At 34.9% G+C, this 257,649-nt stretch overlaps 23 protein-coding genes and 4 long non-coding RNA genes across 66 annotated transcripts; 14 read left to right on the top strand and 13 right to left on the bottom strand.

The window, feature by feature from the left end:
• Positions 1-20,456: 20,456 nt before the first annotated feature.
• On the bottom strand, positions 20,457-48,365 carry LOC126747795 (rabankyrin-5). The gene is made up of 18 exons (XM_050456595.1): positions 48,227-48,365; positions 47,976-48,173; positions 47,769-47,914; positions 47,525-47,714; positions 47,299-47,468; positions 42,780-43,006; positions 42,535-42,721; positions 42,180-42,479; positions 39,377-39,510; positions 39,061-39,315; positions 38,908-39,005; positions 38,426-38,684; positions 35,450-35,632; positions 31,150-31,399; positions 29,891-30,039; positions 26,187-26,429; positions 25,610-25,773; positions 20,457-20,879 (listed from the first exon to the last, which is right to left on the bottom strand). The coding sequence occupies exons 1-18, from the start codon at positions 48,228-48,230 to the stop codon at positions 20,719-20,721; spliced, it is 3,318 nt and encodes a 1,105-aa protein (XP_050312552.1). The 5' UTR covers positions 48,231-48,365; the 3' UTR covers positions 20,457-20,718.
• LOC126747798 (uncharacterized) lies at positions 26,436-28,743 on the bottom strand. 2 transcript variants are annotated; one of them, XR_007664411.1, is made up of 4 exons: positions 27,460-28,743; positions 27,259-27,287; positions 26,772-26,914; positions 26,436-26,599 (listed from the first exon to the last, which is right to left on the bottom strand). It is a non-coding gene; the product is annotated as an uncharacterized LOC126747798 (long non-coding RNA). The 2 variants fall into 2 exon arrangements; XR_007664410.1 differs by having other exon boundaries at positions 26,772-27,287.
• Positions 44,600-47,302, top strand: LOC126747797 (uncharacterized). 4 transcript variants are annotated; one of them, XM_050456598.1, is made up of 4 exons: positions 44,600-44,773; positions 46,611-46,680; positions 46,778-46,957; positions 47,014-47,302. In XM_050456598.1, the coding sequence occupies exons 2-4, from the start codon at positions 46,611-46,613 to the stop codon at positions 47,268-47,270; spliced, it is 507 nt and encodes a 168-aa protein (XP_050312555.1). In that variant the 5' UTR covers positions 44,600-44,773; the 3' UTR covers positions 47,271-47,302. The 4 variants fall into 4 exon arrangements, with proteins under 4 accessions (XP_050312555.1, XP_050312554.1, XP_050312558.1 ...); XM_050456597.1 differs by having other exon boundaries at positions 46,608-46,680; XM_050456601.1 differs by having other exon boundaries at positions 44,603-44,773; positions 46,787-46,957.
• A 112-nt stretch (positions 48,366-48,477) lies between the features above and the next one.
• On the top strand, positions 48,478-50,155 carry LOC126747796 (protein NipSnap). Its single transcript, XM_050456596.1, has 6 exons — positions 48,478-48,672; positions 48,862-49,035; positions 49,095-49,266; positions 49,316-49,460; positions 49,514-49,636; positions 49,697-50,155. Exons 1-6 carry the CDS (start codon positions 48,623-48,625, stop codon positions 49,843-49,845), a joined length of 813 nt encoding a protein of 270 aa, XP_050312553.1. The 5' UTR covers positions 48,478-48,622; the 3' UTR covers positions 49,846-50,155.
• Positions 50,156-50,987: 832 nt separating this feature from the next.
• On the top strand, positions 50,988-52,407 carry LOC126747961 (transport and Golgi organization protein 2 homolog). Its single transcript, XM_050456938.1, has 5 exons — positions 50,988-51,433; positions 51,488-51,758; positions 51,814-52,032; positions 52,083-52,181; positions 52,237-52,407. Exons 1-5 carry the CDS (start codon positions 51,295-51,297, stop codon positions 52,361-52,363), a joined length of 855 nt encoding a protein of 284 aa, XP_050312895.1. The 5' UTR covers positions 50,988-51,294; the 3' UTR covers positions 52,364-52,407.
• A 4,199-nt stretch (positions 52,408-56,606) lies between these two features.
• Positions 56,607-76,163, bottom strand: LOC126747970 (uncharacterized). 7 transcript variants are annotated; one of them, XM_050456950.1, is made up of 21 exons: positions 75,997-76,163; positions 75,802-75,941; positions 75,508-75,609; positions 75,250-75,428; positions 75,023-75,186; positions 73,666-73,813; positions 73,468-73,577; positions 73,233-73,414; positions 73,035-73,175; positions 70,164-70,433; positions 69,923-70,108; positions 68,140-68,237; positions 67,859-67,992; positions 67,478-67,600; positions 67,196-67,353; positions 63,859-63,966; positions 63,223-63,378; positions 60,380-60,561; positions 59,958-60,108; positions 59,765-59,894; positions 56,607-58,020 (listed from the first exon to the last, which is right to left on the bottom strand). In XM_050456950.1, the coding sequence occupies exons 2-21, from the start codon at positions 75,874-75,876 to the stop codon at positions 57,968-57,970; spliced, it is 2,850 nt and encodes a 949-aa protein (XP_050312907.1). In that variant the 5' UTR covers positions 75,877-75,941; positions 75,997-76,163; the 3' UTR covers positions 56,607-57,967. The 7 variants fall into 7 exon arrangements, with proteins under 7 accessions (XP_050312907.1, XP_050312906.1, XP_050312909.1 ...); XM_050456949.1 differs by having other exon boundaries at positions 75,802-76,158; XM_050456952.1 differs by having other exon boundaries at positions 63,223-63,366; positions 75,802-76,158.
• Positions 76,164-76,294: 131 nt separating this feature from the next.
• Positions 76,295-77,140, top strand: LOC126747977 (exosome complex component CSL4). Its single transcript, XM_050456963.1, has 3 exons — positions 76,295-76,598; positions 76,665-76,838; positions 76,897-77,140. Exons 1-3 carry the CDS (start codon positions 76,377-76,379, stop codon positions 77,122-77,124), a joined length of 624 nt encoding a protein of 207 aa, XP_050312920.1. The 5' UTR covers positions 76,295-76,376; the 3' UTR covers positions 77,125-77,140.
• Positions 77,141-77,356: 216 nt separating this feature from the next.
• On the top strand, positions 77,357-84,084 carry LOC126747973 (phospholipase B1, membrane-associated-like). Of its 2 annotated transcripts, XM_050456958.1 has the most exons (8): positions 77,357-77,520; positions 79,303-79,460; positions 79,515-79,788; positions 79,871-80,046; positions 83,156-83,366; positions 83,422-83,567; positions 83,618-83,786; positions 83,851-84,084. In XM_050456958.1, the coding sequence occupies exons 2-8, from the start codon at positions 79,353-79,355 to the stop codon at positions 84,009-84,011; spliced, it is 1,245 nt and encodes a 414-aa protein (XP_050312915.1). In that variant the 5' UTR covers positions 77,357-77,520; positions 79,303-79,352; the 3' UTR covers positions 84,012-84,084. The 2 variants fall into 2 exon arrangements, with proteins under 2 accessions (XP_050312915.1, XP_050312916.1); XM_050456959.1 differs by lacking the exon at positions 77,357-77,520 and having other exon boundaries at positions 79,323-79,460; positions 79,505-79,788.
• Positions 84,085-89,070: 4,986 nt separating this feature from the next.
• On the bottom strand, positions 89,071-147,501 carry LOC126747969 (mitogen-activated protein kinase kinase kinase 4). 22 transcript variants are annotated; one of them, XM_050456946.1, is made up of 22 exons: positions 147,241-147,501; positions 146,788-146,915; positions 146,605-146,732; positions 146,384-146,549; positions 146,122-146,326; positions 142,779-142,948; positions 142,481-142,715; positions 137,254-137,482; positions 135,337-135,518; positions 132,222-132,438; positions 129,278-129,656; positions 129,059-129,200; positions 128,820-128,981; positions 128,606-128,726; positions 114,598-114,742; positions 114,177-114,407; positions 112,191-112,408; positions 111,937-112,124; positions 109,152-109,443; positions 108,982-109,088; positions 108,324-108,533; positions 89,071-89,236 (listed from the first exon to the last, which is right to left on the bottom strand). In XM_050456946.1, exons 2-21 carry the CDS (start codon positions 146,901-146,903, stop codon positions 108,333-108,335), a joined length of 3,834 nt encoding a protein of 1,277 aa, XP_050312903.1. In that variant the 5' UTR covers positions 146,904-146,915; positions 147,241-147,501; the 3' UTR covers positions 89,071-89,236; positions 108,324-108,332. The 22 variants fall into 22 exon arrangements, 4 of the variants coding, with proteins under 4 accessions (XP_050312903.1, XP_050312902.1, XP_050312900.1 ...); XM_050456945.1 differs by lacking the exon at positions 89,071-89,236 and adding an exon at positions 106,383-106,606; XR_007664547.1 differs by lacking the exon at positions 89,071-89,236 and adding an exon at positions 106,647-106,758 and having other exon boundaries at positions 106,941-108,533; positions 147,241-147,500.
• Positions 89,388-103,749, top strand: LOC126747974 (odorant receptor 30a-like). 3 transcript variants are annotated; one of them, XR_007664564.1, is made up of 8 exons: positions 89,388-89,840; positions 95,254-96,111; positions 99,305-99,404; positions 99,455-99,556; positions 99,612-99,767; positions 99,829-99,936; positions 103,542-103,647; positions 103,708-103,749. XR_007664564.1 is itself a non-coding variant. In XM_050456961.1 (6 exons), exons 2-6 carry the CDS (start codon positions 95,384-95,386, stop codon positions 99,883-99,885), a joined length of 1,143 nt encoding a protein of 380 aa, XP_050312918.1. In that variant the 5' UTR covers positions 89,388-89,840; positions 95,350-95,383; the 3' UTR covers positions 99,886-100,067. The 3 variants fall into 3 exon arrangements, 2 of the variants coding, with proteins under 2 accessions (XP_050312918.1, XP_050312917.1); XM_050456961.1 differs by lacking the exons at positions 103,542-103,647; positions 103,708-103,749 and having other exon boundaries at positions 95,350-96,111; positions 99,829-100,067; XM_050456960.1 differs by lacking the exons at positions 103,542-103,647; positions 103,708-103,749 and having other exon boundaries at positions 99,829-100,067.
• Positions 103,567-104,184, top strand: LOC126747955 (histidine triad nucleotide-binding protein 1-like). The gene is made up of 3 exons (XM_050456935.1): positions 103,567-103,647; positions 103,708-103,932; positions 103,989-104,184. The coding sequence occupies exons 1-3, from the start codon at positions 103,567-103,569 to the stop codon at positions 104,148-104,150; spliced, it is 468 nt and encodes a 155-aa protein (XP_050312892.1). The 3' UTR covers positions 104,151-104,184.
• On the bottom strand, positions 104,179-104,875 carry LOC126747978 (protein Abitram). The gene has a single exon (XM_050456964.1). The coding sequence runs from the start codon at positions 104,805-104,807 to the stop codon at positions 104,202-104,204; it is 606 nt and encodes a 201-aa protein (XP_050312921.1). The 5' UTR covers positions 104,808-104,875; the 3' UTR covers positions 104,179-104,201.
• Positions 105,114-106,449, top strand: LOC126747975 (probable enoyl-CoA hydratase echA8). The gene is made up of 5 exons (XM_050456962.1): positions 105,114-105,320; positions 105,415-105,644; positions 105,693-105,837; positions 105,894-106,043; positions 106,103-106,449. The coding sequence occupies exons 1-5, from the start codon at positions 105,260-105,262 to the stop codon at positions 106,390-106,392; spliced, it is 876 nt and encodes a 291-aa protein (XP_050312919.1). The 5' UTR covers positions 105,114-105,259; the 3' UTR covers positions 106,393-106,449.
• A 524-nt stretch (positions 147,502-148,025) lies between the features above and the next one.
• LOC126747972 (eukaryotic peptide chain release factor subunit 1) lies at positions 148,026-159,024 on the top strand. Its single transcript, XM_050456957.1, is given in 9 exon segments — positions 148,026-148,458; positions 148,618-148,793; positions 148,847-149,071; positions 149,132-149,376; positions 149,440-149,573; positions 149,732-149,948; positions 154,723-154,851; positions 154,853-154,871; positions 158,517-159,024. Coding segments are annotated over 9 exon segments (1,314 nt in total). The 5' UTR covers positions 148,026-148,372; the 3' UTR covers positions 158,600-159,024.
• Positions 159,025-161,674: 2,650 nt separating this feature from the next.
• Positions 161,675-163,326, bottom strand: LOC126747842 (charged multivesicular body protein 7). Its single transcript, XM_050456746.1, has 3 exons — positions 162,375-163,326; positions 162,054-162,278; positions 161,675-162,001 (listed from the first exon to the last, which is right to left on the bottom strand). The coding sequence occupies exons 1-3, from the start codon at positions 163,179-163,181 to the stop codon at positions 161,759-161,761; spliced, it is 1,275 nt and encodes a 424-aa protein (XP_050312703.1). The 5' UTR covers positions 163,182-163,326; the 3' UTR covers positions 161,675-161,758.
• A 137-nt stretch (positions 163,327-163,463) lies between these two features.
• Positions 163,464-164,573, bottom strand: LOC126747843 (GTPase Era, mitochondrial). The gene has a single exon (XM_050456747.1). The coding sequence runs from the start codon at positions 164,465-164,467 to the stop codon at positions 163,490-163,492; it is 978 nt and encodes a 325-aa protein (XP_050312704.1). The 5' UTR covers positions 164,468-164,573; the 3' UTR covers positions 163,464-163,489.
• Positions 164,574-164,900: 327 nt separating this feature from the next.
• Positions 164,901-169,607, top strand: LOC126747841 (U4/U6 small nuclear ribonucleoprotein Prp4). Its single transcript, XM_050456745.1, has 5 exons — positions 164,901-165,518; positions 165,569-165,664; positions 165,722-165,903; positions 165,965-166,390; positions 169,253-169,607. Exons 1-5 carry the CDS (start codon positions 165,028-165,030, stop codon positions 169,588-169,590), a joined length of 1,533 nt encoding a protein of 510 aa, XP_050312702.1. The 5' UTR covers positions 164,901-165,027; the 3' UTR covers positions 169,591-169,607.
• A 30-nt stretch (positions 169,608-169,637) lies between these two features.
• On the bottom strand, positions 169,638-182,722 carry LOC126747840 (conserved oligomeric Golgi complex subunit 7). The gene is made up of 8 exons (XM_050456744.1): positions 182,589-182,722; positions 182,441-182,530; positions 181,942-182,245; positions 181,679-181,879; positions 177,909-178,596; positions 174,429-174,903; positions 169,945-170,200; positions 169,638-169,845 (listed from the first exon to the last, which is right to left on the bottom strand). Exons 1-8 carry the CDS (start codon positions 182,589-182,591, stop codon positions 169,676-169,678), a joined length of 2,187 nt encoding a protein of 728 aa, XP_050312701.1. The 5' UTR covers positions 182,592-182,722; the 3' UTR covers positions 169,638-169,675.
• LOC126747845 (uncharacterized) lies at positions 170,944-174,402 on the bottom strand. 2 transcript variants are annotated; one of them, XR_007664443.1, is made up of 4 exons: positions 173,880-174,402; positions 173,370-173,709; positions 171,500-171,669; positions 170,944-171,159 (listed from the first exon to the last, which is right to left on the bottom strand). It is a non-coding gene; the product is annotated as an uncharacterized LOC126747845 (long non-coding RNA). The 2 variants fall into 2 exon arrangements; XR_007664442.1 differs by having other exon boundaries at positions 173,540-173,709.
• A 1,814-nt stretch (positions 182,723-184,536) lies between the features above and the next one.
• Positions 184,537-203,086, top strand: LOC126747808 (protein tramtrack, beta isoform). 2 transcript variants are annotated; one of them, XM_050456714.1, is made up of 9 exons: positions 184,537-185,599; positions 189,345-189,603; positions 189,733-189,911; positions 189,986-190,371; positions 193,200-193,235; positions 193,652-193,822; positions 198,437-198,512; positions 198,574-198,643; positions 202,933-203,086. In XM_050456714.1, exons 1-9 carry the CDS (start codon positions 185,312-185,314, stop codon positions 202,950-202,952), a joined length of 1,485 nt encoding a protein of 494 aa, XP_050312671.1. In that variant the 5' UTR covers positions 184,537-185,311; the 3' UTR covers positions 202,953-203,086. The 2 variants fall into 2 exon arrangements, with proteins under 2 accessions (XP_050312671.1, XP_050312670.1); XM_050456713.1 differs by having other exon boundaries at positions 199,705-203,086.
• On the bottom strand, positions 190,848-193,174 carry LOC126747822 (uncharacterized). 2 transcript variants are annotated; one of them, XR_007664423.1, is made up of 5 exons: positions 192,970-193,174; positions 192,301-192,467; positions 191,798-191,964; positions 191,295-191,461; positions 190,848-190,958 (listed from the first exon to the last, which is right to left on the bottom strand). It is a non-coding gene; the product is annotated as an uncharacterized LOC126747822 (long non-coding RNA). The 2 variants fall into 2 exon arrangements; XR_007664422.1 differs by lacking the exon at positions 192,970-193,174 and adding an exon at positions 192,636-192,733.
• LOC126747820 (uncharacterized) lies at positions 193,832-198,422 on the top strand. Of its 2 annotated transcripts, none has more exons than XR_007664419.1 (3): positions 193,832-194,231; positions 194,413-194,593; positions 195,680-198,422. It is a non-coding gene; the product is annotated as an uncharacterized LOC126747820 (long non-coding RNA). The 2 variants fall into 2 exon arrangements; XR_007664418.1 differs by having other exon boundaries at positions 194,413-194,955; positions 195,861-198,422.
• Positions 203,087-206,233: 3,147 nt separating the features above from the next.
• On the bottom strand, positions 206,234-210,940 carry LOC126747815 (uncharacterized). The gene is made up of 4 exons (XM_050456723.1): positions 210,464-210,940; positions 210,010-210,329; positions 206,640-206,824; positions 206,234-206,582 (listed from the first exon to the last, which is right to left on the bottom strand). Exons 1-4 carry the CDS (start codon positions 210,669-210,671, stop codon positions 206,447-206,449), a joined length of 849 nt encoding a protein of 282 aa, XP_050312680.1. The 5' UTR covers positions 210,672-210,940; the 3' UTR covers positions 206,234-206,446.
• Positions 210,941-216,821: 5,881 nt separating this feature from the next.
• LOC126747812 (zinc finger protein OZF-like) lies at positions 216,822-228,386 on the bottom strand. Its single transcript, XM_050456720.1, has 5 exons — positions 228,108-228,386; positions 217,864-218,290; positions 217,354-217,685; positions 217,097-217,281; positions 216,822-217,043 (listed from the first exon to the last, which is right to left on the bottom strand). Exons 1-5 carry the CDS (start codon positions 228,249-228,251, stop codon positions 216,857-216,859), a joined length of 1,275 nt encoding a protein of 424 aa, XP_050312677.1. The 5' UTR covers positions 228,252-228,386; the 3' UTR covers positions 216,822-216,856.
• LOC126747814 (uncharacterized) lies at positions 218,322-220,459 on the bottom strand. The gene is made up of 2 exons (XM_050456722.1): positions 218,974-220,459; positions 218,322-218,433 (listed from the first exon to the last, which is right to left on the bottom strand). The coding sequence occupies exon 1, from the start codon at positions 220,457-220,459 to the stop codon at positions 219,383-219,385; it is 1,077 nt and encodes a 358-aa protein (XP_050312679.1). The 3' UTR covers positions 218,322-218,433; positions 218,974-219,382.
• Positions 219,707-228,181, top strand: LOC126747807 (putative ammonium transporter 2). 2 transcript variants are annotated; one of them, XM_050456712.1, is made up of 11 exons: positions 219,708-222,894; positions 222,946-223,032; positions 223,090-223,318; positions 226,459-226,658; positions 226,711-226,980; positions 227,043-227,113; positions 227,174-227,231; positions 227,284-227,361; positions 227,415-227,593; positions 227,645-227,831; positions 227,885-228,180. In XM_050456712.1, the coding sequence occupies exons 1-11, from the start codon at positions 222,723-222,725 to the stop codon at positions 228,001-228,003; spliced, it is 1,650 nt and encodes a 549-aa protein (XP_050312669.1). In that variant the 5' UTR covers positions 219,708-222,722; the 3' UTR covers positions 228,004-228,180. The 2 variants fall into 2 exon arrangements, with proteins under 2 accessions (XP_050312668.1, XP_050312669.1); XM_050456711.1 differs by having other exon boundaries at positions 219,707-222,894; positions 226,459-227,113; positions 227,885-228,181.
• A 197-nt stretch (positions 228,387-228,583) lies between the features above and the next one.
• LOC126747806 (U4/U6 small nuclear ribonucleoprotein Prp3) lies at positions 228,584-244,139 on the top strand. Its single transcript, XM_050456710.1, has 6 exons — positions 228,584-229,232; positions 229,338-229,685; positions 229,823-230,072; positions 240,213-240,432; positions 240,827-241,114; positions 243,776-244,139. Exons 1-6 carry the CDS (start codon positions 228,720-228,722, stop codon positions 244,023-244,025), a joined length of 1,869 nt encoding a protein of 622 aa, XP_050312667.1. The 5' UTR covers positions 228,584-228,719; the 3' UTR covers positions 244,026-244,139.
• The last annotated feature ends 13,510 nt before the right edge of the window (positions 244,140-257,649 follow it).

The raw sequence follows: 257,649 nt of genomic DNA, 5'->3' as shown, positions 1-257,649 counted from the left end.
AAGGATCGTTTCTTTCAAATTTCGTGAATAAACATGAACTAGGGACAAAGTTATAAGCATTCAAATGTGTTGAACCATTGAACTAGAGAGAATAAAACACACTTTTGCTTGTAACTTGTGTTAGGAGTAAGATTAGATTAGGAGAGTTGTACTGTCATAAAGAGGATGATTTAAGGATCGTTTATTCCAAATTTCATGAATAAACATGAACTAGGGACAAAGTTATAAGCATTCAAAGGTGTTGAACCATTGAACTAGAGAGAATAAAACACACTTTTGCTTGTAACTTAAGTTAGGAGTAAGATTAGATTAGGAGAGTTGTACTGTAATAAAGGGGATGATTTAAGGATCGTTTATTCCAAATTTCATGAATAAACATGAACTAGGGACAAAGTTATAAGCATTCAAAGGTGTTGAACCATTGAACTAGAGAGAATAAAACACACTTTTGCTTGTAACTTGTGTTAGGAGTAAGATTAGATTAGGAGAGTTGTACTGTAATAAAGGGGATGATTTAAGGATCGTTTATTCCAAATTTCATGAATAAACATGAACTAGGGACAAAGTTATAAGCATTCAAAGGTGTTGAACCATTGAACTAGAGAGAATAAAACACACTTTTGCTTGTAACTTGTGTTAGGAGTAAGATTAGATTAGGAGAGTTGTACTGTAATAAAGGGGATGATTTAAGGATCGTTTATTCCAAATTTCATGAATAAACATGAACTAGGGACAAAGTTATAAGCATTCAAAGGTGTTGAACCATTGAACTAGAGAGAATAAAACACACTTTTGCTTGTAACTTGTGTTAGGAGTAAGATTAGATTAGGAGAATTGTACTGTAATAAAGGGGATGATTTAAGGATCGTTTATTCCAAATTTCATGAATAAACATGAACTAGGGACAAAGTTATAAGCACTCAAAGGTGTTGAACCATTGAACTAGAGAGAATAAAACACACTTTTGCTTGTAACTTAAGTTAGGAGTAAGATTAGATTAGGAGAGTTGTACTGTAATAAAGGGGATGATTTAAGGATCGTTTCTTTCAAATTTCGTGAATAAACATGAACTAGGGACAAAGTTATAAGCATTCAAAGGTGTTGAACCATTGAACTAGAGAGAATAAAACACACTTTTGCTTGTAACTTGTGTTAGGAGTAAGATTAGATTAGGAGAATTGTACTGTAATAAAGGGGATGATTTAAGGATCGTTTCTTTCAAATTTCGTGAATAAACATGAACTAGGGACAAAGTTATAAGCATTCAAAGGTGTTGAACCATTGAACTAGAGAGAATAAAACACACTTTTGCTTGTAACTTAAGTTAGGAGTAAGATTAGATTAGGAGAGTTGTACTGTAATAAAGGGGATGATTTAAGGATCGTTTCTTTCAAATTTCGTGAATAAACATGAACTAGGGACAAAGTTATAAGCATTCAAAGGTGTTGAACCATTGAACTAGAGAGAATAAAACACACTTTTGCTTGTAACTTGTGTTAGGAGTAAGATTAGATTAGGAGAGTTGTACTGTAATAAAGGGGATGATTTAAGGATCGTTTATTCCAAATTTCATGAATAAACATGAACTAGGGACAAAGTTATAAGCATTCAAAGGTGTTGAACCATTGAACTAGAGAGAATAAAACACACTTTTGCTTGTAACTTGTGTTAGGAGTAACATTAGATTAGGAGAGTTGTACTGTAATAAAGGGGATGATTTAAGGATCGTTTCTACAAAATTTCATGAATAAACATGAACTAGGGACAAAGTTATAAGCATTCAAAGGTGTTGAACCATTGAACTAGAGAGAATAAAACACACTTTTGCTTGTAACTTAAGTTAGGAGTAAGATTAGATTAGGAGAGTTGTACTGTAATAAAGGGGATGATTTAAGGATCGTTTCTTTCAAATTTCGTGAATAAACATGAACTAGGGACAAAGTTATAAGCATTCAAAGGTGTTGAACCATTGAACTAGAGAGAATAAAACACACTTTTGCTTGTAACTTGTGTTAGGAGTAAGATTAGATTAGGAGAGTTGTACTGTCATAAAGAGGATGATTTAAGGATCGTTTCTACAAAATTTCATGAATAAACATGAACTAGGGACAAAGTTATAAGCATTCAAAGGTGTTGAACCATTGAACTAGAGAGAATAAAACACACTTTTGCTTGTAACTTAAGTTAGGAGTAAGATTAGATTAGGAGAGTTGTACTGTCATAAAGAGGATGATTTAAGGATCGTTTCTACCAAATTTCATGAATAAACATGAACTAGGGACAAAGTTATAAGCATTCAAAGGTGTTGAACCATTGAACTAGAGAGAATAAAACACACTTTTGCTTGTAACTTAAGTTAGGAGTAAGATTAGATTAGGAGAGTTGTACTGTCATAAAGAGGATGATTTAAGGATCGTTTCTACCAAATTTCATGAATAAACATGAACTAGGGACAAAGTTATAAGCATTCAAAGGTGTTGAACCATTGAACTAGAGAGAATAAAACACACTTTTGCTTGTAACTTAAGTTAGGAGTAAGATTAGATTAGGAGAGTTGTACTGTCATAAAGAGGATGATTTAAGGATCGTTTCTACCAAATTTCATGAATAAACATGAACTAGGGACAAAGTTATAAGCATTCAAAGGTGTTGAACCATTGAACTAGAGAGAATAAAACACACTTTTGCTTGTAACTTGTGTTAGGAGTAAGATTAGATTAAGAGAGTTGTACTGTCATAAAGAGGATGATTTAAGAATCGTTTATTCCAAATTTCATGAATAAACATGAACTAGGGACAAAGTTATAAGCATTCAAAGGTGTTGAACCATTGAACTAGAGAGAATAAAACACACTTTTGCTTGTAACTTGTGTTAGGAGTAAGATTAGATTAGGAGAGTTGTACTGTCATAAAGAGGATGATTTAAGGATCGTTTCTACCAAATTTCATGAATAAACATGAACTAGGGACAAAGTTATAAGCATTCAAAGGTGTTGAACCATTGAACTAGAGAGAATAAAACACACTTTTGCTTGTAACTTAAGTTAGGAGTAAGATTAGATTAGGAGAGTTGTACTGTAATAAAGGGGATGATTTAAGGATCGTTTCTTTCAAATTTCATGAATAAACAAGAATTAGGGACAAAGTTATAAGCATTCAAAGGTGTTGAACCATTGAACTAGAGAGAATAAAACACACTTTTGCTTGTAACTTAAGTTAGGAGTAAGATTAGATTAGGAGAGTTGTACTGTAATAAAGGGGATGATTTAAGGATCGTTTCTTTCAAATTTCGTGAATAAACATGAACTAGGGACAAAGTTATAAGCATTCAAAGGTGTTGAACCATTGAACTAGAGAGAATAAAACACACTTTTGCTTGTAACTTGTGTTAGGAGTAAGATTAGATTAGGAGAGTTGTACTGTCATAAAGAGGATGATTTAAGGATCGTTTCTACCAAATTTCATGAATAAACATGAACTAGGGACAAAGTTATAAGCATTCAAAGGTGTTGAACCATTGAACTAGAGAGAATAAAACACACTTTTGCTTGTAACTTGTGTTAGGAGTAAGATTAGATTAGGAGAGTTGTACTGTCATAAAGAGGATGATTTAAGGATCGTTTCTACCAAATTTCATGAATAAACATGAACTAGGGACAAAGTTATAAGCATTCAAATGTGTTGAACCATTGAACTAGAGAGAATAAAACACACTTTTGCTTGTAACTTGTGTTAGGAGTAAGATTAGATTAAGAGAGTTGTACTGTCATAAAGAGGATGATTTAAGAATCGTTTATTCCAAATTTCATGAATAAACATGAACTAGGGACAAAGTTATAAGCATTCAAAGGTGTTGAACCATTAAACTAGAGAGAATAAAACACACTTTTGCTTGTAACTTGTGTTAGGAGTAAGATTAGATTAGGAGAGTTGTACTGTCATAAAGAGGATGATTTAAGGATCGTTTCTACCAAATTTCATGAATAAACATGAACTAGGGACAAAGTTATAAGCATTCAAAGGTGTTGAACCATTGAACTAGAGAGAATAAAACACACTTTTGCTTGTAACTTAAGTTAGGAGTAAGATTAGATTAGGAGAGTTGTACTGTAATAAAGGGGATGATTTAAGGATCGTTTCTTTCAAATTTCATGAATAAACAAGAATTAGGGACAAAGTTATAAGCATTCAAAGGTGTTGAACCATTGAACTAGAGAGAATAAAACACACTTTTGCTTGTAACTTAAGTTAGGAGTAAGATTAGATTAGGAGAGTTGTACTGTAATAAAGGGGATGATTTAAGGATCGTTTCTTTCAAATTTCGTGAATAAACATGAACTAGGGACAAAGTTATAAGCATTCAAAGGTGTTGAACCATTGAACTAGAGAGAATAAAACACACTTTTGCTTGTAACTTGTGTTAGGAGTAAGATTAGATTAGGAGAGTTGTACTGTCATAAAGAGGATGATTTAAGGATCGTTTCTACCAAATTTCATGAATAAACATGAACTAGGGACAAAGTTATAAGCATTCAAAGGTGTTGAACCATTGAACTAGAGAGAATAAAACACACTTTTGCTTGTAACTTAAGTTAGGAGTAAGATTAGATTAGGAGAGTTGTACTGTAATAAAGGGGATGATTTAAGGATCGTTTCTTTCAAATTTCATGAATAAACAAGAATTAGGGATAAAGTTATAAGCATTCAAAGGTGTTGAACCATTGAACTAGAGAGAATAAAACACACTTTTGCTTGTAACTTGTGTTAGGAGTAAGATTAGATTAGGAGAGTTGTACTGTAATAAAGGGGATGATTTAAGGATCGTTTATTCAAAATTTCATGAATAAACATGAACTAGGGACAGAGTAATAAGCATTCAAAGGTGTTGAACTATTGAACTAGAGAGAATAAAACACACTTTTGCTTGTAACTAGTGTTAGGAGTAACATTAGATTAGGAGACTTGTACTGTAATAAAGAGGATGATTTAAGGATCGTTTATTCCAAATTTCATGAATAAACATGAACTAGGGACAGAGTAATAAGCATTCAAAGGTGTTGAACTATTGAACTAGAGAGAATAAAACACACTTTTGCTTGTAACTTGTGTTAGGAGTAAGATTAGATTAGGAGAGTTGTACTGTCATAAAGAGGATGATTTAAGGATCGTTTCTACCAAATTTCATGAATAAACATGAACTAGGGACAAAGTTATAAGCATTCAAAGGTGTTGAACCATTGAACTAGAGAGAATAAAACACACTTTTGCTTGTAACTTAAGTTAGGAGTAAGATTAGATTAGGAGAGTTGTACTGTAATAAAGGGGATGATTTAAGGATCGTTTATTCCAAATTTCATGAATAAACATGAACTAGGGACAAAGTTATAAGCATTCAAAGGTGTTGAACCATTGAACTAGAGAGAATAAAACACACTTTTGCTTGTAACTTGTGTTAGGAGTAAGATTAGATTAGGAGAGTTGTACTGTCATAAAGAGGATGATTTAAGGATCGTTTCTACCAAATTTCATGAATAAACATGAACTAGGGACAAAGTTATAAGCATTCAAAGGTGTTGAACCATTGAACTAGAGAGAATAAAACACACTTTTGCTTGTAACTTGTGTTAGGAGTAAGATTAGATTAAGAGAGTTGTACTGTCATAAAGAGGATGATTTAAGAATCGTTTCTACCAAATTTCATGAATAAACATGAACTAGGGACAAAGTTATAAGCATTCAAAGGTGTTGAACCATTGAACTAGAGAGAATAAAACACACTTTTGCTTGTAACTTGTGTTAGGAGTAAGATTAGATTAGGAGAGTTGTACTGTCATAAAGAGGATGATTTAAGGATCGTTTCTACCAAATTTCATGAATAAACATGAACTAGGGACAAAGTTATAAGCATTCAAAGGTGTTGAACCATTGAACTAGAGAGAATAAAACACACTTTTGCTTGTAACTTGTGTTAGGAGTAACTTTAGATTAGGAGAGTTGTACTGTAATAAAGGGGATGATTTAAGGATCGTTTCTTTCAAATTTCATGAATAAACATGAACTAGGGACAAAGTTATAAGCATTCAAATGTGTTGAACCATTGAACTAAAGAGAATAAAACACACTTTTGCTTGTAACTTGTGTTAGGAGTAAGATTAGATTAGGAGAGTTGTACTGTCATAAAGAGGATGATTTAAGGATCGTTCATTCCAAATTTCATGAATAAACATGAACTAGGGACAAAGTTATAAGCATTCAAAGGTGTTGAACCATTGAACTAGAGAGAATAAAACACACTTTTGCTTGTAACTTGTGTTAGGAGTAACTTCAGATTAGGAGAGTTGTACTGTAATAAAGGGGATGATTTAAGGATCGTTTCTACCAAATTTCATGAATAAACATGAACTAGGGACAAAGTTATAAGCATTCAAAGGTGTTGAACCATTGAACTAAAGAGAATAAAACACACTTTTGCTTGTAACTTGTGTTAGGAGTAACTTTAGATTAGGAGAGTTGTACTGTAATAAAGGGGATGATTTAAGGATCGTGTCTTTCAAATTTCGTGAATAAACATGAACTAGGGACAAAGTTATAAGCATTCAAAGGTGTTGAACCATTGAACTAGAGAGAATAAAACACACTTTTGCTTGTAACTTGTGTTAGGAGTAACTTTAGATTAGGAGAGTTGTACTGTAATAAAGGGGATGATTTAAGGATCGTTTCTTTCAAATTTCGTGAATAAACATGAACTAGGGACAAAGTTATAAGCATTCAAAGGTGTTGAACCATTGAACTAGAGAGAATAAAACACACTTTTGCTTGTAACTTGTGTTAGGAGTAAGATTAGATTAGGAGAGTTGTACTGTCATAAAGAGGATGATTTAAGGATCGTTTATTCCAAATTTCATGAATAAACATGAACTAGGGACAAAGTTATAAGCATTCAAAGGTGTTGAACCATTGAACTAGAGAGAATAAAACACACTTTTGCTTGTAACTTGTGTTAGGAGTAACTTTAGATTAGGAGAGTTGTACTGTAATAAAGGGGATGATTTAAGGATCGTTTCTTTCAAATTTCGTGAATAAACATGAACTAGGGACAAAGTTATAAGCATTCAAAGGTGTTGAACCATTGAACTAGAGAGAATAAAACACACTTTTGCTTGTAACTTGTGTTAGGAGTAAGATTAGATTAGGAGAGTTGTACTGTCATAAAGAGGATGATTTAAGGATCGTTTCTACCAAATTTCATGAATAAACATTAACTAGGGACAAAGTTATAAGCATTCAAAGGTGTTGAACCATTGAACTAGGGAGAATAAAACACACTTTTGCTTGTAACTAGTGTTAGGAGTAACATTAGATTAGGAGAGTTGTACTGTAATAAAGGGGATGATTTAAGGATCGTTTCTTTCAAATTTCATGAATAAACATGAACTAGGCACAAAGTTATAAGCATTCAAAGGTGTTGAACCATTGAACTAGAGAGAATAAAACACACTTTTGCTTGTAACTTGTGTTAGGAGTAACTTTAGATTAGGAGAGTTGTACTGTAATAAAGGGGATGATTTAAGGATCGTTTCTTTCAAATTTCATGAATAAACATGAACTAGGGACAAAGTTATAAGCATTCAAAGGTGTTGAACCATTGAACTAGAGAGAATAAAACACACTTTTGCTTGTAACTTGTGTTAGGAGTAAGATTAGATTAGGAGAGTTGTACTGTAATAAAGGGGATGATTTAAGGATCGTTTCTACCAAATTTCATGAATAAACATTAACTAGGGACAAAGTTATAAGCATTTAAAAGTGTTGAACCATTGAACTAGAGAGAATAAAACACACTTTTGCTTGTAACTTGTGTTAGGAGTAACTTCAGATTAGGAGAGTTGTACTGTAATAAAGGGGATGATTTAAGGATCGTTTCTACCAAATTTCATGAATAAACATGAACTAGGGACAAAGTTATAAGCATTCAAAGGTGTTGAACCATTGAACTAGAGAGAATAAAACACACTTTTGCTTGTAACTTGTGTTAGGAGTAACTTCAGATTAGGAGAGTTGTACTGTAATAAAGGGGATGATTTAAGGATCGTTTCTACCAAATTTCATGAATAAACATGAACTAGGGACAAAGTTATAAGCATTCAAAGGTGTTGAACCATTGAACTAAAGAGAATAAAACACACTTTTGCTTGTAACTTGTGTTAGGAGTAACTTTAGATTAGGAGAGTTGTACTGTAATAAAGGGGATGATTTAAGGATCGTTTCTTTCAAATTTCGTGAATAAACATGAACTAGGGACAAAGTTATAAGCATTCAAAGGTGTTGAACCATTGAACTAGAGAGAATAAAACACACTTTTGCTTGTAACTTGTGTTAGGAGTAACTTTAGATTAGGAGAGTTGTACTGTAATAAAGGGGATGATTTAAGGATCGTTTCTTTCAAATTTCGTGAATAAACATGAACTAGGGACAAAGTTATAAGCATTCAAAGGTGTTGAACCATTGAACTAGAGAGAATAAAACACACTTTTGCTTGTAACTTGTGTTAGGAGAAAGATTAGATTAGGAGAGTTGTACTGTCATAAAGAGGATGATTTAAGGATCGTTTATTCCAAATTTCATGAATAAACATGAACTAGGGACAAAGTTATAAGCATTCAAAGGTGTTGAACCATTGAACTAGAGAGAATAAAACACACTTTTGCTTGTAACTTGTGTTAGGAGTAACTTTAGATTAGGAGAGTTGTACTGTAATAAAGGGGATGATTTAAGGATCGTTTCTTTCAAATTTCGTGAATAAACATGAACTAGGGACAAAGTTATAAGCATTCAAAGGTGTTGAACCATTGAACTAGAGAGAATAAAACACACTTTTGCTTGTAACTTGTGTTAGGAGTAAGATTAGATTAGGAGAGTTGTACTGTCATAAAGAGGATGATTTAAGGATCGTTTCTACCAAATTTCATGAATAAACATTAACTAGGGACAAAGTTATAAGCATTCAAAGGTGTTGAACCATTGAACTAGGGAGAATAAAACACACTTTTGCTTGTAACTAGTGTTAGGAGTAACATTAGATTAGGAGAGTTGTACTGTAATAAAGGGGATGATTTAAGGATCGTTTCTTTCAAATTTCATGAATAAACATGAACTAGGGACAAAGTTATAAGCATTCAAAGGTGTTGAACCATTGAACTAGAGAGAATAAAACACACTTTTGCTTGTAACTTGTGTTAGGAGTAACTTTAGATTAGGAGAGTTGTACTGTAATAAAGGGGATGATTTAAGGATCGTTTCTTTCAAATTTCATGAATAAACATGAACTAGGGACAAAGTTATAAGCATTCAAAGGTGTTGAACCATTGAACTAGAGAGAATAAAACACACTTTTGCTTGTAACTTGTGTTAGGAGTAAGATTAGATTAGGAGAGTTGTACTGTCATAAAGAGGATGATTTAAGGATCGTTTATTCCAAATTTCATGAATAAACATGAACTAGGGACAAAGTTATAAGCATTCAAAGGTGTTGAACCATTGAACTAAAGAGAATAAAACACACTTTTGCTTGTAACTTGTGTTAGGAGTAAGATTAGATTAGGAGAGTTGTACTGTCATAAAGAGGATGATTTAAGGATCGTTTATTCCAAATTTCATGAATAAACATGAACTAGGGACAAAGTTATAAGCATTCAAAGGTGTTGAACCATTGAACTAGAGAGAATAAAACACACTTTTGCTTGTAACTTGTGTTAGGAGTAACTTTAGATTAGGAGAGTTGTACTGTAATAAAGGGGATGATTTAAGGATCGTTTCTTTCAAATTTCGTGAATAAACATGAACTAGGGACAAAGTTATAAGCATTCAAAGGTGTTGAACCATTGAACTAGAGAGAATAAAACACACTTTTGCTTGTAACTTGTGTTAGGAGTAAGATTAGATTAGGAGAGTTGTACTGTCATAAAGAGGATGATTTAAGGATCGTTTATTCCAAATTTCATGAATAAACATGAACTAGGGACAAAGTTATAAGCATTCAAAGGTATTGAACCATTGAACTAGAGAGAATAAAACACACTTTTGCTTGTAACTAGTGTTAGGAGTAACATTAGATTAGGAGAGTTGTACTGTAATAAAGGGGATGATTTAAGGATCGTTTCTTTCAAATTTCGTGAATAAACATGAACTAGGGACAAAGTTATAAGCATTCAAAGGTGTTGAACCATTGAACTAGAGAGAATAAAACACACTTTTGCTTGTAACTTGTGTTAGGAGTAAGATTAGATTAGGAGAGTTGTACTGTCATAAAGAGGATGATTTAAGGATCGTTTATTCCAAATTTCATGAATAAACATGAACTAGGGACAAAGTTATAAGCATTCAAAGGTGTTGAACCATTGAACTAGAGAGAATAAAACACACTTTTGCTTGTAACTTGTGTTAGGAGTAACTTTAGATTAGGAGAGTTGTACTGTAATAAAGGGGATGATTTAAGGATCGTTTCTACCAAATTTCATGAATAAACATGAACTAGGGACAAAGTTATAAGCATTCAAAGGTGTTGAACCATTGAACTAAAGAGAATAAAACACACTTTTGCTTGTAACTTGTGTTAGGAGTAACTTTAGATTAGGAGAGTTGTACTGTAATAAAGGGGATGATTTAAGGATCGTTTCTACCAAATTTCATGAATAAACATGAACTAGGGACAAAGTTATAAGCATTCAAAGGTGTTGAACCATTGAACTAAAGAGAATAAAACACACTTTTGCTTGTAACTTGTGTTAGGAGTAACTTTAGATTAGGAGAGTTGTACTGTAATAAAGGGGATGATTTAAGGATCGTTTCTTTCAAATTTCGTGAATAAACATGAACTAGGGACAAAGTTATAAGCATTCAAAGGTGTTGAACCATTGAACTAGAGAGAATAAAACACACTTTTGCTTGTAACTTGTGTTAGGAGTAAGATTAGATTAGGAGAGTTGTACTGTCATAAAGAGGATGATTTAAGGATCGTTTATTCCAAATTTCATGAATAAACATGAACTAGGGACAAAGTTATAAGCATTCAAAGGTGTTGAACCATTGAACTAGAGAGAATAAAACACACTTTTGCTTGTAACTTGTGTTAGGAGTAACTTTAGATTAGGAGAGTTGTACTGTAATAAAGGGGATGATTTAAGGATCGTTTCTTTCAAATTTCATGAATAAACATGAACTAGGGACAAAGTTATAAGCATTCAAAGGTGTTGAACCATTGAACTAAAGAGAATAAAACACACTTTTGCTTGTAACTTGTGTTAGGAGTAACTTTAGATTAGGAGAGTTGTACTGTAATAAAGGGGATGATTTAAGGATCGTTTCTTTCAAATTTCGTGAATAAACATGAACTAGGGACAAAGTTATAAGCATTCAAAGGTGTTGAACCATTGAACTAGAGAGAATAAAACACACTTTTGCTTGTAACTTGTGTTAGGAGTAACTTTAGATTAGGAGAGTTGTACTGTAATAAAGGGGATGATTTAAGGATCGTTTCTACCAAATTTCATGAATAAACATGAACTAGGGACAAAGTTATAAGCATTCAAAGGTGTTGAACCATTGAACTAGAGAGAATAAAACACACTTTTGCTTGTAACTTGTGTTAGGAGTAAGATTAGATTAGGAGAGTTGTACTGTCATAAAGAGGATGATTTAAGGATCGTGTCTACCAAATTTCATGAATAAACATGAACTAGGGACAAAGTTATAAGCATTCAAAGGTGTTGAACCATTGAACTAGAGAGAATAAAACACACTTTTGCTTGTAACTTGTGTTAGGAGTAAGATTAGATTAAGAGAGTTGTACTGTCATAAAGAGGATGATTTAAGGATCGTGTCTACCAAATTTCATGAATAAACATGAACTAGGGACAAAGTTATAAGCATTCAAAGGTGTTGAACCATTGAACTAGGGAGAATAAAACACACTTTTGCTTGTAACTTGTGTTAGGAGTAAGATTAGATTAAGAGAGTTGTACTGTCATAAAGAGGATGATTTAAGGATCGTTTATTCCAAATTTCATGAATAAACATGAACTAGGGACAAAGTTATAAGCATTCAAATGTGTTGAACCATTGAACTAGGGAGAATAAAACACACTTTTGCTTGTAACTAGTGTTAGGAGTAACATTAGATTAGGAGAGTTGTACTGTTATAAAGAGGATGATTTAAGGATCGTTTCTACCAAATTTCATGAATAAACATGAACTAGGGACAAAGTTATAAGCATTCAAAGGTGTTGAACCATTGAACTAGAGAGAATAAAACACACTTTTGCTTGTAACTTGTGTTAGGAGTAAGATTAGATTAAGAGAGTTGTACTGTCATAAAGAGGATGATTTAAGGATCGTTTCTTTCAAATTTCGTGAATAAACATGAACTAGGGACAAAGTTATAAGCATTCAAAGGTGTTGAACCATTGAACTAAAGAGAATAAAACACACTTTTGCTTGTAACTTGTGTTAGGAGTAACTTTAGATTAGGAGAGTTGTACTGTAATAAAGGGGATGATTTAAGGATCGTTTCTACCAAATTTCATGAATAAACATGAACTAGGGACAAAGTTATAAGCATTCAAAGGTGTTGAACCATTGAACTAGGGAGAATAAAACACACTTTTGCTTGTAACTAGTGTTAGGAGTAACATTAGATTAGGAGAGTTGTACTGTCATAAAGAGGATGATTTAAGGATCGTTTCTACCAAATTTCATGAATAAACATGAACTAGGGACAAAGTTATAAGCATTCAAAGGTGTTGAACCATTGAACTAAAGAGAATAAAACACACTTTTGCTTGTAACTTGTGTTAGGAGTAAGATTAGATTAGGAGAGTTGTACTGTTCAAAAGTAGATCAAATACACTTCATTCCTACCAAGTTTCAATGATTAAGATGCACCAGGAAGAAAGTTATGAGCATGTGAACTTTGGCCCCGAAGGACTTTTTGCCAAAATGTCCTTATCTGTAACTAGCCACACAGAGGGAGTTGAACTAAGGGAGTTGTACTGTTCAAAAGTGGATCAAATACACTTCATTCCTGCCAAGTTTCATTGATTAAGATGCACCAGGAAGAAAGTTATGAGCATGTGAACTTTGGCCCCGAAGGACTTTTTGCCAAAATGTCCTTATCTGTAACTAGCCACACAGAGGGAGTTGAACTAAGGGAGTTGTACTGTTCAAAAGTGGATCAAATACACTTCATTCCTACCAAGTTTCAATGATTAAGATGCACCAGGAAGAAAGTTATGAGCATGTGAACTTTGGCCCCGAAGGACTTTTTGCCAAAATGTCCTTATCTGTAACTAGCCACACAGAGGGAGTTGAACTAAGGGAGTTGTACTGTTCAAGAGTGGATCAAATACACTTCATTCCTGCCAAGTTTCATTGATTAAGATGCACCAGGAAGAAAGTTATGAGCATGTGAACTTTGGCCCCGAAGGACTTTTTGCCAAAATGTCCTTATCTGTAACTAGCCACACAGAGGGAGTTGAACTAAGGGAGTTGTACTGTTCAAAAGTGGATCAAATACACTTCATTCCTGCCAAACTTCATTGATTAAGATGCACCAGGAAGAAAGTTATGAGCATGTGAACTTTGGCCCCGAAGGACTTTTTCCCAAAATGTCCTTATCTGTAACTAGCCACACAGAGGGAGTTGAACTAAGGGAGTTGTACTGTTCAAAAGTGGATCAAATACACTTCATTCCTGCCAAGTTTCATTGATTAAGATGCACCAGGAAGAAAGTTATGAGCATGTGAACTTTGGCCCCGAAGGACTTTTTGCCAAAATGTCCTTATCTGTAACTAGCCACACAGAGGGAGTTGAACTAAGGGAGTTGTACTGTTCAAAAGTGGATCAAATACACTTCATTCCTGCCGAGTTTCAATGATTAAGATGCACCAGGAAGAAAGTTATGAGCATGTGAACTTTAGCCCCGAAGGACTTTTTGCCAAAATGTCCTTATCTGTAACTAGCCACAGAGAAGGAGTTGAACTAAGGGAGTTGTACTGTTCAAAAGTGGATCAAATACACTTCATTTATACAAAGTTTCATTGATTAAGATGCACCAGGAAGAAAGTTATGAGCATGTGAACTTTGGCCCCGAAGGACTTTTTGCCAAAATGTCCTTATCTGTAACTAGCCACACAGAGGGAGTTGAACTAAGGGAGTTGTACTGTTCAAAAGTGGATCAAATACACTTCATTCCTGCCAAGTTTCATTGATTAAGATGCACCAGGAAGAAAGTTATGAGCATGTGAACTTTGGCCCCGAAGGACTTTTTGCCAAAATGTCCTTATCTGTAACTAGCCACACAGAGGGAGTTGAACTAAGGGAGTTGTACTGTTCAAAAGTGGATCAAATACACTTCATTCCTGCCGAGTTTCAATGATTAAGATGCACCAGGAAGAAAGTTATGAGCATGTGAACTTTAGCCCCGAAGGACTTTTTGCCAAAATGTCCTTATCTGTAACTAGCCACAGAGAAGGAGTTGAACTAAGGGAGTTGTACTGTTCAAAAGTGGATCAAATACACTTCATTTATACAAAGTTTCATTGATTAAGATGCACCAGGAAGAAAGTTATGAGCATGTGAACTTTGGCCCCGAAGGACTTTTTGCCAAAATGTCCTTATCTGTAACTAGCCACACAGAGGGAGTTGAACTAAGGGAGTTGTACTGTTCAAAAGTGGATCAAATACACTTCATTCCTGCCAAACTTCATTGATTAAGATGCACCAGGAAGAAAGTTATGAGCATGTGAACTTTGGCCCCGAAGGACTTTTTCCCAAAATGTCCTTATCTGTAACTAGCCACACAGAGGGAGTTGAACTAAGGGAGTTGTACTGTTCAAAAGTGGATCAAATACACTTCATTCCTGCCAAGTTTCATTGATTAAGATGCACCAGGAAGAAAGTTATGAGCATGTCAACTTTAGCCCCGAAGGACTTTTTCCCAAAATGTCCTTATCTGTAACTAGCCACACAGAGGGAGTTGAACTAAGGGAGTTGTACTGTTCAAAAGTGGATCAAATACACTTCATTCCTGCCAAGTTTCATTGATTAAGATGCACCAGGAAGAAAGTTATGAGCATGTGAACTTTAGCCCCGAAGGACTTTTTCCCAAAATGTCCTTATCTGTAACTAGCCACAGAGAAGGAGTAGAACTAAGGGAGTTGTACTGTTCAAAAGTGGATCAAATACACTTCATTTATACAAAGTTTCATTGATTAAGATGCACCAGGAAGAAAGTTATGAGCATGTGAACTTTGGCCCCGAAGGACTTTTTGCCAAAATGTCCTTATCTGTAACTAGCCACACAGAGGGAGTTGAACTAAGGGAGTTGTACTGTTCAAAAGTGGATCAAATACACTTCATTTATACAAAGTTTCATTGATTAAGATGCACCAGGAAGAAAATTATGAGCATGTGAACTTTGGCCTCGAAGGACTTTTTGCCAAAATGTCCTTATCTGTAACTAGCCACAGAGAAGGAGTTGAACTAAGGGAGTTGTACTGTTCAAAAGTGGATCAAATACACTTCATTTATACAAAGTTTCATTGATTAAGATGCACCAGGAAGAAAGTTATGAGCATGTGAACTTTGGCCCCGAAGGACTTTTTGCCAAAATGTCCTTATCTGTAACTAGCCACAGAGAAGGAGTTGAACTAAGGGAGTTGTACTGTTCAAAAGTGGATCAAATACACTTCATTTATACAAAGTTTCATTGATTAAGATGCACCAGGAAGAAAGTTATGAGCATGTGAACTTTGGCCCCGAAGGACTTTTTGCCAAAATGTCCTTATCTGTAACTAGCCACACAGAGGGAGTTGAACTAAGGGAGTTGTACTGTTCAAAAGTGGATCAAATACACTTCATTCCTGCCAAGTTTCATTGATTAAGATGCACCAGGAAGAAAGTTATGAGCATGTGAACTTTGGCTCCGAAGGACTTTTTGCCAAAATGTCCTTATCTGTAACTAGCCACACAGAGGGAGTTGAACTAAGGGAGTTGTACTGTTCAAAAGTGGATCAAATACACTTCATTCCTGCCAAACTTCATTGATTAAGATGCACCAGGAAGAAAGTTATGAGCATGTGAACTTTGGCCCCGAAGGACTTTTTCCCAAAATGTCCTTATCTGTAACTAGCCACACAGAGGGAGTTGAACTAAGGGAGTTGTACTGTTCAAAAGTGGATCAAATACACTTCATTCCTGCCAAGTTTCATTGATTAAGATGCACCAGGAAGAAAGTTATGAGCATGTCAACTTTAGCCCCGAAGGACTTTTTCCCAAAATGTCCTTATCTGTAACTAGCCACACAGAGGGAGTTGAACTAAGGGAGTTGTACTGTTCAAAAGTGGATCAAATACACTTCATTCCTGCCAAGTTTCATTGATTAAGATGCACCAGGAAGAAAGTTATGAGCATGTGAACTTTAGCCCCGAAGGACTTTTTCCCAAAATGTCCTTATCTGTAACTAGCCACAGAGAAGGAGTAGAACTAAGGGAGTTGTACTGTTCAAAAGTGGATCAAATACACTTCATTTATACAAAGTTTCATTGATTAAGATGCACCAGGAAGAAAGTTATGAGCATGTGAACTTTGGCCCCGAAGGACTTTTTGCCAAAATGTCCTTATCTGTAACTAGCCACACAGAGGGAGTTGAACTAAGGGAGTTGTACTGTTCAAAAGTGGATCAAATACACTTCATTTATACAAAGTTTCATTGATTAAGATGCACCAGGAAGAAAGTTATGAGCATGTGAACTTTGGCCCCGAAGGACTTTTTGCCAAAATGTCCTTATCTGTAACTAGCCACACAGAGGGAGTAGAACTAAGGGAGTTGTACTGTTCAAAAGTGGATCAAATACACTTCATTTATACAAAGTTTCATTGATTAAGATGCACCAGGAAGAAAGTTATGAGCTTGTGAACTTTAGCCCCGAAGGACTTTTTCCCAAAATGTCCTTATCTGTAACTAGCCACACAGAGGGAGTTGAATTAAGGGAGTTGTACTGTTCAAAAGTGGATCAAATACACTTCATTTATACAAAGTTTCATTGATTAAGATGCACCAGGAAGAAAGTTATGAGCATGTGAACTTTAGCCCCGAAGGACTTTTTCCCAAAATGTCCTTATCTGTAACTAGCCACACAGAGGGAGTTGAATTAAGGGAGTTGTACTGTTCAAAAGTGGATCAAATACACTTCATTTATACAAAGTTTCATTGATTAAGATGCACCAGGAAGAAAGTTATGAGCATGTGAACTTTGGCCCCGAAGGACTTTTTGCCAAAATGTCCTTATCTGTAACTAGCCACACAGAGGGAGTTGAACTAAGGGAGTTGTACTGTTCAAAAGTGGATCAAATACACTTCATTTATACAAAGTTTCATTGATTAAGATGCACCAGGAAGAAAGTTATGAGCATGTGAACTTTGGCCCCGAAGGACTTTTTGCCAAAATGTCCTTATCTGTAACTAGCCACACAGAGGGAGTTGAACTAAGGGAGTTGTACTGTTCAAAAGTGGATCAAATACACTTCATTCCTGCCAAGTTTCATTGATTAAGATGCACCAGGAAGAAAGTTATGAGCATGTGAACTTTGGCCCCGAAGGACTTTTTGCCAAAATGTCCTTATCTGTAACTAGCCACACAGAGGGAGTTGAACTAAGGGAGTTGTACCGTTCAAAAGTGGATCAAATACACTTCATTCCTGCCAAGTTTCATTGATTAAGATGCACCAGGAAGAAAGTTATGAGCATGTGAACTTTGGCCCCGAAGGACTTTTTCCCAAAATGTCCTTATCTGTAACTAGCCACACAGAGGGAGTTGAACTAAGGGAGTTGTACTGTTCAAAAGTGGATCAAATACACTTCATTCCTGCCAAGTTTCATTGATTAAGATGCACCAGGAAGAAAGTTATGAGCATGTCAACTTTAGCCCCGAAGGACTTTTTCCCAAAATGTCCTTATCTGTAACTAGCCACAGAGAAGGAGTAGAACTAAGGGAGTTGTACTGTTCAAAAGTGGATCAAATACACTTCATTTATACAAAGTTTCATTGATTAAGATGCACCAGGAAGAAAGTTATGAGCATGTGAACTTTAGCCCCGAAGGACTTTTTCCCAAAATGTCCTTATCTGTAACTAGCCACACAGAGGGAGTTGAATTAAGGGAGTTGTACTGTTCAAAAGTGGATCAAATACACTTCATTTATACAAAGTTTCATTGATTAAGATGCACCAGGAAGAAAGTTATGAGCATGTGACCTTTAGCCCCGAAGGACTTTTTCCCAAAATGTCCTTATCTGTAACTAGCCACACAGAGGGAGTTGAATTAAGGGAGTTGTACTGTTCAAAAGTGGATCAAATACACTTCATTCCTGCCGAGTTTCAATGATTAAGATGCACCAGGAAGAAAGTTATGAGCATGTGAACTTTGGCCCCGAAGGACTTTTTGCCAAAATGTCCTTATCTGTAACTAGCCACAGAGAAGGAGTTGAACTAAGGGAGTTGTACTGTTCAAAAGTGGATCAAATACACTTCATTTATACAAAGTTTCATTGATTAAGATGCACCAGGAAGAAAGTTATGAGCATGTGAACTTTGGCCCCAAAGGACTTTTTGCCAAAATGTCCTTATCTGTAACTAGCCACAGAGAAGGAGTTGAACTAAGGGAGTTGTACTGTTCAAAAGTGGATCAAATACACTTCATTTATACAAAGTTTCATTGATTAAGATGCACCAGGAAGAAAGTTATGAGCATGTGAACTTTGGCCCCGAAGGACTTTTTGCCAAAATGTCCTTATCTGTAACTAGCCACACAGAGGGAGTTGAACTAAGGGAGTTGTACTGTTCAAAAGTGGATCAAATACACTTCATTCCTGCCAAGTTTCATTGATTAAGATGCACCAGGAAGAAAGTTATGAGCATGTGAACTTTGGCCCCGAAGGACTTTTTCCCAAAATGTCCTTATCTGTAACTAGCCACAGAGAAGGAGTAGAACTAAGGGAGTTGTACTGTTCAAAAGTGGATCAAATACACTTCATTTATACAAAGTTTCATTGATTAAGATGCACCAGGAAGAAAGTTATGAGCATGTGAACTTTAGCCCCGAAGGACTTTTTCCCAAAATGTCCTTATCTGTAACTAGCCACACAGAGGGAGTTGAATTAAGGGAGTTGTACTGTTCAAAAGTGGATCAAATACACTTCATTTATACAAAGTTTCATTGATTAAGATGCACCAGGAAGAAAGTTATGAGCATGTGAACTTTAGCCCCGAAGGACTTTTTCCCAAAATGTCCTTATCTGTAACTAGCCACACAGAGGGAGTTGAATTAAGGGAGTTGTACTGTTCAAAAGTGGATCAAATACACTTCATTTATACAAAGTTTCATTGATTAAGATGCACCAGGAAGAAAGTTATGAGCATGTGAACTTTGGCCCCGAAGGACTTTTTCCCAAAATGTCCTTATCTGTAACTAGCCACACAGAGGGAGTTGAATTAAGGGAGTTGTACTGTTCAAAAGTGGATCAAATACACTTCATTTATACAAAGTTTCATTGATTAAGATGCACCAGGAAGAAAGTTATGAGCATGTGAACTTTGGCCCCGAAGGACTTTTTGCCAAAATGTCCTTATCTGTAACTAGCCACACAGAGGGAGTTGAACTAAGGGAGTTGTACTGTTCAAAAGTAGATCAAATACACTTCATTCCTACCAAGTTTCATAGATTGAAACGCACCAGGAAGAAAGTTATGACCATGTGAAATTTGGTTCAATTATCTAATATCTCAAATTTATTGAAGTGTTCGTTAGTGCCATCTGTGTTTTTACGGTTGAAGCTCTTATACATATTTCTTATAGAATTCTGTTGGCGTGCTCGTAAGCGCCATCTCTGTATTTTATATAAAAATTCTTATGCACATTTCCTATAGGAAACTGCGAAAAGGGTCAGCCAGCGCCATCTGTGTTTGTGAGGTGGAAGCTCTTATACATAGTTCTTATAGAATTCTGTTTGCACGCCATCTGTGTCGGTTACATAGTAATTCTTATGCACATTTCCCATAGGAATCTGCAATGAAGTTCAGCCAGCGCCATCTGTGTTTGTGAGGTGGAAGCTCTTATAGAATTCTGTTTGCACGCCATCTGTGTATGTTACATAGTAATTCTTATGCACATTTCCCATAGGAATCTGCAATGAGGTTCAGCCAGCGCCATCTGTGTTTGCTAGGTGGAAGCTCTTATACATAGTTCGTATAGAATTCTGTTGGCGTGCCAGCAAGCGCCATCTGTGTATTTTATATAGAAACTCCAAATAAAAAATAACAGTTTCAGATATATCGAGACTTTCGTAAGGCCTCCGACGGTATCGAGACTCCTCGTTAGTCGCAGAGAAATAAAACAACAAAAGGCACATTTTAAAAATATATTTGAACATAATACGTCGGCATCTCCCACAAAAGCTAATCAAGTGACCTTATATAGCTAGACTAAAATACAATCGCCGATCGACTCCGCCCTCCATTGGCAATAGATCTCTTTATAATCACAAGAAGTTTCAAGTAAATTGCTCTTGATTTGAATTTTTTATGAATTTTTAAAGTTGGTTAAAATAATTTTCAAAATGTTTTCATAAAAAAATTTTAATCGCACTTACAACAATCAATCAATCAATCAACACACTCCCGTTTTTAACACGTTGAAACAGACTTGACACACGCGGACCGGTTTGTGCTCGTTGAACTTGACGATCGGCACCTCCTGGTCGCTGCATCTGTTGCACAACGAACGGCCGCAGTGTCTGCAGTGGTGCGGACGCACCGTTATCGAAAACCCTGCAAAAACAAAAGAAAATCGAACCGGAAGTTGCAGTTTTTCCGGTAGAAAAGGACACACACTAAATTCACTTCCGATCGCACGTGTTTCACCCCCCTAAAGGCTCATCTTCAGACCTGATCAACGGCTGCTACAAATCACAAGGAAAAACAATATTTAAACGCTGATTCTCAGGAAGCTTCTTCCATCAAGTCTGATGATGCCTTTAGGGACGAAACACGCGCAATTTATTAGCTTCTGACCGAACCCCAAGCAGTTCTACTGTCAGTACCTCTATCATTTGTTTTTGGCTCAAGTGGAATTTACTAAAAGTTAATTATTGAAAGAAGAACCCTAAATGCCTGGAAAAGACCCTCAAATACTCTCGAATGATTGGAAAAGACTTGGGAAGACTCAAAAGTTACTTACAGGCACTCAAAGTGCCTCAAATGCCTGGAAATGACACTCAGTAACTCTCAAGACATTTAAGAAGACTCGAAAGTCTCTTACAAGCATCTAAAGTGTCTCAAATGCCTGGAAAAGACCCTCAAATACTCTCGAGTGATTGGAACAGACTTGGGAAGACTCAAAAGTCACTTACAGGCACTCAAAGTGCTTCAAATGCCTGGAAGAGACCCTCAAATACTCTCGAGTGATTGGAAAAGACTTAGGAAGACTCAAAAGTCACTTACAGGCACTCAAAGTGCCTCAAATGCCTGGAAATGACACTCAGTAACTCTCAAGACACTTAAGAAGACTCGAAAGTCTCTTACAAGCATCTAAAGTGTCTCAAATGCCTGGAAAAGACACTCAAATACTCTCAAGTGTTTGGAAAAGACTTGGGAAGACTCAAAAGTCACTTACAGGCACTCAAAGTGCTTCAAATGCCTGGAAGAGACCCTCAAATACTCTCGAGTGATTGGAAAAGACTTAGGAAGACTCAAAAGTCACTTACAGGCACTCAAAGTGCCTCAAATGCCTGGAAATGACACTCAGTAACTCTCAAGACACTTAAGAAGACTCGAAAGTCTCTTACAAGCATCTAAAGTGTCTCAAATGACTGGAAAAGACCCTCAAATACTCTCGAGTGATTGGAAAAGACTTAGGAAGACTCAAAAGACACTTACAGGCACTCAAAGTGCCTCAAATGCCTGGAAATGACACTCAGTAACTCTCAAGACACTTAAGAAGACTCGAAAGTCTCTTACAAGCATCTAAAGTGTCTCAAATGACTGGAAAAGACCCTCAAATACTCTCGAATGATTGGAAAAGACTTGGGAAGACTCAAAAGTTACTTACAGACACTCAAAGTACCTCAAATGCCTGGAAATGACACTCAGTAACTCTCAAGACATTTAAGAAGACTCGAAAGTCTCTTACAAGCATCTAAAGTGTCTCAAATGACTGGAAAAGACCCTCAAATACTCTCGAGTGATTGGAAAAGACTTAGGAAGACTCAAAAGACACTTACAGGCACTCAAAGTGCCTCAAATGCCTGGAAATGACACTCAGTAACTCTCAAGACACTTAAGAAGACTCGAAAGTCTCTTACAAGCATCTAAAGTGTCTCAAATGACTGGAAAAGACCCTCAAATACTCTCGAATGATTGGAAAAGACTTGGGAAGACTCAAAAGTTACTTACAGACACTCAAAGTACCTCAAATGCCTGGAATAGACACTCAAATACTTTTAAGTGCGTGGAAGAGAGTTAGAAAGACTTGGAAGTTTCTTACAAGCATCTACTTACTACTACATAACTGTAGACCCTGGAAACTTGTATGAAATACTAAAAAAATTCGTTTATTGAATGAAAGAGAGAAAAGGAGAAAGAAAAGACACTTTTGAGAGAGAGAGAGAAATTGACGAGTTGGAGGTTTATAACTTGTAGAGTTATTATAAGTTATATTGTTAAGAAGTACAAAAAGAGGTTTTCTGGAAAATTGAGGAAAACCCATAAACAGTTTTTTCTCCATTTCTAGAAAACTATTAGGAAAATTTAAAATTTTCTTTTAGCATTCGATTCCTATTCAAAAATAGAAAAAATTATGTAGAATAACATTTTGTCCAAAATTGATTAATAAGGGAGTTATTGAAGATTTTTGGAAAAATGGAAAAATTTGTAAAAAAAAATTTTTGGAAAAATTTGAAGTTTTTTGAAAAAAAAAATTTTATGAATAAATTTTTTTTTTGGAAATGGATAAATTGCCCAAAGGGCTTCAAAAAAGTCTTATAAAACTTTTTTGAAAAATGTACCTGGAAAAAGTTATACCCGATTTTCCCTTTCTGAAAAAATCTAAAGGGGTACCCCTGGGAAAATGTCCAGAATTTCGGTTTTTATTTTTTTTCTGGAAAACTATTGGCTGGATAAAAAAAATCGTTAAAACAAAAGTTGTTTGGAATGTCAATGCGCATCATATGAAACAAAAAAATAATTTCTACCTTCAGTAGTTTTCCAGAAAATTTGGAAAAACCTCTAAACAGTTTTCCCAACTTTTCTCGAAAACTATTGGGAATATTAAAAATTTTCTTTTGCCATCGGATTCCTTGTTAAAAATGCTACAAATCATCTAGAACAACTTTTAGTCGTAAATGTCAAAATAAAGAAGTTATGGACAATTTTTGAAAAAATCTTAAATTTTTTATGAAAAATGTGAAAAATTTTTTTTTCAAAAATATTTAAATTTTTTTTGGTACATCGATAGAACATCGAAAATCATTCAAAAAAGCTTAATAAAACTTTTTTGGAAAATGCACTAAAAAAAAGTTATGCCCGAATTTCCCTGTGTCAAAAATCCAAAGGGGTACCCATGGGAAAATTTCCATTTTTTCAGTTTTTATTTTTTTTCTGGAAAACTATTGGTTGGAGAAAAAAATTATTAAAATAGAAGTTGTTTGGAATTTCAATGCGCATCAAATGCAATAGAAAAATAATTTTTAAGTCCAGTAGTTTTCCAGAAAATTGGGAAAAACCTCAAAACAGATTTTTCTCATTTTCTCAAAAACTATTGAGAATTTGGAAAATTTTCTTTTATCATTATATTCCTGATCAAAAATAGAACAAATTATGTAGAATAAGATTTTGCCGTAAATCTCAAAATAACGAAGTTATAAAAGATTTTTTGGAAAATTGAAAAATTTTTGATAAAAAAATTTGGAAAAAAAAATTTTTGAAAAAAATTATTTTTTTTTTAGAAATGGATAAATTGCTTAAAAAACAACAAAAAAGTCTTATAAAACTTTTTTGAAAAATGTACCTGGAAAAAGTTATACCTGATTTTCCCTTTCTAAAAAAATCCAAAGGGGTACCCCTGGAAAAATGTCCATAATTTCGGTTTTTATTTTTTTCCGGGAAAAATATTGGTTGCACAAAAAAATTGTTTAAACAAAAGTTGTTTGGAATTTCGATGCGCATCTGATGCAATAAAAAAATAATTTTTTAATCGAATGGTTTTCCAGAAAATTGGGAAAAACCTGTGAACAGTTTTTTCTAATTTTCTCGAAATCTACTGGGAATAATCAAAAAATTTTTTTAGCATTGGATTTCTAGTCAAAAATAGAACAAATCATAAAGAATAACATTTAGCCGTAAATCGAAAAATAAAAGAGTTATGGAGGATTTTTGAAAAATTGCAAAAATTTTCGAGTGAGAAATTAAAAAAAATTTTTTTTGAAAAATTTTTTTTTTTTTTGGCAAATCGATAAATCACTTAAAACACTACAAAAAAGTCTTATAACACTTTTTTGAAAAATGTACAGAAAAAAAGTTATACCCGATTTTTCCAAAAAAGTCCTCCTCAAAAAATCCAAAGGGGTACCCTGGAAATATGTCCATAATTTCGGTTTTAATTTTTTTTCTGGAAAACTATTGGTTGCACAAAAAAATTGTTTGAACAAAAGTTGTTTAGAATTTCAATGCGCATCAAATGCAATAGAAAAATAATTTTTAAGTCCAGTAGTTTTCCAGAAAATTTGGAAAAACTCCAAAACAGATTTTCCTCATTTTCTCAAAAACTATTGGGAATCTAAAAAATTTTCTTTTATCATTAGATTCCTATTCAAAAATAGAACAAATCGTAAAGAATAACATTTCGCGGTAAATCGAAAAATAAAGAAGTTATATAAGATTTTTTAAAAAACCAAAAGATTTTAGGGTGAAAAAAGTGAAATTTTTTTTTTTTTTGAAAATCCCTTTAACGTACAATGACAATCCCACAGTCACCCAATTGTCAATTGTTTATTTCACATAATTCCATTCATATAAAATTCTCGAAACGTGTTTCGGACATAGCGGCGTCCATCATCAGGGCATACAAAGTGTAAAATTGGCACAAGTTATACACATTAGTATTGTTCAAGTGAAAGGCTTGCGGTAGGTCTGGATATACGGCATCCAGATAGTAGTGTCCAAAGGATACTTGTGAATTTTAAAAGATTTATTATTATTCAATAATTCATTTAGTTGATGATTATGATGTTGAATGACTAATTAATTAATTAGTTTCAAGGTAAAAATCTTAATAAATCGAGGATAAATGATCACAACAAAAAATAACTCGAAGGACCGCGAATCTTCCGGAATCATGGTCAGTCGAGCGTATAAAAAATCACGTCGCCGTCGACAGTCAATTGTCAATTCAGTGCAGTAGAGTTCGAAATATTGGCGCATAAATATATTTAGAAGTCACGAGTGTGATGTTGTTAATAAGGAATATATATTAAATGTAACAAAAAATAAACAAGGTGACGTACCTTTGCCACACTCCTGACATCCGTCGGTGTGGGCCCAAGGGGCCGGCTGGCACACCTGATCTAACATCTTCGTCAACAGCTGCTTGCTGGGCACTTGATAATTGAAAACGGTCACTTTATCGGCGTTTTCCGCCCCCAGGCACGCGTTCGCTTTAACCAGGACCCTTGAAAAAGACCCCCCCCCGATTACTGTGACCCCTTCATATACAGGGTGGTCCATTTAAGTGGAGACCGATCGCAATATCTCGAAAACTAAAGGTGTAGGATCCAGAAAATGTTTCTGGTGAAGTTTTAATGGTTTGACCTTGAGTGGACGGCTTCAAGGTCAAATGAATGTCAACTTCACTTTTTTTGCATAGAAACCTCAATTTTTTTTAATAGTACCTGATTTAGCGTTAAAGTGAAGTTGACCTTCATTTGACCTTGAAGACGTCCACTCAAGGTCAAACCAATGACGCCATTTTATGGCTTTCTGGAAACCATTCAAATTTACACACGTTTAGAGATATTGCGATCAGTCTCCACTTAAATGGACCACCCTGTATAAAGGGGGTGATATTTCATCATTAATTATCACCTGCACAAATTCCCATTTCCCTTCATGTAAGCCAACAGTAAGGGTGAGTTTCCGTAAACGTCGGGCGCGTTAATCGGATACTCGGGCATGCACTCGAGAAAGAGTTCGCAGATGACGGCGGCCACGTTGTCCTTGTTGCACCTGCAGAGTTCGTGCAACGGATTGCGCCCTTTGACGTTCATTTGTTCCGCGTTCAGACGGGATTCGGTCAGGAGGGTGCGCGCGACGTTCACGTGTCCCTCCCTAAAATCGCCCTCTTATTGGTCTATAAAGAGTCTTTAAGTGCGTATTGGAGGTTAGAAGTTGAAAGGGTTGGAGAGGGATGGTTTCAGGTAACTTGGGTCATAACTCCACTTCTAGTGCTCAGATCGGGTTGATTTTTGCTTTAAAAGATTCTTTGGAGTGTTCTTAAGCTTTCATTGAAGAAATCATGAAATTCCATGCACCAGAACCATTTTTAATCAATTTTTTGGAAAACATGTCCAAAAGTATAGACAGTTTCAGGTAACTTGGATCATAACTCCACTTCTAGTGCTCAGATCAAGTTGATTTTTGCTTTAAAAGATTCTTTGGAGTGTTCTTAACCTTCCATTGAAGAAATCATGAAATTCCATGCACCAGAACCATTTTTATCCAATTTTTTCAAAACCATGTCCAAAAGTATAGACAGTTTCAGGTAACTTGGGTCATAACTCCGCTTCTAGTGCTCAGATCGAGTTGATTTTTGCCTTAAAAGATTCTTTGGAGTATTCTTAAGCTTTCATTGAAGAAATCATGAAATTCCATGGATCAGAACCATTTTTATCCAATTTTTTGGAAAACATGTCCAAGAGGAAAGACAGTCTGAGGTAACTTGGCTCATAACTCCAGTTCTAGTGCTCAGATCGAATTGATTTTTGTTTTAAAAGATTCTTTGGAGTGTTCTTAAGCTTTCATTGAAGAAATCGTGAAATTCCATACATCAGAACCATGTTTATCCAATTTTTTCAAAACCGTGTCCTATAGGAAAGACAGTTTCATGTAACTTGGGTCATAACTCCACTTCTAATGCTCAGATCGGGTTGATTTTTACTTTAAAAGATTCTTTGAAGCATTCTTAAGCTTTCATTGAAGAAATCATGAAATTCCATGCATCAGAACCATTTTTATCTAATTTTTTCAAAACCATGTCCAAAAGTATAGACAGTTTCAGGTAACTTGGGTCATAACTCCACTTCTAGTGCTCAGATCAAGTTGATTTTTGCTTTAAAAGATTCTTTGGAGTGTTCTTAACCTTCCATTGAAGAAATCATGAAATTCCATGCACCAGAACCATTTTTATCCAATTTTTTCAAAACCATGTCCAAAAGTATAGACAGTTTCAGGTAACTTGGGTCATAACTCCGCTTCTAGTGCTCAGATCGAGTTGATTTTTGCTTTAAAGGATTCTTTGGAGTGTTCTTAAGCTTCCATTGAAGAAATCATGGAAATCGATGCATTAGAACCATTTTTATCCAATTTTTTTGAAAACATGTCCAAGAGGAAAGACAGTCTGAGGTAACTTGGGTCATAACTCCACTTCTAGTGCTCAGATCGAGTTGATTTTTGCTTTAAAAGATTCTTTAGAGTGTTCTTAAGCTTCCATTGAAGAAATCATGAAATTCCATGCACTAGAACCATTTTTATCCAATTTTTTGGAAAACATGTCCAAAAATATAGACAGTCTGAGGTAACTTGGGTCATAACTCCACTTCTAGTGCTCAGATCGGGTTGATTTTTGCTTTAAAAGATTCTTTGGAATGTTCTTAAGCTTTCATTAAAGAAATCATGAAATTCCATGCACCAGAACCATTTTTATCCAATTTTTTGGAAAACATGTCCAAGAGGAAAGACAGTCTGAGGTAACTTGGATCATAACTCCACTTCTAGTGCTCAGATCGAGATAATTTTTGCTTTAAAAGATTCTTTGAAGCATTCTTAAGGTTCCATTGAAGAAATCATGAAATTCCATGCATCAGAACCATTTTTATCCAATTTTTTCAAAACCATGTCCAAAAGTATAGACAGTTTCAGGTAACTTGGGTCATAACTCCACTTCTAGTGCTCAGATCGGGTTGATTTTTGCTTTAAAAGATTCTTTGGAATGTTCTTAAGCTTTCATTAAAGAAATCATGAAATTCCATGCACCAGAACCATTTTTATCCAATTTTTTGGAAAACATGTCCAAGAGGAAAGACAGTCTGAGGTAACTTGGATCATAACTTCACTTCTAGTGCTCAGAACGAGTTGATTTTTGCTTTAAAAGATTCTTTGGAGTGTTCTTAAGCTTTCATTGAAGAAATCATGAAATTCCATGCACTAGAACCATTTTTATCCAATTTTTTGGAAAACATGTCCAAAAATATAGACAGTCTCAGGTAACTTGGGTCATAACTCCACTTCTAGTGCTCAGATCGGGTTGATTTTTGCTTTATAAGATTCTTTGGAGTGTTCTTAAGCTTCCATTGAAGAAATCATGAAATTCCATGCATCAGAACCATTTTTATCCAATTTTTACAAAACCATGTCAAAAAGTATAGACAGTCTCAGGTAACTTGGGTCATAACTCCACTTCTAGTCCTCAGATTGAGTTGATTTTTGTTTTAAAAGATTCTTTAGAGTGTTCTTAAGCTTCCATTGAAGAAATCATGAAATTCCATGCATCAGAACCATTTTTATCCAATTTTTTGGAAAACATGTCCAAAAGTATAGACAGTCTCAGGTAACTTGGGTCATAACTCCACTTCTAGTGCTCAGATTGAGTTGATTTTTGCTTTATAAGATTCTTTGGAGTGTTCTTAAGCTTCCATTGAAGAAATCATGAAATTCCATGCATCAGAACCATTTTTATCCAAGTTTTTCAAAACCATGTCCAAGAGGAAAGACAGTCTCAGGTAACTTGGGTCATAACTCCACTTCTAGTCCTCAGATTGAGTTGATTTTTGTTTTAAAAGATTCTTTAGAGTGTTCTTAAGCTTCCATTGAAGAAATCATGAAATTCCATGCATCAGAACCATTTTTATCCAAGTTTTTCAAAACCATGTCCAAGAGGAAAGACAGTCTCAGGTAACTTGGGTCATAACTCCACTTCTAGTGCTCAGATCGAGTTGATTTTTGATTTAAAAGATTCTTTGGAGTGTTCTTAAGCTTCCATTGAAGAAATCATGGAAATCCATGCATCAGAACCATTTTTATCCAATTTTTACAAAACCATGTCAAAAAGTATAGACAATCTCAGGTAACTTGGGTCATAACTCCACTTCTAGTCCTCAGATTGAGTTGATTTTTGTTTTAAAAGATTCTTTAGAGTGTTCTTAAGCTTCCATTGAAGAAATCATGAAATTCCATGCATCAGAACCATTTTTATCCAATTTTTTGGAAAACCATGTCCAAAAGTATAGACAGTTTCAGGTAACTTGGGTCATAACTCCACTTCTAGTGTTTAGATTGAGTTGATTTTTGCTTTAAAAGATTCTTTAGAGTGTTCTTAAGCTTTTATTAAAAAAATCATGAAATTCCATGCACCAGAACCATTTTTATCCAATTTTTTGGAAAACATGTCCAAAAGTATAGGCAGTTTCAAGTAAATGGGTCATAACTCCACTTCTAGTGCTCAGATTTCATTGATTTTTGTCTTAAAACATTCCTTAAAGTGTTCTAAACCTTAAAAAACAATCGAACCTTACCTGACGGCGACGTGGAGGGCGTTATCGCCCGCCATATCGACCGCGTCATAGTCGATGTTGTTCTGCAAGAGGGCGGCAACGGCGGCCGAGTTTCCCGCCTCCGCCGCTACGTGGAGCGCCGTACGTTTCTGAGCGTCACGGTCGTTTACCTGCGAATTTATTAATTCTGAACCATATCAAGGCCTACTAATTATACAATCTTGACATTACACTATGTATTTTATCAATTCTTTTGGAAATACCAGATTTTTATTTAGTACCGGATATTTTTGGCCATAACTTGGAAACTACTTGAGATATTCTTATGATTTGTTCACACCATTATAGTGTGATTCCTGAGGATGGATTTGAGGGTAAAAACGTCAGTTTGACGTAAAAATTGACGTAACTAGGGCTGTTTTTGTTGAGGCAGTTTTTTTTGCTACTTTTTTTTTAACTTAAAATTAATTTAAATTCTAACTTTGCTTGAGAATATTTTAAGAACTAATGGGTGTATCCTCAAAAGGGTTTTAGTGCAAGAAACTTCATTTCTTACCAAACAATTTCATATGCGAACGATTTTTGTACCTCAAAAACTTTTTGAGTTAGAGGCATTTTTGTCCATCGAGGTCCTAAAGCCACCAAATTTGAAGTCTTTAGAACCACATTGACATCAGACATTTTTGATCATAACTTCAAAACCGTTCAAGATATTTTCATAATTCTTTCACACCATTATAGTGTGATTCCTGAGGATGGATTTGAGGGTAAAAACGTCGGTCTAGGTTAAAAATTGAGGTAGCTACGGCTGTTTTAATTAGGGGTAGGTTTTCTAATCAAATATTGGGAATATCTTAAGAAATTTATGGTTCAACTGCCTGCTGGAATTGTAAAATAATTATTATTCAGGCACCAAATTTCAAGAAAACAAAACAAGTTGTTCCTACACGGTGGGGCTGCGTGGACTCGTTCAGTGGCCTCCTCGCCTCCCCGATTTAACCCCGTGTGTTTTTTTTCTGAGGTCAACACATCCTGTTTTTTTATATAGAGTTTCCCAAATAAAAAGTGAAATTTAAAGAATAAGAAGACACTTTTTTGATTGTATAACAATTTCGACACGACCCGCCACAATTATTACTACAAGACGTTCCTTTAAACGTAAAGACAGTAAAATTATCCAGTTCCTACACCTATAGGACGCCGTGGACCCCTTCAATGGCCCGCTCGCCTTCCAGATCTAACGCCTCGTGATTTTTTTTTTATAAAAACTGGAGACTTACACGTGCCCCGGCCAAAATTAGGCTGCGCAGTAACGTTTCGCCGCTGTAACGCGCGGCCAAATGTAGAGGGGGCGTCATGATCGCGTCCCGCACCCTCGAGTTGACGTCCACGTTGACGGTTAAGAGGAACAACGTGCTCTCGACGTCGTCGTTCTTGACGGCCACGTGGAGGAAGTTGCGCCCCCTGCTGTCGTACTGCTCCGAGGCGGTCGGTTGTTTGTCCAGAATCGCTCGGGCGGCCTTGTGGTTCCTGTGGGAACCAGTCCCGACACGTCGTGTATTATTATCGTTGAATATGCGTGTATTCGATTGTTGAATGTACGTGTATCATATACTATTCTGTTTTTTTTTTTTATAAAAGGGAGGGAATTATACCTACAGGTATTTAAAAACATTGACAAGGGATTTATTTATTTAATTTTTATACTGGATTACTACACCTCAAATATTTTAATCCAACTATAAAAATTCATAAAAAATTTAAATCAAGAGCAATTTACTTGAAACTTCTTGTAACTATAAAGAGATTTATTCCTAATCGATGAGAGAAGACTGCAAGTTAATTGGTCTATTAGTTTTTAAGTTATAATTTTTTTACTAAAAACAGTCTCAAAATAATTTTAATTCAACTTTAAAAATTCATAAAAAATTCAAATCAAGAGCAATTTACTTGAAACTTCTTGTAACTATAAAGAGATGTATTCATAATCGATGAGAGAAGGTCGCAAGTTAATTGCTCTATTAGTTTTTAAGTTTTAATTTTTTTACTAAAAACAGTCTGAAAATAATTTTAGCCCAACTTTAAAAATTCATAAAAAATTCAAATCAAGAGCAATTTACTTGAAACTTCTTGTAACTATAAAGAGATTTATTCCTAATCGATGAGAGAAGACTGCAAGTTAATTGGTCTATTAGTTTTTAAGTTATAATTTTTTTACTAAAAACAGTCTCAAAATAATTTTAATTCAACTTTAAAAATTCATAAAAAATTCAAATCAAGAGCAATTTACTTGAAACTTCTTGTAACTATAAAGAGATTTGTTCCTAATCGATGAGAGAAGACTGCAAGTTAATTGGTCTATTAGTTTTTAAGTTATAATTTTTTTACTAAAAACAGTCTCAAAATAATTTTAATTCAACTTTAAAAATTCATAAAAAATTCAAATCAAGAGCAATTTACTTGAAACTTCTTGTAACTATAAAGAGATTTATTCCTAATCGATGAGAGAAGGTCGCAAGTTAATTGGTCTATTAGTTTTTAAGTTATAATTTTTTTACTAAAATCAGTCTGAAAATAATTTTAGCCCAACTTTAAAAATTCATAAAAAAATTCAAATCAAGAGCAATTTACTTGAAACTTCTTGTAACTATAAAGAGATTTATTCCTAATCGACGAGAGAAGGTCGCAAGTTAATTGCTCTATTAGTGTTTAAGTTATAATTTTTTTACTAAAAACAGTCTGAAAATAATTTTAATCCAACTTTAAAAATTCATAAAAAATTCAAATCAAGAGCAATTTACTTGAAACTTCTTGTAACTATAAAGAGATTTATTCCTAATCGATGAGAGAAGACTGCAAGTTAATTGGTCTATTAGTTTTGAAGTTATAATTTTTTTACTAAAAACAGTCTGAAAATAATTTTAATCGAACTTTAAAAATTCATAAAAAATTCAAATCAAGAGCAATTTACTTGAAACTTCTTGTAACTATAAAGAGATTTATTCCTAATCGATGAGAGAAGACTGCAAGTTAATTGGTCTATTAGTTTTGAAGTTATAATTTTTTTACTAAAAACAGTCTGAAAATAATTTTAATCGAACTTTAAAAATTCATAAAAAATTCAAATCAAGAGCAATTTACTTGAAACTTCTTGTAACTATAAAGAGATTTATTCCTAATCGATGAGAGAAGACTGCAAGTTAATTGGTCTATTAGTTTTTAAGTTATAATTTTTTTACTAAAAACAGTCTCAAAATAATTTTAATTCAACTTTAAAAATTCATAAAAAATTCAAATCAAGAGCAATTTACTTGAAACTTCTTGTAACTATAAAGAGATTTGTTCCTAATCGATGAGAGAAGACTGCAAGTTAATTGGTCTATTAGTTTTTAAGTTATAATTTTTTTACTAAAAACAGTCTCAAAATAATTTTAATTCAACTTTAAAAATTCATAAAAAATTCAAATCAAGAGCAATTTACTTGAAACTTCTTGTAACTATAAAGAGATTTATTCCTAATCGATGAGAGAAGGTCGCAAGTTAATTGGTCTATTAGTTTTTAAGTTATAATTTTTTTACTAAAATCAGTCTGAAAATAATTTTAGCCCAACTTTAAAAATTCATAAAAAAATTCAAATCAAGAGCAATTTACTTGAAACTTCTTGTAACTATAAAGAGATTTATTCCTAATCGACGAGAGAAGGTCGCAAGTTAATTGCTCTATTAGTGTTTAAGTTATAATTTTTTTACTAAAAACAGTCTGAAAATAATTTTAATCCAACTTTAAAAATTCATAAAAAATTCAAATCAAGAGCAATTTACTTGAAACTTCTTGTAACTATAAAGAGATTTATTCCTAATCGATGAGAGAAGACTGCAAGTTAATTGGTCTATTAGTTTTGAAGTTATAATTTTTTTACTAAAAACAGTCTGAAAATAAAATTAATCCAACTTTAAAAATTCATAAAAAATTCAAATCAAGAGCAATTTACTTGAAACTTCTTGTAACTATAAAGAGATTTATTCCTAATCGATGAGAGAAGACTGCAAGTTAATTGGTCTATTAGTTTTTAGGTTATATTTTTTTTACTAAAAACAGTGTGAAAATAATTTTAATCCAACTTTAAAAATTCATAAAAAATTCAAATCAAGAGCAATTTACTTGAAACTTCTTGTAACTATAAAGAGATTTATTCCTAATCGATGAGAGAAGGTCGCAAGTTAATTGCTCTATTAGTTTTTAGGTTATAATTTTTTTACTAAAAACAGTCTGAAAATAATTTTAGCCCAACTTTAAAAATTCATAAAAAATTCAAATCAAGAGCAATTTACTTGAAACTTCTTGTAACTGTAAAGAGATTTATTCCTAATCGATGAGAGAAGGTCGCAAGTTAATTGCTCTATTAGTTTTTAAGTTATAATTTTTTTACTAAAAACAGTCTGACAATAATTTTAATCCAACTTTAAAAATTCATAAAAAAATTAAATCAAGAGCAATTTACTTGAAACTTCTTGTAACTATAAAGAGATTTATTCCTAATCGATGAGAGAAGGTCGCAAGTTAATTGCTCTATTAGTTTTTAGGTTATAATTTTTTTACTAAAAACAGTCTGAAAATAATTTTAGCCCAACTTTAAAAATTCATAAAAAATTCAAATCAAGAGCAATTTACTTAAAACTTCTTGTAACTATAAAGAGATTTATTCCTAGTCGATGAGAGAAGGTCGCAAGTTAATTGCTCTATTAGTTTTTAAGTTATAACTTTTTTACTAAAAACAGTCTGAAAATAATTTTAATCCAACTTTAAAAATTCATAAAAAATTCAAATCAAGAGCAATTTACTTGAAACTTCTTGTAACTGTAAAGAGATTTATTCCTAATCGATGAGAGAAGGTCGCAAGTTAATTGGTCTATTAGTTTTTAGGTTATAATTTTTTTACTAAAAACAGTCTGAAAATAATTTTAGCCCAACTTTAAAAATTCATAAAAAATTCAAATCAAGAGCAATTTACTTGAAACTTCTTGTAACTGTAAAGAGATTTATTCCTAATCGATGAGAGAAGGTCGCAAGTTAATTGGTCTATTAGTTTTTAGGTTATAATTTTTTTACTAAAAACAGTCTGAAAATAATTTTAGCCCAACTTTAAAAATTCATAAAAAATTCAAATCAAGAGCAATTTACTTGAAACTTCTTGTAACTGTAAAGAGATTTATTCCTAATCGATGAGAGAAGGTCGCAAGTTAATTGCTCTATTAGTTTTTAGGTTATAATTTTTTTACTAAAAACAGTCTGAAAATAATTTTAGCCCAACTTTAAAAATTCATATAAAATTCAAATCAAGAGCAATTTACTTGAAACTTCTTGTAACTATAAAGAGAACTATCGCGAATCAATAAGAGAAGATTGCAAGTTAATTGGTCCATTACTTGTTGAGTTATCAATTTTTTACTCATACCATTTTATAAACCTCCTCGAATAGTATACAATATACCACACTTAAACTTTTATATAACAATAATTCCGAAATTCAACTCATTTCATTTCAACCAAAATTAAACGTGTATTCAACCATTTCTTACCTGTGGGTGAGGGCACACGCGAACGGCGACAGCCCGTTTTTGTCCAACAGACTCAGATCGATCTCGGGCACGTTCAACAGGAGATCGATGATCTCCTCCTGTCGGTTCTCGATGGCGCAGTGCAGTGGCGTGCGCAGTTCCGCATCTCTCGCGCTGACGTTCGCCCCATGTTCAATTAAGGCCCTGATCAAGACCATTTAATTAATTAAGAGACGACAACAATAAATAACGAAGGTGCACGCCAAACCCTCGCTCGTTTGCCATACCGGTATATTTATGAATGAGTGGGACAAGAACGGAGACAGGGGATGAAGTAGTGTAATAGAAAGAGAGAAAGAGAGAGAGAGTAATAAGTTAATAATTAAATGATTTTTTTAATTTGCCTGAATTAAATTAATTTAATATACCGGTCTGGTAAACGAGAAGTTCGATGTCTGTGGTGCTCTCTCTCTCACTCTCTCTCTAACTTAACCTAGGGTCGAATGATTTTTAGTCTGTTGCACGTTGGAGCTTCGTTGTCCCGACCGGTATACCGAGTGTCTCAAAATAGTACAAACTAGGGATTATAGTTCTCTTGATTTAGTTGTAACTTGGGAACCACTTAAGATATTCTCATAATTCTTTTACGTCGTCGTAGTGTGATTCCTGAGGATGGATTTGAGGGTAAAAACGTCGATCTGGGTAAAAAATTGAAATAACTACAGCTGTTTTGGTTGGAGTACTTTTTTTTGCTATTTTTTTAAACAAGTTCTAACTTTCCTTGAGAATATCTTAAGAACTGATGGGTGTATCCTCAAAGGGGTTATAGTGCAAGAAACTCCATTTATTACCAAACAATTTCATATTAGAACAATTTCTGTACCTCAAAAACTTTTTGAGTTAGAGGCAATTTTGTCCATCAGGGTCCAAGACCCACCAAAATTGACTTTTTGAAACTCCAAGATTTTTAGGTATCACTGGACATTTTTGGGTATAACTTGAGAACCACTGGTAATAATTTCATGATTTTTTCGCTGTAATATAATGGGATTCCTGAGGATGGATTTGAGGGTAAAAACGTCGATCTAGACAAACAATTTCAAAAGTTATCGAACTTTTGGTTGAGGCATGTTTTTCTCTCAATTTCCTAAGTAAATTCTCACTTTTTTGGTTAATATTTTAAGAAATAATTGGAATTGGATTAAAAGGGTTTTAGTGCAAGAAAGTGTGTTTCTTTCCGAACAATTTCGTACCAAAACGGTCCTTGTACCTCAAAAACCCTTTGAGTTAGAGGCTATTTTGTCCACCAAGGTCCCATAACCACCAAATTTAAAGTCATCAGACATTTTTGATCATAACTTGAAAACTACTCAAGATATCCTCATAATTCTTTTACACCATTATAATGTGATTCTTGAGGATGCATTTGAGGGTAAAAACGTCGATCTAGACAAAAAATTAAAAAAGTTATGGGACTTTTGGTTGAGGCATGTTTTTTTATCAATTTCCTTAGTAAATTCTCACTTTTCTGGTTAATATTTTGAGAAATAAATGAAATTGGATTAAAAGGGGTTTTGAATAAGAAAGTGTGTGTCTTTCCCAACAATTCCATACCAAAACGGTTCTTGTACCTCAAAAACCCTTTGAGTTAAAGGCAATTTCGTCCACCAAGGTCCCATAACCACCAAAATTGACTTTTTGAAACTCCAACATTTTTAGGTACCACTGGACATTTTTGGGTATAACTGGGGAACCACTGGGAATATTTTCATGATTTTTTCGCTGTAATGTAATGGGATTCCTGAGGATGGATTTGAGGGTAAAAACGTCGATTTAGACAAAAAATTTCAAAAGTTATAGAGCTTTTGGGTGAGGCATGTTTTTTTTATCAATTTCCTTAGTAAATTCTCACTTTTTTTAGTTAATATTTTGAGAAATAATTGAAACTCGATTAAAAGGGTTATAGTGCAAGAAAGTGTGTTTCTTTCCGAACAATTTCGTACCAAAACGGTTCTTGTACCTCAAAAACCCTTTGAGTTAAAGGCAATTTCGTCCACCAAGGTCCCATAACCACCAAATTTGAAGTCATCAGACATTTTTGATCATAACTTGAAAACTACTCAAGATATCCTCATAACTCTTTTACACCATTATAATGTGATTCTTGAGGATGGATTTGAGGGTAAAAACGTCGATCTAGACAAAAAATTTAAAAAGTTATGGGACTTTTGGTTGAGGCATGTTTTTTTATCAATTTCCTTAGCAAATTCTCACTTTTCTGGTTAATATTTTGAGAAATAAATAAAATTGGATTAAAAGGCGTTTTGAATAAGAAAGTGTGTTTCTTTCCCAACAATTCCATACCAAAACGGTTTTTGTACCTCAAAAACTCTCTGAGTTAGAGGCAATTTTGTCCCTCATGGTCCAAGACTGACCAAATTTGAGTCTTTCATACTCATATTGCAACACCAACATTTTTAGGTATCACTGGACATTTTTGGATATAACTTGAGAACCACTGGGAATATTTTCATGATTTTTTCGCTGCAATATAATGGGATTCCTGAGGATGGATTTGAGGGTAAAAACGTCGATCTAGACAAACAATTTCAAAAGTTATCGAACTTTTGGTTGAGGCATGTTTTTTTATCAATGTCCTTAGCAAATTCTCACTTTTCTGGTTAATATTTTGAGAAATAATTGGAACTCGATTAAAAGGGTTTTAGTGCAAGAAAGTGTGTTTCTTTCCGAACAATTCCGTACCAAAACGGTTCTTGTACCTCAAAAACCCTTTGAGTTAAAGGCAATTTTGTCCACCAAGGTCCCATAACCACCAAATTTGAAGTCATCAGACATTTTTGCTCATAACTCGAAAACTCCCCAAGATATCCTCATAATTCTTTCACACCGTTATAGCGCGATCCGTGAGGACGGATTCGAGGGCAAAAACGTCGGTCTAGCGTAAAAATTGACCGGACCAGGGCCCGTTTTTGTTACCTCGCGACCGGCTCGAGTCCCCACACGCAGCACAAATGCAACGGCGTCTGTAGATCTTTGACCGCGTCACTCCCTCCTTCCGGTATACGGGGCGACTGTAGATCGCAGCCGGCTCTGATCAGAAATATGGCCGCCTCCTCTTTGTTCTCGTCGATGGCCCTGTGCAGCAGCGTCTGTCGGTAACCGACGTCCGGGCAGTAGGTCCAACAGTCTGTATCCGCCCCATGTTTCACCAGAATGTTCGCGATTCTTTCTTCACCTGTAAAGGGTCTACAGTCTACAGTATGAATTGTAGATTTATGGGTTATGTTCAAGTAGGAATCGACAACAGGAAAGAAATACGTCGACTGGCCCGCACGCAAACCCGACCTAGACCCCGGTGACTGATGGACGAACAACTGAAGGAACTGCGTGGAAATAGTTCTGATCCTGACCGGTTGAGGAGGAGGAGGAGGAGGAGAAGAAGGAGAAAGAAGACTTACCGGATTCCAGAGTGGCCCAGAGGGCGCAGACCCCCGCCCCGTCCCGTACGGACATGTCGACCCCTTTGCTGCACAACGCGTCCACCACCTCCGGTAGCCTACAAGGGATGAAATAAATGACCCCAAACAATCGACTACTATCGACTGACTCACTTGTAATAAATGGCCAATTGCAAGGGAGTCTCGCTATGAGAAGTGAGTGCGTTTACATCGGCCCCGTGTTGCAACAAGTAAAGGGCCGTTTCCGCGTCCTCTTTCATGATCGCTTGATGTAGCAGGGTGAGATCTTGACCGTTACGGACGTTAATGTCCGCCCCGCCCTTAATTAAGAGCGGTACCAACCCTTTAAAGCCGCACCCCAGGGCCAAACTGAGCGGGGTGTCTCCGTTTACGTCGCGCATATTAAAACTGAAACAAATTTCCGTTAGAAAGTCTAAATGGATTAAAGAAGGACTAAAGGGTTGTTTACCGTTTGTCCTCAGTTTTGTTGTTGTTGTTTATAAATGCCCGTAAACATTCCGCTGAATTGGACTTTACGGCGTAGTGGACGGGGGTGAGTCGTTGCTCGTTGGTCAACATCGAGGGGTTGGCGCCCCGTTCGAGCTAAAACCGAAAAAAAACGGCTTAGGTTGCACCGAAAGCGCTGGGGTACCATGGGAGACTGTCGACTGTCTTTCCCATTGGACATGTTTTCCAAAAAAATGGATAAAAATGGTTCTAATGGATCGATTTCCATGATTCCTTCAACGAAAGCTTAAGAACACTCTAAAGAATCTTTTAAAACAAAAATCAACTCAATCCGAACACTAGAAGTGGAGTTATGACCCAAGTTACCTCAAACTGTCTTTCCTATTAAACATGTTTTCCAAAAAAATGGATAAAAATGGTTCTAATGGATCGATTTCCATGATTCCTTCAATGAAAACTTAAGAACACTCTAAAGAATCTTTTAAAACAAAAATCAACTCAATCCGAACACTAGAAGTGGAGTTATGACCCAAGTTACCTCAAACTGTCTTTCCTATTAAACATGTTTTCCAAAAAAATGGATAAAAATGGTTCTAATGGATCGATTTCCATGATTTCTTCAATGAAAGCTTAAGAACACTCTAAAGAATCTTTTAAAACAAAAATCAACTCAATCCGAACACTAGAAGTGGAGTTATGACCCAAGTTACCTCAAACTGTCTTTCCTATTAAACATGTTTTCCAAAAAAATGGATAAAAATGGTTCTAATGGATCGATTTCCATGATTTTTTCAACGAAAGCTTAAGAACACTCTAAAGAATCTTTTAAAACAAAAATCAACTCAATCTGAACACTAGAAGTGGAGTTATGACCCAAGTTACCTCAGACTGTCTTTCCTATTGGACATGTTTTCCAAAAAAATGGATAAAAATGGTTCTGATCCATGGATTTCCATGATTTCTTCAGTGAAAGCTTAAGAACACTCCAAAGAATCTTTTAAAACAAAAATCAACTCGATCTGAGCACTAGAAGTAAAGTTATGACCCAAGTTACCTCAGACTGTTTTTCCTATAGGGCATGTTTTCCAAAAAACTGGATAAAAATGGTTCTAATGGATCGATTTCCATGATTCCTTCAATGAAAGCTTAAGAACACTCTAAAGAATCTTTTAAAACAAAAATCAACTCAATCCGAACACTAGAAGTGGAGTTATGACCCAAGTTACCTCAAACTGTCTTTCCTATTAAACATGTTTTCCAAAAAAATGGATAAAAATGGTTCTAATGGATCGATTTCCATGATTTCTTCAATGAAAGCTTAAGAACACTCTAAAGAATCTTTTAAAACAAAAATCAACTCAATCCGAACACTAGAAGTGGAGTTATGACCCAAGTTACCTCAAACTGTCTTTCCTATTAAACATGTTTTCCAAAAAAATGGATAAAAATGGTTCTAATGGATCGATTTCCATGATTTCTTCAATGAAAGCTTAAGAACACTCTAAAGAATCTTTTAAAACAAAAATCAACTCAATCTGAACACTAGAAGTGGAGTTATGACCCAAGTTACCTCAGACTGTCTTTCCTATTGGACATGTTTTCCAAAAAACTGGATAAAAATGGTTCTAATGGATCGATTTCCATGATTTCTTCAATGAAAGCTTAAGAACACTCTAAAGAATCTTTTAAAACAAAAATCAACTCAATCTAAACACTAGAAGTAAAGTTATGACCCAAGTTACGTCAAACTGTCTTTCCTCTTGGACATGTTTTCCAAAAAATTGGATAAAAATGGTTCTAATGGATCGATTTCCATGATTCCTTCAATGAAAGCTTAAGAACACTCTAAAGAATCTTTTAAAACAAAAATCAACTTAATCTGAGCACTAGAAGTAAAGTTATGACCCAAGTTACCTCAGACTGTCTTTCCTATTGGACATGTTTTCCAAAAAACTGGATAAAAATGGTTCTAATGGATCGATTTCCATGATTCCTTCAACGAAAGCTTAAGAACACTCTAAAGAATCTTCAAAAACAAAAATCGACCCGATCTGAGCACTAGAAGTGGAGTTATGAGCCAAGTTACCTCAGACTGTCTTTGCTCTTGGACATGTTTTTCCAAAAAATTGAATAAAAATACTTCTGATGCATGGAATTTCATGATTTCTTCAATGGAAACTTAAGAACACTCCAAAGAATTTTTTAAAATAAAAATCAACTCAATCTGAGAACTAGAAGTACAGTTATGACCCAAGTTACCTCAAACTGTCTTTCCTCTTGGACATGTTTTCCAAAAAATTGGATAAAAATGGTTCTAATGGATCGATTTCCATGATTCCTTCAATGAAAGCTTAAGAACACTCTAAAGAATCTTTTAAAACAAAAATCAACTTAATCTGAGCACTAGAAGTAAAGTTATGACCCAAGTTACCTCAGACTGTCTTTCCTATTGGACATGTTTTCCAAAAAACTGGATAAAAATGGTTCTAATGGATCGATTTCCATGATTCCTTCAATGAAAGCTTAAGAACACTCCAAAGAATCTTTTAAAACAAAAATCAACTCGATCTGAGCACTAGAAGTAAAGTTATGACCAAAGTTACCTCAAACTCTTCTAATTAATTTCAAGCCTCATCGGGTTATCGTTATTGAATTCCGAAGACGTGTCCGCGAACCGACCTTCGAGTGACCTTAAAACGACCTCGAAAAACAGTTACAAGGTCACAGCATCCCCGAAACAACTCGTATAATTACCGTACAAGACAATTAAATAATTTCCCAACTAGTGAGGCTAAAATACGTACCAACAAGGTTGCCACGTCGTCGTAACCTCTTTGGCAACACAGGTGCAAAGCGGTTTCCCCATTCATGTTCACATGGTCCAGATCGGTCAATTTCTGGACCAAATGACTGGCGGCCTTCCTTTTCCCGTTAACGATGAGCGTCTGCAGTAAATCAAGTCGATTTGCGTAGATCGGGTCCAGTTTTGCCCCCCTCTGGATCAACTCCTGCACGTAGTACGGTACGTCCAGGTCCAGTTTGCTGTAGGCAAAGTACAAGGGCGGATGCCCGTCGTTTGTTTTGAGGTTAACGTCGATTTGATCCTTTTGGAAAAGAAATTGAGGCAAACGTGAGTCATTCGGTGGTACCACAACTTACGTGAGCGATTAACGCGTCAAATACGGCCCTGTTGTCGGATTGTACGGCAACATGGAGGGCGGTATACCCGAGACGGTTCCGTGCATTCACGTCGATGCCGCTCTTAATTAATTCACGCGCGATTCGCTGGTTTTCCTCCAACTGGACCGATCCGGCCACCAGATGTAACGCAGAATCGTTTCCCTCCCTGTAATACGGAAGAGTGAGTGCGACATATTGGCCCTCTCACCCACCCGATTTAGTACCTGGTGACTAAATTAACGTCGCACTTATGCTCCAAAAGAAAGAGGGCGCCAAAGCTGTTTCCCCGTTTGATCGCCCTGTATAATAAGCATTCCCCCGCGGGATCTGAGATGTTCAGGTCAGCATGATGCTGCACCAAGGTGTCGGCGATGCTGTGGTTCTTTAAAGTGAGCGCTAGGTCCAGTGGGAGTTCCCCGTGCTGGGACCAAACGTTCACGATGTCCGCGAGCTGAAACGGCCGCGTTTTGGTGAGGTGCATAACTCACTGTAACTCAGTGAGTTATTAAGTTACGAGTATGAATTTTGTGTCAAAATGTTTAGTAAAGAACGCCCTAACTGTGAGTGAAAACCCCATAGAAATGCGTTGAATAGTTTTTGAATTATCGGGCCTGGAACATGTGTCTATAAGAAGAAAGTGTCCTGGAAACATAAAGGGCTGTAGCTGAGTAACTGTTTGAGCTAAAAACGTGCTTTATGTATCAAAATGATCTTCGAGAACCTCATTAGAACCTCCCAAAAAAATCTCCTTAAAATTATTACAGTGGCACTCAAAATCTTTGATGAAAGATTCTTGGTTTCTCTTTGGACCATGACTCACAAAACTCACTGTAACTCAATGAGTTTTCAACTCACAAAAATCGTTCGTATATCAAAATGTTCAGAAAAGAACTCGCTAACTGTGAGTGAAAACCCCATAGAAATGTGTTGAATAGTTTTTGAATTATCGGGCCTGGAACTTATAGACATAAATCATATCTGGTAGAAACAAGATATAAGTGTCCTGGAAACTTAAAGTCCTGTAGCTTAGTAACTATTTGAGCTAAAAATGTGCTTTATGTATCAAAATGATCCTCAAGAACCTCATTAGAACCTCCCAAAGAAATATACTTAATATTGTTACAGTGGTACTCAAAATCTTTGATGAAAGATTCTTGGTTCCTCTTTGGACCACGACTCACTGTAACTCAGTGAGTTCTTAACTCACGACAATGAATAGCACATTAAATTGTTCTAAAAAGAACACCCTAACTGTGAGTGAAAACCCCATAGAAATGCGTTGAATGGTTTTTGAATTATCGTGCCTGGAACTTATAGACATAAATCATATCTGGTAGAAACAAGATATAAGTGTCCTGGAAACTTAAAGTCCTGTAGCTTAGTAACTATTTGAGCTAAAAATGTGCTTTATGTATCAAAATGATCCTCAAGAACCTCATTAGAACCTCCCAAAAAAATCTCCTTAATATTATTACAGTGGCACTCAAAATCTTTGATGAAAGATTCTTGGTTTCTCTTTGGACCATGACTCACAAAATTCACTGTAACTCAGTGAGTTCTTAACTCACAACAATGAATAGCATATCAAATTGTTCAGTAAAAAACATCCTAACTGTAAGTGAAAACCCCATAAAAATGCCTTGAATAGTTTTTAAATTAACCTACCTGGAACTTATGTTTGTAAAATATAACTGTAACGGAAACATATAGTCCTGTAACCCTTGGACCTTGACTCACAAAACTCACTGTAACTCAATGAGTTCTTAACTCACAAAAATCGTTCGCATATCAAATTGTTCAGTAAAGAACGCACTAACTGTGAGTGAAAACCCCATAAAAATACCTTGAACAGTTTTCAAATTATCCAATTTAGAACTTATGTTTGCAAGATATGACTGTCCTGGACACATAAAGTGCTATAACTCAGCAACTATTTGAGCTAAAACCGTGTTTTATGCGTCAAAATGATCCTCGAGAACCCCCCGATAACCTCGTGATCCGGGGATACTCCTCGGCTTGGCAACGCGGCAAAAACGAACGTTATTTTATTTATAATATGTAGGCGCGCATTTCCAGTGTACGCGAGCGATAATCAAAATTTACAACAACAAATTTCACTATTTAACTCAATATCGCGTTCGATGATTTAGTAGTATTTCTGCAAGTGAGTCGTGTACAGTTTCAACGTGTCCGGAGGGAGTTTGAGCACGAAAATCAGGTAGAAAACATGCATAATCGTTCTAGATCTAAAAATAGACACTGTAAACGCGGTCAGTTTATCTATCTATCATCGCATGTGTTTTGGGTTCGATGATAAGCCCACACATATTTTTTTTATTAATTATTATTATTATTATTATTAATAGTTCTTTGACCTTAAGTTATATCGGGTCTCTGTATCACTTTTGTGCAAATTTATTCAGTAAAAACCGTATTAGAGACACTCCAGGGCACAGAGGGACCTTCGACCTTAATAATTACACTCAGAAATCCAGTGTGAGAAGCATCAGAAATCGTTAAAGGATCGTATAACAAGACAAGTCTTGAAAATTCAATCATCACTCAATCAGGGGTTTTTGGGAGCAATTTGGAGACGCCCAAAAGCCTGGAATGAGTTAAAAAACTCTTTACAGGACCGGATTTGAGTGTGCAGAGGTTTAGAGTAATTTGAAAATGTTGAAAAGTCTGGAATTGAATGAAAAAATGACTGTTTTGTGAGGTTTTTGGGAGAATTTGGAGGTATCCAAGTTCCTGGAATAGAACTGTGATACCTTGGGTTCTAGGGGTCCGAATTTGGAAATTTCTGGATTTGTGGACTAGTCTGAAGTCTTTTTTAGTCTTTTTTGAAAAAATCAGTAAAATCCGTTGACTAGAAGTCAAGATATTGGAATTCTTAGTCCAGGAGTGCCTGTAAGGAAGAATATAATTTGTCTCTTATTGGCAAGTGAATATCTCGGGTTCTAGTAGTCCAAATTTAGAAATTCTTGATTTGTGGAGTAGTCTGAAGCCTTTTTAGTCTTTTTTGAAAAAATCACTAAAATCCGTTCAATAGAAGTCAAGATAATGGAATTCTTAGTCCAGGAGTGCCTGTGAGGAGGAAAATAATTTGTCTCTTATTGGCAAGTGAATATCTCGGGTTCTAGTAGTCCGAATTTAAAAATTATTGATTTGTGGACTAGTTTGAAGCCTTTTTAGTCTTTTTTGAAAAAATCACTAAAATCCGTTCACTAGAAATCAAGATAATGGAATTCTTATTCCAGGAGTGCCTGTAAGGAACAAAATACTTTGTCTCTCATTGACAAGTGAATATCTTGGGTTCTAGTAGTCCAAATTTCGAAATTCTTGATTTATTGACTAGTTTGAAGCCTTTTTAGTCTTTTTTGAAAAAATCACTAAAATCCGTTCACTAGAAATCAAGATAATGGAATTCTTATTCCAGGAGTGCCTGTAAGGAACAAAATACTTTGTCTCTCATTGGCAAATGAATATCTTGGGTTCTAGTAGTCCAAATTTCGAAATTCTTGATTTATTGACTAGTCTGAAGTCTTTTTTAGTCTTTTTTTGAAAAAATCACTAAAATCCGTTGACTAGAAGTCAAGATAATGGAATTCTTAGTCCAGTAGTGCCTGTAAGGAACAAAATAATTTGTCTCTCATTGGCAAGTGAATATCTTGGGTTCTAATAGTCCAAATTTAGAAATTCCTGATTTGTGGACTAATCTGAAGTCTTTTTTAATCTTCTCTGAATAAATGAAGATTTTTTCATTGCCTATAATTTTCTTATTAAATTTTCCCTTTAAGACGATTATTTCCTGCAAAAAAACGCGTTTTTCATCAACACTACCCTTACACCCCCCACCCACCCCACACACCTTACCAGTAAGAAATGATTCAGCAAAATCCCTATTTTTCAACATAATACCCATGGACCAGAGAGGTTTTTGAGTGCATGTAATGTAATTTTACCCTATCAAAGGCCTTCCGTAGGTCCAAACTGATACAATATCAGTCCCATTTAACCCAACATGAAGACGAACCGTTTTTATATTTCAGCAGATGGTCAAAAGTACCATGGAGCAACTACAAAACCGATGGCTGACCCTGATAGTAGTCATTTTAGTTCAAAGTAAGTCGAGCAATTAAAAAAAGACACATTAACCTTAACCTCTCTCTCTTATCTTCAATATTGAGCAATTATAGGATGATATATTAATAAATCAAAGCGATTCTAGACGGTAAAGGTTCAGAAGCGATCCAATGTTACCGCTGCAAGGTGGCCTCATTTGTCTACACCGACACCATCCCCATTTGCAAGGACTTCGACTTATCGGAGAGGTTCATAGTGGACTGTCCCTACTCGACTTGGTGTGTCAAGACCAACAGATTCACCAAATTAAATGGAAGTAAGTAGGACAGAAGAAGTTTTCGATGGTAGATTGAATTTTTCCTTTATATATAGAAGAAGTGAATGGTACCGAGAGGTACTGCGCCCAACAGAGGGAAATCAGTCAGATACTGCAGGACAACAAATGGCACTATCAAACCCTTATAAGGGAGGGTTATCAGGAAGGCTGTAACGTTACCAAGGACCGAGTTAGGACAGCTATAGTGGAGGAACATTGCTATTGCACGGGGGATCTGTGCAATGCAGCCAACTATAGTAGATACTCACCGTTGCTCTATATATTAGTCACTTTTACCTTATGTTATATATAATAATTAAGGATTAAATAAAATCACTTACCCGATTGGAGTTTTCCAGTAAACACAAAAAAACCACGTCCTCTCTAAGCAATCTCACAGCGGAATGTAATGGAAGTTGAGTTTTATTTTTTAACATGCTATACAGTAACGGCCCACTCATATCCTCAAAGTCTGACGAGTTCAGTTCGTCCCAATGAGTGGATATTAGGCCTTCAAGTAAGAATTTCCATAATAACTCAAGTGATTAGCCTTCAAAACTCTCGTACCTGAACAATACTCTTTCAAATTGGCCGCTTGAATCTCCTCGGCCGCACTGTAAAACTTGACGCAACTCCTTGTGTCTACTGTAGAAATTAAATGGTGCTCACAAGATTCCACTAGAGCCTCGATTTTAAATTGGAAAGCCTGCCTCATTACTAGCAAGGTAAGTTCGTCTGATATGAACTTAACTTCCCCCTAAGGTAAGTTAATAAAGAAGTAAAAGTTCTGATTCACTTGAATCGCTTTTACCTTATACAACCAGAGAATTATCAGTTTGGCAACCTCAAGGTTTATATCAGACCAGTCTAGCTCGCTTAAGGGTTTCAAGCACTGCTCGTCCCACAGTTTGGAGCGAGCTGCCAGTACCAGTTTATGGGCTGGAACGGTCTCTTCAGCTTCCAAGGCATAAAAAATTGCTTCTGCATATGCACACTACTTCCTATATATAGTACTTACCTGCTAGTTTTATTCGAATATCACTAAAAGTATCGGAGGCATGCAAGCCGCTGATGATATTAACAAGCCTTAAAGCAAAACCGTTATTGAAATTTGAGGAGCATCGCCCCTCGAGATCCTCATACTTTTTTTGCAACTTTGAATATTCTTGCTGAAGCAAGCTGAGGTGTTGCTGAAGCTTGATTACTTCTGAATTGGCTGAAAACACTCTAGTAGTTTGCAGTATTCAATTAACACTCCATGTTACTTACCCATATTTATCGAAAAGGGGGCAGAGTCTTTAAAACGTTACGCGTAAGTGCAACCGCCCTAAAGTCGATGTTTTTTTCAAGGTTCAAACATCATAATAACATTATACTGATAAGGTAGTAAATATTATCAATTAAAAAAGTGAGGTTAGGTTTATTGCTGACCTGTCACTCAACGTAAACGTCACTTTAGTTTTCGAGGTTATATATATGTCAAAACGACAAGTGAGGTTATGACGTCTGTTCCGTGATAACCTTTCTTGACTTTCACCTCATACATACGCATAAATGCTTATTATCTGTGTTATTTTTGATAGCATGAGATCCTAATTACCTAATAAACAGTTGATTATAATAGTATATTTTTTAAGGCTGTAAATATATTTAGAAAAAAAAATAATGGCTATTCACTTGGGAAACTCGTCCAATAAAATCGTGCAGAATTTACGGTAAGTGGACCCTAAATAGTAGTTACTTTGCACCTAGACAAGTCAATATAAAGCCAATATTGTGGCATAGTAATTAGGGTGCTTCTGCAGTATTCTATGACTTGTTACAAACTTTTGACTCTGTCAGCCACAGAAGTTGGAAATGATTCCGCTCATATGGGCAATGTATAATTTCACTTATATTTAAAGGCACTTATCGACGACCTCTGCTAAAAACGATGCATGGCTATCGAAGATATTTGTGAGGAAAATCGAGCCTACTAAAGAGAGCCATAGTAGAATGCTTAGCGATAAAGAGGTGATTTATTCATTGCAAACCCATAACTATAGGCCTGATGTCAAAGCAGCATATCTAAATAATGTGTAAGCATCAATAGGGCTTGAGGTACGTAATAGTTACATTAATTTTTTTTTTTTTTAAGGAAAAATACTGTGGAATGGGTGAAATCTCAAGAGCAACTGAAAAATTCGGTGAATTTAGTGGGCAGTTGGACGGTCAATGTGGGGGACCAAGATCAGGCCCTGCACTTGTGGAAATTCACCGGGGGGTTCCACCAGATTGATAAATTTAACAGTTTAACCGATACAAACGAGGTAAGTCTTCACTCAATGCCCTCGAGTGTCTATTCAGTATTTATTGCAGGAATATGAAAAACTGAGGGAGGAACAAGGAAAACTAGTGAGAGCGAGACATTTGCAGTACCTTTTGGCCTTCAGCTATTGGCCCCAGATACTAGCAAGGGAACCCAAAAATATTTACGAGATAAGGAGTTATTCACTTAAACCAGGTAAAGCAATTTATATTTGATTGAACGTTTAGTACTGGAATGTACCCCACCAGGTACCATGATTGAATGGGGCAACAATTGGGCCCGAGCAATTAACTTTCGAAAGAACAACGATGAAGCCTTTGCGGGTTTCTTTTCTCAAGTCGGTCGACTGTATAATGTCCATCACATTTGGTGTGAGTATTATGAAGTGGACCGGGGAAAAAACATACCAGCTTCGGGCTAACATTTTGTAGGTTATGAAAACTTAAATAAAAGAAAAGAGACGAGGGAATCTGCCTGGAGGTCACCCGGATGGGACGAGTGTGTTGCCTACACGGTTCCCTTAATCCGAGAGATGCATTGCAGGATTATGGTGCCGACTGACTATTCTCCGACCCAGTAAAAGTGTGTTATCATAGATAAGGATCATTGTGCTATTATTTTTAAGTATTAAACATTGGGCCTGGTCAATAATCTGTTACCCGTTAGGCATTCATTCATTCATCCTGAGGAGTAAAATGTGAAGCAAGGGTGAGGGATTATTGATCGGGTTAAGGGATTTAAGTTTAAAATAATTGTGTTTCTTTTTCATGGCATGCATTTATTTAAGGATTAGAAAACGTGTTTTGTTTATTAAATGCTTTATTAGTTTAAATATTGTTGTTAAATCATTGTTTTATTACTGCATAAAGTCACTACTATTATAAAACCTCTCTTGTGTTTTTTATTAATTTGTTGGCGGCTAAACAGTAATTAATTAAATAGTTCATACCTACCTGATTCGGCAAAAGGTGTCCTTTATTATTGCATTTATCAACAAATAGATTATTGTTATTATTTAGATAAATAAATAAAAAATGCCTTTGAATTTGACAGCTGTCATATTTGAAATTGACAGCTGTCAATAGGAATGTTGACAGTTAATATTTTGATAGCTGTCAATTGGGACGTTGACAAAGTTAGAGAGCTGTCAAATGTCATGTGGTATTTGTTTATTATTCTACTAATAATAATAATAATCTATTTGTTTATAAATTAATTATTTTAAAAAGTCCCCGTGAGTGATGAGAAAAAAAGTGTCCTTTTATTATTACATTTATCAAGAAATAGATTATTGTTATTATTTAAATAAATAAATAAACAAAAAATGCCCTTGAATTTGACAGCTGTCAATAGGAATGTTGACAGTTAATATTTTGATAACTGTCAATTGGGACTTTGACAGCCGTCAATTTTGACGTTGACACAGTTAGAGAGCTGTCAAATGTCATGTGGTATTTGTTTATTATTCTAATAATAATAATAATCATTTATATTCAATAATATATTTATCAACAAATAAATTATTGTTATTATTTAAATAAATAAATAACAAAAAATGCCGTTGAACTTGACAGCTGTCAATTTAATTGTCATATTTGAAATTGACAGCTGTCAATAGGAATGTTGACAGTTAACATTTTGAAAGCTGTCAATTGGGACTTTGACAGGCGTCAATTATGACGTTGACAGTTAATATTTTGAGAGCTGTCAAATGTCATGTGGAATTTGTTTATTATTCTTATCTATTTGTTTATAAATTAATTATTTTAAAAAGTCCCTGTGAGTGATGGGAGAAAAAGTGCATAATTCCATTAAAATAAGCAATTTAGTTATCACCTTTAATATAAGATGCATTAAATAGGGAAATCTTATAATGTATTACATGCCTTATCTTATTTCATATGCAAATAAGAGTGATAACTTGAGTAATTAGAACCTTGAAAATAAATTCGACTATAAGTCCATTGTCTCGACCTAATTATCCAGCAGGTATTGGACAAAGTTCAAGTATACGCAACGTCTTTTCAGGATGTGTATTTTATTCTTGCATACGAATCCAGACCCTCAAGATAACGAGTATAGACTGATAGTGGCAACCAACCGGGATGAGTATTACACGAGACCAGCTAAAGCTGCATACAAATGTCCAGAAACCGGAGTCATTGCAGGTAATTAAGCAGTAATATTCCATGATATTGTACAGGTTACAAGTGTGTTTCCAGGTAGAGATATGGAACCTGGGCGAGAGTATGGGTCCTGGCTGGGTTGCACCATCAAAAACGAGCTCGATAATGAATTGACGGAAGGCAAAAAGTTCTGTTTCTCTTGTCTAACGAACATATCCGGAAACAATAAGGTACCCAATGCGGCAGGCAGAGGAGAGTTGGTTATTAAATATCTGGAAGGAACCGCCACTTTCCCCGAATATATTGACAAATTGAAAAACACAGATGTATCTTTTAACGGTTTTAACTTGATTGGGGTGGAACTCAGGTATTTCAAGTACATACTACATCTATGAGACACTGATTTCAACTGACTTATTTAGTAAGGGGGGTTTGACCAGGACATACCACTCGTGCAACCAACCCGAGATTGACTCAGTATACACGGGTAAACACACCATCGGTTTTGGGAACAGTACCATCAGTTCCCCTTACATGAAAGTACTGAACGGTCGAAATAGGTTTCAGGAAATTATCGAGAGGAACTTGGATAAGGACCAACTGAAGGCCGAACTATTAGCTTTGTTAAAAGACAAGACCCAGTGAGTATTGAATCAGTATGTTTTGATAATAATAATCTTGATTGTTTTAGACATTTACCTGATGAGGAGCTGGCGAGAAGGAGCCCCGTGGGCCTGCAAGTGTTGTCCTCGATATATGTGGAATATTTGTCAGCGGGATATGGCACAAGGTATTAACATATATTTGGATAAAGAGTGTTTTAACAGGACACTTCCATTTTTTAGGACGCACACTATTGTCCTGCTGGATAAAGAGTGGAATATGGAATTTATTGAGTTTACTATGCAGGAACCTATTATTGACCCGAGACACCCCGAATGGCACCAAACAGTGATCAAATCTAGTTTGTAACTTTTGGGTTCTGAGTAAATCAATAAAGGCATTTTTAATTTTAATTGTTTTTTTTTTTTAATTAATTTGTTTGTCATTTCTGTCTTATTCCAAGCAATTGATCTTGTTCATTGTCTTCCCTGAATGTGAAACCCGGTCATGTCTCTTACTTGACAGTTGAATTATCTATCAGGTATGAAATAATTGTTATCGTAGTAGTTATTTTAAGTCGAAAAAAGAGCCCTCAAGTGCGGAAAATCGCTTGACGGTTTTTCCTAATTTTCTGGAAAACTATTCGGAATAGAAAATTTTTTCTTTTAGTACTGGATTCCTGATTAAAAATAGGACGAATCATAAAGAATAGCTTTTCGCTCTAAATCGAAAAATAAAGGAGTTATGGAGGATTTTTGGGTAAAAAATTTGAAAAAAAAAAATTTTGGAAAAATTTGAATTTTTTTTTGGAAATCGATAAATCGCTCAAAACACTTCAAAAAAGTCTTATAAAACTTTTTTGAAAAATGTACCTGAAAAAAGTTATACCCAAAAAAGTCTTCCTGGAAAAATCCAAAGGGGTACCCCTAGGAAAATGTTCATAATTTTGGTTTTTATTTTTTTTCTGAAAAACTATTGGTTGGAGAAAAAAATTGTTTTAGTAAAAGTTGTTTGGATTGTCAATGGGCATCAGATGCTATAAAAAAATAATTTTTATATCCAGTAGTTTTCCAGAAAATTGAGGAAAACTCCAAAACAGTTTTTCCTCATTTTCCCGAAAACTATTGAGAAAATTGAAAATTTTCTTTTGGTGTTGGATTCTTGATTAAAAATAGAACAAATCATAAAGAATAACTTTTCGCTCTAAATCGAAAAATAAAGGAGTTATGGAGGATTTTTGAAAAATTTGAATATTTTTGGGTGAAAAATTGAAAAACTTTTTTTTTTGAAAAAATTAATTTTTTTTGGTAAATCGATAGATCATTCAAAACACTTCAAAAAAGTCTTATAAAATTTTTTTGAAAAATGTACCTGAAAAAAGTTATACCCAAAAAAGTCTTCCTGGAAAAATCCAAAGGGGTACCCCTAGGAAAATGTTCATAATTTTGGTTTTTATTTTTTTTCTGGAAAACTATTGGTTGGAGAGAAAAATTGTTTAAACAAAAGTTATTTGGAATGTCAATGCGCATCAGATGCAATAAAAAAATAATTTTTAAATTCAACAGTTTTTGAGAAAATTAGGGAAAACCTCCAAACAGTTTTTCCTCATTTTCTGGAAAACTATTGGGTATATTGAAGATTTTTTTCCAGCATTGGATTCCTCATCAAAAATATAACAAATTATAAAGAATAAGATTTTGTCGTATATTTCAAAATAAGAAAGTTATGGAGGATTTTTGAAAAATTGGAAAATTTTTGGGTGAAAAATTTGAAAAAAAAAAATTTTGAAAAAATTTTTATTTTTGTTTTAGAAATCGATAAAACGCTCAAAAAACATCAAAAAAGTCTCATAAAACTTTTTTGAAAAATGTACTAGAAAAAAGTTACATCCAAAAAATAAACAAAAAAAATCAAAACTTTTAAATTTCTCAAAAACCGTCAATTTCTCAAAAAAATTTCATTCTTATATGAAAGTGAGAAAATGATATGGAGATCATAAGGGTTTTTGAATCATGACTCTATCTTTAATAGCAAAGAAGTTATCCAAAATTTTGTAAAGTGCATCAAAATTTCTCAAAAACTGAATTTGTCAGAAAATTTTATTCGTATTGGAATATAGAAAATTTTCTTTTAGCACTGGAATCCCAGTTAAAAATAGAACAAATCGTGTAGAATAACATTTTGTCGTAAATCTCAAATTAAAGAAGTTATGGGGGATTTTTGAAAAATTGGAAAAATTTGAAAAAAAATTTTGGAAAAATTTGAATTTTTTTTTTGGAAATCGATAAATCGCTTAAAAAACAACAAAAAAGTCTTATAAAACTTTTTTGAAAAATGTACCTGAAAAAAGTTATACCCAAAAGAGTCTTTCTGGAAAAATCCAAAGGGGTACCCATGGGAAAATGTTCTTAATTTTGGTTTTTATTTTTTTTCTGGAAAACTATTGGTTGGAGGAAAAAATTGTTTTAATAAAAGTTGTTTGGAATGTCAATGCGCATCAGATGCAATAGAAAAATAATTTTTAGTATCAACAGTTTTCCGGAAAATCGGGAAAAACCTCTCAACAGTTTTTCTTCATTTTCTCGAAAACTATTGGGAATATTAAAAATTTTTTTTCAGCATTGGATTCCTCTTTATAAATAGAACAAATTATAAAGAATAATATTTTGTCGTAAATCTCAAAATAAGGAAGTTATGGAGGATTTTTGAAAAATTGAAAAATTTTTGGGTGAAAAATCTGAAAAAAAAAATTTTGGAAAAATTTGAATTTTTTTTTGGAAATCGATAAATCGCCTAAAAAACAACAAAAAAGTCTTATAAAACTTTTTTGAAAAATGTACATGGAAAAAGTTATAATCAAATTTCCCTGTCTCAAAAATTCAAAGGGGTATGTATGCATGGAAAAATTTTCATTTTTTCAGTTTTTATTTTTTTCCGGGAAAACTATTGGTTGGAGAAAAAAATTGTTTTAATAAAAGTTATTTGGAATTCCAATGCGCATAAAATGCAATAAAAAAATAATTTCTATTTTCAATAGTTTTCCAGAAAATCTGGAAAAACCTCTAAACAGTTTTTCCTCATTTTCTCGAAAACTAGTAGGAAAATTGAAAATTTTCTTCTACCATTAAATTCCGAATTAAAAATAGAACAAATCATTAAGAATAACTTTTAGCTCTAAATCGAAAAATAATGGAGTTATGGAGGATTTTTGAAAAATTGAAAAATTTTTGGGTGAAAAATTTGAAAAAAAATTTTTTTTGAAAAAATTAATTTTTTTTTTTGGTAAATCAATAGACCACCCAAAATACTTCAAAAAAGTCCTATGACACTTTTTTGAAAAATGTACCTGGAAAAAGTTATATCCAAAAAAGGCTTTCTAAAAAAATCCAAAGGGGTACCCCTGGGAAAATTTTCATTTTTTCAGTTTTTATTTTTTTCCGGGAAAACTATTGGTTGGAGAAAAAAATTGTTTTAATAAAAGTTGTTTGGATTGTCAATGGGCATCAGATGCTATAAAAAAATAATTTTTATATCCAGTAGTTTTCCGGAAAATTGAGGAAAACTCCAAAACAGTTTTTCCTCATTTTCCCGAAAACTATTGAGAATATGGAAAATTTTCTTTTAGAATTGGATTCGTATTCAAAAATAGAACAAATTATATAGAATAATATTTTGTCGTAAATCTCAAAATAAGGAAGTTATGGAGGATTTTTGAAAAATTGAAAAATTTTTGGGTGAAAAATCTGAAAAAAAAAATTTTTGGAAAAATTTGAATTTTTTTTTTAGAAATCGATAAATCGCTTAAAAAACATCAAAAAAGTCTTATAAAACTTTTTTGAAAAATGTACATGGGAAAAGTTATACTCAAATTTCCCTGTCTCAAAAATCCAAAGGGGTATGCATGGAAAAATTTTCATTTTTTCAGTTTTTATTTTTTTCCGGGAAAACTATTGGTTGGAGAAAAAAATTGTTTTAATAAAAGTTGTTTGGAATTCCAATGCGCATAAAATGCTATAAAAAAATAATTTCTATCTTCAATAGTTTTTCAGAAAATTGGGAAAAACCTCTAAACAGTTTTTCCTCATTTTCTCGAAAACTATTGGGAAAATTGAAAATTTTCTTTTACCATTAAATTCCGAATTAAAAATAGAACAAATCATTAAGAATAACTTTTAGCTCTAAATCGACAAATAAAGCAATTATGGACGATTTTTTAAAAAATTGGAAAATTTTTGGGTAAAAAATTGAAAAAAAAAAAATTTTTTTTTTGGCAAATTGATAAAACACCCAAAACACTTCAAAAAAGCCCCATGACACTTTTCCGAAAAATGTACCTGGAAAAAGTTATACCAAAATTATTATTTCTTCATTATTTTCCAGTTTTTATTTTTTTTCTGGAAAACCATCGACCCCAGAAAAAAACCGTTAAAACAAAATTTGTTTGGAACTTCAACGGGCACCAGACGCAACAAAAAAATACCCACCACCTTCGCTAGTTTTCCCTCATTTTCGAAGCGAGTGCGACCACTTCCACATCCACACAGCGCGGATAAAAAAAGGAGAATCTGGATCATTGGCGGGGGAGCGAGACAGAAAAACAAAGACGACACAATTAGATTTATAGCTAAAAAGCAAATTTTAATAATAATCTTATTTTTAAACCAATAAAATCTGTAAATAAAAATAATCCGTTTTTCCGATTTCACGCATCGGCATATCTCGGGGGACGTTTTAATGACCCCGAATAGCAATGAACGAGCCCGTTAATGTAATTTAACCCAAAAAAATCTCTTTCAGGAGAGTAAACCTCACTTTTACTCTGTTTTTTTATATACACATTTTTGTACACTATTTATATTATTATTATACAAACGATCTTTATTCTTCTTCTTTTTTTTTCCAGCCTAAATTATAATAAAGCATAAATTATCTTATAATATAAGATCACAATATTTGCTTCTTTTTTTTTTTTTTTTTGTTGTTTTTTCTCTTCTCTCTCGGACACTCATGAAAACTGTGCCATCTAAACCCTGAAATAACAATGGGAACTTTTTAGGGCCCTCCCGATCACCCGATCTAACCTCCATCGGCATCGTACCGATGTGGACTGATTAATGAATTAATTAATCAATTGTTGGTATGTAGATGGCACGTTTGCTAAATAACTCAAGTTTTACGGCCCGAAAGCGTTTAAACTCCTTCGAGGAGGTAACTTTTGATTTTTCAAAAGTTACTCAAGGAGGCACTATCCAGTTTTTTGTTTTGTGTATTTTTTCATAATGACTTTGACGAGGTCGTCGTCCCCCCTCTCCCGTTACCGGGGGGGGTCGAAATGACATTTGAACCGAACGAATGACCTTGACAAGGTCGAATTTTTTTGACCTAACAAGGTTATTAATTTTCAAATTAAACAAAAAAGAAAGTTTTACTGGGCGTTTCAATTTAAATATAAAAAAAAATGAATACTTCCAGTCTAGTTAACGCGCGTTTCTCCCAACTGGGGGGACCATCGTCAGGCAGGTCGAAAAAAAAAAAATCGATTCAGTGTGCGACCTGACGGTGACCTTTTCCCCCGAAACGTCGTGTTTTCGGGCCGTAAAAACCGAGTTATAGAACGAGGCGGAAGAGCGAGGCGACAGGCCCGCCCTCCGACCCGACCTGTGTCACATCGACTTTTTATTTAATCATTCTTAAGCTAAAAAACAATAATAATAAATTAATAGGGCCTTCCCGCCCCCCCCCCCCTCCCCTCCGGCGCTGGATTTTTTTTTATTGAAAAAACGTCTTAAGTACGTTCGCGATTTAATAAATAAACCGCGCATGCCCACTTCCTTTGACTAGTATGAGACGCACTCCTCGGCATGTTTACGAGAACCACATAAATATATATTTTGTTTTTTTTGTATATCGAAGCACTTCGTATTGTTTGTTTCACTTGCACGCACACGTAGAGTGGAGGCGGCGTCGGTTCTTTTATAAACCGTGCGAGTAGTACTGGATTTTTTGGTTCAGTACGTCCTCCCAGGCTGAAAATTTGAAGTAAAGGTTAGAACTCTTATTAGGGTTGTCATTACCGGGTTTCGTTGTTTAAAAACAGTCCCTAATGTTGTCAGGAAATCACACTTTAATGGTGTAAAAGAATTATGAGGATATCTTAAAGGGGTCTCAAGTTATGATCAAAAATGTCTGTTAAAAAGATTTTGAGGTTGACGGACAAAATTGGCTCTAACTCAAAAAGTTTTTGAGGTACATGCACCGTTCGCATATGAAATTGTTTGGTAAAAAATGGACTTTGTTGCACTAAAATCCTTTTAAGAATATTCCCATTACTTCGTAAGATATTCCCAAGGAAAGTTAGAACTTGTTAAAAAACGTAGCAAAAAAAAATACTCCAACCAAAACAGCTCTAAGTATTTCAATTTTTAACCCAAATCGACGTTTCTATCCTGAAATTCATCCTCAGGAATCCCATTATAATGGTGTGAAAAAATTTTGGGAATATCTTGAGTAGTTTTCAAGTTATGATCAAAAATGTCTGATGACTTCAAATTTGGTGGTTATGGGACCTTGGTGGAGAAAATAGCCTCTAACTCAAAGGGTTTTTGAGGTACAAGAACCGTTTTGGTACGGAATTGTTCGGAAAGAAACACACTTTCTTGCACTAAAACCCTTTTAATCGAGTTCCAATTATTTCTGAAAATATTAACCGGAAAAGTGAGAATTTACTAAGGAAATTGTTAGAAAAACATGCCTCAACCAAAAATTCTAGAACTTTTGAAATTTTTTGTCTAGATCGACGTTTTTACCCTCAAAGCCATCCTCAGGAATGACACTGTAATACTGTGAAAAAATTATGAAAATATCTTAAAGAGTTGTGAAGTTATGATAAAAAATGTCAGCTAATAATTTTAAAGACTCCAAATTAGGTGCGCCTTTAGGACCTTGGTGGACAAAATCGCCTCTAACTCAAAAGTTTTTTGAGGTACATGCATTTTTCTTATATGAAATTGTTTGGTAAGAAATGGGCTTTGTTGCACTAAAATTCTTTTAAGAATATTCCCATTACTTCGTAAAATATTCCCAAGGAAAGTTAGAGTATTAAAAAAAAAAATTGCAAAAAACCGGTCCAACCAAAACAGCTTTAGCTACTTTAGTTTTTGACTTTGAAGGACGTTTCGACCCTCAAATCCATCCTCAGGAATGACACTATAGTACTGTAAAAAAATTATGAAAATATCTTAAAGAGTTGTGAAGTTATGATCAAAAATGTCAGCTATTACTATGGTTGTGGACTTTCAATTTAGTGACTCCAGGACTTTGATGTACAAAATCGCCTCTAACTCAAAAAGTTTTTGAGGCACAGAAATCGTTCTTATATGAAATTGTTTGGTAAGAAATGGACTTTCTTGCACTAAAACCCTTTTAAAAATATTCCCACTACTTCGTAAGATATTTACAAGGAAAGTTGGAATTTGTTAAGGAAAGTTGCAAAAAAAACCGAAACAGTCCATTTTAAACCCAGTCCGACGACGTTTCTACCCTGAACTCCATCCTCAGGAATCACACTATAATGGCCTAAAAGTTGACAAAAACACAATCCTTAAATCCAAAAAAAAATCGTCGAATAAACGTATAATTTAACGATAATAATATACGAGGTGTTGCTTGGGTAAACACCATAATGGTCCTGCGGAGGACTGAACGATGCAACATTCTTTTGAGGATGGTGGGGGGAAATCGTAGTAGAGAAAAAAATGCGACCACACTCACCTTCGGCAATAAACTGAACGATCTTGTCATGGTTATGCTTCGTGAACCCGTCGTGGGTGGGGGGCTTGTATCTCTGGGCCCACCTGTCACCGAGGGAGGCCAACAGTTCTATGCTGATATCACCGATTTTCTGTAAAAAACAAAGAAAGAAAATAAACAAAACGAGACAGTCAATAACCCAAAAATCTCTCACATTCTCACTACTCGTTTGTCCTTCGCTGTCCTCCAGTAAAAGTTGCTCGTTTATATCGAAACCGAAGACCAGACCGGAGGGCGGGGGCGCGTCCCTAGTCGGCCCCGATGATAAAATTACCACCGCGGGGGGCGTGTCCTCCCCGGAGATTCTACAAGAAATCACGTGTTACCTTCTGTTTGGTGTCGAGTGGCCCGCGCGAGCTCCGGACTTTGACCCGTTAGATTTTTTTTCATATTTAGGTGTTTTTTTATGAAAAAATACACACATTTATGGGAGATTTACCATGAATTGATCGATGGTGGGTAAATCGTTATTAATCAAGAGAATTTCTTTTTTCAATAAAAATTCGTTCATTTGAAGCGTAATAAAGCAATTTTTTTTAAAATAGTATATAAATAGTGTAAATACATAATACTGACCCGTTGACCATTTTATTGGTGCTGACGCCGCCCCGCTTCGTCTCGTCGAAACTAGTATCACAGATAGACGCGTCGTCGCAGTTTTGTATGACGTGGATGTGGTCGGAGGAGGCCGCGGGCCCCTTTTTCCGTTTACAGGGGGCCGAGGAGGCCCCCCCCAGGGGGCGGTGGTGCGGGGGTGGCTGGAAACGTAAAAAAATTGTACCCATAGGAAAAAGGTTCATAATTTTTTTTCTGGAAAACTATTGGTCGGAGAAAGAAATTGTTTTAATAAAAGTTGTTTGGAATGTCAATGCGCGTCAGATGCGATAGAAAAATAATTTTTAATATCAACGGTTTTTGAGAAAATTGAGGAAAACGTCATAAAGGTTTTTCCTCATTTTCTCGAAAACTATTGGGAAAATGGAAAATTTTCTTTTAGCATTGGATTCCTGATGAAAAATAGAACGAATCATAAAGAATAACTTTTCGCTCTAAATCGAAAAATAAAGGAGGTATGGAGGATTTTTGAAAAATTTGAAAATTTTTGGGTGAAAATTTGGAAAAAAAATTTTTTTGAAAAAATTAATTTTTTTTTTGGTAAATCGATAGATCACCCAAAATACTTTAAAAAAGTCTTATAAAACTTTTTTGAAAAATGCACCTGGAAAAAGTTATACCCAAGAAAGTATTTCTAAAAAAATCCAAAGGGGTACCCCTGGAAAAATTTCCATAATTTCGGTTTTTATTTTTTTTCTGGAAAAGTATTGGTTGGAGAGAAAAATTGTTTAAACAAAAGTTGTTTGGAATGTCAATGCGCATCAGATGCAATAAAAAAATAATTTTTAAATTCAACAGATTTTGAGAAAATTAGGGAAAACCTCCAAACAGTTTTTCCTCATTTTCTCGAAAACTATTGGGTATATTGAAGATTTTCTTCCAGCATTGGATTCCTCATCAAAAATAGAACAAATTATAAAGAATAAGATTTTGCCGTATATTTCAGAATAAGGAAGTTATGGAGGATTTTTGAAAAATCGGAAAATTTTTGGGTGAAAAATTAAAAAAAAAAAATTTTGAAAAATTTTTTTTTTTTGTTTTGGATATCGATAGATCGCTCAAAAAACATCAAAAAAGTCTAATAAAACTTTTTTGAAAAATGTACTAGAAAAAAGTTATATCCAAAAAATAAAAAAAAAAATCAAAATTTGTAAATTTCTCAAAAACCGTCAATTTCTCAAAAAATTTCATTCTTATATGAAAGTGAGAAAATGATATGGAGATTATAAGGGTTTTTGAATCATGACTCTATCTTTAATAGCAAAGAAGTTATTTAAATTTTTGTGAAGTGTTGACGTCATAAACATGCTAAAAATTCAAAATTACTCAAAAACTGTTAATTTCTCAAAAAAGTTCATTCTTATGTAAAAGTGAGAAAATAAACTGGAGATCTTAAGAAACTTTGAATCATGACTTTATCTTTAATAGCAAAGAAGTTATCCAAAATTTTGTAAGAAATTTCTCAAAAACTGTGAATTTGTCAGAAAATTTTATTCTTATACGGAATATAGAAAATTTTCTTTTAGCACTGGAATCCCAGCTAAAAATAGAACAAATCGTGTAGAATAACATTTTGTCGTAAATCTCAGATTAAAGAAATTATGGGGGATTTTTAAAAATTTTTGGGTGAAAAATTTGAAAAAAAAAATTTAGGAAAAATTTGAATTTTTTTTTTGGAAATCGATAAATCGCTTAAAAAACAACAAAAAAGTCTTATAAAACTTTTTTGAAAAATGTATCTGAAAAAAGTTATACTTAAAAGAGTCTTCCTAGAAAAATCCAAAGGGGTACCCCTGGGAAAATGTCCATAATTTCGGTTTTTATTTTTTTTCTGAAAAACTATTGGTTGGAGAAAAAAATTGTTTAAACAAAAGTTGTTTGGAATTTCAACGGGCATCAGATACCATAGAAAAATAATTTTTAGGTCTAATAGTTTTCCAGAAAATTGGGAAAAACCTCTCAATAGATTTTCCTCATTTTCTCAAAAACTATTGGGTATATTGAAGATTTTTTTCCAGCATTGGATTCCTCATCAAAAATAGAACAAATTATAAAGAATAACTTTTCGCTCTAAATCGAAAAATAAAGGAGTTATGGAGGATTTTTGGAAAATTTGAAATTTTTTGGGTAAAAAATTGAAAAAAAAATTTTTTTTGAAAAAAATTTTTTTTTTTTGGTAAATCGATAGATCACCCAAAACACTTCAAAAAAGTCCCATAACACTTTTCTGAAAAATGTACCTGGAAAAAGTTATACCCAAATTTCCTAACATTATTATTTCTTCAAAAAAAAATCATTTTTTTCCAGTTTTAATTTTTTTTCTGGAAAACCATTGACCATAAAAAAAAACGTTAAAACAAAAGTTGTTTGGAATTTCGATGAGTACCAGATGCAACAAAAAAATACTCACCACTTTCACTAGTTTTCCAGAAAATTGGAAAAAACCTCTAAACAGTTTTTCCTCATTTTCTCGAAAACTACCGGGAAAATGAAAATTTTTCTTTTAGCATTCGATTCTCAAGCAAAAATAGAATAAATCATAAAGAATAACATTTTGCCGTAACTCGAAAATTAAGATAGTTAAGGAGGATTTAAAAAAAAAAAAATTTTTTTCAAAGGTTTTTTTTAATACAAATTATCCTAAAAATCACTCAAAAGCCTGCGATATCACGAGGAATTGATCCGAATACCTGGAAAACATTTTTTTCTTTTTTCTGGAATAATTTTAAGTACATATTTTCACATAACGAGTAACTTACTTAACTAATTTAACATTATGTAACAAACGAAAATAGTGGACTTACCGGATCGGGTGTTACAGGTGTAACCGGAAAGTTGTCAATTATTCCGGGACAGTTCATCAGTTGCATCTTTTCAATAGTCGAGACGTCCACGATGTCCGGGGGCATCCGTTGCGACCGGTACTGCAGCGTCGAATCCCGCATTAACTGCGAAAAGAACTGGAATAAGGTTGAGTAGATGGTACGACGGGGGGGCGGTTAAGGTTTTGTTCAAGAGCACGATTACTTACTTGATTTACGTTCGGCCGTATTTTTTTTTTTTTTGAATAAAATTAATAATAGACACTGAACAGTGAGTGAGTGAGTGGCCCTCCCGGTAACCCGATCTGAACCCCGTTATTGAGAAACTCATCAAACGGACAATTATCGAAGGTCCTCTCCTCATCTAATTATCGATGCAACTAACAAATCAAGCGGTTACAGTTAGTCACGAACTAAATCAAGCGAAACAAATTCATTCAAAAAAATAAATATATGAAGCATTAATCACGTGTGTAGCTCAATAAACAAAACCATAACCAAAAAAAGTCAAAAAGCGTTATAATACACTATTCTCTCTCTCTCTCTCTCTCTCTCTCTCTTTCTTATTTAGTACAAGTGCAACAGAAATAAAAAAAAAATAAACAAAAAGTGACTCACCGATGTGTCGTTGCCGGGGACGTCGTCGCCCCTCGCGCCCCCCTGCGTCGGTTTTTTCACCGTTTTGGGGTGGGCGGGACGTTTTCCCTCTGGGGTCGACGTTTCGACCTAAAAAAAAAATCATTTCTGAAGAAAATCGGAATGTTTCTGCTTAGTGAAGGGGTTCTTCAGGATCAAGCCACATTTAGAAACCGCGAAGATGTTTTCCCTTTTAACTTAAATTACCGGTTGGTTTGTCTTGCTGAAGCCCCCCCATTGAGCAGAAACACGTGTTAGGCCTTTCTGTGTTTTTTCTTGCCATTTTACTATGACATAATATGATAATAATGTATTGGGAAGGCACTTATGAACCGGTTAAGGTCTATAGACCCAATAATGCATCTTTGTCTCTAAAAAGGGTTATAGGGTTAATGTTGGATTGAGAAGTTTATGTTAGTCAATAGTCTATTACTTTCAAGTTTCATGAATATCGACAGTTTAGGAGAGGAATTATGGGGTTTTGAAGAAATGGTAAAGGCGCTAAAGCTTGGCAAATTTAATTATTATAAAGGATTTTAAATGAACTTCAACATATTTAGGTTATAAAAGTTTTAATTAATTTAATAGTTTTTATGTAAATATTATGTAAAAGAGTCGATTAATTAATTTTTTTGGGTACTATTTTGAAATCAGCGATTTTCTCACTAACTGTGAGTGAAAATCCCATTAAGATACCTTGAATAGTTTTTTAATTATCCTGTATGGAACTTATGAATGCAAGATATGACTATCTGAAATACATAAAGTGCTTTAACTCTTGGACCTTGACACACAAAACTCACTATAACTCAGTGAGTTTTTAACTCAAAAAAATCATTCGTATATCAAAATGTTTAGAAAAGAATGCACTAACTTGCAGTGAAAACCTCATTAAAATACCTTGAATAGTTTTCAAATTATCCTGCTTAGAACATATGTTTGCAAGTAATGACTACCCTGTGAAACAAAAACTGCTATAACTCAACAACCACTTGAGCTAAAATTAGGTTTTATATACCAAAATGATCCTCAGAAACCCTATTATAATCTGTAGAATAAACTGTGTTATTAGATTGGATATTAATGACAAAATCAGCTGTTATTCATGGGTATTATTTTGGAAAACAGTGATTTTTCATAGGAATTTCCTACTGGTAAAGTATGTGGGGTGGGTGGGGGGCTAAGGGTAGTTTTCTTAAAAAACGGTTTTTGTCTTTTACAATAAAAACTATTTTCCAAAAAACTACCCTTACACCCCCCACCCACCCCACATATTTTACCAGTAAGAAATTATTTTAAGAAATCACTGTTTTCCAAAATAATACCCATTAAAAACAGCTGATCTTATCATCCATATTTAAACTAATAACACAGTTTATTGTACAGATTATAAAAGGGTTCTTAAGGATCATTTTGGTACATTAAGCACATTTTTAGCTCAAATAATTAAAGAGTTACAGCAATTTATGTTTCCAGGACAGTCATATCTTATAGACATATGTTCTAGGCAGGATAATTTGAAAACTATTCAAAGCATTTTTATGGGGTTTTCATTCTTAGTTAGTGCATTCTTTTCTGAACATTTTGATATGCGAATGTTGTTTGTGAGTTAAGAACTCACTGAGTTATAGTGAGTTTTGTGAGTCAAGGTCTAAGGAGTGAACCAGAAATATTACAACTTTTTTTTTTGGGGTAAGTGGGGGGAGGTAAGGATTGTTTTGATGAAAAACAATGTTTTTGCAAAAAATATCAATGCAATATTTAATTTAATTACACTTAAATATTTAATATAAAAACAGCGTTAGTACATTAGATAATATGGATAAAAAATAGTGATTTTTCATTGGAATTTCTTACTGGTAAAGTATGTGGGGTGGGTGGGGGGTGTAAGGGTAATTTTTAAAAAAAATGGTTTCATCTTTTACTAAAAATACCATTTTTTATTAACACTACCCTTACACCCCCCCACCCACCCCACATACTTTACCAGTAAGAAATTCCAATGAAAAATCACTATTTTTCGTATATAATCCTTAATTTATTAACACTGTTTTTGTATTAAATATTTATATTCAAATTTGTTATCAAATTTAAATATATATATTGGGTCATAGTCTTTGATCTTCTGAGTTATTTCGTTTATTTAAATTTTTTATATAAATATTTAATACAAAAACGGTGTTAATAAATTAAAGGTTATATACGAAAAATAGTGATTTTGCAGAAGAATTTTTAACTGGTAAAGTGTGTGGGGTGGGTGGGGGGCTAAGGGTAATTTTTTTGAAAAACGGTATTTGTCATTTAAAAAAAAAACCGTTTTTCAAAAAAAATACCCATAGCCCCCCACCCACCCCACACACTTTATCAGTTAAAAATCCCTCTGCAAAATCACTGTTTTTCAACAGTACACATTAATAAATGATAATTTTTCCTTAATAAGATCCATTTTAATAATACTGTTTTTGCACTAAATATTTATAATAAATATATATAAAATTATATTAAATTTAAATAAACAAACAGTGTCATTAAATTGGATAATATGCACGAAAAACGGTGATTTTTCAAAAGAATTTCTTACTGGTTAAAAATGTGGGGAGGGTGAGGGGTGTAGGGGTAGTTTTTTAAAAAACATTGAAATTATTAAAATTGCCCTTCCATCTATTGATCCAATTAGTTGTTATGATAGCTAATTCTTTGTATAACTCTAAAAATAAAAGTCAAGTGATTTTAAGTCTGGCGGCCGAGATGGCCAATGAATCAAAAAGTGAATTATTTAATAAATTTAATTTTTTTTTCTCTAAAGCAAATATTTTCTGCAAAAAAAAAACGTTTTTCATTAACCTACCCTTACACCCCCCACCCACCCCACACTCTTTACCAGTGAGAAATTCTTATGAAAAATCACTGTTTTTGCCATTTTTTAGCATAAAATGTAAAAAAATTAAGCATTAATTAATCTTATTTGGGAAAAATACTGTAATTATGCCATAATTCCGTTAATTTTAAAAAGGATATTTATTAAAATACCCAAACATCATAAAAATCCTCCAACGAGTGTCCAAACTAAGCGGAAACGTCCACGGATCAATAATGAACGCCCCATAAGCGGTTTGTCCACTATTTACTTGAGTCACTATTATCTCAAGATAGAGTAACGCATTTCTTAAAAAATGTACTTATTTTGTTTAATTAGATTGTACTAAATTTAGTACAAATAGAACACGGGTCCGACGGAGGACTGAACGCTCACATAACCCTCCTCCTTCTTCTAAACTTCCTGAATTTTCAATAAAATAAATAATTAAACGAGACTTACCACGGATGACATCACAGTGGTGTCGTCGCCCTTTTCGCCCCCGGGTATCGCGGGGAAACTCTTGATGTTGTGCACGTCGGGCGCCGCGTTCACCGGATTCGACGTCTGTTGCTTTTCCGGGCTCGGTTTCTTCTTTTCGCTATTTTTAGCTGAAACAACTTCTATTACGTTAAAACGATCACGGGGGGGCATTCCTGAGGACGGATTTGTGGGGTAAAAACGTCCTTCGAGGTTAATTTTTTTGTTTGACAGTTGACAAATAAATGACAGATATGTTATTACCTATATCGGCATAAGATATCGGCCCGTCCAACGGTAACGAATGCACCGAATCGACATCCGATGACGAGTCGTTACTCCTTTCGCTATGCGGCATCGACCTCGTTTTCTTCACGTTACACGCACCTAAAACGAACAAACAAAACCGCCCTAATCATCTGGGAAGACCATTATGTATCAGGTTACAATCGAGTGACCCGCCGGATCACCAGACTTGGCCCCATTTGATTTTTTTTTTTTTTTTTATTTAATGACTAAATAATTGAATCTCTTTAAAGTTGTAGGAGGAGGAATTGTTGCGGCACTTGATTTTGTGAAAAATGAGTCCAGTTGACTGGAATCCGGATAAAAATTAGTCAAGTTGACAAAAGGTACGAGACTTACCGCCGACTATCGCGGAACCTAAATTGGGCGAACGGGCCCTCCGGGCGCCACGACCATCATCGGGACTCACCAGGGACGAAACGCCGCTGATCGACGACGACGTCGTTTGTCTCACGCTACTCGTACTGCTCACACTTGAAAACAAACAAACGAAAAAATAAATCGAGTCATCTTTGGAATCGTAACGACGTTTCGATGCTCTTCATCAATTCCTAAAGAGGAGCGAACGGAGGAGGGTCGAAACGTCGTCGATTTCTCGATGTTAAAAACAATTTTCGTACCTGTTTCGTCGCTTTTTGTTCTTCTTCTTCGGTCTGGTGACCTCCCAGTTATCAGTGGAGGTTTCCAAATGTTCCAACGAGGAGGCGCTGTACAGCGGCTAAAATAAACAAACAAACGTGGACGTATTTGGTAAACGAAGTAGGCCATGCATAGAGGAGGATCTGTCTATCTCTGTCTCTCTCTTTCACAATTAATTCCTTGAAAGATTTTATATATAATTATTAATTAATTCCAGGCAATTGGTTCAGTGGTTCCTCTCTTTCTATAATTACCCGAAGAAAAGAAAGAGACAAAAAGAGTTCTTAGATACAGTTCTCTCTCTCTCTCTCTCTCTGTCTCTTTCCCTCTCAACTGCCTGCAAGAGATAAATAATTAATTATTGATTAATTCCAGGCAGTTGACTTAATAAAACCTTAGGCAGAGCAGTAGAACCTTAGGCGCCATTTTCTGGGACACCCTGTAGGTTTACGGAAAAATGTATAGAGAAGAGATAGTTAGTTCCAACCCTTGACTATAACATACCAAAAGTCCAACCCTGTACAGTGGCTCTAAATAAATAATTTTTCAATTTTCGAAAACCAGTTTTGGGTCAATTTTATGAGGTTTATTAGGTTTTGACGCCATTTTCTGGGACACCCTGTAGGTTTATGGAAAAATGTATAGAGAGGAGATAGTTAGTTCCAACCCTTGACTATAACATATCAAAAGTCCAACCCTGTACAGTGGCTCTAAATAAATAATTTTTCAATTTTTGAAAACCAATTTTGGGTCAATTTTATGAGGTTTAATAGATTTTTGACGTCATTTTCTGGGACACCCTGTAGGTTTATGGAAAAATGTATAGGGAGGAGATAGTTAGTTCCAACCCTTGACTATAACATACCAAAAGTCCAACCCTGTACAGTGGCTCTAAATAAATAATTTTTCAATTTTCGAAAACCAGTTTTGGGTCAATTTTATGAGGTTTATTAGGTTTTGACGCCATTTTCTGGGACACCCTGTAGGTTTATGGAAAAATGTATAGAGAGGAGATAGTTAGTTCCAACCCTTGACTATAACATATCAAAAGTCCAACCCTGTACAGTGGCTCTAAATAAATAATTTTTCAATTTTTGAAAACCAATTTTGGGTCAATTTTATGAGGTTTAATAGATTTTTGACGTCATTTTCTGGGACACCCTGTAGGTTTATGGAAAAATGTATAGGGAGGAGATAGTTAGTTCCAACCCTTGACTATAACATAGCAAAAGTCCAACCCTGTACAGTGGGTCTAAATAAATAATTTTTCAATTTTTGAAAACCAGTTTTGGGTCAATTTTATGAGGTTTAATAGATTTTTGACTCAATTTTCTGGGACACCCTGTAGGTTTATGGAAAAATGTATAGGGAGGAGATAGTTAGTTCCAACCCTTGACTATAACATAGCAAAAGTCCAACCCGTACAGAGGGTCTAAATAAATAATTTTTCAATTTTTGAAAACCAGTTTTAGGTCAATTTTATAAGGTTTAATAGATTTTTGACGCCATTTTCTGGGACACCCTGTAGGTTTATGGAAAAAATGTATAGAGAGGAGATAGTTAGTTCCAACCCTTGACTATAACATACCAAAAGTCCAACCATGTACAGTGGGTCTAAATAAATAATTTTTCAATTTTTGAAAACCAGTTTTGGGTCAACCCTATAAAGTTTAATAGATTGTTCATACAAGAAAGACAAGGACAAACGAGGAGAACCCTTAACCGAGAGAGAAAAGGAGAGCAACAGCAGCAGTTTCCGCTTACCTCGACGGTACCCCAGGACCTGCGCTCCCTCGCCCTGTCCGTTAACGACTTGTTGGTCCTCAGTACCACCACCACCGCAGCACCACCCTCCTCCTCCTCATCCCCTTTTTTCACTTTTCCACCCCCAAAGGGACTAAACTGTCGGTCCAGTTTAATACCGGAGATTTCCCCGAGGGAATTGCTCTTCTATAAACAAACAAACAATTTATTTACGTCAATTATGACACTTCTTCTTACTCACCTTAAGCTCGGACCGAACCTCCCCCTTCTCCTCCTCCTCCTCCTCCAAATCTTTCGACTTTTGTTTTTTCCTGTTTCTGACGTTGGAGGTGGTGGTGGTGGGGGTGGCGGTGGTTCCTCCTCCTCCGCCCCCCTCCTCAGTGACGTGTTGCTTTTGCAATTGTTTTGCGCGCGACTGTACCGCGCGGGTGGTTCTCAGTTCGGTGGTACCCTCGATGTAGTGCACCAGACGGTCCACGTTGTGGATTATTTCGGACTTGTGGCCCTCGATCTTGAATGAGATTTTTATTTTTGACATTTTTTTGCTCGTAACTTGGAAACTACTTAATTTGCAAAATTTTTTTAGAATGTTGTAGTGTGATTCCTGAGGATGGATTTGAGGGTAAAAACGTCGGTTTGGGTGAAAAATTGAAGTAGCCAGGGCTGTTTAGGTAAAGGTGGTTTTTTTCGATGCTTTTTTTAACAAATTCTAACTTTGCTTGAGAATATCTTAAGAACTAATGGGTGTATCGTCAAAAGGGTTTTAGTGCAAGAAACTCCATTTCTTACCAAACAATTTCATATAAAAACGATACATGTACCTCAAAAACTCTTTGAGTTAGAGGCAATTTTGTCTATCAAGATCCTAGAGCCACCAAATTTGAAGTCTTTAAAATTATTACCTGACATTTTTGATCATAACTTGGAAACTACTTAAGATATTTACATAATTCTTTCACACTATTATAATGTGATTCCTAAGGATGGATTTGAGGGTAAAAACGTCGGTCTCGGTGAAAAATTGAGGTAACCAGAGCTGTTTTAGTTAGGAGTCGTTTTTTTAGGCTTACAGATGAAAAAATGGTGATTTTTTGGGAATTTTTTACTGATAAAGTATATGGGGTGGGTGGGGGGTGTAAGGGTATTTTTTTTTGAAAAACTTTTTTTTTTAAATGACTAATACCGTTTTTCAAAAAAAAAAACCCTTGCCCCCCCACCCACCCCACACATTTGCCCAGTAAGGAATTCCTTTGGAAAATCACTGTTTTTTGTATTAATTATTTATTAACATACATATATTTAATTATATTAAAATTAAATAAACAAAGTTTGTTTTTATGCATATTAATTAAAAAAACAATGATTTTTGAATGAAATTTCTTACTGGTAAGCAGTGTGGGGCGGGTGGGGGGCTAAGGGTAGTATTAAAGAAAAAACGATTTTTTTGCACGAAATAATTACTAAAAAAAGCGATTTTCCATATACACAATCGTGTAGGATACGATATACTTTTCATACACGAATTTAACTTATAGTGTAATAAAGAAATATCATACACTAAGAAATCTAGAAAAATTAGGAAACGCATTAGCGTGTACGAAACACAGCAATTATACCAATCAAGTTTAATTAATAAAATTTATTTAAAAAAAAGCAGTGGCGTACTTATTATTTTTTTAATACAATCCAAGTTCCTGGAATAATTTTCAATAATTTCCAAAAAAAATTGAAGTTATATTTCCACCCTTTTTACCAATTTTGTTGACATACATAACATCAATTAACAATCAATAGAAAAACGTTAATAAAACAACGACAACTGCCTGGAATAAGTTCATTATTCTTCTCTTTCAGGCATTTGAGGTCATAACTTCAGAACCCTTTAAGATATTCTCATAATTCTTTCACATCATTATAGTGTGATTCCTGAGGATGGATTTGAGGGTAAAAACATCCTTCAGCGTGAAAAATTAAGGTAGCCAAGGCTGTTTTGGTTTGAGGCGGTTTTTCTTCAATTCTTAAGGAATATCTTAAGAAATTCATGGTTCAACTGCCTGGAATATTAAAAATAAAATAAATAAAAAAATAATTGCAGGCAGTTTCATTTATTTTGTGCCAACGTTTCGTATTCGTATTTGACCGTCTTCAGGGATCGAAAAAAAAAAAAAAACGAGCGCAGTCCTGATCAGGAGCAATTCAAATAATGGTTAGCAATCCAAGTATTAATTATTTAATTAATTAATTATTCTAGGCACCAATGATCATTGAAATCTTTAGGATAGCATTTATTACCGGGCAATTTTGGTCATAACTCGGGAACTACTTAAGATATTCTCATGATTCATTTACGTCATTATAGTGTGACTCCTGAGGATGGATTTGAGGGTAGAAACGTCGATCTGGGTTGAAAATTGAAATAATTAGAGCCGTTTTGGTTAGAGTACTTTTTTTTGTCACTTTTATTAAGAAATTTTAACTTTGCTTGAGAATATCTTAAGAACTAATGGGTGTATCCTCAAGAGGTTTTAGTGCAATAAAGTCCATTTCTTGCCGAACAATTTCATATGAGAACGATTTTTGTACCTCAAAAAATGTTTGAGTTAGAGGCAATTTTGTCCACCAAGGTCCTAAAGCCACCAAATTTGAAGTCTTTAAAATTATTAACAGACATTTTTAGTCATAACTTGGAAACTACTTAAGATATTCTCATAATTCTTTTACACCATTATAGTGTGATTCCTGAGGATGGATTTGAGGGTAAAAACGTCGGTCTGGGTGAAAAATTGAGGTAACCAGAGCTGTTTTAGTTAGGGGTAGTGTTTTAGGCTTACAGATGAAAAACGGTGATTTTTGGAGAAGGATTTTTTCACTGGTAAAGTTTGTGGGGTGGGTGGGGGGGTAATGGTAGTTTTTTTGAAAAACGTTATTTTTGTAAAAGAAAAAAAGAGTTTTTCCAAAAAAAAAACCCTTGCCCCCCCACCCGCCCCACATACTTTACCAGGAAGAAATTCTATTGAAAAATCACTATTTTTGTATTAAATATTTATTAATATAAAAATATAAACACGAATAAAAAATTAATAAATAAAGACAGTTAGTAAATTCGACTTACGTTTTCCGACCGTAAAACGACGACGTTCTTATCGGTCTGCTGTTTCTTCTTCTTCTTCTGAAGATCTTTGGCCTGATGATGATGAGGATGATGATGATGGAGGGCGTTCCCGTTCTCGTCCACTTTCTGAAAATAGAAAAACTATTTCACGTATACAGAGAGTGTGGAGGAACCCGTCGACGATCGGCACCAACGCACCTTATCCCCCCCACCGTCCAGCGCGACCGTTTTCCCGGCAGCCGGATAAGCCGGGATGATCACCTGGAACTTGCTCCTGTTGACCGCGTTACTTAGCGACTGCGCGTCCACGATCTTCTTCTCCTGATGAGGAGGGTCCAGGTCGAGGAGTATGGGCTCGTCTACGGCCGTCACACGATTGGCTAATTTGACAATTAGACAATTTTTTTTTTAATTAATTAATTAAAACACTCACATTGAATTTGCAACGTGGCCTTACTGGTGTACTTCGGGGTGGCAGTCACTATGTGGGTCTCCACGTTACCTGACGCCCGTTCGCCATCGATTAAACGCTCCTCATAACCCCTAAAAGTGTTGGAGACGCAAACATTAAACCCCCCCACTTGACCCGCCACTGTCACCTAATAAACACAATTTTTACCATAAAATGTACCTGGCAAGAAGGTCGTTCTCGAGCAGACGCTCCTTCTCTACGTCCTCGGGGTGCTCTCTCTCTTTCATTTCCTTGTTTTTGCACTCCTCTTGCGAGAACATAAAGTCCCTGGGGGTCCCTCCCGAGTTCACATTACAGGGAAGACTGCCTATAAAAGGGGACAGAGAGAGAAAACCCCGGTTTAAAAAGAGATAACTAACTTTGGCCTTCAGTTGAACATTGAAGAAACCGACCAGGGAATTCTCAATTTCAACTCGACAAAGTCATTTAATTAAACAACTCCTTGCTTATTAATTAAACTATTCATGTAACGTAGGCCAGGGCTTATATCCTAAATGATTCACTCTCTATGACATAAAATACACCCTATTAAAGAGTCAGACTATAATATGCATCCGCTGTTGACTAAAGATAACCTCTGTTGTGAAAACTGTGTTTCTTACTGGACATCTTAATAAAACAGTTAAAAATGGGGTCATGTACAAGTTTCTCTCTATTCACTGACCTAGGAAAAGACACTTGTTGTTCCCTTAAGTAATTTGAGTGAGTGTTCCTTAATCACCCACTTAAATAGAGTGATAAAACCATCGGAACAAACAGAATTCCATTCAGGTGAGTTGCATAAGCAGAACAAAGTATCGGAAGTAGAATGCATGAATTAAAACGACCGAGTCCGCCCTTCACACTTACATCTCACCTGATATCCATCTGGGGCACGTTTACTCGGTTTCCTTTTAGGATTTCTCGACAAGTGGGGCTGGTCCTGTGCCATGACCGTTCGACTTTAGTTTTCGTCGTTTTTACACTGCACAGGCGACACCTGAACCTTTTAACAACGCGGACATGCAGAACGGACCTTTGGAAACTTAAAAACGGCAGTTTAAGTTCAATTTAAACGAAAAAAAAAGGGAAAAAAAAGCAAAACTTTGAGGTTATGTGCACCGACAAACATCACATTCCACGTAACTTCACACGGACAGCTGAGCACTGTCACTTACGTCAAGTGGAAGTGACACTTGACAGTTTGACAACCCGCAACTGAGCCATAACCTCAATAAGGAATTTAACAACCCTAACCTCATTAAGCCCTTTTGAATTAAAACAGTCTTCTTGGGCTTCTCAATTTCTTCCCTTAGTATATGCAAGTATATTGTTCAAGGTAATAAATAAATATTTACATATAAATGAATAGGAAAAGTATTATTTACTTACCTCCGAGGCAAGCTCTACCTCAACTTAATAATAACAATAAATAAATGCAAACAGTGTCCAAAGCAAATTGAATTAATAATTGACATAATGTACACAAACATCCACTTCTTATTCAAGTAAGTACGAAAAAATTTAAAAAACTTACCCCCCTCCCTTTGTCTGGCACTGACCCGCACCTGATTCCCGCAAAACCCGGACGAGGCTCCCCCGCTGGAGCTCGTACTAGATTTCCTCACGCCCCTCAACCTCCTGCTCGTCTCATACAGTTCCTCTTTGGCCAAGTTATCCAAGGAACCCCCATGGGTTCCCCTGAAATAATAAAGAAACGGTTCATAACCTCCAGAACAATTTTAAGCCAACTGCTTTGGGTACCGTTCGCTAACGCTCCTGCCCAGGCCCGCAGTGGGTCCGCCGCTGCGACGCCCCCTCGGGCCCCCTCCGTGGCCTCTTTGCCTGCGGGCCTGCTGGTTGCAGTGTCGCACCAGCTCCGATCCACCCGCTGATGTGGCACGGGCTATTCGTTCGCTTTCTTCTGCCTCCAGTAGAAGATCCTGAAATTGTTTTCGGGGGTACCACTCGATTCATTTTTGAAAAGCCTCCTTAATGACTTGTATATAGAGAAACACTTACATTAAAAAGTTCACTTTTTCCTTCTCTATCTTTGGGGTTTTTGTAATTTATTGCTTCGTCCAGTAACGCTTTCAGTTCTCGATCATTTAAGTTTGATAATTTCTGCAAGAGATGCATTAAATAGAGTAAGAGTAAGTGGAGTCTTAGGGCATCAATGAATTAACATAAAATCCCTGTTGTTCTATGGTTTGTGGTGATAAGAGAAAACTGATTAAATAGCAAATTAAACAGTTGATTTCAATTGAAAGAATCTGATTTTTACAGGCAAGCAATCGGGAGGTTTTTCTCACTTACTTTCTCATCTTTTTGTGATGACTTGTCGCCCAAATTGTCCTGTTCGGTTTTATTATTATCGGGCAATGGGGCCATTTCCAACACACGAAAGACGAACTCGTTATTCCGCGAAAACTCACTCACAGTAATTGTCTGACACACTAAAACCTTCAACAATATTAAGAGGAAAAAAAATAACAACAGGAAAAGAAGAACCTCAAGAGTAAAGTGTTTGCAACATCGTTAGGGCCGGCCCTACTTGTACGCGAATTGTTTATTGATTAACAAACGTTTTCAAAAATTGTATTTAATCTGATAAATCACATTTTTGCCATCCACCATCCACCATTATCATCAAAGTTTTTCACTGTTGTCATTCCCCAAAGTGAGAAACGTCACTGTCACGTACCTGTCAACCTTGACAGTGACATTTCTTCTTCTCTCTAAACTAGGTCTCTGGTCTAAGCAACTTGAGCTACCACAGAAATGTCACCTAATTGTCATTTTTGACAGTGACAGTGACACTGACAAGATAACCTCAAAAATAATAATAGTATTTATAATAGTTAATTTTTAAAGAGATTCTCTTTCCCGTAATGAAAAACGAGCCCCTAATTTGCTTACCTGGTCAGAGACTCTCGATCGCTGACGAAACTTACACCTCGGGTCAAGGCACTTACCAAAGACAAGGGTACATTTACTCGATGCTCGCTGGTATTGTCGATATCGTAGAGCAAAATGGGGTGAAGGTTATTGAGGTGCACAGATCTGGGGAACAGACCATTATTCCCGCTCAGGGAGATATCGTAACTGCTCAGGTAAGTGTATGAGTTTAACACAAAAGAATTCCTGTCAAGTACACACATGTGTGCATGTTTTTACAGGTAAGCATTATCACTCAACAATATGCAAGATGCTTCATTAAGTGTATAGGCAATACTGTCTTAAGGAGCCTTTTTAAAGCGGTACTAAGAAGAGAGAACATTCGAGCCACTGAAAAAGACAAAATAGATATTTACAAGAGCATTCGACCGGGGGACATTATTTTAGCGAGAGTGGTATGTCAATTAATGCGGCTACAGCTCGAAAGGTGTCTTTCGTATAATTAATTTTCAGTTGCCCATAACTGAAGCTCACTCGTATCAAATAACTACGGCAGAAAACGAGTTAGGGGTAGTTATAGCCCATAGCGAGCACGGGTACCCCATGATACCCATCAGTTGGACCGAGATGCAGTGTCCGAAGACTTTGATAAAGGAACCGAGGAAAGTGGCCAAAGTTATACCGGAAAATGTGATAATGGAGCAGGATTCGAATGTTGATAATAATTATTGTAATAAATGAATAAATTTTTGTTTGATGACTATTTTTTATTGTCCTCAGACTGTTGAATAATAAATTTATTTAAATGACCGCGTTTATGCATAAAAATATTTTAAGGATCGGTGATGTCTATTATATGTTTATTCAAATTGACACGTACGTACATATGGATGTGAAAGTTCAGGTAGGTATGAGTGACTTACATTCAGGCAACAATAGTTTAATATTCAGGAGACAGAAAAATATTGCAAAGCCGGAATCGCGATGCCCCCGTGCGTACCGCGACTTTCCCACTACGTGACGCGCGTTTTCTGCTTAAAAAAAAATTCAAAATTAATTTTACTAATTGACGTTTCGTTGTGCGGTAACTTTAAACGACGCTAATGGATTTTTAATCTTCAAGATGATATAAACAAGGTAAGCATGCTTTTTTTTGGCTATTGATTCGATTAGTTTTATGGGGCAGGTCATTATTGACTCGGTAAAGTTTATTTCACCGGTGTAGCTTCGGTAGATCCAAAGTTATCAACTAAAGACTTTAGGGTTGACGATTGGGGTGCATAAAAATTCAAACGGTTGTAACTCTTGAACCGTTCAATATTTTGGGAAAATTTAAAAAGATTCTTAGAGATTATTAGTTAGTGTTCAAGTTTGTTTCTTATAATCATCACTGTAGATCAATTTCCAAAGAAGATATACGTCTTTTTTGGGTCAGGGCTAATTTGGAGGGACTGGTCAATTTGGTCAATTTTGCAGCTGAAATTCCTTCACTTGTATTAGGTTAATGATGTTAATTGATATAATCGACTTTATACAGTAGGTCATTATTAACCCAGTAAAGTTTATTTCATGACTGTAGATTTAATAGATCCAAAGTTATCAATTAAAAACCTGGAGGTTGACGCTTGGGGGTGCTACTGACGTGCAGCAAAATTCAAACGGTTGTAACTCTTGAACCGTTCAATATTTTGGGAAAATTTAAAAAGATTCTTATAGATTATTAGTTAGTGTTCAAGTTTGTTCCTTATGGTCATCACTGTAGATCAATTTCTAAAGAAGATATACGTCTTTTTTGGGTCAGGGCTAATTTGGAGGGACTCGTCAATCTTGCAGCTGAAATTCCTTCACTTGTATTAGGTTGATGATGTTAATCGATATAATCAACTTTATACAGTAGGTCATTATTAACTCAGTAAAGTTTATTTCATGACTGTAGATTCAGTAGATCCAAAGATATCAATCAAAAACCTGGAGGTTGACGCTTGGGGGGTGCTACTGACGTGCAGCAAATTTCAAACGGTTGTAACTCTTGAACCGTTCAATATTTTGGGAAAATTTAAAAAGATTCTTAGAGATTATTAGTTAGTGTTCAAAATTGTTCCTTATGGTCATCACTGTAGATCAATTTCCAAAGAAGATATACGTCATTTTTGGGTCAGGGCTAAATTGGAGGGACTGGTCAATCTTGCAGCTGAAATTCCTTCACTTGTGTTAGGTTGATGATGTTAATCGATATGATCAACTTTATACAGTAGGTCATTCTTAACTCAGTAAAGTTTATTTCATGACTGTAGATTCAGTAGATCCAAAGATATCAATCAAAAACCTGGAGGTTGACGCTTGGGGGGTGCTACTGACGTGCAGCAAATTTCAAACGCTTGTAACTCTTGAACCGTTCAATATTTTGGGAAAATTTAAAAAGATTCTTAGAGATTATTAGTTAGTGTTCAAGTTTGTTTCTTATAATCATCACTGTAGATCAATTTCCAAAGAAGATATACGTCTTTTTTGGGTCAGGGCTAATTTGGAGGGACTGGTCAATTTGGTCAATTTTGCAGCTGAAATTCCTTCACTTGTATTAGGTTTATGATGTTAATCGATATAATCAACTTTATACAGTAGGTCATTATTAACTCAGTAAAGTTTATTTCATGACTGTAGATTCAGTAGATCCAAAGATATCAATTAAAAACCTGGAGGTTGACGCTTGGGGGTGCTACTGACGTGCAGCAAATTTCAAACGGTTGTAACTCTTGAACGGTTGAACATTTTTCAAAAATTTAAAAAGTTTCTTAAAGATGATTAGTTAGACTTCAAGTTTGTTCCTAATGATCATGACTGTAGATCAATTACTAAAGAAGATATAAGCGATTTTGGTCTGACAGTCAGTGTGGCTTAAAATACGCACATATATTTCAGAAAAACCTGAAAATCTAACTGAATACCCGTAATGCAGATCTGCCAGGAATATGGTTACAACTCAGCGAATCTTTGTTACTCTCGCAATACTTTCGTTACACGTAGATTGTCAAATATCGAGGCCATTATCGTTTCCAGATGTGATACGATTTAATGCGGTAAGTATAATTTAAGAAAAAACCATCAAGTAGCAAGGGAAAAGGTCGTTTAAGGGTAACATCGGCAATTTCCGGATAAAATACCCCGATCGGAGTCACGCGAGGGTCCAGAAGGTCATCCCAAAGTCGGTACCGTTCCCATGCAAAAACGCCACTCGGTGGGGCATCGGGAGATCCCCGGAACGGCCCACTAGCGTCCACGAACTGCGTCCCGGTGACATTGACGTCATCGGGGCACTGGGAGACAGCCTGGTAGCGGGAAACGGGGCCTTAGAAGAGTTCGCCATGGGCACCATGATCGAGAACAGGGGAGTCTCTTGGTGCATAGGTAGAAACAGACATATTAGTCGCACTCTAAATGCGAGTTTGCCTGACCCGTATATACGGTGCAAAAATGCCCCAATTTTCAGGTGGAGAAGGGTCGTGGCGTGAATTCTTGACCCTGCCCAACATCCTGAAGGAGTTCAACCCCCGCCTCCGCGGGTTCTCGACGGGTACCGGGGAGTTTTTGTCGTCGCACGCGAAGTTGAACGTCGCGTTTCCCGTTGCCGCCGACGCGGACGCCTTAAGGCAAGCCAAAGTCCTGGTGAGTTTTTTTTTATTTTTATTAAATGACTTCATATGACGGCAAAGTGCAGCTCTTAGGTGCTATACCCATGTACGTTTTGCCATAATGAAGTGTTAGCCAGCGCCATCTGAGTGTTTATGAAAGAAGCTCCCACACTTTTCTTATAAAATTAGGTTGATGTATTACTTAGCGCCATCTATGTATTGAAGAGCGAAAGTTCTCAACATATTTTCTATAGAAATCTAGCAAAGTGACTTCTGTGCGCCATCTGTGCATTTAAGAAAGAAGCTCCTATGCACTTTTCTCATAGACATCTGTCGACATGTGAGGTAGCGCCATCTCGGTACTTACCCACAAAGCTCCTATACACATTTCTTATAGAAATCTACTCAAGTGTTGACCAGTGCCATCTGTGTTTTTAATTAAGAAACTCTTATTCAAATTTTTTATAGAATTCTACTAGAGTGTCAGTTGGCGCCATCTGTGCATTAAAGATAGAAACTCCTATGGACATTTCCTATAGAATTCTACCGGTTTATTAGCGACATCTGTGTAATTAAGACAGAAGCTCCAATAGACAGTTTTTACATGAGGAAGCATATTACGTGTTGCATGTATGTGTTAATGATGCAGTGTGTTGTGCGTGCGTTTTGTGTGTCTTGTATGTTGAATGTTATGTGCATCTCATGTTGCGTGTTGTGTGTATGTGCATATTGCAAATGTTGCGTGTATTTTGTGTTGCATGTTAGTATTGCGTGTTTCATGTTGCGTGTGTTGTGTGTTGCGGATGTTTTCTGTTGCTTGTTGTACATTGCGTTTAAGTGTTGCTTATTTCATGTTGCGTACGTGTTGCATGAGTGTGTTGCTTGTGTGTATATTGAATGTTGCAAATGTCGCGTAATGAATGTGTTGTGCGTTGCACGAGTTGCATGTCTCTGGTTTGTGTGTGTTGTATGTTGAATGTAATTTGCATCGCATGTTGCGAGTTGCATGTGCGTATTACGTATGGTATGTTGCGTGTGTTGTTGCGTGTGTTTGTGTTGCTTATTGTATGTTGCGTGTGTGTACGTACGTGTTGCAAGTTGTGTGTTGCATTTGTTGCGTGTAGCATTTGTTGCGTGTATTTTGTGTTGCTTGTTGTATGTTGCTTATGTGTACGAGGTGTATGAGAGTGTTGCGTGTTTCATGTTGCGTGTGATTTGTGTTACTTGTATATAGCGTAAGTGTACGTACTTGCTGCATTTGAGTATTGCGTGTTTCATGTTGCGTGTGTTGTGTGTTGCGGATGTTTTGTGTTGCGGATGTTTTGTGTTGCTTGTTGTACATTGCGTGTAAGTGTTGCTTATTTCATGTTGCGTACGTATTGCATGAGTGTGTTGCTTGTTTGTATGTTGAATGTAATTTGCATCGCATGTTGCGTGTGTGTACGTACGTGTTGCAAGTTGTGTATTGCATATGTTGCGTGTTACTTATGTTGCGTAATACATATATTGCGTGTAGCATATATTGTGTGATACTTATATCGCGTAATACATATATTGCGTGTAGCATATATTGCATGATACTTATGTCGCGTAATAAAAATGCTGCTTGTTGCGTGTTACATTTGTTGCACGTTACATATGTTTCCTAAGGCATATATCGTGGAGGACATATTTTGCGTGTTGCATTTGTTGCGTGTAACATATATTGCGTGTTATTTATGTCGCGTAAAAACACTCTGATGTATATGTTGCTTTTGTTGCATATTGTATATGTTTTTTAAAGCATATGTCGCGTAAAACAAATGTAACGCGACATAATTAACAATCAATATATATATAACACGCAACATATGCAACAAAAGCAACAAGCATCTTATGTATTACGACATAAGTATCGCAACAAATGCAACGCGACAAATGCAACACACAACATATGCCGCGTAATACATATATTGCGTGTTATTTATGTCGCGTTACATATGTATTACGCGACATATGCTTTAGAAAACATATGCAACACGCAACAAATGCAACACACAACATATGTATTACGCGATATATGCTTTAGAAACCATATGCAACATGCAACAAAAGCAACACACAACAAATGCAATACGCAACATATGTATTACGCGACATAAGTAACACGCAACAAATGCAACACACAACATATGTATTACGCGATATATGCTTTAGAAAACATATGTAACATGCAACAAAAGCAATATATGCAACAAGCAATATATGAAACAAGCAACACACAACATATGCATTACGCGACAAAAGTATCACGCAATATATGCTATACGCAACGCGACAAATGCAACACACAACATATGCCGCGTAATACATATGTTGTGTGTTGCATTTGTTGCGTGTTGCTTTTGTTGCATGTTGCATATGTTTTTTAAAGCATATATCGCGTAATACATATGTTGTGTGTTGCATTTGTTGCGTGATACTTTTGTCGCGTAATGCATATGTTGTGTGTTGCTTGTTTCATATATTGCTTGTTGCATATATTGCTTTTGTTGCATGTTGCATATGTTTTCTAAAGCATATGTCGCGTAATACATATGTAACGCGACATAAATAACACGCAATAATATATGCAACAAGCAACAAATGCAACACGCATCATAAGAAACACACAACATATGCAACACGCAACTTATACACACACGCAACACCTTTCCTCAAGAAATCTGACAGACTGTTAGAAAGCGCCATCTGTTTATTTCACAGAGAAACTTGTATACACATTTCTCATAGAAATTTTTCAGAGTTTCGACTGGCGCCATCTGTGTATTTAATAGAGAAACTTCTACATACATTTACTATAGAAAACTGTCAGAGTGTCACCCAACGCCATCTGTGCATTTAGGAGGGAAGCTCCTATACACATTTCCTATAGAAATCTTCCAGAGTGTCATTTAGCGCCATCTGTATATTTAACAGAGAAACTCCTGTACACATTTCTTATAGAAGTCTGCTGATTTGTTAGTTAGCGCCATCTGTGTATTTAAGATCTAGGGAAGTGTCGGGGCATAAAAAAGTGCCCGTGCAGGAGCTTATGTCTATGAGATGATTGATTGATTATTTTATGTATCAATAACGATCGCTGATCAAAGAATGTTCCTCAGGTAAAAAAAATAAAATCGGACAAGAGCATTAACCTAAAAGAGGACTGGAAGATGATCACGTTCTTCTTCGGTGCCAACGACATCTGCTCGGCTCAATGTTACGATAGAGAAAGAGCATCTGCTCGGAACCACGCCCTAAAGCTGATGAGAGCTCTCGATTATTTGTACGACAAATTGCCCAGGACCTTCGTCAATTTAGTGCCCGTGTTGGGTAAGATTTAGGAGCAGCCCCCAAATGGCTTTTTCCACTTGTTTCCACCTTTCAGATGTTTCTGTAAGCGTACGAATCGAACGCACCGTCATGTGCAGACTGTTCCATCGATTGTTTTGCGGCTGTTTCTACGACGGGGGCAACGAGATGGACACGATCACGGAACTGACCAGGGAGTACCAAGCAGCCGAGGAGGCACTGGTAGAGAGAGAAGTACGCGTGTGACGTCACATCTTAATGCCATTTTTTAGATTTTTAGCGGAAGGTACGACCAGAGGGAGGACTTCACCGTCGTGATCCAGCCGTTCATCAAACTGTTCAACGCGCCGCGGGATCCTGTCGAGCAGTTCGCGGAGGTCATCGACATCTCGTACATCACTCACGACTGTTTCCATTTCTCTCAGAAGGGCCACGCCCTGGGTGAGTACCGCGTATTGTATTTTGTAGGTACCTTAAGCTGTGCCTACACGTGCATGTCTTTTAGGTGCCAACATGCTCTGGAACAATCTGCTTCAGCCGGTGGGAGCGAAAAGTGAACGAAAGTTGAAATTTATTCTGGAAAAGTTCGAGTGTCCGACAACGCGGACGCCGTTCCTGTTCACGAACAGAAATTCGAGGAAATATTTTGAAAGTGGGCGACAGTAGGTCGGTCGCGGCAACATTGCATGTATCGCTACCTCCGTTATACTACTCGTATTAAAATTCTATTTAAATATAATACATGTTGTTTTATTCGTCTTATCCTTCCTCGAGTTGCGTGTTGCATGATACATTTATATTGTTCGTGTTGCGTGTGTGTACGTGTTGCTTGTGTGTATGTTACATGTTTCGTGTTGTGTGTATATTGGATGTGTTTTGTGTTGCATATTGCGTGTATTTTGTGTTGCTTGTTGTATGTTGCTTATGTGTACGAGGTGTATGAGAGTGTTGCGTGTTTCATGTTGCGTGTGATTTGTGTTACTTGTATATAGCGTAAGTGTACGTACTTGCTGCATTTGAGTATTGCGTGTTTCATGTTGCGTGTGTTGTGTGTTGCGGATGTTTTGTGTTGCTTGTTGTACATTGCGTGTAAGTGTTGCTTATTTCATGTTGCGTACGTGTTACATGAGTGTGTTGCTTGTTTGTATGTTGAATATTGCAAATGTTGCGTAATGAATGTGTTGTGCGTTGCAGGTGACGAGTTGCATGTCTCTGGTTAGTGTGTGTTGTATGTTGAATGTAATTTGCTTCGCATGTTGCGTGTTGCATGTGCGTATTGCGTGTGTTGTTGCATGTGTTTTGTGTTGCTTTTTGTATGTTGCGTGTGTGTACCAACGTGTTGCAAGTTGTGTATTGCATATGTTGCGTGTTACTTATATCGCGTAATATATATATTGCGTGTAGCATATATTGCATGATACTTATGTCGCGTAATAAAAATGCTGCTTGTTGCCTATGTTGCGTGTTACATTTGTTGCACGTTACATATGTTTCCTAAGGCATATATCATGTAATACATATTTTGCGTGTTGCATTTGTTGCGTGTAACATATATTGCGTGTTATTTATGTCGCGTAAAACATATGTAACGCGACATAATTAACAATCAATATATATGTAACACGCAACATATGTTTTACGCAACATTAGTATTACGCAATATATGCTACACTCAACTTATGTATTACGCGACATATGCTTTAGAAACATATGCAACAAAAGCAACATGCGACAAAAGCAACAAGCAGCTTATGTATTACGACATAAGTATCACGCAACAAATGCAACGGGCAACATATGTATTACGCGACATAAATAACACGCAACATATGTATTACGCAGCATATGTTGTGTGTTGCATTTGTCGCGTTGCGTATAGCATATATTGCGTGATACTTTTGTCGCGTAATGCATATGTTGTGTGTTGCTTGTTTCATATATTGCTTTTGTTGCATGTTGCATATGTTTTCTAAAGCATATGTCGCGTAATACATATGTAACGCGACATAAATAACACGCAATAATATATGCAACAAGCAACAAATGCAATACGCAACATATGTATTACGCGATACATGATTTAGACAACATAAGCAATACACAACATATGCCGCGTAAAACATATATTGCGTGTTATTTATGTCGCGTTTCATATGTATTACGCGACATATGCTTTAGAAAACATATGCAACATGCAACAAAAGCAATATATGCAACAAGCAATATATGAAACAAGCAACACACAACATATGCATTACGCGACAAAAGTATCACGCAATAATGCTACACGCAACAAATACAACGCGCAACATATGTATTACGCGACATAAATAACACGCAATATATGTATTACGCGACATATGTTGTGTGTTGCATTTGTCGCGTTGCGTATAGCACGTGATACTTTTGTCGCGTAATGCATATGTTGTGTGTTCCTTGTTGCATATATTGCTTTTGTTGCATGTTGCATATGTTTTCTAAAGCATATGTCGCGTAATACATATGTAACGCGACATAAATAACACGCAATAATATATGCAACAAGCAACAAATGTAACACACAACATATGTATTACGCGATATATGCTTTAAAAAACATATGCAACATGCAACAAAAGCAACACGCAACAAATGCAACACACAACATATGTATTACGCGATATATGCTTTAGAAAACATATGCAACATGCAACAAATGCAACATGCAACACAGACACGTAACCCGCATAACACACACGCAACATGAACAACACGCAACAGAGACGTGTAATATATTTTTTCATGCCCGTGCATTTCCACATGACCATCCAGACACAAGCTTATGCCCCGGTCAAATTGATGACGAAACGAACATACAACCACGAGAGAGAAAGAGACAGACATACCAGCTATGAGAGCTCCTCCCTTAAAAACACAGATGGCGCTAACTTACACCCCCAATAGAATTCTATAAGAAAAATGTATAGAAGCTTCATCTTTACATACATAGATGACGCTAACTGACACTTCAGCAGATTTCTATAGGAAAAATGCATAAAAGTTTCTCCTTTACATACACAGATGGCGCTCACTAACACGCCAACAGAATTCTATAGAAAAAATACATAGAAGCTTTGCTCTTAAAAACATAGATGGCGCTAACTGACACTTCAGCAGATTTCTATAGGATAAGTGTATAAGAGTTTCTATGTTAAAAGCACAGATGGCGCTACCTATTGGACTAACAGAATTCTATAAGAAAAGTGTATAGAAGCTTGTCTCTTAAAAACACAGATGGCGCTAACTGACACTTTAGCAGATTTCTATTGGAAATGTTTATAGAAGCTTTTGGCTTACACACACAGATGGCGCTTACTGACCCGCCAATAGAATCCTATAGGAAAAGTGTCTCGAAGTTTTTCCGTTAAGTATACAGATGGCGCTGTCTAACTCGTGTTTCGTGTATATTGTGTTGCGTGTTTGTACGTGTTGCATGTTGTGTATTGCGTGTTATACGTGTTGTGTGTTTGTACGTGTTGCATATGTGTGTTGCATGTCTGCATGTGTTGCATGTGGCGTGTGTTTTGTGCGTGTGTTGTATGTTGAATGTAATGTGCATTGCATGTTGCTTGTCGTGTGTGTGTGGGTGTGTATTGCAAATGTTGCGTGATGAATGTGTTGTGCGTTGCATGTGTTTTGTGTTACTTGTTGTATGTTGCGTGTGTGTACATGTTGCAGATGTGTGTTGCATGTGTAGCATTAATATGTTGTATTTTGTACATGTTGCATGTTTATGTTGCGTGTTATGTGTATATGTGTTACGTGTTGCGTGTGTAGGTTGCTTGTTGCTTATGAATTTTGCTTGATGTATGTGTTGCATGTTGCGTGTTATACATGTTGCGCATACATGCAACATGCAACATGAATGACGCAGCAAACGAAACACGCATAATTTGTACATGTACAAGCAACATGTGCAACACGTGACATACACATGCAATGTGCATCAAATATAACATACACCACATGCAACAGGCAACATATGTACATGCATCATATGCAACACCTGTTACACAACATACACACGTAATATTTTATACGCAACATACATACATGCAACATGTTACTTCAAACACATACAACACGCAATACATGCAACATGTTATTTACACACATGCAAATCACGCAATCCGTGCAACATACACAACACGTGCAACAAGGCAACATACACACATGCAACACGTACAACATACATGCAACATGCTACACAGACACGTAACCCGCATAACACACACGCAACACGAACAACACGCAACATGCAACACGCAACAAACACATTTAATATATTCTCTCATGCCCGTGCAGTATCCACATGACCATCCAGACACGAGCTCATGCCCCAGTCGAATCGATGACGAACCGAAAATACAAACACGAGAGAGAGAAAGAGAGACAGACATATCAGGCACGAGAACTTCATCCTTAAATCCATAGATGACGCTGAGGAATCCACCAGCAGGATTCTATAGAAAAAATGTATAGGAATTGCTCTCTTAAAAAAACAGATGGCGCTAACGGACTCTTTTGCAGATTTCTATAGGAAAAGTGTATAGAAGCTTCACCTTTACATGCATAGATGACGCTAACTAACACGCCAATAGATTTCTACGGGAAAAGAATACAAGAGTTTCCGCCTTAAGGACACAGATGGCGTCAGCAGCAGAATTCTATAACTTTGATTCTATTCGGGTTAGAGCCGTGACGTATACCTTTTTGCAACATGCAAGTACACAGCACGTAGAACACAAATCATATACATGCAACACGCAACACATGCATGCAATACGCAACATACACACGAAACACATACACGCAACATGTATCATGCAACACATATATCAGGTAAAATTCACATGAAGGATCCATTACACAACACATACAATACGCAACATACATACATGCAACACACAGACGCAACATACTCACGCTACACATACAACACACATATGCAACATGTATCACGTAAAATTCACACGCAATATACTTCATGTAAAACGAACAACACGCAACAGACACGTGTATACATTTTTCATGCCCGTGCATTTCCACATGACCATCCAGACACAAGCTTATGCCCCAGTCAAATTGATGACGTATCGAACGACCACGAGAGAGAAAGAGACAGACTCACCGGGCACGAGAGTCACTTTTTCGTTAGATCCATAGATGACGCTGAGTAACCCACCAGCAGGATTCTATAGAAAAAATGTATAGGAACTTCTGCGTTAAAAACACAGATGGCGTTAACGGACTCTTTAGCAGATTTCTATAGGAAATGTATATAGGAACTTCTTGCTTAAAAATACAGATGGCGCTAACTGACACTTTGACAGATTTCTTTAGTATAAGTGTATAGGAGTTTCCATGTTAAAAACACAGATGGCGCTAACTAACACTTGAGCAGATTTCTATAGGAAATGTTTATGGGAGCTTTTGGGTTACACGCACAGATGGCGCTTACTGACCCGCCAATAGAATCCTATAGGAAAAGTGTCTAGGAGTTTTTCCGTTAAGTGTACAGATGGCGCTGACTAACACACGTGAAGTTAGCAATAACGTTTCCGTCAGAATTTATATGAACTGATTGGGCTTATTTAGTTTATTATCAGTTTTTTTTTTAATTTCGTGTTTTTACCAGTTATAGCTGACTAAACTATACGTTATTAATTTAAATAACGCAACAAAATTGTATTAAAAGTCATATTTTATTAAGTCATGTCAGTTTTATAACATAAAATTGCAACTTAAATAAAATTAACATGATAAAACCTTAAGTAATGTATCATTTTATTCCTGCTATGGCCCTCGTCTCGGGGGTGCACTACATTGATCTACGTGAACCTCTTATAGTCCTGCAACAAAAGAAATATATAATTAATAATAATAATTAATGTTAATTAAGACTACGCTCGTGAAATCTTAATAAATCACCTTCAAAAATAAATCCAACAGGGTACCACCCAGCACCAGATTCACTTAATAGAAAACGTGGTTCTTCCGCGGTTCTTCTTTTTACCGCTGACCCCACTATCGGACGTCAGGGAGTCGTTGGAGGTGTTCCTCCGGATCCCCTTTTCACCCTTCGGGTGCAAGAACCGGTCGATCACTTGACGGATGTGACTGTGGGTACGACTGAACGGGTTCGTGTACATTTTCGACGCGCGTTTCAAGTCCGCATTAACCGTAAAACTGATGAAAAGTTCCGCAGTGTGACCGGTTTTATAGGCGGCGACGATTTACGTCACACGGGGTCAACGTTAAGGAACCCACCGATGCGACGTCCAGGGTTCCAGTCGAGGCAAAAAAGGCGGTCGGTTCTCGATATTGTCGGTCAAGAGTACGTTTAATTGAACGTCAAGATCAACCTAAGAACCGTCCACAATAATAATTGCTGTTTGAGGGTCGCTTCTTTTGGGGAGTTTTCGTACATCGACATCGGGAACTTGTTGGATAAAAGTGCGTATAACTTTTGTTCTAATCGGGGTAGAGCAGTGCCGTTTACCTTTTTGTGATCTAGACACATGGGGCTATAATTTGATAATATACAAATTTCAATTTGTTTTTTTGGTTAGGACTAGGACGCCTTTAAAGTGAAAATCATTTATTTTTGTCCTCTGACGGTTAAAAGACATAAAACGACTTATCAGAATTGCGTTTCGAGCAAAAGCAATAAATCAGTTTACGTACGACTTTCGGACTTTGTTGGTACGTGCATAAGTTACGACATATTCTTGACCCCTGATCTGTTATCTTACAAGTCGTTTAATGTGCACAATAACGTTCCTGTAAATCTGAGAGAAACACGTACAAATTAAATATTTAATAATTAAAGTCTATAGACCATAAGAGTTCTTTCCTATACGCTCGTGTTATTTTTTTCTTCGAATTTTTACGTCAAACCCGCTCCGTTTGATTATTAGTTTAATGGAATATTTATGGTGATAACTGCGATGCAATTAACCAGTTAGGCGTCATTTTCTCTTGTTTTTTCACTCCTGACGCTCGAATTAAGTAATTTATTGCTCACGTCTTGTTTACGACAAATAAATTCGAGTTTTTTCACATTTTACTTCGAAAACCTTAAAAAATTAAGTGAGAAAAGTATTATTATATAAAAAAAAACTTTTTTATTAGACTTACCCTTGATTAGGAATATTAAAAATTTTCTTTTAGCATTAGATTCTCCATAAAAAATAGAACGAATCATAAAGAATAACTTTCAGCCATAAATCCAAAAATAAAAGAGTTATGGACGATTTTTGAAAAATTGAAAAATTTTTGAACCAAAAATTGTAAAAAAAATTTTTTTCGAAAAATTAATTTTTTTTTGGGTAAATTGATAAATCACCTGAAACACTTCAAAAAGTCTTATAACATTTTTTTGAAAAATGTACCAAAAAAAAGTTATACCCAAAAAAGTATTTCTAAAAAAATCCAAAGGGGTACCCCTGGAAAAATGTTCATAATTTCGGTTTTTATTTTTTTTCTGGAAAACTATTGGTCGGAGAGAAAAATTGTTTTAATAAAAGTTATTTGGAATTTCAATGCGTATTAAATGCAATAGAAAAATAATTTCTATCTTCGATAATTTTCCAGAAAATTGGGAAAAACCTCTTAACAGTTTTTCCGAGTTTTCTCGAAAACTATTGGAAATATTGAAAATTTTCTTTTAGCGTTGGATTTCAAATTAAAAATAGAACAAATTATAAAGAATAACTTTTAGCCATAAATCAAGAATTAAAAGACTTATGGAAGATTTTTGGAAAATTGAAAATTATTTGGGGAAAAAATTGAGAAAAAAAATTTTTTTGAAAAATTTAATTTTTTTTTGGTACATCGATAAATCGCTTAAAGGACGTCAAAAAAGTCTTATATAACTTCTTTGAGAAATGTACCAAAAAAAAGTTATACCCTAAAAAGTCTTCCTCAAAGAATCCAAAGGGGTGACCCTAGGAAAATGTCCATAATTTCGGTTTTAATTTTTTTTCTGGAAAACTATTGATTCCAGAAAAAAATTGTTGAAACAAAAGTTGTTTGGAATTCTAATGCGCATCAGATGCAATAGAAAAATAATTTCTATCTTCAATAGTTTTCCAGAAAATCTGGAAAAACCTCTACACAGTTTTTCCGAGTTTTCTCGAAAACTATTGGGAAATTTGAAAATTTTCTTTTGCCATTAGATTCCTTGTTAAAAATGCTACAAATTATCAAAAATAACTTTAAGTCGTAAATGGCGAAATAAAGAAGTTATGGACAATTTTTGAAAAAATCACAAATTTTTATGAAAAAAGTTTTTAAGTCTGTTAAATGGAGCATAAACAGTTGAGGATCCGTAGTAAATTTCATTTAAAAATCTTCACGTGTTTCGAAAATAATTAGAAAAAACCTCCATCAAGTCTTCATCTTGAACACATACATATTTAATACATACATACATACATGGTTCATATATTGAGTAGATACTAATGGACCAAAATTCAATGTTTACGTGTAACTTTTTTAATCTTTTATACGTGACGTAAAACCGATAAAAAAATGGCAGCGATCGTTTGTTTCTGTCACACTCAAACACGTCGTTCTCCTTTAATTATTCGATGTTCAATTAATTAATGCCAATATTGTTGTCCGTCTCGTTTTATTGTCGTTAATAAATAACGGTTTCTTTTCTTTTAATTTAAATAAAGATTGCACCAATAGGCAATTTCTCTATAAGTTGTTCGTCACTCGAGAATATTTTGAGAAGTGACGTTTTAATGTAAATTTTCGGTTCTTGTATGCAAAAAAAAAAATCACCCGACCAAAATCAAGGCCGTTTGCGGGAAATACCGAAATAACTAAAATTATAGTCGAACGATTAAATCTCGACAAAAATTAACATACTTAACGTGAATAAATGAAATCGCGGATGTAGCGACAAAACGGTTATTTCGGGTTTATCGCTTACTTATATTATACTATTATACATTAAAAATAATGAAAATATATTAAAACTTAATGTATTTTAATTCCTAATAATTGTTTATGGCCACTGTATACCATAACTTGTGTATTGCTTATTTTACATTTGTATTGCCCTGAAGAGGGCCTAATATATAAGCCGAAACGTTGTCAATTAAAGAACAAAGAAGTAGTTTTAAGGAGCATGGATTTTAGTTGACCCCTTAAGAGTTAATAATATTATGGATAAAATTATTTTTTGTTAATGTTTGCTGTTTTAAAAAAACAGTGATTTTTCAATAGAATTTCTCACTGGTAAAGTTTGTGGGGTGGGTGGGGGGTGTAATGGTAGTTTTTTAAGAAACAATTTTTTTTTGTAAAAAAACAATTTTTTAACAAAACTACCCTTAGCCCCCCACCCACCCCACACTGTTTACCAGTAAAAAATTCATTTGAAAAATCACTGTTTTATTAAATCATATATACGTAAATAAAATTGTTTATTTAAATTATATATAAATATTTAATGTGTGTTATTTTGAAAAACAATGATTTTGCCACAGAATTTTTCACTGGTAAACTGTGTGGGGTGGGCGGGGGGGCTAAGGGTAGACTTTATAAAAAACAATGTTTTATTTATACAATTTAATATGGGAACCATTCTTGTAGGTCTAATACTTTCTAAGCTAGAACAGAATTTTTTTTTTTTTCTACTAAAAATTTTTTTTTGCAAAAATTAATTTTTTTTTTAGCAAATCGATAAATTATTTAAAATGGTTCAAAAAAGTCTAATAAAACTTTTTTGGAAAATGTACTTAAAAAAAGTTATACCCAAAAAAGTCTACCTCAAAAAATCCAAAGGGGTACCCCTGAAAAAATGTTCATAATTTCGGTTTTTATTTTTTTTCTGGAAAACTACTGGATGGAGAAAAAAATTATTCAAACAAAAGTTGTTTGGAATTTCAACGCGCATCAGATGCCATAGAAAAATAATTTTTAAGTTCAATAGTTTTCCAGAAAATTGGGAAAAACCTCTGAACAGTTTTTCCTCATTTTTTCGAAAAGTATTGAGAATTTGGAAATTTTTCTTTTATCATTGTATTCCTATTCAAAAATAGAACAAATTATGTAGAATAAGATTTTGCCCTAAATCTCAAAATAAAGAAGTTATAAAGGATTTTTGGGAAAATTAAAAAATTTTTGGGTGAAAAATTTGAAAAAAAAAATTTTTGAAAAAATTTAATTTTTTTTTGGAAATGGATAAAGTGCTCAAAATACTTCAAAAAAGTCTTATAACACTTTTTTGGAAAATGTACATGTAAAAAGTTATAACCGATTTTCCCAAAAATTCCTCCCTCAAGAAATCCAAAGGGGTACCCCTGGGAAAATGTCCAGAATTTCGGTTTTTATTTTTTTTCTGGAAAACTATTGGTTGAATAAAAAAACTGTTTAAACAAAAGTTGTTTGGAATGTCAATACGCATCAAATACAACAGAAAAATAATTTTTAAATTCAACAGTTTTCCAGAAAATTGGGAAAAACCTTTAAACAGTTTTTCCTCGTTTTCTAGAAAACTATTCGGAATATGAAAAAATTTCTTCTAGAATTGAATTCCTATTCAAAAATAGAACAAATCATAAAGAATGACATTTAGTCGAAAAATTAAAAATAAAAGAGTTATAGAAGATTTTTGAAAAAATTAAAAATTTTTGTCCAAAAAATATAAAAAAAAAAAATTTTTGAAAAAATTAAATTTTGTTTTTAGCAAATCGATAAATCTTTCAAAATGCTTCAAAAAAGTCTAATAAAACTTTTTTGGAAAATGTACTGAAAAAAAGTTATACCCAAAAAAGTCTTTTTCAAAATATCTAAAGGGGTACCCCTAGGAAAATGTTCATAATTTCGGTTTTTATTTTTTTTCTAGAAAACTATTGGTTGGAGAAAAAAATTATTTAAACAAAAGCTGTTTGGAATGTCAATGTGCATCAGATGCAATAAAAAAATAATTTTTAAGTTAAATAGTTTTCCAGAAAATTGGGAAAAACCTCCGAATAGTTTTTCCTCATTTTCTCGAAAACTACTGGGACAATTAAATATTTTCTTTCAGTATTAGATTCCTTTTTAAAAATAGAACAAATTATATAGAATAACATTTTGCCGTAAATCAAATAATAAAGAAGTTAGGGACGATTTTTAAAAAATTGAAAAATTTTCGGGCTAAAAATTCAAAAATTTTTTTTTTTTAAAAAGTTGATTTTTTTTTTTGGAAATCGATAAAACGCGTAAAAAACAACAAAAAAGTCTTATAAAACTTTTTTGAAAAATCTACTCAAAAAAAAATCCTAAAAATTTGCATTTAAAAAATTTTTTTCCTAAAAAACTATCGGTCGGAGAAAAAAACTGTTAATACAAAAATTGCTCGAAATTTTAATGCGCATCAGATGCCACAAAAAAATAACATTCAACCGCAACAGTTTTCCAGAAAACGAAGGAAAACCCCTCAAACAGTTTCTCCCAATTTTCTCAAAAACCGTTAAAAATATACAAAGTTTTCTTTCCCCATTACATTCCTAACCAACAATAGAACAAACCATATACACCGCACCATGTATTAAACATAATAATAATAATAATAATTGGTTCCACGGCTGACTTCAGTGAGGCACCCACTCACCTTCACCGCAAATATTCAATTTTATTTACTCACTTTTCATTAACACACACCGGACTCATTTATTTCGTCAGAATCCACCTGTTTTGACCTAAAAACATCATCACTTCCTCTTCATATTTCCTCTTTAATTGGCATTGAACTATTTATTGGGCAAAACAATTTTTTATTATTCACGGTCTTCGTTTTACACCGTTTTTTTCGGGTATATATTAGCTTTAACACCCTGTAAAGAGAGAAAAAACCCCTTTTTTAATATAGCTAATAAGCGGCAAACTTCCAAACGTTTAAAGTCGTTAAAACAAACTTATATGGCAGGCAATCATTTGATTAATAATAAATAAAGTCGCTATTAAGGCATTAAATAGTGACGCCGTAGAGAGCACGTAAGATGTCCGAGAGAAGCATTTATAAGCTGACAAAGTTCTTTATGACGGCCATAGGGCTATGGGGCAAATTCGAGACGAAACAGGCCCAGAAGTGGTATCGCATATACGGTTTTTCCACGAAAACCATATACATCTTATACAACCTCTCGATGGTGGTAAAAGTGACCCAGGTGGCCCTCGATCATAGCGAGTCTCAGAACGTTTTTGGCCTGGTCTCACTTGCGGCCCTAATAACCCTGGTTAATATCAAAATAGTCGTTTTCTCTTTTAACAACGTGTCAGGCCTATTTCAGCATGTAATCGACGAAGAAGGCAACATATTATTAAGTGCCTCTTCTGACAGTGACATCAAACGGTCCTATTTGGACCACTGTAAGTTCTACCGAGCAACTTCGAGGTTCCAAGTGTTCACCACGGTGGTCTCAGTGTATTTTTACATAATATTTAATGTCCATAAGTTGGTGTCACATAAACTGGCCCCAGGGGAGAACTTCATGTACGAGTTGTGGTTGCCGTTCGATATAAACGAGAACGGACCAGTGATGATCGTTTGCAAACTCTGTTTGTCCCAAATGGGCGTTTTGTTCAATTCCTGTTCTCAGGTCATGTTGCAGAGCCTTATGGTGTTTGTCACCTCTCAACTGGCGATTTTGCAAATTAGGGCGCGCACTATGTTCGATCGAAGGACCGGCGTAGAGGCCCTCATTGAGAAACATCAGTTTTTAATCGGGTGAGTGTCAAGAGGGAGGTTGAATAAACGTTTATTTTTGGTTGAATGCAAAGACAGTGTTAATAAATTAGAAATTATATGCGAAAAACGGTGATTTTGCTGAAGAATTTTTAACTGGTAAGGTTTGTGGGGTGGGTGGGGGGTGTAAAGGTAGTTTTATTAAAAAACAGTTTTTATCTTTTACAAAAAAAAATTGTTTTTCAAAAAACTACCCTTACACCCCCCACCCACCCCACAAACCTTACCAGTTAAAAATTCTTCAGCAAAATCATTGTTTTTTGTTTATAACCTTCAATTTATCAACACTGTTTTTGTATTAAATATTTATATATAAAATATAAATAAACGAAATAACCTAGAAGATAAAAGACTATGATCCAATATATATTATTTAAATTTGTTAACAAATTTAGATATAAATATTTAATACAAAAACAGTGTTAATAAATTAAAGGTTATATACGAAAAACAGTGATTTTGCAGAAGAATTTTCACTGGTAAGGTTTGTGGGGTGGGTGGGGGGCTAAGGGTAGTTTTTTTAAAAAACGGTTTTTATCTTTTACAAAAAAAAATTGTTTTTCAAAAAATTACCCTTACACCCCCCACCCACCCCACATACTTTACCAGCAAAAAATTCCTATAAAAAATCACTGTTTTCCAAAATATTACCCATGAATAACAGCTGGTTTTGTCATTAATATCCAATCTAATAACACAGTTTATTCTACAGATTATAAGTGGGTTTCTGAGGATCATTTTGGTATATAAAACGTATATTTAGCTCGAGTGGTTGTTGAGTTATAGCGGTTTTTGTTTCACAGGGTAGTCATGTTTTGCAGACATATGTTCTAAGCAAGATAATTTGAAAACTATTCAAGGTATTTTAATGGAGTTTTCACTAAAAGTTAGTGCGTTCTCTTCTGAACGTTTTGATATGCAAAGCATTTTTGTGAGTTAAGAACTCACTAAGTTACAATGGGTTTTGTGAGTCAAGGTCCAGGGGTTACGGCACTATATGTTTCTAGGACAGTTAATCTTGCATACATAAGTTTCAGATAAGATAATTCAAAAACTGTTCAAGGCATCTTAATGGGGTTTTCACTAAAAGTTAGAGCGTTCTTTTCTGAACGTTTTGATATACGAACGATTTTTATGAGTTAAGAACTCACAGAGTTATAGTGAGTTTGGTACACATCTCGTGAGAGTGTGAACCAGATATGATAACACTTTTTTTTTTTTAGGGTGGATGGGGGGTAAGGATTGTTTTGATAAAAAAACAATGTTTTTGCAAAAATTATAAATGCAATATTTAATTTAATAACATTCAAATATTTAATATAAAAACAGCGTTATTACATTGGATAATTAAATGAAAAACAGTGATTTTTCATAGTATTATCTTACTGGTAAAGGATGTGGGGTGGGTGGGGGGTGTAAGGGTAGTTTTTTAAAAAATGATTTTTTTTCTTTTACAAAAAAAACCGTTTTTCAAAAATACTACCCTTAGCCCCCCACCCACCCCACACAGTTTACCAGTAAAAATTCTTATGCAAAATCACTATTTTTCGTATATAATTTTTAATTTAATAATACTATTTTTGTCTTAAATATTTATATATAATATTATCCGCAAATATAAATAATATATATTGGGTCATAGTTTTTTTTTTCTAGATTAATTTGTTTATTTAAATTTTATATATAAATATTTAATACAAAAACAGTGTTATTAGATTGAATATTATGAACAAAAAACAGTAATTTTTCAATAGAATTTCTTACTGGTAAAAAGTGTGGGGTGGGTGGGGGGCTAAGGGTAGTATTTTTGAAAAGCGGTTTTTTTTGTAAAAGAAAAAAATCATTTTTTAATAAAAGTACCATTACCCCCCCCACCCCACCCCACACAACTTACCAGTAAAAAATTGTTTTCAAAAAATCAATTTTTTCCAATATAATATGCATAAATAACAGCTGGTTTTGTCGTTAATGTCCAAAATAATAACACAGTTTGTTTATTTAAATTTTATATAATTATATATACATATATTAATAAATATTTAATATAAAATCAGTGATTTTTCAATAGAATTTCTCACTGGTAAGCTGTGTGGGGTGGGTGGGGGGGTGTACGGGTTATATTATTGAAAAACCGTTTTTTGTGCATAAAATAATTACTTTAAAAGAAAAAAATTAATTAATTAAATAACTTACTCTCTCAGGTTACAGAAAATTAACTATAATTTTTAATATTTTATATTATTCTTTATTTCTAATCACGTATACACAACACGAAAAGTTTTGTATATTTTTTATCGAAGCTTCTTAATTATTTTATCATTTTTATTCAGTGGTTTTTGTTTATACTTATTTAATTTTTTTTATAATACATATTTGGGGATAAAAATTGGTGATACTGATTTATTATTTTGATAATAATCATTAACCCAATTTTAATTATTCAGTTACTGGGATTGTTCTGTTTGGCTGTTATTGATTTTCAAAAAAGTCATACAAAAACGCTTCCAGAGCACGGATTTCCTTGATTTTTTTTTAGATAAGAGCTAGAAAATAATTTAAACAAAAAAACCCTTTTTTATTAATACTACCCTTAGCCCCCCACCCACCCCTCATTCTTTACCAGTAAGAAATTCTTCTGAAAATCACTGTTTTTCGTATATAATTTTTAATTTATTAACATTGTTTTTGTATTAAATATTTATATATAAATTTTAAATAAACGAAATAATTCAGGAGAACAAAATTATGACCCAATATATATTATTTAAATCTGAGAATAATTTTATATATAAATATTAAATACAAAAACAATGTTAATAAATTAAAAATTATATACGAAAAACGGTGATTTTGCAGAAGAATTTCTTACTGGTAAAGAATGTGGGGTGGGTGGGGGGCTAAGGGTAGTTTTATTAAAAAACGGGTCTAATCTTTAACAAAAAAAATTGTTTTTCAAAAAACTACCCTTACACCCCCCACCCACCCCACATACTTTACCAGTAAAAAATTCTTCTGCAAAATCACTGTTTTTCGTATATAACCTTTAATTAATTAACACTGTTTCGTTTAATATACCTAGACTTGAATAAACTTAACAATATATGATGACGTATTCCTTCAGGATTTTTTATCAGAAACTTTAAAATTCCCGCGCTAAAACTGGTCGTCATTTCAGATTCGTGAGCAAAATCAACGAGGCCATAAAGTACGTGATCCTACTCGAGTACATCCTCAACTCCGTTAATATAGCGACCGCCCTACTACAAATCCTGATGGTAAGCAACCATTAGACCTACAGTTCATTCATTCACTCATCCTCTTTTAGTCCCATTCATTAATCGAGATCACGTTCTCACTCGTTTATCTGCTGTTGCTACTGTCTCAGGTCATGATATTCGGTTGGACCGCTTCTCGAATTAGTACACAGGTGAACAATCAATAATAATTCATTTGAATCATAATAATTCATCCTCATTGTACAGAGTTTTAATGTGTCAAACGCAGTATATTCGAGCAATTGGACAGAGCAGTCTGAGTCAGTAAAGAGGACGTTGCTGATCGTGATGATGCGCGCTCAGAAACCCCTGACCCTGGACATTGGACCGTTTATTCCGATGAATAATGAGGCGTGTTTAACGGTGAGTAAATACATGGTTTAGGGGTTATACAAGGGTGTTGTGCGATTGTGTCTTGTTTTAGACTCTCAAAGGGGCCTACTCGTATGCAGGGGTCATGAGACATGGATACCTGCAGTAGATCTTGATGCTGCTGAATTATTATTATTATTAAACAGACTTTAATGCAATGGTATTAATTATTAAAGTTTTTCAGGGTAATCACGCGATTAAGTAGTGAAGTAATTTAAAATTTTCCTAATAACGTTGTTGTTGTTGTTTGCTGGAAAGTTTCCTTTGAATAAAGTATGATTTGACGGGATAGTATGGGAAATATGGAAAATTTTCTTTTGCCGTTGGGTTCTCAGTAAAAAATTGAACAAATAAGGTGAAATAATATTTGGGCCTAAATTGCAAAATAAAGGAGGATTTTTGACAAATTGAAAAAAAAAATTATTTTTTTTTGGCAATGGATATGGCCTTTGAAAAGCTTCAAAAAAGTCTAATAAAACTTTTTTGGAAAATGTACCTGGAAAAAGTTATACCCGATTTTCCCTTCCTGGGAAAATGTCCATAATTTCGGTTTTTAATTTTTTCCGGGAAAACTATTGGTTGCACAAAAAAATTGTTTAAACAAAAGTTGTTTGGAATTTCGATGTGCATAAAATGGAATAAAAAAATAATTTTTAAATTAAACAGTTTTCTGGAAAATTGAGAAAAACCTCTTAACAGTTTTTCCTCATTTTCTCGAAAACCATTGGAAATTTGAAAAATTTTCTTTTATCATTGTATTCCTATTCAAAAATAGAACAAATTATTGAAAAATTTTTGATAAAAAAATTTGAAAAAAAAAATTTTTGAAAAAATTTAATTTTTTTTTTTGGAAATGAATAAAGTGCTCAAAATACTTTAAAAAAGTCTTATAAAACTTTTTTGGAAAATGTACCTGGAAAAAGTTACACCTGATTTTCCCTTTCTGAAAAGATCCAAAGGGGGTACCCTGGAAAAATGTCCATAATTTCGGTTTTTATTTTTTTTCTGGAAAACTATTGGTTGCACAAAAAAATTGTTTAAACAAAAGTTGTTTGGAATTTCAATGCGCATCTGATGCAATAAAAAAATAATTTTTAAGTCCAACAGTTTTCTAGAAAATTGAGAAAAACCTCTTAACAGTTTTTCCTCATTTTCTCAAAAACTATTACGAATTTGGAAAGTTTTCTTTTATCATTGTATTCCTATTCAAAAACAGAACAAATTATCTAGAATAAGATTTTGCCGTAAATCTCAAAATAACGAAGTTATAAGAGATTTTTTGAAAAAATTGAAAATTTTTGGGTAAAAAAATTGAAAAAAAAAATTTTTGAAAAAAATTAATTTTTTTTTTTTTAAAATGGATAAAGTGCCCAAAATACTTTAAAAAAGTCTAATAAAACTTTTTTGGAAAATGTACCTGGAAAAAGTTATACCCGATTTTCCCTTTCTGAAAAAGTCCAAAGTGGGTGCCCTGGAAAAATCTCCATAATTTCGGTTTTTATTTTTTTCCTGGAAAACTATTGGTTGCACAGAAAAATTGTTTCAACAAAAGTTGTTTGGAATTTCGATGCACATCTGATGCAATAAAAAAATAATTTTTAAGTCCAACACTTTTCTGGAAAATTGAGAAAAACCTCTTGACAGTTTTTCCTTATTTTTTCGAAAACTATTGAGAATTTGAAAAATTTTCTTTTATCATTGTATTCCTATTCAACAATAGAACAAATTATGTAGAATAAGATTTTGCCGTAAATCTCAAAATAACGAAGTTATAAAACATTTTTTGAAAAATTTGAAAATTTTTGGGTAAAAAATTTGAAAAAAAAAAATTTTTAAAAAAATTAATTTTTTTTTAAAAATGAATAAAGTGCCCAAAATACTTTAAAAAAGTCTAATAAAACTTTTTTGGAAAATGTACCTGGAAAAAGTTATACCCGATTTTCCCTTTCTGAAAAAGTCCAAAGGGGGTACCCTGGAAAAATCTCCATAATTTCGGTTTTTATTTTTTTCCTGGAAAACTATTGGTTGCACAGAAAAATTGTTTCAACAAAAGTTGTTTGGAATTTCGATGCGCATCTGATGCTATAAAAAAATAATTTTTAAGTCCAACACTTTTCTGGAAAATTGAGAAAAACCTCTTGACAGTTTTTCCTTATTTTTTCGAAAACTATTGAGAATTTGAAAAATTTTCTTTTATCATTGTATTCCTATTTAAAAATAGAAAAAGTTATGTAGAATAAGTTTTTGCCGTAAATCTTAAAATAAAGAAGTTATGAGAGATTTTTTGAAAAATTTGAAAATTTTTGGGTCAAAAATTTGGAAAAAAAATTTTTGAAAAAATTTAATTTTTTTTTTGGAAATGGATAAAATGCTTAAAATACTTCAAAAAAGTCTTATAAAACTTTTTTGAAAAATGTCCCTGGAAAAAGTTATACCCCAAAAAGTGTTCCTCAAAAAATCCAAAAGGGTACCCCTGGAAAAATCTCCATAATTTCGGTTTTTATTTTTTTTCTGGAAAACTATCAGTTGCACAAAAAAATTGTTTAAACAAAAGTTGTTTGGAATTTCAATGCGCATCTGATGCAATAAAAAAATAATTTTTAAGTCCAACAGTTTTCTGGAAAATTGAGAAAAACCTCTTGACAGTTTTTCCTTATTTTCTCGAAAACTATTGAGAATTTGAAAAATTTTCTTTTATCATTGTATTTCTATTCAACAATAGAACAAATTATGTAGAATAACATTTTGCCGTAAATCTCAAAATAACGAAGTTATAAGAGATTTTTTGAAAAATTTGAAAATTTGTGGGTAAAAAATTTAAAAAAAAAAATTTTTGAAAAAATTTAATTTTTTTTTTGGAAATGGATAAAGTGCTTAAAATACTTCAAAAAAGTCTCATGAAACTTTTTTGGAAAATGTACCTGGAAAAAGTTATACCCGATTTTCCCTTTCTAAAAAAATCCAAACGGTCCAGGCAGTTGAGACTATTGAGCGTCAATTTTCCAGTAATTCCAGGCAGTTGAAAGCGTGAATTTTTTCCATGAAATTGCCTGGAAGAAGGTTCAATTGCCTGGAACAGGCAATTGAGTCCCAAGAAGTTGAAGCAACTTTTCCAGGCAATTTTTACTTAATTAAAGTAATTTTTTGATACGTCCAGGCAGTTGAAACTATTGAGAGACATTTTCCAGGCAGTTGAAAGCGTGAATTTCTTCCAGGAAATTGCCTGGAAGAAGGTTCAGTTGCCTGGAACAGGCAATTGAGTCCCGAAAAGTTGAAGCAACTTTTCCAGGCAATTTTTACTTAATTAAAGTAATTTTTTGATACGTCCAGGCAGTTGAGACTATTGAGGGTAATTTTCCAGGCAGTTGAAAGCGTGAATTTCTTCCAGGAAATTGCCTGGAAGAAGGTTCAGTTGCCTGGAACAGGCAATTGAGTCCCGAAAAGTTGAAGCAACTTTTCCAGGCAATTTTTACTTAATTAAAGTAATTTTTTGATACGTCCAGGCAGTTGAGACTATTGAGGGTAATTTTCCAGGCAGTTGAAAGCGTGAATTTCTTCCAGGAAATTGTCTGGAAGAAGGTTCAATTGCCTGATTTCAGCAAAGCCTTCGATAACCGCACACGGAGCGGCAACACTGTACTGCGTGAAATGTCGCGGTTTACTTAAAGTTCCGACTGGTGACAGGGTAGAGACTCCCGAATTTAAACGTCAAAAAAATTATTATTAATAATAACAACAATAATATTAACAAATACCCTTCAATAGGAGGCTCATTTATTAGTTGTGAGGCATGAACGTGATTTTCCGTACTTATGGGAGGGTCTTGCTAAGCAGTTACATTAGAAACAATGAGCTCCTCGTTCGGGCAAAAGTAAGTAGGGCACCCTCCTCACCGGACACTAATATTGTGTGTTTCTCTATTTTCTTGAAGGCCATGAGCAGTGAAGTCAAAAAAACACATCTCGTGAGAGTCAAAAATCAACCGACAACAATCTTCGATAAGATCATAGCAAAAGAGGTTGCGGCAGACATCATTTACGAAGACAAACAATGTCTGGCCTTTAACGATGTCGCCCCACAGGCACCGGTGCATTTCCTTGTGATCCCTAAGAAGAGGATCCCCATGCTCGATCACGCAGAGACTTCCGATCAAGAGGTGGGTCAATTAACGAGGGGTTAAATGCAATGTGTTTTTGTAATTCGGGGTTATAGGTTCTCGGGCACCTGTTGTTGACTGCCAAAGCACTTGCCAAAGAACGGTTACCTAACGGCTACAGACTGGTGATAAACAATGGAAAGGACGGGTGCCAGTCAGTTTATCATTTACATGTCCACGTTTTGGGCGGGAGGCAAATGAACTGGCCCCCAGGGTAAATCACACAGACACAATAAATTAATAATAATTGTTGCATATTGTTTTATTTGTTAGAAACACACAGAACAGAGAGATTTCTTATATTCTTCTTCGCACAATAATTCACTATTGCTCTCCACATATTTTTGAGGTCCGAACCTTGAGGGATTCAGCACCGCTATGTAACCAAGCTCCCGATAGCTCTTGACGAGTAACTGGGGGTCCCGAACAACTAACTGGTTCACTTCGATCAGTTTCGAGGTTAGGGCACAATAAACCGGATACGGTTCGTCCTCCCCTCGACACTTTAAATAGCACAAGACCGCGCCCCTTTTCAGCGTCTTGGCCCCGGTCTTTTTCTTGCCCGACACATTAATATTCAACCGGTCCACTTGGTTCACCGTAAAGTCGATTTTTTCGATAACTTTCTTGTTCCGAAAGATGTCGTGGCCCTCCGCTATAGATATAAGGATCAGTTTGTTCGAGTGGAACCGTAAAATCGTGTCGTGTCTCTTTCGGGGCGTATTAAAAGCGGTACAGTACTTGTTCTCGTAATAACGTTCGTGGTAGGGCTCGAAATTGTCGATTTCCTCTCGAGTGATACTTTGCAGGATCGGTACGGATAATTGTTTGATTTTTTTCGCGACGATTTGATCCTCGGAATCGAGAGGATCCATGCCGATTAATTAAATTGTTTGAAAAATGTGCATTTTGTAAACAAACGTGACGTTTATCAATGACAGCTGTCATATGTCACAGTGACACTGATGACAGCTGTCATGTGTCACAGTGACAGCTGTCATGTGACACTGATGACAGCTGTCATGTGTCACAGTGACAGCTGTCATGTGTCACAGTGACAGCTGTCATGTGTCACAGATGACAGCTGTCATTTACATTGAAACCGTTGCCAACCGAATAAATAAAAAATAGTGACGCTTTTATTTAGGTTAACGTTGGCCGCACTGAGCCGTTGACAGGAGTGACAAGTGACGTTGCGGCACATGACGCAGTCTGTTTACATCCACAGCTGATTTTCGTTTATATTTATCTCCACATGGCTTGGCAATGTTAATTCTCATGGTAAATTAAAATCCGCCGATCAATTTAGACGGGGGACTAATGCACTATGTTCGGTAGACGTTTTAATTGGGTTTCCCGTAGAAATATGTCAAGGAGCAATAATAAAAGTGAGTACAAGGTGGTACTGCATGTTTAAACACTGACTTCTCCTGAGGTATTTGATGGGGTCAACCCATGCCACGAATAATTTCCCTTTTTAAGGCATAATAATAGAAAAATTGGGGCCCATCACGACTATAGGCATCAACAGACCGAGCAAACGAAACTGCATAGACACCCCAACGGGGCGACTGCTCGATGAAGCCTTGTGCACCTTCGAAGAGGACACAGACTCATCGGTGGCAGTTTTATATGGAACGGGGGGCAACTTTTGTTCAGGTTTCGATTTAAACGAGTTAGCCGAGGCAAAGCATCAGTTACCACCGATGATGGTATGTGACACCTCAACTAACCGCACTATTAAAGTGAGAAGTTTTTAGTTCCCCTCGAGAGCATTTGTGAGGAAGCCAACGGTGGCTGCCCTAAGCGGCTACACGGTGGCCGGGGGGCTCGAGTTGGCCCTCATGTGCGACCTGAGGGTCATGGAGGACACAGCGGTTATCGGTCTATATGGTCGAAGATTTGGTGAGGTTAAGTTATTCACTTAAGACATTAATTAATAAATTGAGCTGTTGTTTCAGGGGTACCCTTAACTGGGGGGGCCACAGTCAGGCTACCGGCCCTCATAGGCCTATCGAGGGCCCTCGACTTAATTTTAACGGGGAGATCGTTGGCGGCCAAAGAAGCCCTGGATTGGGGCCTGGTCAATAGGGTGGTGGCATGCGGCACAGGTAGGAACCAAAGGTTTTTCAAACAGTTTAACTGGAATTCATTTTTTTTGGTCAAATAGGTTTAGGTCAGGCCTTGCAGCTGGCCACTTGTCTAGCGAAGTTCCCCCGGGAGTGTTTAGGGGTGGACAGGAGGTCGACGTACGACGCGGCCTTCAATGGGGCCTTCGAGGACGCGTTAAAATACGAACGGGAGAACGCGGAAAATGTGCCCCCGGGGGAGGTGGTGAAGGGGGCGAAGGCGTTTCTGGGGGGCATAGGGCGACACGGGAAATCTTATAATTTAACGGAAAAACAGCGCACGGAGTGGGAGAGAGAGTTTGAGAGCGAAAATGCCAAAAGTAAATTATGAATTTGTATATTTTGTATATATATATATATATATTAGATAATAAATAGCTTTAGTTTGTCTTGTTTTTCATTTATTTATCCTTTCCTCGTGCCCCGACTCTGTCACCCTTCCAAGGAGCATAACAGGTAAAAAATAAAAAATTATTCACGGGGGTCTAGGTCGGGAGGACTGGCGGGCCAGTACAGGAAATTTTCGATTTTCCTTTTCTAACGCACTGAAATTTGTTTAGTCAGCCACGAAATAATACGTAGGTCTCTTTTTTGAATGAATACTTTATTCTTAATTACAATAAAACAGTTGACAATGCATTGACAAAAGACTCAATAACTCTAAAACGGCTGTAGTGAGGAGGAAACTTGTAAGGACCTTTTTTGTTAAGAAACTCATTGGCTTTCATATGAAACTAAAATCAATAAAATCCTTACAGTAGTTTCAAACATATTGGGATTTTTGTAAAGTCTTTGACCGTATCAAGGTTTTTTTTAATGTACCGAAAAACACTTGAATAACTCCAAAACGGTTGTAGTGAGGAGGAAACTTGTAAGGACCTTTTTGATAAAGAAACTCACTGGCTTTCATATGAAACTAAAATCAATAAAATCCTTACAGTAGTTTCCAAGATATTGGGATTTTTGTAAAGCCTTTGACTGTATCAAGATTTTTTTTAATGTACCGAAAAACAGTTGAATAACTCCAAAAGGGCTGTAGTAAGGAGGAAACTTGTAAGGACCTTTTTGATAAAGAAACTCATTGGTTTTCATATGAAACTAAAATCAATAAAATCCTTACAGTAGTTTCCAAGATATTGGGATTTTTGTGAAGCCTTTGACTGTATCAAGATTTTTTTTTATGTACCGAAAAACAGTGGAATAACTCCAAAACGGCTGTAGTGAGGAGGAAACTTGTAAGGACCTTTTTGGTACAGAAACTCACTGGCTTTCATATGATACTAAAATCAATAAAATCCTTATAGTAGTTTCAAAGATATTGGGATTTTTGTGAAGCCTTTGACTGTATCAAGGTTTTTTTTAAAGTACCGAAAAACAGTTGAATAACTCCTAAAGGGCTGTAGATACGAGGAAACTTGTAATGACCTTTTTGATAGAGAAACTCATTGGCTTTCATATGAAACTAAAATCAATAAAATCCTTACAGTAGTTCCCAAGATATTGGGATTTTTGTGAAGCCTTTGACTGTATCAAGATTTTTTTTTATGTACCGAAAAACAGTGGAATAACTCCAAAAGGGCTGTAGATACGAGGAAACTTGTAAGGACCTTTTTGATAAAGAAACTCACTGGCTTTCATATGAAACTAAAATCAATAAAATCCTTACAGTAGTTTCCAAGATATTGGGATTTTTGTAAAGCCTTTGACTGTATCAAGATTTTTTTTAATGTACCGAAAAACAGTTGAATAACTCCAAAAGGACTGTAGTAAGGAAGAAACTTGTAAGGACCTTTTTGGTAAAGAAACTCACTGGCTTTCATATGAAACTAAAATCAATAAAATCCTTACAGTAGTTTCAAATATATTGGGATTTTTGTAAAGCCTTTGACTGTATCAAGATTTTTTTAATGTACCGAAAAACAGTTGAATAACTCCTAAAGGGCTGTAGATACGAGGAAACTTGTAATGACCTTTTTGATAGAGAAACTCATTGGCTTTCATATGAAACTAAAATCAACAAAATCCTTACAGTAGTTTCAAAGATATTGAGATTTTTGTGAAGCCTTTGACTGTATCAAGATTTTTTTTAATGTACCGAAAAACAGTTGAATAACTCCAAAAGGGCTGTAGATACGAGGAAACTTGTAAGGACCTTTTTGATAAAGAAACTCACTGGCTTTCATATGAAACTAAAATCAATAAAATCCCTACAACAGTTTCAAAGATATCGAGAATTTTATGAGGTCAACTCAATCTACTCACATATTGGCTTTAAATTAAGTCGTTTCCCACTTTGACGAAATTATGGTCGAGTAGCTGGTGCGCGGACGCCCTCTCTCGCGGGTCGTGTTTGAAGCACAACCGCAAAAAGTCGAGGCCCTCTTCGATCAGGTCGTCGGGGGGCTCGGGGCTCTGCCCCATGCCCACTTTGAACATTATTTGGTAGTTCGAGTCGTACTGGGCCCACGGACGCTACGGCACAAATAAATGACGGCGGTCAACGGAGAAAATATCTAGTGACCCGTGCCGTTGGATAAGATTTAAGTTGACATTGAAATGACCTTGAGGGTGGTTGTGAAGGGCAAAGGGTTTTTCAAGAAACGCTCGGACACGTGTCTAATGAATTTAAATGGAGAATCTGCATACGAATTTTCAAAAGTGTAGGTCAAGTGGTTTATGAGTTATGGACAGTTTTTGGAATTTTCATTAAATAAAATCATCCAAATAAATGCGAAAAATTCCTGGACTAATTATAACTATTATTCACTATTTCATACAGCAACGCAAATAAAAGCCCCAAGGTCATTTGAAGGTCAACGTTTCTTTATAATCAATTTTTTGGAGGTTCTATGCTAAAATAGAGGAGAGGGGTGAGGAGAGGGGCAAGGAAATAAATAAATAAAGAAAAAATCGCAGTTACCTTGGCCGAGGCCATCTCGATGACGACACACCCGACCGACCAGATGTCGGCGGCACGTCCGTGTCCCTCGTTCATGTTTTTGGTGAACACCTCGGGGGCCATGTAAGCTACAAGAAACAAAAGAAATCATCGCATTCCTGAAGATGTCGAGGAGACGTGACGAAACCCACCCTGAGTCCCGACGAATCCCTGCAGTTCCCCGGGCATCGTCACGTTGCTTTTGATCTTGGCCGCGCACCCGAAGTCGCCGATCTTCAAACGGTCCGCCTGATCGGTGAGGAAAACGTTGGCCGGCTTGATGTCCCGATGCACGATCCCGTGATCGTGTAGACACGCGACGCCGCTGAGCAGTTGATAGGTGTACTTCCGGAGTAGGGGTTCCGGAAGTCCGCGTTCGGTCGATCTGATCAGGTTCTCCAGGGTTCCTTCCGCGCAGAACTCCATGAACAGGAGCATTTTGTCCTGTAGTAGTAGTAGTAGAAGAAGGGATACTGATGATGGTTGTTAAGAGGAAGAGAAACGTCGTGTTGATGGGTGAATTGGTTTGATTGGTGCCAAATCAGGTGCAGAAACTCTTGTTTTTTTTTAACAACACCCTTGGACCCCCCACCCACCCCACATAGTTTTTCTATTAAGAAATTCTTCTGCGAAAATTGTCGAAATATTTTAAGTCTTTAAAAATTCATAAAAAATTCACATCAAGAGCAATTTACTTGAAACTTCTTGTAACTATAAAGAGATTTATTCCTAATCGATGAGAGAAGACTGCAAGTTAATTGGTCTATTAGTTTGTAAGTTATAATTTTTTTACTAAAAACAGTCCAAAAATTATTTTAATTTTACTTTAAAAATTCAACTTTAAAAATTCATCATTCAACTTTTCAACTTTAAAAATTCATAAAAAATTCACAACAAGAGCAATTTACTTGAAACTTCTTGTAACTATAAAGAGATTTATTCCTAATCGATGAGAGAAGGTCGCAAGTTAATTAGTCTATTAGTTTTTAAGTTATAATTTTTTTACTAAAAACAGTCTGAAAATAATTTTAGCCCAACTTTAAAAATTCATAAAAAATTCAAATCAAGAGCAATTTACTTGAAACTTCTTGTAACTATAAAGAGATTTATTCCTAATCGATGAGAGAAGGTTGCAAGTTAATTGGTCTATTAGTTTTTAAGGTATCAATTTTTTACTAAAAACAGTCTGAAAATAATTTTAGCCCAACTTTAAAAACTCGTAAAAAATTCAAATCAAGAACAATTTACTTGAAACTTCTTGTAACTATAAAGAGATTTATTCCTAATCGATGAGAGAAGGTTGCAAGTTAATTGGTCTATTAGTTTTTAAGTTATATTTTTTTTAGTAAAAACAGTCTGAAAATAATTTTGGTCCAACTTTAAAAATTCATAAAATATTCAAATCAAGAGCAATTTACTTGAAACTTCTTGTAACTATAAAGAGATTTATTCCTAAGCGATGAGAGAAGGTTGCAAGTTAATTGGTCTATTAGTTTTTAAGTTATAATTTTTTTACTAAAAACAGTCTGAAAATAATTTTAACCCAACTTTAAAAATTCATAAAAAATTCACATCAAGAGCAATTTACTTGAAACTTCTTGTAACTATAAAGAGATTTATTCCTAATCGATGAGAGAAGGTCACAAGTTAATTGGTCTATTAGTTTTTAAGTTATAATTTTTTTACTAAAAACAGTCTGAAAATAATTTTAATCCAACTTTAAAAATTCATAAAAAATTCAAATCAAGAGCAATTTACTTGAAACTTCTTGTAACTATAAAGAGATTTATTCCTAATCGATGAGAGAAGGTTGCAAGTTAATTGGTCTATTAGTTTTTAAGGTATCAATTTTTTACTAAAAACAGTCTGAAAATAATTTTAGCCCAACTTTAAAAACTCGTAAAAAATTCAAATCAAGAACAATTTACTTGAAACTTCTTGTAACTATAAAGAGATTTATTCCTAATCGATGAGAGAAGGTCACAAGTTAATTGGTCTATAAGTTTTTAAGTTATAATTTTTTTACTAAAAACAGTCCAAAAATTATTTTCATTCAACTTTAAAAATTCATAAAAAATTCACATCAAGAGCAATTTACTTGAAACTTCTTGTAACTATAAAGAGATTTATTCCTAATCGATGAGAGAAGGTCGCAAGTTAATTGGTCTATGAGTTTTTGAGTTATAATTTTTTTACTAAAAACAGTCTGAAAATTATTTTCATCCAACTTTAAAAATTCATAAAAAATTCAAATCAAGAGCAATTTACTTGAAACTTCTTGTAACTATAAAGAGATTTATTCCTAATCGATGAGAGAAGGTTGCAAGTTAATCGGTCTATTAGTTTTTAAGTGATAAAATTTTTAGCAAAAACAGTCCAACAGAACATCACGTTTCTACTAAAAAAATGATAACTTAAAAACTAATAGACCAATTAACTTGCGGTCTTCTCTCTCCGATTAACAATAGATCTCTTTATAATTACAAAAAGTTTCAAGTAAATTGCCCTTGATTTGAATTTCTTATGATTTTTTAAAGATTAAAAAATATCGACTATTTTAGCAATCATTTTTTAATAAAAAAACTACGCGGGGTGGGTGGGGGGCCAAGGGTGTTTAATAAAAAACAAGAGTTTGCAAAAAAATAACTGACCAATTAACTTATACCCTTTTTTTACATCGATTAGGAATAAATCTCTTTATAGTTACTATAAGTAAATTGCTCTTGATTGGAATTTCTTCTGAAAGTTCCAAGCAAGATAATTCAAAAACTATTCAAGGTATTTTAATGGGGTTTTCACTCACAGTTAGTGCGTTCTTTTCTGAACATTTTGACATGCGAACGATTCTCGTGAGTTAATAACTCACTAAGTTACAGTGAGTTTCGTAAGATATGGAACCGTGACTCTTTCGAGTTCTTTATAAGAGGGACCTCTTACCGTGTAAACCTCCAGGCCGTAATACTTGACCAGGTTGTCATGGGTGATGCCCTCCAAGATCTTCATTTCGGACGAGACGCGTTTGATGGTCGCCGAATCGTTGTGCTGCAACGGGATCTCCTTCACGGCCATCATTTCCCCCGTGTTATTATTGACGGCGGTGTAAACCTTCCCGAAACGACCTTGACCTAATCAAGGACAACAAGATGAGGATTGACTTAATTACATCAAGAGTGCCTCGGGCAGGTAGGTACCTATTTTGATGCCCCGCTGCCACGAGAACGCGACGTTTCGTCGCTTGATGTGGCTCCTCAGGTCGTCGCTGCGGCGCACGATCGTCCCGATCAGTTGGTCCCGACGCAGTTTCTCGTCGATTTTACGCTCGAGCGTCTCGACCGCGTCCAGGACCCGTTCGCCGTGCGATTTAGGCGGCGCGGCCGCTTTGATCTTTATCCCGTTTCTGTCGTCGCGCCTTTAAATTAATTGGAAATCGAACATTCAGTGTGTGAGAGAGAGAGAGAGAGATAGAAGGGAAGTGGCCGGCAAGATCTCCCGATCTGACCCTATGAGAGACCTTCTGTTTTATTAAATAATAATTAAATATTTATTTATTCCAGGCAATTGAAAAAGAGAGCGAGAGAAAGAGATAGAGGGGGAATGGCCGGCAAGATCTCCCGATCTGAGCCTTTTGTGTTTGTGTATTTTCCTCTAGAATTAGTGAATAATAATAATAATAATAATAATTTATCTCTTCCAGGCAATTGAGGAAGAGTGAGAGAGAGACATAGAAAGGAAATGGCCGGCAGGATCTCCCGATCTGACCCTATGTGAGCAATTAGACGTTTCGCAAGAGAGAGAAAGAGAGAGAAAGGGGGATATGTCTAAAAAGCATTCTGGACCCTTTTATCCCTCTAGCCAGTTAATAATAATCAACTGTAATGTTTAAGTTCAAATAACTTTTGACTGATGAGGCCTATAGGTACGAAACTTTCAGGGTAGATAGACAGTACCTCAGACTATTAATCCAGAAAATTTCAACTTTCTAACTAAAGTGGTTCTTAATTTAAAAAAAATAGTCATGACCAATTAAATTATGCCCCACTGTGATGTTTAACTCCTAATAACTTTTGACTGATGAGGGCTATAGGTACGAAACTTTCAGGGTAGATAGACAGGACCTCAGACTATTAATCCAGAAAATTTCAACTTTCTAACTAAAGTGATTCTTAATTTAAAAAAAAATAGTCACGACCAATTAAATTATGCCCCACTGTGATGTTTAACTCCTAATAACTTTTGACTGATGAGGCCTATAGGTACGAAACTTTCAGGGCAAATAGACAGTACCTCAGACTATTAATCCAGAAAATTTCAACATTCTAGCTTAAGTGGTTCTTATTGAAAAAAAATAGTCATGACCAATTAAATTATGCCCCACTGTGATGTTTAACTCCTAATAACTTTTGACTGATGAGGCCTATAGGTACGAAACTTTCAGGGCAAATAGACAGTACCTCAGACTATTAATCCAGAAAATTTCAACATTCTAGCTTAAGTGGTTCTTATTGAAAAAAAATAGTCATGACCAATTAAATTATGCCCCACTCTGATGTTTAACTCCTAATAACTTTTGACTGATGAGGCCTATAGGTACGAAACTTTCAGGGTATATAGACAGTACCTCAGACTATTAATCCAGAAAATTTCAACTTCCTAGATAAATTAATTAATTAAAAAATTAATAAATAAATCAGACACATAAATATAAATGCCTGGAATAAATAAAATATTTCCATCTCTCTCAGACCCACAGGAAAGCTTGCAAAAGGTTTAATAAGGGATTCCTTCTTCTGAGTGCGTGGAATTAGTCAATTATGTATTTCCATCTCTTTCAGGTACACGCAATAAAAAGAGACCAGATGATCACATTTTCGGGGATCTTAAGCCACTTCCTGGAAGACGGTCCAGGAAATCCTGGATATTAGAAAAAACGCTCCATTAGACGCCTGGAATTGGCCGATGATTTCTTCCAGACATTTTGAACGAGAAAAAGAGAGAGAGAGAGAGAGAGACATGACATTCGAAGAAGAGGAAAAGAGAGAAGAGAAAACTGCTTGTTGTTGTAAAAGGCACTGAGAGGAAGAGGGGTGGGAGGAGGGGGGGGGGGAGGTACCATAAAAAACAAAGGAACACACTATAGACTAATAAAGAAAAAAAAACAAAAGAAGAAGAGTACTCACCGGCCTACGTGATAAGTGAGGGCGACCCCGTCGACCATCAGGTCCGTACAACCGGGCGACTGTTGGTCCGCCCCGCTCGTTTTCCGGGCGGCGGGGGGGGCGGCCGACCGTTGACTTTTGTAGGGGGGACGGGGGCTCGGCGACGGCCCCCGCGACTTCGTCCTGATGTGCTCCAGGGAGACGCGGGGCGACGACGCGGAGTAGAACCCGCTGTCGGGGGTGGAGGGGGCCGTCGTACCTGAATAAAAACAAAAGAAAAAATTAGGAAAAACAAATGAAAGGTGACAGTTGACAGACACGGAAGTTGAAATAAACGGAAAATGACATTTTGTTCATTTTCACTGAATTTATTATTAATTACTGTTTTATTCTTTGCCCCTTTATTTCAATTATTAAATAAGTAAAGAGTAGTAAAAGTGAGGACTTGCCAATTAAGTGTGAAATGCACTCGTCCATGCTCCGCTTCAGGTCCTCGAACTCCTCATCGGTCAGGTATTTGGTGTGGGCGGGGTCGCACACGGTCAGAAGGAATTCCATGCCCTGATTGGCCCATCGCGGTCTCATACCTGCCGAATATACATTCACATTAATTTGGATAAAAATGGTTCTAATGCATCGATTTCCATGATTTCTTCAACGAAAGCTTAAGAACACTCTAAAGAATCTTTTAAAACAAAAATCAACTCGATCTGAACACTAGAAGTAGAGTTATGACCCAAGTTACCTCAGACTGTCTTTCCTCTTGGACATGTTTTCCAAAAAATTGGATAAAAATGGTTCTAATGGATCGATTTCCATGATTCCTTCAATGAAAGCTTAAGAACACTCCAAAGAATCTTTTAAAACAAAAATCAACCCAATCTGAGCACTAGAAGAAGAGTTATGACCCAAGTTACCTCAGACTGTCTTTCTTATTGGACATGTTTTCCAAAAAATTGGATAAAAATGGTTCTAATGGATCGATTTCCATGATTTTTTCAATGGAAGCTTAAGAACACTCTAAAGAATCTTTTAAAACAAAAATCAACCCGATCTGAGCACTAGAAGTGGAGTTATGACCCAAGTTACCTCAGACTGTCTTTCCTCTTGGACATATTTTCCAAAAAATTGGATAAAAATGGTTCTAATGGATCGATTTCCATGATTTTTTCAATGGAAGCTTAAGAACACTCTAAAGAATCTTTTAAAACAAAAATCAACCCGATCTGAGCACTAGAAGTGGAGTTATGACCCAAGTTACCTCAGACTATCTTTCCTTTTGGACATGTTTTCCAAAAAATTGGATAAAAATGGTTCTAATGGATCGATTTCCATGATTTTTTCAATGGAAGCTTAAGAACACTCTAAAGAATCTTTTAAAACAAAAATCAACCCGATCTGAGCACTAGAAGTGGAGTTATGACCCAAGTTACCTCAGACTGTCTTTCCTCTTGGACATATTTTCCAAAAAATTGGATAAAAATGGTTCTAATGGATCGATTTCCATGATTTTTTCAATGGAAGCTTAAGAACACTCTAAAGAATCTTTTAAAACAAAAATCAACCCGATCTGAGCACTAGAAGTGGAGTTATGACCCAAGTTACCTCAGACTGTCTTTCCTCTTGGACATATTTTCCAAAAAACTGGATAAAAATGGTTCTAATGCATCGATTTCCATGATTTCTTCAACGGAAGCTTAAGAACAATGCAAAGAATCTTTTAAAACAAAAATCAACTCGATCTGAACACTAGAAGTGGAGTTATGACCCAAGTTACCTCAGACTATCTTTCCTTTTGGACATGTTTTCCAAAAAATTGGATAAAAATGGTTCTAATGGATCGATTTCCATGATTTCTTCAATGGAAGCTTAAGAACAATGCAAAGAATCTTTTAAAACAAAAATCAACTCAATCTGAGCACTAGAAGAAGAGTTATGACCCAAGTTACCTCAGACTGTGTTTCCTCTTGGACATGTTTTTCCAAAAAATTGGATAAAAATGGTTCTAATGGATCGATTTCCATGATTTTTTCAATGGAAGCTTAAGAACACTCTAAAGAATCTTTTAAAACAAAAATCAACCCGATCTGAGCACTAGAAGTGGAGTTATGACCCAAGTTACCTCAGACTGTCTTACACATCTCGTGAGAGTTCCAAAAAATTGGATAAAAATGGTTCTAATGGATCGATTTCCATGATTTTTTCAATGGAAGCTTAAGAACACTCTAAAGAATCTTTTAAAACAAAAATCAACCCGATCTGAGCACTAGAAGTGGAGTTATGACCCAAGTTACCTCAGACTGTGTTTCCTCTTGGACATGTTTTTCCAAAAAATTGGATAAAAATGGTTCTAATGGATCGATTTCCATGATTCCTTCAATGGAAGCTTAAGAACACTCTAAAGAATCTTTTAAAACAAAAATCAACTCGATCTGAGAACTAGAAATAAAGTTATGACCCAAGTTACCTCAGACTATCTTTCCTATTGGACATGTTTTCCAAAAAACTGGATAAAAATGGTTCTAATGGATCGATTTCGATGATTTCTTCAACGAAAGCTTAAGAACACTTTAAAGAATCTTTTAAAACAAAAATCAACCCGATCTGTGCACTAGAAGTGGAGTTATGACCCAAGTTACCTCAGACTGTCTTTCCTATTGGACATATTTTCCAAAAAACTGGATAAAAATGGTTCTAGTGCATGGATTTCCATGATTCCTTCAACGAAAGATTAAGAACACTCCAAAGAATCTTTTAAAACAAAAATCAACTCGATCTGAACACTAGAAGTGGAGTTATGACCCAAGTTACCTCAGACTGTCTTTCCTATTGGACATATTTTCCAAAAAACTGGATAAAAATGGTTCTAGTGCATGGATTTCCATGATTCCTTCAATGGAAGCTTAAGAACACTCTAAAGAATCTTTTAAAACAAAAATCAACTCGATCTGAGAACTAGAAATAAAGTTATGACCCAAGTTACCTCAGACTGTCTTTCCTATTGGACATATTTTCCAAAAAACTGGATAAAAATGGTTCTAGTGCATGGATTTCCATGATTCCTTCAACGAAAGATTAAGAACACTCCAAAGAATCTTTTAAAACAAAAATCAACTCGATCTGAACACTAGAAGTGGAGTTATGACCCAAGTTACCTCAGACTGTCTTTGCTCTTGGACATGTTTTTCCAAAAAATTGGATAAAAATGGTTCTAGTGCATGGATTTCCATGATTCCTTCAACGAAAGATTAAGAACACTCCAAAGAATCTTTTAAAACAAAAATCAACTCGATCTGAACACTAGAAGTGGAGTTATGACCCAAGTTACCTCAGACTGTCTTTCCTATTGGACATATTTTCCAAAAAACTGGATAAAAATGGTTCTAGTGCATGGATTTCCATGATTCCTTCAACGAAAGATTAAGAACACTCCAAAGAATCTTTTAAAACAAAAATCAACTCGATCTGAACACTAGAAGTGGAGTTATGACCCAAGTTACCTCAGACTGTCTTTCCTATTGGACATATTTTCCAAAAAACTGGATAAAAATGGTTCTAGTGCATGGATTTCCATGATTCCTTCAACGAAAGATTAAGAACACTCCAAAGAATCTTTTAAAACAAAAATCAACTCGATCTGAACACTAGAAGTGGAGTTATGACCCAAGTTACCTCAGACTGTCTTTCCTATTGGACATGTTTTTCCAAAAAATTGGATAAAAATGGTTCTAGTGCATGGATTTCCATGATTCCTTCAACGAAAGATTAAGAACACTCCAAAGAATCTTTTAAAACAAAAATCAACTCGATCTGAACACTAGAAGTGGAGTTATGACCCAAGTTACCTCAGACTGTCTTTGCTCTTGGACATGTTTTTCCAAAAAATTGGATAAAAATGGTTCTAGTGCATGGATTTCCATGATTCCTTCAACGAAAGATTAAGAACACTCCAAAGAATCTTTTAAGATAAAAATCAACCCAATCTGAGCACTAGAAGTGGAGTTATGACCCAAGTTACCTCAGACTGTCTTTCTTATTGGACATGTTTTCCAAAAAATTGGATAAAAATGGTTCTAATGGATCGATTTTCATGATTTCTTCAATGAAAGCTTAAGAACACTCTAAAGAATCTTTTAAAACAAAAATCAACTCGATCTGAGCACTAGAAGTGGAGTTATGACCCAAGTTACCTCAGACTGTCTTTCCTCTTGGACATGTTTTCCAAAAAACTGGATAAAAATGGTTCTAGTGCATGGATTTCCATGATTCCTTCAATGGAAGCTTAAGAACACTCTAAAGAATCTTTTAAAACAAAAATCAACTCGATCTGAGAACTAGAAATAAAGTTATGACCCAAGTTACCTCAGACTGTCTTTCCTATTGGACATATTTTCCAAAAAACTGGATAAAAATGGTTCTAGTGCATGGATTTCCATGATTCCTTCAACGAAAGATTAAGAACACTCCAAAGAATCTTTTAAAACAAAAATCAACTCGATCTGAGCACTAGAAGTGGAGTTATGACCCAAGTTACCTCAGACTGTCTTTCCTCTTGGACATGTTTTCCAAAAAACTGGATAAAAATGGTTCTAGTGCATGGATTTCCATGATTCCTTCAATGGAAGCTTAAGAACACTCTAAAGAATCTTTTAAAACAAAAATCAACTCGATCTGAGCACTAGAAGTGGAGTTATGACCCAAGTTACCTCAGACTGTCTTTCCTCTTGGACATGTTTTCCAAAAAACTGGATAAAAATGGTTCTAGTGCATGGATTTCCATGATTCCTTCAATGGAAGCTTAAGAACACTCTAAAGAATCTTTTAAAACAAAAATCAACTCGATCTGAACACTAGAAGTGGAGTTATGACCCAAGTTACCTCAGACTGTCTTTGCTCTTGGACATGTTTTTCCAAAAAATTGGATAAAAATGGTTCTAGTGCATGGATTTCCATGATTCCTTCAACGAAAGATTAAGAACACTCCAAAGAATCTTTTAAAACAAAAATCAACTCGATCTGAACACTAGAAGTGGAGTTATGACCCAAGTTACCTCAGACTGTCTTTCCTATTGGACATGTTTTTCCAAAAAATTGGATAAAAATGGTTCTAGTGCATGGATTTCCATGATTCCTTCAACGAAAGATTAAGAACACTCCAAAGAATCTTTTAAAACAAAAATCAACTCGATCTGAACACTAGAAGTGGAGTTATGACCCAAGTTACCTCAGACTGTCTTTGCTCTTGGACATGTTTTTCCAAAAAATTGGATAAAAATGGTTCTAGTGCATGGATTTCCATGATTCCTTCAACGAAAGATTAAGAACACTCCAAAGAATCTTTTAAGATAAAAATCAACCCAATCTGAGCACTAGAAGTGGAGTTATGACCCAAGTTACCTCAGACTGTCTTTCTTATTGGACATGTTTTCCAAAAAATTGGATAAAAATGGTTCTAATGGATCGATTTTCATGATTTCTTCAATGAAAGCTTAAGAACACTCTAAAGAATCTTTTAAAACAAAAATCAACTCGATCTGAGCACTAGAAGTGGAGTTATGACCCAAGTTACCTCAGACTGTCTTTCCTCTTGGACATGTTTTCCAAAAAACTGGATAAAAATGGTTCTAGTGCATGGATTTCCATGATTCCTTCAATGGAAGCTTAAGAACACTCTAAAGAATCTTTTAAAACAAAAATAAACTCGATCTGAGAACTAGAAATAAAGTTATGACCCAAGTTACCTCAGACTGTCTTTCCTATTGGACATATTTTCCAAAAAACTGGATAAAAATGGTTCTAGTGCATGGATTTCCATGATTCCTTCAACGAAAGATTAAGAACACTCCAAAGAATCTTTTAAAACAAAAATCAACTCGATCTGAGCACTAGAAGTGGAGTTATGACCCAAGTTACCTCAGACTGTCTTTCCTCTTGGACATGTTTTCCAAAAAACTGGATAAAAATGGTTCTAGTGCATGGATTTCCATGATTCCTTCAATGGAAGCTTAAGAACACTCTAAAGAATCTTTTAAAACAAAAATCAACTCGATCTGAGCACTAGAAGTGGAGTTATGACCCAAGTTACCTCAGACTGTCTTTCCTCTTGGACATGTTTTCCAAAAAACTGGATAAAAATGGTTCTAGTGCATGGATTTCCATGATTCCTTCAATGGAAGCTTAAGAACACTCTAAAGAATCTTTTAAAACAAAAATCAACTCGATCTGAACACTAGAAGTGGAGTTATGACCCAAGTTACCTCAGACTGTCTTTGCTCTTGGACATGTTTTTCCAAAAAATTGGATAAAAATGGTTCTAGTGCATGGATTTCCATGATTCCTTCAATGGAAGCTTAAGAACACTCTAAAGAATCTTTTAAAACAAAAATCAACTCGATCTGAACACTAGAAGTGGAGTTATGACCCAAGTTACCTCAGACTGTCTTTGCTCTTGGACATGTTTTTCCAAAAAATTGGATAAAAATGGTTCTAGTGCATGGATTTCCATGATTCCTTCAACGAAAGATTAAGAACACTCCAAAGAATCTTTTAAAACAAAAATCAACCCGATCTGAGCACTAGAAGTGGAGTTATGACCCAAGTTACCTCAGACTGTCTTTCCTATTGGACATGTTTTCCAAAAAATTGGATAAAAATGGTTCTAATGGATCGATTTCCATGATTTTTTCAATGGAAGCTTAAGAACACTCTAAAGAATCTTTTAAAACAAAAATCAACCCGATCTGAGCACTAGAAGTGGAGTTATGACCCAAGTTACCTCAGACTGTCTTTCCTCTTGGACATATTTTCCAAAAAATTGGATAAAAATGGTTCTAATGGATCGATTTCCATGATTTTTTCAATGGAAGCTTAAGAACACTCTAAAGAATCTTTTAAAACAAAAATCAACCCGATCTGAGCACTAGAAGTGGAGTTATGACCCAAGTTACCTCAGACTATCTTTCCTTTTGGACATGTTTTCCAAAAAATTGGATAAAAATGGTTCTAATGGATCGATTTCCATGATTTTTTCAATGGAAGCTTAAGAACACTCTAAAGAATCTTTTAAAACAAAAATCAACCCGATCTGAGCACTAGAAGTGGAGTTATGACCCAAGTTACCTCAGACTGTCTTTCCTCTTGGACATATTTTCCAAAAAACTGGATAAAAATGGTTCTAATGCATCGATTTCCATGATTTCTTCAACGGAAGCTTAAGAACAATGCAAAGAATCTTTTAAAACAAAAATCAACTCGATCTGAACACTAGAAGTGGAGTTATGACCCAAGTTACCTCAGACTATCTTTCCTTTTGGACATGTTTTCCAAAAAATTGGATAAAAATGGTTCTAATGGATCGATTTCCATGATTTTTTCAATGGAAGCTTAAGAACACTCTAAAGAATCTTTTAAAACAAAAATCAACCCGATCTGAGCACTAGAAGTGGAGTTATGACCCAAGTTACCTCAGACTGTCCTTCCTCTTGGACATATTTTCCAAAAAATTGGATAAAAATGGTTCTAATGGATCGATTTCCATGATTTTTTCAATGGAAGCTTAAGAACACTCTAAAGAATCTTTTAAAACAAAAATCAACCCGATCTGAGCACTAGAAGTGGAGTTATGACCCAAGTTACCTCAGACTGTGTTTCCTCTTGGACATGTTTTTCCAAAAAATTGGATAAAAATGGTTCTAATGGATCGATTTCCATGATTCCTTCAATGGAAGCTTAAGAACACTCTAAAGAATCTTTTAAAACAAAAATCAACTCGATCTGAGAACTAGAAATAAAGTTATGACCCAAGTTACCTCAGACTATCTTTCCTATTGGACATGTTTTCCAAAAAACTGGATAAAAATGGTTCTAATGCATCGATTTCGATGATTTCTTCAACGAAAGCTTAAGAACACTTTAAAGAATCTTTTAAAACAAAAATCAACCCGATCTGTGCACTAGAAGTGGAGTTATGACCCAAGTTACCTCAGACTGTCTTTCCTATTGGACATATTTTCCAAAAAACTGGATAAAAATGGTTCTAGTGCATGGATTTCCATGATTCCTTCAACGAAAGATTAAGAACACTCCAAAGAATCTTTTAAAACAAAAATCAACTCGATCTGAACACTAGAAGTGGAGTTATGACCCAAGTTACCTCAGACTGTCTTTGCTCTTGGACATGTTTTTCCAAAAAATTGGATAAAAATGGTTCTAGTGCATGGATTTCCATGATTCCTTCAACGAAAGATTAAGAACACTCCAAAGAATCTTTTAAGATAAAAATCAACCCAATCTGAGCACTAGAAGTGGAGTTATGACCCAAGTTACCTCAGACTGTCTTTCTTATTGGACATGTTTTCCAAAAAATTGGATAAAAATGGTTCTAATGGATCGATTTTCATGATTTCTTCAATGAAAGCTTAAGAACACTCTAAAGAATCTTTTAAAACAAAAATCAACTCGATCTGAGCACTAGAAGTGGAGTTATGACCCAAGTTACCTCAGACTGTCTTTCCTCTTGGACATGTTTTCCAAAAAACTGGATAAAAATGGTTCTAGTGCATGGATTTCCATGATTCCTTCAATGGAAGCTTAAGAACACTCTAAAGAATCTTTTAAAACAAAAATCAACTCGATCTGAGAACTAGAAATAAAGTTATGACCCAAGTTACCTCAGACTGTCTTTCCTATTGGACATATTTTCCAAAAAACTGGATAAAAATGGTTCTAGTGCATGGATTTCCATGATTCCTTCAACGAAAGATTAAGAACACTCCAAAGAATCTTTTAAAACAAAAATCAACTCGATCTGAACACTAGAAGTGGAGTTATGACCCAAGTTACCTCAGACTGTCTTTGCTCTTGGACATGTTTTTCCAAAAAATTGGATAAAAATGGTTCTAGTGCATGGATTTCCATGATTCCTTCAACGAAAGATTAAGAACACTCCAAAGAATCTTTTAAAACAAAAATCAACTCGATCTGAACACTAGAAGTGGAGTTATGACCCAAGTTACCTCAGACTGTCTTTCCTATTGGACATATTTTCCAAAAAACTGGATAAAAATGGTTCTAGTGCATGGATTTCCATGATTCCTTCAACGAAAGATTAAGAACACTCCAAAGAATCTTTTAAAACAAAAATCAACTCGATCTGAACACTAGAAGTGGAGTTATGACCCAAGTTACCTCAGACTGTCTTTCCTATTGGACATGTTTTTCCAAAAAATTGGATAAAAATGGTTCTAGTGCATGGATTTCCATGATTCCTTCAACGAAAGATTAAGAACACTCCAAAGAATCTTTTAAAACAAAAATCAACTCGATCTGAACACTAGAAGTGGAGTTATGACCCAAGTTACCTCAGACTGTCTTTGCTCTTGGACATGTTTTTCCAAAAAATTGGATAAAAATGGTTCTAGTGCATGGATTTCCATGATTCCTTCAACGAAAGATTAAGAACACTCCAAAGAATCTTTTAAAACAAAAATCAACTCGATCTGAACACTAGAAGTGGAGTTATGACCCAAGTTACCTCAGACTGTCTTTCCTATTGGACATATTTTCCAAAAAACTGGATAAAAATGGTTCTAGTGCATGGATTTCCATGATTCCTTCAACGAAAGATTAAGAACACTCCAAAGAATCTTTTAAAACAAAAATCAACTCGATCTGAACACTAGAAGTGGAGTTATGACCCAAGTTACCTCAGACTGTCTTTCCTATTGGACATGTTTTTCCAAAAAATTGGATAAAAATGGTTCTAGTGCATGGATTTCCATGATTCCTTCAACGAAAGATTAAGAACACTCCAAAGAATCTTTTAAAACAAAAATCAACTCGATCTGAACACTAGAAGTGGAGTTATGACCCAAGTTACCTCAGACTGTCTTTCCTATTGGACATATTTTCCAAAAAACTGGATAAAAATGGTTCTAGTGCATGGATTTCCATGATTCCTTCAATGGAAGCTTAAGAACACTCTAAAGAATCTTTTAAAACAAAAATCAACTCGATCTGAGAACTAGAAGTAAAGTTATGACCCAAGTTACCTCAGACTATCTTTCCTATTGGACATGTTTTCCAAAAAACTGGATAAAAATGGTTCTAATGCATCGATTTTCATGATTTCTTCAACGGAAGCTTAAGAACAATGCAAAGAATCTTTTAAAACAAAAATCAACTCGATCTGAACACTAGAAGTGGAGTTATGACCCAAGTTACCTCAGACTGTCTTTCCTCTTGGACATGTTTTCCAAAAAACTGGATAAAAATGGTTCTAATGCATCGATTTCGATGATTTCTTCAACGAAAGCTTAAGAACACTTTAAAGAATCTTTTAAAACAAAAATCAACCCGATCTGTGCACTAGAAGTGGAGTTATGACCCAAGTTACCTCAGACTGTCTTTCCTCTTGGACATGTTTTCCAAAAAATTGGATAAAAATGGTTCTAGTGCATCGATTTCCATGATTTCTTCAATGAGAGCTTAAGAACACTCCAAAGAATCTTTTAAAACAAAAATCAACTCGATCTGAACACTAGAAGTGGAGTTATGACCCAAGTTACCTCAGACTGTCTTTCCTATTGGACATATTTTCCAAAAAACTGGATAAAAATGGTTCTAGTGCATGGATTTCCATGATTCCTTCAATGGAAGCTTAAGAACACTCTAAAGAATCTTTTAAAACAAAAATCAACTCGATCTGAGAACTAGAAGTAAAGTTATGACCCAAGTTACCTCAGACTATCTTTCCTATTGGACATGTTTTCCAAAAAACTGGATAAAAATGGTTCTAATGCATCGATTTTCATGATTTCTTCAACGGAAGCTTAAGAACAATGCAAAGAATCTTTTAAAACAAAAATCAACTCGATCTGAACACTAGAAGTGGAGTTATGACCCAAGTTACCTCAGACTGTCTTTCCTCTTGGACATGTTTTCCAAAAAATTGGATAAAAATGGTTCTAGTGCATCGATTTCCATGATTTCTTCAATGAGAGCTTAAGAACACTCCAAAGAATCTTTTAAGATAAAAATCAACCCAATCTGAGCACTAGAAGTGGAGTTATGACCCAAGTTACCTCAGACTGTCTTTCTTATTGGACATGTTTTCCAAAAAATTGGATAAAAATGGTTCTAATGGATCGATTTTCATGATTTCTTCAATGAAAGCTTAAGAACACTCTAAAGAATCTTTTAAAACAAAAATCAACTCGATCTGAGCACTAGAAGTGGAGTTATGACCCAAGTTACCTCAGACTGTCTTTCCTCTTGGACATGTTTTCCAAAAAACTGGATAAAAATGGTTCTAGTGCATGGATTTCCATGATTCCTTCAATGGAAGCTTAAGAACACTCTAAAGAATCTTTTAAAACAAAAATCAACTCGATCTGAGAACTAGAAATAAAGTTATGACCCAAGTTACCTCAGACTATCTTTCCTGTTGGACATGTTTTCCAAAAAACTGGATAAAAATGGTTCTAATGGATCGATTTCGATGATTTCTTCAACGAAAGCTTAAGAACACTTTAAAGAATCTTTTAAAACAAAAATCAACCCGATCTGTGCACTAGAAGTGGAGTTATGACCCAAGTTACCTCAGACTGTCTTTCCTATTGGACATATTTTCCAAAAAACTGGATAAAAATGGTTCTAATGGATCGATTTCCATGATTCCTTCAACGAAAGCTTAAGAACACTCTAAAGAATCTTTTAAAATAAAAATCAACCCGATCTGAGCACTAGAAGTGGAGTTATGACCCAAGTTACCTCAGACTGTCTTTCCTCTTGGACATGTTTTCCAAAAAACTGGATAAAAATGGTTCTAATGGATCGATTTCGATGATTTCTTCAACGAAAGCTTAAGAACACTTTAAAGAATCTTTTAAAACAAAAATCAACCCGATCTGTGCACTAGAAGTGGAGTTATGACCCAAGTTACCTCAGACTGTCTTTCCTCTTGGACATGTTTTCCAAAAAATTGGATAAAAATGGTTCTAGTGCATCGATTTCCATGATTTCTTCAATGAGAGCTTAAGAACACTCCAAAGAATCTTTTAAGATAAAAATCAACCCAATCTGAGCACTAGAAGTGGAGTTATGACCCAAGTTACCTCAGACTGTCTTTCTTATTGGACATGTTTTCCAAAAAATTGGATAAAAATGGTTCTAATGGATCGATTTTCATGATTTCTTCAATGAAAGCTTAAGAACACTCTAAAGAATCTTTTAAAACAAAAATCAACTCGATCTGAGCACTAGAAGTGGAGTTATGACCCAAGTTACCTCAGACTGTCTTTCCTCTTGGACATGTTTTCCAAAAAACTGGATAAAAATGGTTCTAGTGCATGGATTTCCATGATTCCTTCAATGGAAGCTTAAGAACACTCTAAAGAATCTTTTAAAACAAAAATCAACTCGATCTGAGAACTAGAAATAAAGTTATGACCCAAGTTACCTCAGACTATCTTTCCTGTTGGACATGTTTTCCAAAAAACTGGATAAAAATGGTTCTAATGGATCGATTTCGATGATTTCTTCAACGAAAGCTTAAGAACACTCCAAAGAATCTTTTAAGATAAAAATCAACCCAATCTGAGCACTAGAAGTGGAGTTATGACCCAAGTTACCTCAGACTGTCTTTCTTATTGGACATGTTTTCCAAAAAATTGGATAAAAATGGTTCTAGTGCATGGATTTCCATGATTCCTTCAATGGAAGCTTAAGAACACTCTAAAGAATCTTTTAAAACAAAAATCAACTCGATCTGAGAACTAGAAATAAAGTTATGACCCAAGTTACCTCAGACTATCTTTCCTGTTGGACATGTTTTCCAAAAAACTGGATAAAAATGGTTCTAATGGATCGATTTCGATGATTTCTTCAACGAAAGCTTAAGAACACTCCAAAGAATCTTTTAAGATAAAAATCAACCCGATCTGAGCACTAGAAGTGGAGTTATGACCCAAGTTACCTCAGACTGTCTTTCCTCTTGGACATGTTTTCCAAAAAACTGGATAAAAATGGTTCTAATGGATCGATTTCGATGATTTCTTCAACGAAAGCTTAAGAACACTTTAAAGAATCTTTTAAAACAAAAATCAACTCGATCTGAACACTAGAAGTGGAGTTATGACCCAAGTTACCTCAGACTGTCTTTGCTCTTGGACATGTTTTTCCAAAAAATTGGATAAAAATGGTTCTAGTGCATGGATTTCCATGATTCCTTCAACGAAAGATTAAGAACACTCCAAAGAATCTTTTAAGATAAAAATCAACCCAATCTGAGCACTAGAAGTGGAGTTATGACCCAAGTTACCTCAGACTGTCTTTCTTATTGGACATGTTTTCCAAAAAATTGGATAAAAATGGTTCTAATGGATCGATTTTCATGATTTCTTCAATGAAAGCTTAAGAACACTCTAAAGAATCTTTTAAAACAAAAATCAACTCGATCTGAGCACTAGAAGTGGAGTTATGACCCAAGTTACCTCAGACTGTCTTTCCTCTTGGACATGTTTTCCAAAAAACTGGATAAAAATGGTTCTAGTGCATGGATTTCCATGATTCCTTCAATGGAAGCTTAAGAACACTCTAAAGAATCTTTTAAAACAAAAATCAACTCGATCTGAGAACTAGAAGTAAAGTTATGACCCAAGTTACCTCAGACTATCTTTCCTATTGGACATGTTTTCCAAAAAACTGGATAAAAATGGTTCTAATGCATCGATTTTCATGATTTCTTCAATGAAAGCTTAAGAACACTCCAAAGAATCTTTTAAATCAAAAATCAACTCGTTCTGAGCACTAGAAGTGGAGTTATGACCCAAGTTACCTCAGACTGTCTTTCTTATTGGACATGTTTTCCAAAAAATTGGATAAAAATGGTTCTAGTGCATCGATTTCCATGATTTCTTCAATGAGAGCTTAAGAACACTCCAAAGAATCTTTTAAGATAAAAATCAACCCAATCTGAGCACTAGAAGTGGAGTTATGACCCAAGTTACCTCAGACTGTCTTTCCTCTTGGACATGTTTTTCCAAAAAACTGGATAAAAATGGTTCTAATGGATCGATTTCCATGATTCCTTCAATGGAAGCTTAAGAACACTTTAAAGAATCTTTTAAAACAAAAATCAACCCGATCTGAGCACTAGAAGTGGAGTTATGACCCAAGTTACCTCAGACTGTCTTTGCTCTTGGACATGTTTTCCAAAAAATTGGATAAAAATGGTTCTAATGGATCGATTTCCATGATTCCTTCAATGAAAGCTTAAGAACACTTCAAAGAATCTTTTAAAACAAAAATCAACTCGATCTGAGCACTAGAAGTGGAGTTATGACCCAAGTTACCTCAGACTGTCTTTGCTCTTTTACATGCTTTCCTATTTATTTCCGTTATTATTTTTATATTGTTTATTTATTTATTTATTTTTCAAATTCAACAGTTACCTCTGCCCCTCTCGCACCTCTCGGTGACGAACGACATCCACAGTTTGGCAAACTGGACCATGCTGTAGATCAGTTTCGCCCTATAGTCGGTCGGTACCCCGTCGGCCATTTCTTTGTAGAACTGACGAAAAAAAAAAGAAGAAGAAAATCATCATTAATTTGACATTTGACAATTGTGACATTTGACAGTTGTGACATTTGACAATCGTTGTACCTCGAAACCGAACCGGTAGATCTGCATCAGGATTTCCCTGATGCGGGAACAGAGGGCGTGACGGTCGCTCTCGTCGAAATAATCCGCCCTCACGTAGTTGAAGAAACTCTGCACCTTCGCAATGGCGGTCGGGATGATGCACTTGAAGGCCACGATGCAGTTCTGGAAAGTCGGACGTCAGTTAATTGCTCCAGTGTTTATTGTAAAATCACACGAGAAGTCGTCAATTGTCTTCTCACCTTCAAGGACTTGAACCCGTCGGTGTTCGAAGGTCGACACTTGGCCGTGAGCAGTTTCGCGAACGCCATCGTCTTCATGCTCATCTCCCGCTCGTCGTTGAAGATGCTCTGCAACTCCCTGCACACGTTGAACAACGTTTGTCTGCAAAAAAACACCCCCCCACCACCCCCACCCTTACATTAGTACCAAAAAACAAACGAACGAGGTGCTCCACTCACTTCAAAGTACCCCTGCCCTCCTCGCCGATGGTCACCAGGAACCCGTCCACTTTCTTCATTAGCCGGTCGGCGATCCGTTCCAATATGCGACTCAATATGGCGACGTACTTGTCGGACAACAATTCGCCGCCACCCTCGATGTGTTTGATGACCCCCAGGGAGAACCGGAACTCCTCCTCCAGCAGGTTCTTCTGGAAGGTGTCGTGGTGCAGCAGCACCCACTGCTCCAGGTACCCCAGGTAGTCCCTGAAGACGGCCAGCAGACAGTTCGAGAAGTCGTCGAGGGTTTTGGTGTGGGCGGGGGGGAGGCGGTGCTCGTGCCCGAACGTCTTCAGGTACCGGTCGACGCGGTCCCGTTCGGTCACCGCGACCCGGAGACCTGCGGGAGTTGCGACGAGTTTGAGACGAAGAGAGAGAGAGGAAGAGAGGGAGAAAAGAGAAAGAAAAAGAGAGAGAGAGAGAGAAAAAAAGGGGAAAGAAAGGGAGAGACAGAAAAGGAATAGAGAGCAGAGAGAAATAGAGAGAGAGAGAAAAGAAAAGAGAGTCCAATAAAAAAGGAAAAAGGGAGCGAGTGATAAAGAGAGTAAAAAAAGAGGGAAAAACAATGAAAGAGAGAGACGAAGAGAGGCAGAGAGAAAGCTGAAAGAAAGAAACGGAAAGAGAGACAAAGAGGGTAAAAAAGAGGGAGAGAAAAAAGGAAAAAGGGAAATACTATTTTGAAAAACAGTGATTTTTCATTGGAATCTCTTATTGGTAAAGTATGTGGGGTGGGTGGGGGGTGTAAGGGTAGTTTTTTGGAAAAAGACTAAAAAAGACTTCAGACTACTCAATAAATCAAGAATTTTTAAATTTGGACTACTACAACCCGAGATATTCACTTGTCAATAAGAGACAAATTATTTTCTCTCTTACAGGCACTCCTGGACTAAGAATTCCATTATCTTGACTTCTAGTCAACGCATTTTAGTAATTTTTTCAAAAAAGACTAAAAAAGACTTCAAACTAGTCCACAAATCAAGAATTTCTAAATTTGGACTACTAGAACCCGAGATATTCACTTGCCAATAAGGGACAAATTATTTTCCTCCTTACAGGCACTCCTGGACTAAGAATTCCAATATCTTGACTTCTAGTCAACGGATTTTAGTGATTTTTTCAAAAAAGACTAAAAAAGACCTCAGACTACTCAATAAATCAAGAATTTCTAAATTTGGACTACTAGAACCCGAGATATTCACTTTCCAATAAGGGACAAATTATTTTCCTCCTTACAGGCACTCCTGGACTAAGAATTCCATTGTCTTGACTTCTAGTCAACGGATTTTATTGATTTTTTCAAAAAAGACTAAAAAGACTTCAGACTACTCAACAAATCAAGAATTTCTAAATTTGGACTACTAGAACCCGAGATATTCACTTGCCAATGAGAGGCAATTTATTTTCCTCCTTACAGGCACTCCTGGACTAAGAATTCCATTATCTTGACTTCTAGTCAACGCATTTTAGTGATTTTTTCAAAAAAGACTAAAAAGACTTCAGACTAGTCAACAAATCAAGAATTTCTAAATTTGGACTACTAGAACCCGAGATATTCACTTGCCAATAAGGGACAAATTATTTTCCTCCTTACAGGCACTCCTGGACTAAAAATTCCATTATCTTGACTTCTAGTCAACGCATTTTAGTGATTTTTTCAAAAAAGACTAAAAAGACTTCAGACTAGTCAACAAATCAAGAATTTCCAAATTTGGACTACTACAACCCGAGATATTCACTTTTCAATAGGGGACAAATTATTTTCCTCCTTACAGGCACTCCTGGACTTAGAATTCCAATATCTTGACTTCTAATGGTCGGATTTCAATGATTTTTTCAAAAAAGACTAAAAAGACTTCAGACTACTCAACAAATCAAGAATTTCTATATTTGGACTACTAGAACCCGAGATATTCACTTGCCAATGAGAGACAAATTATTTTCTCTCTTACAGGCACTCCTGGACTAAGAATTCCAATATCTTGACTTCTAGTCTACGCATTTTAGTGATTTTTTCAAAAAAGACTAAAAAGTCTTCAGACTAGTCAATAAATCAAGAATTTCCAAATTTGGACTACTAGAACCCAAGATATTCACTTTCCAATAAGAGACAAATTATTTTGTCCCTTACAGGCACTCCTGGACTAGGAATTCCATTATCTTGACTTCTAGTCAACAGATTTTAGTGATTTTTTCAAAAAATACTAAAAAGGCTTCAGACTACTCAATAAATCAAGAATTTCTAAATTTGGACTACTACAACCCGAGATATTCACTTTTCAATAAGGGACAAATTATATGCCTCCTTCATTCCTTCCCTCTTTTCAATCCTCTTCATTTAAACCTTTCTCCTTCATTCTTCTGTTGTTCCTGGACTCCTGAAGGCATTTCCTGGTTGTTCCAGAAAATTAAGACTTAATTTCCTTATTATTCCAGTAATTCGAGACCATTTTCTCCCTATTTTCCAGGCTTCATTTCCGGTCTCTTTATTTGAACCATTTTGGAATAATAGGGAATGAATTAAAGTAAAAAATAAAAATTAAATAATAATAATTAATAATAATAATTAATTAATTAAATAAAAATTAAAATTAAAGTCATTCAGTCCAGAAACACCAGGGGAAACGGAGGCAAATGCCTGGAAAAAGGTTTAAATAAAGAGAAGGTAAGTTCCTAAAAAACCGGGAAGAAATAACCTCAAATTCCTGGAACAAACAAGAAACGCCTGAAAGGAACCAGGAAGGTTAGAAACAAGAACAAGAACACGTTTTTTCAGCCCCGTCTCCCTCCCACTCCACTCTCGGACCGTTCAGTCCTCCCTCGGACCTTTTAAACATAACAACACACACAAACTCGTAGTACCAAAAAAGCCCGCAGATGGCGCCGACTGACTTTTGAAGTTTTTTACCTTCTTTCAGTTCCCGCATCAGTTGTCGGACGCTGAGGGGCGAGGGGTTCTGCGGTTTCTGTTCGAGTCGCATGCGCAGGTACTCGTTGATCACCTCGGACGGTACCGCGGCGAGAAACAGGAAAATCGCGCGGTACGACGGCAGGCGCAGCTGGTCGGCCTCGGGGCTCCACGCGCCGTAACGCACCAGCTCCTCTTCCTGCGTCCGGCAGACGACCTAAGTAAAGGGGGGGGTTCCAGGGCGGGGCATGAGAGGACAGTTTTTGCTATTTATCTAACGTCGTATATACGTGTATCATATACTATTCGGTTTATAAAAGGGGGAGATTGCTACCGACAACTGAAATATTTGATGAAATTCTTTAGATGAAATCATTGGTTCAACAGTCTGTTATTTAACCAACTTTAAACAGTCATAAAAAATTTAAATCAAGAGCAATTTACTTGAAACTTCGTGCTATCATTAAGAGATCTATCGCTAATAAATGAGAGAAGGTTGCAAGTTAATTGGTCTACTACTTTTTAAGTTATAAATTTTTTAGTAAAAACAGTCCGAAAATTATTTTAATTCAACTTTAAAAATTCATAAAAAATTCACATCAAGAGCAATTTACTTGAAACTTCGTGTGATCATTAAGAGATCTATCGCTAATAGATGAGAGAAGATTGCAAGTTAATTGGTCCATTATTTGCTAAGTTATCAATTTTTTACCAAAAACAGTCCAAAAATTATTTTAATTCAACTTTAAAAATTCATAAGAAATTCACATCAAGAGCAATTTACTTAAAACTTCGTGTGATCATTAAGAAATCTATGGCTAATATACGAGAGAAGATTGCAAGTTAATTGGTCTACTACTTTTTAAGTTATAAATTTTTTACCAAAAACAGTCCAAAAATTAATTTAATTCAACTTTAAAAATTTATAAAAAATTCAAATCAAGGGCAATTTACTTGAAATTTCGTGTGATCATTAAGAGATCTATTGCTAATAAATGAGAGAAGATTGCAAGTTAATTGGTCTAATACTTTTTAAATTATAAATTTTTTACCAAAAACAGTCCAAAAATTATTTTAATTCAACTTTAAAAATTCATAAAAAATTCAAATCAAGAGCAATTTACTTGAAACTTCGTGTGATCATTGAGAGATCTATCGCTAATAAATAAGAGAAGATTGCAAGTTAATTGGTCCATTATTTGCTAAGTTATCAATTTTTTACCAAAAACAGTCCAAAAATTATTTTAATTCAACTTTAAAAATTCATAAGAAATTCACATCAAGAGCAATTTACTTAAAACTTCGTGTGATCATTAAGAAATCTATGGCTAATATACGAGAGAAGATTGCAAGTTAATTGGTCTACTACTTTTTAAGTTATAAATTTTTTAGTAAAAACAGTCCAAAAATTATTTTAATTCAACTTTAAAAATTCATAAAAAATTCAGATCAAGAGCAATTTACTTAAAACTTCGTGTGATCATTAAGAGATCTATCGCTAATAGATGAGAGAAGATTGCAAGTTAATTGGTCCATTATTTGCTAAGTTATCAATTTTTTACCAAAAACAGTCCAAAAATTATTTTAATTCAACTTTAAAAATTCATAAAAAATTCAAATCAAGAGCAATTTACTTGAAACTTCGTGCGATCATTAAGAGATCTATCGCTAATAAATGAGAGAAGATTGCAAGTTAATTGGTCTACTACTTTTTAAGTTATAAATTTTTTAGTAAAAACAGTCCAAAAATTATTTTAATTCAACTTTAAAAATTCATAAAAAATTCAAATCAAGAGCAATTTACTTGAAACTTCGTGTGATCATTAAGAGATCTATCGCTAATAGATGAGAGAAGATTGCAAGTTAATTGGTCCATTATTTGCTAAGTTATCAATTTTTTACCAAAAACAGTCCAAAAATTATTTTAATTCAACTTTAAAAATTCATAAATAATTCAAATCAAGAGCAATTTACTTGAAACCTTGTGTGATTATTAAGAGATTTATGGCTAATAAATGAGAGAAGATTGCAAGTTAATTGGTCTACTACTTTTTAAGTTATAAATTTTTTACCAAAAACAGTCCAAAAATTATTTTAATTCAACTTTAAAAATTCATAAAAAATTCACATCAAGAGCAATTTACTTAAAACTTCGTGTGATCATTAAGAGATCTATCGCTAATAGATGAGAGAAGATTGCAAGTTAATTGGTCTACTACTTTTTAAGTTATAAATTTTTTACCAAAAACAGTCCAAAAATTATTTTAATTCAACTTTAAAAATTCATAAAAAATTCAGATCAAGAGCAATTTACTTGAAACTTCGTGTGATCATTAAGAGATCTATGGCTAATAAATGAAAGAAGATTGCAAGTTAATTGGTCTACTACTTTTTAAGTTATAAATTTTTTAGTAAAAACAGTCCAAAAATTATTTTAATTCAACTTTAAAAATTCATAAGAAATTCAAATCAAGAGCAATTTACTTGAAACTTCGTGTGATCATTAAGAGATCTATCGCTAATAGATGAGAGAAAATTGCAAGTTAATTGGTCCATTATTTGCTAAGTTATCAATTTTTTACCAAAAACAGTCCAAAAATTATTTTAATTCAACTTTAAAAATTCATAAAAAATTCAAATCAAGAGCAATTTACTTGAAACTTCGTGTGATTATTAAGAGATCTATTGCTAATAAATGAAAGAAGATTGCAAGTTAATTGGTCTACTACTTTTTAAGTTATACATTTTTTAGTAAAAACAGTCCGAAAATTATTTTATTTCAGCTTTAAAAATTCATAAAAAATTCAGATCAAGAGCAATTTACTTGAAACTTCGTGTGATCATTAAGAGATCTATTGCTAATAAATGAGAGAAGATTGCAAGTCAATTGGTCTACTACTTTTTAAGTTATACATTTTTTACCAAAAACAGTCCAAAAATTATTTTAATTCAACTTTAAAAATTCATAAAAAATTCAAATCAAGAGCAATTTACTTGAAACTTCGTGCGAGTACAATTTATCCGATATTTATCGTTTAAGTTCAACCAAAAATAAACGTTTATTAAACCTTAATACAACGCGGTTTGTTTGTTTGGGACGGTACCACTAACTCACCTGCGAGAATATTTCGGCGTCCTCCGGCTTGGCTAAGGTCAGATTGACTTTGTCCAAAACGTTCACGTGCATCGACTCGAGGAAACTGAGACTTTTGTACAGTGCGCGGGTCTTGAGGATGTTCTCTATGTAGCGCCGGTAGGGGGACACGTTGTTCTGGTCCTTTTTGGTGATCAGCAGGGCTACGAATGGGGATAGTGACACAAAACTCACTGTAACTCAGTGAGTTCCTAACTCACAAAAATCGTTCGCATATCAAAAGGTTCAGAAAAGAATGCACTAACTTTTAGTGAAAACCCCATAAAGATATCTTGAACAGTTTTCAAGTTATCCTGCCTAGAACATATGTTTGCAAGTAATGACTACCCTGTGAAACAAAAACCGCTGTAACTCAACAACTATTGGAGCTAAAATTACGTTTTATATACTAAAATGATCCTCAGAAACCCCTTTATAATCTGTACTATAAACTGTGTTATTAGATTGGAGGTTAATGGCAAAACCAGCTGTTATTCATGCATATTATTTTGAAAAACAGTGATTTTTCTAGGAATTTCTTACTGGTAAAGTATGTGGGGTGGGTGGGGGGTGTAAGGGTAGTTTTTATGAAAAACAGTTGTTTTTTGTAAAAGATAAAAACCATTTTTCTAAAAAAACTACCCTTACACCCCCCACCCACCCCACATACTTTACCAGTAAGAAGTTCCTATGAAAAATCACTAGTTTTTATCCATATTATCCAATGTAATAACACGGTTTATTTATTTAAATATTTGAATGTTATTAAATTAAATATTGCATTTATTTTTTTTGCAAAAACTTTGTTTATTATCAAAATAATCCTTAGCTTCCCCCATTCACCACAAAAAAAGTTTAAACATTTCTGGTTTATTTTTTGGACCTTGACTCACAAAACCCACTATAACTCAGTGAGTTGTCAACTCACAAAAATCGTTCGCATATCAAAATGTTCAGAAGAGAACGCACTAACTTTTAGTGAAAACCCCATAAAGATACCTTGAATAGTTTTCAAATTATCCTGCTCAGAACATATGTCTGCAAAAAATGACTATCCTGAAAACAAAAACCGCTATAACTCAACAACCACTCAAGCTAAAATTACGTTTTATATACCAAAATGATCCTCAAGAATCCTCTTATAATATGTACAATAAACTGTGTTATTAGATTGGATATTAATGATAAAATCAGCTATTATTCATGGGTATTATTTTGGAAAACAGTGATTTTTCATAGGAATTTCCTACTGGTAAAGTATGTGGGGTGGGTGGGGGGCTAAGGGTAGTTTTCTTAAAAAATGGTTTTTATCTTTTACAAAAAGAACCGTTTTTCTTAAAAACTACCCCTACAACCCCCCACCCACCCCACATACTTTACCAGTAGGAAATTCCTATGAAAAATCACTGTTTTTCATCCATATTATCCAATCTAATACCGCTGTTTGTATATTCAATATTTGAGTGTTAATAAATTGATTATTGCATTTATTTTTTTGCAAAAACGTTGTTTTTTATCAAAATAATCCTTACCTTTCTCCTCCACCTACCCCAAAAAAAAAGTTGTAACATTTCTGGTTCACTTTTTGGACCTTGACTCATAAAACTCACTATAACTCAGTGAGTTCTTAACTCACAAAAATGCTTCGCATATCAAAACGATCAGAAAAGAACGCACTAACTTTTAGTGAAAACCCCATAAAGATACCTTAAATAGTTTTCAAATTATCCTGCTTAGAACATATGTTTGCAAAACATGACTACCCTCTGAAACAAAAACCGCTATAACTCAACAACCACTCGAGCTAAAATTACGTTTTATATACCAAAATGATCCTCAAAAACCCCGTTACATAACAAAACCATTAATAATAATGTTCATCAATAAAAATCAACTCACCCAGGGGCACGATATTGTAAATGTCATTCTTGATCATCGAACAGACGCTGATCTCACCCACCGAGGACGTGACGCTGTTGTTGCTGTCCGTGGACGATCCATTGGCTTCGTCGGACATCACCGGCCAACTGCCCGGTTTCGCCTCCAAACATAAAACGAGCCGCGCCAAACTGTTCACCGTCAATCGTTGCGTCTCGGTCATGTTGAACCAGAGCACGATCGCCTTCACCTTTAATCACATTTTTTTAAATAAATAAAAAGAGTCGAAAAATGACAATTGACGCACGCGCCATCACAGTTTGTCCCCACCGGTATATCGAGTTACCGCACGCAAGTTTGTCCTCCTGTCTGTGTATTATTAGGTTAGCGCCCTCTATATATGCGGGTGTTTTTTTAAGTGCGATCGTCAATAAGTCAATAATGGGGGATGGTGGAATTTAATTTATAAAAAATTAAAATAATGATCCGAATGGTTCCGTTACTATTATTATTATTATTTTAAAATGAATTTTTCTATTTTTTTTTTTTAATATAATGTGGACGACGTTTCGTCTTTTGCCGAACCGTCATCGCTATAAACGGATTTTTTAATTAAAAAGTTTATAAAAATTCGAATTTTTGGAACTGGATTTGGCGCAGTTGGCTGCGATAAACTGACTGAAGACAATACTATAAACGCTGTCATGAATGTGTTGTATGTTTTGTTAATATTGTAGTGCATGTTGTTAGTGATTGTATTAATAGTTTAAGCGATTATGGTTTATATATATAAAATTTTATGCAAAAAAAATTGTTTTTTTCTATAAACCTACCTTTGTCCCCCCCACCCACCCCACATTGTTTACCAGTAAGAAATTCTTTTGAAAAATCACTGTTTTCCAATATAATACGCATAAAAACACACTTTGTTTATTTAATTTTGATATAATTAAATATATGTATATTAATAAATATTTAATACAAAAATGATTTTTCATAGAAATTTCTTACTGGTAAAGTATGTGGGGTGGGTGGGGGGTGTAGGGGTAGTTTTTTTGAAAAACTATTTTTTCTTTTACAAAAATAACGTTTTTCAAAAAAAAACTACCCTTACCCCCCACCCACCCCATATACTTTACCAGTGGAAAATTCCCAAAAAATCACTATTTTTTCATATAGTAAGCCTAAAAAAACGACCCCTAACTAAAACAGCCCTGGTTACCTCAATTTTTCACCCAGATCGACGTTTTTACCCTCAAATCCATCCTCAGGAATCACACTATAATGGTGTGAAAGAATTATGTAAATATCTTAAGTAGTTTCTAAGTTATGAGCAAAAATGTCAGGTAATAATTTTGAAAACTTCAAATTTGGTGGCTTTAGAACCTTGATAGACAAAATTGCCTCTAATTCAAAAAGTTTTTGAGTTACATGCATTGTTCTCATATGAAATTGTTTGGTAAAAAATGGACTCTATTGCACTAAAACCCTTTTGAGGATACACCCATTAGTTCTTAAGATATTCTTAAGGAAAGTTAAAATGTCTTAATAAAAGTGGCAAAAAAAAGTACTCCAACCAAAACGGCTCTAATTATTTCAATTTTCAACCCAGACCAACGTTTTTACCTTCAAATCCATCCTCAGGAATCACACTATAATGGCGTGAAAGAATTATGTAAATATCTTAAGTAGTTTCCAAGTTATGACCAAAAATGTCTGATAATAATGTGGTTCTAAAGACTTCAAATTTGGTGGCTTTAGGACCTTGATGGACAAAATTATCTCTACGTGTATGAAAAGTATATTGTATCCTACACAATAGCGTATACGGAAAATCGCTTTTTTTAGTAATTATTTCGTGCAAAAAAACCGTTTTTTCATTAATACTACCATTAGCCCCCCACCCGCCCCACACTGCTTACCAGTAAAACATTACTTTCAAAAATCATTGTTTTCTTAATTAATATGCATAAAAACACACTTTGTTTATTTAATTTTGATATAATTATATATATGTATATTAATACATAATTTAATACAAAAACAGTGATTTTACAAAGGAATTTCTTACTGGGCAAATGTGTGGGGTGGGTGGGGGGGCAAGGGTTTTTTTTTTTTTTTGAAAAACTATATTAGTCATTTAAAAAAAAAAGTTTTTCAAAAAAAAATACCCTTACACCCCCCACCCACCCCATATACTTTACCAGTGAAAAATTCCCAAAAAATCACCATTTTTTCATCTGTAAGCCTAAAAAAACGACCCCTAACTAAAACAGCCCTAACTACCTCAATTTTTCACCTAAACTGACGTTTTTACCCTCAAATCCATCTTCAGGAATCACACTATAATGGTATGAAAGAATTATAGGAATATCTTAAGTAGTTTCCGAGTTATGACCAAAAATGTCTGATAAAAATGTGATTTTAAAAACTTCAAACTTCGTGGCTCTAAGACCTTGATGGACAAAATTGCCTGTAACTCAAAGGATCTTTGAGGTACAAGAACCGTTTTGGTACGGAATTGTTTGGGAAGAAACACACTTTCTTGCACTAAAACCCTTTTAATTCAATTCCAATTATTTCTCAAAATATTCACCAGAAAAGTGAGAATTTACTAAGGAAATTGATAAAAAAACATGCCTCAACCAAAAGTTCTAGAACTTTCGAAATTTTTTGTCTAGGTCGACGTTTTTACCCTCAAATCCATCCTCAAGAATCACATTATAATGGTGTGAAAAAACTATGAAAATATATTGATTTGTTTCCAAGTTATGACCAAAAATGTTGGAAAATTGATAAAAATCTGGTATGTCCAATAACATTGTAAAAAAAACGAAATTTAGTGCCTGGAATAATTAATTTATTTAAAAAAATGTGAGTTTTTTTTTTTAAATATTAATCCTTGTATATTTTAAACAAATTGACACACAAGTATACCGGTAGGGTCAACCAAATAGGTATATTATTAATACCTTTGCGATTTCATGCTAAATAAACACTATTATTATTAAACTATTGCACTCAAGGCTTTAGTTCGCCGTACCGGTATATTATGGGGCAAAGACAGTGGCGTACGGGGAGTATTTTATTTTTTTAATTTAGGGAATTTAAAAATTACTTAATTATTCCAGGCTTTCGGAGATGAAAGTTAGAATTAGCTAATGGAAGTAGCAAAAAAAAAACACCCCACCCAAAACAGTTCTGACTACCTTAATTTTTAACCTTGAAGGATGTTTTTACCCTCAAATCCATCCTCAGGAATCACACTATAATGACCTAAAAGAATCATGGGAATATCTTGAGTAGTTTTCAAGTTATGATCAAAAATGTCTGATCACTTCAAATTTGGTGGCTTTAGGACCTTGATGGACAAAATTGCCTCTAACTCAAAAAGTTTTTGAGGTACAAAAATCGTTCACATATTAAAAAGTTCACAGTAGAACGCATTAACTGTGAGTGAAAACCTCATTAACATGTCTTGAATAGTTTTTGAATTAACTCATATGGAACTTATGTTTGCAAGATATGATTGTCCTGGAATAATAAATTGCTGTAACTCAATAACTATTTAAGCTAAAATTGTGTTTTATGTACCAAAATGATCCTCAAAAACCCTCTTATAATCTGTATGATAAACTGTGTTATTAGATTGGACATTAATGACAGAATCAGTTATTATTCATGTATATTATTATGGAAAACAGTGATTTTTCATTGGAATTTCTTACTGGTAAAATATGTGGGGCGGGTGGGGGGTGTAAGGGTAGTTTTTGTGAAAAACGGTTTTTTTTATAAAATATGAAAACCATTTTTTAACAAAACTACCCTTACACCCCCCCACCCACCCCACATACTTTACCAGTAGGAAATTCCTATGAAAAATCACTGTTTTCCAAAATAATATGCATAAATAACAGCTGATTTTGTCATTAATATCCAATCTAATAACACAGTTTATTGTACAGATTATAAGAGGATTTCTGAGGATCATTTTGGTATATAAAACGTAATTTTAGCTCAAGTGGTTGTTGAGTTATAGCGGTTTTTGTTCACAGGATATTCATGTTTTAAGGACATATTATGTTCTAGACAGGATAATTAAAAAACTATTCAAGGCATTTTAATGGGGTTTTCACTCACAGTTAGTGCGTTCTACTGTGAACATTTTGATATGCGAACGATTTTTGTGAGTTTAGAACTCACTGAGTTAAAGTGAGTTTTATGAGTCAAGGTCCAAAAAGTGAACCAGAAATAGTAACACTTTTTTTGTTTGAGGTGAGTGGGGGGTAAGGGTTGTTTTAATAAAAACATTGAAACTATTAAAACTGACCTTCCATCTATCGATCCAATTAATTCCATTCTTTTTATAACTCTAAAAATAAAAGTCGAGACGGGTTAGGTCTGGCGGCCGAGGTGGCAATACACATCAAAAAGTGAATTATTTAATTTTTTTTTCAAATATTTTCTGCAAAAAAATCGTTTTTCATTAACGTCACCCTTACACCCCCCACCCACCCCACACACTTTACCAGTAAATAATTCTTCTGCAAAATCACCGTTTATATAAATATTTAGTATAAAAGCAACGTTTAAATTTTCTTAAATGCCGTAATTATCTCCCTTCTGTAAACAGTATAATATAGTATATAATACACGTATATTCTCCAGTTTAATAAACCTATATTTACCGATAATAATAATAATAATATATGATGTCCTGCTCGAGATGTAATTCCTTTAAAAGATCACTATACAACCCGGTTTAATCAAGTGGGGTGGACAAGTTTCGACTTATTTTACAAGGGGGGTTTGGTCCCGTAAGATGGCCGGCAAGATCTCCCGATCTAAACGTTTTAGATTAATTTTTATGGGAAACAAGTCAGAAAATTCATCCAAAAATAATTTGAAATACTTGGAAAATGACCCCAAAAATCCTGGAATAAATACAGAATTTATTCCAGGAGTGCCTGTGGAAAATTACGACCTCAAAAACTGAAAAGCTATTAAAACATTTAAATTAAAAGGGCAAAATAGTAAAAACCATAATTGCTTAAATTATTATTGAAATAACCGACAGTTCGTACTAGAATATTAAAAAAATGAATTATCAATCATCAAAATTCGAAACACCCCGTATATTCTATCGTATATCTATTACCGCACCCGCGATCATAGTTTGTCCCACCGGTATATCGAGTTACCGCACCCGGTTTGCCCCACCGGTATATCTAAGTTAACGCACACTCACCCTACTGACGAATTCCGGGCTGCAATACAAAGGGAACAGTTCGGAAAACGCCTTCGACGAAGGAAAAAGGGCCTCGGCTTCCTCGAGGCGCCTCATTAGCCCCTCGACCTCTCTCAGGGCGTCGTTCTGCGCCTCGACGCACGAAGAACAAAAAACGGAATTACACCCCCCGGGACAATCGACGACCTCCTCTACGCCACTGTCGCTGTTTTGGGTGCCGTACGTCTTGCAACGTCTATAAAGGAGAGGGTAAAATGGATCAAGATCGAGAAGGACCGCGAGTCAATTGCGCACGCACCTCTCGAAGCGATAGTTCATGATGTCGTCCAAAAGGGGTTCGACCGACTCCCGTTGGGTGCACAGGTGGTCGTCCTCCTCGATGGGGGTGCGGTCCGCGTGGTACGCCTGAAGTTCCAGCCAGATGAGGTCCTTGAATTCGGTCTGCCACAGGGACTCTTCCCTGCTCATCTATTATAGACGAGGGGGGGTGATGTGAAATGAGAAAAATCTAATTCGGGTTTTCGGTGATTTTCGCGAAAACCGTTGGGATTTTGGAGGTTTTTTTTTAGCATCGGGTTCCGAATTAAATATAGAACGAATCGTAAAGAATGACTTTTAGCTCTAAAAGGGACAATAAGAGAGTTATCGAGGGTTTTTTGAAAAATTTTTTTTTTGAATTTTTTTTTTTTTTGGTAAATCGATAGATCACCCAAAACACTTCAAAAAAGTCCTATAACACTTTTTTGAAAAATGTACCTATAAAAAGTTATATCCAGAAAAGTCTCCCTAAAAAAATCCAAAGGGGTACCCCTGGAAAAATGTTCATAATTTCGGTTTTTATTTTTTTTCTGGAAAACTATTGGTTGGAGAAAAAAATTGTTTTAATAAAAGTTGTTTGGAATTTCAGTGCGCATCAGATGCCATAAAAAAATAAATTTTAAGTCCCATAGTTTTCCGGAAAATTGAGGAAAACCTTTGAACAGTTTTTCCTCATTTTCTGGAAAACTATTGGGAATAGAAAAATTTTTCTTTTAGCATTGGAATCTTGATTAAAAATAGAACAAATTATAAAGAATAACTTTTAGCTCTAAATCGGAAAATAAAGGAGTTATGTAGAATTTTTGAAAAATTAGAAAATTTTTGGGTGAAAAATTGAAAAAAAAATTTTTTTGAAAAAAAAAATTTTTTTTTTGGTAAATCGATAGATCATTCAAAACACTTCAAAAAAGTCCTATAACACTTTTTTGAAAAATGTACCTGGAAAAAGTTATACCCAAAAAAGTCTCCCTAAAAAAATCCAAAGGGGTACTCCTGGAAAAATGTCCATAATTTCGGTTTTTATTTTTTTTCTGGAAAACTATTGGTCGGAGAAAAAAATTGTTTTAATAAAAGTTGTTTGGAATTTCAGTGCGCATCAGATGCCATAAAAAAATAAATTTTAGGTCCAATAGTTTTCCAGAAAATTGAGGAAAACCTCTAAACAGTTTTTCCTCATTTTCTGGAAAACTATTGGGAATAGAAAAGTTTTTCTTTTAGCATTGGAATCCTGATTAAAAATAGAACAAATCATAAAGAATAACTTTTAGCTCTAAATCGAAAAATAAAGGAGTTATGCAGGATTTTTGAAAAATTAGAAAATTTTTGGGTGAAAAATTGGAAAAAAAAAATTTTTTGAAAAAAAAAATTTTTTTTTTGGTAAATCGATAGATCATCCAAAACACTTCAAAAAAGTCCTATAACACTTTTTTGAAAAACGCACCTGGAAAAAGTTATACCCAAAAAAGTCTCCCTAAAAAAATCCAAAGGGGTACCCCTGGAAAAATGTTCATAATTTCGGTTTTTATTTTTTTTCTGGAAAACTATTGGTCGGAGAAAAAAATTGTTTTAATAAAAGTTGTTTGGAATTTCAATGCGCATCAGATGCCATAAAAAAATAAATTTTAAGTCCCATAGTTTTCCAGAAAATTGAGGAAAACCTTTGAACAGTTTTTCCTCATTTTCTGGAAAACTATTGGGAATAGAAAAATTTTTCTTTTAGCATTGGAATCTTGATTAAAAATAGAACAAATCATAAAGAATAACTTTTAGCTCTAAATCGAAAAATAAAGGAGTTATAGAGGATTTTTGAAAATTTTGAGGTAAAACATTGGAAAAAAATTTTTTTGAAAAAAAAATCTTTTTTTTTTGGTAAATCGATAGATCATTCAAAACACTTCAAAAAAGTCCTATAACACTTTTTTGAAAAATGTACCTGGAAAAAGTTATACCCAAAAAAGTCTCCCTAAAAAAATCCAAAGGGGTACCCCTGGAAAAATGTTCATAATTTCGGTTTTTATTTTTTTTCTGGAAAACTATTGGTCGGAGAAAAAAGTTGTTTTAATAAAAGTTGTTTGGAATTTCAGTGCGCATCAGATGCCATAAAAAAATAAATTTTAAGTCCAACAGTTTTCCAGAAAATTGAGGAAAACCTTTGAACAGTTTTTCCTCATTTTCTGGAAAACTATTGGGAATAGAAAAGTTTTTCTTTTAGCATTGGAATCCTGATTAAAAATAGAACAAATCATAAAGAATAACTTTTAGCTCTAAATCGAAAAATAAAGGAGTTATAGAGGATTTTTGAAAAATTTGAACATTTTGAGGTGAAAAATTGGAAAAAATTTTTTTTTGAAAAAATTAATTTTTTTTTTGGTAAATCGATAGATCACCCAAAACACTTCAAAAAAGTCCTATAACACTTTTTTGAAAAATGTACCTGGAAAAAGTTATACCCAAAAAAGTCTCCCTAAAAAAATCCAAAGGGGTACCCCTGGAAAAATGTTCATAATTTCGGTTTTTATTTTTTTTCTGGAAAACTATTGGTTGGAGAAAAAAATTGTTTTAATAAAAGTTGTTTGGAATTTCAGTGCGCATCAGATGCCATAAAAAAATAAATTTTAGGTCCAATAGTTCTCCAGAAAATTGAGGAAAACCTTTGAACAGTTTTTCCTCATTTTCTGGAAAACTATTGGGAATAGAAAAGTTTTTCTTTTAGCATTGGAATCCTGATTAAAAATAGAACAAATCATAAAGAATAACTTTTAGCTCTAAATCGAAAAATAAAGGAGTTATAGAGGATTTTTGAAAAATTTGAACATTTTGAGGTGAAAAATTGGAAAAAATTTTTTTTTGAAAAAATTAATTTTTTTTTTGGTAAATCGATAGATCACCCAAAACACTTCAAAAAAGTCCTATAACACTTTTTTGAAAAATGTACCTGGAAAAAGTTATACCCAAAAAAGTCTCCCTAAAAAAATCCAAAGGGGTACCCCTGGAAAAATGTTCATAATTTCGGTTTTTATTTTTTTTCTGGAAAACTATTGGTTGGAGAAAAAAATTGTTTTAATAAAAGTTGTTTGGAATTTCAGTGCGCATCAGATGCCATAAAAAAATAAATTTTAGGTCCAATAGTTCTCCAGAAAATTGAGGAAAACCTTTGAACAGTTTTTCCTCATTTTCTGGAAAACTATTGGGAAAATGGAAAATTTTCTTTTGGCATTAAATTCTCCATAAAAAATAGAACAAATCATATAGAATAACATTTAACCGTAAATCAAAAAATAAAGAAGTTATGGACAATTTTTGAAAAAAAAAATCACACTTACCCCCCGTCTAGTACTCCTCTCCTCCTTGGTACCCCCCATCCGTATCAAAAGACTCAAAGTCTGATAAAACTCCACCCTGCTCTGGGGACATTCGGCACTGTTGTCTTCCACCGCAGTTTTCTTTCCACCGCCGACTTCTTCGGACTCTATGGTGGCGGGGTGCTCCCGTTGGCAGGGCTGCATCCGCCCACTCAAACACATGAACCTACAAAACAAAAAAACCCCCGACAAAAAACACCTTAAAGGTGGCACCCGCACCAACCTTTTGCCACACTCGATCGAGTAGCTCGGTGTCCTGGGTTCCCAATCGTAAGGCCCGAACTTTTTACTGTGCACCGCCTGGGCGGTCACTATGTCCAGTTTCAGGTCCCTTTCCGAGCCCCTCAGCAGCTTCAAATGGCGTTTGTTCCGTTGTTTGGTAGCCCCTGCTTAATGTCGGGGTGGACAATGAACCGGGGGGGATAATAATAATATGGTACCTACCTGGTTGTTCTGAATCTGACTTTTCAGCGTTAGCTATCAGCTCGTCGTACATGGTGCTCACAGTGTTTCGTCTAACTAATTGATTTTTTACTTTGTGTGCCTTATTATTAGAGTTTACCGATTCGGACCTAAAAGGACCTCGAGTATTGACAAAAAAAAAGGGTGCACTTGCGATTATCTTACCCCCCTGCGTATTTCTGTCTCCTCTCACGGTTCTTCCTGAGAATCTTAGTTCTCGGTGGGGTTTTTCCGTAAATGTCCCAGGCACTGTCATCGTTTGGACCTAACTCTTCATCCATATTAGACACAGGCTAAAATGTATGAGAAGCAAATGGTAACGTGCCTATAGTCTGGACGAGAGAAGGTCAAACAATGACCACATTTTAATTTATTGATAAGAACATTGTAATGCTTGCTCCAGTGCTTTTTTATACTGATATACCTAATACTTTTAATTATTTTAAATAGAATTTGAATATATATATATAGATAGTAAACAAGCATAGGAAATTCTACCTTGCGGAAATTCTGACATTGTTGACTAAAGATAAACCCTTTCAGATTAACTTAATATCGACACTGAATTAAATAAGGTGATTTATGAACAGCACATACTAATTAACTATCAGTACATACCGGTTATCTGATTGCAGAGGAACTTCATTAATTAATTAACTGGAACACCATGTTGGGTGCACATCCATTGATCCTGGCACATTGGGGCCCTCTGGATGGTATCCGCCCCGGAATTTCTGGCACATGAATGAAATTTTAGAAAATACCGACGCACGGCAGCAGGAAAACACACGATTTAATTGAGTAGCAGGAAAAAATCGACAAATAAAAAAAATGTAAACAGGAAAAAAATTAAATGTCAACCAAGGTCATTTGGGTGGGAGTTGCTCATGTGCAGTGAGTGCCTGTACGTTTCCGATTTATTTTTACATGTAATAAATATCGTTTATTTAAATAAAATTGGTATATATAAACCAAAAAAGAACGGTTAATTAAACGGTTCTCTTGCCATTTTAAATATTTTAATTATTATCCGTCGTTTTAAGTAGGAACGAACTGAATCGCTTTAGCCACACCCAATTATGGACACACGTCATTTTTGACAGACGTCACGTGTGACACATGTCAAAATTTCCTAAAAAAACGGAAACGTTAGTCACACCCAATTACCGAAATGACTCTCTTATGCTGACAGACGTCACGTATGTAATAAATATCTTTTATACTAATAAAATACTATATATAAACTAAAAAAAAAACAGTTATCTTGCCATTTTAAATATTTTAATTATTGTCCGTGATTTTAGGTAGGAATGAACTGAATCGCTTTAGCCACACCCAATTATGGCCACACGTCATTTTTGACAGACGTCACTTATGACAGACGTCAGGTGTGACACACGTCAAAATTTCCCAAACGGAAACGTCACGAGTAGCGTGGACGTCAAACTGGTCCGCGGTCGAGAACTCAGGAGCCTTTTTTCGATTTTTGGGGCTCGAAAAGGCACTTTTCTCGGTTCCGGCTCCGCTGTAAAGTCTCCATAACGGCGCCCCCGTTCTTCGTTCGAGTTTTAAACGGCTTGAGAGTACCCCGTAAACAATAAAATTCCGGTTATAACCGGTTAAAAGTGAGCTCGAACCAGTGAAAAGAGGTTCATCCGCATTTTGTAGGTGAAATTGTGTTGGGTGGCACGCCATTTTTGCGAAAATCACGTTGTTCCGCGGTAAATTTACTTAGAGCGTAAAGTGGAAAATGTCCGGGGAGGAAACGTCCGCCGACCGTAACGTCGAAATATGGAAAATCAAGAAACTTATTAAGAGTCTGGAACTGGCGAGGGGGTGAGTGTTTCTTTGTGTGTTTACCTTATGAGGTGGCATTAAAACATATTGTATATTATATACCTTCAATGTCACAACCAATTACTCTTATAGTCAACTCAATAATTGTGCAAGGCCTCATTCTTGCTTGTTATTAGTCATTGAGTCTTTCTTTAATAGTAACGGAACCAGTATGATTTCACTCATCATCCCCCCAAAAGACCAAATCTCACGAGTGAGCAAAATGTTGGCAGACGAATTCGGGACTGCATCCAACATAAAGTCTCGAGTGAATCGGCTGTCAGTTTTAGGTGCAATCACTTCAGTACAACACAGATTAAAGTTGTACACAAAAGGTATTCCTAGGTGCCTTTCGAAGCCTCTTAGGCTGTAGTTGTAATCGTTTCAGTGCCACCCAACGGTCTGGTGATCTACTGTGGCACAATCGTCACCGACGAAGGCAAAGAGAAAAAGGTCAACATAGACTTTGAGCCCTTCAAACCGATCAACACCTCTCTCTATTTGTGCGACAATAAGTTTCACACCGAGGCCCTCACCGCTCTATTGGCCGATGATAATAAGTTCGGGTTCATCATTATGGATGGTAACGGGGCCCTGTTTGGTACCTTGCAAGGTGGGTACCGTTAACAGGGCAGACAAGATTTAACAGGGTGGGGGTGGGGTTCCCTTGTAGGTAACACCAGGGAGGTTTTGCACAAGTTCACGGTGGATTTACCGAAGAAGCACGGCAGGGGGGGTCAGTCGGCCCTGCGTTTCGCCCGTCTCAGGATGGAAAAGAGACACAACTATGTGAGGAAAGTGGCCGAGGTGGCCACGCAGCTTTTCATCACCAACGACAAACCGAACATTGCCGGACTGATTTTGGCGGGTAGTGCAGACTTTAAGACTGAACTGAGCCAATCGGACATGTTCGATCCGGTGAGTCCCTTAAGGGTTCTGATTGGGATCGAGCATATTTTTTTTTTTAAATTATTATTTTAGCGGTTGCAAGGGAAAATTATTAAACTGGTGGACGTGTCTTATGGGGGGGAGAACGGGTTCAATCAGGCCATCGAGTTGGCCGCAGAGTCATTGCAGAACGTCAAGTTTATTCAGGAGAAGAAGCTCATCGGCAGGTGAGTGAGGTGCTTTTATTAATTAATTTATCGTCGCACGCCCCTGTACATACATTGACACCCTTTCAACCATATTTACGTCATCAAATCGTCTGTCCATTCATCAATTGTTTTTCTGGATACACACACGCACACTTGATTAAAATGAATTTATCCAGGTACTTTGACGAAATCAGTCAGGACACGGGCAAATATTGTTTTGGGGTGGAGGACACCCTGCGGGGGTTAGAATTGGGCGCGGTCGAGACCCTCATCTGCTGGGAGAATCTGGACATTCAGCGGTACGTCCTGAAGAACCACACGACCGGCACCGAAACGGTGCTGCACCTCACGCCCGAACAGGAGAAGGACAAGAGTCATTTCACCGATAAGGAGGTGAGTAAACTGGTCTTGCTGCTGATTTTTTGAGTGCGTCATTGAACCGACATTCTTTTAATATACAGGGTGTGTTTGGTTAAAAGGTCCTATAGTGTGAACTAAATGTAATTATGTGATATGAAACAAAAAAATTCGTTGGTTCATGTGTATTGTTTTGAAAAATGGTGATTTTTCATTGGAATTTCTTACTGGTAAAGTGTGTGGGGTGGGTGGGGGGTGTAAGGGTAGTTTTTTGGAAAAAGACTAAAAAGACTTCAGACTACTCAATAAATCAAGAATTTCCAAATTTGGACTACTAGAACCCGAGATATTCACTTGCCAATAAGAGACAAATTATTTTCCTTCTTACAGGCACTCCTGGACTAAAAATTCCAATATCTTGACTTCTAGTGAATGGATTTTAGTGATTTTTTCAAAAAAGACTAAAAAAGACTTCAGACTACTCAATAAATCAAGAATTTTCAAATTTGGACTAATAGAACCCAAGATATTCAATTGCCAATGAGAGACAAATTATTTTCCTCCTTACAGGAACTCCTGGACTAAAAATTCCAATATTTTGACTTCTAGTCAACGGATTTTAGTGATTTTTTCAAAAATGACTAAGAAGGCTTCAAACTAGTCCATGAATCAAGAATTTCTAAATTTGGACTACTAGAACCGGAGTTATTCACTTGCCAATGAGAGACAAATTATTTTCCCCCTTACAGGCACTCCTGGACTAAGAATTTTATTATCTTGACTTCTAGTGAACGCATTTTAGTGAATTTTTCAAAAAAGACTAAAAAAGACTTCAGACTACTTAATAAATCAATAATTTCCAAATTTGGACTACTAGAACCCGAGTTATTGACTTTCCAATAAGAGACAAAGTATTTTGTTCCTTACAGGCACTCCTGGACTAAGAATTCCAATATCTTGACTTCTAGTGAATGGATTTTAGTGATTTTTTCAAAAAAGACTAAAAAGACTTCAGACTACTCAATAAATCAAGAATTTATAAATTTGGACTACTAGAACCCGAGTTATTGACTTTCCAATAAGAGACAAAGTATTTTGTTCCTTACAGGCACTCCTGGACTAAGAATTCCAATATCTTGACTTCTAGTGAATGGATTTTAGTGATTTTTTCAAAAAAGACTAAAAAGGCTTTAGACTACTCAATAAATCAAGAATTTCTAAATTTGGACTAATAGAACCCGAGTTATTCAATTGCCAATAAGAGAAAAAATATTTTTCTACTTCATTGTTGTTTTTTTTTGTGATTCTAAACGAGTTGAATTTGGGATCAAATAAAATTCACATTTTAGATTTTTATTAATGCCAACGTTTCGAGCTTCATTAAGCCATCCTCAAGACTATAAAAAGAGACTAAAGACGATTTATAATCAAATCATTATAGGTTGGTTCCATTTCTTTTATGAAGCAAATAAGATCATGGCATTTAATCTTATTGTTTATAGTCAAAAAGTGTCCGTTTTATTTCCCTGAGGAAGGCCTAATATGTCGGCCGAAACGTGGTTTTGCTTAACCCTTAACCTGATTATTATAACTTCTAGAGTTAATTGTTCTTCTCACGCTATTCCAGGTCTTTGAAATGAATTTTTGTTTCTTTCCAGGCTTCTGGGGTCTTAAATTTGTCACTTTTCACCTTTTCCAGGCTTCTATTAAAACGTATGAATATATGTGATAAAAACAGTGATTTTTCAAGTGAATTTTTTACTGGTAAACAGTGTGGGGTGGGTGGGGGGCTAAGGGTAGTATTAATAAAAAAAGGGTTTTTTTGCATAAAATAATTATTTTAATAAAAAAGAACTTTTGATTTAATTGAAGCGAAGATGGAAAAATTAGGAGAGTTTTATTATTATTATTATCATAAAACCACTGACTCTTGCTAGGACGTCACTGTTTCTTTGACGTCACCACAATGTCATCTAAGTAGGTTTATGCCAGATGGATAGAATCGTCTCAAATCCAGTGAGAAAATTTCAGATTTATATATTAAATTGTTCCTCAAAAAAAATCCAAAAATATATATATCCCTAAAAAACCAGAGAGTTTACTAAAAAAAATTGATCAATTTTTTGCTCAGAATTCTATTGCTATACAGCAGTGAAAAAAATTACAAAAATATCTTAAATAGTTTGGATTTTATACGGAAAAATGTCCCAAGACAATTCATTGAAAAAGTTTGTTCTAAAGACCTTAAATCTGGTGATCATGCGGGCTTGACCTATGTAAAACTGGCTGTAGCTCAGCAAATATTAGACCTACAGGAACGGTTCATATATTAAATTGTTTTAAAGAAAACCAGTGAATTTTGTTTCAATTATTTTGTGCAAAAAAACTGTTTTTTCATAAGTCTACCCTTAGCCCCCCACCCACCCCACACTGTTTACCAGTAAAAAATTCACTTGAAAAATCACAGTGGTTTTTTTAAAAATAATGATTTTGCACAGAATTTTTCACTGGTAAAGAGTGTGGGGTGGGTGGGGGGCTAAGGGTAGACTTAATGAAAAAACAGTTTTTTTTGCATAAAATAATTGAAATTAAATCGACCGGTTTTCTTTAAAACAATTTAATATATAAACCGTTCCTGTAGGTCTAATACTTACTGAGCTAGAGGCAGTTTTATATAGGTCAAGCCCTCATGATCACCAGATCTAAGGTCTTTAGAATAAACTTAAAAATTTCGACTAATTTTTTCATTGCTTGCTTAATTTTTTTCCTATAATATGTCTCGATAAAAAACCGTTTTTACATATTAAGAATAATAAAAAAATAATATAAATTATAGTTAATTTTCAATAAACTGAAAAAGTGAAGTATATATCAATATATAATGTTTTTTTTGAGGTAAATTATTTAATGCAAAAGAAATGTTTTTCAAAAAAACTACCCTTAGCCCCCCACCCACCCCACACAGTTTACCAGTAAGAAATTTCTCTGCAAAATCACTATTTTTCACATTATTATGCATTAACAATAAATGATTTTGCTGATAATATCCAATCTATTAATACTGTTTTTTGTATTAGATATTTATATATAATTCATATGAAATTATATCAAATTTAAATAAACAAACGGTGTTATTAAATTCAGGGTTATGGAGGAAAATCAGTGATTTTTATAGTGATCAGTTATTTTTCTTATTAATCCATTAATTTTTATTTTTTTTTGGTTTTTTCCATATTTTCATTTTCTGTTCATTTAAATCTTCTTCCAGGCATTTTTTGTCTCTTTATTTGTTTTTTAATAAGAAAATGACTTGAACCTCGTCTAATTGTTTTTAGTTTATTATCTAAACTTTCTTCCAGGATTTTCTCTATTATTTCCCTGGTGATCCTGTACTGAAGCCGTTCGTTCCCTGTTATTCCAGACATCTGGATATTCCCTATATATTATATTATATTATATTATCAGCAAAATCATTTATTGTTAATGCATAATAATGTGAAAAATAGTGATTTTGCAGAAGGATTTCTTACTGGTAAAGAGTGTGGGGTGGGTGGGGGGCTAAGGGTAGTTTTTTTGAAAAACATTTCTTTTGCATTAAATAATTTACCTCAAAAAAAAAATTATATATTGATATATACTTCACTTTTTCAGTTTATTGAAAATTAACTATAATTTATATTATTTTTTTATTATTCTTAATATGTAAAAACGGTTTTTTATCAAGACATATTATACGAAAAAAATTAAGCAGACAATGAAAAACTTAGTCGAAATTTTTAAGTTTATTCTAAAGACCTTAGATCTGGTGATCATGAGGGCTTGACCTATGTAAAACTGGCTCTTGCTCAGTAAGCATTAGATCTACAAAAACGGTTCATATATTAAATTGTTTTAAAGAAAACCGGTCGATTTAATTTCAATAATTTAATGCAAAAAAAACTGTTTTTTTCATAAGGCAACCCTTAGCCCCCCACCCACCCCACACTGTTTACCAGTAAAAAAATCATTTGAAAAATCACTGTTTTCCAAAATAATATACATGAATAAAATTGTTTATTTAAATTTTATATAAATATTTAGTATGTGTGTTATATTGAAAAACAATGATTTTGCCACAGAATTTTTCACTGGTAAGCTGTGTGGGGTGGGTGGGGGGCTAAGGGTAGACTTTATAAAAAAATATTTTTTTTGCATAAAATAATTGAAATGAAATTGTCTGGTTTTCTTTAGAACAATTTAATATATGAACCGTTCCTGTAGGTCTAATATTTGCTGAGCTAGAGCCAGTTTTACATAGGTCATGCCGATATTGGACTATTTAGTCCAGGAGTGCCTGTAAGGAGGAAAATAATTTGTCTCTTATTGGCAAGTGAATATCTTGGGTTCTAGTAGTCCGAATTTGGAAATTATTGATTCGTAGACTAGTCTGAAGACTTTTTAGTCTTTTTTGAAAAAATCACTAAAATCCGTTGACTAGAAGTCAAGATAATGGAATTCTTATTCCAGTAGTGCCTGTAAGGAAGAAAATAATTTGTCTCTTATTGGCAAGTCAATAACTCGGGTTCTAGTAGTCCAAATTTAAAAATTCTTGATTTGTTGAGTAGTCTGAAGCCTTTTTAGTCTTTTTTGAAAAAATCACTAAAATCCGTTGACTAGAAGTCAAGATAATGGAATTCTTAGTCCAGGAGTGCCTGTAAGGAAGAAGATAATTTGTCTCTTATTGGCAAGTGAATATCTCGGGTTCTAGTTGTCCAAATTTAGAAATTCTTGATTTGTAGACTCATATGATGATGATGATCATTTATTTTAGAGTGGGGTCGAGTTAGAACTGGTCGAGTGTCAACCGTTACTCGAGTGGTTGGCGAACAACTACAAAAACTTCGGGGCCACGTTGGAGATCATCACGGACAAGTCGCAGGAGGGCTCGCAGTTCGTCAGGGGGGTTCGGGGGTATCGGAGGTAAGACTTTCTCACTCTCCCCCTTTCTCTCTCTCTCTTTTTTTTACACACGCAACTTGTTTAACGCATTGTTTGTCTCTTTCTAACATTAATGCTGCTGCTGCTGCTCTGGATTGCTCCCCATCGGATGGCAGGAATCCTTCGGTACAAAGTCGATTTTCAGTCGTTGCAGGCGGACGAGCCGCCGCTGGACGACTTCGATCTCGACGATTATTAATTTAATTAATTAATTAATTAAAAAAAAATTAAAAAAAAAAAAAAAGGTTCGTGTGTTGATGATATGTCGGCACGCGGGTGGGACGGTCCAAATTCGAGGCGGGCGGCGTTGCCGTATCGGGCGGTTTTAACGTTAAATTTAGCGATTTTTTATTAATTTTAATCAGTGGCATAAATTGAGGGAGAAGAAATGAAAGGCATAAATTCGTTTGAAATTCAATTTCGCGCCCTTAAAAAGTAAAAAAAACGAACGGTTCTTCACGAGCAACTTTTCCTAACAAATGGATCGAGTGGCCGCCCAGGTCACCGGATCTAACCCCATTAGATTTTTTTTTTTTTTTTTTGGTACTATATGCAGTTGAACGTCTCTTTTTATAATGAAAACAGTGCCGGGTTCAATGGCAAATCGGTTATTTATTTGGATATTATTGGTGAAAAACGGTGGTTTTTCCAAGGAATTTCTTACTGGTAAAGTGTGTGGGGTGGGGGGGGGGGGGGTGTAAGGGTTGTTTTAATGAAAAAAAATATATATATGTACATATAGTTTTCTTAATAAGCATCTTTTCCTTAGACAATGATATCGTGAAAAAAAAAAAAATAATTTTCTGGTTTTTCCGAGTTTTCTCGGAGACTATTGGGAATATTGGGGATTTTTTTTTACCTCTAGGTTGCAAATCAAAAGTGCCATGGATTATGTAGAATGACATTTTGTCGTAGGTTCAAAAATAAAGGAGCAATAGAGGATTTTTGAAAAAAAAAATTTTGTAAAAATTTTTTTTTTTTTTTTTTTTTGATATGTGGTAGAACGTTTAAAATGCTTCAAAAAAGCTTAATAAAACTTTTTTGAAAAATGCACTAAAAAAAAGTTACACCCGAATTTCCCTGTGTCGAAAATCCAAAGGGGTACCCCATGGGAAAATTTCCATTTTTTATTTTTTTCCGAGAAAACTATTGGTTGGAGAAAAAAGTTGTTTAAACAAAAGTTGTTTGGATTATCAATTGGCATCAAATGCAATAAAAAAATAATTTTTATCTTCAATAGTTTTCCAGAAAATCTGGAAAAACCTCTAAACAGTTTTCCCGAGTTTTCTCGAAAACTGTTGGGAAATTTGAAAATTTTCTTTTAGTATTGGATTCCTGATTAAAAATGCTACAAATCATCTAGAATAACTTTTATTTGTAAATGTCGAAATAAAGGAATTATGGACTATTTTTGAAAAAATCACAATTTTTTATGAAAAATCTGAAGAAAAAAAATTTTCAAAAATTTTTTGGTACATCGATAAAACATCGAAAATACTTCAAAAAAGCTTAATAAGACTTTTTTGGAAAAACCCCCAAAAAAAAGTTATTCTCAAATTTCCCTGTCTCAAAAATTCAAAGGGGTACCCATGGGAAAATTTCCATTTTTTCAGTTTTTATTTTTTTCTGGGAAAACTATTGGTTGGAGAGAAAATTTATTTTTATAAAAGTTGTTTAGAATTTCAATGCGCATCATATGAAATAAAAAAATAATTTTTATCTTCAGTAGTTTTCCAGAAAATCTGGAAAAACCTCTAAACAGTTTTCCCGAGTTTTCTCGAAAACTATTGGGAAATTTGAAAATTTTTTTTTGCCATCGGATTCCTTGTTGAAAATGCTACAAATCATCTAGAACAACTTTTATTTGTAAATGTCGAAATAAAGAAGTTATGGACAATTTTTGAAAAAATCACAAATTTTTATGAAAAATCTGGAAAATTTTTTTTTTCAAAAATATTAAATTTTTTTTGGTACATCGATAGAACATCGAAAATCATTCAGAAAAGCTTAATAAAACTTTTTTGGAAAATGCACTAAAAAAAAGTTATGCCCAAATTTCCCTGAGTCAAAAATTCAAAGGGGTACCCATGGGAAAATTTCCATTTTTTCAGTTTTTATTTTTTTTCTGGAAAACTATTGGTTGGAGAAAAAACTTGTTTTTATAAAAGTTGTTTAGAATTTCAGTGCGCATCAGATGCAATAAAAAAATAATTTTTATCTTCAATAGTTTTCCAGAAAATTGGGAAAAACCTCTAAACAGTTTTTCCTCATTTTCTGGAAAACTATTGGGAATATTGACAATTTTCTTTTAGCATTAAATTCCTACTTAAAAATAGAACAAATCATGAAGAACGACATTTAGTCGAAAAATGAAAAATAAAGGAGTTATAGAAGATTTTTGAAAAATTTGAAAATTTTCGGCCAAAAAATCGGAAAAAATTTTTTTTTTCAAAAAATGTATTTTTTTTTAGCAAATCGATAAATCATTTAAAATGCTCTAAAAAAGTCTAATAAAACTTTTTTGGAAAATGTACCTGGAAAAAGTTATACTTAAAAAAGTCTTTGTCAAAAAATCCAAAGGGGTACCCCTAGGAAAATGTCCAGGATTTCGGTTTTTATTTTTTTTCTGGAAAACTATTGATTGGAGAAAAAAATTGTTTAAACAAAAGTTGTTCGGAATTTCAATGCGCATCATATGAAACAAAAAATTCATTTTTAGGTCCAACAGCTTTCCAGAAAATTGGGAAAAACCTCTAAATAGTTTTCCCGAGTTTTCTCGAAAACTGTTGGGAAATTTGAAGATTTTCTTTGAGCATTGGATTCCTTGTTAAAAATACTACAAATCATCTAAAATAATTTTTAATCGTAAATGCCAAAATAAAGAAGTTATGGACAATTTTTGGAAAAATCACAATTTTTTAAGAAAAATCTGGAGAAAAAAAAAATTTCAAAAATTTTTAAAAGTTTTTTGGTACATCGATAAAACATCGAAAATGCTTCAAAAAAGCTTAATAAAACTTTTTTGGAAAATGCACCAAAAAAAAGTTATACCCAAATTTCCCTCAAAAAATCCAAAAAACGGTTTTTTTTTGCAGTAAATTCAATCAATTGAACACCTCACTTCATTAATTTACACAAAACGAACTATAATTTACATTATTCTACATGACTCTTAATTTATAAAAACATTTTTTTATTAAAACAACCCTTACACCCCCCACCCACCCCACACACTTTACCAGTAAGAAATTCCTTGGAAAAATCACCCCAATAATATCCAATAATATCCAAATAAATAACTAGTTTGCCATTCTGCCATTAACCTGGGCACTAATTTCATTATAAAAAGAGACGTTCAACTGCATATAATCCCTTAAAAAAAAATAATGGAGCCAAATCGGGCGATCTCGCCGGCCACACACCGATTTAAATATTTCTCGATTTTACCCGTTGTTTCGCGTTATGTTAAACGGGGCGCCTTCAATTCGGACCGACCCCCACACGCCGACGGTAGCACAGAAACGTACTTAGTGAAAAAGTGTCTTTTTGGTTTGTTTGTGTGTCAATTTTCTTTTGTTTTTTTGTTTGTTTTCGACGCTAACACGCCGTTTCGTCTTTTGTTTTCAGGTCTGTTACGGTACAAAGTGGATTTCCAGAGTTTCCAACTAGACGAGTTAGACTACGGGGAGTTCGACTTGAACGATTATTGATTTTTTGTTTTTTTTTAATGTAATAGTAGGAGCGAGGGTGCGATTTATTTGTTTTTTTTTCTCTCTTTATTTAGTGCAATTGTTTTTTTTTCTCATTATAACCGGACACGACCTTCGAGGGTGCTTTAACCCTTAAATTAATTAATAAAATTAATTCTAGTTCCTTTTTATTGTTATTCTTTGGTACTTACTTATACCTACGGGGTCGTACCTTGCTCCTATCGTCGCGCCATCTGTACCGAAGATTACGCACGTCTAGTTTGGGTGCTCCCTCCCTCCCCCCGCCCCTGTTCTTTTTCCAACCTAATTATTATTGTGTCTCCCTCTATAGTCAAGTCGGCGCCGTTCATTGTTGCATCAAAATTTGTGCGAGTGAAAGAGAGCGAGAGTATTTTCAAAAAATAAAGTTCTGTTCAAAATCTAGAGGGCGTTGTTTTTTTTTGAACACTAGGTCCTGACCCAAGGACAAAAATTGAATAAAAATGCTTCTGATGCATGGAATTTCATGATTTCTTCAACGAAAGCTTAAGAACACTCTAAAGAATCTTTTAAGACAAAAATCAACTCGATCTGAGCACTAGAAGTGGAGTTATGAGCCAAGTTACCTCAGACGTTCTTTGCTCTTGGACATGCTTTTCCAAAAAATTGAATAAAAATGCTTCTGATCCATGGATTTCCATGATTTCTTCAACGAAAGCTTAAGAACACTCTAAAGAATCTTTTAAAACAAAAATCAACTTGATCTGAGCACTAGAAGAAGAGTTATGACCCAAGTTACCTCAGACTGTCTTTGCTCTTGGACATGTTTTTTCAAAAAATTGAATAAAAATGCTTCTGATCCATGGAATTTCATGATTCCTTCAACGAAAGCTTAAGAACACTCTAAAGAATCTTTTAAAACAAAAATCAACTCGATCTGAGCATTAGAAGTGGAGTTATGAGCCAAGTTACCTCAGACGTTCTTTGCTCTTGGACATGCTTTTCCAAAAAATTGAATAAAAATGCTTCTGATCCATGGATTTCCATGATTTCTTCAACGAAAGCTTAAGAACACTTCAAAGAATCTTTTATAACAAAAATCAACTCGATCTGAGCACTAGAAGTGGAGTTATGAGCCAAGTTACCTCAGACTGTCTTTGCTCTTGGACACGTTTTTCCAAAAAATTGAATAAAAATGCTTCTGATCCATGGATTTCCATGATTCCTTCAACGAAAGCTTAAGAACACTCCAAAGAATCTTTTAAAATAAAAATCAACCCGATCTGAGCACTAGAAGTGGAGTTATGAGCCAAGTTACCTCAGACCGTCTTTGCTCTTGCACATGTTTTTTCAAAAAATTGAATAAAAATGCTTCTGATCCATGGATTTCCATGATTTCTTCAATGGAAGCTTAAGAACACTCTAAAGAATCTTTTAAAACAAAAATCAACTCGATCTGAGCACTAGAAGTGGAGTTATGACCCAAGTTACCTCAGACTGTCTATACTTTTGGACATGTTTTCCAAAAAATTGGATAAAAATGGTTCTGATGCATGGAATTTCATGATTCCTTCAATGGAAGCTTAAAAACACTCTAAAGAATCTTTTAAAACAAAAATCAACTCGATCTGAGCACTAGAAGTGGAGTTATAGGCCAAGTTACCTCAGACTGTCTTTCATATTGGACATGTTTTTACAAAAAATTGAATAAAAATGCTTCTGATCCATGGATTTCCATGATTTCTTCAATGGAAGCTTAAGAACACTCTAAAGAATCTTTTAAAACAAAAATCAACTCGTTCTGAGCACTAGAAGTGAAGTTATGACCGAAGTTACCTCAGACTGTCTTTGCTCTTGGACATGTTTTTTCAAAAAATTGAATAAAAATGCTTCTGATGCATGGAATTTCATGATTCTTTCAACGAAAGCTTAAGAACACTCCAAAGAATCTTTTAAAACAAAAATCAACTCGTTCTGAGCACTAGAAGTGGAGTTATGACCCAAGTTACCTCAGACTGTCTTTGCTCTTGGACATGTTTTTCCAAAAAATTGAATAAAAATGCTTCTGATGAATGGAATTTCATGATTCCTTCAATGGAAGCTTAAGAACACTCTAAAAAATCTTTTAAAACAAAAATCAACTCGTTCTGAGCACTAGAAGTGGAGTTATGCGCCAAGTTACCTCAGACTGTCTTTGCTCTTGGACATGCTTTTCCAAAAAATTGAATAAAAATGCTTCTGATGCATGGAATTTCATGATTCTTTCAACGAAAGCTTAAGAACACTCCAAAGAATCTTTTAAAACAAAAATCAACCCGATCTGAGCACTAGAAGTGGAGTTATGAGCCAAGTTACCTCAGACTGTCTTTGCTCTTGGACATGCTTTTCCAAAAAATTGAATAAAAATGCTTCTGATGCATGGAACTTCATGATTCCTTCAACGAAAGCTTAAGAACACTCCAAAGAATCTTTTAAAACAAAAATCAACCCGATCTGAGCACTAGAAGTGGAGTTATGAGCCAAGTTACCTCAGACTGTCTTTGCTCTTGGACATGTTTTTCCAAAAAATTGAATAAAAATGCTTCTGATGCATGGAATTTCATGATTCCTTCAACGAAAGTTTAAGAACACTCTAAAGAATCTTTTAAAACAAAAATCAACCCGATCTGAGCACTAGAAGTGGAGTTATGAGCCAAGTTACCTCAGACTGTCTTTGCTCTTGGACATGCTTTTCCAAAAAATTGAATAAAAATGCTTCTGATGCATGGAACTTCATGATTCCTTCAACGAAAGCTTAAGAACACTCCAAAGAATCTTTTAAAACAAAAATCAACTCAATCTGAGCACTAGAAGTGGAGTTATGAGCCAAGTTACCTCAGACTGTCTTTCCTCTTGGACATGTTTTCCAAAAAATTGGATAAAAATGGTTCTAATGGATCGATTTTCATGATTTCTTCAATGAAAGCTTAAGAACACTCCAAAGAATCTTTTAAGATAAAAATCGACCCGATCTGAACACTAGAAGTGGAGTTATGAGCCAAGTTACCTCAGACTGTGTTTCTTTTCTTGGACATGCTTTCATAAAAATGCTTCTAATACATATAATAAGTTTAATATTTATTACAAAAAAAAAAGAAAACTAACCAATCAATCATGACTCACTTCTATCACCACCATTCTTCAATGGTTCAACGGCGCTTCTTCCACGGAAACATCCGGACTACCATCACCGGGCACTTCCGGTAATTTGATCCTTAAACTGTTGAACCGTTTCTCCAAATCGTCCTCATCTGGTGGTGGTGGAGGGGGATTTTCCTCCGAAGCCATCAACTCTTCCAACTCCCTCTCCAGTTCCTCGACATCATCATTCCCCGTGGGAGAACGGGCCAACACTGACTGAATGTCATCGTGCGCATCCAGAACCTGCAATGGACAACAAACTAGACAGACCTAAACCTTCTTGACCTAAACTGACCTCTCCCAACTGCAACATGGTATCCTCAACGGCCTCCTCACTAATGCCTGTGCTCTTGTAAGTGGTGTCAAAGGCTTTAAGAGCATCCTTGTAGGCCTCCCACACGTGGGCGTTGGTGTGCGTGCCTTTAAGTTGTTCCAGACAGTTCTGGACGTTGTGTAAAGCGTTGGCATTCTTGTCCAACTGTTTTTCCAGTTGGTGCTTTTTCACTAGGCAACTTTTTGCCTAAAAAGTTTGATCTATAGGGTGTTTTCGATAGAGGAAGAACTCGATAAGGGACAGCTCCTATGCCTGATCTATATCTATCAGACTAATACTTACCAGTTGCTTATGTTTCTTCTTCAAATGGCTCTTGGCTTCGTCGACACATTTATCAATTTCATCCTCTAGATTCTCAACTGTTTTAGATAAAGCCCTTTCGTTTCTCTCTAAAGTATGAATAGCAACATCTACCTCACTAATGGGGGTCACTCCATCCCCGAATTTTAACAGTAAAGTGTCCAACTCGTTATCAGCCTTATGGCTGGACAGTGTCTTGATCGACACCTTATTTTGTCCCTCCAAATGGTGCAATAACAGCTTCAATCCCTCTACATCCTTAAACTCCTTACTCAAAGACACCAACTCCCTTAAACTCATTATTTTGTTCAGATACGTTTGGGGCAAAGTGTGCAGTAGCTCCTCGCTTTTACTCCTCACTACATCAAGGTGAACATACTGCCCGTTAGCGTTTTGAACCATGACATTCTTCATTGTGTAATATGACCATTTCAAGGGTCCCTTAATGACCACCTCGCTTAACCAACCGCTCCAGGAAAGGGACGTAGTTTTCTGAAGGAAAACCTCTACGGGTTGGACCTCTCGGTTTCTTACCATGTCCGCAATGACTTCATTAAGACAAGGGGGTGGCCTTCCGTGCCTAACGAAGACGCTGTTCAGAGAGGCCAAGGTGAAGCAGTAGACGTTGTTCGTCTCGCAATAGACCCTTATAACGGTTTTCCAAGTGGAAATTTTATCTTCCCAATCCTTTGGGTTGACGCTCTTATTTCTTAGTGGTGCAAACAACACGTTCAGTCTGTTATCGTCTTTTAGGCAGGGGGGCAGTTTTTCCTCGGGAATATCGAACATTTTTTTCGTTTTAAGACTCTTATGGGCCCCAAAAGTTTGGACTATTATTTTTTTAATCAAAACAGATTCATAACCTCACATTATCATGACGTGGACATAACCTCAAATTTTTATGACGTTGACATAATCATCAAGGTTATGTCAACGTCATTGTAATGTGAGGTTATGAATCTATTTTTTTTGAGTATTAACATAACCTCAAATTAGAATAATAACAATGTCCTGGGTTCTTCTCACCTTTATCCAGTAATACTGTTATTAAACACATAAAAAAGGCTTAAATGCGTGTGCACTGCATCACTATTTATTTACAAACTATCACTAGGAGAGGGGTCCAATACAATCTTAACCCTAACGAAATTATGAAAGGTGTTTTGTAAGTCGTCTTGTACGGATTGCACGATTTGCTTTAACCTACCGTCAGCGGTGCCCGCGACCAATGAGGAGATCCTCTTGGAGGGACTTTTCACTGTAACGCACGTGGTCATCACGCCGGTGCTCGAGTTTATGTCGAAATACTCGAGTTCCGGCCTTAACTTGTAAGGGATCTCTTGCGGGAGGAAATCCAACAGTTTCGCTTGCACTGAACTGGTTATTATGTCCTCGGCTCGTTGATCGGTCCAGATCTCTTCGGGGAACATCCATTCGGCAGGTTTCGCTTGCCTGACAATGTGACTCCTTAAATCTTCCACCCCGTCCCCGTATAAAGCGGATATCATGAAAACTTCCTTGAAATGGGGCCACCCTTTGTACTCTTGATGTTTGCATTCCTCGTTGACCCCTTGACGAGGAACTGGGGAGCCATCAATGCTACTCTCCGTAAGGATCCTCGCGATGTCTAAAAGTTTCCGTTTCGACTTTAAAAGGTCTATTTTGTTCAACACAAGAAAACTGGGGCTGTCCCGATGGTGCTCAAGCAAATTCACGATTTTAATATCCAACTTTTCTCTGCCATATACGTTTGATGTATCATGAACTACCCCTATAACATCCGCCTCTTTCAGGGCATTCTTCGGGTCCCTAATAAACGTCTTTTCTAAATTGAACTTTTTCTGCTCCTTCTGGTTAACGAGGCCCGGGGTGTCAATGAAGACCACCTGGGTGTCTCCTTCCGTAAAGATGGCCATACTTTGGGCGCGAGTGGTGTGCACTTTCGAGGAAGTGGGGCACGACCTCCTCTGGCTCAAGTCGTTGATTAGGGTGCTTTTTCCAGAGTTGGGCATACCTATAATGCCAACCTTAACCAGTTTCTTTCCGGCACTTATTATGGACTTGTAGTTTCTCATTTTTGATTTAGGGACAATAATAAGCGCTTATAAAGGCATCTTGATGATGAATAAATGAAAACAAGACACATAACCTCAAAAACTAACCTCTCAAGAAAGAAATAGGGAGTGTCTCAGATAAGTCATGGGTGTGTGTGAAGTTAGCGTCCGTTCAAATCGAGAACGCAGCATATGTCGGTGGTTATAGTCCGCCCTCGCTGTTTTATAATCAAAATAATGCCCTTATCTCCTGAAATTCTCAATCTAAAATCGGTTTAGATATTTATTATGTATTATAAAAGAAGTTTTATTTAAATCCTATGGGAATTTTGGGAGATACGGGAATTAAGTTGCTTAAATCACATTGAGCGCGCACTATAACCAACGACATATGCTGCGTTCTCGACTGCATAACGCGTACGTCATTACTATTATGTCAAAGTGACAGCACCACTGTTAAGTTTTTAGGTTATGTTATTGTATACAAACAAACAGCAAGCCCCTCTTAATCATTTTATTGTTCAATAAAGGGGCGCGTTTAAACAAGTAATTCCTTCCAAGAGTAATCCTTTATTACTGGCATGTCTGACGACGAAATTACATACGTAAAAAAGACGAAAACCATCCATTATGGATCCCTGGAAGACCAGGAACGAGCCCGCATGGAAGTCGCTTCGGAAGGTAGCGACAGCGATTCGATGGAAGGTGAACCAATTAAGCCCCCGGCGCCTCCTCCTCCGGAAGAAAACAACGAGTACATCGAACTGGAGGAGGCGATGGCGCGAGACAAACAGGCCCTACTCGAAGAGTTCGAGAGAAGAAAGAAGGCCCGCTCTATCAACGTCTCGACTGATGACGGCGAGGTGAAACGAAACCTGCGTCAGCTGGGCGAACCCATTTGCCTCTTCGGCGAGGGCCCCGCCGAGAGACGGAGCAGGTTAAGGGACATTTTAAGCCGATTGGGCGAGGACTCTGTGATAAGGAGGGAGGCCGAGGAGGAACGGAAACAGTTTGAGAAGGACCAGGAGCAGACGTGGTACCACGAGGGGCCGGACTCCTTGAGAATCGCCAGGTGAACTTGAGATTTTTGAGACTCTTTGTCATTGAATTATTCTTTTTTAGGTTATGGATAGCCCACTATTCGTTACCTAGGGCGAAAGAGAGACTGATGGAGGCCAGGAGGTTATTGGAGCTGCCCGCTACCACTAAGACAGCCAGGTGAGGGTGGTTTTTTCTTAATTAAGGGACTTTTTAGGGTCAATTGATGTCTCGTAGATATCAAGAAGTGCAAAAAAAGATACATCAGATGGCGATATACTCCTCACAAGTGGGAGACAACAGACCGATATCGTACTGCACCTTCTCGCCCAATTCCAAACTTTTAGCCACCGCCTCGTGGAGCGGTCTCTGCAAAATCTGGTCGATACCCGACTGCGAACTGAAGCAAACCCTTAAAGGTACCGACGCGACACAATCGAACCCCGTTTTCCGTGCTAAGGAACCCGTTTGACCTTTTAGGACACACCTGCAACGTGGGGGCCATAGTGTTCCACCCGAAAGCCACCTTGTCGCAGGAGGAGACCATATGTAACATGGCCTCCTGCGCCTCGGACGGTTCGGTCAAACTGTGGGACTTTAAAAACGAGGAACCGATCGCGGACATCGAGGGTCACGTGCCCCACCGGGTGTCCCGGATCGCGTTTCATCCCTCGGGCAGGTTCTTGGGTACCTGCTGCTTCGATAACTCGTGGCGACTGTGGGACCTGGAGCAGTGCACCGAGGTGCTGCATCAGGAGGGGCACGCGAAACCGGTCTATTGTTTGTCCTTTCAAGGTGACGGGTCGGTGTGCGCCAGCGGGGGACTGGACTCGTTCGGGAGAGTGTGGGATTTGAGGACGGGCAGGTGTATCATGTTCATGGAGGGACATTTGAAGTCGATTTACGGTGAGTTAATGTGAATGTTTTGTTCGGAATTGAAAATCCTTTCCTATGACCCGATTTCCACGAAAATCGGTTGGAAATTAGAGAAGTTATAGCAAAGACACTTTGTATCCGGAAAATTTTCCATAATTTCCCATTAACTTGGAAACTATTGGAATAACGAAAATTTTCATAGAAACATTATTTGTTTGGAATTAAAAATCCTTTTCTATGACCCAATTTCCATGAAAATCGGTTGGAAATTAGAGGAGTTATAGCAAAGACACTTTGTATCTGGCAAATTTTCCTTATTTTTCCATTAACTTGGAAACTATTGGAATAATGAAAATTTTTGTAGATACATTGTTTGTTTGGAATTAAAAATCCTTTCTTATGACCCAATTTCCACGAAAATCGGTTGGAAATTAGAGGAGTTATAGCAAAAACACTTTTTTTTGGAAAATTTTTCTTAATTTTCCATTAACTTGGAAACTATTGGAATAATGAAAATTTTTGTAGATACATTGTTTGTTTGGAATTAAAAATCCTTTCTTATGACCCAATTTCCACGAAAATCGGTTGGAAATTAGAGGAGTTATAGCATAAACACTTTGTAGCCGGAAAATTTTTCTTATTTTTCCATTAACGTGGAAACTATTGGAATAATGAAAATTTTCATAGATACATTATTTGTTTGGAATTAAAAATCCTTTCCTATGACCCAATTTCCACGAAAATCGGTTGGAAATTAGAGGAGTTATAGCAAAGACACTTTGTATCTGGCAAATTTTCCTTATTTTTCCATTAACTTGGAAACTATTGGAATAATGAAAATTTTCATAGATACATTATTTGTTTGGAATTAAAAATCCTTTCCTATGACCCAATTTCCACGAAAATCGGTTGGAAATTAGAGGAGTTATAGCAAAGACACTTTGTATCTGGCAAATTTTCCTTATTTTTCCATTAACTTGGAAACTATTGGAATAATGAAAATTTTCATAGATACATTATTTGTTTGGAATTAAAAATCCTTTCCTATGACCCAATTTCCACGAAAATCGGTTGGAAATTAGAGGAGTTATAGCAAAGACACTTTGTATCTGGAAAATTTTCCTTATTTTTCCATTAACGTGGAAACTATTGGAATAATGAAAATTTTCATAGATACATTATTTGTTTGAAATTAAAAATTCTTTCCTATGACCCAATTTCGACGAAAATCGGTTGGAAATTGGAGGAGTTATAGCAAAGACACTTTGTATCTGGAAAATTTTCCTTATTTTTCCATTAACTTGGAAACTATTGGAATAATGAAAATTTTCATAGATACATTATTTGTTTGGAATTAAAAATCCTTTCCTATGACCCAATTTCCACGAAAATCGGTTGGAAATTAGAGGAGTTATAGCAAAAACCCTTTGGATCCGGAAAATTTTTCTTAATTTTCCATTAACGTGGAAACTATTGGAATAATGAAAATTTTTGTAGACACATTGTTTGTTTGGAATTAAAAATCCTTTCCTATGACCCGATTTCCACGAAAATCGGTTGGAAATTAGAGGAGTTATAGCATAAACACTTTGTAGCCGGAAAATTTTTCTTATTTTTCCATTAACGTGGAAACTATTGGAATAATGAAAATTTTCATAGATACATTATTTGTTTGGAATTAAAAATCCTTTCCTATGACCCAATTTCCACGAAAATCGGTTGGAAATTAGAGGAGTTATAGCAAAGACACTTTGTATCTGGCAAATTTTCCTTATTTTTCCATTAACTTGGAAACTATTGGAATAATGAAAATTTTCATAGATACATTATTTGTTTGGAATTAAAAATCCTTTCTTATGACCCAATTTCCACGAAAATCGGTTGGAAATTAGAGGAGTTATAGCAAAGACACTTTGTATCTGGCAAATTTTCCTTATTTTTCCATTAACTTGGAAACTATTGGAATAATGAAAATTTTCATAGATACATTATTTGTTTGGAATTAAAAATCCTTTCCTATGACCCGATTTCCACGAAAATCGGTTGGAAATTAGAGAAGTTATAGCAAAGACACTTTGTATCCGGAAAATTTTCCATAATTTCCCATTAACTTGGAAACTATTGGAATAACGAAAATTTTCATAGAAACATTATTTGTTTGGAATTAAAAATCCTTTTCTATGACCCAATTTCCATGAAAATCGGTTGGAAATTAGAGGAGTTATAGCAAAGACACTTTGTATCTGGCAAATTTTCCTTATTTTTCCATTAACTTGGAAACTATTGGAATAATGAAAATTTTTGTAGATACATTGTTTGTTTGGAATTAAAAATCCTTTCTTATGACCCAATTTCCACGAAAATCGGTTGGAAATTAGAGGAGTTATAGCAAAAACACTTTTTTTTGGAAAATTTTTCTTAATTTTCCATTAACTTGGAAACTATTGGAATAATGAAAATTTTTGTAGATACATTGTTTGTTTGGAATTAAAAATCCTTTCTTATGACCCAATTTCCACGAAAATCGGTTGGAAATTAGAGGAGTTATAGCAAAAACACTTTGGATCCGGAAAATTTTTCTTATTTTTCCATTAACGTGGAAACTATTGGAATAATGAAAATTTTCATAGATACATTATTTGTTTGGAATTAAAAATCCTTTCCTATGACTCAATTTCCACGAAAATCGGTTGGAAATTAGAGGAGTTATAGCAAAGACACTTTGGATCCGGAAAATTTTTCTTAATTTTCCATTAACTTGGAAACTATTGGAATAACGAAAATTTTCATAGACACATTATTTGTTCGCAATTAAAAATCCTTTCTTACAATCCAATTTCCACGAAAATCACCGGCAAACTAAGGGAGTTATCGCAATTTTTCCGACGCTAGGAATCGACTTCTCCCCGGACGGGTACCACCTAGCGACCGGCAGCGAGGACAACACCTGCAAAATCTGGGACCTGCGGAAACGGTCGGTCCTCTACACGATCCCGGCCCACAACAACCTGATCGCGGACGTCAAATTCCAGAAAATCGAGGGAAACTTCCTGGTCACCGCCTCCTACGACGGCAAAGTGAAAATCTGGTCGAACAAGACGTGGCAACCGCTGAAAACGCTGTCGGGCCACGACGGGAAGATCATGTGCTGCGACGTTTCGGCCGATAACGAGTTCATCGTCACGAGCTCGTACGATCGCACCTTTAAGTTGTGGGCACCCGAGCAGTAGGGTTCCACCCCCCCCCCCCCCCCCCCCCCCCACTCTCATTAAAACACTTTTTCCACTTAAAAAACGTTTTTTATTTACGATTTTTTTAATTGGACGCGATATTGCGCAGTTGCCTGATTGCCGCGACGTATTTCGCCGAACAGCCCGCACTTTGTGTCACATACTGATCCGCGGGGAGTTTTAGCAACGTCGCAATTTGCCTCAAATTATCCTCCATCGTGATCCCCAAATCTTGCAGCACATCATTCAGATAACCTATACAGGAGGGCAAAGTTAATTAATAACGCACCCGACATCAAAGTTTGTCCACCCTGTATATTATGAGTGTGACGTCACTATACTACTACTACTCACCGATGTCTTGGGCGAGTTGCCTGACGGCCGTGGGGCTCAAGTGGGGGATCGCGAGGATTTTCTCGGCGAAGGCGTCGCACGCGCCCCTCGCCACCAGACGCAGGAAAACCTGCGCCAACGCGCCCTCCGACGGGGGCGCGAGCGCGTACTCGCGGTCGACGGGGCGTAGGGCGCACGCCAAGGCGCCCCGCGCCCCGTCCACCTTGAACAGGAAGGGCTCGAGGTGCTGCGGGAGCTCCATCAGGTATTGGCCGATCTGTGTGTGTGTGAGTGTGAGGTGCGAGAAAGAGAGAGATATATAAGTTGCAAGTGGGTGCAAAAGAGAGAGAGAGAGAGAATAATGACCTTGTCAAGGTAGTCACACGGATTTAGAAGAGAGAATCATTAAAACTATCTTTTTCCCAGTCTAACATCAAGAGGTTCCCTTTGAACTTCAAATGACCTTTAAAAAAAAAGGAAACAAAGATCAAGGTCAAGGATCTGATATGGTCGCAGGTAACTTTGAACGTTTGACCTTGTCAAGGTCACTTGTGGCCTCGAGTTTTACCCCCTGTGAAAGATGACCTTGAACTTCACATGACCTTTAAAAAAAAAATGAAGGTCAAATCCAACGGTAACTTGTCAAAGTCACTGGTCGAGTTGACTAAAACTGTTTTTGGTAAATAAATTATAACTTAAAAAATAATGGACCAATTAACTTGCGACCTTCTCTCATTAATAACCAATAGATCTCTTTATAATCACAAGAAGTTTCAAGTAAATTGCTCTTGATTTGAATTTTTTATGAATTTTTAAAGTTGAATTAAAATTATTTCCGGATTGTTTTTAGAAAAAAATTTATAACTTAAAAAATAATGGACCAATTAACATGCGACCTTCTCTCATTAATAACCAATAGATCTCTTTATAATCACAAGAAGTTTCAAGTAAATTGCTCTTGATTTGAATTTTTTATGAATTTTTAAAGTTGAATTAAAATTATTTCCGGACTGTTTTAAAAAAAAAAAATATAACTTAAAAAATAATGGACCAATTAACTTGCGACCTTCTCTCATTAATAACCAATAGATCTCTTTATAATCACAAGAAGTTTCAAGTAAATTGCTCTTGATTTGAATTTTTTATGAATTTTTAAAGTTGAATTAAAATTATTTCCGGACTGTTTTAAAAAAAAAAATTATAACTTAAAAAATAATGGACCAATTAACTTGCGACCTTCTCTCATTAATAACCAATAGATCTCTTTATAATCACAAGAAGTTTCAAGTAAATTACTCTTCATTTGAATTTTTTATGAATTTTTAAAGTTGAATTAAAATAATTTCCGGACTGTTTTAAAAAAAAAAAATATAACTTAAAAAATAATGGACCAATTAACTTGCGACCTTCTCTCATTAATAACCAATAGATCTCTTTATAATCACAAGAAGTTTCAAGTAAATTACTCTTCATTTGAATTTTTTATGAATTTTTAAAGTTGAATTAAAATAATTTCCGGATTGTTTTTAGAAAAAAATTTATAACTTAAAAAATAATGGACCAATTAATATGCGACCTTCTCTCATTAATAACCAATAGATCTCTTTATAATCACAAGAAGTTTCAAGTAAATTGCTCTTGATTTGAATTTTTTATGAATTTTTAAAGTTGAATTAAAATAATTTCCGGACTGTTTTTGGAAAAAAATTGATAACTTAAAAAATAATGGACCAATTAACTTGCGACCTTCTCTCATTAATAACCAATAGATCTCTTTATAATCACAAGAAGTTTCAAGTAAATTGCTCTTGATTTGAATTTTTTATAAATTTTTAAAGTTGAATTAAAATAATTTCCGGATTGTTTTTAGAAAAAAATTTATAACTTAAAAAATAATGGACCAATTAACTTGCGACCTTCTCTCATTAATAACCAATAGATCTCTTTATAATCACAAGAAGTTTCAAGTAAATTGCTCTTGATTTGAATTTTTTATGAATTTTTAAAGTTGAATTAAAATTATTTCCGGACTGTTTTAAAAAAAAAAATTATAACTTAAAAAATAATGGACCAATTAACTTGCGACCTTCTCTCATTAATAACCAATAGATCTCTTTATAATCACAAGAAGTTTCAAGTAAATTGCTCTTGATTTGAATTTTTTATGAATTTTTAAAGTTGAATTAAAATAATTTCCGGATTGTTTTTAGAAAAAAATTTATAACTTAAAAAATAATGGACCAATTAATATGCGACCTTCTCTCATTAATAACCAATAGATCTCTTTATAATCACAAGAAGTTTCAAGTAAATTGCTCTTGATTTGAATTTTTTATGAATTTTTAAAGTTGAATTAAAATAATTTCCGGACTGTTTTAAAAAAAAAAATTATAACTTAAAAAATAATGGACCAATTAACTTGCGACCTTCTCTCATTAATAACCAATAGATCTCTTTATAATCACAAGAAGTTTCAAGTAAATTGCTCTTGATTTGAATTTTTTATGAATTTTTAAAGTTGAATTAAAATTATTTCCGGACTGTTTTAAAAAAAAAAAATATAACTTAAAAAATAATGGACCAATTAACTTGCGACCTTCTCTCATTAATAACCAATAGATCTCTTTATAATCACAAGAAGTTTCAAGTAAATTGCTCTTGATTTGAATTTTTTATGAATTTTTAAAGTTGAATTAAAATAATTTCCGGATTGTTTTTAGAAAAAAATTTATAACTTAAAAAATAATGGACCAATTAATATGCGACCTTCTCTCATCAATAACCAATAGATCTCTTTATAATCACAAGAAGTTTCAAGTAAATTGCTCTTGATTTGAATTTTTTATGAATTTTTAAAGTTGAATTAAAATAATTTCCGGACTGTTTTTGGAAAAAAATTGATAACTTAAAAAATAATGGACCAATTAACTTGCGACCTTCTCTCATTAATAACCAATAGATCTCTTTATAATCACAAGAAGTTTCAAGTAAATTGCTCTTGATTTGAATTTTTTATAAATTTTTAAAGTTGAATTAAAATAATTTCCGGATTGTTTTTAGAAAAAAATTTATAACTTAAAAAATAATGGACCAATTAACATGCGACCTTCTCTCATTAATAACCAATAGATCTCTTTATAATCACAAGAAGTTTCAAGTAAATTGCTCTTGATTTGAATTTTTTATGAATTTTTAAAGTTGAATTAAAATTATTTCCGGACTGTTTTAAAAAAAAAAATTATAACTTAAAAAATAATGGACCAATTAACTTGCGACCTTCTCTCATTAATAACCAATAGATCTCTTTATAATCACAAGAAGTTTCAAGTAAATTGCTCTTGATTTGAATTTTTTATGAATTTTTAAAGTTGAATTAAAATAATTTCCGGATTGTTTTTAGAAAAAAATTTATAACTTAAAAAATAATGGACCAATTAACATGCGACCTTCTCTCATTAATAACCAATAGATCTCTTTATAATCACAAGAAGTTTCAAGTAAATTGCTCTTGATTTGAATTTTTTATGAATTTTTAAAGTTGAATTAAAATAATTTCCGGATTGTTTTTAGAAAAAAATTTATAACTTAAAAAATAATGGACCAATTAACATGCGACCTTCTCTCATTAATAACCAATAGATCTCTTTATAATCACAAGAAGTTTCAAGTAAATTGCTCTTGATTTGAATTTTTTATGAATTTTTAAAGTTGAATTAAAATAATTTCCGGACTGTTTTTGGAAAAAAATTGATAACTTAAAAAATAATGGACCAATTAACTTGCGACCTTCTCTCATCGATTAACAATAGATCTCTTTATGATCACAAGAAGTTTCAAGTAAATTGCTCTTGATTTGAATTTTTTATGAATTTTTAAAGTTGAATTAAAATAATTTCCGGATTGTTTTTAGAAAAAAATTTATAACTTAAAAAATAATGGACCAATTAACATGCGACCTTCTCTCATTAATAACCAATAGATCTCTTTATAATCACAAGAAGTTTCAAGTAAATTGCTCTTGATTTGAATTTTTTATGAATTTTTAAAGTTGAATTAAAATAATTTCCGGACTGTTTTTGGAAAAAAATTGATAACTTAAAAAATAATGGACCAATTAACTTGCGACCTTCTCTCATCGATTAACAATAGATCTCTTTATAATCACAAGAAGTTTTAAGTAAATTGCTCTTGATTTGAATTTTTTAAAGTGGTTCCACTCTAAAAAATGACCTTGAACTTCAATTGACCGGACTGCAAGGTCAAACACAAGGGTACCAAAAGGTCAAGACACCCCCGAGAAAATTTGTGAATTGGTTTTAAGGGAGACCAGTATTTGACCTTGTCAAGGTTAATATCCAAAACGAAATTTCCACTCCGAATGAACCCATAAAAAAGTGACCCATAAATGACCTTGAAACATGACAAACGACCTCCAAGGTCAAAAAGTCACTCCCTCCCCCTCCTCCTCATCATCTGCAAACTCTTCTTCTTCTTCTTCTTCTTACCTGCGTGACGTACTCCTGCGGCGTGAAACTGTAGTCGGGCAAATCGGGGGCGCCGGAACCGTCGCGGTGTTGCCACGTTTCCGGCACCGGAACCGCCCCCAGGTGGGCGGAAATCGGCGCGAAAACGATGCGACGGGTCACGTGGTGCACGTCGACGCACAATTGGCCGAAGTCGCGCGTCACGTGATCCAACGGCGCCAGTTCGGTGCCCTCCGTCACGCACTTCACCAACGAGTCGAACTCTTTCGCGCTGTTGCCGTCCAACAGGAAGCGCTTCAGTTCCGACTTCCGGTTCAACGTCAACACGTCATCGATCAGCTGTTTTTCCAGCTCTCGCACCCTCGACACCACCTCGCCGCAGTGTTGCAACAGAGTGAAACAGAGCTGGAAGTTGGTCCAGTTGTCCTCCTCTAGTTCTTCTTCTTTTTCTTGTACGTTGCTCTTACTGGATCGGTCCAGTTGGCGCAGGGCCACCCTGGATTAAAGGGGGAAAAAACGGTCAAATCTGTATCTCTTATCTCTGTCCCACCAGTTGATTTAATGAGCTCGAAGGCTTATGACCGTGATTAAAAAAACAACTTGGGCCTATAGGGAGAAAAGGCTTTGGCGTTATTGGTTTATGAATATCTCGGGTTCTAGTAGTGCAAATTTAGAAATTCTTGATTTATTGAGTAGTCTGAAGTCTTTTTAGTCTTTTTTGAAAAAATCACTAAAATCCGTTGACTAGAAGTCAAGATAATGGAATTCTTAGTCCAGGAGTGCCTGTAAGGAGGAAAATAATTTGTCTCTCATTGGCAAGTGAATATCTCGGGTTCTGGTAGTCCAAATTTAGAAATTCTTGATTTGTTGAGTAGTCTGAAGTCTTTTTAGTCTTTTTTGAAAAAATCACTAAAATCCGTTGATTAGAAGTCAAGATAATGGAATTCTTAGTCCAGGAGTGCCTGTAAGGAAGAAGATACTTTGTCTCTTATTGGCAAGTCAATAACTCGGGTTCTAGTAGTCCAAATTTAAAAATTCTTGATTTGTTGAGTAGTCTGAAGTCTTTTTAGTCTTTTTTGAAAAAATCACTAAAATCCGTTGACTAGAAGTCAAGATAATGGAATTCTTAGTCCAGGAGTGCCTGTAAGGAACAAAATACTTTGTCTCTTATTGGCAAGTCAATAACTCGGGTTCTAGTAGTCCAAATTTAAAAATTCTTGATTTGTTGAGTAGTCTGAAGTCTTTTTAGTCTTTTTTGAAAAAATCACTAAAATCCGTTGACTAGAAGTCAAGATAATGGAATTCTTAGTCCAGGAGTGCCTGTAAGGAACAAAATACTTTGTCTCTTATTGGCAAGTCAATAACTCGGGTTCTAGTAGTCCAAATTTAAAAATTCTTGATTTGTTGACTAGTCTGAAGTCTTTTTAGCCTTTTTTGAAAAAATCACTAAAATCCGTTGACTAGAAGTCAAGATAATGGAATTCTTAGTCCAGGAGTGCCTGTAAGGAAGAAGATACTTTGTCTCTTATTGGCAAGTCAATATCTCAAATTCTAATAGTCCAAATTTAAAAATTATTGATTTGTGGACTAGTCTGAAGTCTTTTTAGCCTTTTTTGAAAAAATCACTAAAATCCGTTGACTAGAAGTCAAGATAATGGAATTCTTAGTCCAGGAGTGCCTGTAAGGAACAAAATAATTTGTCTCTCATTGGCAAGTGAATATCTCGGGTTCTGGTAGTCCAAATTTAGAAATTCTTGATTTATTGAGTAGTCCGAAGTCTTTTTAGTCTTTTTTGAAAAAATCACTAAAATCCGTTGACTAGAAGTCAAGATAATGGAATTCTTAGTCCAGGAGTGCCTGTAAGGAAGAAAACAATTTGTCTCTCATTGGCAAGTGAATATCTCGGGTTCTAGTAGTCCAAATTTAGAAATTCTTGATTTATTGAGTAGTCCGAAGTCTTTTTAGTCTTTTTTGAAAAAATCACTAAAATCCGTTGACTAGAAGTCAAGATAATGGAATTCTTAGTCCAGGAGTGCCTGTAAGGAACAAAATACTTTGTCTCTTATTGGCAAGTCAATAACTCGGGTTCTAGTAGTCCAAATTTAAAAATTCTTGATTTGTTGAGTAGTCTGAAGTCTTTTTAGTCTTTTTTGAAAAAATCACTAAAATCCGTTGACTAGAAGTCAAGATAATGGAATTCTTAGTCCAGGAGTGCCTGTAAGGAACAAAATACTTTGTCTCTTATTGGCAAGTCAATAACTCGGGTTCTAGTAGTCCAAATTTAAAAATTCTTGATTTGTTGAGTAGTCTGAAGTCTTTTTAGTCTTTTTTGAAAAAATCACTAAAATCCGTTGACTAGAAGTCAAGATAATGGAATTCTTAGTCCAGGAGTGCCTGTAAGGAACAAAATAATTTGTCTCTCATTGGCAAGTGAATATCTCGGGTTCTGGTAGTCCAAATTTAGAAATTCTTGATTTGTGGACTAGTCTGAAGTCTTTTTTAGTCATTTTTGAAAAAATTACTAAAATCCGTTCACTAGAAGTCAAGATATTGGAATTCTTAGTCCAGGAGTGCCTGTAAGGAGGAAAATAATTTGCCTCTCATTGGCAAGTCAATAACTCGGGTTCTAGTAGTCCAAATTTAGAAATTCTTGATTTATTGAGTAGTCTGAAGCCTTTTTAGTCTTTTTTGAAAAAATCACTAAAATCCGTTGACTAGAAGTCAAGATAATGGAATTCTTAGTCCAGGAGTGCCTGTAAGGAACAAAATAATTTGTCTCTCATTGGCAAGTGAATATCTCGGGTTCTGGTAGTCCAAATTTAGAAATTCTTGATTTGTGGACTAGTCTGAAGTCTTTTTTAGTCATTTTTGAAAAAATTACTAAAATCCGTTCACTAGAAGTCAAGATATTGGAATTCTTAGTCCAGGAGTGCCTGTAAGGAGGAAAATAATTTGCCTCTCATTGGCAAGTCAATAACTCGGGTTCTAGTAGTCCAAATTTAGAAATTCTTGATTTATTGAGTAGTCTGAAGCCTTTTTAGTCTTTTTTGAAAAAATCACTAAAATCCGTTGACTAGAAGTCAAGATAATGGAATTCTTAGTCCAGGAGTGCCTATAAGGAACAAAATAATTTGTATCTCATTGGCAAATGCATATCTCGGGTTCTAGTAGTCTAAATTTGAAAATTATTGATTCATGGACTAGTCTGAAGTCTTTTTTAGTCTTTTTTGAAAAAATCACTAAAATCCGTTGACTAGAAGTCAAGATAATGGAATTCTTAGTCCAGGAGTGCCTGTAAGGAGCAAAATAATTTGTCTCTTATTGGCAAGTGAATAACTCGGGTTCTAGTAGTCCAAATTTAGAAATTCTTGATTTATTGAGTAGTCTGAAGTCTTTTTTAGCCTTTTCCGAAAAAATCAAGGAGTTCGAGGACATTACAGTTTAACCATGTCAAAGGCCTTAAAGCGATCACTAAAAATTGAAACAATATGCGACACTCACCTAAAGTACCCCGCGTAGCTCGACAAGTAGGCCCTGATCGCGACGAGCAACCCGCAAAATCCGCAACTTCCGGTCAACTTCCGGCACCGCTCCCGCCCCTCCGACGCGTAATCCATCACCGGATCGATACTGAACCCGAGGGCCTCGACGGTGTCGGTCAACTCCTCCTTGATCAACCGCATCCCCTTCAATTGTTCCACGAGCACGGCCTGCTCGTATTCGGCGTATTTACCGACGTACGGCCGCAGATGGGCGTAAACCGCTCGGAGGAGCCCCTCGTGGGGCCCACATTGACCCCGAAGGTTCTCCGCGAACCGATCCGCCATTTCTTTGATTTCGATCAAGTAGGCGAGCTTATCGGTCGTCGTTTGTTTTATAAGCACCGAATCGATGGTTTCCCTGAAGGGGGCCTCTAATGAGGTCAAAACGTCGACGTAGACGTTGATCAAGGGTTCGGTGGCGGGTTCGCCCGCTTCGAACACTTGATGGAACCATTTGGTGTGGGTGTGCCAGTTCGATATGAGGTAGTCGTAGTAGTGGTGCACCCATTGGGTGACCGGTTCCTCTTGTGACGTTATCTGGAACCATTTTTGCACCAGAAGGTCCCTCTGGCAGTTGCGGTGGTACTTCATCAGTTCCGGAAGTCTTCCGATCGAGGAGAATATCGATACGAACTTGGCGGATTGTTCTGGAAGGCGCGGAATGGATTTTTTAGATCGGGGGAGGATCGAGTTGGGAGGCTTTGAACCTCCGTAACTTCTTTATTATTCGATTTACGAGAAAATGTTATTCTTTATGATTTGTAGGATTTTTAAAGGGGAATCGAATGGTGAAAAAAATTTTTCAATATTCCCAATAGTTTTCGAGAAAATGAGGAAAAAGTGTTGAGAGGTTTTCCCAGATTTTCCGGAAAACTGTTGATATTAAAAATTATTTTTCTATTGCATCTGATGCCCGTTGAAATTCCAAACAACTTTTGTTTGAACAATTTTTTTCTCCAACCAAAAGTTTTCCAGAAAAAAAATAAAAACCGAAATTATGAACATTTTTCCAGGGGTACCCCTTTGGATTTTTTCAGGTACATTTTTCAAAAAAGTTTTATAAGACTTTTTTGTCGTTTTTTAAGCGATTTATCGATTCCCAAAAAAAAAATTCAAATTTTTCCAAATTTTTTTTTTTCACATTTTTCACCCAAAAAATTTCCAATTTTTCAAAAATCCTCCATAACTTCCTTATTTTGAGATTAACGACAAAATGTCATTCTTTATAATTTGTTCTGTTTTTGAAGAGGAATCCAATGCTGAAAAAAAATCTTTAATATTCCAAATAGTTTTCGAGAAAATGAAGAAAAACTGTTGAGAGGTTTTTCCCAATTTTCCGGAAGACTGTCGATACTAAAAATTATTTTTCTATTGCATCTGATGCGCATTGAAATTCCAAACAACTTCTGTTTAAACAATTTTTTTCTCCAACCAACAGTTTTCCAAAAAAAAAATAAAAACCAAAATTATGAACATTTTTCTATGGGTACCCCTTTGGATTTTTCCAGGAAGACTCTTTTGGGTATAACTTTTTCCAGGTACATTTTTCAAAAAAGTTTTATAAGACTTTTTTGTCGTTTTTTAAGCGATTTATCGATTCCCAAAAAAAAAAATTCAAATTTTTCCAAAAATTTTTTTTTTCAAATTTTTCACCCAAAAAATTTCCAATTTTTCAAAAATCCTCCATAACTTCCTTATTTTGAAATTTACGACAAAATCTTATTCTTTATAATTTGTTCTATTTTTAAAGAGGAATCCAATGCTGAAAAAAAATCTTTTTTATTCCCAATAGTTTTCGAGAAAATGAGGAAAAACTGTTGAGAGGTTTTTCCCGATTTTCCGGAAAACTGTTGATATTAAAAATTATTTTTTTATTGCATCTGATGCCCGTTGAGATTCCAAACAACTTTTGTTTTAACAATTTTTTTCTCCAACCAAAAGTTTTCCAGAAAAAAAAATAAAAACCAAAATTATGAACATTTCCCTAGGGGTACCCCTTTGGATTTTTCCAGGAAGACTCTTTTGGGTATAACTTTTTCCAGGTACATTTTTCAAAAAAGTTTTATAAGACTTTTTTGTCGTTTTTTAAGCGATTTATCGATTCCCAAAAAAAAAATTCAAATTTTTCCAAATTTTTTTTTTTCACATTTTTCACCCAAAAAATTTCCAATTTTTCAAAAATCCTCCATAACTTCCTTATTTTGAGATTAACGACAAAATGTCATTCTTTATAATTTGTTCTGTTTTTGAAGAGGAATCCAATGCTGAAAAAAAATCTTTAATATTCCAAATAGTTTTCGAGAAAATGAAGAAAAACTGTTGAGAGGTTTTTCCCAATTTTCCGGAAGACTGTCGATACTAAAAATTATTTTTCTATTGCATCTGATGCGCATTGAAATTCCAAACAACTTCTGTTTAAACAATTTTTTTCTCCAACCAACAGTTTTCCAAAAAAAAAATAAAAACCAAAATTATGAACATTTTTCTATGGGTACCCCTTTGGATTTTTCCAGGAAGACTCTTTTGGGTATAACTTTTTCCAGGTACATTTTTCAAAAAAGTTTTATAAGACTTTTTTGTTCTTTTTTAAGCGTTTTATCGATTTCCAAAAAAAAATTTCAAATTTTTCCAAAAATTTTTTTTTCAAATTTTTCACCTAAAAATTTTCCAATTTTTCAAAAATCCTCCATAACTTCCTTACTTTTCAATTTACGACAAAATGTCATTCTTTATAATTTGTTCTATTTTTGAAGAGAAATCCAATGCTGAAAAAAAATCTTTAATATTCCCAATAGTTTTCGAGAAAATGAGGAAAAACTGTTGAGTGGTTTTTCCCAATTTTCCGGAAAACTGTTGGACCTAAAAATAATTTTTTTATTGCATCTGATGCCCGTTGAAATTCCAAACAACTTTTGTTTTAACAATTTTTTTCTCCAACCAATAGTTTTCCAGAAAAAAAATAAAAACCGAAATTCTGGTTATTTTCCTAGGGGTACCCCTTTGGATTTTTTGAGAAAGACTTTTTTGGCTATAACTTTTTCCAGGTACATTTTTCAAAAAAGTTTTATAAGACTTTTTTGTTGTTTTTTAAGCGTTTTATCGATTTCCAAAAAAAAAATTCAAATTTTTCCAAAAAATTTTTTTTTCCAAAAATCCCCCATAACTTCCTTACATTCCAATTTACGACAAAACATCATTCTTCATGATTTGTTCCATTTTTGACGAGGAATCCATTGCTAAAAGAAAAACTTCCGTATTCCCAATAGTTTTCAAGATAACCAACTAAACCCCATCACATATACTTACACAGTACCCGATCCTGCTCTAACCTAAATATCTCAAAAACTACCCGACATAAAAACGTGAAACCAACAGTTTTACAATGAGAAAAGAGTGCCCAATAAATGTTGTTCAAGGCCCAAAGCGATCCAGACAAAACTTTCCAAGTTATCCAGGTCCAAAGTCCAAGCAACAATTTATTCCCTAAATATAATTTCCAGGCATTTTTTAAATAAAAATCCATTAGTCACTTGTCCAGGCTTTTGAGGCCTTAAATCCAGAGTGTGAGTTACTGGATTACTTGTTCCAGGAATTATAATTACTTAGAATAACCTTTTAATTAATTAATTAATTAAATAAATACTTAGAGGTTAGTTACGGACCTCAATATCTCAAAAACTACCGAAAATTCAATCTTTAAATCAAGAGCAATTGACTGGGGGGTCTTACCGATATCCCCCGATGTGAACCCCTGGACAATAACCGGACTGGCGATGGCCTCCAGTCGGTTCTTCAGACCCTCCAGCTGTAACTTCCGGTCCTCGTAGTCGGCCACATTCGCCAGCAACTTGAGTGAACTTTGCATGCCCAAGATTTTCTGCGAGATCCCCTCGATATTCTTTGAGTCGAACATTTCCTCAAGATCGTTGACTTGAAAAAAGAGCGCGACTTTAGCGAAAACCCTCCGATGGATCCCCGAGAACTGACCCTACCTAAAACGGTCCAGTTGTCGCTCTCGTGCAGCCCCCGCTTGGCCACTTCCAACTGTCTCTTCATCATGTCCAGTTTCTCGATGGTCGTTATGCTGTTTCGGGTGTCCACTTCGATCTCGACTATTTCCTGCTTGACTCGGCTCATTTTGTCTTTTAAGACATTCGCATCCTGCTGCAGCACCTTGACGTCCCGCAGGATTTTCGGGAGGGAGTTGAGCACCTGCACGCTGCACCCCTCTAAGGAGTTGTTCACTTGCTGCACGTACAGTTGCAGTTTCATTACTAAGCCCATTGTGTAGTTGCCCTAAGGAGGGGGGGCGAAGTGAAAGCATGAGGTATAGCGATCGGAGGCTTTAGAGAGATCATCATGGAAAATGTGTGTTTTGGGGGGTTTAAGAATATTGTCGTTCCTCAACTAACAAATTTATAATGAAAGTTTTGCCCCCCGGATGCTGCTATATCGTGAGAAAAGTGAAAAATAATAAACGGATCTACTTACGTCCCGTTTATTCTGATTTTCTCCAGGTTTTAGGGTACGATTCACCCATTCCTTGACATCGGAATCATCCTTGGAAAAAGCACTTATGTCCTAAAAGGATTTCAATTTTTCAAATGGGATATACATATCACAACCGCCCTTAACTCACCATCACGGCTAAGTTATTTAATCCGAACAACTAATTATTTAGTTCCTAAATTAATTTATTTATATTCTTATTTGTTGACGTTTTATTTTTAATAATATAACCTCACTTTTCTAATAACATAACCTCAAATAATTTTTTTCAATAATATAACCTCACTTTTACGGGAGTGTTTTATGTATGTAAAATAGGGAGTGTCACAAGTGCACGTCCTCGAGCAAATATGGCGCCCGATATTATTTATGGGTCTGTAGATGTCTCATTAAACGTCTAATGAGAAGGAAAAGTCTTGAAACTAATCTATAAATCAATAATTTATCAATTTTGACTACTAGAACCCGAGATATTCACTTGCCAATAACAGACAAATTATTTTCTCCCTTACAGGCACTCCTGAACTAAGAATTCCAAGATTTTGACTTCTAGTGAATGGATTTTGGTTATTTTTTTAAAAAATACTAAAAAAGACTTCAGACTAGTGAATAAATCAAGAATTCCTAAATTTGGACTACTAGAACCCGAGATATTTACTTGCCAATGAGAGACAAATTATTTTGTTCCTTACAGGCACTCCTGAACTAAGAATTCCATTATCTTGACTTCTAGTCAACGGATTTTAGTGATTTTTTAAAAAAAAACTAAAAAAAACTTCAGACTACTCAACAAATTAATAATTTCTAAATTTGGACTACTAGAACCCGAGATATTCACTTGCCAATGAGAGACAAATTATTTTCCTCCTTACAGGCACTCCTGGACTAAGAATTCCATTATCTTGACTTCTAGTCAACGGATTTTAGTGATTTTTTAAAAAAATACTAAAAAAGACTTGAGACTAGTCAATAAATCAAGAATTTCTAAATTTGGAGTACTAGAACCCGAGATATTCACTTGCCAATGAGAGACAAATTATTTTCCTCCTTACAGGCACTCCTGGACTAAGCATTCCAATATCTTGACTTCTAGTCAACGGATTTTAGTAATTTTTTAAAAAAAAATACTAAAAAAGACTTCAGACTACTCAACAAATCAATAATTTCTAAATTTGGACTACTAGAACCCGAGATATTCACTTGCCAATGAGATACAAATTATTTTCTTCCTTACAGGCACTCCTGGACTAAGAATTCCAATATCTTGACTTCTAGTAAACGGATTTTAGTGATTTTTTCAAAAAACACTAAAAAAGACTTCAGACTAGTTAATAAATTAAGAATTTCTAAATTTGGACTACTAGAATCCGAGATATTCACTTGCCAATAAGAGACAAATTATTTTCCTCCTTACAGGTACTCCTGGACTAAGAATTCCAATATCTTGACTTCTAGTCAACGGATTTTAGTGATTTTTTCAAAAAATACTAAAAAAGACTTCAGACTAGTGCACAAATCAATAATTTTTAAATTTGGACTATTAGAACTTGAGATATTCACTTGCCAATAAGAGACAAATTATTATGCTTCTTACAGGCACTCCTGGACTAAGAATTCCATTAGCTCGACTTTTAATGAATGGATTTTAGTCTTTTAAAAAGAATAAAACTAAAAAAACACCTCCATTTCCAAATTTTGACCACAATAACTCCCCAGACAAATAAATAAAACTGCAAGATACCGCTTTTAAATTTTGTTGCTACGTAAAAATAAGTTTGGCAACGTCGGTGCTTTCACCTGTCATCTGTCAAACCATAATGTAGTAAACAACTGTCTGCACGTAAGCTTCCTCTATCTCGCTTCTGCTTGACTAAAAGCCGAAAGAACGAGAGAGAGAGAGAGAGAGATAAGAAACAATCTGGCATGTCGGACCTGTCATTTGTCAAGCAACCAAATAATAAGAGAGAGAGAGAGAGCGAAAGAATTTTCCGAAAAACCCTAGTTTCCAAGAAATGTCCCTAAATTTAAACGTCAAATAATTGGTTCCGCACGTAGGCACGTTCTCTCTCTGTTCACGTAAGGTAAAAGCGTAAAGAGCGAGAGCGAGAGAGACGTACAAACAAAAAACCGAAAATAAAATATGATACAAACAATTTCGGGATAATTTGGAATATTTCCGATAATCAAAATCGTTAGGTGGTCGATTAAAAATTCAAAAATTCGGATAAGCCACTTTTGTTTGTTTTGATTCTCGCGGTGAACTGGACGCGTCCATTTTCACTTTCGTTCCTTTTCCTCCGTTTGTATTTTCGCGAAAATTCCATAAAAATAAAATATGAAAGGTCCAATAATTATTTCAGTCGATCGGCTCTCCGGTTAAAATTTTGACCCCGTTTTTGAGTTTGCGTTCTGTGTCTGTGTGTGTGTTAGTTAGTTCGTGTCCCTCCGAATAGGACGAGGCACCTTTTTTCCGCTTTTTTTTTCTGAAAAATCGATGCTGCCGTTAAATTCCAAAAAGAAGTCTTTAAAATGTGCCGTTTTTTTTAAGACGCACGTATCGATTCGGCTCGGAGGCTTGGCCGCCGGATAATCGTCACCTCTCCCCCCTTCAGCCTTAGTGTATTAATTTTCCAAAAAAATCAACAGGACAAACGTGATTAAATCCGTAAGTTAATAGAGCCCAAACCCAAAACAACCATCAAATGTCTTTGTGAATTTGTCAAAACGTCGTCGTTTGTTTTGATTGAAGAACATCTTGGGAACTATGATGACTCAAGTGCAGTGAGTGCTATAATATAAAAGACCATTATTTATTATTGATATATTGAATGACTCACTTTAATTGAACCGAAAATGCTTCCCCAACAATACTGTTTACGATGGAGGTACCATCACTCGAACCTGCAGACCATGTTCTCGCAACTGTTGGACCGACAAGCCTTTTGCGATGTCACCCTGGCCTGCGAAGGTAAAACCATTAAGGCCCACAAAATTGTCTTGTCCGCCTGCAGTACATATTTCGAGACCATCCTCTCGCAGTACGAGGAAAAGGACCCCATACTTATTATGAAGGATGTCACTTATATCGACATAAAATGCCTTGTGGAGTTTATGTATCGGGGAGAGATCAATGTGGAGCATGTAAGTACCGTTGAATCATTTGTTTTATAGTTGAGACAAGGGTCAGGGATGTGGTTCTGTCGGGTTCACTGCTGACTTCTCGGCAGCTTTTGACCATGTAAATGTTTAGCATTTCAACGGAATTTGTAACGGAGGGTCTCTTATTAGGTCCCCCTTTAAAACCAACTCAATTATTGCTAACCGAATTATTATTTAATTGCTGTGTGCCACCTTGAAGTTTTTAATGGTATTTTTTGCGCAAGACATATAGTGCACAATCATTTGTTTTTTTTGCTCTTTAATGAACGAACGAACGCGGCCGACCGTGATAATTTTCCAAAAAAAAAATTAACTTGAGCAACATAACCTCATTTATGGGGCAGGGTCGTTGATGAATTTTTAGGAGTGGGTCGAGAATAGTTGAGGTCTGACCTGACTGATGAGGCCTATAAATACGAAACTTTCAGGGTAAATAGTCAGTACCCCAGGCCGTTATTCTAGAAAATTTTAGCTTTCTAGGTAAAGTGGTTCTCAATAAAAAAAATTAATGATTGGCAGTCATGACCAATTAAATTATGCTCCACTGTGATGGTTAAGTTCAAATAACTTTTGACTCATGAGACCTAGAAGTACGAAACTTTCAGGGTAAATAGTCAGTACCCTAGACTATTATTCCAGAAAATTTCAACTTTCTAGCTAAATTAATTATTAATTAAAAAAATTAATAATTGACAGTCATGACTAATTAAATCATGCCCCACTGTGAAATTTAATTTCAAATAACTTTTGACTGATGAGACCTACAAGCACGAAACTTTCAGGACAAATAGTCAGTACCCTAGACTATTATTCCAGAAAATTTCAACTTTCTAGCTAAATTAATTATTAATTAAAAAAATTAATAATTGACAGTCATGACCAATTAAATTATGCCTCACTGTGACATTTAATTTCAAATAACTTTTTACTGATGAGGCCTACAAGTACGAAACTTTCAGGGTAAATAGTCAGTACCCTAGACTATTATTCCAAAAAATTTCAACTTTCTAGCTAAATTAATTATTATTTAAAAAAATTAATAATTGACAGTCATGATCAATTAAATTATGCCTCGCTGTGATGGTTAAGTTCAAATAACTTTTGACTGATGAGACCTATAAGTACGAAACTTTCAGGGTAAATAGTCAGTACCCTAGACTATTATTCCAGAAAATTTCAACTTTCTAGCTAAATTAATTAATAATTTAAAAAATTAATAATTGACAGTAATGACCAATTAAGTCATGCTCCACTGTGATGGTTAAGTTCAAATTACTTTTGACTGATGAGACCTACAAGCACGAAACTTTCAGGGTAAATAGTCAGTACCCTAGACTATTATTCCAGAAAATTTCAACTTTCTAGCTAAATTAATTATTAATTAAAAAAATTAATAATTGACAGTAATGACCAATTAGATTATGTCTCACTGTGATGGTTAAGTTCAAATAACTTTTGACTGATGAGACCTACAAGCACGAAACTTTCAGGATAAATAGTCAGTACCCTAGACTATTATTCCAGAAAATTTCAACTTTCTAGCTAAATTAATTATTAATTAAAAAAATTAATAATTGACAGTCATGACTAATTAAATCATGCCCCACTGTGAAATTTAATTTCAAATAACTTTTGACTGATGAGACCTACAAGCACGAAACTTTCAGGACAAATAGTCAGTACCCTAGACTATTATTCCAGAAAATTTCAACTTTCTAGCTAAATTAATTATTAATTAAAAAAATTAATAATTGACAGTCATGACCAATTAAATTATGCCTCACTGTGACATTTAATTTCAAATAACTTTTTACTGATGAGGCCTACAAGTACGAAACTTTCAGGGTAAATAGTCAGTACCCTAGACTATTATTCCAAAAAATTTCAACTTTCTAGCTAAATTAATTATTATTTAAAAAAATTAATAATTGACAGTCATGATCAATTAAATTATGCCTCGCTGTGATGGTTAAGTTCAAATAACTTTTGACTGATGAGACCTACAAGCACGAAACTTTCAGGACAAATAGTCAGTACCCTAGACTATTATTCCAGAAAATTTCAACTTTCTAGCTAAATTAATTATTAATTAAAAAAATTAATAATTGACAATCATGACCAATTAAATTATGCCCCACTGTGATGGTTAAGTTCAAATAACTTTTGACTGATGAGGCCTACAAGTACGAAACTTTCAGGGTAAATAGTCAGTACCCAAGACTAATATTCCAGAAAATTTCAACTTTCTAGCTAAATTAATTATTAATTAAAAAAATTAATAATTGACAGTAATGACCAATTAAATTATGTCTCACTGTGATGGTTAAGTTCAAATAACTTTTGACTGATGAGGCCTACAAGCACGAAACTTTCAGGGTAAATGGCCAGTACCCCAGACTATTATTCCAGAAAATCTGAATTTTCTAGCTAAATTAATTATTAATTTAAAAAATTGATAATTGACAGTCATGACCAATTAAATTATGCCTCACTGTAATGGTTAAGTTCAAATTACTTTTGACTGATGAGACCTACAAGCATGAAACTTTCAGGGTAAATAGTCAGTACCCTAGACTATTATTCCAGAAAATCTGAACTTTCTAGCTAAATTAATTATTAATTTAAAAAATTAATTATTGACAGTAATGACCAATTAAGTCATGCTCCACTGTGATGGTTAAGTTCAAATTACTTTTGACTGATGAGACCTACAAGCACGAAACTTTCAGGGTAAATAGTCAGTACCCTAGACTATTATTCCAGAAAATCTGAACTTTCTAGCTAAATTAATTATTAATTAAAAAAATTAATAATTGACAGTCATGACCAATTAAATAATGCTTCCTGTGATGGTTAAGTTCAAATAACTTTTGACTGATGAGACCTACAAGCACGAAACTTTCAGGGTAAATAGTCAGTACCCTAGACTATTATTCCAAAAAATTTCAACTTTCTAGCTAAATTAATTATTATTTAAAAAAATTAATAATTGACAGTCATGACCAATTAAATTATGCCTCCCTGTGATGGTTAAGTTCAAATAACTTTTGACTGATGAGACCTATAAGTACGAAACCTTCAAGGTAAATAGGCAGTACCCTAGACTATTATTCCAGAAAATTTCAACTTTCTAGCTAAATTAATTATTATTTAAAAAAATTAATAATTGGCAGTCATGACCAATTAAATCATGTCTCACTGTGATGGTTAAATTCAAATTACTTTTGACTGATGAGACCTACAAGCACGAAACTTTCAGGGTAAATAGACAGTACCCCAGACTATTATTCCTGAAAATTTCAACTTTCTAGCTAAATTAATTATTAATTTAAAAAATTAATAATTGACAGTCATGACTAATTAAATTATGCCCTACTGTGATGTTTAATTTTAAATAACTTTTGACTGATGAGACCTACAAGCACGAAACTTTCAGGGTAAATAGTCAGTACCCTAGACTATTATTCCACGAAATTTCAAATGAATCAACATAACCCAACTTCTGGGGCAAGGCATTTACAACTTAGTAGAAGTGACTCAATTCCTGATGTCAAAAGCCTTTGAGAGGTCAACAATTACTCTATACAACTAAAGGTTTACAAAAAGGAATTGAGAACTTCATTGGGGCAAGAGGATAAGGTTCTTGGGGTGCTTAGTCACAGTTAACTCGATCCGAACCTCCCCATTGTTGCCTTATTTCTATCGTAAACGTGACGACGTTCCGCAGAACCACTTGGCAACGCTGCTAAAAACCGCGGAGGAGCTCCGGATAAAGGGGCTGGCGGAGGTGTCGTGGCGGGACGAGGAGCAGCCCCATCAGGGGCACCCCCACCCGGACGAGGGCACCTCCGCCTCCAACGGGATGCACACCGTCATCCCGCAGGTGGCCGCGGTCATGGGCAGCCCCAATTACGAGCCCCCACCGCCACCGCCGCCCCCTCAACCAAAAAAAAAGAAACGCGGACGACCCCCCATAGGTAAGACTTGTAAGTAGATTGTTCTTTTGTTTTTTTTTTCTCTCTCTCTCTCTGTCGTTTGGTTCTTCTTCTTCACACTTTCTCTCTTTGTTGCGTTGATTCCTGACGGTTCTCTCTCTCTCTCTCTCTCGTTCGCAGACGACTACGACATGCAGTTCATGCCCCCGAAGATCTCGCACGTGTCGGGAAACGTCGCGGTGGTGGACGACGGGTACTCGAACAGTAACAGCGGGCACGAGCTGCAAATCTGGGAAGAGGACGCGGGACAGAACACCGACGAGGAACCGCCGCCGATGAAAATCAAAAAAGAAACGACGGTACGTATACCGGTGGGGCAAACGTCGCACGCCCGGTCTCGCTTTGCCCGTGGTGTATATACTTCTCTGTCTAGCACGCGGAGCTGGACGAGGAAGAGGAGGAGGAAGACGAAGAGGACGAGGAAGGAAGCGACGCCTCGTTCACCACCGACAAGGGCGGAGGGGGGGGCGGTGGTACCGCGAAGGGCAGCGGGGCAGGAAACGTGACCACGTCGGGGGTGCAGTCGTTCCTCACGCCCGCCATCGAGAAGGAGTGGCCGGACGTGGTCAAGTTGAACGATTATCTGAACACGGGGAGACGGCAGCAGTTCTGGGAGGAGCCGTTCACCAAGCGGGTGATGGACGCGATCAAGACCCGCGCCCTCGAGATGAAGGTGGCCGCGGAACTGTTGGGCGTGTCCTACGGGACCCTCTACGGCCGTTATAGGGACTCTTACGGGTGCCTGAAGCATCCCTACAGGTGAGTCCCGGTTTTTTTTAGTTTTGCTCGCTCACGTTCGGTTGCTCACACAGTCGGGGCGTGTGTGTTATCTTTGTCCTTTTCTGTTCCATCTGTCTCTTTTTACGGGTCCTTTTTTAACTGTTTAAACGAGTGACGGGCAGCGTGAAACTGCGCCCTCCTCGGGTCAATTTTGTCTCCGATGTTTAACTCCTAATAACTCTTGACTGATGAGGCCTATAGGTACGAAACTTTCAGGGTAGATAGAGAGTACCTCAGACTATTAATCCAGAAAATTTCAACTTTCTAACTAAAGTGGTTCTTATTAAAAAAAAATAGTTATGACCAATTAAATTATGCCCCACTGTGACGTTTAACTTCTAATAACTTTTGACTGATGAGGCCTATAGGTACGAAACTTTCAGGGTAGATAGAGAGTACCTCAGACTATTAATCCAGAAAATTTCAACTTTCTAACTAAAGTGGTTCTTATTAAAAAAAAATAGTTATGACCAATTAAATTATGCCCCACTGTGATGTTTAACTTCTAATAACTTTTGACTGATGAGGCCTATTGGTACGAAACTTTCAGGGTAGATAGAGAGTACCTCAGACTATTAATCCTGAAAATTTCAACTTTCTAGCTTAAGTGGGTTCTTATTAAAAAAAAATAGTCATGACCAATTAAATGATGCCCCACTGTGACGTTTAACTTCTAATAACTTTTGACTGATGAGGCCTATAGGTACGAAACTTTCAGGGTAGATAGAGAGTACCTCAGACTATTAATCCTGAAAATTTCAACTTTCTAGCTTAAGTGGGTTCTTATTAAAAAAAAATAGTCATGACCAATTAAATGATGCCCCACTGTGACGTTTAACTTCTAATAACTTTTGACTGATGAGGCCTATAGGTACGAAACTTTCAGGGTAGATAGAGAGTACCTCAGACTATTAATCCAGAAAATTTCAACTTTCTAACTAAAGTGGTTCTTATTAAAAAAAAATAGTTATGACCAATTAAATTATGCCCCACTGTGATGTTTAACTTCTAATAACTTTTGACTGATGAGGCCTATTGGTACGAAACTTTCAGGGTAGATAGAGAGTACCTCAGACTATTAATCCTGAAAATTTCAACTTTCTAGCTTAAGTGGGTTCTTATTAAAAAAAAATAGTCATGACCAATTAAATGATGCCCCACTGTGACGTTTAACTTCTAATAACTTTTGACTGATGAGGCCTATAGGTACGAAACTTTCAGGGTAGATAGAGAGTACCTCAGACTATTAATCCTGAAAATTTCAACTTTCTAGCTTAAGTGGGTTCTTATTAAAAAAAAATAGTCATGACCAATTAAATGATGCCCCACTGTGACGTTTAACTTCTAATAACTCTTGACTGATGAGGCCTATAGGTACGAAACTTTCAGGGTAGATAGAGAGTACCTCAGACTATTAATCCAGAAAATTTCAACTTTCTAACTAAAGTGGTTCTTATTAAAAAAAAATAGTTATGACCAATTAAATTATGCCCCACTGTGATGTTTAACTTCTAATAACTTTTGACTGATGAGGCCTATTGGTACGAAACTTTCAGGGTAGATAGAGAGTACCTCAGACTATTAATCCTGAAAATTTCAACTTTCTAGCTTAAGTGGGTTCTTATTAAAAAAAAATAGTCATGACCAATTAAATGATGCCCCACTGTGACGTTTAACTTCTAATAACTTTTGACTGATGAGGCCTATAGGTACGAAACTTTCAGGGTAGATAGAGAGTACCTCAGACTATTAATCCTGAAAATTTCAACTTTCTAGCTTAAGTGGGTTCTTATTAAAAAAAAATAGTCATGACCAATTAAATGATGCCCCACTGTGACGTTTAACTTCTAATAACTTTTGACTGATGAGGCCTATAGGTACGAAACTTTCAGGGTAGATAGAGAGTACCTCAGACTATTAATCCAGAAAATTTCAACTTTCTAACTAAAGTGGTTCTTATTAAAAAAAAATAGTTATGACCAATTAAATTATGCCCCACTGTGATGTTTAACTTCTAATAACTTTTGACTGATGAGGCCTATTGGTACGAAACTTTCAGGGTAGATAGAGAGTACCTCAGACTATTAATCCTGAAAATTTCAACTTTCTAGCTTAAGTGGGTTCTTATTAAAAAAAAATAGTCATGACCAATTAAATGATGCCCCACTGTGACGTTTAACTTCTAATAACTTTTGACTGATGAGGCCTATAGGTACGAAACTTTCAGGGTAGATAGAGAGTACCTCAGACTATTAATCCAGAAAATTTCAACTTTCTAACTAAAGTGGTTCTTATTAAAAAAAAATAGTTATGACCAATTAAATTATGCCCCACTGTGATGTTTAACTTCTAATAACTTTTGACTGATGAGGCCTATTGGTACGAAACTTTCAGGGTAGATAGAGAGTACCTCAGACTATTAATCCAGAAAATTTCAACTTTCTAACTAAAGTGGTTCTTATTAAAAAAAAATAGTTATGACCAATTAAATTATGCCCCACTGTGACGTTTAACTTCTAATAACTTTTGACTGATGAGGCCTATAGGTACGAAACTTTCAGGGTAGATAGAGAGTACCTCAGACTATTAATCCAGAAAATTTCAACTTTCTAACTAAAGTGGTTCTTATTAAAAAAAAATAGTTATGACCAATTAAATTATGCCCCACTGTGATGTTTAACTCCTAATAACTTTTGACTGATGAGGCCTATAGGCACGAAACTTTCAGGCCATATAGGCAACACCCTAGACATTCCTAAAACGCCCAGTTGAGCCCCTTTTAATAATTTTTCTCTTAATTGTTTCAGTTTTCATCCAATATTTAATAGAAGGTACGCACCCATGTATGTATCACACTCATTCCGTATTATTATTATTATTATTATTATTAAAAAAGCTTATAGAAGTAATTATGTGAGGTTATGTCGCATAATATCTAATACCGAGGACACCCTGTATAAACTCGACCTGTATAACCTCAAATTACTTCTAAAAGTTCGTTTTTTTTTTTAATGATTAGTCATGAATGGTATGCAGCGATAGTAGCATTATTGGGGCTGTAGTAGTACGATCGAACATTATCGAAAGCCTTGCCAACATCTAATAAGACATCTAGAACATCCTCCACTTCCGGGTTCTTTCCTCACGTCGATATGACTTGAAATATTTCCTTATGCCCCGCTTGTTGCATGCCCGTGTCGGTGTCACACATTTCCGGTTTTTACTTCCGGTTTTTCGTTACACGTGACGTCATTTCCAGAGTGCGCGACTTCTGGACCGAGCAGGGACCCACCGACGTGCTGCTGAAGCTGAAACGGAAGGAGATCACGCTGTTCCGGGCGGCGGAACAGTTGAACGTCACCCCGCAAACCTTGTCCAATTATTTAATGTCCATGTCCCATATGGAAGTTACGGAGAGCAATTCCGGCGGGTAAGTTTTTAGATTTTTCTATCTCTCTCTCTCTCTTAATTTTTGAGGTATTAAAAAAAGGGTTGCGCTCAAAGGAGCTCTGTTTAATAAGGAACATTTTGGTGTATGATACTTTTTTCTGAGTCAAATAGTTTCTGAGTTATTGACACTTTTATCTACTCATGTGCTTCAAAGTTCTTTGAAATTTGTAGTATGACTTTTTTGAGTATATCTTGGGCATTTTTTGAGGTACTCAAATGAGGGTTACACTCAAAGGAACTGTGTTTAATGGCGAACATTTTGATGTATAATACTTTTTTCTGAGTCAAGTAGTTTCTGAGTTATTGACACTTTTGTCTGTCCACTTGATTCAAGGTTTTTGAAAAGTTGCAGTGACACTTTTTTGAGTATATCTTGGGCATTTTTTGAGGTACTCAAATGAGGGTTACACTCAAAGAAACTGTGTTTAATGGCGAACGTTTTGATGTATAACACTTTTTTCTGAGTCAAGTAGTTTCTGAGTTATCGACACTTTTGTCTGTTCACTTGATTCAAGGTTTTTGAAAAGTTGCAGTAACACGTTTTTGAGTATATCTTGGGCATTATTCAAGGTACTCAAATGAGGGTTACACTCAAAGGAACTGTGTTTAATGGCGAACATTTTGATGTATAATACTTTTTTCTGAGTCAAGTAGTTTCTGAGTTATTGACACTTTTGTCTGTCCACTTGATTCAAGGTTTTTGAAAAGTTGCAGTGACACTTTTTTGAGTATATCTTGGGCATTTTTTGAGGTACTCAAATGAGGGTTACACTCAAAGAAACTGTGTTTAATGGCGAACGTTTTGATGTATAATACTTTTTTCTGAGTCAAGTAGTTTCTGAGTTATCGACACTTTTGTCTGTTCACTTGATTCAAGGTTTTTGAAAAGTTGCAGTAACACGTTTTTGAGTATATCTTGGGCATTATTCAAGGTACTCAAATGAGGTTTACACTCAAAGGAACTGTGTTTAATGGCGAACATTTTGATGTATAATACTTTTTTCTGAGTCAAGTAGTTTCTGAGTTATTGACACTTTTACTTGTCCACTTGATTCAAGGTTTTTGAAAAGTTGCAGTAACACTTTTTTGAGTATATCTTGGGCATTTTTTGAGGTACTTAAATGAGGGTTACACTCAAAGGAACTGTGTTTAATGGCGAACATTTTGATGTATAATACTTTTTTCTGAGTCAAGTAGTTTCTGAGTTATCCACACTTTTGTCTGTCCACTTGATTCAAGGTTTTTGAAAAGTTGCAGTAACACTTTTTTGAGTATATCTTGGGCATTTTTTGAGGTACTTAAATGAGGGTTACACTCAAAGAAACTGTGTTTAATGGCGAACGTTTTGATGTATAATACTTTTTTCTGAGTCAAGTAGTTTCTGAGTTATCGACACTTTTGTCTGTTCACTTGATTCAAGGTTTTTGAAAAGTTGCAGTAACACTTTTTTGAGTATATCTTGGGCATTTTTTGAGGTACTTAAATGAGGGTTACACTCAAAGGAACTGTGTTTAATGGCGAATATTTTGATGTATAATACTTTTTTCTGAGTCAAGTAGTTTCTGAGTTATCGACACTTTTACCTGTCCACTTGATTCAAAGTTTTTGAAAAGTTGCAGTAACACATTTTTGAGTATATCTTGGGCAATTTTTGAGGTACTCAAATGAGGGTTTCACTGAAAGGAGCTGTGTTTAATGGGGACCATTTTGATGTATAATACTTTTTTCTGAGTCAAGTAGTTTCTGAGTTATTGACGCTTTTATCTGTCTACTTGATTCAAGTTTTTTGAAAAGTTGCAGTAACACTTTTTTGAGTATATCTTGGGCATTTTTTGAGGTACTCAAATGAGGGTTTCACTCAAAGGAACTGTGTTTAATGGAGAACATTTTGATGTATAATACTTTTTTCTGAGTCAAGTAGTTTCTGAGTTATTGACGCTTTTATCTGTCTACTTGATTCAAGTTTTTTGAAAAGTTGCAGTAACACTTTTTTGAGTATATCTTGGGCATTTTTTGAGGTACTTAAATGAGGGTTACACTCAAAGGAACTGTGTTTAATGGCGAATATTTTGATGTATAATACTTTTTTCTGAGTCAAGTAGTTTCTGAGTTATTGACACTTTTACTTGTCCACTTGATTCAAGGTTTTTGAAAAGTTGCAGTAACACTTTTTTGAGTATATCTTGGGCATTTTTTGAGGTACTTAAATGAGGGTTACACTCAAAGGAACTGTGTTTAATGGCGAATATTTTGATGTATAATACTTTTTTCTGAGTCAAGTAGTTTCTGAGTTATTGACACTTTTACTTGTCCACTTGATTCAAGGTTTTTGAAAAGTTGCAGTAACACTTTTTTGAGTATATCTTGGGCATTTTTTGAGGTACTTAAATGAGGGTTACACTCAAAGGAACTGTGTTTAATGGCGAATATTTTGATGTATAATACTTTTTTCTGAGTCAAGTAGTTTCTGAGTTATTGACACTTTTACTTGTCCACTTGATTCAAGGTTTTTGAAAAGTTGCAGTAACACTTTTTTGAGTATATCTTGGGCATTTTTTGAGGTACTTAAATGAGGGTTACACTCAAAGGAACTGTGTTTAATGGCGAATATTTTGATGTATAATACTTTTTTCTGAGTCAAGTAGTTTCTGAGTTATTGACACTTTTACTTGTCCACTTGATTCAAGGTTTTTGAAAAGTTGCAGTAACACTTTTTTGAGTATATCTTGGGCATTTTTTGAGGTACTTAAATGAGGGTTACACTCAAAGGAACTGTGTTTAATGGAGAACATTTTGGTGTATGATACTTTTTTCTGAGTCAAGTAGTTTCTGAGTTATTGACACTTTTACCTACTCACCTGCTTCAAAGTTCTTTGAAATTTGCAGTAAGACTTTTTTGAGGATATCTCGGTGACTTTTTGAGGTATTTAAACGAGGGTTACACTCAAAGGAGCTCTGTGTAATGAGGAACATTTTGATGTATAATACCTTTTTCTGAGTCAAGTAGTTTCTGAGTTATTGACATTTTTACTCATTACTCATTCACCTGATTTGAGGTTCTTTGATATTTTCACTTCTTCAGGACATTTTCCCTTATAACTCTTAAACCATTCAAGATATTTTTGTAATTCTTTCACCATATTATAAAGAGCACTCAGTAGATGGATTCTATGTAAAAAAGTCGGTTCTATAGTCAAAATTGGCTAGAGTAATTTTTGTTGTCGAGGGTACCTTAGTAAGCCCTATAGAGGATATCTCGAAGACTTTTTAAGATACTCAAAAGAGGTTTTCACTCAAAGGAGCTCTGTTTAATGAGGAACATTTTGATATATGATAAATTTTTCTGAGTCAAATAGTTTCTGAGTTATCCCCAGTTTTACTCACCCACCTGATTTAAGGTCCTTGACTTTTTACAGATTTTCACCTTCACACATTTCCTCTTGTAATTTCCAAACTATTTAAGATATTTTAATAATTCCTTTACTATAATATATTAGGGATTCTGCAGATGGATTTCACGTGAAACTAATTAGTTCTCAATAAAAAAATTTCCGAGCCAAAGCAATTGTTGTTTTTTGAGGTACTTTTTGACCTGAATTTAGTTTTTTGCGGATAACTTTAACAGTCTTTGAGGTAATCAAGTGAGGTCTTCGCTCAAAGGAGGCCACTTTTCGGAGGAACAATTTGGTATATTATACATTTTTCTGAGTCAAGTAGTTTCTGAGTTACACTCATTTTTACCCACCCACCTGATTTAGTGGCCGTTGACTATTTATAATTTTTCCCCGTCTGACATTTTCCCTCATAGTTCCCAAACTATTTAAGATATTTTTATAATTCTTTCACCATATTATGATGAGGACTCAGTGGATGGATTCTATGCAAAAAAGTTGGTTTTATGTTAGAAAATGGCTAAACTAGAGCTAAATTGGTTTTCAAGGGTACCTCGTAAGACTTATTTGAGAATATCTTGGACACTTTTTAACATAATTAAATGAGGGTTTCACTCAAAGGAACTGTGTTTAATGGCGAACATTTTAATGTATAATACTATTTTCTGAGTCAAGTAATTTCTGAGTTATCGACACTTTTACCCGTCCACTTGATTCAAGGTTTTTGGAAAGTTACTGTAACACTTTTTTGAGTATATCTTAGACATTTTTTGAGGTACTCAAATGAGGGTTACACTCAAAGGAGCTGTGTTTAATGGAGAATATTTTGATGTATAATACTTTTTTCTGAGTCAAGTAGTTTCTGAGTTATCGACACTTTTGTCTTTCCTCTTGATTCAAGGTTTTTGAAAAGTTGCAGTGACACTTTTTTGAGTATATCTCGGGCATTTTTTGAGGTACTCAAATGAGGTTTACACTCAAAGGAACTGTGTTTAATGAGGAACATTTTGATGTATAATACTTTTTTCTGAGTCAAGTAGTTTCTGAGTTATTGACACTTTTACTCACCCACCCGATTTATGGTCGTTTGACCTACTTCCGAAAATCCTTGATTTATTTAGAATTCTGCTGATTGATTGACGATCTTTCCTCTTTGTTTTATACACGTTTATCCACTGTCTCTCTCTTTTTGACTCATTTAGCGCTTGTTCGGGTAAAGAGGGATCCTCGGACGAAGAAACGGACTCCATCTTACCGGACAGCAAAAGGCCCGTGAGGGTAAGTCGACCTAATTAATTAATTATTAATTAATTAATTAATTAATTAAATTGTTAATTAGCCGGACCTCACTATAGTGAAGAAAGAGAAGCCCGATAACTCTAACAATAACTCCGATCATTCCGAATCAGGTAGTGATAAGTAGTTTTATGTTAATTATCACTGTCACATTCCCAGTTAATTAATTAAGTTACTTTCTTGCCTGTAAGAAGAATTCCCAGTGTGTGTATTACATTGACCAAAGTTCAAGTGCATTTAATGCAAATTTCGCATACAGGGTGACCCAAACTTACACACACACAAACAGACTTTGATACTTTAAAAAAAATCGAGGGGGGTCAGATCGGGAACTCACGACGGCCACTCGATTCGGAAATTAAAGATTTCATCGGTTGCTAGTGTCGGAGGCCCTCGTTAAGGCGGGAAACGCCAGCAGGAGTGCCTGTAAGGAGGAAAATAATTTGTCTCTTATTGGCAAGTGAATATCTCGGGTTCTAGTAGTCCAAATTTAGAAATTATTGATTCATGGACTACTCTGAAGCCTTTTTAGTCTTTTTTGAAAAAATCACTAAAATCCGTTGACTAGAAGTCAAGATAATGGAATTCTTAGTCCAGGAGTGCCTGGAAGAAGCAAAAAACTTTGACCTTCCATGTGACCTCGACTTAACCTTCGACTCGACCTTGACTTGACCTTCGTGGTGACCCTCGACGTCTCTTCACCCAACCATCGACTCGACAAAAATTGTCAAACAGTTTGAGACCAATTGGTGAAAGAGCCGACTGAGTGAGTGAGTGAGCGAGCTTAATAAATTTTTCTCTCGCTCGCACTCATCAGATTAAAATTCTCTGCTTTAGCACAAAGTCCGAGAGTCGTAGAAGGCGTTGAGATTCGAACGAGATAAAGATCATGGGAGGCCTTGACATGAATGAGGACCACAAACTAGACAGAGATACAGAGAATCTATGACGTAGTTGTTGATTTTTTGTTGTGTGTGTGTCAGCTTGGGACACCCTGTACATATAATTATGATAATGTGATTGTATTCCTTAATAATTTATGTTTAGGTTAAAGGTTAACTTGTGTTGTTCGAGAATCTCATCAAGAAGGTCTTGGTATTTCCGTACCTGATTCATCTCTCTCTCTCTTTCTCATTATCTCTTTCTCTCTCTCTCTAGTATTTTTTAATTTTAGGCTTAAAGCTTCAAAAAAATGTCTATGCATCCCCCCCCAGAACGTGACTACAATTATTATTATTATTATTATATATTGTAAATTATGAGAAATGTATGATTGTATATTTTGCAATATTTTCTATAACAACGTAGCGAATAAGGTAATTAAGTAGTTTTAGCACATATCACGCTAACCGAGGGACCCGAATGTATTCAGATCGCAAGTTTCGTATCTATAGGTCTCGTCAGTCAAAAGTTATTTGAACTTAAAGATTTTAGTGGTGCATAATTTAATTGGACATGATTCGCATTTATTAATTTTTTTTAATAAGAACAACTTTAGCTAGACAGTTGAAATTTTCTGGAACAATAGTCCGTGGTACCGCCTATGTATCCTGAAAGTTTCGTACTTTTAGGCCTCATCAGTCAAAAGTTATTTAAATTTAAAAATCATGATGGAACATAATTTAATTATTGATGATTGTTATTTAATAATTTTTTTTATTAAGAACCACTTAAGCTAGAAAGTTGAAATTTTCTGGAACAATAGTCCGTAGTACCGCCTATTTGCCCTGAAAGTTTCGTACTTTTAGGCCTCATCAGTCAAAAGTTATTTAAATTTAAAAATCATGATGGAACATAATTTAATTTTTCATTATTGTAATTAATTAATTTTTTTTATTAAGAACCACTTTAGCTAGAAAGTTGAAATTTTCTGGAACAATAGTCCGTGGTACCGCCTATTTGTCCTGAAAGTTTCGTACCTTTAGGCCTCATCAGTCAAAAGTTATTTAAATTTAAAAATCATGATGGAACATAATTTAATTTTTCATTATTGTAATTAATTAATTTTTTTAATAAGAACCACTTAAGCTAGAAAGTTGAAATTTTCTGGATCAATAGTCCGTGGTACCGCCTATTTGCCCTGAAAGTTTCGTACCTTTAGGCCTCATCAATCAAAAGTTATTTAAATTTGAAAATCATGATGGGGCATAATTAAATTATTGATGATTGTTATTAATTATTTTTTTTTATTAAGAACCACTTTAGCTAGAGAGTTGAAATTTTCTGGAACAATACTCCGTGGTACCGCCTATTTGCCCTGAAAGTTTCGTACCTTTAGGCCTCATCAGTCAAAAGTTATTTAAATTTAAAAATCATGATGGAACATAATTTAATTATTGATGATTGTTATTAATTAATTTTTTTTTATTAAGAACCACTTTAGCTAGAAAGTTGAAATTTTCTAAAACAATAGTCCATGGTACCGCCTATGTATCCTGAAAGTTTCGTACCTTTAGGCCTCATCAGTCAAAAGTAATTTAAATTTAAAAATCATGATGGAACATAATTTAATTTTTCATTATTGTAAATAATTAATTTTTTTTATTAAGAACCACTTTAACTAAAAAGTTGAAATTTTCTGGAACAATAGTCCGTGGTACCGCCTATTTGCCCTGAAAGTTTCGTACTTTTAGGCCTCATCAATCAAGAGTTATTTAAATTTAAAAATCATGATGGAACATAATTTAATTTTTCATTATTGTAATTAATTAATTTTTTTAATAAGAACCACTTAAGCTAGAAAGTTGAAATTTTCTGGAATAATAGTCCATGGTACCGCCTATGTATCCTGAAAGTTTCGTACCTTTAGGCCTCATCAATCAAAAGTTATGTAAATTTAAAAATCATGGTGGCGCATAGTTATTTATTGATGATTGTAATTTAATAATTTTTTTTATCAAGAACCACTTAAGCTAGAAAATTGAAATTTTCTGGATCAATAGTCCGTAGTACCGCCTATGTATCCTGAAAGTTTCGTACCTTTAGGCCTCATCAGTCAAAAATAATTTAAATTTAAAAATCATGATGGAACATAATTTAATTTTTCATTATTGTAATTAATTAATTTTTTTAATAAGAACCACTTAAGCTAGAAAGTTGAAATTTTCTGGAATAATAGTCCATGGTACCGCCTATTTGCCCTGAAAGTTTCGTACCTTTAGGCCTCATCAGTCAAAAATAATTTAAATTTAAAAATCATGATGGAACATAATTTAATTTTTCATTATTGTAATTAATTAATTTTTTTTATTAAGAACCACTTTAGCTAGAAAGTTGAAATTTTCTGGAACAATAGTCCGTGGTACCGCCTATTTGTCCTGAAAGTTTCGTACCTTTAGGCCTCATCAGTCAAAAGTTATTTAAATTTAAAAATCATGATGGAACATAATTTAATTTTTCATTATTGTAATTAATTAATTTTTTTTATTAAGAACCACTTTAGCTAGAAAGTTGAAATTTTCTAAAACAATAGTCCACGGTACCGTCTATGTATCCTGAAAGTTTCGTACCTTTAGGCCTCATCAGTCAAAAGTTATTTAAATTTAAAAATCATGATGGGGCATAATTAAATTATTGATGATTGTTATTAATTAATTTTTTTTAATAAGAACCACTTAAGCTAGAAAGTTGAAATTTTCTGTATCAATAGTCCGTGGTACCGCCTATTAATCCTGAAAGTTTCGTACCTTTAGGCCTCATCAGTCAAGAGTTATTTAAATTTAAAAATCATGATGGAACATAATTTAATTTTTCATTATTGTAATTAATTAATTTTTTTTATTAAGAACCACTTTAGCTAGAAAGTTGAAATTTTCTGGAACAATAGTCCGTGGTACCCCCTATTCACCCTAAAAGTTTCGTCCCTATAAGCCTCCTCAGTCTTCTCTCAATTGCCTGGAAGAAAAATAAATATTTAATCATTATTAAGGCACAATTCTCCCTCTGTCTCTCTCTCTCTCTCAATTACCTGTACCTGCTATCTCCCTTCTTCTTCACCCTAGTAGCTCCCCCCCTCCCTTGAAGCGTCACGTGACTTACAAACAAACCGCGCCCTCTGTTGATCCATTCATGTGCCTTGTAAATACCCACTCACAGGTTTCTGTATCCGAATACATTCGGTCGTCTTATAATAGTGTTAATAATGGTAATACTTAAGTAGGTCTTAAGTTACATAATTGCAGCCAAGGGTGTCTTAAATTATTTATTAAAAATCATCCCCAAGGGACATTTCAACCCCCTTTTCCGTTCGATAATACCTGCGTACTATATATGATAAACATTCCTTCGGATCTAGTCTGTCTCTTTTATAACGTATGTAACTGATAAAGAAAGACACCAGTGAGGGTTCGACTCTTATATTTTCAGTATTTTTAGCTTTAAAATTAAGTAAAACGTACTTTAGGCCCCCGCCCCCCGATGTGAAGAAGCTTTCGTTGATTTGATTATGACGACAACAACAACAACAACAAAAAAATGTAAATCTCCTTTATATAGCGTTTATCCTGCAGTAGTTTTGTGCTAATTTATTTTAGAAATAAATATATAATTTAAAAACAGTTGAAAGTTTGAATTATTCCCAGTGGTTCCCGAGTTATCCCTAAAAGTTCGCTTCATGGACCTTAATGGACAAAATTGCCTCTAACTCAAAGAGTTTTTGAGTTACAAGAACCGTTTTGGTACCGAATTGTTCGGAAAGAAACGCACTTTCTTGCACTAAAACCCTTTTAATCCAATTCCAATTATTTCTCAAAATATTCACCAGGAAAGTGAGAATTTACTAAGGAAATTGATAGGAAAACATGCCTCAACCAAAAGCTCTATAACTTTTGAAATTTTTTGTCTAGATCGACGTTTTTACCCTGAAATCCATCCTCAGGAATCCCATTATACTACTGCGAAAAAATCATGAAAATATTCCCAGTGGTTCCCAAGTTATACCCAAAAATGTCCAGTGATACCTAAAAATATTGGAGTTTCAAAAAGTTAATTTTGGTGGGTCTTGGACCCTGATGGACAAAATTGCCTCTAACTCAAAGGGTTTTTGAGGTACAAGAACCGTTTTAGTACGGAATCGTTCGGAAAGAAACACACTTTCTTGTACTAAAACCCTTTTAATCCAGTTCCAATTATTTTTCAAAATATTAACCGGGAAAGTGAGAATTTACTAAGGAAATTGATAAAAAAACATGCCTCAACCAAAAGTTCTATAACTTTTGAAATTTTTTGTCTAGATCGACGTTTTTACGCTCAAATCCATCCTCAGGAATCCTATTATACTACTGCGAAAAAATCATGAAAATATTCCCAGTGGTTCTCAAGTTATACCCAAAAATGTCCAGTGGTACCTAAAAATGTTGGAGTTGCAATATGAGTTTCAAAAAGTCAAATTTGGTGGGTCTTGGACCCTAATGGACAAAATAGGCTCTAACTCAAAGAGTTTTTGAGTTACAAGAACCGTTTTGCTACGAAATTCTTCGGAAAGAAACACACTTTCTTGCACTAAAACCCTTTTATTCCAGTTCCAATTATTTCTCAAAATATTAACCGGGAAAGTGAGAATTTACTAAGGAAATTGATAGAAAAACATGCCTCAACCAAAAGTTCCATAACTTTTGACATTTTTTGTCTAGATCGACGTTTTTACCCTCAAATCCATCCTCAGGAATCCCGTTACATTACTGCGAAAAAATCATGAAAATATTCGCAGTGGTTCTCAAGTTATACCAAAAAATGTCCAGTGATACCTAAAAAGCTTGGTGTTGCATAATGAGTTTCAAAAACTCAAATCTGGTGGGTCCAGGACCTTGATGGACAAAATTGCCTCTAACTCAAAGGGTTTTTGAGGTACAAGAACCGTTTTGGTACGGAATTGTTCGGAAAGAAACACACTTTCTTGCACTAAAACCCTTTTAATCCAGTTCCAATTATTTCTCAAAATATTCACCAGGAAAGTGAGAATTTACTAAGGAAATTGATAGAAAAACATGCCTCAACCAAAAGTTCTATAACTTTTGAAATTTTTTGTCTAGATCGACGTTTTTACCCTCAAATCCATCCTCAGGAATCCCATTACATTACTGCGAAAAAATCATGAAAATATTCGCAGTGGTTCTCAAGTTATACCCAAAAATGTCCAGTGGTACCTAAAAATCTTGGTGTTGCAATATGAGTTAAAAAAACTCAAATTTGGCTGCTTTTGGACCTTGATGGACAAAATCGCCTCTAACTCAAAGAGTTTTTGAGGTACAAGAACCGTTTTGGTACGGAATTGTTCGGAAAGAAACACACTTTCTTGTACTAAAACCCTTTTAATCCAATTCCAATTATTTCTCAAAATATTCACCAGAAAAGTGAGAATTTACTAAGGAAATTGATAGAAAAACATGCCTCAACCAAAAGCACTATAACTTTTGAAATTTTTTGTCTAGATCGACGTTTTTACCCTCAAATCCATCCTCAGGAATCCCATTACATTACTGCTAAAAAATCATGAAAATATTCGCAGTGGTTCTCAAGTTATACCCAAAAATGTCCAGTGGTACCTAAAAATCTTGGTGTTGCAATATGAGTTTCAAAAAGTCAAATCTGCTGGGTCTTGGACCCTGATGGACAAAATAGCCTTTAACTCAAAGGGTTTTTGAGGTACAAGAACCGTTTTGGTGCTGAATTGTTCGGAAAGAAACACACTTTTTTGAACTAAAACCCTTTTAATTCAATTCCAATTATTTCTCAAAATATTCACCAGGAAAGTGAAAATTTACTAAGGAAATTGATAGTAAAACATGCCTCAACCAAAAGCACTATAATTTTTGAAATTTTTTGTCTAGATCGACGTTTTTATCCTCAAATCCATCCTCAGGAATCCCATTATATTATAGCAAAAAATCATGAAAATATTCCCAGTGGTTCCCAAGTTATACCCAAAAATGTCCAGTGATACCTAAAAATCTTGGAGTTTCAAAAAGTCAATTTTGGTGGGTCTTGGACCCTGATGGACAAAATTGCCTCTAACTCAAAGGGTTTTTGAGGTACAAGAACCGTTTTGGTACGGAATTGTTCGGAAAGAAACGCACTTTCTTGCACTACAACCCTTTTAATCGAGTTCCAATTATTTCTCAAAATATTAACCGAAAAATTGAGAATTTACTAAGGAAATTGATAAAAAAAACATGCCTCAACCAAAAGTCCCATAACTTTTGAAATTTTTTGTCTAGATCGACGTTTTTACCCTCAAATCCATCCTCAGGAATCACACTATAATGTTGTGAAAGAATTATGAAAATATTCTCAGTAGTTTTTGAGTTATTGCAAAAAATGTCAAACTTTACAAGTAGTTTGTGAATTTTTTAAGTTTACTTAAAACTGTTTTGAGTAAAAAATTTATTGCTTTAAAACTACTAGGGCAATTAACTTGCAACCTTTTGGCCTCGATTAGCAATAAACCTCTTTATAGTTACAAGAAGTTTCAAGTAAATTGCTCTTGATTTGAATTTTTTATGAGTTTTTAAAGTTGAATTAAAATAATTTTCGGACTGTTTTTGGAAAAAAATTTATAACTTAAAAAATAATGGACCAATTAACTTGCGACCTTCTCGTATCAATAAGCAATAGATCTCTTTATGATCACAAGAAGTTTCAAGTAAATTGCTCTTGATTTGAATTTTTTATGAATTTTTAAAGTTGGCGTAAAAGAAAAAAAACGGTTTAATGCAAACGAACTTTATTTATTAAGTCACACCCTTGACTTACGATGCAAAATTAAGTGTAAAATCTAAATAATGTGACGTCAACAGTCTTCTCAATCAAGAGTGCAAATAAAACTGTACCTAAAACCTATAAATTTCAATTAAACATAACCTCAATGTAATCCAATTAATATTTCTTTAAATTAAAAAAATGAACTTCTAGTCCAATTATTAAAGTTTATGCCTATTGGCCAAAGCCCACAGTGACAATTTGAATTCCATTTGCGCGGTAACTTCCTCGTACCGGGGGCAGTACTTCCTGGTGTGGGCGTAGTCCCCGGTGGCCCCACAGAGGTCGCACACGTACCTGTAAACGAGAAAACTCCCTCTAGAAGGACCATCGGTCAACTCCTCCTATACTCACCGTTTAAGGATGGGGCAATTGATCATTCCGTTCGGGTATTTCAAGAAATGACTGGTGTAAACGAAGTCAGGCTCTCCGTTTTTCATGCAAAACCTGCAGACCAGTTTACTCTTGGTCTCCTTAGGGGGGCTTAAGGGGAACGACGGCCTTTTCGGGTATATTCTCGTTTGGTTCGCGGGTTTTTTCTACAAAGGCGATTCGAAATGAAAAATCCTTTCGAATGATCCAATTTTCATGGAAATCGGTGGGAAATTAAGGGAGTTATGGCAAAAACACTTTTTCCTGGAAAATTTTTCCTATTTTCCTCCTAACTTGGAAACTAGTAAACTAATAAAAATTTTTGTAGAGACATTTTTCGTTTGAAATTAAAAATCCTTTTTTATGATCCAATTTCCATGGAAATCGGTGGAAAATTAAGGGAGTTATAGCAAAAAACCTTTTTTCCTGGAAAATTTTTCCTATTTTCCTTCTAACTTGGAAACTAGTAAACTAATGAACATTTTTGTAGAGACGTTTTTTGTTTGAAATTAAAAATCCTTTTTTATGATCCAATTTTCATGGAAATCGGTGGAAAATTAAGGGAGTTATAGCAAAAAACCTTTTTTCCTGGAAAATTTTTCCTATTTTCCTCCTAACTTGGAAACTAGTAAACTAAAGAAAATTTTTGTAGAGACGTTTTTTGTTTGAAATTAAAAATCCTTTTTTATGATCCAATTTTCATGGAAATCGGTGGAAAATTAAGGGAGTTATAGCAAAAAACCTTTTTTCCTGGAAAATGTTTCCTATTTTCCTCCTAACTTGGAAACTAGTAAACTAATGAAAATTTTTGTAGACACGTTTTTCGTTTGAAATTAAAAATCCTTTTTTATGATCCAATTTCCATGGAAATCGGTGAAAAATTAAGGGAGTTATGGGAAAAACACTTGTTTCCTGGAAAATTTTTCCTATTTTCCTCCTAACTTGGAAACTAGTAAACTAATGAAAAAGTTTGTAGAGACGTTTTTTGTTTGAAATTAAAAATCCTTTCTTACGGTCCAATTTCCATGGAAATCGATGGGAAATTAAGGGAGTTATGGCAAAAATACTTTTTTCCTGGAAAATTTTTCCTATTTTCCTCCTAACTTGGAAACTAGTAAACTAATGAAAAAGTTTGTAGAGACGTTTTTTGTTTGAAATTAAAAATCCTTTCTTACGGTCCAATTTCCATGGAAATCGATGGGAAATTAAGGGAGTTATGGCAAAAATACTTTTTTCCTGGAAAATTTTTCCTATTTTCCTCCTAACTTGGAAACTAGTAAACTAATGAACATTTTTGTAGATACGTTTTTCGCTTGAAATTAAAAATCCTTTTTTATGGTCTAATTTCCATGGAAATCGGTGGAAAATTAAGAGAGTTATAGCAAAAAACCTTTTTTCCTGGAAAATTTTTCCTATTTTCCTCGTAACTTGGAAACTAGTAAACTAATGAAAATTTTTGTAGACACGTTTTTCGTTTGAAATTAAAAATCCTTTTTTATGATCCAATTTCCATGGAAATCGGTGAGAAATTAAGAGAGTTATAGCAAAAAACCTTTTTTCCTGGAAAATTTTCCTTAATTTTCTCCTAACTTGAAAACTAGTAAACTAATGAAAATTTTTGTAAAGACGTTTTTTGTTTGAAATTAAAAATCCTTTTTTATAACCCAATTTTCACGAAAATCGGTGGGAAATTAAGGGAGTTATGGGAAAAACACTTTTTTCCTGGAAAATTTTTCCTATTTTCCTCCTAACTTGGAAACTAGTAAACTAATGAAAATTTTTGTAGATACGTTTTTCGCTTGAAATTAAAAATCCTTTTTTATGGTCTAATTTCCATGGAAATCGGTGGGAAATTAAGAGAGTTATAGCAAAAAACCTTTTTTCCTGGAAAATTTTCCTTAATTTTCTCCTAACTTGGAAACTAGTAAACTAATGAAAATTTTTGTAAAGACGTTTTTTGTTTGAAATTAAAAATCCTTTTTTATGATCCAATTTTCATGGAAATCGGTGGAAAATTAAGGGAGTTATAGCAAAAAACCTTTTTTCCTGGAAAATTTTTCCTATTTTCCTCCTAACTTGGAAACTAGTAAACTAAAGAAAATTTTTGTAGAGACGTTTTTTGTTTGAAATTAAAAATCCTTTTTTATGATCCAATTTTCATGGAAATCGGTGGAAAATTAAGGGAGTTATAGCAAAAAAACCTTTTTTCCTGGAAAATTTTTCCTATTTTCCTCTTAACTTGGAAACTAGTAAACTAATGAAAATTTTTGTAGATACGTTTTTTGTTTGAAATTAAAAATCCTTTTTTATGATCCAATTTTCATGGAAATCGGTGGAAAATTAAGGGGGTTATAGCAAAAAACCTTTTTTCCTGGAAAATTTTTCTTATTTTCCCCCTAACTTGGAAACTAGTAAACTAATGAATATTTTTATAGAGACGTTTTTCGCTTGAAATTAAAAATCCTTTTTTATGGTCTAATTTCCACGAAAATCGGTGGGAAATTAAGGGAGTTATAGCAAAGACACTTTTTTCCTGGAAAATTTTCCTTAATATCCTCCTAACTTAGAAACTAGTAATCTAATGAAAATTTTCGTAGATACATTTTTTGTTTGAAATTAAAAATCCTTTCTTATGACCCAATTTCCACGAAAATCGGTTGGAAATTAGAGAAGTTATAGCAAAGACACTTTGTATCCAGAAAATTTTCTTTAATTTTCCATTAACTTGGAAACTATTGGAATAATGAAAATTTTTGTAGACACATTATTTGTTTGGAATTAAAAATCCTTTCTTACGACCCAATTTCCACGAAAATCGGTTGGAAATTAGAGGAGTTTTAGCAAAGACACTTTGTATCCGGAAAATTTTCCTTAATTTTCCATTAACTTGGAAACTATTGAAATAATGAAAATTTTTGTAGACACATTATTTGTTTGGAATTAAAAATCCTTTCTTACGACCCAATTTCCACGAAAATCGGTTGGAAATTAGAGGAGTTTTAGCAAAGACACTTTGTATCCGGAAAATTTTCCTTAATTTTCCATTAACTTGGAAACTATTGAAATAATGAAAATTTTTGTAGACACATTATTTGTTTGGAATTAAAAATCCTTTCTTACGACCCAATTTCCACGAAAATCGGTTGGAAATTAGAGGAGTTTTAGCAAAAACACTTTCTTTCCGGAAAATTTTCCTTAATTTCCCATTAACGTGAAAACAATTGAAGTAACGAAAATTTTCATAAAAACATTGTTTGTTTGGAATTAAAAATCCTTTATTACGACCCAACTTCCACGAAAATCGGCGGGAAATTAAGGAAGTTATGACCTCCGGAAAATTTCAGCGACTTACCGCGGGCACCTGCACCGCCGTCTCACCCTCCCGCTCCCTCACCATCATCCCTAACTTGAGAGGGTGATTATTCAGCTCGGGCATCAGCAACTTTCCACAGTTTTTCCTGAAGAAACTTTGCTTCTCCTTGTGGGTGACGGGAATCGAAGTGGGCATTGGGGAAACTGGCGGTTTCCTTTGGAAAACCGGCAACTGCGGCAAATGCGTGGAAACTTCGAAGGACTTTTGCTCGCGTGTGGACACCCGAAGCCCCGTCGATGATTCCGTCCAGGACATGTTGAAGGTTCTACTACTGGTACTCGCGCGTCCATAGGACAGTCCTAAAACGGGGACACCCTGTAGCACTACGCGGCGATAAACAAATAACTCGTATGCGGAAGTGTAGATCAACAAGGACTGGTTTGATGGGGAAAAACTCGTTTTTACGCTCGATTGTTCGACTTGAAAAACTTACCGGAATCCTGGCAAGAAAAACTGGAAAAATGACCGCTAGTAAAAGGGAAATGATCGGGAACGGGCACGTTCAATTGTTCGGAACTGCCGGACGAATAACCGGAACTGAATCCGTCCGAGTAATCCAGCGGTTCGTCCAGGAATGAGAGGAGACCTTTCAGGAACGACTGCTCCTCCTCGGGGAGGTAAAACCTGTTCCGGGACTCCATTTCTGACCACGAAGACGCCCAACAAACGAATAAATTCACCGGTCGAGTTCTCTTTGAATCCGTTAATTTAACCCCCACCACTGTCGGCTTTTTGAGTGTCGGCACCTTTATGAGCGGTCAAATGGTCCCTTTGAGGTGCCGCCTTAAGGTTTCGCACCGCCGCCCCACCACCACTACCGTTTACGGACGAGACGGGGAATGGTGGGGCGGAAAGGGGATTTATTTCAATTTTAATATTATAATAATAGTCAAGGAGACTTGGCTCTGAGCGTGATTTGCCCAACTTTGAAAATTTTTCCTGGAAAAATTCAGGATTTTCAAAGAGTTTCTCCAACGTTTTTGGAATATTTGGAGTCTTCTGAATCGTTTGGTACCACTGGAACAGTCGTACCTCTTCTAGTTTTTAAACTATAGCCGTTCAAAGTTTTGTTGTTTCAAACGTTTATAAGTCAAAAATGGTCAACTTTGAAAAATTTTTCTGGAGAAATCCAGAACTTTCAAAGAGTTTCTCCAACGTTTTTAGAATATTTGGAGCCTTCTGAATCGTTTGGTACCACTGGAACAGTCGTACCTCTACTAGTTTTTAAACTATAGCCGTTCAAAGTTTTGTTGCTTCAAACGTTTATAAGTCAAAAATTGTCAACTTTGAATTTTTTTTCTGGAGAAATCCAGAACTTTGAAAGAGTTTCTCCAACGTTTTTAGAATATTTGGAGTCTTCTGAATCGTTTGGTACCACTGGAACAGTCGTACCTCTTCTAGTTTTTAAACTATAGCCGTTCAAAATTTTGTTGTTTCAAACGTTTATAAGTCAAAAATGGTCAACTTTGAAATTTTTTTCTGGAAAAATCCAGAACTTTCAAAGGGTTTCTCCGACGTTTTTAGAATATCTGGGGTCTTCTGAATCGTTTGGTACCACTGGAACAGTCGCACCTTGTCTAGTTTTTAAACTATAGCCGTTCAAAGTTCTGTTGTTTCAAACGTTTATAAGTCAAAAATGGTCAACTTTGAAATTTTTTTCTGGAGAAATCCAGAACTTTCAAAGAGTTTCTTCAACGTTTTTAGGATATTTGGAGTCTTCTGAATCGTTTGGTACCACTGGAACAGTCGTACCTCTACTAGTTTTTGAGCTATAGCTGTTCAAAGTTCGGTTCTTTCGTACTTTTATAGTCCAAAAATGGTCAACTTTGAAAAATTTTTCTGGAGAAATCCAGAACTTTCAAAGAGCTTCTCCAACGTTTTTAGAATATTTGGAGTCTTCTGAATCGTTTGGTACCACTGGAACAGTCGTACCTCTTCTAGTTTTTAAACTATAGCCGTTTAAAGTTTTGTTGTTTCAAACGTTTATAAGTCAAAAATGGTCAACTTTGAAATTTTTTTCTGGAAAAATCCAGAATTTTCAAAGAGTTTCTCCGACGTTTTTAGAATATTTAGAGTCTTCTGAATCGTTTGGTACCACTGGAACAGTCGTACCTCTTCTAGTTTTTAAACTATAGCCGTTCAAAGTTTTGTTGTTTTAAACGTTTTTAAGTCAAAAATGGTCAATTATGAAATTTTTTTCTGGAGAAATCCAGAACTTTCAAAGAGTTTCTCCAACGTTTTTAGAATATTTGGAGTCTTCTAAATCGTTTGGTACCACTGGAACAGTCGTACCTCTTCTAGTTTTTAAACTATAGCCGTTCAAAATTTTGTTGTTTCAAACGTTCATAAGTCAAAAATGGTCAACTTTGAAATTTTTTCCTGGAAAAATCCAGGACTTTCAAAAAGTTTCTCCAACGTTTTTAGAATATTTGGAACCTTCTGAATCGTTTGGTACCACTGGAACAGTCGTACCTCTACTAGTTTTTAAACTATAGCCGTTCAAAGTTTTGTTGCTTCAAACGTTTATAAGTCAAAAATTGTCAACTTTGAATTTTTTTTCTGGAGAAATCCAGAACTTTGAAAGAGTTTCTCCAACGTTTTTAGAATATTTGGAGTCTTCTGAATCGTTTGGTACCACTGGAACAGTCGTACCTCTTCTAGTTTTTAAACTATAGCCGTTCAAAATTTTGTTGTTTCAAACGTTTATAAGTCAAAAATGGTCAACTTTGAAATTTTTTTCTGGAAAAATCCAGAACTTTCAAAGGGTTTCTCCGACGTTTTTAGAATATCTGGGGTCTTCTGAATCGTTTGGTACCACTGGAACAGTCGCACCTTGTCTAGTTTTTAAACTATAGCCGTTCAAAGTTCTGTTGTTTCAAACGTTTATAAGTCAAAAATGGTCAACTTTGAAATTTTTTTCTGGAGAAATCCAGAACTTTCAAAGAGTTTCTTCAACGTTTTTAGGATATTTGGAGTCTTCTGAATCGTTTGGTACCACTGGAACAGTCGTACCTCTACTAGTTTTTGAGCTATAGCTGTTCAAAGTTCGGTTCTTTCGTACTTTTATAGTCCAAAAATGGTCAACTTTGAAAAATTTTTCTGGAGAAATCCAGAACTTTCAAAGAGCTTCTCCAACGTTTTTAGAATATTTGGAGTCTTCTGAATCGTTTGGTACCACTGGAACAGTCGTACCTCTTCTAGTTTTTAAACTATAGCCGTTTAAAGTTTTGTTGTTTCAAACGTTTATAAGTCAAAAATGGTCAACTTTGAAATTTTTTTCTGGAAAAATCCAGAATTTTCAAAGAGTTTCTCCGACGTTTTTAGAATATTTAGAGTCTTCTGAATCGTTTGGTACCACTGGAACAGTCGTACCTCTTCTAGTTTTTAAACTATAGCCGTTCAAAGTTTTGTTGTTTTAAACGTTTTTAAGTCAAAAATGGTCAATTATGAAATTTTTTTCTGGAGAAATCCAGAACTTTCAAAGAGTTTCTCCAACGTTTTTAGAATATTTGGAGTCTTCTAAATCGTTTGGTACCACTGGAACAGTCGTACCTCTTCTAGTTTTTAAACTATAGCCGTTCAAAATTTTGTTGTTTCAAACGTTCATAAGTCAAAAATGGTCAAATTTGAAATTTTTTCCTGGAAAAATCCAGGACTTTCAAAAAGTTTCTCCAACGTTTTTAGAATATTTGGAACCTTCTGAATCGTTTGGTACCACTGGAACAGTCGTACCTCTACTAGTTTTTAAACTATAGCCGTTCAAAGTTTTGTTGCTTCAAACGTTTATAAGTCAAAAATTGTCAACTTTGAATTTTTTTTCTGGAGAAATCCAGAACTTTGAAAGAGTTTCTCCAACGTTTTTAGAATATTTGGAGTCTTCTGAATCGTTTGGTACCACTGGAACAGTCGTACCTCTTCTAGTTTTTAAACTATAGCCGTTCAAAATTTTGTTGTTTCAAACGTTTATAAGTCAAAAATGGTCAACTTTGAAATTTTTTTCTGGAAAAATCCAGAACTTTCAAAGGGTTTCTCCGACGTTTTTAGAATATCTGGGGTCTTCTGAATCGTTTGGTACCACTGGAACAGTCGCACCTTGTCTAGTTTTTAAACTATAGCCGTTCAAAGTTCTGTTGTTTCAAACGTTTATAAGTCAAAAATGGTCAACTTTGAAATTTTTTTCTGGAGAAATCCAGAACTTTCAAAGAGTTTCTTCAACGTTTTTAGGATATTTGGAGTCTTCTGAATCGTTTGGTACCACTGGAACAGTCGTACCTCTACTAGTTTTTGAGCTATAGCTGTTCAAAGTTCGGTTCTTTCGTACTTTTATAGTCCAAAAATGGTCAACTTTGAAAAATTTTTCTGGAGAAATCCAGAACTTTCAAAGAGCTTCTCCAACGTTTTTAGAATATTTGGAGTCTTCTGAATCGTTTGGTACCACTGGAACAGTCGTACCTCTACTAGTTTTTGAGCTATAGCCGTTCAAAGTTCTGTTGTTTCAAACGTTTATAAGTCAAAAATGGTTAACTTTGAAATTTTTTCCTGGAGAAATCCAGAACTTTCAAAGAGTTTCTCCAACGTTTTTAGAATATTTGGAGCCTTCTGAATCGTTTGGTACCACTGGAACAGTCGTATCTTTTCTAGTTTTTAAACTATGGCCGTTCAAAGTTTTGTTGTTTCAAACGTTTATAAGTCAAAAACGGTCAACTTTGAAAAATTTTTCTGGAGAAATCCAGAAGTTTCAAAGAGTTTCTCATACGTTTTTAGAATATTTGGAGTCTTCTAAATCGTTTGGTACCACTGGAATAGTCGTATCTCTTCTAGTTTTTAAACTATAGCCGTTCAAAGTTTTGTTGTTTTAAACGTTTATAAGTCAAAAATGGTCAACTTTGAAATTTTTTTCTGGAGAAATCCAGAACTTTCAAAGAGTTTCTCCAACGTTTTTAGAATATTTGGGGTCTTCTGAATCGTTTGGTACCACTGGAACAGTCGTACCTCTTCTAGTTTTTAAACTATAGTCGTTCAAAGTTTGGCTACTTCATTTTTTTATAGTAGAAAAATCGGCCAACTTTGACATCTTTTTCTGGAAAAACCAAGAACTTTCAAACCATTTTTCCAATGTTTTTAGAATATTTGGAACCTTCTGAATCGTTTGGTACCACTGGAACAGTCGTACCTCTTCTAGTTTTTAAACTATAGCTGTTCAAAGTTTTGTTGTTTCAAACGTTTATAAGTCAAAAATGGTCAACTTTGAAATTTTTTTCTGGAGAAATCCAGAATTTTCAAAGAGTTTCTCCGACGTTTTTAGAATATTTGGAGTCTTCTGAATCGTTTGGTACCACTGGAACAGTCGTACCTCTTCTAGTTTTTAAACTATAGCCGTTCAAAGTTTTGTCGTTTCAAACGTTCATAAGTCAAAAATGGTCAACTTTGAAATTTTTTTCTGGAGAAATCCAGAAGTTTCAAAGATTTTCTCCAACGTTTTTAGAATATTTGGGGTCTTCTAAATCGTTTGGTACCACTGGAACAGTCGTACCTCTTCTAGTTTTTAAACTATAGTCGTTCAAAGTTTGGCTACTTCATTTTTTTATAGTAGAAAAATCGGCCAACTTTGACATCTTTTTCTGGAAAAACCAAGAACTTTCAAACCATTTTTCCAATGTTTTTAGAATATTTGGAACCTTTTGAATCGTTTGGTACCACTGGAACAGTCGTACTTCTACTAGTTTTTAAACTATGGCCGTTCAAAGTTTTGTTGTTTCAAACGTTTATAAGTCAAAAATGGTCAACTTTGAAATTTTTTTCTGAAGAAATCCAGAACTTTCAAAGATTTTCTCCAACGTTTTTAGAATATTTGGGGTCTTCTAAATCGTTTGGTACCACTGGAACAGTCGTACCTCTTCTAGTTTTTAAACTATAGCTGTTCAAAGTTTTGTTGTTTCAAACGTTTATAAGTCAAAAATGGTCAACTTTGAAATTTTTTTCTGGAGAAATCCAGAATTTTCAAAGAGTTTCTCCGACGTTTTTAGAATATTTGGAGTCTTTTGAATCGTTTGGTACCACTGGAACAGTCGTACCTCTTCTAGTTTTTAAACTATAGCCGTTCAAAGTTTTGTCGTTTCAAACGTTCATAAGTCAAAAATGGTCAACTTTGAAATTTTTTTCTGGAGAAATCCAGAAGTTTCAAAGAGTTTCTCCAACGTTTTTAGAATATTTGGAACCTTCTAAATCGTTTGGTACCACTGGAACAGTCGTACTTCTACTAGTTTTTAAACTATGGCCGTTCAAAGTTTTGTTGTTTCAAACGTTTATAAGTCAAAAATGGTCAACTTTGAAATTTTTTTCTGAAGAAATCCAGAACTTTCAAAGATTTTCTCCAACGTTTTTAGAATATTTGGGGTCTTCTAAATCGTTTGGTACCACTGGAACAGTCGTACCTCTTCTAGTTTTTAAACTATAGCTGTTCAAAGTTTTGTTGTTTCAAACGTTTATAAGTCAAAAATGGTCAACTTTGACATCTTTTTCTGGAAAAACCAAGAACTTTCAAACAATTTTTCCAATGTTTTTAGAATATTTGGAACCTTCTGAATCGTTTGGTACCACTGGAACCGTCGTACCTTTAATAGCTTCCAAGCTATGACCGTTCAAACTTCCTCTTCCATATTTTTTTATCGTCCAAAAAATAGCCAACTTTGACACTTCTTCCTGGAAAAACCAACAACTTTCAACCGTTTTCCTCGACATTTTTGGCACCTCTGGTACCACGACTAAGGGTAAAATAACGAAACAAGATATTAAGGCTCGAATCCTTTATTTACAAAATAAAACTTTAACCCAAATCCTCGCCCAACAACGACAAATGACTGCCCCGATGCTTCTTCAGACTACTCGAATCGTAGAACCCCCGGTCGCAGACGGGACACTCGAAGGGCGTCTCGCCCGTGTGGGTCCTCACGTGCACCGTCAGGTTCGACTTCAAGGCGAACGTTTTGCCGCAGTAGGGGCACGAGTGGGGCCTAAAACCCGCCCGTTAAGCGTCAAGGCGCCCTCGTACTTACCACCAACTTACCTCTCTCCGTTATGCGTGCGCTGATGCACCTTAAGATGCGACAGCTGGGAGAACGGTTTACCGCACGCCTGACACGCGTACGGCTTAAATCCCGAGTGCACCAGACCGTGGGTGGCCAAGGAACCGGCGTGCGCAAACGATTTCGCGCACACCTCGCATTTGTGCGGTTTTTCCCCGGTGTGCACCTGAACCAGACAGAGAGAGAAACAGTGTGTAACTTGTCGCACCCCAGACCCACATTAATAAAACTATAATACCCTGATGTGAGATTGGAGGTCCGCCCTCCGGACGAACCCCCGCCCGCATTCGGTGCACAGGAACCTCTTTTCCCCGTGCCTCGACTGGTGCCTGCGCAAATAAACCGACTTGGCGAAGGTTCGGTTGCAAACGGTGCACCGGTACCCTTCTCCTTGCTCTTGCTTGGGGGTGAGAGGGGGTGCGGTCGAAGGGTGCTGTTTGATCAAGTGGGCCTCGTAGGCGGCACGTTTCACGAACGTCCTGTTGCACTTTTCGCAGGGGATCTTTTCGGGGGGTCGGCGGGGCTCGTGGTTCTTTAAATGACGTCGAAGCGACGTGGACTGGATGAACCCTTTAATACAGACGGGGCGTAAGGAATAACAGAGTGTGGGGGGGAGGGGGCAGTGTCTTACAGGCCCACGAGCGAAAGAGAGGGAAGGGAGAACAATTTTCCGCATTCTCCTCGTTTTGTAAACAGAATAGTATATGATACACGTATATTCAACGGTGGTTTATGGGTTAACACTCACCTGTTCCGCATAACTTACAGACGTGCGGCCTCTCGCCGTTATGCAACATCTGATGCCTCCTCAGGTTCCCTTTCAGTGCGAAAGTGAGAGGGCACGTGTCGCACCCGAACGGTCTCTCTTTCGTGTGCACCTTCCGGTGCACCATCAACTTGTAGCGGTACCGGAACGTTTTCCGGCACTCCGTGCAACTGTACGACTCCCGTTCGATTTTTCCGAACCTCAATTTTCGCGGTTGGTTTTCCCGTTTGACGTCTACGGGTTCGATTGTTGCCGCGTTCGAATCCTCGCAGTCACTTTTTACGTTGTCGAGGCACGTTTTGAGGACGCGTTCGGTTTGGTCGCAGGTCGCCTTGAAGTTGCGGTAGAGGGTGAGGAAATCCAGGCATTTTCGGCAGATTTGTTGGGGGAAAACGTCCAGGACCGGGTCCTGAAACGGGGTGGATTTTCGATTAATGCCCGAGTGTCTAGGGGTCTTTATCGAACCTTTTCCAGGGAAAACTAATGAGTGTCAAAGGTTTTTGGGATATTTGGGACCTTCTGAATCTTTTGGTACCACTGAAACAGTCGTACCTCTTATAGTTTCCAAGATACGGCCCTTCAAAGTTCCGCTTTTCAAACGTTTATAGGCCAAAAAATGGTCAACTTTGACATTTTTTCCTGGAAAAACAAATAATTTCCAAAAAAAATTTTCAACATTTTTAGAATATTTGGAACCTTCTGAATCGTTTGATACCACTGGAACAGTCGTACCTCTTATAGTTTCCAAGATACGGCCCTTCAAAGTTCCGCTTTTCAAACGTTTATAGGCCAAAAAATGGTCAACTTTGACATTTTTTCCTGAGAAAACCAAAAAATCCTCAAAAAAAATTTCAACATTTTTAGATTATTTGGAACCTTCTGAATCGTTTGGTACCGCTGAAACAGTCGTACCTCTTATAGTTTCCAAGATACAACCTTTCAAAGTTCCGCTTTTCAAACGGTTATAGGCCAAAAAATTGTCAACTTTGACATTTTTTCCTGCAAAAACCAAAAATTTCCAAAAACATTTTCCAACATTTTTAGAATATTTGGAACCTTCTGAATCGTTTGGTACCACTGAAACAGTCGTACCTCTTATAGTTTCCAAGATACGGCCTTTCAAAGTTCCGCTTTTCAAACGGTTATAAGCCAAAAAATGGTCAATTTTGACATTTTCTCCTGAGAGAACCAATAATTTCCAAAAACATTTTCCAACATTTTTAGAATATTTGGAACCTTCTTAATCGTTTGGTGCCACTGGAACAGTCGTACCTCTTATAGTTTCCAAGATACGGCCTTTTAAAGTTCCACTTTTCAAACGTTTATAGGCCAAATAATGGTCAACTTTGACATTTTTTCCTGGAAAAACCAAAAATTTCCAAAAAAAATTTCCAATATTGTTGGAATATTTAGAACCTTCTGAATCGTTTGGTACCACTAGAACAGTCGTACCTCTTATAGTTTCCACACTATGGCCCTTTAAATTTCCGCTTTTCTTACTTTAATAGGCCAAAAAATGGTCAGTTTTAACATTTTTTCCTGGAAAAACCAATAATTTCCAAAAACATTTTCCAACATTTTTAGAATATTTGGAACCTTCTGAATCGTTTGGTACCACTGAAACAGTCGTATCTCTTATAGTTTCCACACTATGGCCCTTTAAAGTTCCGCTTTTCAAACGGTTATAGGCCAAAAAATGGTCAACTTTGACATTTTTTCCTGAGAAAACCAAAAAATTCTCAAAAAAAATTTCAACATTTTTAGAATATTTGAAACCTTCTAAATCGTTTGGTGCCACTGGAACAGTCGTATCTCTTATAGTTTCCAAGATACGGCCTTTTAAAGTTCCGCTTTTCAAACGTTTATAGGCTGAAAAATGGTCAACTTTGACATTTTTTCCTGGAAAAACCAAAAATTTCCAAAAAAAATTTCCAACATTTTTAGAATATTTGGAACCTTTTGAATCGTTTGGTACCGCTGAAACAGTCGTACCTCTTATAGTTTCCAAGATACGGCCTTTCAAAGTTCCGCTTTTCATACTTTTATAGGCCAAAAAAAGGACAACTCTGACATTTTTTCCTGGAAAAACCAAAAATTTCCAAAAAAATTTTCCAACATTTTTAGAATATTTGGAACCTTCTGAATCGTTTGGTACCGCTGAAACAGTCGTACCTCTTATAGTTTCCAAGATACGGCCTTTCAAAGTTCCGCTTTTCATACTTTTATAGGCCAAAAAAAGGACAACTCTGACATTTTTTCCTGGAAAACCCAAAAATTTCCAAAAAAATTTTCCAACATTTTTAGAATATTTGGAACCTTCTGAATCGTTTGGTACCACTGAAACAGTCGTACCTCTTATAGTTTCCACACTATGGCCCTTTAAAGTTTCGCTTTTCAAACGATTATAGGCCAAAAAATGGTCAACTTTGACATTTTTTCCTAAAAGAACCAAAAATTTCCAAACAAAATTTCCAACATTTTTAGAATATTTGGAACCTTCTGAATCATTTGGTACCACTGGAACAGTCGTATCTCTTATAGTTTCCAAGATACGGCCTTTCAAGGTTCCGCTTTTCATACTTTTATAGTCCGAAAATGGTCAACTTTGACATTTTTTCCTGGAAAAACCAATAATTCCCAAAAACATTTTCCAACATTTTTAGAATATTTGGAACCTTCTGAATCGTTTGGTACCACTGAAACACTCGTACCTCTTATAGTTTCCACACTATGGCCCTTTAAAGTTTCGCTTTTCAAACGATTATAGGCCAAAAAATGGTCAACTTTGACATTTTTTCCTAAGAGAACCAAAAATTTCCAAAAAAAATTTCCAACATTTTTAGAATATTTGGAACCTTCTGAATCGTTTGGTACCACTGAAACAGTCGTACCTCTTACAGTTTCCAAGATACGGCCTTTTAAAGTTCCGCTTTTCAAACGTTTATAGTCCGAAAATGGTCAATTTTGACATTTTTTCCTGGAAAAACCGATAATTTCCAAAAAAATTCTCCAACATTTTTAGAATATTTGGGACCTTCTGAATCGTTTGGTACCACTGAAACAGTCGTACCTCTTATAGTTTTCAAAATACGGCCTTTCAAAGTTCCGCTTTTCATACTTTTATAGCCCAAAAAATAGTCAACTTTGACATTTTTTCCTGGAAAAACCAATAATTACCAAAAAAAAATTCCAACATTTTTAGAATATTTGGAACCTTCTGAATCGTTTGGTACCACTGGAACAGTCGTACCTCTTGTAGTTTCCAAGATACGGCCCTTCAAAGTTCCGCTTTTCAAATAGTTATAAGCCAAAAAATGGACAATTTTGAAATTTTTTCCTGGAAAAACCAATAATTTCCAAAAAAAATTTCCAACATTTTTAGAATATTTGGAACCTTCTGAATCGTTTGGTACCACTGAAACAGTCGTACCTCTTATAGTTTCCAAGATACGGCCTTTCAAAGTTCCGCTTTTCATACTTTTATAGGCCAAAAAATGGTCAACTTTGACATTTTTTCCTAAAAGAACCAAAAATTTCCAAACAAAATTTCCAACATTTTTAGAATATTTGGAACCTTCTGAATCATTTGGTACCACTGGAACAGTCGTATCTCTTATAGTTTCCAAGATACGGCCTTTCAAGGTTCCGCTTTTCATACTTTTATAGTCCGAAAATGGTCAACTTTGACATTTTTTCCTGGAAAAACCAATAATTCCCAAAAACATTTTCCAACATTTTTAGAATATTTGGAACCTTCTGAATCGTTTGGTACCACTGAAACACTCGTACCTCTTATAGTTTCCACACTATGGCCCTTTAAAGTTTCGCTTTTCAAACGATTATAGGCCAAAAAATGGTCAACTTTGACATTTTTTCCTAAGAGAACCAAAAATTTCCAAAAAAAATTTCCAACATTTTTAGAATATTTGGAACCTTCTGAATCGTTTGGTACCACTGAAACAGTCGTACCTCTTATAGTTTCCAAGATACGGCCTCTCAAATTTCCGCTTCTTAAACGTTTATAGGCCAAAAAATGGTCAACTTTGACATTTTTTTCTGGAAAAACCAAAAAATTCCCAAAAAAATTTTCAACATTTTTAGATTATTTGGAACCTTCTGAGTCGTTTGGTACCATTGAAACTATCGTACTTCTTATAGTTTCCACACTATGGCCCTTTAAATTTCCGCTTTTCAATCGTTTATAGGCCAAAAAATGGTCAGTTTTGACATTTTTTCCTGCAAAAACCAATAATTTCCAAAAACATTTTCCAACATTTTTAGAATATTTTGAACCTTCTGAATCCTTTGGTACCACTGAAACAGCCCTACCTCTTATAGTTTCCAAGATACAACCTTTCAAAGTTCTGCTTTTCATACTTTTATAGGCCAAAAAATGATCAACTTTGACATTTTTTCCTGGAAAAACCAAAAATTTCCAAAAAAATTTTCCAATATTTTTAGAATATTTGGAACCTTCTGAATCGTTTGGTACCACTGAAACAGTCATACCTCCGATAGTTTCCAAGCTACGAGCTTTCAAAGTTTCTTATCCCAGGCATTTGAAGTCATTTTTCTATGTCTTCCAGGACTCGATCACACGGAATTTTAACGGGGCATTTCAAGCAGTTTTCAAGCTGATGGTATAGATTTCCGTTTTATTCCAGACATTTCGAGGGTGTTCCAGACATATTTTCAAATAAGGGAGCGTTCCTGCGGAACGTCCCGCGTGCAAACCGGACTTTGCCCCTATCGATTTACTTTTAGTGATTACATCTTAATGAAAAATGCATCAACATGCGAGGCAATCTGTGCCTAAATCGGTCCAATATAAGGAATAAAGAATGAGCTTAAAATTGCCTTATTTTGTTATTGCCCCGATTACTTGTACTATGGACGTCCTACGGGAAACCCCTTTTAACAGCAGCTACGATATACCCTGGTTATACAATATAACCGTAGAGGACGCCAACTGGGTCATCACCAGCTCCTTCATGATATTCACGATGCAAACGGGTAAGTCTCGGGTAAGTTGGGAAGCACATTAACCCACCACCCCCTGTATAGGTTTCGGCATGTTAGAATCCGGATGCGTATCCATAAAAAACGAAGTGAACATCATGATGAAAAACGTCGTGGACATCGTGCTGGGGGGTGAGTAAATCCCCCCGGAATATTCCCTCTCCACCCCGTATATTCCCCATTGAACAGGTATAACGTACTGGATGTTCGGATTCGCCACGTCCTTCGGCCGGAGCGCTTATAACAACGGATTTATCGCTTTGGGGGACTTTTTTATCGATCCCGGGGTGCAGGATCCGCTAAAGGGGGAAATTTTCACGGCGTTCATCTTTCAATTGTCTTTTGCTACCACCGCCACTACCATAGTCAGCGGGGCGATGGCGGAAAGGTGCAATTTCAAGGCCTATTGTTTGTTTAGGTGAGATTTTGCACTATATATGTAATGTTACGGGCGTATTGCACGTTAGAGGTATAGTTGTCCGACCTGTATACGGTTTATGAATTCTGGTCGTGGCCGCCCTTGATAGGGTGTGAAGAAAGTTTATGGGAGTTTTTTGCAGTGTTTTGGGCGGTTTATCCATTTTCAAGCAAAAAAAATAATTTTTTCAAAAAAAAATTTTTTGCCAAAAAATTTTTCAGTTTCTGAAAAATCTTCCGTAGCTCCTTTATTTTTGGATTTATGACAAAATTTTATTCTTTATAATTTGTTCTATTTTTAATTTGGAATCCAATGCTAAAAGAAAATTTTCAATATTTCCAATAGTTTTCGAGAAAATGAGGAAAAACTTCTAAGAGGTTTTTCCCGATTTTCCGGAAAACTGTTGGACCTAAAAATATTTTTCTTACTGCATTTGATGCACATTGAGATTCCAAACAACTTTTGTTAAAACAATTTTTTTCTCCGACCAATAGTTTTCCAGAAAAAAAATAAAAACCGAAATTATGGACATTTTTCCAGGGGTAACCCTTTGGATTTTTTGAGGAAGACTTTTTAGAGTATAACTTTTTTCTGGTAGATTTCTTAAAAAAGTTTTATAAGACTTTTTTGACGTCCTTTAAGCGATTTATCGATTTACCAAAAAAAAATTTAATTTTTTCAAAAAATTTTTTTTTTCAATTTTTTGCCCAAAAAATTTCCAGTTTTCCAAAAATCATCCATAACTCCTTTATTCTTCCATTTACGGCAAAATGTTATTCTTTATCATTCGTTCCATTTTTAATTCAGCATCCAATGCCAAAATAAAATTTTTCAAATTCCCAATAGTTTTCGAGAAAATTAGGAAAAACTGCTAAGAGGTTTTTCCCGATTTTCTGGAAAACCGTAGAACTTAAAAATTATTTTTCTATTGCATCTGGTGCGCATTGACATTCCAAACAACTTTTGTTAAAACAATTTTTTTCTCCGACCAATAGTTTTCCAGAAAAAAAATAAAAACCGAAATTATGGACATTTTCCTAGGGGTACCCCTTTGGATTCTTTGAGAAAGACTTTTTAGGGTATAACTTTTTTCTGGTACATTTTTGAAAAATGTTTTATAAGACTTTTTTGACGTCCTTTAAGCGATTTATCGATTTACCAAAAAAAAAATTTAATTTTTCAAAAAAAAAATTTTTCTCAATTTTTTGCCCAAAAATTTTTCAATTTTCCAAAAATCCTCCATAACTCCTGTAATTTTCGATTTAGAGCTAAAAGTTATTCTATATAATTTGTTCTATTTCTAATTTGGAATCCAACGCCAAAAGAAAATTTTCAATTTTCCCAATAGTTTTCGAGAAAATGAGAAAAAACTGCTAAGAGGTTTTTCCCGATTTTCCGGAAAACTGTTGGACCTAAAAACAATTTTCTTACTGCATTTGATGCACATTGAAATTCCAAACAACTTTTGTCAAAACAATTTTTTTCTCGAACCAATAGTTTTCCAGAAAAAAAATAAAAACCGAAATTATGGACATTTTCCCAGGGGTACCCCTTTGGATTTTTTCAGGTAGACTTTTTTGGGCATAACTTTTTTCTGGTACATTTCTCAAAAAAGTTTTATAAGACTTTTTTGACGTCCTTTAAGCGATTTATCGATTTACCAGAAAAAAATTTAATTTTTTCAAAAAATTTTTTTTTTCAATTTTTTGCCCAAAAATTTTCCAGTTTTTCAAAAATCGTCCATAACTCTTTTAATACTTGATTTACGGCTAAAAGTTATTCTTTATCATTCGTTCTATTTTTAATTTGGAATCCAATGCTAAAAGAAAATTTTCAATATTTCCAATAGTTTTCGAGAAAATGAGGAAAAACTGCTAAGAGGTTTTTCCCGATTTTCCAGAAAACTGTTGGACCTAAAAATAATTTTCTCATTGCATTTGATGCACATTGAGATTCCAAACAACTTTTGTCAAATCAATTTTTTTCTCCGACCAATAGTTTTCCAGAAAAAAAATTAAAACCGAAATTATGGACATTTTCCCAGGGGTACCCCTTTGGATTTTTTGAGGAAGACTTTTTAGAGTATAACTTTTTTCTGGTAGATTTCTCATAAAAGTTTTATAAGACTTTTTTGACGTCCTTTAAGCGATTTATCGATTTACCAAAAAAAAATTTAATTTTTCAAAAAATTTTTTTTTTCAATTTTTTGCCCAAAAATTTTACAGTTTTTCAAAAACCTTCCATAACTCCTTTATTTTTCGATTTACAGCTAAATGTTGTTCTTTATCATTCGTTCTATTTTTAATTTGGAATCCAATGCTAAAAGAAAATTTTTAAAATTTCCAATAGTTTTCGAGAAAATGAGGAAAAACTATTATGAGGTTTTTCCCGATTTTCCGGAAAACTGTTGGTCCTAAAAATAATTTTCTTATTGCATTTGATGCACATTGAAATTCCAAACAACTTTTGTCAAAACAATTTTTTTCTCCGACCAATAGTTTTCTAGAAAAAAAATAAAAACCGAAATTATGGACATTTTCCTAGGGGTGTACCCCTTTGGATTTTTTGAGGAAGACTTTTTAGAGTATAACTTTTTTCTGGTAGATTTCTCAAAAAAGTTTTATAAGACTTTTTTGACGTCCTTTAAGCGATTTATCGATTTACCAAAAAAAAATTAATTTTTTCAAAAAAAAAATTTTTTCCAAAAATTTTCTTGTTTTCCAAAAATCTTCCATAACTCCTTTATTCTTCCATTTACGGCAAAATGTTATTCTTTATCATTCGTTCCATTTTTAATTCAGCATCCAATGCCAAAATAACATTTTTCAAATTCCCAATAGTTTCCGAGAAAATGAGGAAAAGCCGTTTGGCACCCAAAAACTTTTGCACCCAATTTTTCCAAAAACCTTCCATAACTCCTTTATTTTTCGATTCACGGCAAAATGTTATTCTTTATCATTTGTTCCATTTTCGAAGAGGAATCCAATACAAAAAAAACAAATTCCACACTCCCAACGGTTTTCCCCAAAAATTCGAACTCGGGGGTCACAAAAACGACCCCTGAGGGGCCTCCAAGGTCGCCCCTTTCACCCCCTTAAGACTCCCAGAAGGTACACACCACCCACCCCGCTCTGTTCCAGCTTTCTCAACACGATGATCTACTGCATCCCCGCGGGGTGGCTCTGGGGCGAGCACGGATTCCTCAAAAAACTGGGCGCGGTCGACATCGCCGGTTCCGGCGCGGTCCATTTATTGGGCGGCAGCGCGGCCCTGGCCAGCGCCATGATGCTCGGCCCCCGATTGGGCAGATACGACAACGGACAGGGACCTTTGCCCCTAGGTAATCCCCTGCCCCCCACCCCCCTTTTTCTCTTATTATTAAAACGTTCCAGGAAATCCAGTAAACGCGGTGATGGGTTTATTTGTTTTATGGTGGGGCTGGTTGGCCTTCAACTCGGGCAGCACCTACGGCTTGAGTGGCGGGAAATGGCGGTACGCCGCCCAGGCGGCCGTTGCCACCATGATGTCCTCGTTTGGGGGCGGTACCGTCGGCATTTTGTACTCGATCGTACGTCTGGACGGCCGGATAGACGCCCTGGATATTATCAATGGGATTTTGGGGTCCCTGGTGGCCGTGACGGCGGGGTGCTTTTTGTATCAAGGTGGTACCTGTTTAGGGGCCTCTATCGTCTCTTTTGTTCAATTCATATTTTTTCCCCGACAGGTTGGGAGGCTCTGGTTATTGGTGCAATAGGTTCGTTGCTCTCTTGTGGGGCCATGCTTCTTATCGACAAAGTAATGACCCCCCCCCCCGAAGGGTGATTAATTAATCATTAATGTTGCACCCTTTTTCAGGTTAAAATTGATGACCCCGTTGGGGCCACCGCTGTTCATGGGGTCGGTGGTATTTGGGGTCTGCAAACTCTCCATTAATTCACATTCACTCTTTAAGGTTATAATTTCAGGCATTTTAGCGGTAGGTATCTTTGCCCAGGACCCTTATCCCCTTCGGACCACCAATGGTCGAAAGGGATTAATAAAAGGTAATTAGTTCAACTGCCGCCCATGGTTTATAATTGATTTAAATTCGTCATAGGGGGAGGGTGGTACCTTTTAGGGGTCCAATCTTTGACCGCCCTCTGTATTATGTCATGGGGGGTCACTACCACTGTACTCCTCTTATGGTTTGTCAACAAAATCATCCCCATTCGTATGAACGTCCATCAAGAACTTCTGGGGGCTGATATTACCGAACATCTTGTACGACACTCAAAGGTAAAGAGGGTCAATGTTATTACCTGCCCAGGAGCTTGCATACTTTTTTAGAAAGAGGTGTCCAGGGCCCTCTCGGCGTTCAGGGCAGTACTGGACATAACAGAAGCCGAACGGCTCAATATTGTGGGCACCAACCCTGGACACGACAAGCATCTTTCACTTATAAAAAGTTTATCGAAGAGGAGCAACCACCGGTTGTCTAAGATCTTAAGGATTGTCGCCATCAATGACAACCTGGGTTGGTTAAAAGGGGTTCGGATTAAGGTTATTCGTGCTATTTGAGGTTTTTAGGTAATAGAATGAAAGGAAGTCTGCTCTCCATGATTAGAATCAAGAAAAAGAAGGTCCAGTTGCCAAGAATTCAGAAGGTACTTGAACCAAATGTCCCTAAGCTCGCTTGGGTCGATTGATGGAAACACTTATATATTAGTCAAATAAATTAGGATTTTCTGAGCATCAATACTGTGTTTTCTTGTACAAGAGTCTGGCGAAACCCTATATAGTAGGCACTTACCTCTTGGGGAATAAAATGGTGCAAAATATCAACCAGGGAAACCCCATTGCCGATGCTAGTGCCCGCTATTGGGGTCAGACTCTCTACCCCCAAGCAAGTGCGACACACTTGGGAGAAATTTTCCGGTTTAACGGTCTCGTTCATCCTCAATAATTATAAGATTTCATTGATTTTTCGTCTATAGCGTCAGTTTTAAATAAATAATTGTTATGTTTATTGTTTACTATTGAAATGTCAAAAATGACATGACGTTATTGACATGTGTCAAACTTGTTGACAGTTTGACATACGTCAATGACATAACCTTAAAAAAAAACGGTTTGACAGGTACGTCACTGGCATGTGTCAAACTTTTTGACATAAGTCAAAAATCTTGACAGTTTGACATACGTCAATGACATAACCTTAAAAAAAAAAACGGTTGACAGGTACGTCACTGGCATGTGTCAAACTTTTTGACAACTTGACATAAGTCAAAAATCTAACCTAAAAAAGAAGCAGCTGACAAGCCAGGGCGTTTGTTGTCCTATATAGCTTGGCAATAATTTTTTTAATTTCTATGTCCAGTGAAGTCCTATAAAGTGAATAAAAAAAGAGCCATATTGCATAAAAATGGCCTATTTATCCCGCAGGGAAATAGACGACCTAAAACCGTCGCTAGAGAAGTTAATTTACAAAGTATTGGGGGGCAGTGACTCTTCCGTACTGAGGGTCACCCTAGATTGTTTAACGAACGGCTATGAACGTCGCAGAATCGCCGACAAATTAGACTCTTATATAGAGAGCAAAAAGGCCAGCAGACTGGCCGATAAAATCCAGGATCTGGTGGACGATTTGGAGTCCTCTCGTAAGTCAAAGAAACGCTCTTATGATGACGACCGAGAGAGGGACTCCAAGAAAAGTAAGGGTGATAGAGACAGAGACTCTTCAGATAAAAGAGATAGACACCTCACAGATAAAGACGGTATGGTGAGAAACGTGAAAATGGATCCCTTACCACCTCCCAGTAAAAACAATGTCAGCTTGGCTAATATTAAAATACCTCAGCCAAGCATTTATGGCATACCCACGGGGCTCTTAAATAAAGGGGATGCGGAGAAGGCCAGGAAGATCGCTCAGTTACAGGTAATGTTACTTTACTTATTGAATCATTGATTTACGTGTGAACAAGCAGTCTCTTGCCCTTTGTCTTACACATTAATTAATAATATCGTTGGTTTTATTTGTTAGGCCCAAATAAAAAACAAACTATCGACGGGCATATTGGGCAACGCGATCCAAATCCCCATTGTACCGAATAAGCCCCAGCCCCTAATACTAGACGAAGAAGGCCGGACCATCGACAAATCAGGTAAAGCGATTCAACTTACTCATGTAGCACCCACACTAAAAGCCAATTTAAGAGCCCTCAAACGGGAACAGTACAAAGACAAAAGTGAGAAAAGGGACGAGGACAGTTCGGAAACGAACTACCTGGATCCTAGGATCGGGTTGAAACCTGCAGTCCGTACAAAGCGGGCCCTCAGGTTTCATGAACCCGGCAAGTTTCAACAGTTGGCCGAGAGGCTCAGGATGAAGGTACGGTCCCTTTTTTTCCTGTTTTCCACTTGCTATGACGGGGGTTCTCTTCAATTAGAGATTATTCGATTTCTCCTGCTTTAAATGTGTAATTTATTGGGTGCGACGGTCATCTTCAGCGGTGAATTCTATTCTAGACCCAACTGGAGAAGCTTCAAAACGAGATTTCCCAAATTGCCAAGAAAACGGGCATCTCGTCCGCCACCAAGTTGGCTCTGATTGCCAAAGCGGAGGGCTCCAGCGATGATGTGGTCCCCGTCATGGAATGGTGGGACTCGGTCATCTTGGAGGATAACCTGGACACCTTAACGGCAGATGGAAAGATCGCCATTAAGGAGGGTTCTATTAACAGTTTGGTGGAGCACCCCACCCAAATGAGGTGCCCCAGTAAGTAGTTTTTTCGTTTGGAATTGAATCTGCTTTCTTGTGGTGTAATTTTTATTGAAATCGGTGGGGTATTAGGGGAGTTATGGGGAAATCAGTTTGACCCTCGGAAATTTTTCTTCATTTTCTCCTAACTTGCAAACTATTGGAATAGTGAAAATTTTTATGGATACATTTTATGTTCGGAATTAAAAATCCTTTCCAGTGATCCAAGTTCCATGGAAATCCGTGGAAAATTAAGAGAGTTATGAGGAAAACACTTTATTCCCATTGAATTTTTCTTAATTATTTTTTAATTAGGAAACTACTGGAACAATGAAAATTTTTATGGATACATTTTTTGTTCGGAATTAAAAATCCTTTCCAGCGATCCAATTTCCATGGAAATCCGTGGAAAATTAAGAGAGTTATGAGGAAAACACTTTATTCCCATTGAATTTTTCTTAATTATTTTTTAATTAGGAAACTACTGGAACAATGAAAATTTTTATGGATACATTTTTTGTTCGGAATTAAAAATCCTTTCCAGTGATCCAATTTCCATGGAAATCCGTGAAAAATTAAGAGAATTATGAAGAAAACACTTTATTCCCATTGAATTTTTCTTAATTATTTTTTAATTAGGAAACTACTGGAACAATGAAAATTTTTATGGATATATTTTTTGTTCGGAATTAAAAATCCTTTCCAGTGATCCAATTTCCATGGAAATCCGTGGAAAATTAAGAGAGTTATGAGGAAAACACTTTATTCCCATTGAATTTTTCTTAATTATTTTTTAATTAGGAAACTACTGGAACAATGGAAATTTTTATAGATGCATTTTTTGTTTGGAATTAAAAATCCTTTCCAGTGATCCAATTTCCATGGAAATCCATGGAAAATTAAGAGAGTTATGAGGAAAACACTTTATTCCCATTGAATTTTTCTTAATTATTTTTTAACTAGGGAACTACTGGAAATATGAAAATTTTTATGGATACATTATTTGTTCGGAATTAAAAATCCTTTCCAGCGATCCAATTTCCATGGAAATCCGTGGAAAATTAAGAGAGTTATGAGGAAAACACTTTATTCTCATTGAATTTTTCTTAATTATTTTTTAACTAGGGAACTACTGGAAATATGAAAATTTTTATGGATACATTATTTGTTCGGAATTAAAAATCCTTTCCAGCGATCCAATTTCCATGGAAATCCGTGGAAAATTAAGAGAGTTATGAGGAAAACACTTTATTCCCGTTAAATTTTTCTTAATTATTTTTTTATTAGGAAACTACTGGAGCAATGAAAATTTTTATGGATACATTTTTTGTTTGGAATTAAAAATCCTTTCCAGCGATCCAATTTCCATGGAAATCCGTGGAAAATTAAGAGAGTTATGAGGAAAACACTTTATTCCCATTGAATTTTTCTTAATTATTTTTTAATTAGGAAACTACTGGAACAATGAAAATTTTTATGGATACATTTTTTGTTCGGAATTAAAAATCCTTTTCAGCGATCCAATTTCCATGGAAATCCGTGGAAAATTAAGAGAGTTATGAGGAAAACACTTTATTCCTGTTGAATTTTTCTTAATTATTTTTTAATTGGGAAACTACTGGAACAATGAAAATTTTTATGGATACATTATTTGTTCGGAATTAAAAATCCTTTTCAGTGATCCAATTTTCATGGAAATCCATGGAAAATTAAGAGGGTTATGAGGAAAACACTTTATTCCCATTGAATTTTTTTTAATTATTTTTTAATTAGGAAACTACTGGAGCAATGAAAATTTTTATGGATACATTATTTGTTCGGAATTAAAAATCCTTTTCAGTGATCCAATTTCCATGGAAATCCGTGGAAAATTAAGAGAGTTATGAGGAAAACACTTTATTCTCATTGAATTTTTCTTAATTATTTTTTAACTAGGGAACTACTGGAACAATGGAAATTTTTATAGATGCATTTTTTGTTTGGAATTAAAAATCCTTTCCAGTGATCCAATTTCCATGGAAATCCGTGGAAAATTAAGAGAGTTATGAGGAAAACACTTTATTCCCATTGAATTTTTCTTAATTATTTTTTAATTAGGAAACTACTGGAACAATGGAAATTTTTATAGATGCATTTTTTGTTTGGAATTAAAAATCCTTTCCAGTGATCCAATTTCCATGGAAATCCATGGAAAATTAAGAGAGTTATGAGGAAAACACTTTATTCCCATTGAATTTTTCTTAATTATTTTTTAACTAGGGAACTACTGGAAATATGAAAATTTTTATGGATACATTATTTGTTCGGAATTAAAAATCCTTTCCAGCGATCCAATTTCCATGGAAATCCGTGGAAAATTAAGAGAGTTATGAGGAAAACACTTTATTCTCATTGAATTTTTCTTAATTATTTTTTAACTAGGGAACTACTGGAAATATGAAAATTTTTATGGATACATTATTTGTTCGGAATTAAAAATCCTTTCCAGCGATCCAATTTCCATGGAAATCCGTGGAAAATTAAGAGAGTTATGAGGAAAACACTTTATTCCCGTTAAATTTTTCTTAATTATTTTTTTATTAGGAAACTACTGGAGCAATGAAAATTTTTATGGATACATTTTTTGTTTGGAATTAAAAATCCTTTCCAGCGATCCAATTTCCATGGAAATCCGTGGAAAATTAAGAGAGTTATGAGGAAAACACTTTATTCCCATTGAATTTTTCTTAATTATTTTTTAATTAGGAAACTACTGGAACAATGAAAATTTTTATGGATACATTTTTTGTTCGGAATTAAAAATCCTTTTCAGCGATCCAATTTCCATGGAAATCCGTGGAAAATTAAGAGAGTTATGAGGAAAACACTTTATTCCTGTTGAATTTTTCTTAATTATTTTTTAATTGGGAAACTACTGGAACAATGAAAATTTTTATGGATACATTATTTGTTCGGAATTAAAAATCCTTTTCAGTGATCCAATTTTCATGGAAATCCATGGAAAATTAAGAGAGTTATGAGGAAAACACTTTATTCCCATTGAATTTTTTTTAATTATTTTTTAATTAGGAAACTACTGGAGCAATGAAAATTTTTATGGATACATTATTTGTTCGGAATTAAAAATCCTTTTCAGTGATCCAATTTCCATGGAAATCCGTGGAAAATTAAGAGAGTTATGAGGAAAACACTTTATTCTCATTGAATTTTTCTTAATTATTTTTTAACTAGGGAACTACTGGAACAATGGAAATTTTTATAGATGCATTTTTTGTTTGGAATTAAAAATCCTTTCCAGTGATCCAATTTCCATGGAAATCCGTGGAAAATTAAGAGAGTTATGAGGAAAACACTTTATTCCCATTGAATTTTTCTTAATTATTTTTTAATTAGGAAACTACTGGAACAATGGAAATTTTTATAGATGCATTTTTTGTTTGGAATTAAAAATCCTTTCCAGTGATCCAATTTCCATGGAAATCCATGGAAAATTAAGAGAGTTATGAGGAAAACACTTTATTCCCATTGAATTTTTCTTAATTATTTTTTAACTAGGGAACTACTGGAAATATGAAAATTTTTATGGATACATTATTTGTTCGGAATTAAAAATCCTTTCCAGCGATCCAATTTCCATGGAAATCCGTGGAAAATTAAGAGAGTTATGAGGAAAACACTTTATTCTCATTGAATTTTTCTTAATTATTTTTTAACTAGGGAACTACTGGAACAATGAAAATTTTTATGGATACATTTTTTGTTCGGAATTAAAAATCCTTTCCAGTGATCCAATTTCCATGGAAATCCATGGAAAATTAAGAGAGTTATGAGGAAAACACTTTATTCCCATTGAATTTTTCTTAATTATTTTTTAACTAGGGAACTACTGGAAATATGAAAATTTTTATGGATACATTATTTGTTCGGAATTAAAAATCCTTTCCAGCGATCCAATTTCCATGGAAATCCGTGGAAAATTAAGAGAGTTATGAGGAAAACACTTTATTCCCGTTAAATTTTTCTTAATTATTTTTTTATTAGGAAACTACTGGAGCAATGAAAATTTTTATGGATACATTTTTTGTTCGGAATTAAAAATCCTTTCCAGTGATCCAATTTCCATGGAAATCCATGGAAAATTAAGAGAGTTATGAGGAAAACACTTTATTCCCATTGAATTTTTCTTAATTATTTTTTAACTAGGGAACTACTGGAAATATGAAAATTTTTATGGATACATTATTTGTTCGGAATTAAAAATCCTTTCCAGCGATCCAATTTCCATGGAAATCCGTGGAAAATTAAGAGAGTTATGAGGAAAACACTTTATTCCCGTTAAATTTTTCTTAATTATTTTTTTATTAGGAAACTACTGGAGCAATGAAAATTTTTATGGATACATTATTTGTTCGGAATTAAAAATCCTTTCCAGCGATCCAATTTCCATGGAAATCCGTGGAAAATTAAGAGAGTTATGAGGAAAACACTTTATTCCCGTTAAATTTTTCTTAATTATTTTTTTATTAGGAAACTACTGGAACAATGAAAATTTTTATGGATACATTTTTTGTTCGGAATTAAAAATCCTTTCCAGTGATCCAATTTCCATGGAAATCCATGGAAAATTAAGAGAGTTATGAGGAAAACACTTTATTCTCATTGAATTTTTCTTAATTATTTTTTAACTAGGGAACTACTGGAAATATGAAAATTTTTATGGATACATTATTTGTTCGGAATTAAAAATCCTTTCCAGCGATCCAATTTCCATGGAAATCCGTGGAAAATTAAGAGAGTTATGAGGAAAACACTTTATTCCCGTTAAATTTTTCTTAATTATTTTTTTATTAGGAAACTACTGGAGCAATGAAAATTTTTATGGATACATTTTTTGTTTGGAATTAAAAATCCTTTCCAGCGATCCAATTTCCATGGAAATCCGTGGAAAATTAAGAGAGTTATGAGGAAAACACTTTATTCCCATTGAATTTTTCTTAATTATTTTTTAATTAGGAAACTACTGGAACAATGAAAATTTTTATGGATACATTTTTTGTTCGGAATTAAAAATCCTTTTCAGCGATCCAATTTCCATGGAAATCCGTGGAAAATTAAGAGAGTTATGAGGAAAACACTTTATTCCTGTTGAATTTTTCTTAATTATTTTTTAATTGGGAAACTACTGGAACAATGAAAATTTTTATGGATACATTATTTGTTCGGAATTAAAAATCCTTTTCAGTGATCCAATTTTCATGGAAATCCATGGAAAATTAAGAGGGTTATGAGGAAAACACTTTATTCCCATTGAATTTTTTTTAATTATTTTTTAATTAGGAAACTACTGGAGCAATGAAAATTTTTATGGATACATTATTTGTTCGGAATTAAAAATCCTTTTCAGTGATCCAATTTCCATGGAAATCCGTGGAAAATTAAGAGAGTTATGAGGAAAACACTTTATTCTCATTGAATTTTTCTTAATTATTTTTTAACTAGGGAACTACTGGAACAATGGAAATTTTTATAGATGCATTTTTTGTTTGGAATTAAAAATCCTTTCCAGTGATCCAATTTCCATGGAAATCCGTGGAAAATTAAGAGAGTTATGAGGAAAACACTTTATTCCCATTGAATTTTTCTTAATTATTTTTTAATTAGGAAACTACTGGAACAATGGAAATTTTTATAGATGCATTTTTTGTTTGGAATTAAAAATCCTTTCCAGTGATCCAATTTCCATGGAAATCCATGGAAAATTAAGAGAGTTATGAGGAAAACACTTTATTCCCATTGAATTTTTCTTAATTATTTTTTAACTAGGGAACTACTGGAAATATGAAAATTTTTATGGATACATTATTTGTTCGGAATTAAAAATCCTTTCCAGCGATCCAATTTCCATGGAAATCCGTGGAAAATTAAGAGAGTTATGAGGAAAACACTTTATTCTCATTGAATTTTTCTTAATTATTTTTTAACTAGGGAACTACTGGAAATATGAAAATTTTTATGGATACATTATTTGTTCGGAATTAAAAATCCTTTCCAGCGATCCAATTTCCATGGAAATCCGTGGAAAATTAAGAGAGTTATGAGGAAAACACTTTATTCCCGTTAAATTTTTCTTAATTATTTTTTTATTAGGAAACTACTGGAGCAATGAAAATTTTTATGGATACATTTTTTGTTTGGAATTAAAAATCCTTTCCAGCGATCCAATTTCCATGGAAATCCGTGGAAAATTAAGAGAGTTATGAGGAAAACACTTTATTCCCATTGAATTTTTCTTAATTATTTTTTAATTAGGAAACTACTGGAACAATGAAAATTTTTATGGATACATTTTTTGTTCGGAATTAAAAATCCTTTTCAGCGATCCAATTTCCATGGAAATCCGTGGAAAATTAAGAGAGTTATGAGGAAAACACTTTATTCCTGTTGAATTTTTCTTAATTATTTTTTAATTGGGAAACTACTGGAACAATGAAAATTTTTATGGATACATTATTTGTTCGGAATTAAAAATCCTTTTCAGTGATCCAATTTTCATGGAAATCCATGGAAAATTAAGAGAGTTATGAGGAAAACACTTTATTCCCATTGAATTTTTTTTAATTATTTTTTAATTAGGAAACTACTGGAGCAATGAAAATTTTTATGGATACATTATTTGTTCGGAATTAAAAATCCTTTTCAGTGATCCAATTTCCATGGAAATCCGTGGAAAATTAAGAGAGTTATGAGGAAAACACTTTATTCTCATTGAATTTTTCTTAATTATTTTTTAACTAGGGAACTACTGGAACAATGGAAATTTTTATAGATGCATTTTTTGTTTGGAATTAAAAATCCTTTCCAGTGATCCAATTTCCATGGAAATCCGTGGAAAATTAAGAGAGTTATGAGGAAAACACTTTATTCCCATTGAATTTTTCTTAATTATTTTTTAATTAGGAAACTACTGGAACAATGGAAATTTTTATAGATGCATTTTTTGTTTGGAATTAAAAATCCTTTCCAGCGATCCAATTTCCATGGAAATCCGTGGAAAATTAAGAGAGTTATGAGGAAAACACTTTATTCTCATTGAATTTTTCTTAATTATTTTTTAACTAGGGAACTACTGGAAATATGAAAATTTTTATGGATACATTATTTGTTCGGAATTAAAAATCCTTTCCAGCGATCCAATTTCCATGGAAATCCGTGGAAAATTAAGAGAGTTATGAGGAAAACACTTTATTCCCGTTAAATTTTTCTTAATTATTTTTTTATTAGGAAACTACTGGAGCAATGAAAATTTTTATGGATACATTTTTTGTTTGGAATTAAAAATCCTTTCCAGCGATCCAATTTCCATGGAAATCCGTGGAAAATTAAGAGAGTTATGAGGAAAACACTTTATTCCCATTGAATTTTTCTTAATTATTTTTTAATTAGGAAACTACTGGAACAATGAAAATTTTTATGGATACATTTTTTGTTCGGAATTAAAAATCCTTTTCAGCGATCCAATTTCCATGGAAATCCGTGGAAAATTAAGAGAGTTATGAGGAAAACACTTTATTCCTGTTGAATTTTTCTTAATTATTTTTTAATTGGGAAACTACTGGAACAATGAAAATTTTTATGGATACATTATTTGTTCGGAATTAAAAATCCTTTTCAGTGATCCAATTTTCATGGAAATCCATGGAAAATTAAGAGGGTTATGAGGAAAACACTTTATTCCCATTGAATTTTTTTTAATTATTTTTTAATTAGGAAACTACTGGAGCAATGAAAATTTTTATGGATACATTATTTGTTCGGAATTAAAAATCCTTTTCAGTGATCCAATTTCCATGGAAATCCGTGGAAAATTAAGAGAGTTATGAGGAAAACACTTTATTCTCATTGAATTTTTCTTAATTATTTTTTAACTAGGGAACTACTGGAACAATGGAAATTTTTATAGATGCATTTTTTGTTTGGAATTAAAAATCCTTTCCAGTGATCCAATTTCCATGGAAATCCGTGGAAAATTAAGAGAGTTATGAGGAAAACACTTTATTCCCATTGAATTTTTCTTAATTATTTTTTAATTAGGAAACTACTGGAACAATGGAAATTTTTATAGATGCATTTTTTGTTTGGAATTAAAAATCCTTTCCAGTGATCCAATTTCCATGGAAATCCATGGAAAATTAAGAGAGTTATGAGGAAAACACTTTATTCCCATTGAATTTTTCTTAATTATTTTTTAACTAGGGAACTACTGGAAATATGAAAATTTTTATGGATACATTATTTGTTCGGAATTAAAAATCCTTTCCAGCGATCCAATTTCCATGGAAATCCGTGGAAAATTAAGAGAGTTATGAGGAAAACACTTTATTCTCATTGAATTTTTCTTAATTATTTTTTAACTAGGGAACTACTGGAAATATGAAAATTTTTATGGATACATTATTTGTTCGGAATTAAAAATCCTTTCCAGCGATCCAATTTCCATGGAAATCCGTGGAAAATTAAGAGAGTTATGAGGAAAACACTTTATTCCCGTTAAATTTTTCTTAATTATTTTTTTATTAGGAAACTACTGGAGCAATGAAAATTTTTATGGATACATTTTTTGTTTGGAATTAAAAATCCTTTCCAGCGATCCAATTTCCATGGAAATCCGTGGAAAATTAAGAGAGTTATGAGGAAAACACTTTATTCCCATTGAATTTTTCTTAATTATTTTTTAATTAGGAAACTACTGGAACAATGAAAATTTTTATGGATACATTTTTTGTTCGGAATTAAAAATCCTTTTCAGCGATCCAATTTCCATGGAAATCCGTGGAAAATTAAGAGAGTTATGAGGAAAACACTTTATTCCTGTTGAATTTTTCTTAATTATTTTTTAATTGGGAAACTACTGGAACAATGAAAATTTTTATGGATACATTATTTGTTCGGAATTAAAAATCCTTTTCAGTGATCCAATTTTCATGGAAATCCATGGAAAATTAAGAGAGTTATGAGGAAAACACTTTATTCCCATTGAATTTTTTTTAATTATTTTTTAATTAGGAAACTACTGGAGCAATGAAAATTTTTATGGATACATTATTTGTTCGGAATTAAAAATCCTTTTCAGTGATCCAATTTCCATGGAAATCCGTGGAAAATTAAGAGAGTTATGAGGAAAACACTTTATTCTCATTGAATTTTTCTTAATTATTTTTTAACTAGGGAACTACTGGAACAATGGAAATTTTTATAGATGCATTTTTTGTTTGGAATTAAAAATCCTTTCCAGTGATCCAATTTCCATGGAAATCCGTGGAAAATTAAGAGAGTTATGAGGAAAACACTTTATTCCCATTGAATTTTTCTTAATTATTTTTTAATTAGGAAACTACTGGAACAATGGAAATTTTTATAGATGCATTTTTTGTTTGGAATTAAAAATCCTTTCCAGTGATCCAATTTCCATGGAAATCCATGGAAAATTAAGAGAGTTATGAGGAAAACACTTTATTCCCATTGAATTTTTCTTAATTATTTTTTAACTAGGGAACTACTGGAAATATGAAAATTTTTATGGATACATTATTTGTTCGGAATTAAAAATCCTTTCCAGCGATCCAATTTCCATGGAAATCCGTGGAAAATTAAGAGAGTTATGAGGAAAACACTTTATTCTCATTGAATTTTTCTTAATTATTTTTTAACTAGGGAACTACTGGAACAATGAAAATTTTTATGGATACATTTTTTGTTCGGAATTAAAAATCCTTTCCAGTGATCCAATTTCCATGGAAATCCATGGAAAATTAAGAGAGTTATGAGGAAAACACTTTATTCCCATTGAATTTTTCTTAATTATTTTTTAACTAGGGAACTACTGGAAATATGAAAATTTTTATGGATACATTATTTGTTCGGAATTAAAAATCCTTTCCAGTGATCCAATTTCCATGGAAATCCATGGAAAGTTAAGAGAGTTATGAGGAAAACACTTTATTTCCGTAAAATTCGTCTTAATTTCCTCGTAACTCAGAAACTACTAGATAAATGAAAATTTCTATAGATACATTTTTCATTCGGAATTAAAAATCCTTTCTCACGACCCAATTTCCACGAAAATCGACGAAAAATCAGAGAAGTTATGCGACTTTTCAGCGGATCCAATTAAACCGGTTTACATGCCGGTGTTCCTAACCAAGAAGGAACGCAAGAAGCTGCGCAGACAGAACCGTCGCGAGATGTGGAAGGAGGAACAGGAGAAGATCCGGTTGGGCCTGGAACCCGCCCCCGAACCCAAATTGCGGATCTCGAACCTGATGAGGGCGCTGGGCACCGAAGCGGTCCAGGACCCGACCAAGATCGAGGCCCACGTCAGGTCAGTTTTTCTCGTTTTTTCAAAATTTTTATAGATACGTTTTTTGTTTGGAATTAAAAACTCTCTTTTATGATCCAATTTTCGTGAAAATCCGTGGAAAATTGAGGGAGTTATAGCGAAAACACTTGATTTCCGTTGAATTTTTCTTATTTTCCCTCTAACTCAGAAACTACTGGATCAATGAAAATTTTTGTAGATACATTTTTTGTTTAAAATTAAAAATCCTTTCTTATGACCCAATTTCCACGAAAATCGGTCGGAAATTAAGGGAGTTATAGCGAAAACTCTATATTTCCGGAAACGTTTTCATACTTTCCTCGAAAACGGTTGACAGTTGACAATTGACATTGAGGGAGCGCACCCAAACAACAAATAAACAAATGAATACCGACAGGGAACAGATGGCGAAACGTCAAAAGGCGCACGAGGAGGCGAACGCGTCCCGCAAACTGACGGCGGGGCAGAAGCGCGACAAGAAAATCAAGAAACTGAAGGAGGAAACGACGCTCGGGGTGCAGGTGGCGATTTACCGGGTGCTGCACATGCACGAGCTCGCGTCGAAGAAGTTCAAAGTGGAGACGAACGCGAGGCAACTCTACATGACTGGGTGCGTCGTCCTGTATCCGGACTGTTGCCTGATCGTGGTGGAGGGGGGCCCCAAGCAACAGAAGAAGTACAAAAGGTACGTGCCCGCTATTCTGTAGATGATTTATAGCGTTTTAACGGTTTTGCACGCTACATCGATGTTTACACACCCTGTATACTTTTTTTTTCGTCAAGGTGTTGTTCCTGGTCTTTAGGTCGAGATTGCTCGGAAACCGTTGGATTAATGAAAGTTTTTGTAGAGACGTTTTTTGTTTGAAATTCAAAATCCTTTCTTATGGTCCAATTTTCATGGAAATCGGTGGGAAATTAAGGGAGTTATGGCAAAAAAACTTTTTTCCTGGAAAATTTTTCTTAGTTTTCCTGTAACTCGAAAACAGTTGAAGTAATGAAAATTTTTGTAGACGCATTTTTTGTTTGGAATTAAAAATTCTTTCTTATGATCCAATTTCCATGGAAATCGGTGGGAAATTAAGGGAGTTATGGCAAAAAAACTTTTTTCCTGGAAAATTTTTCTTAATTTTCCTGTAACTTGAAAACAGTTGAAGTAATGAAAATTTTTGTAGAAAAGTTTTTTATTTAGAATTTAAAATCCTTTCTTATGACCCAATTTCCATGGAAATCGGTGGGAAATTAAGGGAGTTATGGCAAAAAAACTTTTTTCCTGGAAAATTTTTCTTAATTTTCCTGTAACTCGAAAACAGTTGAAGTAATGAAAATTTTCGTAGATACATTTTTTGTTTGGAATTAAAAATCCTTTCTTATGATCCAATTTCCATGGAAATCGGTGGGAAATTAAGAGAGTTATGGCAAAAAAACTTTTTTCCTGGAAAATTTTTCCTAATTTTCCTGTAACTCGAAAACAGTTGAAGTAATGAAAATTTTTGTAGATAAGTTTTTTGTTTAGAATTAAAAATCCTTTCTTATGATTTAATTTTCATGGAAATCGGTGGGAAATTAAGGGAGTTATGGCAAAAAAACTTTTTTCCTGGAAATTTTTTTAAATTTTCCTGTAACTCGAAAACAGTTGAAGTAATGAAAATTTTTGTAGACGCATTTTTTGTTTAGAATTAAAAATTCTTTCTTATGATCCAATTTTCATGGAAATCGGTGGGAAATTAAGGGAGTTATGGCGAAAAAACTTTTTTCCTGGAAAATTTTTCTTAATTTTCCTGTAACTCGAAAACAGTTGAAGTAATGAAAATTTTCGTAGATAAGTTTTTTGTTTAGAATTAAAAATCCTTTCTTATGATCCAATTTTCATGGAAATCGGTGGGAAATTAAGGGAGTTATGGCAAAAAAACTTTTTTCCTGGAAAATTTTTCTTAATTTTCCTGTAACTCGAAAACAGTTGAAGTAATGAAAATTTTCGTAGATACATTTTTTGTTTGGAATTAAAAATTCTTTTCAGTGATCCAATTTTCATGGAAATCGGTGGGAAATTAAGGGAGTTATGGCAAAAAAACGTTTTCCCTGGAAATTTTTTTTTAATTTTCCTGTAACTCGAAAACAGTTGAAGTAATGAAAATTTTCGTAGATAAGTTTTTTGTTTAGAATTAAAAATCCTTTCTTATGATCCAATTTTCATGGAAATCGGTGGGAAATTAAGGGAGTTATGGCAAAAAAACTTTTTTCCTGGAAAATTTTTCTTAATTTTCCTGTAACTCGAAAACAGTTGAAGTAATGAAAATTTTCGTAGATACATTTTTTGTTTGGAATTAAAAATTCTTTTCAGTGATCCAATTTTCATGGAAATCGGTGGGAAATTAAGGGAGTTATGGCAAAAAAAACGTTTTCCCTGGAAATTTTTTTTTAATTTTCCTGTAACTCGAAAACAGTTGAAGTAATGAAAATTTTCGTAGATAAGTTTTTTGTTTAGAATTAAAAATCCTTTCTTATGATCCAATTTTCATGGAAATCGGTGGGAAATTAAGGGAGTTATGGCAAAAAAACTTTTTTCCTGGAAAATTTTTCTTAATTTTCCTGTAACTCGAAAACAGTTGAAGTAATGAAAATTTTCGTAGATACATTTTTTGTTTGGAATTAAAAATTCTTTTCAGTGATCCAATTTTCATGGAAATCGGTGGGAAATTAAGGGAGTTATGGCAAAAAAACGTTTTCCCTGGAAATTTTTTTTTAATTTTCCTGTAACTCGAAAACAGTTGAAGTAATGAAAATTTTCGTAGATAAGTTTTTTGTTTAGAATTAAAAATCCTTTCTTATGATCCAATTTTCATGGAAATCGGTGGGAAATTAAGGGAGTTATGGCAAAAAAACTTTTTTCCTGGAAAATTTTTCTTAATTTTCCTGTAACTCGAAAACAGTTGAAGTAATGAAAATTTTCGTAGATACATTTTTTGTTTGGAATTAAAAATTCTTTTCAGTGATCCAATTTTCATGGAAATCGGTGGGAAATTAAGGGAGTTATGGCAAAAAAACGTTTTCCCTGGAATTTTTTTTTTAATTTTCCTGTAACTCGAAAACAGTTGAAGTAATGAAAATTTTTGTGGATAAGTTTTTTGTTTAGAATTAAAAATCCTTTCTTCTGATCCAATTTTTATGGAAATCGGTGGGAAATTAAGGGAGTTATCGCAAAAACAAAGACAACCCGGTTCCACTATCCGGGGACATGTACGAACCGTTGCACCATTGAACCCTATGCCCCGCACTTTGTTCAATTGTTTTCCCATAATGTTTCGTGACGTCACCGAGGCCTTTGACCGCGTCGCACTCTTCGCAGGTTAATGCTGAACCGCATCCGATGGGAGGAAGACACGGTGAAGGACCCGGACGGGAACGACGTGCCGAACAAGTGCGTGTTGGTGTGGGAGGGCGCCACCAAACAGCGAAACTTCGGCGAGATGAAGTTCAAAGTGTGTCCGACCGAGCGGATGGCGCGCGAACACTTTAAGAAACACAAAGTCGAACACTACTGGGATCTGGCGTACAGCGGGGCGGTGTTGGAACAATCTAGTGACCTGGTCGATTAAGGGGGAGGGCGGAGTCGATCGGCGATTGTTTTTTAGTCTAGCTATATAGGGTCACTTGATTAGCTTTTGTGAGGGATGCCGACGTATTATGTTCAAATATATTTTTAAAATGTGCCTTTTGTTGTTTTATTTCTCTGCGACTAACGAGGAGTCTCGATACCGTCGGAGGCCTTACGAAAGTCTCGATATATCTGAAACTGTTATTTTTTATTTGGAATTTCTATATAAGATACACAGATGGCGCTTGCTCGCACGCCAACAGAATTCTATAAGAACTATGTATAAGAGCTTCCACCTAGCAAACACAGATGGCGCTAGCTGATCCTTATTGCAGATTCCTATAGGAAAAGTGCATAAGAGTTTCTATGTAAAATACACAGATGGCGCTTACTAGCACGCCAACAGAATTCTATAGGAACTAAGTATAAAAGCTTCCACCTAACAAACACAGATGGCGCTAGCTGATCCTTATTGCAGATTCCTATAGGAAAAGTGCATAAGAGTTTCTATGTAAAATACACAGATGGCGCTTACTAGCACGCCAACAGAATTCTATAGGAACTATGTATAAAAGCTTTCACCTAGCAAACACAGATGGCGCTGGCTGACCCTTTTCGCAGTTTCCTATAGGAAATGTGCATAAGAATTTTTATATAAAATACAGAGATGGCGCTTACGAGCACGCCAACAGAATTCTATAAGAAATATGTATAAGAGCTTCAACCGTAAAAACACAGATGGCACTAACGAACACTTCAATAAATTTAAGATATTAGATAATTGAACCAAATTTCACATGGTCATAACTTTCTTCCTGGTGCGTTTCAATCAATGAAACTTGGTAGGAATGAAGTGTATTTGATCTACTTTTGAACAGTACAACTCCCTTAGTTCAACTCCCTCTGTGTGGCTAGTTACAGATAAGGACATTTTGGCAAAAAGTCCTTCGGGGCCAAAGTTCACATGCTCATAACTTTCTTCCTGGTGCATTTTAATCAATGAAACTTGGCAGGAATGAAGTGTATTTGATCTACTTTTGAACAGTACAACTCCCTTAGTTCAACTCCCTCTGTGTGGCAAGTTACAGATAAGGACATTTTGGCAAAAAGTCCTTCGGGGCCAAAGTTCACATGCTCATAACTTTCTTCCTGGTGCATTTTAATCTATGAAACTTGGCAGGAATGAAGTGTATTTGATCTACTTTTGAACAGTACAACTCCCTTAGTTCAACTCCCTCTGTGTGGCAAGTTACAGATAAGGACATTTTGGCGAAAAGTCCTTCGGGGCCAAAGTTCACATGCTCATAACTTTCTTCCTGGTGCATTTTAATCTATGAAACTTGGCAGGAATGAAGTGTATTTGATCTACTTTTGAACAGTACAACTCCCTTAGTTCAACTCCCTCTGTGTGGCAAGTTACAGATAAGGACATTTTGGCAAAAAGTCCTTCGGGGCCAAAGTTCACATGCTCATAACTTTCTTCCTGGTGCATTTTAATCTATGAAACTTGGCAGGAATGAAGTGTATTTGATCTACTTTTGAACAGTACAACTCCCTTAGTTCAACTCCCTCTGTGTGGCAAGTTACAGATAAGGACATTTTGGCAAAAAGTCCTTCGGGGCCAAAGTTCACATGCTCATAACTTTCTTCCTGGTGCATTTTAATCTATGAAACTTGGCAGGAATGAAGTGTATTTGATCTACTTTTGAACAGTACAACTCCCTTAGTTCAACTCCCTCTGTGTGGCAAGTTACAGATAAGGACATTTTGGCGAAAAGTCCTTCGGGGCCAAAGTTCACATGCTCATAACTTTCTTCCTGGTGCATTTTAATCTATGAAACTTGGCAGGAATGAAGTGTATTTGATCTACTTTTGAACAGTACAACTCCCTTAGTTCAACTCCCTCTGTGTGGCAAGTTACAGATAAGGACATTTTGGCGAAAAGTCCTTCGGGGCCAAAGTTCACATGCTCATAACTTTCTTCCTGGTGCATTTTAATCTATGAAACTTGGCAGGAATGAAGTGTATTTGATCTACTTTTGAACAGTACAACTCCCTTAGTTCAACTCCCTCTGTGTGGCAAGTTACAGATAAGGACATTTTGGCAAAAAGTCCTTCGGGGCCAAAGTTCACATGCTCATAACTTTCTTCCTGGTGCATTTTAATCTATGAAACTTGGTAGGAATGAAGTGTATTTGATCCACTTTTGAACAGTACAACTCCCTTAGTTCAACTCCCTCTGTGTGGCAAGTTACAGATAAGGACATATTGGCAATAAGTCCTTCGGGGCCAAAGTTAAATGCACATAACTTTCTTCCTGGTGCATTTTATTCTATGAAACTTGGTAGGAATGAAGTGTATTTGATCCACTTTTGAACAGTACAACTCCCTTGATTCAACTCCCTCTGTGTGGCAAGTTACAGATAAGGACATATTGGCAATAAGTCCTTCGGGGCCAAAGTTAAATGCACATAACTTTCTTCCTGGTGCATTTTATTCAATGAAACTTGGTAGGAATGAAGTGTATTTGATCCACTTTTGAACAGTACAACTCCCTTAGTTCAACTCCCTCTGTGTGGCTAGTTACAGATAAGGACATTTTGGGAAAAAGTCCTTCGGGGCCAAAGTTCACATGCTCATAACTTTCTTCCTGGTGCATCTTAATCAATGAAACTTTGTATAAATGAAGTGTATTTGATCCACTTTTGAACAGTACAACTCCCTTAGTTCAACTCCCTCTGTGTGGCTAGTTACAGATAAGGACATTTTGGGAAAAAGTCCTTCGGGGCCAAAGTTCACATGCTCATAACTTTCTTCCTGGTGCATCTTAATCAATGAAACTTTGTATAAATGAAGTGTATTTGATCCACTTTTGAACAGTACAACTCCCTTAGTTCAACTCCCTCTGTGTGGCTAGTTACAGAGAAGGACATTTTGGCAAAAAGTCCTTCGGGGCCAAAGTTCACATGCTCATAACTTTCTTCCTGGTGCATCTTAATCAATGAAACTTTGTATAAATGAAGTGTATTTGATCCACTTTTGAACAGTACAACTCCCTTAGTTCAACTCCCTCTGTGTGGCTAGTTACAGATAAGGACATTTTGGCAAAAAGTCCTTCGGGGCCAAAGTTCACATGCTCATAACTTTCTTCCTGGTGCATTTTAATCTATGAAACTTGGTAGGAATGAAGTGTATTTGATCCACTTTTGAACAGTACAACTCCCTTGATTCAACTCCCTCTGTGTGGCAAGTTACAGATAAGGACATATTGGCAATAAGTCCTTCGGGGCCAAAGTTAAATGCACATAACTTTCTTCCTGGTGCATTTTATTCAATGAAACTTGGTAGGAATGAAGTGTATTTGATCCACTTTTGAACAGTACAACTCCCTTAGTTCAACTCCCTCTGTGTGGCTAGTTACAGATAAGGACATTTTGGGAAAAAGTCCTTCGGGGCCAAAGTTCACATGCTCATAACTTTCTTCCTGGTGCATCTTAATCAATGAAACTTTGTATAAATGAAGTGTATTTGATCCACTTTTGAACAGTACAACTCCCTTAGTTCAACTCCCTCTGTGTGGCTAGTTACAGAGAAGGACATTTTGGCAAAAAGTCCTTCGGGGCCAAAGTTCACATGCTCATAACTTTCTTCCTGGTGCATCTTAATCAATGAAACTTTGTATAAATGAAGTGTATTTGATCCACTTTTGAACAGTACAACTCCCTTAGTTCAACTCCCTCTGTGTGGCTAGTTACAGATAAGGACATTTTGGCAAAAAGTCCTTCGGGGCCAAAGTTCACATGCTCATAACTTTCTTCCTGGTGCATTTTAATCTATGAAACTTGGTAGGAATGAAGTGTATTTGATCCACTTTTGAACAGTACAACTCCCTTGATTCAACTCCCTCTGTGTGGCAAGTTACAGATAAGGACATATTGGCAATAAGTCCTTCGGGGCCAAAGTTAAATGCACATAACTTTCTTCCTGGTGCATTTTATTCAATGAAACTTGGTAGGAATGAAGTGTATTTGATCCACTTTTGAACAGTACAACTCCCTTAGTTCAACTCCCTCTGTGTGGCTAGTTACAGATAAGGACATTTTGGGAAAAAGTCCTTCGGGGCCAAAGTTCACATGCTCATAACTTTCTTCCTGGTGCATCTTAATCAATGAAACTTTGTATAAATGAAGTGTATTTGATCCACTTTTGAACAGTACAACTCCCTTAGTTCAACTCCCTCTGTGTGGCTAGTTACAGAGAAGGACATTTTGGCAAAAAGTCCTTCGGGGCCAAAGTTCACATGCTCATAACTTTCTTCCTGGTGCATCTTAATCAATGAAACTTTGTATAAATGAAGTGTATTTGATCCACTTTTGAACAGTACAACTCCCCTAATCTAATCTTACTCCTAACACTAGTTACAAGCAAAAGTGTGTTTTATTCTCTCTAGTTTAATGGTTCAACACCTTTGAATGCTTATAACTTTGTCCCTAATCCTTGTTTATCCATGAAATTTGGTAGAAACAATCCTTAAATCATCCCCTTTATTACAGTACAACTCTCCTAATCTAATCTTACTCCTAACACTAGTTACAAGCAAAAGTGTGTTTTATTCTCTCTAGTTCAATGGTTCAACACCTTTGAATGCTTATAACTTTGTCCCTAGTCCATGTTTATTCACGAAATTTGAAAGAAACGATCCTTAAATCATCCCCTTTATAACAGTACAACTCTCCTAATCTAAAGTTACTCCTAACACTAGTTACAAGCAAAAGTGTGTTTTATTCTCTCTAGTTCAATAGTTCAACACCTTTGAATGCTTATTACTTTGTCCCTAGTTCATGTTTATTCATGAAATTCGGAATAAACGATCCTTAAATCATCCTCTTTATTACAGTACAAGTCTCCTAATCTAATGTTACTCCTAACACTAGTTACAGGCAAAAGTGTGTTTTATTCCCTCTAGTTCAATGGTTCAACGCCTTTGAATGCTTATAACTTTGTCCCTAGTTCATGTTTATTCATGAAATTTGGTGGAAACGATCCTTAAATCATCCTCTTTATTACAGTACAACTCTCCTAATCTAAAGTTACTCCTAACACTAGTTACAAGCAAAAGTGTGTTTTATTCTCTCTAGTTCAATAGTTCAACACCTTTGAATGCTTATTACTTTGTCCCTAGTTCATGTTTATTCATGAAATTCGGAATAAACGATCCTTAAATCATCCTCTTTATTACAGTACAACTCTCCTAATCTAAAGTTACTCCTAACACTAGTTACAAGCAAAAGTGTGTTTTATTCTCTCTAGTTCAATGGTTCAACACCTTTGAATGCTTATAACTTTGTCTCTAGTTCATGTTTATTCATGAAATTTAGTAGAAACGATCCTTAAATCATCCCCTTTATTACAGTACAACTTTCCTAATCTAATGTTACTCCTAACACTAGTTACAAGCAAAAGTGTGTTTTATTCTCTCTAGTTCAATAGTTCAACACCTTTGAATGCTTATTACTTTGTCCCTAGTTCATGTTTATTCATGAAATTTGGAATAAACGATCCTTAAATCATCCTCTTTATTACAGTACAACTCTCCTAATCTAATGTTACTCCTAACACAAGTTACAAGCAAAAGTGTGTTTTATTCTCTCTAGTTCAATGGTTCAACACCTTTGAATGCTTATAACTTTGTCCCTAGTTCATGTTTATTCATGAAATTTGGAATAAACGATCCTTAAATCATCCTCTTTATTACAGTACAACTCTCCTAATCTAATGTTACTCCTAACACTAGTTACAAGCAAAAGTGTGTTTTATTCTCTCTAATTCAATAGTTCAACACCTTTGAATGCTTATTACTCTGTCCCTAGTTCATGTTTATTCATGAAATTTGGAATAAACGATCCTTAAATCATCCTCTTTATTACAGTACAACTCTCCTAATCTAATCTTACTCCTAACACTAGTTACAAGCAAAAGTGTGTTTTATTCTCTCTAGTTCAATGGTTCAACACCTTTGAATGCTTATAACTTTGTCCCTAGTACATGTTTATTCATGAAATTTGAAAGAAACGATCCTTAAATCATCCCCTTTATAACAGTACAACTCTCCTAATCTAAAGTTACTCCTAACACTAGTTACAAGCAAAAGTGTGTTTTATTCTCTCTAGTTCAATAGTTCAACACCTTTGAATGCTTATTACTTTGTCCCTAGTTCATGTTTATTCATGAAATTCGGAATAAACGATCCTTAAATCATCCTCTTTATTACAGTACAAGTCTCCTAATCTAATGTTACTCCTAACACTAGTTACAGGCAAAAGTGTGTTTTATTCCCTCTAGTTCAATGGTTCAACGCCTTTGAATGCTTATAACTTTGTCCCTAGTTCATGTTTATTCATGAAATTTGGTGGAAACGATCCTTAAATCATCCTCTTTATTACAGTACAACTCTCCTAATCTAAAGTTACTCCTAACACTAGTTACAAGCAAAAGTGTGTTTTATTCTCTCTAGTTCAATAGTTCAACACCTTTGAATGCTTATTACTTTGTCCCTAGTTCATGTTTATTCATGAAATTCGGAATAAACGATCCTTAAATCATCCTCTTTATTACAGTACAACTCTCCTAATCTAAAGTTACTCCTAACACTAGTTACAAGCAAAAGTGTGTTTTATTCTCTCTAGTTCAATGGTTCAACACCTTTGAATGCTTATAACTTTGTCTCTAGTTCATGTTTATTCATGAAATTTAGTAGAAACGATCCTTAAATCATCCCCTTTATTACAGTACAACTTTCCTAATCTAATGTTACTCCTAACACTAGTTACAAGCAAAAGTGTGTTTTATTCTCTCTAGTTCAATAGTTCAACACCTTTGAATGCTTATTACTTTGTCCCTAGTTCATGTTTATTCATGAAATTTGGAATAAACGATCCTTAAATCATCCTCTTTATTACAGTACAACTCTCCTAATCTAATGTTACTCCTAACACAAGTTACAAGCAAAAGTGTGTTTTATTCTCTCTAGTTCAATGGTTCAACACCTTTGAATGCTTATAACTTTGTCCCTAGTTCATGTTTATTCATGAAATTTGGAATAAACGATCCTTAAATCATCCTCTTTATTACAGTACAACTCTCCTAATCTAATGTTACTCCTAACACTAGTTACAAGCAAAAGTGTGTTTTATTCTCTCTAATTCAATAGTTCAACACCTTTGAATGCTTATTACTCTGTCCCTAGTTCATGTTTATTCATGAAATTTGGAATAAACGATCCTTAAATCATCCTCTTTATTACAGTACAACTCTCCTAATCTAATCTTACTCCTAACACTAGTTACAAGCAAAAGTGTGTTTTATTCTCTCTAGTTCAATGGTTCAACACCTTTGAATGCTTATAACTTTGTCCCTAGTTCATGTTTATTCATGAAATTTGGAATAAACGATCCTTAAATCATCCTCTTTATTACAGTACAACTCTCCTAATCTAATCTTACTCCTAACACTAGTTACAAGCAAAAGTGTGTTTTATTCTCTCTAGTTCAATAGTTCAACACCTTTGAATGCTTATTACTTTGTCCCTAGTTCATGTTTATTCATGAAGTTTGGAATAAACGATCCTTAAATCATCCTCTTTATTACAGTACAACTCTCCTAATCTAATGTTACTCCTAACACTAGTTACAAGCAAAAGTGTGTTTTATTCTCTCTAATTCAATAGTTCAACACCTTTGAATGCTTATTACTCTGTCCCTAGTTCATGTTTATTCATGAAATTTGGAATAAACGATCCTTAAATCATCCTCTTTATTACAGTACAACTCTCCTAATCTAATCTTACTCCTAACACAAGTTACAAGCAAAAGTGTGTTTTATTCTCTCTAGTTCAATGGTTCAACACCTTTGAATGCTTATAACTTTGTCCCTAGTTCATGTTTATTCATGAAATTTGGAATAAACGATCCTTAAATCATCCTCTTTATTACAGTACAACTCTCCTAATCTAATGTTACTCCTAACACTAGTTACAAGCAAAAGTGTGTTTTATTCTCTCTAATTCAATAGTTCAACACCTTTGAATGCTTATTACTCTGTCCCTAGTTCATGTTTATTCATGAAATTTGGAATAAACGATCCTTAAATCATCCTCTTTATTACAGTACAACTCTCCTAATCTAATCTTACTCCTAACACTAGTTACAAGCAAAAGTGTGTTTTATTCTCTCTAGTTCAATAGTTCAACACCTTTGAATGCTTATTACTTTGTCCCTAGTTCATGTTTATTCATGAAGTTTGGAATAAACGATCCTTAAATCATCCTCTTTATTACAGTACAACTCTCCTAATCTAATGTTACTCCTAACACAAGTTACAAGCAAAAGTGTGTTTTATTCTCTCTAGTTCAATGGTTCAACACCTTTGAATGCTTATAACTTTGTCCCTAGTTCATGTTTATTCATGAAATTTGGAATAAACGATCCTTAAATCATCCTCTTTATTACAGTACAACTCTCCTAATCTAATGTTACTCCTAACACAAGTTACAAGCAAAAGTGTGTTTTATTCTCTCTAGTTCAATAGTTCAACACCTTTGAATGCTTATAACTTTGTCCCTAGTTCATGTTTATTCATGAAATTTGGTGGAAACGATCCTTAAATCATCCCCTTTATTACAGTACAACTCTCCTAATCTAATGTTACTCCTAACACAAGTTACAAGCAAAAGTGTGTTTTATTCTCTCTAGTTCAATAGTTCAACACATTTGAATGCTTATTACTCTGTCCCTAATCCTTGTTTATTCATGAAATTTGGAATAAACGATCCTTAAATCATCCTCTTTATTACAGTACAACTCTCCTAATCTAATGTTACTCCTAACACTAGTTACAAGCAAAAGTGTGTTTTATTCTCTCTAATTCAATAGTTCAACACCTTTGAATGCTTATTACTCTGTCCCTAGTTCATGTTTATTCATGAAATTTGGAATAAACGATCCTTAAATCATCCTCTTTATTACAGTACAACTCTCCTAATCTAATCTTACTCCTAACACTAGTTACAAGCAAAAGTGTGTTTTATTCTCTCTAGTTCAATAGTTCAACACCTTTGAATGCTTATTACTTTGTCCCTAGTTCATGTTTATTCATGAAGTTTGGAATAAACGATCCTTAAATCATCCTCTTTATTACAGTACAACTCTCCTAATCTAATGTTACTCCTAACACAAGTTACAAGCAAAAGTGTGTTTTATTCTCTCTAGTTCAATGGTTCAACACCTTTGAATGCTTATAACTTTGTCCCTAGTTCATGTTTATTCATGAAATTTGGAATAAACGATCCTTAAATCATCCTCTTTATTACAGTACAACTCTCCTAATCTAATCTTACTCCTAACACTAGTTACAAGCAAAAGTGTGTTTTATTCTCTCTAGTTCAATGGTTCAACACCTTTGAATGCTTATAACTTTGTCCCTAGTTCATGTTTATTCATGAAATTTGGAATAAACGATCCTTAAATCATCCTCTTTATTACAGTACAACTCCCCTAATCTAATCTTACTCCTAACACTAGTTACAAGCAAAAGTGTGTTTTATTCTCTCTAGTTCAATAGTTCAACACCTTTGAATGCTTATTACTCTGTCCCTAGTTCATGTTTATTCATGAAATTTGGAATAAACGATCCTTAAATCATCCTCTTTATTACAGTACAACTCTCCTAATCTAATGTTACTCCTAACACAAGTTACAAGCAAAAGTGTGTTTTATTCTCTCTAGTTCAATGGTTCAACACCTTTGAATGCTTATAACTTTGTCCCTAGTTCATGTTTATTCATGAAATTTGGAATAAACGATCCTTAAATCATCCTCTTTATTACAGTACAACTCTCCTAATCTAATGTTACTCCTAACACAAGTTACAAGCAAAAGTGTGTTTTATTCTCTCTAGTTCAATAGTTCAACACCTTTGAATGCTTATAACTTTGTCCCTAGTTCATGTTTATTCATGAAATTTGGAATAAACGATCCTTAAATCATCCTCTTTATTACAGTACAACTCTCCTAATCTAATGTTACTCCTAACACTAGTTACAAGCAAAAGTGTGTTTTATTCTCTCTAATTCAATAGTTCAACACCTTTGAATGCTTATTACTCTGTCCCTAGTTCATGTTTATTCATGAAGTTTGGAATAAACGATCCTTAAATCATCCTCTTTATTACAGTACAACTCTCCTAATCTAATGTTACTCCTAACACAAGTTACAAGCAAAAGTGTGTTTTATTCTCTCTAGTTCAATGGTTCAACACCTTTGAATGCTTATAACTTTGTCCCTAGTTCATGTTTATTCATGAAATTTGGAATAAACGATCCTTAAATCATCCTCTTTATTACAGTACAACTCTCCTAATCTAATGTTACTCCTAACACAAGTTACAAGCAAAAGTGTGTTTTATTCTCTCTAGTTCAATAGTTCAACACCTTTGAATGCTTATAACTTTGTCCCTAGTTCATGTTTATTCATGAAATTTGGTGGAAACGATCCTTAAATCATCCCCTTTATTACAGTACAACTCTCCTAATCTAATGTTACTCCTAACACAAGTTACAAGCAAAAGTGTGTTTTATTCTCTCTAGTTCAATAGTTCAACACATTTGAATGCTTATTACTCTGTCCCTAATCCTTGTTTATTCATGAAATTTGGAATAAACGATCCTTAAATCATCCTCTTTATTACAGTACAACTCTCCTAATCTAATGTTACTCCTAACACTAGTTACAAGCAAAAGTGTGTTTTATTCTCTCTAATTCAATAGTTCAACACCTTTGAATGCTTATTACTCTGTCCCTAGTTCATGTTTATTCATGAAATTTGGAATAAACGATCCTTAAATCATCCTCTTTATTACAGTACAACTCTCCTAATCTAATCTTACTCCTAACACTAGTTACAAGCAAAAGTGTGTTTTATTCTCTCTAGTTCAATAGTTCAACACCTTTGAATGCTTATTACTTTGTCCCTAGTTCATGTTTATTCATGAAGTTTGGAATAAACGATCCTTAAATCATCCTCTTTATTACAGTACAACTCTCCTAATCTAATGTTACTCCTAACACAAGTTACAAGCAAAAGTGTGTTTTATTCTCTCTAGTTCAATGGTTCAACACCTTTGAATGCTTATAACTTTGTCCCTAGTTCATGTTTATTCATGAAATTTGGAATAAACGATCCTTAAATCATCCTCTTTATTACAGTACAACTCTCCTAATCTAATCTTACTCCTAACACTAGTTACAAGCAAAAGTGTGTTTTATTCTCTCTAGTTCAATGGTTCAACACCTTTGAATGCTTATAACTTTGTCCCTAGTTCATGTTTATTCATGAAATTTGGAATAAACGATCCTTAAATCATCCTCTTTATTACAGTACAACTCTCCTAATCTAATGTTACTCCTAACACTAGTTACAAGCAAAAGTGTGTTTTATTCTCTCTAATTCAATAGTTCAACACCTTTGAATGCTTATTACTCTGTCCCTAGTTCATGTTTATTCATGAAATTTGGAATAAACGATCCTTAAATCATCCTCTTTATTACAGTACAACTCTCCTAATCTAATCTTACTCCTAACACTAGTTACAAGCAAAAGTGTGTTTTATTCTCTCTAGTTCAATGGTTCAACACCTTTGAATGCTTATAACTTTGTCCCTAGTTCATGTTTATTCATGAAATTTGGAATAAACGATCCTTAAATCATCCTCTTTATTACAGTACAACTCTCCTAATCTAATGTTACTCCTAACACAAGTTACAAGCAAAAGTGTGTTTTATTCTCTCTAGTTCAATGGTTCAACACCTTTGAATGCTTATAACTTTGTCCCTAGTTCATGTTTATTCATGAAATTTGGAATAAACGATCCTTAAATCATCCTCTTTATTACAGTACAACTCTCCTAATCTAATGTTACTCCTAACACAAGTTACAAGCAAAAGTGTGTTTTATTCTCTCTAGTTCAATGGTTCAACACCTTTGAATGCTTATAACTTTGTCCCTAGTTCATGTTTATTCATGAAATTTGGAATAAACGATCCTTAAATCATCCTCTTTATTACAGTACAACTCTCCTAATCTAATGTTACTCCTAACACAAGTTACAAGCAAAAGTGTGTTTTATTCTCTCTAGTTCAATAGTTCAACACATTTGAATGCTTATTACTCTGTCCCTAATCCTTGTTTATTCATGAAATTTGGAATAAACGATCCTTAAATCATCCTCTTTATTACAGTACAACTCTCCTAATCTAATGTTACTCCTAACACTAGTTACAAGCAAAAGTGTGTTTTATTCTCTCTAATTCAATAGTTCAACACCTTTGAATGCTTATTACTCTGTCCCTAGTTCATGTTTATTCATGAAATTTGGAATAAACGATCCTTAAATCATCCTCTTTATTACAGTACAACTCTCCTAATCTAATGTTACTCCTAACACAAGTTACAAGCAAAAGTGTGTTTTATTCTCTCTAGTTCAATAGTTCAACACCTTTGAATGCTTATTACTTTGTCCCTAGTTCATGTTTATTCATGAAATTTGGAATAAACGATCCTTAAATCATCCTCTTTATTACAGTACAACTCTCCTAATCTAATCTTACTCCTAACACAAGTTACAAGCAAAAGTGTGTTTTATTCTCTCTAGTTCAATGGTTCAACACCTTTGAATGCTTATAACTTTGTCCCTAGTTCATGTTTATTCATGAAGTTTGGAATAAACGATCCTTAAATCATCCTCTTTATTACAGTACAACTCTCCTAATCTAATGTTACTCCTAACACAAGTTACAAGCAAAAGTGTGTTTTATTCTCTCTAGTTCAATGGTTCAACACATTTGAATGCTTATAACTTTGTCCCTAGTTCATGTTTATTCATGAAATTTGGAATAAACGATCCTTAAATCATCCTCTTTATTACAGTACAACTCTCCTAATCTAATGTTCCTCCTAACACTAGTTACAAGCAAAAGTGTGTTTTATTCTCTCTAATTCAATAGTTCAACACCTTTGAATGCTTATTACTCTGTCCCTAGTTCATGTTTATTCATGAAATTTGGAATAAACGATCCTTAAATCATCCCCTTTATTACAGTACAACTCTCCTAATCTAATGTTACTCCTAACACAAGTTACAAGCAAAAGTGTGTTTTATTCTCTCTAGTTCAATAGTTCAACACATTTGAATGCTTATTACTCTGTCCCTAATCCTTGTTTATTCATGAAATTTGGAATAAACGATCCTTAAATCATCCTCTTTATTACAGTACAACTCTCCTAATCTAATGTTACTCCTAACACTAGTTACAAGCAAAAGTGTGTTTTATTCTCTCTAATTCAATAGTTCAACACCTTTGAATGCTTATTACTCTGTCCCTAGTTCATGTTTATTCATGAAATTTGGAATAAACGATCCTTAAATCATCCTCTTTATTACAGTACAACTCTCCTAATCTAATGTTACTCCTAACACTAGTTACAAGCAAAAGTGTGTTTTATTCTCTCTAGTTCAATGGTTCAACGCCTTTGAATGCTTATTACTCTGTCCCTAGTTCATGTTTATTCAT

The sequence above is a fragment of the Anthonomus grandis genome, chromosome 20, assembly GCF_022605725.1.
Source record: "Anthonomus grandis grandis chromosome 20, icAntGran1.3, whole genome shotgun sequence".
NCBI lineage: Eukaryota > Metazoa > Arthropoda > Insecta > Coleoptera > Curculionidae > Anthonomus > Anthonomus grandis.
The sequence above is the reverse complement of the archived record's forward strand: the minus strand, read 5'-3'. Positions and strand labels throughout refer to the sequence as shown.

Bases quoted from the DNA above. Each gene is read 5' to 3' on its own strand.
- LOC126747797 (XM_050456598.1), top strand. From the start codon at position 46,611: ATGGTCAAAAGTACCATGGAGCAACTACAAAACCGATGGCTGACCCTG. The intron at 46,681-46,777 runs GTAAGTCGAGCA...AATAAATCAAAG, and splicing joins AGTAGTCATTTTAGTTCAAA to CGATTCTAGACGGTAAAGGT. The intron at 46,958-47,013 runs GTAAGTAGGACA...CTTTATATATAG, and splicing joins ATTCACCAAATTAAATGGAA to AAGAAGTGAATGGTACCGAG.
- LOC126747795 (XM_050456595.1), bottom strand. The intron at 42,722-42,779 runs GTACTAAATCGG...TCCGTATTACAG, and splicing joins GACGTTAATTTAGTCACCAG to GGAGGGAAACGATTCTGCGT. The intron at 39,511-42,179 runs GTACGTATTTTA...TTTCGGTTTTAG, and splicing joins ACGACGTGGCAACCTTGTTG to CTCGAACGGGGCGCCAACCC.
- LOC126747796 (XM_050456596.1), top strand. From the start codon at position 48,623: ATGGCTATTCACTTGGGAAACTCGTCCAATAAAATCGTGCAGAATTTA. The intron at 49,267-49,315 runs GTAAGTCTTCAC...TATTTATTGCAG, and splicing joins GTTTAACCGATACAAACGAG to GAATATGAAAAACTGAGGGA. The intron at 49,461-49,513 runs GTAAAGCAATTT...GTACCCCACCAG, and splicing joins GAGTTATTCACTTAAACCAG to GTACCATGATTGAATGGGGC.
- LOC126747961 (XM_050456938.1), top strand. From the start codon at position 51,295: ATGTGTATTTTATTCTTGCATACGAATCCAGACCCTCAAGATAACGAG. The intron at 51,759-51,813 runs GTATTTCAAGTA...TGACTTATTTAG, and splicing joins TTGATTGGGGTGGAACTCAG to TAAGGGGGGTTTGACCAGGA. The intron at 52,182-52,236 runs GTATTAACATAT...TCCATTTTTTAG, and splicing joins TCAGCGGGATATGGCACAAG to GACGCACACTATTGTCCTGC.
- LOC126747970 (XM_050456950.1), bottom strand. From the start codon at position 75,876: ATGGCCCCATTGCCCGATAATAATAAAACCGAACAGGACAATTTGGGC. The intron at 67,993-68,139 runs GTACGAAAATTG...TTTGTTTTCAAG, and splicing joins AACAAAAAGCGACGAAACAG to TGTGAGCAGTACGAGTAGCG. The intron at 67,354-67,477 runs GTAATAACATAT...ACGTAATAGAAG, and splicing joins GATATCTTATGCCGATATAG to TTGTTTCAGCTAAAAATAGC.
- LOC126747977 (XM_050456963.1), top strand. From the start codon at position 76,377: ATGAAAAACGAGCCCCTAATTTGCTTACCTGGTCAGAGACTCTCGATC. The intron at 76,599-76,664 runs GTAAGTGTATGA...ATGTTTTTACAG, and splicing joins GAGATATCGTAACTGCTCAG to GTAAGCATTATCACTCAACA. The intron at 76,839-76,896 runs GTATGTCAATTA...ATTAATTTTCAG, and splicing joins ACATTATTTTAGCGAGAGTG to TTGCCCATAACTGAAGCTCA.
- LOC126747973 (XM_050456958.1), top strand. From the start codon at position 79,353: ATGGTTACAACTCAGCGAATCTTTGTTACTCTCGCAATACTTTCGTTA. The intron at 79,461-79,514 runs GTAAGTATAATT...AGGTCGTTTAAG, and splicing joins ATGTGATACGATTTAATGCG to GGTAACATCGGCAATTTCCG. The intron at 83,367-83,421 runs GTAAGATTTAGG...TCCACCTTTCAG, and splicing joins CAATTTAGTGCCCGTGTTGG to ATGTTTCTGTAAGCGTACGA.
- LOC126747974 (XM_050456961.1), top strand. From the start codon at position 95,384: ATGTCCGAGAGAAGCATTTATAAGCTGACAAAGTTCTTTATGACGGCC. The intron at 99,405-99,454 runs GTAAGCAACCAT...ATCCTCTTTTAG, and splicing joins CCCTACTACAAATCCTGATG to TCCCATTCATTAATCGAGAT. The intron at 99,557-99,611 runs GTGAACAATCAA...CTCATTGTACAG, and splicing joins CTTCTCGAATTAGTACACAG to AGTTTTAATGTGTCAAACGC.
- LOC126747955 (XM_050456935.1), top strand. From the start codon at position 103,567: ATGAACGTGATTTTCCGTACTTATGGGAGGGTCTTGCTAAGCAGTTAC. The intron at 103,648-103,707 runs GTAAGTAGGGCA...ATTTTCTTGAAG, and splicing joins AGCTCCTCGTTCGGGCAAAA to GCCATGAGCAGTGAAGTCAA. The intron at 103,933-103,988 runs GTGGGTCAATTA...TCGGGGTTATAG, and splicing joins CAGAGACTTCCGATCAAGAG to GTTCTCGGGCACCTGTTGTT.
- LOC126747978 (XM_050456964.1), bottom strand. From the start codon at position 104,807: ATGGATCCTCTCGATTCCGAGGATCAAATCGTCGCGAAAAAAATCAAA.
- LOC126747975 (XM_050456962.1), top strand. From the start codon at position 105,260: ATGTTCGGTAGACGTTTTAATTGGGTTTCCCGTAGAAATATGTCAAGG. The intron at 105,321-105,414 runs GTGAGTACAAGG...TCCCTTTTTAAG, and splicing joins GTCAAGGAGCAATAATAAAA to GCATAATAATAGAAAAATTG. The intron at 105,838-105,893 runs GTGAGGTTAAGT...CTGTTGTTTCAG, and splicing joins TCTATATGGTCGAAGATTTG to GGGTACCCTTAACTGGGGGG.
- LOC126747969 (XM_050456946.1), bottom strand. From the start codon at position 146,903: ATGGATGAAGAGTTAGGTCCAAACGATGACAGTGCCTGGGACATTTAC. The intron at 129,201-129,277 runs GTGAGTGGAGCA...GTTTTTTTGCAG, and splicing joins GAGGGCAGGGGTACTTTGAA to ACAAACGTTGTTCAACGTGT. The intron at 128,727-128,819 runs GTACAACGATTG...TTTTTTCGTCAG, and splicing joins TCTACCGGTTCGGTTTCGAG to TTCTACAAAGAAATGGCCGA.
- LOC126747842 (XM_050456746.1), bottom strand. From the start codon at position 163,181: ATGTTCGATATTCCCGAGGAAAAACTGCCCCCCTGCCTAAAAGACGAT. The intron at 162,279-162,374 runs GTAAGTATTAGT...CAAACTTTTTAG, and splicing joins AGAAGAAACATAAGCAACTG to GCAAAAAGTTGCCTAGTGAA. The intron at 162,002-162,053 runs GTCAGTTTAGGT...TGTCCATTGCAG, and splicing joins CCATGTTGCAGTTGGGAGAG to GTTCTGGATGCGCACGATGA.
- LOC126747843 (XM_050456747.1), bottom strand. From the start codon at position 164,467: ATGAGAAACTACAAGTCCATAATAAGTGCCGGAAAGAAACTGGTTAAG.
- LOC126747841 (XM_050456745.1), top strand. From the start codon at position 165,028: ATGTCTGACGACGAAATTACATACGTAAAAAAGACGAAAACCATCCAT. The intron at 165,665-165,721 runs GTGAGGGTGGTT...GATGTCTCGTAG, and splicing joins GCTACCACTAAGACAGCCAG to ATATCAAGAAGTGCAAAAAA. The intron at 166,391-169,252 runs GTGAGTTAATGT...TTCCGACGCTAG, and splicing joins ACATTTGAAGTCGATTTACG to GAATCGACTTCTCCCCGGAC.
- LOC126747840 (XM_050456744.1), bottom strand. The intron at 182,246-182,440 runs GTAAGTAGATCC...CCCCCTCCTTAG, and splicing joins AAAATCAGAATAAACGGGAC to GGCAACTACACAATGGGCTT. The intron at 169,846-169,944 runs GTGAGTAGTAGT...CCTCCTGTATAG, and splicing joins GCAACTCGCCCAAGACATCG to GTTATCTGAATGATGTGCTG.
- LOC126747808 (XM_050456713.1), top strand. From the start codon at position 185,312: ATGCTTCCCCAACAATACTGTTTACGATGGAGGTACCATCACTCGAAC. The intron at 185,600-189,344 runs GTAAGTACCGTT...GACGTTCCGCAG, and splicing joins GAGAGATCAATGTGGAGCAT to AACCACTTGGCAACGCTGCT. The intron at 198,644-199,704 runs GTAGTGATAAGT...TTTTAATTTTAG, and splicing joins CTCCGATCATTCCGAATCAG to GCTTAAAGCTTCAAAAAAAT.
- LOC126747815 (XM_050456723.1), bottom strand. From the start codon at position 210,671: ATGGAGTCCCGGAACAGGTTTTACCTCCCCGAGGAGGAGCAGTCGTTC. The intron at 210,330-210,463 runs GTAAGTTTTTCA...TCCCCGTTTTAG, and splicing joins TTTTTCTTGCCAGGATTCCG to GACTGTCCTATGGACGCGCG. The intron at 206,825-210,009 runs GTAAGTCGCTGA...TCGCCTTTGTAG, and splicing joins CGGCGGTGCAGGTGCCCGCG to AAAAAACCCGCGAACCAAAC.
- LOC126747814 (XM_050456722.1), bottom strand. From the start codon at position 220,459: ATGAAAAGCGGAACCTTGAAAGGCCGTATCTTGGAAACTATAAGAGAT.
- LOC126747807 (XM_050456711.1), top strand. From the start codon at position 222,723: ATGAGCTTAAAATTGCCTTATTTTGTTATTGCCCCGATTACTTGTACT. The intron at 227,114-227,173 runs GTAATGACCCCC...ACCCTTTTTCAG, and splicing joins CCATGCTTCTTATCGACAAA to GTTAAAATTGATGACCCCGT. The intron at 227,594-227,644 runs GTAAAGAGGGTC...ATACTTTTTTAG, and splicing joins ATCTTGTACGACACTCAAAG to AAAGAGGTGTCCAGGGCCCT.
- LOC126747812 (XM_050456720.1), bottom strand. From the start codon at position 228,251: ATGAACGAGACCGTTAAACCGGAAAATTTCTCCCAAGTGTGTCGCACT. The intron at 217,282-217,353 runs GTATTATAGTTT...TGTCTGGTTCAG, and splicing joins ACCTCCAATCTCACATCAGG to GTGCACACCGGGGAAAAACC. The intron at 217,044-217,096 runs GTAAGTTGGTGG...GGCGGGTTTTAG, and splicing joins CGCACGCATAACGGAGAGAG to GCCCCACTCGTGCCCCTACT.
- LOC126747806 (XM_050456710.1), top strand. From the start codon at position 228,720: ATGGCCTATTTATCCCGCAGGGAAATAGACGACCTAAAACCGTCGCTA. The intron at 230,073-240,212 runs GTAAGTAGTTTT...GCGACTTTTCAG, and splicing joins CACCCAAATGAGGTGCCCCA to CGGATCCAATTAAACCGGTT. The intron at 240,433-240,826 runs GTCAGTTTTTCT...GAATACCGACAG, and splicing joins AAGATCGAGGCCCACGTCAG to GGAACAGATGGCGAAACGTC.